Source organism: Giraffa tippelskirchi, chromosome 10 (genome assembly GCF_054371585.1).
Source record: "Giraffa tippelskirchi isolate mGirTip1 chromosome 10, T2T-mGirTip1v1.2.pri, whole genome shotgun sequence".
NCBI classification, from domain to species: Eukaryota; Metazoa; Chordata; class Mammalia; order Artiodactyla; family Giraffidae; genus Giraffa; species Giraffa tippelskirchi.
In genome coordinates, this window is record NC_137284.1 from 132,080,243 (window position 1) to 132,368,600 (window position 288,358).

Consider the following 288,358-nt stretch of genomic DNA (forward strand, 5'->3'; position numbering starts at 1 on the left):
TGAGATTCCTCTTTACATAAAATAATGAACACAGTACTCAAAATAAGTGCCTAATAAGTTTTTCGTTTTCTTTTATCTCCACATTTAATCCAGCAGGAAATCTTGTCGATTTTCTTGTTAGATATGTGTTGAATGTTTCTTTCTCCCTTTCTTCATTATATAAATTTAATGAAACCAATTGGATTTCTGCATTTAACTTCCTAATTGTCCCCCATCCATTCTGTATTTCCCCCAGAAGACAATGTAATCTTTTAAAAACATGAAAGTAACCCTGTCAATTCCTTGCTTAAAACCCTTTGATGACTTTCCATTGATCTTGGAATAAAATCAAAACCCATCACTTACAGCAAAGCCCTGCATGGGTTGTTCTCTGCCTGCCTCTCTAACTTCATCTTTCACCACTCTCCTCCTCCCTCCCACAGCTTAAACCTTACAAGACTCTGATATTTCTCAGTCATGTTCCTTGTGTCTGGAATTCTCTTTCTCTGGATCTTTGCAAGCAAGACTAGCTGTCTCACAGTTTACAGATCTCATCTCCAGTATCTCTTCAGACTTTCCTGACTATCCTTCTCATTCTTTACCAAATGTTTATCTCCATTGCAACATTTATCATGATCCATAACTATTTTCATTTTTAAACTGTGCTTGCCTGTTTGTTGTCAGCAGACTATAAGCTCTGTGGGAACAGAAATCCTGTCTATTCACTGTGATATCTTCATAATCTGGTACCATTAGCTGTATGTAGAAGAGTTCAAGAAGTATTTCCTGAAAGGAAGAAGAGGGAAGGAAAAAAGAACAGAAGGAAGAAAGAAAGTAAGGGAGGGAGCCAGGAAGGAAGGAAGGAAAGATGTGGGTAACAAATGAATGCTCCCAAGGCCAAATCATTAATAAAGTTCATTATGATGTTTAATATATATTAACCTATTTTCTGCTATATAAGTCAATAACAAACCACTTATTATTTATAAAAAATTAGCATAGATGTTTTCTACAATCATTGCATATTCTGAACTAATTTCACAGGAAATTTTATTAATCTTGGTTATTAAATTGTTTTACCAAATTTTAAATGCAATTCACCATGTACTATGTTCTAGTCATGAAATATTTCCAGCTTCTTTCCTTCAGGTAAATGGTAGAAGTCTACTTTCTGGTCCTTGTTTTGGTTGGGTGGGGCCGTGTGATTAGTTCTGCTGCTGCTACTGCTGCTGCTAAGTTGCTTCAGTCGTGTCCGACTCTGTGCAACCCCATACACAGAAGCCCACCAGACCCTTCCATCCAGGCAAGAATACTGGAGTGGGTTGCCACTTCCTTCTCCAATGCATGAAAGTGAAAAGTGAAAGTGAAGTCGCTCAGTCATGTCTGACTCTTAGCGACCCCATGGACTGTAGCCTACCAGGCTCCTCCATGGGATTTTCCAGGCAAGAGTACTGGAGTGGGGTGCCATTGCCTTCTCCGGTGATTAGTTCTAGCTAATGGGTAATGAGTTGTAATGGAAGTGGTGTGGGTCATTCCCAAACTGGAGCATATAATTACATATACAAATTCTTTCGAAGATTTTCTCTTCCCTTCTAGGTGTTACCAAGTCCTGGTGGGAGGGGCCGGGGGTGGGAGGGATGCTCAAGTGGGATGGGAAATGGGTAAACCTATGGCTGATTCATGTTGATGGTTGGTAGAAACCAACACAATACTGTAAAGCAATTATCCTTCTATTAAAAAGAAATTAATTTAAAAAAATAACAGTGGAAATGAGAAAACCTAAGGGAGACTCAGAAGTCTAGGATTTAGAGGTGGTAGTCAGGGTAGGGCTCACTGGAAGAGGGAAGAACAAGCAAAGTCTTGAGGGATGTGTGGGACTGATCCCAGCGGATTTGTGAGGGAAGAGCCCTTCAAGCTGGAAAGGGATTCTCAATGTTTTGGTCTTGGGTCTCTTTTACACTCTTCAAGTTTGTTGAGCTTTTGTTCTGTAGTTGACATTTTACATCCCGTGAAAGGGTCCTTGAAACTTACAGAGATTCCTGGGGCATCCCTTGAGAATTGCTGTTGGAGTGAAGGCTCTGAGGACACTTGAGGAGTCTGTTGTAATGACTCCAAGAGCGCCTGTGTGACTAGAGAGTGATCCTGGGAGAGTCAGGAGAGGAAGTCAGAGAGGTAGGTAACTGTGTCCCAATCATGTAGAGCCTCCCAGGATCGTAAAAACCCTTAAGTTTTACACTGAGGCACATGGGGCATCACTGAAGAGCTTTGAGCACAGTAGGGGTATGATCTGACTTAAGGTTGTAGGAGGACACTGTGGTTGCCACGTTGCAACTAGACTGGAGAACGCAGCAGTGGAGGTTGGCAGACTTGTAAGAGACTTACAGTCATTCAGAGATGAGGTATCTACATTTATCAGTTAACTCTAAATAGGTAAGTAGGCTCATTCCAAACTCCCTTCATATTGTTAAACTGCTGTCACTTCTCTTTGACTGATTCACATTCAATGTATTCTCTTCTCTTCCTTTCCCTCACAGCCTTACATAAAGATGCTATTTCTTAATTGCACATTTCCTGTAATCTTTTTATTAAAAGGCAAGAAAAAAAATCCCTTATTTTCTTAGCTCCATTTTAGCCAATATTTTTAATTCCTTACTCTTTTATCAGCAAACTCTTTCCTCTAGATATTTGGAAACATACAATACTTTGAAAGGGAATTATGAATCCTTTTGTTAACATTTTTGTTACCATTTTTAATTTATTCATTTCTTCTCCATGTTTTCATTCTTTTTTTTTTATGACACATTTATCTACAATGAATGTCTTGCATTTTAAACATGGTTTTCCTTGACTTCAATTACAATATGAATCTTTTTCTGAACAAATTTTTTTGGTACACAAATTCCTTATGAAGTAAAAATAGAAGTTTCTTTTCTTTTGGTACTTAAAAAGTCAAAAAACTCTATCATCTGTATGATTTAATTAGTTTCCAGTCGCTCTGTTTCTCTACATTTAAAAATTCCTTCCAGTATAATACTCATCCATTTGAAATCTCAATGTTATTTTCAAATATAATTTATTAGCCATCATTGTTTTCTATGTGTATTTAATCCTCTTGAAGAACAAGTTTCACATCTTCCTTTACCCACCACTCATAACCTGTCCCCGTTGGCTCATGAAGATGTGGTGAATTTAGGCATTTATTTATATTATTTCTCATTCAGTTTTTGTTTCCATACTGAGGTATTAGAAAAAAATCTTATTAAATCTTCAAATATATTTTAAAACTTTAAAAAATTGAGGAATAACTGACATACAACATTGTATTAGTTTCAGGTGCATAGTATAATGATCTAACATTGACTATATATCCACCCATTTGTGGATGTGACTGGTGATAGAAGCAAGGTCCGATGCTGTAAAGAGCAATATTGCATAGGAACCTGGAAAGTTAGGTCCATGAATCAAGGCAAATTGGAAGTGGTCAAACAGGAGATGGCAAGAGTGAACATCGACATTCTAGGAATCAGCGAACTAAGATGGACTGGAATGGGTGAATTTAACTCAGATGACCATTATATCTACTACTGTGGGCAAGAATCCCTTAGAAGAAATGGAGTGGCCATCATGGTCAACAGAAGAGTCCAAAATGCAGTACTTGGATGCAATCTCAAAAACGACAGAATGATCTCTGTTTGTTTCCAAGGCAAATCATTCAATATCACGGTAATCCAAGTCTATGCCCCGACCAGTAACGCTGAAGAAGCTGAACTTGAAGGATTCTATGAAGACCTACAAGACCTTTCAGAACTAACATCCAAAAAAGATGTCCTTTTCATTATAGGGGACTGGAATGCAAAAGTAGGAAGTCAGGAAACACCTGAAGTAACAGGTAAATTTGGCCTTGGAGTACAGAATGAAGCAGGTCAAAGGCTAATAGAGTTTTGCCAAGAGAATGCACTGGTCATAGCAAACACCCTCTTTCAACAACACAAGAGAAGACTCTACACGTGGACATCACCAGACGGTCAACAACAAAATCAGATTGATTATATTCTTTGCCGCCAAAGATGGAAAAGCTCTATACAGTCAGCAAAAACAAGACTGGGAGCGGACTGTGGCTCAGATCATGAACACCTTATTGCCAAATTCAGACTTAAATTGAAGAAAGTAGGGAAAACCATAGACCATTCAGGTATGACCTAAAACAAATCCCTTATGATTATACAGTGGAAGTGACAAATAGATTTAAGGGACTAGATCTGATAGACAGAGTGCCTGATGAACTACGGACGGAGGTTCATGACATTGAAGAGGAAGCAGGGAGCAAGACCATCCCCAAGAAAAAGATGGAAAAAGGCAAAATGGGTGTCTGAGGAGGCCTTACAGATAGCTGTGAAAAGAAGAGAAACGAAAAGCAAAGGAGAAAAGGAAAGATATACCCATTTGAATGGAGAGTTCCAAAGAATAGCAAGGAGAGGTAAGAAAGCCTTCCTCAGCGATCAATGCAAAGAAATAGAGGAAAACAACAGAATGGGAAAGACTAGAGATCTCTTCAAGAAAATGAGAGATACCAAGAGAACATTTCACGCAAAGATGGGCTCGATAAAGGACAGAAAAGGTATGGCCCTAACAGAAGCAGAAGATATTTAGAAGAGGTGGCAAAAATACACAGAAGAACTGTACAAAAAAGATCTTCACAACCCAGATAATCACAATGGTGCAATCACTCACCTAGAGCCAGACATCCTGGAATGTGAAGAGGAAAATCCTGGGAAGGATTGGGGACAGGAGGAGAAGGGGACGACAGAGGATGAGATGGCTGGATGGCATCACCGACTCGATGGACATGGGTTTGGGTGGACTCTGGGAGTGGTGATGGACAGGCAGGCCCGGCATGTTGCAATTCATGTGGTCACAAAAAGTCGAACACCACTGAGCAACTGAATTGAACTGAACTGATATTGCTAGATGGTGTCCATCTTAAGTCTAGTTAAATATTTGTCACCATACATTGTTTTCAAAAATTTTTCTTGTGGTAACTTCTGTGGTTTAATCTCTTATCACCTTTCAGTTATGCAATACAGTATTGTTAAGTATGGTCACTGTGGTGTACATTACACCTCCACAGATTATTTATTTCATGACTGGCAGTTTGTACCTTCTGACTCCCTTTACCCATTTCTCCCACTTCCTCCCTCCCACTGCCCGGTCTGGCAACCACCTATCTGTTCTCTTTGTCTGTTACCTTGGTTTTTCTTAGATTCCTCATCCAAGTGAGCTTCTATTGTATTTGACTTTCTCTGTGTGATTTATTTTACTTGATGTAATCCCCTCAAGATCCATCCATGTTGTTGCAAATGGCAAGATTTCACTTTGTATAGCTATATAATATTTCATTGTATATACATATGTTTGTGTGTATCACATTACTTGAGCCATTTATCCATTAATGGGCATTTATGTTGTTTCCATATCTTGGCTATTGCAAATAACACTTCAATGAACATGGGAGTGCATATGTCTTTTCAAGTTAGGTGTTTTTGTTTTCTTTACATAAATACCCAGAAGTGGAATTGCTATATCATGTGATAGTCCTATTTTTAATTTTTGAGTCAACTCTATACTGCTTTCCATAGTAGCTACACCAATTTACACTTCCATGTTTAGTATCGAAGCTCCCTTTTCAATATCTCCTCCCTTGCAAACACTTGTTATTTCTTATCTTTTAAATAATAGTCATTCTAACAGGTGTCAGGTTTCATTGTTATTTTGATTTTCATTTCCTAATGATTTGTGATATTGAGCATCTTTTCATGTACCTAATGTTATTCTTAATGTCTCCTTTGTAAAATGTTTATTTAGCTCCTCTGCCTATTTTTAAATCAGATTGTTTGTTTTTTTGTCACTGAGTTGTGTGATTTCTGTATATATTTTGAATATTAACCATTGATCCAGTATTTGATTTGCAAATATTTTCTCCCATTCAGTAGGTTACCTTTTAATTTTGTCGATAGTTTCCTTTGCTGTGCAGAAGCTTATTTTGATCTAGTTCCACTTGTTTATATTTGCATTTGTTGCCTTTATTTTTTGTATCAAATCCCCAAAAATCATTGCCAAGATAGATGTCAAGAAGCTTACTACTGATGTTTTCTTATAGAAGTTTTATGGTTTCAAGTCTTTAGTCCATTCTGAGATAATTTTTGTGTATAGTGTAAGATAGTGGTCCAATTTCATTCTTTTGCATGTGGCTGTTTGGTTTTCCCAACACCATTTATTGAAGAGATTATCCTTTCTCCATTGTATATTCTTGATGCCTTTCTCATAAAGTAATTAACTATATGTGTATAGGCTTATTTCTGAGTTCTCTATTCTGTTCCATCAATTTATGTGTCCAAAACAATTATTTCTTAAATTTAAGTGAAATTGAGTGGGCTTGAGGTAGTTTGGTAGTTAATCCAGGAAAGGAATTTTGCTGTATTCTATATAAGTGGACTTGAGCATTCTCTTAAAAATAGATGAAATATTTTAGTGTGCTCATTAACTTGAACCAAAGATTATATGAAGCCTTTCCTCTCATGAGGAGAAAGAGTAAAAAAGTACAAACTGGTTTATTGAAGATAACTAACAATTCTCTAGTTAAATTTTAAAAAATGAAAAACCCTACTCATTTCTAAGCTGTTAAATTCTCATAAATAAAGAATAAAGTTAATAAATAAAATTATATCAACTGACGTCACCGGTTTTATTGTTCTGATTTTACATTTTTTGTAATTTCATATTCTTCCAGTTCGTAGGCTAATTACAAAATACTTTGAAATGTCTTTTTTTGTTCTTTGTTTTACTCAGGCAGTGTCCTCTCCCTCTTGCTCCCCAAAGGAAGAGAAGAATGATCATCAATGGCAAATGGCAGTTGCAGAACCAACACCAAAAAGCAGCTTCACACTCAGGAGGGCACACTAAGCTTGCTAGGGTTTGGGGTGCTCTTCACATTCAGAGAAACGTCTTTCATAATGAGCTATAGAAATGATTCCTGAAAACGTAGTCTGAAATTTCTGTTTTCAGTGCAGACATTTCCTGACTTATAGAGGTTCGACGATTTTTCAACTTTACATGAGGCAAAAGCAGTATTCATCCAATGGAAACCATACTTCACATTCTGAATTCTGATATTTTCCCGGGGCTAGTGATTTGTCCTACTTCCTGTCTTGTGATGCTGGACAGCTTCAGTGCCACAGCTTCCAGTCGACCACACAATCACAGGGGTAAACAACTCATACACTTACCACCATTCTGCCCCCATACAAACATTCTGCTTTTTTCTTTTCCTTCCTGCTGAGATAAAATTTATTTATCTCAATAAATTCCATGAGATATTCAGCATTTTATTATAAAATAGTATGTGTTAGTTGATTTTGCTGAATGTACAGGTTCTGAGTATATTTAAGATAGGCTGCACTAAGCTATGATGTTCAGTACATTTCAGTTTCAGTTCAGCCGCTCAGTTGTGTCCGACTCTTTGTGACTCCATGGGCTGCAGCACACCAGGCTTCCCTGTCCATCACCAACTCCTGGAACTTGCTCAGCTCAAGTCCATTGAGTCAGTGATGCCATTCAACCATCTCATCCTCTGTTGTCCCCTTCTCCTCCTGCCCTCAATCTTTCAAGCATCAGGGTCTTTTCCAACAAGTCAGCTCTTTGCATCAGGTGGCCAAAGTATTGGAAGTTCAACTTTAGCATCAGTCCTTCCAATGAATATTCTCCAACACCACAGTTCAAAAACATCAATTCTTTGACGCTCAGCTTTCTTTATGGTCCAACTCTCACATCCATACATGACTACTGGAAAAACCATAGCTTTGACTAGATGAACCTTTGTCGGCAAAGTAATGTCTCTGCTTTTTAATATGCTGTCTAGATTGGTCATAGCTTTTCTTCCAAAGAGCAAGCGTCTTTTAATTTCATGGCTGCAGTCACCATCTGCAGTGATTTTAGAGCCCCAAAAAGGTAAAGTCTGTCACTGTTTCCACTGTTTCCTCACCTACTTGCCATGAAGTGATGGGACTGGATGCCATGATCTTCATTTTTTGAGTAATGTGTTTTAAGCCAGCTTTTTCACTCTCGTCTTTCACTTTTATCAAGAGGCTCTTTTTTTTTTTTTTAATAAATTTATTTATTTTAGTTGGGGGCTAATTACTTTACAATATTGTAATAGTTTTTGCCATACATTGACATGAATCAGCCATAGGTTTACATGTGTTCCCCTTCCTGGACCCCCCACCCACCTCCCTCCCCATCTCATCCCTCTGGGTCATCCCATTGCCCCGGCCCTGAGCCTTTGTCTCATGCATCGAACATGGAATGGTGTTCTGTTTCACATATGATAATATACATGTTTCAATGCTATTCTCCCAGAGCGTCCCACCCTCACCTTCTCCCTCAGAGTCCATAAAATTGTTCTATGCATCTGTGTCTCTTATTCTGTCTCGCATATAGGGTTATCGTTACCATCTTTCAAATTCCATATATATGCATTAGTATACTGTATTGTTGTTTTTCTTTCTGGCTTACTTCACTCTGTATAATGGGCTCCAGTTTCATCCATCTCAGTAGAACCGATTCAAATGTATTTTTTTTAAGGCTCTTTAGTTCCTCTTCAGTTCAGTTCAGTCACTCAGTCGTGTCTGACTCTTTGCGTCCCCATGAGCTGCAGCATGCCAGGCCTCCCTGTCCATCACCAACTCCTGGAGCCCACGCAAACTCATGTCCATTGAGTCAGTGATGCCATCCAACCATCTCATCCTCTGTCGTCCCCTTCTCCTGCTGCCCTCAATCTTTCCCAGCATCAGGGTCTTTTCCAATGAGTCAACCCTTCGCATGAGGTGGCCAAAGTATTGGAGTTTCAGCTTCAACATCAGTCCTTCCAATGAACACCCAGGACTGATCTCCTTTAGGATGGACTGGTTGGATCTCCTTGCATTCCAAGGGACTCTCAAGAGTCTTCTCCAACACCACAGTTTAAAAGCACAAAGTTCAAAAGTGAAATTCCTCTTCACTTTCTGCTGTTTAAGTGTGGTGTCATCTGCGTATCTGAAGTTATTGATATTTCTCCTGGCAATTTTGATTCCAGCTTGTGCTTCCTCCAGCCCAGTGTTTCTCATGATGTACTCTGCATATAAGTTAAATAAGCAGGGTGACAATATACAGCCTTGACCTACTCGTTTCCTAATTTGGAACCAGTCCAATGTTCCATGTCCAGTTCTAACTATTGCTTCTTGGCCTGAATACAGATTTCTCAGGAGACAGGTAAGGTAGTTTGGTATTCCCACCTCTTGAAGAATTTTCCACAGTTTGCTGTGATCCACAGATCCACATAGTCAAAAGCTTTGGTGTAATCAATAAAGCAGATGATTTTCTGGAACTCCCTTGCTTTTTCTATGATCCAATGGATGTTACCAATTTGATCTCTGGTTCCTCTGCCTTTTCTAAATCCAGCTGGAACATCTGGAAGTTCACAGTTCACATACTGTTGAAGCCTGGCTTGGAGAATTTTGAGCATTATTTTGCTAGCGTGTGAGATGAGTGCAATTGTGCGATAGCTTGAACATTCTCTGGCTTCACCTTTCTTTGTGATTGGAATGAAAACTGACCTTTTCCAGTCCTGTGGCCACTGCTGAGTTTTCCAAATTTGCTGGCATATCGAGTGCAGCGCTTTAACGACAGTTTAGTAGGTTCCATCTATTAAATTTGGTTTCAATTCAATAATATTTTCAACTTATAATGGGCTTATTGAAACTCGATTCCATTTTAAGTTAAGAAAGATCAGTGGCATACTTCTCCTGAATCTATATGGAGGAACTGCTACATATGTAAGGTGTATATAAAACTTATTTTCTAAATTGGAATAAAGTTGAGAATTAAAAGTGCACTACAAGGTGTCAATTATGACTGTCCCCAGCACACCAGAATGTCTGCTCACCCTATACACTTGTATTAGAGAAGCACATTTCTTCCCATGGCTTTTGTGTCCTGAAGGAAACAAAAAATTCCAGAATAGTATGGGAGAAACATTTTTATTTTTCTCTGCCTCTTCTTGTATCCTTCCCTAGAAGAGGAGGAGATTGACAAGTTTGGGCAAAAACTGAGCATGAGATCTCCAAGTATAACCACTGCCAAAGCAACCAATGTAATACTTGATACTTCCCAGAATAAAGATTTCCCCAGATGCCCATTGCAGAAGTTTCTGATATTATATAAAATGATAATTTTTCCTTGATAATTCTAATTTTAAATGTCCATATGGAGTTTTGAAAAATTAAATTTGAAATATCTGTCTCTTCCCTACAGCTCCCACTACTGTAAATCTTTTCAAAATAAGTAGAAAATTCTTTTTAAAGGAACACTTTCTTTTCAGTTTTACATATCGTCAAAAGGTGGCTTCTCTGTTTCTGAGAATCCTCTGTTTAATAAAATTTAAATTTAGCTTTTGTCTTTTTGCACTCATTAAGGGTGCAACTCAAGTTCAACCTACTTTATTTTGTGTGTGCTTGAGCTCCGTTTATTATTAACCTAAAATTCAAAATCTAACCCAAATTGTGCAGTCCAGGTTGGGAAGTTTTTGTTTTTCATCTTTTAAAAGCTTCTCTGCAAAAAAGTGCCACTTGAGTGTCTGTCACTTATGAGCAGCCTACAAATCTTTCCATGGTGCTGAATCTTTAAAGACAGAAACAAAAAAAACTATAACAATAAACATTAACAAAAGCCTATTTTCAACTACTTGAAAAATATAAGATGGTTTAATAAATGAATAAAGATGCAGTACTGTTCTAAATGTAATCTATCTTTTAGATTATGAAATACCTACAGTTGTATATTACTATATCAGCTCACATTACCCCTATCTCTTGAATCCATCAAAACTGACCGTATTAGAATTTCAGAACTAAAAGACATTGAGCTCCACACACCTGATAATTTACTACGACTCTAAATCTAGCATCAGTGTGTTCTTTTAGCTCAACAGGAGTAAATCAGTTGCGTATATCAAAGTTGAGAGTGCTGAACCATCCAGGCATCTTTTCTTGAGACGGAATCCTCCTTTCACCCTGGCTGAAGAGTCCATAGGGAGAGACATCAAGAGGACACAGAGACTGCACTCAGTCTGAGGAAGAATGTTCCCTTCACTAAACTGATTTGCTCATAAAACCCTTCCCTCTCTTGAAACTGCTATGCTGAAGGTCATTAGTCAGCATCTAGTTGCCTCAGCAAGTTGTCTTTTCTTGGTTTTCATCTTATGCAGTTCATCACCTGTGAACCCTTGTCCTTGGATACACCGTCCTGCCCTCCCTATTCCCTCATGGCTTTAGTTTTTTCCATCTGTTATTGATTATTTTCTCTCCTTCTTCAATTTTGAGGTGATCTTTAAAACCTTCTGGTATCATCTTTTCTCTGTAGATATTTTCCTCCTTTTTGTCCATCACCTCCTCAACACAGAAGATTCCTAGTTCTACACTTCTATAAAAATTTCTAACTGCCTGCTGGATTTCTCCATCTCGAGATATCTACACCTCACAAAGCAATGTCTGTTACCTTTTGTACAGGCCTTTTGTCTCTCTTCCTCTGTACTTTCCTTCTTGCTATACCCTCCATCTGGAGTCCCTTTGCAGTTTCAGCGTGTTCAAATTCTGTTAAGTTCAAGCCTCAAATACCACTTCTAGCTCAAGCTTATCCAGATTTTTTTAACCACATTTGATATTTTCATGTGTTGAACTCAGGCAGTACTCTGGGTTGTCTTATAAAAGTGATTCCACTCCATATATTTTGTAAGTTATTTATATATCCTTGTACTGTAGTTCACAATTGACTCCTACTATAATATATACGTGTTAAGAAAATATAGCTTTTCCCTCTATAACTAGGATGATTATCCTCATAAGCCACCACACATCTAATGTGACTAAAGCACAGTAGTAAATGGCATATATGACATGACACCTTTTTCCTAAAGAAACATGTGATGACTGGGGTTATTCACATATTTTTTCTGACTTCACCCACCACTGAGGATGAATGGTTCACATGTGTGACAATACACAGATTCAGTGCTCTGAGGCCCCTCATATGGGTATATAGTATTTTACTCTGCCCCCTCCAATTTTTGACCTGAGGAGTCCCGGAGGCTGGGAGAAGAAAGGTTCTGATTTAATCCGCACTTTTGAATTCCTTCTGCTCAAATGTCCTTTGCTTTGACTTTGTGACCATTATTACAGTTTACTTAAGGGGTTTGTCCTAGCCATTTCTGTATGACTACCAGTCTACTCCACTCCTCTAAACACTGATCCTCTTATCTCTCCCCAGTTAGCTGAGACGCTTGCTATTTCAATTCCATGGAGAAATTATAATAGGGCCCTGTAGCAGTAGGAACCACGGCAGTTTCATCCATATCACTGTTCTCTTTTATCCAGAGCAGGCAAGCTATTGAAGGAAGGAGTTTAGGGAGGAGCCAAAGAAGGGTCAGAAGATGGTCAGCCCAGTCTCACACTGTGCTTGGACCTGTTCCCTCCAGTTTTTGGATGCTGGACCTCAATCTCCCTACCCTTCAAGGATACCACATTCTTCTTGTATCCCCTTCCAATCGAATCTCTTTCAGGGAGCCTAGATTCATCTGACAGATCTTACAAATTGGAAAGCTATCTGCAGGAAAGATTTATGCTTTCTCCCACCGTCCTAGACTCCACAAAGACGGTGAAATATGTCTGGGCTCCTGTTCCAGGGCGAGGCCATTAGACTGAGGTGGCTCTAATGCCATGCAGTCTATGTAAGTGAGTAAACTAGAGTAAGTCTGTACCTTCATCACCTTTATAAAAAATAGTTTACATTATTATTTTTTAGGAGAATTTAAATAATTTGAATTTGACCTGTCCTGCATTTTATTAGAAATTGGAAATATGGGTGAATTTGAACAAGTGCCCTAATGGAGTCAAATCTGCTTTAATCATTATTTCTCTTCTTTGCCTTTTTAGGAGAAGGTAAGTGTCAATCCACTCTGGTATTCTTGCCTGAAAAATCCCATGGACAGAGGAGCCTGGAGGGCTACAGTCCATGGGGTCGCAAACAATAAGACAAGACTGGGAGACTAAGCACGAAGCATGAATTACTCTCTCTGAGAAAATCAAAGCCATAAATAACCTGCAGGTAAATAAAAACCTTATTGATGCCATGTGCCTTCTGTCCCTTTTACAAACTCTAACTTTCATGCAAACAAGGCCTGCCTTGAGAGAAAACTTCAGCTATGTGTGGAATGCCCCACAGCTCATTGTAAGAGGGTCTGTGATGTAATTATAAACCTTTGCTGGTTTAAAGTTGTTGTAACCCTCAGTGTGATTTAGTACTGGATCCTGAGGTAATGGGAGTTCCCTGGTAGTTCAGTTGTTAAAGAATCTGCCTGCAATGCAGGAGACTCTGGTTTGATTCCTGGGTTGGGAAGATCCGCTGGAGAAGGGATAGGCTACCCACTCCAGTATTCTTGAGCTTCCCTGGTGCCTCAGCTGGTAACGAATCCGCTTGCAATGCGGGAGACCTGGGTTCAATCCCTGAGTTGGGAGGATCCCCTGGAGAAGGGAATGGCTATCCACTCCAGTAATCTTGCCTGAAGAACCCCCATGGATAGCGGAGCCTGGTGGGCTACAGTCCATAAGGTTGTGCAGAGTTGGACTCAACTGAAGTGACTTAGCACACACTCATAGTTGCTTTACAATGTTACGTGAGCTCTTGCTGTACAGCAAAGTGAGTCAGCTATACATATACACATATCCCCTCTTTTTTTGGATTTCCATCCCATTTAGGTCACCACAGAGCACTGAGTAGAATTCCCTGTACTATACTCTAGGTTTTCATTAGTTATCTGTTTTGTACATAGCAGTGTATAAATGTAAATTCCAATCTCTCAATTCATCCCACTCCTTCTTTCCCCTTTGATGTCCATGTTTGTTCTGTATGTTTGTGTCTCTATTTTCGCTTTGCGAATAGATTCTTCTGTACCATTTTTCTAGATTCCACATATATGTGTTAATATCTGATATTTGTTTTTCTGACTGATCACTCTGTATGACATCTTTGTAAGACTCCATCAGAATGCATCCATCATGCCTTTAACACATAAAGCCCAAACTCCCAGGTTATTTTTATCACTTATATTTTCCTCTCTCTGAGCGACTTCACTTTCACTTTTCACTTTCATGCATTGGAGAAGGAAATGGCAACCCACTCCAGTGTTCTTGCCTGGAGAATCCCAGGGACGGCAGAGCCTGGTGGGCTGCCGTCTATGGGGTCGCACAGAGTCGGACACGACTGAAGCAACTTAGCAGCAGCAGCAGCAGCAGTCTCTCAGGGATCCAGATTCACATACCTTCCTGACCTGACAAACCTGTCCATTTTATCCTTATAATTTAAAGTCTGCAGTCAAGGAAATCCCTTAGATCATACATCTCTTTCCTGAATGGTCACTGAACTTTCTTGGTATGAAATAAAACTATCTTTCCTGCTTTCTCTGCAGCATTTTTTTAAGTTTATTTTAACTATGGTCAAGTAAACGTATCATTAACTTACCATTTTAATGATTTTTCAAATGTACAGTTCAGTGACTTTGTTGTGCAATCAACCCGCTATTCACCTCCTGGACATTTCCCCTGAAGCCCCTTTGACTGATGGCTATTTCTGTCTCACTTGTCAACTCTCATTGGACAGGGAAAGAGCAGGTGTTTCCTCATTGCTGTTTGGGAACATTACTCTTCTATTAGTTACTTATTGGACAACCCCAATTTATTGAAGTACATGGCATCAGATTCAACTGAATATCAGGCTAAACCTCTCCAAGTTGAATCATCCACAGACCCCTAGTTACAATGACCAGATTTTAGCACTAGGGTCACTCATTATAGAGTTAAATTCAAAGTTTAATATAAAGTTAATATTTTTCTTTTTTTGTTGGCTTAAATTGTTTAGGAACACATTTGCCATGAGAGAAGGGAGGTGGGATTGGCTTCTTCTCCTTTGTCTTTCTCCCAAATGCTAGGCAGCTGCTGACTCCTTCAGGGTGGAAGAAGAGTGGAGCGGCTTCAGGGAGAAGCAGGAAGTGTTTACTTGACAAGTGTCAATCTGTAATTGAGTCCTTAAAACTGACTTTTGTCTTAGGATGGCAACTTCAAAAAAAGTAATGTTTGACTCTTGAAAAGACATTGAGTTGAATTGCAACAGAGCCAAGTTTGTGATTCCTTTATTTAAAAGAAAACTGCATGATAAAATAATTTTTGATATATAACTTCACCACATTGCTTCAGGATGAGATCTCATTGGCCGGAATGCATAACACTTAGACTGTCCTTGCCGGGGGAGATTCTTTGGCAGTTTTTGGCTCAACTGTTTGTTTAGAAGGGATTTAGCCAAATTTCATTTGGGAGTTGATCAGTGAAGATACAGTCCAGTTTTTTCATGGAAAAACCCTGGAGTTAAATAATTAATTGGTTCTTAGTTTTATTTATGTACCCAGGAGAAGATAGCACCAAAATCTATAAATAACAGCAGATAAATGCCATTTCTACCTATTTCTTCATTCTAAAGGTAACTGTTGTATTTAAAAAATCAAACCAACAATTGAACAAATACACTTTTGGGGCCAATCCATTTCAAATACCAAGCCAGGTATTAGTTACTGTTAGTACCATTTGATATATCTTTTTGTCTGTTTTAATGGTTAATTGTAGTTGGAATTACAGGAAATTAAAATCAGAACATCTAAAAGATAGTTTCCATAGCTAACGATTTGTGAGAAAATTTTTACTTTGGTTTTTATTCACTGGATTTTTTTCACTTTTCTAGTTAAAGAAAAAGACCCTCATTTTTATTCCCTTTTAGGATAAAAGTATAAATTCAGCTTAAACACTACCATGAGTTTACTTGGTTTACGATTCATTTTGTAACATAACACTGAAGAGACATTTGGCTTCATCATGTCTAATTCTTTTTCCTCTTCTCATTTTTAAGGAGAATGCTGTGATGGTGAAAACTGAGCGAGTGTAACCCCTGGGTAGCGTGGTTAAAAGAGCTGCTGCTCTTGATTGTGTTCACTCATTCAGCCCTCAAACCAGCAGTGTTTCCAGTGATCAAACAATGACCTTCTAACATTTTCCTGGCTGCCCCAACAATGTAGTGTCAGCATTTCTTCACTGTGGATCTGAATCTTCAGTTATTTAATATTATATCAAATCCTTAGGAGACTCAGAGTGGATCAACAGTTGCCACAATTTATCCAAACATATTAGGGTATTATCCTTATTTCTCCAGAGGGAAAATCCTTTAATGGAGGGATAACACAGAATATATGCTGGACTGGATGAAACACATGCTGGAATCAAGATTAGCGGGAGAAACATCAATAACCTCAGATATGCAGATGACACCACACTTACCGAAAGGGAAGAAGAACTAAAGAGCCTCTTGTTGAACATGAAAGAGGAGAGTGAAAAAGTTGGTTTAAAGCTCAACATTCAGAAAACTAAGATCATGGCATCTGGTCCCATCACTTCACGGCAAATAGATGGGGAAACAGTGGAAACAGTGTCAGACTTTATTTTGGGGGGCTCCAGAATCACTGCAGATGGTGATTGCAGCCATGAAATTAAAAGAGGCTTACTCCTTGGAAGGAAAGTTCTGACCAACCTAGACAGCATATTAAAAAGCAGAGACATTACTTGGCCAACAAAAGTCCGTCTAGTCAAGGCTATGGTTTTTCCAGTGGTCATGTGTGGATGTGAGTTAGACTATAAAGAAAGCTGAGCGCCGAAGAATTGATGCTTTTGAACTGTGGTGTTGGAGAAGACTCTTGAGAGTCCCTTGGACTGTAAGGAGATCCAGCCAGTCCACCCTAAAGGAGATCAGTCCTGGGTGTTCATTGGAAGGACTGATGTTGAAGCTGAAGCTACAATCCTTTGGCCACCTGATGCGAAGAGCTGACTCATTTGAAAAGACCCTGATGCTGGGAAAGATTGAGGACAGGAGAAGAAGGGGATGACAGAGGATGAGATGGCTGGATGGCATCATCGACTCAATGGACATGGGTTTGGGTGGACTTCAGGAGTTGGTGATGGACAGGGAGGCCTGGCATGCTGCGGTTCATTGGGTCACAAAGAGTTGGACGTGACTGAGTGACTGAACTGAATTGAACTGAACTGAGTATCATTTCTTGTGTTCTCCTTAATATAATTATGAAATCACTTTAAACCAACTCTGCTGGATATTTTCTTCCAGTGTCTCAGTTTGAATGAGAGACTTGATTTCATTTAGTGAACACAATGCTAGTTACTATAACAGAAGAATGATTTTCTTTCTCATTTCACTACATAGACAAATTGTTAAACATAGTGCTAGGTTACTGGAGACTTCATATAATGCAGAGGAGCTTTGCTGTAGCGTAGCCATTTTCTCATTCTGGCTTTCAAACACTTCCTTTGTACTGGATCTCTGATTCTCCATACCTTGCTGGGAAGGAAGGAATGCAGACTGTCCATCAATCATTCCTTCTGTCTTTCATCTCTCCCTATTTCCTGCTTCTTTGCTCTTGGTCTGTAATCATGAACATGACCTCCTCTGTTTCTCATCCTGGTGAATATTAATCTATTTAGTCATCCCACTTGAAAGTCACTTGGATGCCTCCTTTCATTTCCATTATCCAGTAGGTAGCTAAATCTTATCCATCTTAATTTCCAAAGAACCATTCAATCTGTCCTCTCTGCTTTACGCAGACTGACCTTGTCTTTGTTGAGACCCTTATCATTTCTCACTGAATGGTTTACATCATCTCCTAATTTGGGGTCCCTGCCTGCCATCTTGACTTCTCCCTCCAATTTATCTTTATGGGACAGTCAAATACCTATTAAGATTGCAAATGTGTGGTCTTGCAGTACCAAAATTTTCTTATAGTTAAGCCCTCCTACTTTAAAATAGCATATTAAAGAATAGCATAAAAGACACTGTATTTGGATTCTATTTACATAGAAGGATCCAGATGCCTTTACTTCTCTGCAAGTCCTCTGTACTTTTTATCATAAGAATTACTGGCACCTCTCTGGATGGACCAGGCTTATCCCTGCATATGAGTCTCTGCTATTTTGCTTCATATTGGATATAAAACTCTTATGGGACATTTAAGGGATTAGTCTATCATTTAAATGATTAATCCTCTTTGTTTTTATTTTGGTAAGGCTCTTTCTCCTGAGTCTTACCAAAATACAAAAGTCAGGTATTAGTAAATACTAGGCTTTCCAGGTGGCGCTAGTGATAAAGAACCTGCCTGCCCTTGCAGGAGACTTAAGAGATGTGGGTTCGATCCATGGGTCGGGAAGATCCCCTGGAGAGGGGTATGGCAACCCATTCTAGTAAGATTCCCATGGACAGAGGAGTCTGGCAGGCTACAGTCCATAGAGTTGCAAAGAGTTGGATACAACTGAAGATACTTGGCATGAACACACATGGATAATGGAATCACATTTTGAAAGTGATCTAACTAGATCTCTGTTTTCCCTACAGGGCACCTGCTTGTCTGTGCAAAATATTATTCAAGGGCCATTGGGCTTATGCTGTTAATGTTAATATGCAGTCAAAGTCCATGTAACAATAATGTGAGATGTGTTTGAAAAACAGCTGAATCTTCCTCCTGTCTCCATATGCCTGAAAGGAGCAGTAAGAAATAAATCCTAAATAAGAGCTTGAGGGTCACTATTTCTCTAGTCAACATACTGAAGACAATAAAGAACATGAAGGATGGATTTGTGTGTCACTGCTGTTACTATCATGGTTGGTGTAGAGACTCTTGCCAGCAACATTCTTCAGATGTCTTGAGAGGGAAGAACAAGGCTCCTATGGCTAACTTTAAATTATCAGCTTTTCTCAGCACGACCTTATCTGTGATTCTGTTGTTTTTCACCCTCTATGGCATGTCACTTTTTCCTTGAAATACTGAAGAGTAGAAAATGCTGTTTTTTTTTCTTTAACTTCAATTTACTTCTAAAATATTTGTCACCTTTAAAGTTTAAAAAACAGGTAATTATTGGCTCCATGTATTGATAGAGTAAGCATTTATTGGATGCTTACGTCATCTGAGACACGAAGGATAAGGATGCGAAGTATCCTATAAATGGTACAAACCATTTTAGTAAATCAAACATACCTTCTAAGGTGATAGATAATATCTGTTAGAAACCATGAGAGTTCCCATCTCCCTCCTGAATTAAAGATACTTTGTCTGTTGTCTAAGGCAGTGTTGTTTCTTACCTTCAATTAATTGTTAAAATCACAGTACCCTTGATTGGAGACACACGGGATGTTTGTTTTCTTCCAGTGTTGTTGTTGTTCTGCACCACTCATTTTTAAATCAGAAGGAATATATGTCTTCATCTCAGAAGCAATATGTCATAATTATACTTTCTGGTCTTTAGCACATTCATGTCATTGTGTTATGAGAGCTGTTTTTCACAAAGCCTTCTAGTTTTCTCTTCTAATTTAGACTCTTCTATTCAGCTCAGGATAATTTTCTTTCATAATTTTTCAAATGGTTCCCTTTCTTTCATTCTCTCTGTTCATTTAAGCAATTACTATCAGATAGGTCTTCGTCCTTTAAGATCTATACTTGGTGTTGCTTTTCTTTCACGTATTCTAAGCCTTTGTCTTTTTTCGCTTTGCATCATAGATTTGCCCACTTTTTCTTCTAGAATACTACTTTAGTCTTCACCATGTTCTGACACTCATGTTTTTAATCCCAAAGAATTCTTTTCTTGTGTGTGTAATGTGATCCTTGGCTATCCATTTATAGCTATGAAGAAACAAGAGTGATTGGAAACAGTCATCAAGGATCTCCCCAGGCTCCGCTAACCTCCTGCCTTTGTTTGGATATATATTTACTCAACAGGACTCTTATGTTGAAAGGGAGAACGGGCTGTAGACTGTGAAAGGGCCGAGGTATGTTGACAAGTAAGATTCCATCCGGAGTATGTGAGCAGAAAACAGGCAGGTTGCTAGGAACCCTCACAATTATCAAAGTAAGGAGAAAATTATCTTGGAAGAGGAGTATAATTCCCTCAAGGACTGAGCAGCCTTTCCCTTTTTCTCCCTTCCATGCCTGCTGGGGAGACCCAGCTCTATCCAGTTTAGCACTGCTCTTGTATTTGGCCCCACAGCCCCTCTGAACCCTCCCTGGGAAGATCTTGCTCTATGTTAAATGTCCTGGGGTCACATGTCTCTTACTTGTCCTTCTATGTACTCTGGGAAGCTGAGTGATCTGGCTGGTTTTGCTCTCCTGGAAGTTGTGTTTTAGTTGATTGCTCAGACAACTGGTCTTCCACGCACTTGTGTTTTGAGGATCTGTCGTCTCTGCACCGAAGGAGTCTCTCCCCAGTGGAAGTGGCATTCACACCTCTAAAGTAAATTTCTGCTGTTACAAATTTTCTGATTCAATTCCTTCTCTTTTCAATCTTTGAGTTATATCACCCCTTCTTATTTTCAGCTTTAACTGTGCTTTTTCTAAGGACATGTGCTGCAGATAGCACAGTAAACACATGTTCCCAGTTCATCTTGAAACACTGGTTCTGATAAATTAGTGTAATTATTCAGGATGATAACTAAGATCCCACTAAGAGGTTGTCCTTCCATCATCATCAAGTTTAGCACATTTGGAAATCTTTCCAGCTTACAGCTAGTTTTACCTCTTCATTTTCCAACTAAAGTATAAATCAGTTTTCTTTCACCCTCTTCAGTCAGTGAATTTAAATTGGGTACTTTCAGAAAGCAGTGGTCACTTATACCTATGTGCTTTTAAGAGAGTCTGACTTTGGTTCTAAAGGGATGTAATGCCAGCTTCCAGGTTAACTCGGAGGACTGAGTCACCTCTGTAATGACATGTTTCTCTGAACAGCCACAGGGTATCCTTTTGCCACTGAATCTCTGCTCTGCATCAGGTGACTAAAGGACTGGCAGCAAACAAAAGCAAAGGTAAAATATACTTTTTGTTTAGTTTGAAAAAATTTTAAACTGTTTTTAGATACACATTCTTTCAGAGGAGGTTAGAAGAAAACTAATTTTGTTTTATTTCTTGGTATACCCCTATTTCTTTTTTAGCCTAATTTATTTTTGTTTCCTTTCCAAATTCAGTATCTTTCAGAACGTGAACTTGCTACTCTGAATCTAACACTGTAAAAAATACATTTGTCACTGATACATAGAACTTTAACTCCAGTTCATTTTTATTTACTATAAATTTGTATTTGAGGATTACTTTCACATTAATACTATTCAAAACTTGTTTCATTTCTCTTCTACATGCACAATTTCTCTGAAAAGCATCTTTTTGCGCTATGTTGGGTTATCATAACCTAGTACTTCACTTACAATAGCATCAGAATGTATTCTCTGAAGCAGGTTAGTAAACTAACTTATATAAGACAGCACATACGGCTTTATGAGAGCCACAATGTTAATATTTTTTATAACAGGTAACTGTGAAGAATTCCTCAAGCTGACTTTATATACCTAAATGTTTTTCTTTGAATATACATGAATTTCTTTACTTGACAAAGATTTTATGTTTGCATGATTGTTAATAAAAGTGTACTTTAAAAGATATGCTACATACTTATCATACCTACTGTATTGGATAGTATTAGAGAACTGTTATTTGGAACACCTATTGCAGTTTTTAGGAAACATATGACATTTAAAATGGTTCAGAAGATGTTATTTTGAAAGAATAAAAATAGGTTTTAAATTTTCTTTCCAAATACTAATAAAGGGACTGAATATTTAGAGATGAAAATCAACAGGCACTTCATATAAGAAAATCAGTAATTGAGAAGAGGATGTAAATGTATACATACATAAAGATACATAGATTTAGATTTTCCAGGAAAGAAAGAACGAGTACCAAAAGTATATGAGAAAGACAAATGGTAAATCATTTAATCTGTAGGAGAGAGTAAATCTTAAAGTCAAGAAATTTCCTGATGGAGTAAAAAGCTGTCTAATTTAGTGGCTGCTGCTGCTGCGGCAGCTGCTAAGTCACTTCAGTCATGTCCGGCTCTCTGCGACCCCATAGATGGCAGCCCATCAGCCTCCCCTGTCCCTGGGATTCTCCAGGCAAGAACAGTGGAGTGGGTCGCCATTTCCTTCTCCAATGCATGAAAGGGAAAAGCGAAAGTGAAGTTGCTCAGTTGTGTCTGACTCTTCGCGACCCCATGGACTGCAGCCTACAAGGTTCCTCCGTCCATGGGATTTTCCAGGCAAGAGTACTGGAGTGGGTTGCCATTGCCTTCTCTGAATTTAGTGGCTATATTCCTTAAAGATAAGTGAAAATTTTGAAAAACTATGAGTCGAATAAAATAGCTTAGGGAGTTAAATATGACCTCTCTAACTCCATCATTGCCAGCTCCTGAACAATGAACTTCTATCTAGAACCGTTAGTAAGATATTCATGTTACTAATAAATTCTTATATTGTAAAAAAATACTTGAGAGTTTAGTCACATGATTTATTTCAGCCTCATATATAAGTTAGAATTCAGTCTGATGACGGAAAGGAGGTTCCTTGTTAAAACAGAAAGTGAAAAAAGTGAAGTCGCTCAGTTGTGTCTGACTCTTTGTGACCCCATGGACTGTAGCCTACCTGATTCCTCCATCCATGTGATTTTCCAGGCAAGAGAACTGGAGTGGGCTGCCATTTCCTTCTCCAGGGGATCTTCCCGACCCAGGGATCGAACCTGGATCTCCTGCGTTTCAGGCAGGCGCTTTAGCCATATATTCTTAATGTTTAAATAGAATCAGGAGCAAAGAGTTGAAAAGATGTTAAGTGGAGAATGTCAAAAATATTTAAAAAACAACAAGCTATAAAAAACTTCATGTTCAGAGATTCAGGGTTAATGTCCTTTATACTGTTTTTGAGAATCATAATATATACCATATTTTCTTAGCAATAAAATTCCATGGGAACCTGATTCTTTTTTGTGAAAAACTTTGGCAAATCCAGTAATTAAATTTATAGTTATTATACTTACATCATCATCTATAATTACTAGTTTGTTGGAACCTAGTCTCCTTAAGCACATTCCTTGAATTTTTATACATATAATAGAACTGCAGATGCTATGAATTTCTAACAGAACAATTGTCAGTTGTCTTTCTCACAGACTGAACTTTTTCACCTAAGCATCGGTCCAATGTTCATAAGAGATTCAAATCAATAAATCCTTGATCGAATTCCCTCTCATCAAGTGTATTTAAAAAAAACACATTCCAATTTTCAAGAACCACCATTTCCTAGATGCATTATATTGGGTGGTTTAAGAAGTTGCTGTACACCCATGGTGGATTCATGTCAATGTATGGCAAAACCAATACAATATTGTAAATTAAAAAAAAAAAAAAAGAATTGATTGTTATCCTAGGCTGAAATTACTCTGCCTTTGTCGTAGGCATTCCAGAATAAACTTGTTGCAGCCTTAGTGCAACCCAGATCCTAAGACTGGAATATTTCCAAATTTCCTTATAGTATTAGGAAATTCTCTCAAGGTTACTTTTGGAAACTAAAATGTATTTCAAAATATTTTCAAGTTATATGGTTTCTGATAAGCACGTGTGTGCATGCTGTCACTACAGTCGTGTCTGACTCTTTGTGACCCAAAGGACTGTAGCCCACCAGGCTCCTCTGTCCATGGGACTCTCCAGGCAAGAATACTGGAGTGGATTGCCATGCCTACCTCCAGGGGATCTTCCCCACCCAGGGATTGAACCTTCATCTCCTACATTGCAGGCAGATTCTTTACCTCTGAGACACTGGAGAAGCCCCTATGGTTTGTGTAATTGCATACAATTAATGGTCTTGAACAAATAAAATTTTTAAGGAAAAATTCATTGTATAAAAAAGCATTTACTTCTCATTTATGGTTAGTATATACTACTATAATTAATGTATAAACTCAACTTTCTTTACTAATATTAAAGTGCAACACATTCTATCATGTGAATGGGCAACCACAGTAGAGAATTAGTTCTATAATGATCTTCTTTCAAATCATACAAATTAATGACTAATTAGTTACTATATTTGGTGTTTCAACAGTTTATTATAATTTTTTTTAAAAAGCATAATTTCTACAATTTCACAATTGTAGATACTATTTCTTATTAAAATGTGATGGAGCTCAGGCTGACTGGCACATTCAGTTGCAACATTAAGAACTTTATCTTTCATCCAGCATGTGTATCTGAAGTCGAAGCCTGGAGCCTTAAAAGGAGATATGAGATATCTAGGTAGCTAAGCATGTACTATCCAAACCTGAAAAGTGAAGGATACATGCCAACATAATTTCTCCAATGTTTACTTTTTTATGTACCACCGTCTTTTCAGAAAGCTTAACTGTAATGGGTTTGACAGTTTATAGGCAAGTTTACTGAAGGTTGACAAAGATATTAGCTGCAATGCCAAAGGGCACTGCAAATTCAGGTATGTATCGACCGAGTATCAGGAAATCAGGCCATAGTGGTGAGATGTCCAGAGAGCAATTCAACTCTGAGGGATTGCCATCTTGGTTAGAAAATCTGTCCCGTGTGAAAATGTCAACCAGAAGGCTATAAAGCTGCAGAGAGGCATGGAAGAAGAGGTGATGAGCTAGATTCCATTCCATAGTCACATATTTAAAAATTAGAGTTTAAGTTCACAAGAATAAATTTCAAAAGCTGAGAAACAGAGGACAGATATCAGTACTATATTTAGATATATAAAATGCTATCATTATTTATCATCATACCCTTGTCCCTACCCTCCTGGAAATACAGTACTGTGATATGCTGTGAAGGCAAGTTATAACAATATAAATAAAAATCAAATAGGTGAGACAGTGAAACTTTTCCTAGTGGACTGATGGTAACCGGTCCTGGAATCTAAGATTTTAATCACTGATCCATCCTGAGTTCTGTTATATTGCACTGAGATTTCCTTATTTTGTGTTGTAAACACACCAGAGTAGTTGGACGGAACTTAAAGAAAGAAATATGGTTTGGGAAAGGATTTATGGTAGAGAGGCATGTGGAAGAATAACAAATAAAAATAATGCCATAAAAACTGAAGATTTTTTTTTAAAAAAAGGTCAGAAGTCAATTTCTGTCAAAAAGGTACAATTGGACAAAATACAGCAGAATTGAAGTGCTTAAAAAAACACAAGAAAAAAATGATCTGAAGTTGAATAGGTAAAATCCAATTCCCTAAGTTATTCTAAATTAGTTGGGTGAATCACCAAAATTAAAGTATAGGCAAGGAAATAAAAAGAACACTCCAAGCATAATTTTCATATTCAGTCTCTCTGAATACTTTTTATCATTCTGACTAGAGCTTTGCATTGTTTACAATCAAGGAAGGCCTATTACTCTACAGCATATTTTCTCACTTGTAAGAAATGATACCGTGGTACTGTGCATTGCCTTTTGTAGAAAGTAACAACACTAATCAATTTTTTCAGGTCTATCTACTGTTAGTTTTCCTTTTCCACAAATATTTAACCTAAAATTAGCTTTTAATATTCATGTGTCAGAATAGAGTGGTAACTGAACTTACATGGCTGATACTATTTACTACAGCTACAAAAGAAGCTCCTCTTATTTACTGAAAAGGGCTTTTTCTTGCCATATTGCAGAAAAACGTAGCATTTTTTCAAATAACTTCATAAAAAATGATCTTTGTAGGAAAATCAACTCAAATGTTACCTTTTTTTTTTTTTATCAAGTTATGCCTGATTCCTTACAGTCAGTATTAATGTATCACTTCTCTCATTTCTTTTTTTTTAATTTGAGTAATGGTTTTGAATAGCTGCTAAATCAACATAGTACAAAATCCAAACAGAAGTTTCCATCCCACCAAAATCTCATCCCACCTCTGCCCATTTCTTTCCTTCAGCCACAAGGTCTTTTTCCTGGAGGCAAACAATATAATTGAGTATTCTTCCAGAGATACCCCCTAGTACACATATCACATATCTACACATACACATTACATATATAAAGTGTTAGTCTTTCAGTAACTTGCGACCCCATGGATTGTAGCCCATCAGACTCCTCTGTCCGTGGAATTATCCAGGCAACGATACTGAAGTGGGCAGCCATTCGAAGGGGATCTTCCTCCCAGGGATCAAACCTGGGTCTACTGCATTGCAGGCAGATTCTTTACCTTCAGACACCATGGCCTACACATACTTATATATACATGTATATATCATTTTCTCAGAAAAATAATGGCAGCATTATATGCATATGTAGCTTTTAAAAAATTTTAAGTATATTGTAAGACATATACATAAAACAAATGTATACCTTAAAGAATAATTATGAAACCTGGTGAATATCCTTATCAATAAGGAGAAGAAACCTCATTCTTTGTTTCAGTTGCATAGTATTTCATTGTGTGGAAAGCCATGGTTTATTTAACCAGTCCCTTGATGATGGACAATTTTTTCCAAATTGGAAATGATGGGCAATGCTGCAGTGAATAATGAATAAGTGTAATTTCTGGGGGAAAGTTTTTGTGCATTTGTAATTCAGATAGAAATTTCCAGTCTCCTATTTCTTCGTTACACATAGTTTAGGGCCAGTGCCTGCACATTTCACCTTGCTCCAATTTCCTGCCTTCCTAAAATATGTATGCTTGTGCAGACAAATAGGTGCTGTGAGCAAACCCAGGCCAACCCTAGATTCCAAGCCATTCCAAGACAAAGGCAGAAATTGAAATTAAGTCATGCTTACTTAAAACAAAACAATATGACCTGGCCACAACCTTTGTCCTTCCACATGCCTGTCTTGCCACTCCAGTGTGTACCCGGACATTCAGATCTGGTATCTGGTATCTGACATTCAGGACCTAGATCAAACTCCTATTTAAATATCATCACAGTCCCTGGACCTGAGGTCTGCCCTCAGCCTCTTGTTCCTTGTTTCCGTTGCTTATTCTGCCTGTATCCCAGCTTTTCTGGTCAATGACTTGCAAAATATTTTGGGGTAATTGGGTGTTTTAAGTTATAATCTTGACTGTGGACATTGAAGACAATCTTAGTAACATTTCATAGGCCACTAAATTGCTTTATAGTGCAAAAACTTTGAGTAGAAAACTGAGGATTTAAATCAACCTAATGTTATTTTAAGGAGCTTAGTTAAAAATGGCTTGACAGAGGGAACATTTTATCCAAAATGTGGTCCTAAGATTTTGTGTGCTTTTCCAAGAAAGCTGTTGATCTTGACTGCAAGAAATTTCAAGTTCTGAAGGAGCAGTGACACTTTTCGACAATGACTAAGTGCATGTGCTTATGTAAAGACAATGACTCTGTCAGGTTGTAAAGTGTTCCTGCTTCATAAAAAACATGGCCTTTCACACTGAAGACTGAGTTTCCTGTTAGCACAAATAACACTGAAACAGGCATTTTCATCTACTTACAAAACTTAAGTTCAGTTTTAGGAAGGGAAGCAGTTTTGTACAATCAAGTTAGTTCAGTAGTTCTAAAATTTGTGCAGATGGAGGAACACTCGTGTTCCTCAGTCATGATGTAGAGTTATAATAAAATTCAGTACCTAATGATGAATTGTGGAACTTACAGCGATCTTATCATATAGTAGATTATGTTATAAACTTATATGCATCAAGTTGTTAAGAAAAATGTATGGGAAAATCTCTATCCATTACAATATATATTTTCTTCTGCTGGAACAATTAGGTCTAGCTTTTACACTATTGATATTTCATGAGAGAATAACTTAAGAACCATCAGGATAAGACAGTGATTAACAGACTAAGGCAATAATATCCTTCAGAGGAAAAAAATGTGAGCCTATCATTGGCTTTTTCTCTAATTAGCAGGTTAGCAATTGTTTCCACAGCATTGATTTGAACTCAGCAGCTCTGCTCTGTTTTCCATTCTGATAAACATTTAGCATATATATTTATTACTGGAAACAAAATATCACTCGGAAAATACTTTCCTTAAAGATTTGGAAGTAAGTCACTGCATTTTAAAATTTCCAATAAAAATGAGAACCATGACCTTCAGGATATCTGTTTAAACCCTGTGGATTTAGGGGCAGGCACTCGGAGTCTTAACAGTTTTGAAAACAAATACCAATAGCATGAAATAAAAAAGAAACAGAAGAGTTGTAGATTAGGGAAATTAATTCCTTTCACTAATATATTAATACTGAGATGCGTGTGTATGTTTTAGGGGAATACTTCCCAGAGTATTTCCTATAATCTTACAGATTAGTATAAATCACCATGTTCTATGGAAGAAAAAAAACCACTCTGAGTGTATAACAGAAATTTAGAGTGGCAATCAAAACTAAAACTAGCAGGATTAATTTATGGATGTATAATATTATTATTTTTCTGTGTCGGTGATCATTAAAAATACTGTCAAGTTCTTCCAAATAACTGGATCGTGCCACTCTCATCACTGTCTTGATTGACAAGAGCCTCTTGCCAGGCTTCCTGCCTCTTCTTACCCGTGCCCTTTCCCTTTTGGGCAGGCCTCAACACAGCAGCCTGAGAAATCCAGTTAAACCCAAGTCATTCTTCTCTCCAAACTGTGTAATTCCTTCCCATCTCATTTAGACTGATGGCCAGAGCCTCCACAAGGTCCTGCAAGACCCTTCTCCTATCTCTCTGTCCTTTGTCGTTAGTCACTGGGATCTTTGAAGTCCCTGAAACATGGCAGGCATGTGCCTGCCTCAGGGCCTTTGTATCTGCTTTGCTCCCATACTTCCCCAGACATCCTCCTAGCTTACACTCTATCTTCTTTTCATATCATTTCTTTTCAGATTGCTGAGGCATTCCCATCTAAAAAGAATCCTTCCTTAATTCTTTTCTTTGCTATTAACGCTTTCCAATGAACTGTACATTTATTTGCTCACCTTGTTTATTGTCTGTCTCCCTTGCAAGGATTTAAGCTCTGTGAAGGCAGAGGGCTTTTGTCTGTTTTGCTCACTACTCTCTTGCCTGGAAAATCCCGTGGATGGAGGAGCCTGGTAGGCTGCAGTCCATGGGGTCGCTAAGAGTCGGACACGACTGAGAGACTTCACTTTCACTTTTCACTTTCATGCATTGGAGAAGGAAATGGCAACCCACTCCAGTGTTCTTGCCTGGAGAATCCCAGTGACAGCGGAGCCTGGTGGGCTGCTGTCTATGGGGTCGCACAGAGTCAGACACGACTGAGGTGATTTAGCAGCAGCAGTAGCAGTATTCCTAGTACTTAGAATGGGAACCTGGTATACAGAAGGTGCTTGATACAAATTTCCTGAACACCAAATACTCTGCTTTCACGCAGGCACCAAGGCCCCAAAGATAACCAAGAAGACACCTGTCGTTCCGTGAGTTGGGGGATGACACATGGTAGCAAAGGAAGAGGCACCCATGGGAGCTGGCTGTGTCTCAGTGAGAGGGTGTCAGACCGAGTTTAGGTTGAGTTGCGTGATATGGCAGAGGGTCTGAGAAAACAGGGATTTGCTCTGGATTGGATGTAGTCAGTACACAGGGGCACTTCTATGTTGAATAAAGAACAGAAGTCATTCATTTAGCAAGAGAGGATTGTTTGATGTTCTGAGGGTAGCTCCACGTTCCTGGTTTTAGCTCTGCTTAAACACAATGAGATGGTTGGATCGCATCACCAACTCAATGGACGTGGGTTTGGGTGGACTCCGGGAGTTGGTGATGGACAGGGAGGCCTGGTGTGCTGCAGTTCATGGCATCGCAAAGAGTCGGACATGACTGAGTGACTGAACTGAGACACGATGAAAAAGCGGCCTTGCTCAGTCTCATTTTATTATGGTGTGAGAGAAAATGTGTGACGTTTGCATTCTGTGAGATTGTTTACGTCTAGTAGGAGAATAATAAGGCCTAGTTGTGAGTGCTGACAACTTCTGAAATCAGCGGTGGTAGGGGAATGCTTTTTTAAAAATGTATCATAAGCAAGTAAACTTTGGGGGACGAAGGCATGAGAAGGGATATAGGGATAAGCAAGGCAGAGAGACTTCTCTGCAGACTCTTGCATTTGTACATGATGGGCCTTGGAAAAGCCCCTGATGCTAGGAAAGACTGAAGGCAGGAGAAGAAGGGGACAACAGAGGATGAGATGGTTGGAAGGCATCATCGACTCGATGGTCATGAGTTTGAGCAAACTCCAGGAGTTGGTGATGGACAGGTAAGCCTGGAGTGCTGCAGTCTGCTGCTGCTGCTGCTAAGTCACTTCAGTCGTGTCCGACTCTGTGCGACCCCATAGACGGCAGCCCATCAGGCTCCGCCGTCCCTGGGATTCTCCAGGCAAGAATACTGGAGTGGATTGCCATTTCCTTCTCCAGTGCATGAAAGGGAAAAGTGAAAGTGAAGTCGCTCAGTTGTGTCCGACTCTTAGCGACCCCATGGACTGTAGCCTACCAGGCTCCTCCATCCATGGGATTTTCCAGGCAAGAGTACTGGAGTGGGGTGCCATTGCCTTCTCGGGTGCTGCAGTCTATGGGGTGGCAAAGAGTCGGACACGACTGAGTGACTGAACTGAACTGATGACGGGCCTCCTCCCCCAAGCGGGCCCCTCGCCTACCTCACCAGCCTTCACAGTCAGGACAGGGTAGGCTTACTGAGGTGAGGTCTGAAGCCTGCTTGCTAGAAAACAGTCCCCACCTTCTTGTTGCTGGTGTTACGCTCTCCTCTCAGTGGGTGAAGAAGGTCAGAACTGTGAAGCGAAGGTCAAAAGCCTTCATCACTGTGACTTCCTTCTACCAGAGGAGGTTCTGAGGAATAAGCTACTTCTCTTTACCTTGTGGCTTTCACGTACATGTCACTTTGCTGGGAATCATTTATCTAGGGCCCTTCAAAATGCCTTCATTGAAGTTTCCCAGTTGGAGGAAAGGAGTTTGTGCTTCATACACGCTCCAGAACAAACCTAAGAAGAGAAAACTGGTTGATAAAATTTAGAGGAAGAATCCAGGTTGAACTACTCTTGCATTCCCACTTCTAATATCCTGCCAGTTCTTCCTAAAATGTCACCACTTAGAGATTTCTTTAAAGGAGTAAAACTTCCTGGGCAGATTGTGAGAGGGAGGAAGGGAAAAAAAACAAGGAAGGTGCTCCTGGTGACTCATGCTTAAGTGTAGATAATTCACAGATTGCTGTGCTCTGACGACTAGTCAAGATACAGGTAGAACTGGGCAGTTAGGATTCTGACGGCCTGAGTGGGGTGAGGGGAAGTGGTCTAGGGGGATTCTGAAGCAAAGGGCGTGCCTGGAGAGGCTACCCTGTGAAGGAAGGAGGGTGGGAGAAGCACACAGATAATGATTGCACAGTGGGGGAGGGAATAGGAAAAAGCGTCTGGAGGTGCCCAGTGAGGGAGTCTCCTCCCAGCAAGCCATGGTTATCAGGAGAGTGACTGAGAGGACACCAGTGTCATGACCTGCCTGTGTGGGAAGCAGAAACACAAGACAAACAGCAAGCAGAAGACACAGGCAGTGGATTTTCCTTTTTATTTTGCCTGTATTTACATGCTTCCACCTGCACATGTTATCAAGAGGGCTGCCAGCCGACTGCCATGGAATGTGCACCTCCCATTAACTGGAAAAAAAAGATGAACAACGTTCATGAACAATGAACCAAGGATAGGAGACAAGAACCATTTGGTATCTTTGTAGAAAATGAATGAAGACTGTAGTGTGACAGGGATGAGGTAGCTGACCAAAGGGGGAACAATAATCAGTGGAAAGTGATGTTTTGAATAAATGCAAAAGCCGAAAGCATTCTGGGAGAATAGATTTTTTTTTTGTATACATATGTAAACCTCTCTAACATAAACTGAGAGGAAAAGTTTTTTTCTTATTAATGTACCACCTTATGTGCATTCATTTTTTTGTTATCTTGAGGCAAAACATAATAAAAAAATTTGAAGATAAGGGACAGTTTTGAAGACTAAAATTCTTATTGTGCTCATAAAATTACACCCCCTTGAAAATATTGTTCTCTTCCAACCATAATTTATACCTTCAGTATATTTCATGTTACTAAGTAATCTTACTCATCTTTGCAGTGAAGAGGAATACAGATATTTATTCAATGAATGGGTCAGGAAAATACCTACCTCTATAGGTCTTAAAAACTGATATTTTGCGCATGTTCATTAACTTGTGCTGGGCTGTGCCTAGTTGCTCAGTTGTGTCCGATTCTTTGCGACCCCATGGACTGTATCCTGCCAAGCTCCTCTGTCCATGGGGATTCTCCAGGCAAGAGTACTGGAGTGGGTAGCCACGCCCTCCTCCAGGGGATCTTCCCAACCCAGGGATCAAACTCAGGTCTCTTGCATTGCAGGCTGAATCTTTACTGTCTGAACCACCAGGGAAGCTCATTCATTAATTTAAGACTTCTTAAATATCTTTGAATAAAGTCTTACTTACAATTTTTGTTTACTTCAGTGTGCTACGTCTGAGAAATCTTATAAGGTTTGGCTGGTGACACCTGGTGGTTAAAAATGATAATTACATACAACATGCAGCCCATGGTGATAAGTTTTGCTGTGAGAAATACAAGCCACAGTTTCCTTGGAAAGCATTTCTGTCTGAGTTTCTGCTTGGAAGCAACCAAAACAAAACCTCTCTGACCTGAGCAGAAAGGCACTGTTCCATGAGCACAGTACTGCCACCTAACGCTCACACCGTGGATATCAGATTCTGGATGCCCCGAGTGTCCACTCCTGGACACAGGAATTTCTGTTATCACTGGCACCAACTTTTAGCCCCTTTGATATTCCCAAGATCTCAATTCAAAGTCTAAAGTAGGATAAATATAAGTGACCTGGCCACAGTCGCATATCAGCACCCTAGCTGCAAGGAAGGCCAGCAAAGCACCCATACATTTGGCTTATTGAATGAAATAATGAAAGCTTTATAAGATTAAATAAATATTTATTCAAGACCTAAGAGGAGAACCTGAGATTTGATAGAGTTTTCAAAATGGTAGTGAATACTAGTTTACATCTTTATTTGATCATAAGATTCTTTTGAAGGCAAGGACCACATCTTAGTCATTTTGTATTCTGGACACAGCATCTGATGCTCCATGAATGTTTGTTGAATTGCATTGCTTGCCCATGAATAGAAACTGGGTCACTGCAATCACTTTTGTGTCTCAATTTATTTGTAGGGATCTTTAAGACCTTTAAATAAAATGCACTTGGATATAAATATATAAAAAGTATAATAACCAGCTAATGTGTTTAAGTCTTTTTCCTCAAAATTATCACTAACAGAAAATTACATCTCTCCACAGGTCTTCCAGAGTGATATTAAAGTGGAAGATAAGATTCTTATCTCATCATGAAACCATTATCTGAAGGACAGCTAAGGTTTTATGTTGTTCAACCAATACATCTCACATCATGGCTACTCATACTTTTCATTCTGAAGTCTATCTCTTCCCTGAAACCTGCCCGACTTCCAGTTTATCAAAGAAAGCCTTTATCGCTGCCTGGAATGCTCCAACAGATCAGTGTTTGATAAAATATAATATAAGGCTGAATTTGAAAATGTTTCAGGTGATTGGAAGTCCACTGGCCAGGGCCAGGGGGCAAAACGTCACTATATTTTATGTCAACAGGTTGGGATACTATCCATGGTATACACCCCAGGGAGTTCCCATTAACGGGGGTCTCCCCCAGAACATAAGTTTGCAGGTACATCTGGAAAAAGCTGACCAAGATATCAGTTATTACATCCCTTCTGAAGATTTCAGTGGACTTGCTGTTATAGACTGGGAATACTGGTGACCCCAGTGGGCCAGGAACTGGAACACAAAAGACATCTACAGACAGAAGTCAAGAAAGCTTATTTCTGAGATGCAAGAGAATGTATCAGCTGCTGATATTGAATATTTAGCCAAAACAACCTTTGAAGAAAGTGCAAAAGCTTTCATGAAGGAAACCATTGAATTGGGGATGAAGAGCAGACCCAAAGGCCTTTGGGGGTACTATTTGTATCCTGATTGCCACAATTATAATGTTTATGGCCCAAACTATACTGGGTCATGCCCGGAAGAAGAAGTTGTGAGGAACAATGAGCTCTCTTGGCTCTGGAACAGCAGTGCTGCTTTATATCCTTCTATTGGTGTCAGGAGATCATCCAGAGACAGTGAAAACGTTTTGCGTTTCTCGCAACTTCGGGTGTATGAATCCATGAGGATCTCTACCATGACATCCCGTGATTATGCCCTGCCTGTGTTTGTCTACACAAGGCTAGGCTACAGAGACCAACCTTTACTTTTTCTTTCTAAGGTAAGACGCCTCTTGCCAAAGATAAGGAGATTTCTTCTTATTTCTGAAAGAGACCTTGCTTTGTTAATTATGCTCTTTGAAGGATTCTCAAATAGTAGTCTATTAGGAGCATAATTCCTCCTTTGAGTAGTCATCCACTCAGATCCTCCATTTACACAGACTGGATTATCTTATTTATTATCAGTCTTTCAAGGAACAAAGTATGTAGGGAAGGGGGTTAAAGTACAATGTCAGTAACTACTTCTGTTCCCCAACTTTGATTGCTCTCTTGCAAAGGTTATTGAAATGGTTGGGAGTGTACAGGTTGGAAAATCAGAGAGGACATTGTAAAATGGAATAGTTTGCTCATATGTATGGAAGCAGAATTGTAGGCATTTCTGCTGCTGGTATCACCACTAAAAATCTTAGGAGAAGAAAAGTATTTTCTTTTTAATGCACAACAGCAGGTTTTTTATACAAGGCATAAGGGAGGCACAATAATATGAATATACTTAGAAATAACTAAGATTGTAAATGTTATGTTTTTCTCCACAAATAAAATTAAAAATAATTTTTAAGGGTATAAGGGAATTACGAATCTGCTAAAAGTAGGTAACCGTATAGATTTAACCATCTGGTTTATTCTTGAGTCTATGACCACAACTCGGGGAAAGTTGGTAAGAGTGGTAAGAATTTCTGAGTTCAATAATAAATTCATTATGAGTAGATGGTTTTGTAACTAGGTTAAAACTTACAAATAGAAGTTTTGTTCTATTTATTCTACTCAAGTCATATATGTAGCCAAAGACCTCACACAAACTGTGTCACTTTTAAGATAGATGAAGCTAGCTAAACTTAAGTCACTTCAGTCCTGTCCGACTCTTTGTGACCCTGTGGACTGTAGCCTGCCAGGATTCTCTGTCCATGGGATTCTCCAGGAAAAAGAATAAACTTCTCCAAGCATAAACTTTTTATGAGGAGGAGGCTGGAGCCTGGTTCACCTTCACGTTTGCAGAGTAGAGGTGTCTTCAGATATTGCTGTACACTAGGGGTGCATCATTCTTCTTTTTTTCTCCACCATCATGAGTTTCAACTCACCAGCATGTATTAAACTGTAAAGATGTCCTGGTATTAAGCACCCAAAGGAAGAGGTTCAGAAAACACCCTAGTGAGGGCTCTACCATGACCAGTAGGTATCTATGGAGCAGACAGAGAGTAGAGCTTACTCCTCAGAAAGCAAAATGACACGAATCATCAGGATTTGGTAACCACTATGCCTCTGACACTGTTGATGAGATGAGTAAGGAAAAAAATTCTTTCTTGTAAACTGATCGTCATACTACCTAGGATAATCAGCAACAACTGATCGAGAATGATAGGAAAAGTTCTAGAATTGAGAGTTAAACAACACCTTCTTCTATGAAACTTCTTTTGCTTTTCAGTGTTTGCCTCAAGCAAGTTCCTTACTTTAGTGTTAACACGTTAACTTTTGGAAGAAATAATAAACTTTGAAGGACAAAGTGTTCGTTTTAAAAGATTAGTTTAAACAATTGGTACACTCTGTGCATTCTGCAAGCTGATGGTAAGTTCCTTCTTGAATAACTACAGCCTCAGAGATGTACTGTTCTAAGGGAATAAGGAACAATAGTTAGAGTCTCACCCTGAAACAATATTCTTCGTGAGTTCCATGGTATCACTTTGTAAACTTTCTGGATGGTAAGGTATTTCCTCATGTTTGAAACCATCAAACCACCATTTTATTCCATCTTCCATAAAAATCTGCCCATAAAATTTTAAACATCTGATATTCACCTATATCAAATTGTAAATGCTAGTAATGACTTCCATTTCAGACTTGCTGAAGATATCTGCATGTTAGAATGTGTGTGTGCATGTGTACAAAAATATAATTAGGATTATAAAAACAATTTATCAATAAGTAGAAAATCTATTCTCTCTCTAGACCTCGGTGCCTCACTGTCTTAATCTACAAAATGGCACGATATTACCTGCCTTACCTACCTAGGAGAAACATTATGAAAAGTGAGAAGATAAAAATGGAAATTTAAAGCATTAGAAAAATATATCTGGTATAGCTGCTCACTTTCTAATGAGTATCAGAGCCTTGAACTTGAAAGAGGAATATGTAAGAATGAAATTTCAGTCAGTAGCCATTATATGGGGGCTGTAAAACCTCATTTCACACAATAGATTGCCTAAACCACATATATAAATGCAATGCTGATATCACCTGATGCTGTGCTTTAAAAAAATTAACAAAAGGGATTTTCTTGGTTATTGATTTAAAGGTGTTTCTCCCTGTAATTAATATTCCCTCTGGTAACACACAAAGGGAGCTCATTAGTGATGCTCCAGCTCCCCACAGTGGGCTCCTTACTTACGTGCACTGCGGTAAAACTTCAGGGACTGAAACCCAAGTGTAAAGAATGAATCCTCTGTGTGCCCCTGCTTTCTATTTCCAAAACCTTGATTTGAGCAGAAAATCGCGGGTAGGGCAAGGCAGCCCTACAACATGCTGGGAGCTGAAAGATGTGGTGCTATTTTGTCATATGCTGTTCATTTACTTCTCCTTTTGTGTGACATCACTCTGGCCCAGCTCTCAGGTGGTCCCAGTTGACTCCTAGAGGCATCTTACTTGTGACTTCCAGCACTGAGTAGTGTCCTTGCTTTTCTGGTCCTCAGCACCCTGCTCTCCACGAGATGACAGTGAGCTAATTTGGTCACTAAGAGTATTTGGCCTAAATATCTACTGACTCCTTACCTCCAGTCAACATGCTAGAAGACTTGCCATTTTGAATCATTCCCAATAAACTCTCTTTGATAATGACTCTCAATGACACATTGGAAAGAAACCAACATTTCTTCCTGATATCAGCCTCAGAATGGGTAGCTTTCACCATGATCATCTGTAGTTTCCCTAGTTACTGCATATGGATCAACCACATATAAATAAGAATTGTAAATTCTGTGCCTCCCCCCTCCCTCTGATGACAAAGCCTTAAACTAAAGGAATTCATGGACCATTTCTTGTTTCCAGTTCAGCAGGTAAGAAGCTTGCAAGTTGCCACTCAGCCCCAGTAAATAAAAGGCTAAACAAACTGAAAAACAATCAGCTCTTCTTAGAATAATAAGACAAGTGTGGACACACAGGGAAAATTGCTGCCTTCAAATCTGGAGAGACAGACAGGTGAATACAGGGAGACCCAGCTTACCAGATCAGAAACCCTTGAGCAGAAACCTCTGTGGGGACCACTGACAGAGTAGGGAAACCTGAACTGTAATTAGGAAACTGCAACAACTGTTGCTGTTGGCTCAGCAACAACAAGACTGAGAGATTAAAAGCTCCAGGGGCACCGGGCACGGGGTCTAGGGGAGCACACTTTCCCCTGTAGGAGCTCACTAGGTCCTTCCAGTGAATATTGGAGAAACCCTCCCTCACGCATCTAATAGGTGAGGGACAAGAGGAACCATTCTGAGTATTCCAGAGCATTCTGTTCTTCTGCACAAGGTCCACCCCTAGGAGAAGCTGTTTAACCACAGCCAAATTGCTGAGGTTTTACCAGAACATAACTGATCTGCAGAAAAGGAAACACTCAACTCCATCTGGTTCTAGATTTCCACTTGGAAGAAGGAACATACCCATCTCTAGCCCCATCTAGCCAGCCTGTCCCGCCTAACAGGGAGTAGGGGCAAAAATTGAGAGGCAGTTGTGAGCTTCACAGTCCAGAGGCAAAGCCTCACTAAGACTGAGATCTAATCATAGGACAGTGAAGTCTTCCATCACCCCCACACCTTACTGGCATATTACCAAAGGTCTATTTATAGCTGCTCCTTTTGGTTCAGAGGGTAAAGAATCCACCTGCAATCAGGAGACCTGGGTTTGATCCCTGGGTTGGGAAGATCCCCTGGAGAAGGAAATGTTAACCCACTCCAGTATTCCTGCTTGGAGAACCTCCATGGACAGAGGAGCCTGGCAGGCTACAGTCCATGGTGTCACAAAGAATCAGACACAACTGAGTGATTAACACTTTCATTTTTACCTAGTATGAGCTATCTACTTACTGAGAAAAATTAAATCATATCTAGCTATCAGGGAAACAATTACAAGACATACTAAAAGGCAAAAACACAACTTGCAGAGACAGAGCAAATACCAGAGCTTGACTCAGATACAGCGGGGATGTTGGAATTATCAGACCAGGAATTTAAAACAATTATGATTAATATGCTAAGGGCTCTAATGGATGAAGCAGAACGAATGCAGAAACAGACAGACAACGTAAGCAGAGAGATGGAAGCTCCAAGAAAGAAGCAAAAACAAATGCTAGCAATCAAAAACACTGTAACAGAAAGGAAGGATATCTTTGATGACTTTATTGTTAGACTAGACACAGCTGAGGAAAGACTCTCTGGCCTTGGAGATATCTCAGTAGAAGCCTCCAAAACTGAAAAGGCAGAGAGAGCAAAGAGTGAGAAAAAAATAAAAAGGAAAATAGAACAGAATATCTAAGAACTGTGAGGGAGCTAAGGGGTAACATACACACAACAGGAAATCATGGGGGAGTGTCAGGGGATTTGGCCTTCTGGCCACGTCGTGCAGCTATGACGTCTCTATATTCAGGGGGTTTGGCCCCTCTGGTCACGTTGTGCGGCTATGACGTCTCTATATTCAGCAAAGCTTCAGTGTGGGTAGAGGGGGAAGCTCTGCTCCTCTAGGTCTTTGTTAAAAGAGGTGGTGGACCTGGACCCAGCAGAGTCCTCATTCTGGGCTCTGCATGGCTGACTCCTCCTCTTTCCAGTATTTCTCATATCATGGATAATTCTCAAAACCATTTCACTTACACTATCTCATTTGAACCTCACAAAATTCTTCCCCTTCCTGTCATGTCATCTCTGATCTGTTCAGCAGACATCATGGTCCTGGGAAATGGAAAGAGATGTGAACCTGAAAACAAATTAAACCAAAATTACCAGAAAATTGCCCAGAAAAAAAATTATTTTTGAAAACTGAGATTGTAAAATCTTTCATTTAGTGGACTATAAAAGTGCGCGTAAGGAGACATCTCTCTCAAGTATTGATATTAATATAAAATGCCCAAGGTAAAACACCATTTAAAGTTCTGCTTTTAATTTCTACCAGATTGCCAATTATATTTCTAGCACATAACTGATGGAAATTAATCCTTGGAGTAAATAGCATTCAAAAGAATGAGAGAATATAATACAATATAGCAAACTTATTTAGAAAATCAACTGCAGAAACTTAATTTAGGAAACCAACTGTACACATTCACGTTTTAATTTCCCTCTGAAATTACCTAGATTCATCTTAATCTTTAAACCCTAAAACAGTAATCCTTTAGGATTACAAAACCAAAACTCTCTCTGCTGAAATTTTGTTTTCATCTATCTTAACCATATTGAGAAAAATCCCAGTGGCCTTATCCTGACTGGATGAATCATAAATAAACCCATTAATCAGGTACAAATAATTAACTACAAATAATTTCAGGGACCAAATATAGGGGCCAGATAGAATCAGATCCTATGGATCTCTAACACTGTGTTCCTTTGCCTAGACAGGGAATCCAAATGACACAAAACCCCTCCAACAGAAAATCACACCCCACTCCTCCGACCCTGAGCCACTGCAGAAGCAAAGTTTTCAGGAGAGTTGCAAACTGAAAAGGGAACTTGGCTGAGATGAATGCAAGGCAGTCCTCACATTTAGAGAAGGAAAACTTTAGGGATTCTGTTTCCAGGTCATAGAGTTGATTTGTGTATGTATGCCCCTAGTCAACTTTGATGGAAAGTACTAGTTGCTCAGTCGTATCCAAGTCTTTGAGACCCCATGTACTGTAGCTTGCCAGGTTCCTCTGTTCATGTAATTTGTTTAACAACTTTTAATGGCTATTTACAGGCTGTCTTAAAAATAATATCCTGTTTGGCAAACTATGTTTTAAAAACATATATTTAATATGTTTTCTGTATGATTATAGAGTATAATTTCTGAGCCCTGGTTTCTTTATTTATAACATTTGCATTACTCTAAAAAGCCAGAGAATAGGGTCATCCTATTTTATTGAATGTAGCCTCTAATCCTAATTCCTGGCATGTTGTTTTATATTCAAATGAATCATGAACTCTACTGTCTTCAATCTAGCAAGATCTAATCAGTACTATTGGAGAAAGTGCTGCCTTGGGAGCTGCGGGCATTGTTATTTGGGGAGACATGAATTTGACTTCATCTGAGGTAAGATGGTACCTGAGGGGTGTAGTTACTATTATTTAAATTCTGCTCTGTTCTCCAGTGAAACTTTAATCAGATCTCTCAGGTCTCCCATAGGAAACCTGTTTTATGATTAAAGTCCAATTTAGCACCTGATACATAGACGGAGTGCAATAAAGGTGAACTTTTGCTAAGATATTAATCATAATACTGACCATTGTTGAATATTTACTATATGCTAGGGTTGTACTTGGAGAAGGCAATGGCACCCCACTCCAGTATTCTTGCCTGGAAAATCCCATGGACGGAGGAGCCTGGTAGGCTAAAGTCCATGGGGTCGCTAAGAGTTGGACACGACTGAGCGACTTCACTTTCACTTTTCCCTTTCATGCACTGGAGAAGGAAATGGCAATCCATTCCAGTATCCTTGCCTGGAGAATCCCAGGGACGGCGGAGCCTGATGGGCTGCCGTCTATGGGGTCGCACAGAGTTGGACACGACTGAAGCGACTTAGCAGCAGTAGCAGCAGCAGGGTTGTACTAAGTGCTTTGTTTGTTTTGGATTGGCTCACTGATCATAAAACCCTTTTGAGGTAGGGACTAGTATCCTCACTTATAGATGAGGAAATGCAAGGAAATCTAACGAGTGAAGAGCTACTTAGGCTCGCTAATGGTGAAGCTGCCACTAACCACAAATGGTACGACTCTGGAGCCCTTACATTTAGCCATTATATAAAATGTGTGATAGCATATTTTGAAAAGTGGAATCAGATAGTAATTTTTAATATCTACACTGAACTTATTTTTCTTCCTTGGAGAAATTAGCTAAAAATTAATAGTATTTAAAGTAAGATTTACATTTTCTCAAATTTCTTCCAGCTCAAATATGATCTATTCTGTCTTTCTAGTTTTCTCCAAACCACATTAATTGCAATCTCTTCTGTATTTCCAGATGCTGTCTGTTCATATCTCTATAGTGTAATACATTTTGCTTTGAATTATACTACTCATTTTCTCAATAATTTTGTTAAATTGAATTTTTGCAAGTTCATGGTGATTTAATATATTTTTAATTTCACATGCTCAACTTGTTGCTACTGAGATGTTGCTCACGAAACTATTTGTGACAATATAAAGTTAAAGTCTCCTCTGCCCACATATGGGAATTAGGTAGACACTGAGAGGATCAGTACCTGACTCTCCAGCTGTGATACTTCCCCTCCAGTCCATGTGGTTCCTGAAAAGATGGTCATCAGGAAGCTGGGTACACAACCAGGTGGCCTCCGTTTAGAACACATGGTAGGAAGAATGCACAAATGACCTGGTCAGCCTTCTAGACATCCCTGTGTTTGAACTGTGTGGAGGTGGCTAGATCCTAGGGAGGTAGATATTTGAGAATAACTAAAATGAATATCCAGAAGGCTCCAGTTGACAGTCAACAATAATTTGGTAGAACAGGAGGATTCAGTTTCTAACACAACCCTGAAAGGTAGACATACCTGAAAGGTGGCCAGAAGACAGAACTCCAGCATGATTTCTAAAGTTGGGCTTCTTCCTCTTTTTTTCACACTGATTAACTTGGGATCTAGAAGGAAGAAGAAACAAGGATATAAACTGTAAGAAGGCATGGTCATGTATGCTGACATTGGGGCCCATTTCCAAGCTCAGTTAGCCTAAGGTAACCTAATCTCTATCTCCTGTCACCACCATCTCTCATTTTTAGGTCTGGGTCCCCTGTGTTACCGCTCCTGAGCTAAGACTTCATGCGCAGGAACCAAGCCATTAAGTTTCAATCAAGTTCAAAGAGCTGCCTCGTGGGTCTAGATGCACCAACCCTACCAGTACCAGAAAAAACACTAAATCTCATTTGTTTCTACATTTCTAGGGCAACTGTACAAAGGTGAAGCAGTTTGTGAGCTCTGATTTAGGGAGCTACATAGTCAATGTGACCAGAGCCGCTGAGGTGTGCAGCCTTCATGTCTGCAGGAATAATGGGAGATGCATAAGGAAGGTGTGGAAAATGCCTGATTACCTTCACCTGAACCCTGCGAGTTACCACATAGAGGCCTCCGAGGATGGAGAATTTACTGTGAAAGGCAGAGCATCTGATACAGACCTGGCAGTGCTGGCAGAGAGATTCTCCTGTCATTGTTATCAGGGATACCAAGGGGCTGACTGCAGAGAAATGAAGATGGCTGATGGCTGCTCTGGGCTTTCCTCTTTTTCAGGCTCACTACTCACACTGTGTCTGCTGGTTTCCACAGGTTATCAGAGCAGTCAGTGGTGAGATAATTGAACTTAAAGGGAATTATGTGGCCTCTAGAGTCATCACTTAGGGAAGAGATGAAACTTGTGACAGTTTTTTTCTCACATGAAATCCATTGAGAGGCACTATAAGTAGACATGTGTGTCACTTGATATAAACAGGAAGCACTGCATTCTTTGGCTCCAATCTGGCTAAGAAGCCAGATCCAGGAGTAAAATTAATGCACTCTTCTTCCTTACTGGAATGTTTAAGCTGTATTTAACCTAGAACTAATATATTTTAGTCTTCACATGAATATAGATACATAAAAGTATACACATAAATATTAAGTTATGGAGTTCAAAGACTGGTTTTCCAGCTAGCAATTTCCTTAAGTATATATTACTAAGCAATTATCTGATTTAACAAATGGTGTCACCTTAGGATGTGACCTGGTCATCTGGTCCATTGAAGAGGATCAAATGCAGAATTCCCGTTCAAGCCTATGTTCAGACTTCTTCCGGCTTCTTCTCCTTGCCTGGGCTCGATGAGTGCAGAACCAGTGGCTGATGTAACTTCTCACAAGGGCACAGGACCTGAGGCAAGGGGAGCTGTAGTCAACTCCCTGTGAAGACATCGATTCCAACATGGCGCCTCTCTCACCCACCATGAGTCCCTCCCTCACAGACGCTGGTCATGTAGATACAGTGAAAGACTTCAGGATAGTATTCATGCTTGCCTAGGCTGACATTGCTCTAGATGTAGAATCTGGAGCCATGCTAGTATCCACAATCATTCATAAAAAATATTTTAGTCAACAACATTTAAGGGACCCAGAAGTGCAATTGTGAAGGGATCCTACTAAGAAATACTCAATATTTTGGTCCCCATATATGAGTTTAGAGTAGTGGTTTTAGAATCAGTTTAAATTTGATTTGAATCACTGTTTCACTATCCTTCTGGCCTTGTAACTCTGGGCAGGTTTCTCATACTCCTTATTCATCTGAAATTTGTTAATATAATTCCTAACTCAGTGAATTGTTCTGAGGAATAAATGGGGTAACACATCCCATGCATACTTCAGCTATTAATACATGTTGCTGATCTTCAGTTATCTTTCTTGACCACCAAAGTAATGGAAACACTTCGGAAAAAACAGAGTCTTGGGCGACTTTGTCTTTCAGATGTTATGTTCTACATATAATCACTTATGCATGTGTCCCCTTGAAAGGCCTGTTTCAATTGATAGGATTTCCTTCTTTTGGAGATGATCTAGTTGGAAGGTAAACTCAAGGAGGTATGATGCTATTATGGAAGGCATGAGAGTTGATTCACCCTCCGCCTCTGCCTTTGTTGTCTTTCTATGAAAGACGATACGGGTGTGCCCTTTTCAACTCTGAGTGCTTGCTTGTCAGGGGTTACTGACATTGTGACACTGTGAAGGTCTACTTTCTAAAGGCAAAATACAATCAAATAAAAATTTTTTTATAATACCGCTAAAGACAGGTAGCATCATGTAGATTAACTTTTTAAATTTTTCATTTTTAAAATTTTATATCAAAGATATGAAACCTTATATAAAATTTGTAACTAGAAGAAATAATGGAAATCACCAATAATCACTATAATATATACTGGCAACTTTTGGTATTTTTCCTTCTAACCTTTCTTCTAAAAACACTTTTTTAAACATGGTTGTAAATAAAAATACATGCGAATCTTTGCAACTTGTGATTTTCATTTATCCATACATTACAGTTTTCATGCTAATCATAGTCTTCATAAATACTACTTAAATTATTTTAAGGTCACATCTGGATATAGCAATTTTCCTTAAATTTTGATTTTTAAATATCAAAATTTTACTATTTATCCCCTTCATCACTTCATGGCAAATAGATGGGGAAACAATGGAAACAGTGACAGACTTTATTTTCTTGGGCTCCAGAATCACTGCAGATAGTTACTGCAGCCATGACATGACAAGACGCTTGCTCCTTGGAAGAAAAGTTATGACAAACCCAGACAGCATATTAAAAAGCAGAGACATTATTTTGCCGACAAAGGTCCAGCTACTCAAAGCTGCGGTTTTTCCAGTAGTAATGTATGAATGTGAGAGTTGGACCATAAAGAAAAGTGAGCACTGAAGAATTCATGTTTTTGAACTGTGGTTTTGGAGAAGACTCCTGAGAGTCCCTTGGACTGCAAGATCAAACCAGTCAATCCTAAAAGAAATCAATCCTGAATATTCATTGGAAAGACTGAAGCTGAAGCTCCAATACTTTGGTCACCTGATGAGAAGAACTGACTCATTAGAAAAGACCCTGATGCTGGGAAAGATTGAAGGCAGGAGGAGAAGGGGACGACACAGGATGAGATGGTTGGATGGCAACACCGACTAGTTGGACATGAGTTTAAGCAAGTTCCGGGAGTTGGTGAAGGACAGGGAGGCCTGGCATGCTGTAGTCCATGGGGTCGCAAAGAGTCAGACAGGACTGAGCAACTGTACAACAACATCAGCCCCTCAGCAGAGAAGACAATTTCTGTATCATCTTTCGAATTCATTCATTCATTCACCTATTAATTAATTTGTACATTAATCAATATATGAAACATTACTTCTCATCAGACACTGTTCTGGGCTTTGAAATATATCCTGAATAAAACAAAAGGCCTTGCCTTCATAGAGCTCGTAGTCTTTCTGGGAAGACAGACTTGGAACACACAAATAAGCAGTTTGCATCAGATGTTAAGATTTATGGGAAAGATAGAACAGAGTTGGGGAGGGTGGATTTTCATATGTTGGGTGGCTTTGAGCAGATGCTGTTTGAATGATAGGGAGTTGGCTGTGGGGATATTTGGGGGAGGGTATTTCAGGCAAATGTATCAGAAGTGCACATTTGGGAGTGGGCCTGGTATGTTCAGGAAAGAGGCTAGAGTGCACTGTGGTGGGATACTTGCCTTTACCATCAGTTTCCCTTGTTCATTTTCTGGTCTTTAGCATTGATTACCATCTGACATAGTACAGGTTATATTATTTTCTGTCTTCTCTTACTAGAATGTAAACTAGGAAAATGAGGATTTCATTTTGTTCACTGCCAGAACACTACTTGGTACAGTACCTGGCACACAGTAGGTGCCCAATAAGTACCTGAGTGAAGGAATAAAGGAGTATTTCACAAACCTGAATCAGTGGAAGTTATGAATGTGTTACAGGTTTTTTAAAAAATTATGCATATTGATAGTGAGTTACTGCAAATAATTCTCCAGCGTTATTTGTTCTCTTCTTATCCTGGTGCATGAGACTCTGAAATCACATAGTTCAACTCCCCTGTGAAGAGCTGAGGCCTGAAGAGAATAAATCACTCGGCAAAGTCAAAGAACCAGTTTGCAAAAGAGAGCAATCTGGACTCTGAGTTGCTACATTTTCTCTTCACCATAACTCTTGTTGCAACAGAATCCAAATATATCCATTCAGCTTTTGACCATGAACTTAATACGTGTTTATTAATTTGGGCTGTGACTACTGGTTATGCTGTCAGTCTCCAGATCTCCCAGCTGCAGAAATTCTGTTTAATTTGGCTCAATGCTGCTAGACAGGAAATCCACTCTGCTGTTAAGTTGCTTCAGTCGTGTCCGACTCTGTGTGACCCCATAGACGGCAGCCCACCAGGCTCTCCGGTCCCTGGGATTCTCCAGGCAAGAACACTGGAGTGGGTTGCCATTTCCTTCTCCAATGCATGAAAGTGAAACGTGAAAGTGAAGTCGCTCAGTCGTGTCCGACTCCTAGCGACCCCATGGACTGCAGCCTACCAGGCTCCTCCGTCCATGGGATTTTCCACCTCTAAAAGCTGCTTAATGATGGCCACAGCTTCTTGGGACTGTCCTAACTTCCCTTTATGGAAACAGCAAGGTGTTCAGGCTCTCTGATCTTCAGTGTTCTCCTTGACAGAAGGAAGATCATAATGGTATCTTTTCCCCTTTGATACAGTTTTGATCATATCAAGTAGATAAAATACTTAGCATAATACCTCCCACATAGAAATCCCCTACCAAATGTATTAACAAGCACTCTCAATAGTACAGTGGGATAGCATTCAGCTTAGAAAGGAATTTGGAAGCTCTCTATTTGCTAATGTCAAAAGAAGTCTAAAATACAAGTGCTTTGTTTAGGCTTTATTTTGACTTCTCTCTGATCATATTGAGGGAGACTCAATCTCACACATTTCCAATTACATTTTAGAAAGACTTCCCAGAGATAGCCAAACTAATCTAAGTTTCTTAAGCATCTACTGGGATAGAATTCTAAAGTACACAAATATAAAAGCCATAAGTGACTGGCCAACTAAGTTCAAGGACATAATAATCTCATTAAGAAACGGAACCAGGGGAAACCATTACCAAGCCATGTACATCAAATATAAAGTGATGTATAGAGCTATCAATTTTTAAGCTATTTGCTTGTTCTAAATGTTGAGCAGCAGCTCTATTGTTATTATAATTTCAAATTATAGAATAAAATCTAATACTGGGAAAATATATTGCCAAAGTGAATGCTCGTATTAATATTATCGCTTTTGTTTCTATCAGAGGACTAAATATATAAAGTTACTTCTTCCTTTGTCTCTATTACTAATCTTAAGAACTTGGAAAATGTTTAATGTTACTGAATGTTCGTTTATGATCTTGACACTTTGTTCCTCTCTGCGAGCCCAAGAACCATCAATTTTTCATTTCAAGTACCACTCTTATTGTGCAAACTGAGAACAGGGTGCTCTGTTCTGTGTCCGGAAAGTGGAAGTGTTAGGTCATTATTGAGACCAGTTACGGCATTTTAAAATATACTAATTTATTTATTCGGCTGTGTCAGGTCTTAGCTGTGACACGTTGGCTCTTCACTGCAGAATGTTGGATCTTTCATTGCACTGGAACTTCTCTCTCCTTGTGTTGGCGTGGTCTCCAGAGTGCGTGGGCTCAGTAGCTGCCTAGTCGCCCTGAGAGCACGTGGGATCTTAGTTCCCCAACCAGAGATCGAACTCATGTCCCCTGCATTGGAAGGCGAATTCTTAACCACTGGACCACCAGGGAAGACCTCCTCCACTTATTACATTTTGTTCTATTCAGATACTGAAAGAAAGGGGTTTTCTGCAATCAAATTTATTGTAACCCCCAAATAACTTACAATCTTTTGTCAAGACAAAATATGTATATAGTAAATGTTGTATTTCTAATCTTCTAATGATTGCACTGTTTGTACACCTCCTGTAATAGGGGGCCACACTTTTTCACCTAGGAGCATTTGTCGATTTTAATTTGCCTATCTTCTAGCAATCCATATTTCCCTCTGGACTTAAGAAATCTGCTCTTATTCCCTTTTTTAAAAATATTAGTTTATTTTTCCCTCTGGAGGCAGATAGTTCAAGGCTCTGCTCTACAAAGAAGAGAGGGACAAGAGCTGTCAGACTCACTGCTTCTCAAGATGCTGAATGACTTTGTAGCTATCACATCTTAAATTCTTGCTGACCTCAGTCATGGTAGTTTATTTATTTGTGTGTTCGGCTACCTTTGTGTGTTCAGTTGCTTCAGTTGTGTCTGACTCTATGTGACGGTATGGACTGTAGCCTGCCAGGCTCTTCTGTCCATGGGATTCTCCAAGACAAGAATACTGGAGTAGGTTGCCATGCCCTCTTCCAGGGGATCTTCCCGACCTAGGGATCAAACCCATGGCAACTCCTGCATTTTCTGCATTGCAGACGGGTACCTTATTGCTGAGTCATCCAGGAAGCCCAAACTTTGATTATGAGTTTGTATTTTGTTAATCTTAGTGTGTGGGAATTCTATGTGTCAAAATTTGTGTTACTTTCCTTCAGAAAGAATTTTTAAAGTTATAACATTTTAATGGAGATATAACTCACATATTACATCAATTTAAAGTGTACGATTTAATGCTTTTAGTTTATTCACAGAGTTATGCTTTCATCACCCCATCATATTTTTGAACATTGGACTGATGTGGAAGCTGAAGCTTCAATACTTTGGCCACCTGATATGAAGAACTGACTCACTGGAAAAGACCCTGATGCTGGGAAAGATTGAAGGCAGGAGGAGAAGGGGACGACAGAGGATGAGATGGTTGGATGGCATCACTGACAGATGGACATGAGTTGAGCAAGCTCTGGGAGTTGGTGATGGACAGGGAAGCCTGGTGTGCTGCAGTCCATGGAGTCACAGTCAGACATGACTGAGTGACTGAACTGATCCTAATATCACCCCCAACAAAAAATTCCAAACCCATTAGTAGTCACTGTCTATGTGTACCCAATCCCTAGCCTCCTTAGGGAATCACTTATCTGCATAAACACACACGGGCATATGTGGGAGTGACATTTGAGAGAGGGCACCAGTCCTAATTGGGTAATGATTTCTGCTATACAGCTGTTTGTCACTAAAAGAGTTATAAGTCTTTCAATGCTCTCTACTTAATACCTTACAAGATCAAATTTTTCTCCACAAGGAAATGAAGACATTTACTTAATGGACCCTATACATCCTTCAAAAAAGAAAATAATCTGTGATGCTAATTAAAATCAGGATCAGGGACTATTTTCTAATTACTCCAAAAATATAGCAAGGATGTCCTTTATGAGTGATAGTGCAGGACCAAATTCCATGTACCTTAACTGATAGCAAGCATCTTCTTTTCAATCCAGTACCTCTTTTCGTAAACTCTCAAGATCAACATCTACAGTGACTTATTTGGCCTTCAACTTATTGACAACTGACTTTCCCCATAACTTTGTCACCATCAGGCCTGACTGAGGAAATCCAGAAAGAGGTGAAGAAGAGGAGAAAATGCATTAGACATGATTAATCATTAGTGGCTAACGTGGGATGGACTAAATTGTCCTGACTGGGTGGATTCCTTCTGTCATCTCATTTAACAATTAATCACAAGTAAATACTAAGATATAGCCACATTGACATTAAACGCTGGGCTTGAACTTCTCTAATTCTATCGTTTCGTTGACTCTTGACCCACCCAATGCTAACAGACACTTGGCAGATTCCCCCAAGGTCCCTTCTATTGTCTGCTGTGTATCCCCTCCCCCAGATTCACTGTGCTTCCCTCCTCCCTCCCTCTCAGTGTGGTTTGCTTCCTGCAGCCCTTACCTGTATCCCTGATATGGTCAGGCTAATGCTGCCTCCTGCAGGACTGTACATGAAGCTGCACCCTTTCTTAGCTTCATGCCCTTTCTTCTGGGGCATTCATTCTCTAAGAGGTTTTTTTCCTGAAAATCCTTCCTTCACAAAACACTTGCATATGAACCCTCAGCCTCGGGTCTGCTGCGGGGGATACCAACGGAGTCTCATTTATTCTCCAAATATTTAGAAAAAAAAACATGAAAAAAGAAGCTCGCCTTTTGCATGGCAACAAGACCATAGACAAGTCAAAACAAATCGGAAAAACACATCTGGGACATGTGACAAAACACTCATCTCCCCGATATATAAGAGCTCTTGAAAGTGAAAGTCACATACGACTCTTTGTGACCCCATGGACTGTATAGTCCATGGAATTCTCCAGGAGTGAGGGAGCAGCTTTTCCCTTCTTTAGGGGATCCTCCCAACCCTGGGATTGAACTCAGGTTTCCCACATTGTGGGCTGATTCTTTACCAGCTGAGCCACAAGGGAAGCCCAGGAATACTGGAGTGGGTAGCCTATTCCTTCTTCAGGGGATCTTCCTGACGCAGGAATTGAACCAGGATCTCCTGCATTGCAGGAGATAAGAGCTCTTAAGCAAATCAATTCAAAACAACTCAAACCTCACATGGGAAAAGGAGATGAACAAAAATTGCAGCAAAGAAAAGATGCACAGCCCAATTCCTCAAAATAAAATAAATTATTATTAAATGAGATACCATTTTTACATTACTCAGGTTGGCAAAGGCTCTGCAAAGCATAATAATACAGTGTTAGTTTGGGTATGGTGAATAAGCACTAATTTTTGGAGGAAGTATTAACTGGTACAATCTCTTTAGGAGTCAGCTTTATATATTATACACTGTAAAATAGATAAGAAATGTCTTTTCAACTCTGACTGCCCTTTCTCATTTTTCTCTTTGAATTCTGTAATAGCATTTGCTGCATTCTGAATGTTTGTGCCCATCAATCTTCATATGCTGATCTCCTAATGCCTGTTGTGATGATATTAGAATGTGGGCCTTTTGGAGGTGTTTAGATCATGAAGGATGGGTGCCTTTACAAAGAAGGCCTGAAGAGTTTACAAGACTCCTTCCTCCAAGTGAGGACTGCAACCTGGAAGAGGACCCTCATCTGATCATGCTGGAACCTTGATCTGAGGCCTCCCAACCTGCAGAACTCTGAGAAATAAACTTGTGCTGTTCATGAGCTACCCAGTCTGTGGTATTTTGTTACAGCAGCTCAAACGGATTAAGTCAGCATTTATCAGTCTGAAGATACTTGTTTACTGTTTTTCTTATTGTTTGTTTCTTCCTATTAGAATGCAAACTCCAGAAGAATAGATCCTGGTCTATGTGATATCCTCCATGTCTGTGCTTGGCATGTGATGAATGCCTCACTTTAAATAGTTGAATCGTTAAGTAGTTGGCACTTGTAGTGTGGTTTGAGATGCCCCAGTGACTCCAGAACACTTCCTCTACAGCCCCCTGCAGTGTCTGAAATTCACAGTTAGGCAGTCAATGAACACACAGAGAGAGACTATTAAACTATTCCTTCATGAAAATATAAACAAGTAAATTGGCTAAGGAACTGGAGCAAGAAAGGAGTAAACTTTAACTGAGGCTATGGACAAGTTGAGATCAGAATCATGCAGTAGATTTTAATTGATTGCGAACAAGTAGATGACAGATCTTGGAGGAAGGGTGGGGAGCCTCAAGAGAAACCAGATTCCAAACCAAAGTAGACAGAAGACTACAGCGTCCGTCATAATGCTCTGAACAGGGACGTGAAAGCCAGGGCACAGAGGGAAACTGAACGCATTGGGACAGTTCAAGCAGAGAGAAGCAGCAGATTAGAGCAAGAGCCTAGAGAGACCAGCAGGGCTGAGAGTAGAATCCATTTTCTGGGTGAAGGGGAAGCTTTTGAGGTGCCAGTGATTTTACACTGAAATAAAGGAGACTCCCCAATTTTACCACTAGTAAGAATATGGAAGGGGCAGGGCTGAGGTGTGGAGCAGTCTCTGTCCTTCCTTGTAGGACCCTCTGTCATGGTCCAGCCGCTGCCAGGGTTACACTTGAGTGCAGACCAACGCTACTGAGACAGAGGGCTCCGGGCACAGCCTAGGTTCAGCCAAACCGCTGCTTTGGTACTTTGGTTCCAGTCACACCTCTTCAGGCACATTCTAGAGTTGTCTTCCGCAGATTAAACAAATTTATTCTCAGGGAGCGTTCCTTGGTGCTCCAGTGAGTAGGATTTGGTGCTTTCACTGCCATGGCCCCAGGTTCAATCTCTGGTCAGGGAACTGAGATCCCACAAGCTGAGTGGTGCGGCCAAAATTTTAAAAAGGATAAAAATTTTATTCTATGTCTTTGAAGATAGCCAGAAACATCTCAGACATCACCCCAGCCAGTCTTTTGATGAAATGAATCTCTTGAGCTGAAGAACCCACAGGGCCTCACGCAACTGGTTTCTTTTCTTCACCTGACCTTCTGCACTATGGCTCTCCAGGACTTTGCCGATGGACTAAGAATGGTTCTGATATCTGAATCCAAGGGATTCAACCGAAATTTGCTCAGCCTGAGGTAAAAAGTACTTGAGTGACATCTGTTGAGTGACAACCAACTTCATAAAGTTGTTATTAGTATTAAAGGTGTTAATATGTGTAGAGTGTCTTAGAGAGAAGGAAGGGAGAGAGGGAGGGAATAAAAAAGAAGAAAAGTTAAAATATTAATGACTCTTCAGCTCCTCTCAGGTTTGGGGCTGAGGCCAGACTTGAGCTAGTATACTTTTCCCGTTCCCTCATGGTGCTTTATACCCCAAAGGTGTGTAGGCTTGGTACTGATGGCCCAGACTTGCCCATTCTCCATGGCATTTTTGTCTGAGAAAGTTATACAACAAGGCTTCAATATATAACTTTAATTAATCACTATTGGCAAAGTTAGAAGGTCACAACATTAACCAGGAGATGAAAGACCTCCACAAATATTAATAATTCAACTAACTTCTCCTTTAGGTAAAGTGTTGGTCTCTTAGTTTAAAGGACTTCATATTCTAACTTCCTGGGTCCCAGGATGAGGAAAGTTAGTAAATATGAATATAGCATTTCCATTTTCTGAATCAAGACTGAGTAAATTAATTTAAAACATAAGACATAATTGCCACACTAATACTTCTAATCATTTGGAGTAAATGCACACACACACACAAATAGCTGAGTGAAAAATATTAATAAAAGAACTAACCATTCTGTAAAAGTTACCTAAACCAATAACAGGCAGATAATAGTTTAGTGGCAAGAGAACTGCACTAGGGTCTAACTAAATGCATACCTTTGAAGATATTTAGACTGAGTTTTAATTTCTTTTTCAAGTGAGGTTAATTCCAATAGACATATGATGGCTGAATATACAAACAGAAATATCTCCATCATCTACATGCTTAATTAAAATATTCAAGCTCCCATTCAGGAAAATGTCCTGTGTTTGTCTCATATTTCATCTCTATGATAGTGGCTCATATACTAGCATTGGGCAGAGCTTGAACATCAGGATTAGCTAGAACTGGGTTTTCTAGCTTTAGGATGGTGGGCAAGTTATTTAATCTTTTTCTAATGCTTATTTCTTCATTTGGGAAGTGAGGATAATTCCTATATCAGGGTATTACTAAAATATTTAAATACCATAATTAACTGTTTACTGAAAGTCCTTAGATGATTTCATGATCTATTGTTGATTGTCTGATTTTTAGAGATTTGGTTGAAGTTGCTTCCCTGTGAACACACTCTCTTTCATTTTGATGAAACTCTTGCTATTCTCATGTTAACACTTAAAATTTAATATTTCACACTTGACTGATGGCAGTTTAGGCCATCAATAAGTACTACTTATATCTTGGTTTTCTAAAAACTATTATATGTTAAGCATTAAAGTCAAGTAAGCCATAAAAATGAATAAAAACAATTTTCTTTGTCCAAACTATAAACATTCATTAAGGAGCTAAAGTATTAAACAGACACAACATTTGGAGACCCACTGCCTTATGATTATGTTGACAAGTGAACACATGCCTTTGCATTTTCTTTTTAAATCTTCAAAGTTATTTTATTATCCATCTATTCTGGCTTTTTGTTGTTGTTTTTGTTGCAAGAACAGTAGGTCTTATGAAGCTCTTATCCCCATCCCTCAAACTCACAGTTGGTCCATCCCCCAATCTCATACTAGGTTCAAACTCTTCAAAAATTCTAATCCTACATTAGAATGGTAGGAGGAACAGCCTACCATCCTAATGAATATTTCTGGATATTTCCATGGCTGCTTTCCCTGTCTTCTCAGAGTTCTGTCTTCCCCGTGCCTTCTCCCAGTTGATGGACCTCAAGGACACTCCTATCCTGTCATAAACTGGCCAGATTCTTAGTCGCCTGTCACAATAGCTCCGTGTTCCTAATTCTCTGGTCTCAGGTGGGAATCACAGGGGACTCCTGCTTACCTCTGCTCTTGGTGAGGAGACAGACAGCACTGACTGCTGTGCTCATCCACAAGGGTAAATGTGCTCAGTTTTTGATGGAATAGTGGAGAGCGGCCGAGATGACAGGGACTATTCATGCATCTTTGTAATGCCACTAGCAGGCTTTTCTTTTTGGTAGCACCTGTCATGTGTTTTGGTATATATGTGACATGCTAGGTGTATTATTTATTTTGATAACATCAATAATAATGGTTATTAATGATGACTCCTATTGTGTAGATGTAAGAAACCTGCTAATGGCCAAAGTAGGTTTGACCCTAAGAAATACTCCTGTTAAGTATTGCTTCTTTGGCTTTTGGTAACTACTCTTCCTTCTCTTTTGTGAAATAGGAGCCTTTTTGGCCATACTAATATTTAAAAACCTAACGTTGTAAAAAGATCTGGAATCTATACTAATAATTTGTTCTGCTACTATTTGTTTTAAAATGTGACTTACTTATATGCCACTTGCCTGTTATATAATCCAATTTAAAAGACTGAAAAGAAGTCATATTTGACAGGTCAGAGAAACATTCCAGTCATACTTAGTAGACTTTTCCACTGGTTGCAAAGAGGCAAACAAATAAAAAAGAGAGGAAGACAAATTAATGCAACATACAGCACACACGAAGGCTTGAGTTAGTCTGACGTGCTGATAAAGCACACGGAGACCTCAGAATCCATGGAGACCTCATGCAGGCTCCCTCTCAGGGCACACAGTGTGGTGGTAAACTGAGGCACAGTGCCACCATTAGACCTGGCTTCTCTGTACTATCACTGTGCTTAGTATTTCATTTCCACCAAGACAACTGCCTATGGGTCACACATTTACATTAAAAACTTGAGGGGAGAGGGGAGGGGTTTCCTAGGGAAGTTTTAATGTCAGCAGGTCTGTGAATCATTAAATGGTCTTTGGGTTTCCATTTCTTTTATGTTCTTCTTTCCTTTCATATAGAAGAGGGTGTAGACATGACATGATTTTATTAATAATGACAACAGGAACACCTTCCATTTATTTGGTATGTACTATGTGTCTGGTGTAATAGTGGAAAAGGAACTTTATCCTCATAGGTTCTGTAACTGGGGCCTGAGAATTCAACTGGCAAAAACCAGATTAACAGGAGAAAAGCATACAAACTTTATTGAATATTTTTTACATGCACATGGAAGCTTTCATAGCAAAAAGGGAGACCCAAAGGAGAAGTTAGGATCAAGAGTTTAAAGATCTTTTCAACAGAGAATGATAATTTATAAAGGAGTGACAAAGACAAAGAGAAAGAGCTTTGATGAGCAGTAAATTGTGACAAAGAAATATCTGAGGGAAACTACTGGAAGATAAGGGTCATTTTCATAGGTTTGTGCCAATCCATTTTGGCATCGACTACCTTCCTCTGGTTATATGATGTTCTCTGCTTCCTGGTATAGAGTACACATTTCTCATGAGAAATCTTCAGGAAGAAAGGGGAAGGTTGGAGAAACTGTCTGTATTTGCTGTTGCTATATCACCTTCAGCTCAAAATAATCACAATAATATGGGAAGGTGGCACATTTGGGGTGGCATGCTCTGAACCCTTCACGGGCTTTGTGTTAAGTGGTCAGTGCACTGTACCTAATGAAAATTTCACAACAGATCTGTGAGAGTGCTGCTATCAATACCCACATTTTTTTAGTTGGAAAAAAAAATTAAAGACAAGAAAAACTAAAGTGTAGTGAAGTTAAATAGTTTGGGCAAAGTCGCATTGCTCCCAAGTTGAGAAGCCAGATTCCAGGCCTGCTGGTCCTCACATAGAAAACTAAGTTGCTTAGTCCAGTAGTTTATTCATTTACAGACATGAAAGAGCCCTGAGACAGCTCAGAATTCTGTTGTGGTTGCTGAAGAGGTTAAAGAGAATTAATAACTTCCCCAAGACCACACAATTAGAAAACAGCTGCACTGTGGATGCAGTATCCAGGTGTGTCAGAGTGAAAGCTTTTGAGTATCAAAGTGGTTTGATCCATTCCACAGTAAAAAATACATCTTACACTGTGACCCTGTGCACACATGTATAATATATATAGCAAAGGTTTGTAAATTCATACTCGTGCTTACTGTATGGGGGTGTAGTACTTTCTGTGTTTCCTATTCTGTCCCATTGTATTCTATCTTATTGTATTCCACTCTATTATTGTCTATTTCACTTATTTTCTTTAAATGCTCATTCCAACCAATTAAATCAATTCCAAGGTCCACTGATAGTTTGTGACCTACAATTTGGGGGGAAAATGTTAGGGATAAGCCTACTCAACATCACTTTCTTAGATAATCATGTTCACAGTTACCCTGCATTTGTGCCTAAAATGCACAGACTACTTAGGTGATTTAGTTTCTGCTCTGAAATGCTCTATGAGTAGATTTTGACCAGCGACCATCTCAGTGCAGAGATTAGCTGTGCTCCTATGGAAGCACTGAGTGAGCTCTTGTATTACCTTCAACTGGTAGTCTGTGATCTTCGTTGAGGCAAACGATCAGCAGTCTCACAATCTACAGGTGGAGAGAAAAGAGAAATTGTAAATGCAACTTTTACTGAATTTCTACAATTTGAAGTGAATTTTGCTAGGTATGACTCTTCCTTTTTCATTAACCACATTCTTTAAAGGAGACTTAGATCACTGCAGTCAATGTTACAGGAAATCAATGCTGAATACTCTTTGGAAGGACTGATGCTGAAGCTGAAGCTCCAATACTTTGGCCACATGATGCGAACATCTGACTGAGGGAAAAGACCCAGATGTTGGGAAAGACTGATGGCAGAAGGAGGAGAGGGCAACAGAGGATGAGATGGTTGGATGGCATCACCGATTCAATGGACATGAACTTGGGCAAACTCCAGGAGGTGGTGAGGGACAGGGAAGCCTGGCATGCTGCAGTCCATGGGGTCATGAAGAGTCTGACACGACATGATGACTGAACAATAGATTATTGCTACTACCCTCAAAATTCTCTGTATTGTCTAACAGTCTCAGTAGCTATGGTAAACATTCCTTTGGTGTTCTTGGACTAGAGATTTTCAATTCCTAATTTTTTCTAGAGATATCCTTAATCTAACTACATATATTGGCTTTTATGGTCTCCTATAAGTCAAAAGGAAATGGCAACCCACTCCAGTATTCTTGCCTGGAGAATCCCATGGACAGAGGAACCTGGAGGGCTCTAGTCCATGGCGTTGCAAGAGTCGGACACGACTTAGTGACTAAACCACCACATAAGTCAAAAACAATTCTCTCTAAACTAGTTACAGCTATCTTTCTTACAGTTTGGAGGTAAATTCAAATGAGCCATGATAAGCAAGATTGAATAATATAGGTAAGACAGAGGAAATAACACTACACTTCAGATATACAGAGCTTCTAGTGAAGAATACTTCATAGGTATCATTTCACACATCATTCCTGCAACCTGGGAGTTAGTATTACCAGTATATATATATATATATATATACATATATATATATGTATATATGTGTATATATATGTATATAATGGTATTTATTTGGCTGCCTTGGGTCTTAGCTGAAGCTTGTAGACTTAATTGCTGCTCAGCATGTGGAATTTTAGTTCCCCAACCAGGGACTGAACTCACGTCTACTGCATTGCAAGGTGGATTCTTAGCTACTGGACCACCAAGGAAGTCCCATACCAATGTATTTTTAAAGAGTTGAGTGATACCTAAAAATTGAATCATTTAAACTATCCAGTCATTGGATAATAAAGCTATAAATGGAAATAAATGCTCAATCTTTTTCTGGATCTAGATGCCTTAATCTTTGAAGTCACCAGCCTTCACCATTGACAAGTGGAAGACTTGGTTAAGACAGAAAGAAATGTTAAAGTAAATGTAAGAAGTAGAGAGAAAAAAGTCTTTGTAAAGGAAAACACCAATAAATATTTCTACTGCTGATCTGTATGATGTATTCTAATCTTGGAGTATATCACATCACTAACTAGAGATAATGGTGGCAATCTGGAGCATTTCTGAAAGAGTAAGATTACATTTAAAGGCCCTGCTAATTGTAACCTCAGGGATGGGGTCGCACAGAGTCAGACATGACTGAAGCGACTTAGCAGCAGCAGCAGCAAGATACATTTTATTTTCCATGTAACAAGATAAAATGTAGCTACTGTTACTTACAAATGATAATTTGTCACATCCTCAACTCTTTATCTTGTTAATGTTTAATATATATGACAAATTGAGCTTAATTTATCTTTTAATTGGAGGATAATTGCTTTACAATGTTGCATTGGTTTCTGCCATACAATAAGGAAATTAGCCATAATTACACATATATCACCTTGCTCTTAAGCCTCCCTTTTCTCCCTCCATCCCATCTCTGTAGGTCACCACAGAGAGTCAGGTTGGGCTCCCTGCGTTATATAACAACTCACCAGCTATCCATCTTACACCCGATAGTGTATATATGTTGATGCTACTTTCTCCATACACCCCACTCTCTCCTTTCCCCACTGTGTCCACAAGTCCATTCTCAACATCTGCGTCTCCATTCCTTCCATGCAAATAGCTTCATAAATATCATTTTTCTAATTTCCATATATATATATGATATTTGTTTTTCTCTGGCTTACTTCACTTGGAATACACTCTAGGTTCATCCACCTCATTAGAACTCACTCAAATTCATTGTTTGTAAGGCTGAGTAATATTTCACTGTATATACATATCTTCTTTATCCATTCATCTGTCGATGGACACCTAGAGTGCTTCCATGCCCTAGCTATTGCAAACAGTACTGCTGTGAACATTGGGATACATGTGTCTTTTTCAATTATGGTTTTCTCAGGCTTATATGCCAAGTAGTGGGATTTCTGTGTCATCAGTTCACTTCAGTTCAGTCATGTCCAACTCTTTGCGACCCCATGGACTGCAGCATGCCAGGCTTCCCTGTCCATCGCCAACTCCTGGAGCTTGCTCAACTCATGTCCATCAGTCAGTGATGCAATCCAACCATCTCATCCTCTGCCTTCCCCTTCTCCTGCCTTCAATCTTTCCTAGCATCATGGTCTTTTCCAATGAGTCAGTTCTTCACATTAGATGGCCAAAGTACTGGAGCTTCAGCTTCAGCATCAGTCTTTTCGATGAATATTCCGGACTGATTTCCTTTCGGATGGACTGGTTGGATCTCCTTGCAGTCCAAGGGACTTTCAAGAGTCTTTTGCAACACCACAATTCAAAAGTATCAATTCTTCAGCACTTAACTTTCTTCTGGCCCAACTCTCACATCCATACGTGACTATTGGAAAAACCATAGCTTTGACTAGAGACTTTGGTCTGCAAAATAATGTCTTCACTTTTTAATACGCTGTCTAGGTTTCTCTAATCTGATCACACGGACCACAGTCTTGTCTATCTCAATGGAACTAAGCCATGCTGTGTGGGGCCACCCAAGACGGATGGGTCATGGTGGAGAGGTTTGACAGATTGTGGTCCACTGGAGAAGGGCATGGTAAACCACTTCAGTATTCTTGCCTTGAGAACCCCTTGAATAGTATGAAAAGACAAAAGGATAGGACACTGAAAGATGAACTCCCCAGGTCAGTAGGTGCCCAATATGCTAATGGAGATCAGTGGAGAAATAACTCCAGAAAGAATGATGGCATGGAGCCAAAGCAAAAACGATACCCAACTGTGGATATGACTGGTGATAGACGCAAAGTCCGATGCTGTAAAGAGCAATATTGCATACGAACCTGGAATGTTAGGTCCATGAATCAAGGCAAATTGGAAGTGGTCAAACAGGAGATGGCAAGAGTGAACGTCGACATTCTAGGAATCAGCGAACTAAGATGGACTGGAATGGGTGAATTTGACTCAGATGACCATTATATCTACTACTGTGGGCAAGAATCCCTTAGAAGAAATGGAGTAGCCATCATGGTCAACAAAAGAGTCCAAAATGCAGTACTTGGATGCAATCTCAAAAACGACAGAATGATCTCTGTTCGTTTCCAAGACAAACCATTCAATATCACGGTAATCCAAGTCTATGCCCCGACCAGTAATGCCGAAGAAGCTGAAGTTGAACGGTTCTATGAAGACCTACAAGACCTTCTAGAACTAACACCCAAAACAGAGGTCCTTTTCATTATAGGGGACTGGAATGCAAAAGTAGGAAGTCAAGAAACACCTGGTGTAACAGGCAAGTTTGGCCTTGGAGTACAGAATGAAGCAGGGCAAAGGCTAATAGAGTTTTGCCACGAGAACGCACTGCTAATAGCAAACACCTATTCCAAAAACACAAAAGAAGACTCTACACATCGACATCACCAGATGGTCAACACCAAAATCAGATTGATTGTATTCTTTGCAGCCAAAGATGGAGAAGCTCTATACAGTCAGCAAAAACAAGACCAGGAGAAGACTGTGGCTTGGATCATGAACTGCTTATTGCCAAATTCAGACTTAAATTGAAGAAAGTAGGGAAAACCACTAGACCATTCAGGTATGACCTAGATCAAATCCCTTATGAGTATACCGTGGAAGTGACAAATAGATTTAAGGGACTAGACCTGATAGACAGAGTGCCTGATGAACTATGGACAGAGGTTCGTGACATTGTACAGGAGACAGGGAATCCCCATGGAAAAGAAATGCAAAAAAGCAAAATGGCTGTCTGAGGAGGCCTTACAGATAGCTGGGAAGAGAAGAGAAGCAAAAAGCGAAGGAGAAAAGGAAAGATATTCCCATCTGAATGTAGAGTTCCAAAGAATAGCAAGGAGACATAAGAAAGCCTTCCTCAGCGATCAGTGCAAAGAAATAGAGGAAAACAACAGATTGGGAAAGACTAGAGATCTCTTCAAGAAAATTAGAGATACCAAAGGAACATTTCGTGTAAAGATGGGCTCTATAAAGGACAGAAATGGTATGGACCTAACAGAAGCAGAAGATATTAAGAAGAGGTGGCAAGAATACACAGAAGAACTGTACAAAAAAGATCTTCATGACCGAGATAATCACGATGGTGTGATCACTCACCTAGAGCCAGACATCCTGGAATGTGAAGTCAAGTGGGCCTTAGAAAGCATCACTACGAACAGAGCTAGTGGAGGTGATGGAATTCCAGTTGAGCTATTTCAAATCCTAAAAGCTGATGCTGTGAAAGTGCTACACTCGATATGCCAGCAAATTTGGAAAACTCAGCAGTGGCCACAGGAAAAGGTCAGTTTTCATTCCAATCGCAAAGAAAGGCAATGCCAAAGAATGCTCAAACTACCGCACAATTGCACTCATCTCACATGCTAGTAAAGTAATGCTCAAAATTCTCCAAGCCAGGCTTCAGCAATACGTGAACCGTGAACTTCCAGATGATCAAGCTGGATTTAGAAAAGGCAGAGGAACCAGAGATCAAATTGCCAATATCCGCTGGATCATCGAAAAAGCAAGAGAGTTCCAGAAAAACATCTATTTCTGCTTTATTGACTATGCCAAAGCCTTTGACTGTGTGGATCACAATAAACTGCGGAAAATTCTGAAAGAGATGGGAATACCAGACCATCTGACCTATCTCTTGAGAAACCTGTATGAAGGTCAGGAAGCAACAGTTAGAACTGGACATGGAACAACAGACTGGTTCCAAATAGGAAAAGGAGTACGTCAAGGCTGTATATTGTCACCCTGCTTATTTAACTTCTATGCAGAGTACATCATGAGAAACGCTGGGCTGGAAGAAACACAATCTGGAATCAAGATTGCCGGCAGAAATATCAATAACCTCATATATGCAGATGACACCACCCTTATGGCAGAGAGTGAAGAAGAACTAAAGAGCCTCTTGATGAAGGTGAAAGAGGAGAGTGAAAAAGTTGGCTTAAAGCTCAACGTTCAGAAAACTAAGATCATGGCATCTGGTCCCATCACTCCATGGGAAATAGATGGGGAAACAGTGGAAACAGTGTCAGACTTTATTTTCTGGGGCTCCAGAAACACTGCTGATGGTGACTGCAGCCATGAAATTAAAAGACGCTTACTCCTTGGAAGGAAGGTTATGGCCAACCTAGATAGCATATTGAAAAGCAGAGACATTACTCTGCCAACAAAATTCCGTCTAGTCAAGGCTATGGTTTTTCCAGTGGTCATGTATGGATGTGAGAGTTGGACTGTGAAGAAAACTGAGCACCGCAGAATTGATGTTTTTGAACTGTGGTGTTGGAGAAGACTCTTGAGAGTCCCTTGGACTGCAAGGAGATCCAATCAATCCATCCTAAAAGAGATCAATCCTGGGTGTTCATTGGAAGGTCTGATGTTGAAGCTGAAACTCCGATACTTTGGCCACCTCATGCGAAGGGTTGACTCATTGGAAAAGACCCTAATGCTGGGTAGGATTCGGGGCGGGAGGTGAAGGGGACGACAGAGGATGAGATGGTTGGATGGCATCACCGACTCGATGAACATGGGTTTGGGTAGACTCCGGGAGTTGGTGATGGACAGAGAGGCCTGGCGTGCTGCAGTTCATGGGGTCGCAAAGAGTCGGACACGACTGAGCGACTGAACTGAACTGAACTAGGTTTCTCATAGCTTTTCTTCCAAGGAGAAAGCATCTTTTAATTTAATGCCTGCACTCACCAACTGCAGTGATTTTAGAGCCAAGAAAATAAAGTCTGTCACTATTTCCATTGTTTCCCCATCTATTTGCCATGAAGTGATGGTACTGGATGTCATGATCTTATTTTTTTGAGTGTTGAGCTTTAAGCCAACTTTTCCACTCTCCTCTTTCACTTTCATCAAGAGGCTCTTAGTTCTTCTTCACTTTCTTCCATAAGGGTGGTGTCATCTGCATATCTGAGGTTATTGATATTTCTCTCAGCAATCTTGTGCTTCATCCAGCCTGACATTTTGCATGATGTACTCTCCATAAAATTTAAATAAGCAAGGTGACAATATACAGCCTGGACCTACTCCTTTCCCAAGTAATTTTTTTAAGGATCTCCATACTGCTCTCCATAGTGGCTGTAGATACACTGAATATTATCTAATAGATAACTTGCCTTTGGGAGAATGTGCTGTGCTGTGCTTGGTTGCTCAGTCGTGTCTGATTCTAAGTGACCCCCATGGCCTGTAGCCCACCAGGCTCCTCTGTCCACAGGGATTCTCCAGGCTTGGAGATTACTGGAGTGGATTGCCATGCCTTCCTCCAGGGGATCTTCCCAATCCAGGTCTCCTGCATTGCAGGTGAATTCTTTACTGACGGAGCCGCCAGGGAAGCCAGGGAGAATGGTAGGACAGTAAAACTGATGCAGTGAAACTTAGGGAAAGGAAAAAAATAACTTGATAAAAGGATTAACAGACAGATAGATTCACTTATTCACCCACTCAGTTAAGTACTGAGGGACCTCCTACTACATGACAGGCACAGTACTGGAAATTGGAACATAATAGTGAATTTACAGTTTGTGAGGGAGGCAGACATTTCAAATTTGAACAGAAACTGTGGCTGGTGCTAAGAAATAAGTACAATTTTTCTGACCGCTTTGGTACACTTAAAATAGCCTTGGTGGCAATCAGAGATTAACACTTCAGTAGTCAGATCTGTTAATATTTGGAAAGGCTGCATAGTGGGAACAGTCATATAGAGTTATATCCCTAGGCTTGTAATAGAGATTTTTTAAAATCTAAGAAAGATTAACATGAGAGGTACACACCAGGATCTCACCGGAATAAGACATATAGAATACCCATATAGAATTAATTCTGTCTGTGAGAACCTGTAACTCCCCAAACTTCTCCTTCAAAGGAATAGGAACTTTCATGTACACTCAAAAATTTGTTTTATTTTTGTTTACATCTTGGCTGAAAAGTTGGCCTAGACTGGATTGTCACACATTCCTGCTGGGAAGTCATCTAGTTGCTTGAGACTTTAGCCACGGTTTTGCTTTCACAAAAGCAAAGCATGGTTATGCATTCTTATGGTGGACTGCAGAACGTGGCTTTTTAGGGTGATAGGTGTTAAATCACTTAAAGTTCTGACAACATTTTTGAACCGGTCCTCTATTCTAAGAAAAAAATTCAGTCTGCATCCTGGGGGCTCCATGTAGAAGCCTGATATCTCTGTAGGCTTCAGATATCTTAAACAGATATGATGAAAACATCTGTTTGTTGTATTGTCTTTTGAAGCTGAGCTCATCTTTTTCTTTAACAGTATTTATCTTCACCTTTAGTAAATGCACTCACGTACATTTAATGCCATTGGGTCCCTCTTGACTTTGGAGAAAGGAAATTTATGAATAGACAGACGTTTTCTGTTTATGTTAGACTATAGTGACCATTTGGACCTCTGCTATAATCCCATATGTAGAAGATCTAGTAACTGGGATTTTGATAATTCAGAGAAATAAAACCCAAAAGTCATCTGACTCATCAAGGGAGGAGAAACAATGCTTATGGCTAATAGGAGGCAAGTGCAAACTCATAGCCCATATTATATCTATTTTACTGTTGTGAATTTCATTGTGCAAAGCACTGGTAAGATTGGAGGTGTTCATTATTCTTCCTGAACTTGAACTTGACTGGTATTGTCCAGAAGGGGAAACTATTCCTTGCTACCCCTTTTCAGTTTTTGTGTGTGGACAAGTAATAAAATTGACACAAGATAGATTAACAGGAGAAAAATTAATTTAATTTCAAGTACAGAAGAGATCATAAAATGATGCTTAGTGATCAAAAGTGGGCAGCTTTTATATCTTTCATTTAGAAGAATAAACTTGGGAGCATTGGATAGGACAAAGAAGTTTAGGTTTGGAGCTGTAATTAATAAGAAAATTAAGGAAAGTTTAGACGTGGGTAGTAAATTAGAGAAGGAACAGGGTTTGTGTTATATGGGCTTCTCAAACCTGAAATGAATTATCTCTGGAGATAAAAGAAAGAAAGTGAAGTCGCTCAGTCGTGTCTGACTCTTTGCGACCCCTTGGACTGTACCCTACCAGGCTTCTCTGTCCATGGGATTTTCCAGGCAAGAATACTCGAGTGGGTTGCCATTTTCTTCTCCAGAGGATCTTCCCAACTCAGGGATCGAACCTGGGTCTCCCACATTGCAGGCACACGCTTTACCATCTGAGCCACCAGTGATAAAGATGTCTCTATTAGCAGCCATCACAGGGGAGATTGATTTCTTGTATTCAGGGAGACAGAGAAGGATCAAAGCATTCATATATGCGCTGCTTTCCAAGTAACTTTAATTAGAAATAATCAATATGCAGCTTTGGCATCTTTGGGGGCAGGCTGTGTGCCCTGAACTCCAACCTGCTAAGCCCCCTTTGCCCATCAGTACCAGGCACCTGAGGCGCTGGAGCCACAAAAGAACCAGCCCTGGTCCCAGATTTATGTGATGGAATGTTGGTGGGATGACTGCAAGTCCGGTGTCATGGCACTCAGCCTGGGATCTGACAGGAGCACCCCCGGGAAAGCTACTGGGCTTCTAATTAGCCTCTAGGATTTAGAGACTCTTCATGGCTTTATTCCACTGTTCAATTACTGCATTTCAGTCATATCTGGGTGTGTCAGGAAGTCATGCTTGGCTACAGAAGACATTACTTGTCTTCTGAGTAATGTTTGAATTCTGGCTTATGGATGCTACACTTTTTATTCTATTTGAACATCGTCATTTTAAAGTGTCACCACAAGCCATGATTTTGAGTTTACTGAAATTTCAGATATATCAAAGTCATCCATCTCATTAACTGATTAACTCACTCTGCATCCACAAAAGGGGCTGACAAAGATTCTCCACTGGACCCTACATGTCAGGCTCGCTGAGGTCTCTTTTCGCCATTGCCTCAAACCTTGGGCTTCTTCTGTAGCCTTCCTTGTAGAGTCCAATTCTACCAGGAACCCTCTGAAGGCAGTTTATCACAAACCCCATCCTCCTTCTCTGATCCCCTGGACGTGTAGCAGCTTCCTCATCTGACACCATCCCCCACGTGACCTCTGACCACCTGGCCTGCATTCAGCAAGAATCCTGTCAGGTGACTTTAGCCAGTCTCTCCCCTCACCCCTGTTTCCTTAAGTGATTTTCTACCCACTTGACCACCCTCAGCCCTCTGTTTCTCAGTTATAAATTCTCAGATTCCTTGCTGTATTCAGAAATTGAGCCCAGTTGTATACTGAGGTCTCTTTTCCCCTATTGCAGTAGTTTGTCTTCGTAAAATTTGTTTTTACTGCTTTAAAAACAAATGTCTTGTTCTGGTTTTTGTTTGGTAGTTCTCTGGCTTCTGGATGATACATTTTGGTTCTTGCTTAAACATCTTCATTTTAAAGTGTCACCATAAGCCATGATTTGAGCTTACTGAAATTCAAAGTATGTCGTTCATTCCTTTAATAACTAATTCCTGTGTGTATCTATTGCGTATCAACTAGTGGCTTAGAAAGTTGACAATAAACTAATCCTACAGTTGAATGTATATTATGTACTTCTTTCACAAGGCCTCTGGATTGTACAGAGGCATCTTTGCAGCCAAAGATGGAGAAGCTCTATACAGTCAGCAAAAACAAGACCGGGAGCAGACTGTGGCTCAGATCATGAACTCCTTATCGCCAAATTCAGACGTAAATTGAAGAAAGTAGGGAAAACCACTAGACCATTCAGGTATGACCTAAATCAAATCCCTTATGATTATACAGTGGAAGTGACAAATAGATTTAAGGGACTAGATCTGATAGACAGAGTGCCTGATGAACTATGGACAGAGGTTCGTGACATTGTATGGGAGACAGGGATCAAGACCATCCCCATGGAAAAGAAATGTAAAAAGGCAAAATGGCTGTCTGAGGAGGTCTTACAAATATCTGTGAAAAGAAGAGAAGGGAAAAGCAAAGGAGAAAGGAAAGATATCCCCATTTGAATGCAGAGTTCCAAAGAATAGCAAGGAGAGATAAGAAAGGCTTCCTCAGCGATCAATGCAAAGAAATAGAGGAAAACAACCAAATGGGAAAGACTAGAGATCTCTTCAAGAAAATAAGAGATACGAAGGGAACATTTCATGCAAAGATGGGCTCGATAAAGGACAGAATTACTATGGACCTAACAGAAGCAGAAGATATTAAGAAGAGGTGGCAAGAATACACAGAAGAACTGTATAAAAATCTTCACAACCCAGATAACCATGATGGTGTGATCACTCACCTAGAGCCAGACATCCTGGAATGTGAAGTCAAGTGGGCCTTAGAAAGCATTACTATGAACAAAGCTGGTAGAGATGATGGAATTCCAGTTGAGCTATTTCAAATCCTGAAAGATGATGCTGTGAAAGTGCTGCACTCTATATGCCAACAAATTTGGAAAACTCATCAGTGGCCACAGAAGTGGAAAACGGCAGCTTTCATTCCATCTTTGGCATTGTAGGAAAGGCAATGCCAAAGAATGCTCAAACTACTGCACAATTGCACTCATCTCACATGCTAGTAAAGTAATGCTCAAAATTAACATTATCCAAGCCAGGCTTCAGCAATACGTGAACGTGAACTTCCAGATGTTTGAGCTGGTTTTAGAAAAGGCAGAGGAACCAGAGATCAAATGGCCAACATCCGCTGGATCATCGAAAAAGAAAGAGAGTTTCAGAAAAACATCTATTTCTGCTTTATTGACTACGCCAAAGCCTTTCACTGTGTGGATCACAATAAACTGTGGAAAATTCTGAAAGAGATGGGAACACCAGATCACCTGACCTGCCTCTTGAGAAACTTGTATGCAGGTCAGGAAGCAACAGTTAGAACTGGACATGGAACAACAGACTAGTTCCAAATAGGAAAAGGAGTACGACAAGGCTGTATATTGTCACCCTGCTTATTTAACTTATATGCAGATTACATCATGAGAAACACTGGGCTGGTAGAAGCAAAAGCTGGAATCAAGATTGCTGGTAGAAATATCAATAACCTCAGATATGTAGATGACACCACCCTTATGGCAGAAATTTAAGAGGAAGTAAATAGCCTCTTGATGAAAGTGAAAAAGGAGAGTGAAAAAGCTGTCTTAAAACTCAACATTCAGAAAACTAAGATCATGGCATCTGGTCCCATCACTTCATGGGAAATAGATGGGGAAACAGTGGAAACAGTGTCAGACTTTGTATTTTGGGGCTCCAAAATCACTGCAGATGGTGACTGCAGCCATGAAATTAAAAGACATTTACTCCTTGGAAGGAAAGTTATGACCAACCTAGACAGAATAATAAAAAGCAGAGACACTACTTTGCCAACAAAGGTTCGTCTAGTCAAGGTTATGGTTTTTCCAGTAGTCACGTATGGATGTGAGAGTTGGATGGTGAAGAAAGCTGAGCACCGAAGAATTGATGCTTTTGAACTGTGGTGTTGGAGAAGACTCTTGAGAGTCCCTTGGACTGCAAGGAGATCCAACCAGTCCATCCTAAAGGAGATCAGTCCTGGGTGTTCATTGGAAGGACTGATGTTGAAGCTGAAACTCCAATACTTTGGCCACCTCATGCAAAGAGTTGATGCATTGGAAAAGACCCTGATGCTGGGAAGCATTAGGGGAAGGAGGAGAAGGGGAAGACAGAGGATGAGATGGCTGGATGGCATCACTGACTCGATCGACATGAGTTTGGGTAAACTCCAAGTGTTGGTGATATACAGGAAGGCCTGCCGTGCTGCGATTCGTGGGATGCAAAGAGTCGGACACGACTGAGCAACTGAACTGGATTCTACAAAGTTATTCTGGACACAGGAAGTCCTTATAAGCAGATTCTTATTCTTTCCAAAGAGATTTTTGTCTATGGATAAGATGAGATGCTTTCTTATTTTCCATTAAACACTATCCTAGGTATTGACATACCAAGCATTTCCCAAAGCTGAAATATTTATATCTTTTACAAAGTAACAATACAACTTTGCTAACAGTTTCAACATTTAGAATTTTCATGTTTAACCATACTCTGGTTTTCTGGCTTCTTAGCTATATTACTCCCTGATTTTATCATGGCACAATAGGACAAACTTTTATCACATAAAGTGAGCATGTATAGATTACATCTCTGTGTTCCACTACAGTCATTAAATACAGTTAGATTTTCAGAACTCCTCTTGAGGAACTTTGTTATTTACTTGGCTCTTCTTTTTCTCCTCTCCCTTCCCATTTTAAGGAGCAGAATTCAGAAAATTAATATTTTCCTTTAGCTAACAAATGTCAAATATATATAGCTTTACATTTTGAAAATGTGAAATCTAATTCTTTTTACTAATTTTGTAAGGAGAGATTACCTTTGCAGTGAATGCTGTACTTCCTTGAGACAGGTGCCTTGAGTTCATTCTACATCTATATTACACTACAAAAATTTGCCACTATTTAACAAAACACATCAAAATTATTGCAAATGAGAATTTGTTCTACCATTGCATTTTTAAACTCATTTCAAATGCAAATAGCAAAATTCATAGCATTCTTATGTTAATTTACCATCATTGCTAACCCTCTTGGTTAGGAGGCACTTGAGTTTCTAGGATTCAAACACACATATTCAAACATATACACACATGTAAAGGCACACACAAAAACCCCTTTTCCCCCATCATACAATAACATCTCAAAAGATACATGTCTTTCTTTGACTGGGCAAAGAGCTGCCTTTTCTCACCCAGTAGGTTAAACACTGCAGAGCTAATAGATTCAAACAGTGTATGACCTACAGACTTCTTAGAGGAAAACTTTTAAAGGTGCTTCAAAAATAAATTGTCTTTTAAAATTGTACTGCATAGGCTTACAGGGAAAATGAGTTATGGATTTTGGTGAAAAAAATGAGAAGTTCCATAATGTGCTGTTTTTAAGACTCACACACCAGGTTTGGGAGGTTGTTTGGCATTTAATTGTGCTTGCTAGGGGCTTCCCAGATGGCACTAGAGGTGAAGAACCCACCTGCCAATGCAGGAGATATAAGAGATGTTTGATCCCTGGGTCGGGAAGATCTCCTGGAGAACGAAATGGTAACCCACTCCAGTATTCTTTTCTGGAGAATCCCATGGACAGAGGAGCCTGGTGGGATACCGTCCATAGCATTGCGAAGAGTTGGACACGACTGAAGCAACTTTTCTTGCAGGGGATACACAGATTAAGAATTAGCAATTTCTTTAGCCTTGAGGGTCTCCAGTCTCTGCAAATTTAATCTGTGGGAGATACTGACAAACCTGAGACAAAGTAGGAGAAGGAACGAATAATAAAGAATACTAGTGATGATAATAAAGGAAAAGGGAAAGGAGTCGATGGAAGGCAGCCACAAATGTCATTCACTTCTCTTATTGAATCAAGTTTATTATCTATTTCTGGCCACATTACTTATAAAATATCATGACTTATTCTTATTAACAAGAATTGCTTATGACAATGAAGATGCCAGCCAGTCCAAATATGCTCTTTGCTACTCATAAAGCTCTGGACTTAGGCAATTTCCTTTAACTGGGTCTCAGAAGTGAATGTTGAGAAACTCGAAGTTTCTGCTCTAAATGTAATCCATTTACATTTAGACTATAGTCAGAAACCTCTGATCTGTGATTTCTCAATCTTGCCTTTGTATTTTAGACCTAAAAATGTTTCTGTTTCCTTTATTTTCTCTCACCTATGTATTAACACAGCAGTCTCCCAACTATCTGTCTATTTGCTTGGAGAAATTAAATTCATGTAGATCTCTTCCTAAGGCTTCCCTGGTGGGTCAGCAGTCAAGAATCTACCTGCAATTCAGGAGATGTGCGTTCGATCCCTGGGTCGGGAAGATTGCCTGGAGAAGGGCATGGCTACCCACTCCAGTATTCTTGCCTGGAGAATCCCATGGACAGAGGAATGCCATTCAGGCATCTGTATTGGTAGTTTAAAGGAGTAAGTGTTTCCTCCATTGCTACTTTAGGTGAAGATTTTCTAGATCCTAAGTAAGAAAGTTTATAAGGGTTTAACCTGTGAAAATTTTTAGCTCTTTTACATGTTTTAAACATCAGCAGGGAAAATCCATTTTCTTCAAAGCATGAGACTGTAATGGTTCTTAAGATTTTATTTTATTCTGTCTGTGGTGGTCTCTTAAATTGCTTTTTCAGCAATGGGAATAAATGATATCTATGGTAAGACCACATGTTCCTGAGAAAAACGTTAAATTCTCATTATACAGTTACATAGCAGTATGCTAGTAATCCAATTCAACATTCTAGTTTCCTCCTAGAATCACAGAACATTTAAACATGTCTTCTTGCAGGTAATTTTTACAAATACCAAATGTTAAATAATACATAGTTTAATTTCTTATCCTTGACTCAGATTGTTTTATTGTACCACAAAATGTGCCCTAATATTTCACACTGTGACAATCAAAATCATATAATACAACCTCAACTATAGAAGACTATAAAAGGTCAAAGTTCACATATTCCTTTTCATGAGGTAGGCCAGAACCAATCCTTTTACTGGAAGATAGAAAGTCATAAAATATTTTATTAACTTTAAACACGAATGTACATTACTTTGATATAGTATGGAGCACTGTTAAAATAGCACTTCAACCTACCCCTCAAAAGGTGATTTTATTTGATTCAATAGTTTCGAGCCAACTTTTGACTTATTTCCTCTGGCAGAGTGACTTTTACCTCTTCCTCTACCTGCCTTCCTTAAGAAAGGGAAAAAAAATGGTAAAATCTCACCATCCCATGAGAGGTTTTTTTTTCCATTTTTCGGCAGAATACTAAAAAATGTACTTTCAAGAAATAACAAATTGAGAGTTTCAACTTGGAATTTATTTTTATTTAACAGTCTTTGCTAAGGCATCGTTTGGCACAGCATTCTGCACAGCTAGGAAGGCACAAGGGAAAACAGCCACCTTCACTTCTCTGTAGGTCCAATGGTGATTTGGAAAAATGAGACAAGCATTAGTCATTATACGATCCATATCACACATAAAAGAAAATAATTTTATTAATTCAAACACAGGAGTCTTCCATTTTCAAACACTGAATTAAACTCCCTGCACTTAAAGTTGGGAACTTGACTGTGAAGCTTACAATCTCTGACATGGAAATGTAGTGTAATGACACATTATACATTTATTATTTTTTTTTTTTTTCAGTTACAGATGAAGCAACTTGCAAAACATTCCTAAACATGAAGGAAGAAGATTTAAATGTAAATCATCATTATTCATTTTTATCCATCAAAGTGGCTTCATTCCACTCTCTCTGTGTTCATATCTTGCATCAAATATTAGGTAAACCAAAGCGTGTGGGAGAATAAAGTGCTTTTCATAGTCATCGCTCTTTGCGATGGGAATGCTAAGGCACCAGCATATCTCCATTAGGAGCTTTCTTGGGTCCAGCGGAACACTCCAGGCAGTGTTTGCCTTCCTTCTGCTTCCATGTTGTTTGGCTCTGGACTTCAGAGCAACCCCTCTTATTTCAAACACTTCTTTCCTCTGGGCCTGGAATGCCCCAGTTGAACGTTGTGTTAACAAAATATTTAAACTGCCTCCAGATCTGAGCCTCTTCTCTGTAAAAGGCAGCCCCCAACAAAGTGCTACGGGACAGTTTATTACATTATTTTATGCTGACAGACTTGGCTACTATCCTCATATAGATGAAAAAACAGGCAGCACTGTACATGGAGGAATTCCCCAGTTGGGATCCTTAAAAAATCATTTGGAGAAAGCAAGAAAAGACATTGCCTATTACATACCAAATGACACCCTGGGCTTGGCAGTCATTGACTGGGAAAACTGGAGGCCTATCTGGGCAAGAAACTGGAAACCTAAGGATGTTTACAGGAATCAGTCTGTTGACTTGGTTCTGCAAAAAAATCCACTACTCAATTTCACAGAGGCTTCCAAGATTGCAAAAGTGGATTTTGAGGAGGCAGGAAAGAGTTTCATGCAAGAGACTTTAAAATTGGGAAAATCACTTCGGCCAAAGAACTTATGGGGTTATTATCTTTTTCCTGATTGTTACAATCATAATTATAACCATCCTACTTACAATGGAAGTTGCCCTTATTTAGAAAAAAGGAGAAATAATGATCTCAACTGGTTGTGGAAGGAAAGCACTGCCCTTTTCCCTTCTGTTTATTTGAATATCAAGTTAAAATCTAATCCAAAAGCCGCCCTCTTTGTTCGTAATCGTGTCCAGGAAGCCATTCGGTTGTCTAAAATACCAAGTGTTGAAAGTCCACTTCCGGTTTTCGTATATGTCCGTCCAGTTTTTACTGATGGGTCTTCAACATACCTTTCTCAGGTAAGTAAAAATCAAGCAAGGTAAGAAGGCTATGGAATATTGTCCACAAATGGCATTTAGTGGAATGCAACATCATTTTTGAAGGGACTAAAATTTAGCTTTTAATAATCTTTAGGAATATGCACTCAGGTAGTTCTGAATTGTTATATGAATGTGAAATAAGAATATATTTCATTTTTAATGTAATCATACAATATCTTAGCAACCATAGAAAATTGGGTAGTATAGACAATGTATTAATTCAGCTCCTTTTATGGGCCTACAATCTTGTCAATAAAAGTAATTAAAATAGTAGCATAAAATTCATGTTTTTCTTATAGTAGGACAGTGGTGGCATAAAAGATAGAAGTGAATAGTGGAGAAATACTTACATAATTATTGTTGGGTCAGCATTCTTGGCTTTGGCGTTACTGTCCTCTGTATAACACTTCATTGTATTCCTCCCTGTTAACTCTCCCTATTACCTTTGCCAGGGTGACCTTGTGAATACGATTGGTGAGATCGTTGCTTTAGGTGCCTCTGGGATTATCTTGTGGGCAAGTCTCAATCTAAGCCTATCTATGGTAAGTTGAAATAATGAAAATAGATGTGGAAAGAGATGAAAACATTTCTACTTTGAATGTTTATGAGAATTGTTGTGGGACTGAGTAATAAATATGATCTTTGGCACAAAGTAGTTGGTGCTCAATTAATAGTGGTTAAATCAAACTATCAATTGTATAGTTGTGTTGTTAAGGCTGTTTTCCAGTGAGGAAACAGAAATTTATTGAGATTAATTGAAATTCTCTAGCTACATGGCTAACAAGTAGCAAAAACAGGGCTACAGTCTTGGTATTTGCTGTTTTTTTTTTTACTCTATTGTGCTGTATTGCCTCTCAAAAGTCAATATTCATTCACTCATTCTTTCATTCACTCAATTACTGTTTTATTAAGCACTTATTTATTTACTAAGTTAATGACAGTTTACTGTGGGGGGTCAGCAACTGGGATGGAGAAGTATGGGCAGTTGGCAGTTAGTTTTTGAAAATGTTATTAGATTGTTCAAAGCTTCCCTAAGGGAGAGGAAAAGGAACACTTTAATTTCCACAGGTTGTATTTAATAGTGTCTACTTGAAGCAAAACTTGTTTTATTAGGAAGGAAGGTTTATTTAGCTCTGCTGCTGTTGCTGCTAAGCTGCTTCAGTCATATCCGACTCTGCGACCCCATAGACGGCAGCCAACCAGGCTCCACCGTCCCTGGGATTCTCCAGGAAAGAACACTGGAGTGGGTTGCCATTTCCTTCTCCAGTGCATGAAAGGGAAAAGTGAAAGTGAAGTCACCTAGTCGTGTCCGACTCTTCTCGACCCCATGGACTGCAGCCTACCAGGCTCCTCTGTCCATAGGATTTTCCAGGCAAGAGTACTGGAGTGGGTTGCCATTGCCTTGCCCATTATTTAGCTCTACACAATATGAATTGTATTCATTTTCTCCTAATGCATTTTCTTTACTTCAAAAAGCCTTAAACCATTCCATCATGACCTACTCCTTTTCTCTTTCCTTCTCCATATCAGGTCTTTATCCTTCACCTCTTCAGTATTCTTGACTCAAAGCATGAATAGAGCTGTCACATGGACATTGCTGAGTCGAACCTGAACTTTCCTTCTCTGATTCATGTGGAAATACTAGTAACCTAGGTGCCATGGAGTGTGTCTAATGAAGCTCTTGGTCCAGAGGTTTCATCCTAGGACTTAGGAAGAACAGAATTTATACTCTAAGACCAAAAGAGATCTTTTGATATCTTGTCCTTCAGATAGACTAGCCATATTTCTCCTTCATTTATAAAGTTATTTAGCTTTTTCAAATTCTTTTCAAGATTATCTGAGCCCTCCTACCTATTTGGTAGATTCTTTTATTTCTGGTTTGATCACCAGTAAAGGGAAATAATATAGACTATAAGTTCAGAGAATGGTATATGTCCCTTTCATAAAATCTATTGTATGTCAGAAAATTATTTAAGAATTATAATTCTCCTAAGAATATTCCTAATTTTTATCAGTTGTTTTCTCAAATGTATAAACTCTTTTCTCAAGGATCCCATTAGTTTTTTGATGGAATCATTTATAAATTCCCCATTTATAATTTTTTTTTTAATTGAGCACTTCACACTTACTCTGAGGAAGAATGAATCAGGGATTCTCCAATTAGTAGGGTGACATTAGCAGTATGATATCGCATAGAATTTAACTGCCACACTTTTTAATTGTACTTCAATCTTAGATTTGCATTCTTCTACGACGACTCTCAAATCACCTTCAGTATTATTCCCATAGAGACAGTCCTTCAACTTTAATATGAAGACTTCCTAGTTAATGACACTGATTTGAACTTGTTCCCTGTAGACCTTTCCCAATTTACAATCATTCTGAATGTTAATTCTATCATTACTTTGCCTTTTTCCTATGTCATCAATACTGTCATGGATTGCTTGTGTTTTCTTGATCCATTGACAACTTAAAAAACTGGTAATTGCAAGTTTACTTGCAATGACTGGAATTGACTTAAAACAATGGTTATCAAATCTAGGTAAATCATTCCTTCCATTCCATCTTACTAGACACAACTGTGAGACAGTCAGCTTCTACTGGCTTCAGTTTGAGAGCTCATTGTTAAATATTCAGAAATTTTGTGAACTCTTTGTGAAAAATTAAATTATAAAAACTTAGAATAAGTAAAAACAAAAGTAATAAATACTAAAAATGTATCAATTATTTATTTTCCTGTTATCCATACTTTTGATTTATTTATATCTATCATATCTGTATAAGTGGAAATGGTATTATGCAATGGTGTGTTACGTCCTACCATAATACCCTCCTATGTAATGGTGATGTCATGTTGGTAGCTTAACATTGCCATGGTAGGAGTATTTACAGCATGGATTTGGACAAATGCTATAAACTAGACTTTATGTCTTAGAGAAAGACTTTAAGCCTACAAAGACTGCATCTTGTGTAGGCTACTGATTCTCAAACATTCTCATCCTTTCACTATTCTTCCTGCCTAGTTCTTGTCTCTGTAGACAACTCTAATAGCATCTGTGCTAAATTGCCTAAGCGGTGTTCAACTCTTTGCAACCCTATGGACGGTAGTCCATCAGACTCCACTGTCCATGGGATTCTCTAGGCAAGAATACTGGAGTGGCTTGCCGTCTTCTTCTCCAGGGGATCTTCCCAATTCAGGGATCGAGCCCTTGCTCTTATGTCTCTTGCATTTGCACATAGGTCCTTTACCAATAGTGCCACCTGGGCAGCCCAGATCATGTCTTTTGATCTTGGTATAAATTCTCATATACCCTTGGCACTGGTGATACTGTGTAAAGTCCCTGCCTTCATGAAGCTCATACAGTTGGAGGGATAAAAACAAATGTTCTTGTTGTTTAGTCACTAAGTTGTGTCTGACTCTTTTGAAACTGCATGGACTATAGGCCACAGGATCCTCTGAATGGGATTCCCAGGCAAGAATACTGGAGTGGGCTGCCATTTCCTTCTCCAGGGGATCTTCTCTACCCAGGGATTGAACCCACATCTCCTGCATTGGCAGGCAGATTCTTTACCACTGTGCTACCAAGTATTCCTGATAGAGGCAATACAAAACAATAAAAAATATTTTATGTCGTAAGTTCTATACAGAAAATTAAAATCAGTTCAGTTCAGTCACTTAGTCGTGTCCAACTCTTTGCGACCCCATGAATCACAGCACGCCAGGCCTCCCTATTTATCACCAACTCCAAGAGTCTACCCAAACCCATGTCCATCAAGTCAGTGATGCCATCCAGCCATCTCATCCACTTTCGTACCCTTCTCCTCCTGCCCCTAATCCTTCCCAGCATTAGGGTCTTTTCCAATGAGTCAACCCTTCGCATGAGGTGGCCAAAGTATTGGAGTTTCAGCTTCAACATCAGACCTTCCAATGAACACCCAGGACTGATCTCCTTTAGGATGGACTGGTTGGATCTCCTTGCAGTCCAAGGGACTCTCTCTCAAGAGTTTTCTCCAACATCACAGTTCAACAGCATCAATTCTTCGGCGCTCAGCTTTCTTCACCATCCAACTCTCACATCCATACATGATTACTGGGAAAACCACAGCCTTGACTAGACGGACCTTTGTTGGCAAAGTAATGTCTCAGCTTTTAAATATGCTAACTAGGGTGGTCATAACCTTCCTTCCAAGCAGTAAGCATCTTTTAATTTCATGGCTGCAGTCACCATCAGCAGTGATTTTGGAGTCCCAAAAAATAAAGTCTGACACTGTTTGCCCATCTATTTCCCATGAAGTGATGGGACCAGATGCCATGATCTTAGTTTTCAGAATGTTGAGTTTTAAGCCAGCTTTTTCTCTCTTTCACTTTCATCAAGAGGCTCTTTAGTTCTTCTTCGCTATCTGCCATAAGGGTGGTGTTATCTGCATATCTGAGGTTATTGATATTTCTCCCAGCAATCTTGATTCCAGCTTCTGTTTCTTCCAGCCCAGCGTTTCTCATGATGTACTCTGCATAGAAGTTAAATAAGCAGGGTGACATATACAGCCTTGACATACTCCTTTTCCTATTTGGAACTAGTCTGTTGTTCCATGTCCAGTTCTAACTGTTGCTTCCTGACCTGGATACAGGTTTCTCAATACACAGGCCAGGTGGTCTGGTATTCCCATCTCTTTCACAATTTTCCACAGTTTATTGTGATCCACACAAAGGCTTTGGCATAGTCAATGAAGCAGAAATAGATGTTTTTCTGCAACTCTCTTGCTTTTTCGATGATCCAGTGGATGTTGGCAATTTGATCTCTGGTTCCTCTGCCTTTTTTTAAAACCAGCTTGAACATCTGGAAGTTCATGGTTCACGTATTGCTGAAGCCTGGCTTGGAGAATTTTGAGCATTACTTTACTAGCATGTGGGATGAGTGCAATTGTGTGGTAGCTCAAGCGTTCTTTGGCATTGCCTTTCTTTGGGATTGGAGTGAAAACTGACCTTTTCCAATCCTGTGGCCACTGCTGACTTTTCCAAATTTGCTGGCATATTGAGTGCAGCACTTTCACAGCGTCATCTTTCAGGATTTGAAACAGCTCAACTGGAATTCCATCACCTCCACTAGCTTTGTTCATAGTGATGCTTTCTAAGCTCCACTTGACTTCACATTCCAGGATGTCTGGCTCTAGGTGAGTGATCTCACCATTGTCATTATATGGGTCGTGAAGATCTTTCTTGTACACTGTTCTGTGTATTCTTGCCACCTCTTCTTAACATCCTCTGCTTTTTTTAGGTCCATACCATTTCTGTCCTTTATCGAGCCCATCTTTGCATGAAATTTTTCCTTCATATCTCACATTTTCTTGAAGAGATCTCGTCTTCCCAATCTGTTGTTTTCCTCTATTTCTTTGCACTGATCGCTGAGGAAGGCTTTCTTATCTCTCCTTGCTATTCTTTGGAACTCTGCATTCAGATGGGAATATCTTTCCTTTCTTCCTTTGCTTTTTGCTTCTCTTCTTTTCACAGCTATTTGTAAGGCTTCCTCAGACAGCCATTTTGCTTTTTTGCATTTCTTTTCCATGGGGATGGTCTTGATCCCTGTCTCCTGTACAATGTGGTGAACCTCTGTCCATAGTTCATCAGGCACTCTATCAGATTTGGTCCCTTAAATCTACTTCTCACTTCCACTGTATAATCATAAGGGATTTGATTTAGGTCATACCTGAATGGTCTAGTGGTTTTCCCTACTTGCTTCAATTTAAGTCTGAATTTGGCAATAAGGAGTTTATGATCTGCGTCACAGTCCACTCCAGGTCTTGTTTTTGCTGACTGTATAGAGCTTCTCCATCTTTGGCTGCAAAGAATATAATCAATCTGATTTCGGTGTTGACCATCTGGTGATGTCCATGTGTAGAGTCTTCTCTTGTGTTGTTGGAAGAGGGTGTTTGCCATGACCAGCACGTTCTCTTAGCAAAACTCTATTAGCCTTTGCCCTGCTTCATTCTGTACTCCAAGGCTAAATTTGCCTGTTACACCAGGTGTTTCCTGACTTCCTAAAATTAAAATAGATGTAGGAAAATGAACAGGAAAGGTGTCTAAGAAGGGTTTGGTCTAATGAAAACTGCAATGTGAATGACAAGATCAAGTCAGTGATGTTAAAAATGAGATGGAAGAGCCTTCTGGGCAGAGGAAACAGTAAGTGCAGGTTGAAATGAACCTGCCATGCTTGTAAAACTAGTATGTCTAAGGCCAAGTGGGTGAGGGGGTGGGGGCTGTAAAAGAGATGGGAGATGTTACACCTCAGCAGGCTGTATACAAGTTGAATTGTATTCTAAACACCATGTAAAGCTATTAGAGGGTTAAGACGAAGTTTTCTATTGCTGTTATAAAAAGTACAACAAACTGGTTTAAACAGCAGAAAATTATCTTACAAATCAGTATTTCAGAAGTCCAACATGGACCTTAACGCACTAAAATCAAGATGTTAGCAGGACTGCATTCCTTTTTATGGAAAGACCCTCATTTGCTCATTTGGGTTGTTAGCAGAATTCATTTTCTTCTGTTTGTAGCATGAAGATCTCTATTTCCTGTCTGGCTGTGGTTAAGGCGATTTCGTTTCTTGAGGTCACCATATTCTTTAGCTTTTGGCCTTCTCCTCTACATTCAAAGGCAGCAATGCTGGGTTGAGTCTTCCTTACCTTTGTATTTGTCCTCCTTCTCCCAGCTCATTTTTAAAGCCCAAATAGAAAATGTTTCTACGTTTTTAAGGACTCATGGTTAGATTGAGCCCATCAGATGCTTCAGGATCTTCTCCCCATTTTCCCCCAACCAAGTACTAACCAGGCCCGACCCTGCTTAGTTTCTGAGATCTGATGAGATGGGGTACACTCAGGGTGGTTTGGCCTTAAGACTCTCCCATCTCAAGATCCACAACCTTAATCATATCTAGAGGGTCCCTTTTGTCATGTAAAGTAACACAGTCACAGGTTCCAAGGGACTGGAGTATGAACATCTTTGGAAGGATCTTATTCTGCCTACCATTGATGGCATCATCTCAAGAAGGTAACAAGAAGTAGATTCCAGTGGAAGCTGCCAATGTTCCTCAACTTGCCTGCCAACCTACGACAAACAAACACTTTCTTTGATCTTAATGAAGGATGAACAAGGCCAACTCACTCATTGGAACTGTTGATCATGAAAGAAAGCAACTACATTCTATGTTTTGAAAAGGATGGATTCTTACTTTTAAGAAGTACCCATTTTAAGATGAATCATTTTAGTGACTCATCACTCATACTCTGCCAAATAAGCATATCTGCCAAACAGCTGTCATAGTTCAACCATACTTGAAATATATGTAACATTTAATATATACTCGGTTGAACCTGCTTAGGTGTTTTGAGCTAGTAATTTTTTCTTTAAATATTAAAAAAAATTTTTTACAACGTTATGTTGGTTTCTGTCATACAACAATGCAAATCAGCCATAATTATACATACATCCCCTCCCTCAGCCTTCCTCCCCTCCCCACATCCCATCCCTCCAGGTATCACAGAGTGCCAGACCGGGCTCCTTGACCTACACAGCAACTTCTCACCACTTCTAATGAGGTGGATGAACCTAGAGCCTGTTACACAGACTGAAGAAAGTCAGAAAGAAAAAAATATAGTATATTAACGCACATGTGTGGAATCTAAAATGGTATTGATGAACCTCTTTGCAGGGAAGGAATGGAGATGCCGATGTAGAGAATGGACTTGTGGACACAGTGCGGGAGGGAGAGTGGGATGAAGGAAGAAAGTAGCACCAACATACAGACACTATCAGGTGTTAAGATGGGATAGCTGGTGAGCTAGCAATTCAGAAACCACTCTTTCCAGTGCTTAAAAGTGTCTGACAAAAGTGATACTTATCTTTATTTGTACTTCATATTATCTATACATTGAGGTAAAAAAATGATATGCTGGACCCTGTGCTTAGCCCTTTTATGTACACTGTCTCCTTTCATCTTCACAACTACCCTATGAGACAGGTTCTATAATTATCTTTAGGTGATGAAGCTGAAGCATAGTCAGGTTAATTCATTAATTTTCCCAAGGTCACCCAGAAAGGAAACCAAGACTTAGAAAGCTTAACGGATTCCCAAGCTCACATAGCTAGCCATTGATGAAACTGTGACTCCAATCTGGGCAGATGGACTCCAGATTCCATGCTCTAATTCCTCCACCCCTACTCCACTCTACTGTACCATTCTACCCCTTCCATCCCTGTTAGTGTAGGAATTATTGAGGAAGACTGAGGCTAGGGTATATTAAACCTCAGTTGGTCAATGATTTAGTGACATGAAATGGCATGGGAAACTTATTACAAATGTCACACACACACAAAAATAGCTGGAATGGTCTTGATAAAGCAAAAAAGATGAAATTTTTCCTACCTCTTACTGGTTTTTTAGTGCTTCCTTTAAAATTGCTTTATGTGGTGAATTAATTCATATATGAACTAACTTACTCAGATCTTAATAATCTGATCTTATGATTTTACAGCAAGCTTGCATGGACCTAGGCAATTACTTGAACACTACACTGAATCCTTACATAATCAACGTCACCCTAGCAGCCAAAATGTGCAGCCAGGTGCTTTGCAATGAGGAAGGAGTGTGTACAAGGAAACACTGGAATTCAACCGACTATCTTCACTTGAACCCAATGAATTTTGCTATTCAAAGGGGGGAAGGTGGAAAATACACAGTACCTGGGAAAGTCACACGTGAAGACCTGCAACACTTTTCTGATAAATTTTGTTGCAGTTGCTATGCCAACATCCGCTGTAAGAGGAGAATTAATATAAAAAATGTTCATAGTGTTAATGTATGTATGGCGGAAGACATTTGTGTAGATGGCCCTGTGAAGTTACAACCCAGTGATCATTCCTCTAGCCAGAATGAGGCATCTGCTACCATTTTGAACAGTATACTGTTTCAGATACTGTTTCTCACCCTCCACTACAACTGAGACAGTATCTCCATGTGCTCCTGAGAAACAGTCCCGAGTGCCTCAAAGTCAGGTGTTTGGAAGCCATTTCCAACAGCACCCAAGCGGGGTGACAAAGTGTTAACTGGAAGAACATTTCCCTTCAGTCACGTAGTCAGAATCTGAAAAATGAAACAATCTATTAAAATACAAATTCAGTGGTTATTAAGTCTGTCTACATGCTTTGTGCTTTTATATTTTGTACATTCTTATATTTAATATTTAGCCAGATTTTTTTTTTTTAGGCAACTAATGATATCTATATAAAGTTTTACATTTGAAATGTGAATCAAAACTCATGGCGAAGATAGTATTTCAATTTTTTGAGCAAAGATTGGTTTTTCATGATCAAATAGAAGTTGAAGTTATTATTGATTGATCAAGAACTGTGATCAAACTCACAGCCTTTAATTTTCAAACTCATAGTTTGAGTTTATTAACTCAGTGTTAATAAATCCACTGATACCACATTTTGCTTTCAAATCTCAAAGTAGACACTTGATAAAGTAGATAGATAGAATTTGCTTTGTAAGATATCCAATTTTGTATTTTCTAATTGCCATGTGAAAGTTGGCTCAGTTGTGTCCGACTCTGTGACCCCATGTAAGTATACAGTCCATGAAATTCTCCAGGCCAGAATAGTGGAGTGGGTAGCCCTTCCCTTCTCCAGGGGATCTTTCCAACCCAGGGATCAAACCCAGGTCTCCCGCTTTGCTGGTGGATTCTTTACCAGCTGAGCCACCAGGGAAGCCCAATTGCCATGAGTGTATTGCAAATATTTGACATACTGTGAAGTATCTATACTAAGAGATACCTGTTATATTCTTGATTCTACCAAAGACTGATTACAAGGCCTTAGAAAACTTAGCTGATTACAAGGCCTTAGAATACTTAGAGGCCTAGTTTTCTTCTGAGAAAAGTAAAGATGTGAATAATACCAATCTACCAACAATACCAAATAAATGTCTTTACAAGTAGTTTGTAATATGTAATAAAAGTGTCAAGAAAATATTAATTCCAATAACTTATCTTTTAAAATGCAATATCCTAAGTGTACTAGTCTGTCTGAAACATGGAATCATGTTTTTTATTTCACCTTGATGTGTTCAAGTTCTGTTTTATAAAAAGATAGTCTTTAAACAGTGATTACCCTGTGAACTTTTGTACATGGTTTAATGTCTTTAGAATTCTTAAAATTATTCTAATTTTCTTTCCATCCTTGTCAAATTGACAATCTCGTGTATCTAAAATGCCTAAGAATCTCCATCTTTCATAGAGCATTTATTGAGTATTTATTCTCTGCCAGGCATAATATTAAAAGTCCCAGATTCAAGGTGAAATAGTATGCTTCTTGCCAGCAATGAGTTTGCTGTATATTTGAAGATAGACACTGAAAGTGGAAAATTACAACACAATGCGTGGGAAGTGCTATGATATAGTTCAGTATGCTCTGGCATACAAATAAGAATCTGAGGGTGTCAGAGAAGGATTTCAGAGACATCCCGAAAGAGATGATGTGTCCTCTGCTTTGCAGGTTGAACAGCAGTTAGCTCATGTGAAGACATGAGAAAAATGGAACTTCAGTAGAACAGAATACTGAATATGGTTATTACAATAATATTCAGTAGATGTAGACGGTAGTCACCTGGTGAGGGCTGCTGTAAAAATACTAAGATGTGCAGACTTTACAAGGAAGATGCTTCCAAACTTCTTGACCTACATTTTTTCCCGTGCACATATATCACAGCATGACATATTTCGCTCTTTTTACTTCCCATTACCTTCCTATACGGGAAATATCTTGCTGCTGTAATCCACAGTGTAATGAACAGCATCTGAAACTTAGTCATTATTGTTTCATTGCTAAGTCATGTTGGGCTCTTTTGTGACGTCATGGAATGTAGCCCACCAGGCTTCTCTGTGGGATTTCCCAGGCAAGAATATTGGAGTGGGTTGCCATTTCCTTCTCCAGGACTTAGTAGATGCCCACTAAGTATTTGTTGAGCAAATTAAAGCCAATGGGGAGCCACTAAAGAATTTTAAGTGTGGGAGTTGTCAGGGTCACTTGAATCCTCTCGAACTGATGCTGCCCTTTTCCTTAGTTCTGTCCTTCAGTTTTTGCTCCAATTACGATTCTACTGTGAAAGCCATGTTTTCACAGTTCAGTTCAGTCGCTCAGTCGTGTCCGACTCTTTGCGACCCCATGAATTGCAGCACGCCAGGCCTCTCTGTCCACCACCAGCTCCCGGAGTCCACCCAAACCCATGTCCATCGAGTCGGTGATGCCATCCAACCATCTCATCCTCTGTCGTCCCCTTCGCCTGCCCCCAATCCTTCCCAGCATTAGGGTCTTTTCCAATGAGTCAACTCTTCGCATGAAGTGGCCAAAGTATTGGAGTTTCAGCTTCAACATCAGACCTTCCAATGAACACCCAGGACTGATCTCCTTTAGGATGGACTGGTTGGATCTCCTTGCAGTCCAAGGGACTCTCAAGTCTTCTCCAACACCACAGTTCAAAAGCATCAATTCTGCGGCGCTCAGCTTTCTTCACCGTCCAACTCTCACATCCATACATGACCACTGGAAAAACCATAGCCTTGACTATATGGACCTTTGTTGGCAAAGTAATGTCTCTGCTTTTCAATATGCTATCTAGGTTGGCCATAACCTTCCTTCCAAGGAGTAAGCGTCTTTTAATTTCATGGCTGCAATCACCATAAGCAGTGATTTTGGAGCCCAAAAAAATAAAGTCTGACACTGTTTCCACTGTTTCCCCATCTATTTCCCATGAAGTGATGGGACCAGATGCCATGATCTTAGTTTTCTGAATGTTGAGCTTTAAGCCAACTTTTTCACTCTCCTCTTTCACTTTCATCAAGAGGCTCTTTAGTTCTTCTTCACTTTCTGCCATAAGGGTGGTGTCATCTGCATATCTGAGGTTATTGGTATTTCTCTCGGCAATCTTGATTCCAGCTTGTGTTTCTTCCAGCCCAGCGTTTCTCATGATGTACTCTGCATATAAGTTAAATAAGCAGGCTGACAAGCCACAAAAAAAAAAACACACAATTTGATAGTGCTCTGGAAAGGATGCTATATATGGACTAGGTTCCTTAGAATACATAAATGGTTGTCAGGTGATAGAATGGAGACAGCAAGATGAATTGGAAAAGATGAATTTTGGAGATGGACAGTTACAGGCGCAAATCCCAACTTTTAACACTGACTAGCTATATGAACCTGATGTTAACTTGGATCAGTTCCTATTATATTTTGTTGTTGTTCAGTCGTTCAGTCATGTCCAGCTCTTTGAGACCCCATGGACTGCAGCATGCCAGGCTTCCCTGTCCTTCACTATCTCCTGAGTTTGCTCAAACTCACGTTCACTGAGTCAGTGCCGCCATCCATCCGTCTCATCCTCTGTTGTCCCCTTCTCCTTCTCCCTTTAATCTTTCCCAGCATCAGGGTCTTTTCCAATGAGTTGGTCCTTTGCATCAAGTGGCCAAAATATTGGAGCTTCAGTATCAGTCCTTCCAATGAATATTCAGGATCGATTTCCTTTAGGATTGACTGGTTTGATCTCCTTGCTGTCCAAGAGATTCTCGAGAGTCTTCTCCAATAACACAGTTCAAAAGCATCAATTCTTCAGTGCTTAGCCTTCTTTATGGTGCCAACTCTCACATCCGTACATGACTACTGGAAAAACCATAGTTTTAACTATACAGACCTTTGTTGGCAAAGTGATGTCTCTGCTTTTTAATACACTATCTAGGTTTTAATGGCAGTAATTATACCTTTTAGGGTTCTTGAGATTATTGAATAGCACATGAAAAGCATTTGCCTTAGAAATAACACAGTAAATGTCTGTGGGAGGGGTGGATATGTTTTCAATGGATATGGAAGATGCCTATATTACTATTGTTGGGGGAATGTCAAAACAGTAGATTTCCATCATGGCAGACTTTGCCATGAACCCCATGAGAAAAGAGGCCATTAAACAGAGAAAGAGACTTGGCAGGAATATTCTATATAATATATAACTTTGTACATGGTTAGGTTCGTGGAGGCAAAGTTGTATGTCCATTTAGATCCAGGATTTTTGCAGGGATCATCCTTGTATTTGACATACAAAGAGAATAGTAGAGCAGTACTCCTGCTCTTCATGAACTTGCACAATGTTAGGGATGCTAGGCATGTAAATAGAACTTGTCCATAGAATGTGGCATAATCCCGAAGTATAAAAACAGTGCTATGAGAACACAGGTTCATCTAATTAACAGAGTACAAAGGAATTGTGCAATTTCGTTTCCAAAGATAGGGAGTTAATTTGTTAGATATAGACAGCATCTCTGAACTTTCAACTATCATACAAAACCTGTCTCCTTTCCAGCAGAGGGCTCAGTCCCAAAGTTAGCAGAGAAAATATATGCCTTTTTTTCTGTAAGTGAACTTGAAAGGTGAATAATATATAGTAGACCACTGGATTTACTGTATAGATATATTCAATACTGTGGGAAGTAAACAGACATTCATTAATGCAGTGACTTAAGGATATTAAGTAGCAATGAGATGTAGTGTTAAAAACCTCTAAGCAGTGAACTTTGGATAAATATACCCATTTAGGAAAATCAGTTGTTGGATTTTGCTAACACAAAAATGACTAACAGGAAAATGATAGCCCACAGGAGTAGATATGATAAAAGGAAGAGTAGAAGGCCATGAAACAAGAAGTATTTTCAAAATTCTGAGCTTTATTTGGTAATGTAGAGGCAATAAAAGGAATTTCTCACTTTTTAAAAATAAATTGGCTGCTGGCAAATTTATTGATCTTTAAAGGGAAAGGCTACTCACTCCAGTATTCTGGCCTGGAGGAGTCCATGGGCTGTGTAGTCCACAGAGTTGCAAAGAGTCTGACACGATTGAGTGACTTTCACGTTCACTTTTCACTTTAGAAGGTGCATAACCAACCACTGAGGAGGAGGACAGTTAGGCACATACTACTGTTGTGTGACTAGATATCTGAGGATGGAGAGGACATTTACTCGCCATGTACCTTCACACTGCACTGCTCTAGGGATTTGTGACCTGTATTCTCTCCACCCCACTCCCAGATAAGCTTAGTGAAGGCACAACCATGTGCTGAGATCCTATAACACAGCATAATTCCTGGCACAGAATAGGTGCTCAATAAAAAGTTGAAAAACTGTTGCAATGATTACTGAATATAATTACTATGGATTGAGAGCCAATTTGACATGTTTCTAAATTAGTTGGTTAGCTACCATGTGATGAAGCATTTTTTTGTTGCTAGAAAGGTATTTATTTTGAAATATTTCATTTAAAATTATTTTTTACTTCATTTAAAAATAGTTTTTTGACTTTGGAAATGTTCCTCACCACTCCTCTTTCTTTGGGAACAAGCTGAAAATGATCTCACTCCTCAATTCCTGTTTAATAAAAAAAGCTTAATAATTATATTTTTTCTTTTCTGCATACTTGGATGTTCTGACATCTTAAAACACCTTTCTTGCAGGGAAGGGACTGCCTCTTCCAAAGCTAGTCAACTTTGAGAGGTAGCAAAAAACATGCTATTTTATATGAAAACTAACCAATCCAGAGTCCTATCTCCTCTCTGCAGCCTGCACAGAAAAGTGAAAGTCGCTCAGTCCTGTCCAACTCTTTGTAACCCCATTCACCATACAGTCCATGGAATTCTCCAGGCCAGAATACTAGAGTGGGAAGTGTTTCCCTTGTCCAGAGTATCTTTCCAACCCAAGGATCAAACCCCAGGTCTCCCGCATTGCAGGCAGATTCTTTGCCAGCTGAGCCACAGGGAAGACCGAGAGTACTCAGGTGGGTAGCCTTTCCCTTCTCCAGGGGATCTTCCTCACCCAGGAACCGAACCGGGGTCTCCTGCAATGCAGGCAGATTCTTTACCAACTGAGCTATCAGGGAAGCCTCAGGAGGCAATAATCCTCTGCCTTCATTATCCCAGGGCCAGGTACCATGCAAACAGAGAGCACCTCGATAGCCCTGATGTGGTTCAGAACATACTTCACTAAATATGTCACTTTGGCATACTGAAAATTTCAAGCTGAAGGAGTTTTGAGAAAACAGCAGGAGAAGGAAGATCACTTTAAGAACCTCCCCACCTCACCCTTCTTCCCCAAAACAGACACTAGAATCCTCATGCAAAAGTTTTCCCCTGTGGACCTGGAGGAAAGCAGCAGCTTTTTCATTGAAGACACAGGGATGCCAAGAAGAACCTAACCAACAGCCCTTGCTGTTTCCCCCAGGTTCCTACAATGACCTCATACTCCTTAACCTGTATTTCTCTCCCATTGCCCTTCTTAATGCAGCCTAGAATATAAATACACAGGTTTAACTTTCTTAGGGCCTTCATATTTTTAATGAAGACTCTGATGTCCTATAAAACTTATATTAAATAAGTCTGTATGCTTTTCTCCTGGTAATCTGCCTTCATCAGTTTAATTTTCAGACCCAACCAAGGACCGAAAGAGGGTCAAGGAGAATGTTTTCCTCCCTGCAGCCCAAAGCCAGCTGACGTTATTCAAAGAGCTTGTACTAAACTGTTCACCCCGGTGTAAGTTCTCCCTTGCTCCTGCTTCTGTGTTTTGTCCAAAATCTAATGTTTCTCATGTGGTTCTCTGTGTAGCCACTCAGTCACCTTTATAAATGAAGACTCACAGAACAAATGGGAAAGCAGAAATTCTTTTCCCTTTGTTAGTATTTTATTCTTCTGTAGTAAGTTCATAAGCCTACATGGTAGCCGAAATGAACAATATGCCCATTTTAAGGCGTGCTTTGTATACTAATTAGGTCCCAAAGGAGCATCTCTCATGGAGAACTCATTTTGGAAAGACCTTTTTGAATTACTATACCTGGTGAATGGCAGTTTCCTTTGAACCTGACCAACAGTGCAATCTCAATCCGAGGTCTAGGACTGATATTTCAGGACTCAGCAGTTGGCCCACCAGTGGCCCCAGCTTAGAGGACTGAGACTGACATGATCTGTTTCACAGGCAAAACTGCCAGGATTGTGTCAACACAGTCATCCTGCACAAGATACTGACTTTTTGATGACACTGAAATTTCATATGGAGTGGTTAAACTTTGTAAATTGAAAACCTGACAAAATTCAACGATAAAATTCAGTATTTTCTTTCTCCTCTGCTTGCAGTCAGATGGCGAGGGAAGGAAGGAGGCATGGGAGAGTGGGTGGGAGAAAACAAAAGGAGAGAAGAGACAAGGAAAAAGAAATAGAATGCTTTCTGATTCCACTGAGGACTTAATTTGCACAGGGTTGAAAAGAACTTCAGATGTAGCCACAGTTAGTCTTCAATTCCCTGTAAAAGAGAACAGTGCTTGTACTTAAATGTCCTACCTGGGCTCTTCTGCACAAATGTCACTGCCATGTCCTTCTACTTGGGCTTCAGATTTCTTTTAAGAAGCAAACACAAAGGCACACAGTGGTGGCACTGTTTGGTATGTGTCACATCCACAGGGGGCTACAGACTTGCAGGTTGTGGTACAAAGTCACTAACATCTTAAAAGGAAACTGTCCGAGGCATTCTATCCCCTGTGAGGAAAAAAGAACATGTTCTATTTGTTACTGACCTTCTCTCTTTATGTCTAAACTTTGATGGAGTTGCAAAAGCAATCAAGATGATTCAGAGTGTTATTGTACATTTTTAAGCTCCAATAATTTTTTATAAACGTGTCAACATGTATAGTCTTTTATATTGTTTTGGGTTGAAATCTTTTTTATTCTTTTAAATTTATTACTGCTCACGGTAGAATAACATAACATTACACAGTGGAAAATCAAAAGTCCTCTTTCCTCTTCCCTCTACCAGTGATAACTTCTGGTTATGGTTTCTTCTATGTAATTCCAGAAATTCCCTAGGAATAAGGAAGTGAATTTGTGTGTTTGTTTCTAAAAGGTAAAGTGAGGCAAACGAACAATTTTAAGAGTTTATCTGAGCAAAAATCAAAGAGAATTCAGTAGCATCAAACCAGAAGTGGTTCGGGGCACTCCGAGGTCAGGCGCCAGGGGCGAGACATACAGAGAAAGTGCAGAAACAAAGAAAGGAAATTATGCTGGCTCAGCTGGTAAAGAATTTGCCTGTAATGTGGGACACGTGGGTTCGATTCCTAGGTTGGGAAGATCCCCTGGAGAAGGGAATGGCTATCCACTCCAGAATTCTGGCCTGGAAAATTCCATGGATTATCCATGGGGTCGCAAAGAGTTTAACACCTAGTGGGCTATTTGTGAATAGCTGTCCTTGGCTTCTTGCTTTCACAACACTGAAACACTTAAATGACAAAAATTCATTCTCTAACTCTCATTGTATTCTTCCATACCTGTCATTTGTTCTAAACCAGTAAACATTACAGGTAAACACAAAGCAATTAGACAGTATACTTGTGCATAAATGTAATATCCTTTCTGCCTAAAGTTACTGTGTCTGGTATGTAACACACGGGTTTCCCACGTGGCGCTAATGGTAAAGAAACTGCCTGTCAATGCGTGAGACCTAAGAGACACAGATTGGATCCCTGGTTCAGGAAGATAACCCTGGAGGAGGGCATGGCAACCCACTCCAGTATTCTTGCCCAGAGAATCCCATTGACAGAGGAGCCTGGTAGACTACAGTCCACAGGGTTGCACACAACTGAAGCAACTTAGCACGCTCACTCACTGTTGACATTTCCCTTGGTGGTTCCCTGGGACTAGTGGCACAGACTCTGCAGGTGTTAACCAGTCAAGTGGGGAGAAAGGGACCCGAACAGCGTTTCAACAATCTCAATCACAGCTCAACTCGGCCACCCCAGTAAGATGGAGGCTGACAAGGCCTACCTCACAGAGCACAACCTCCCCACACCCAGAAGCACCAGCAGCCAATGTAATGAATGCTTCCATCAATAACACATTCCCCTTCCCACAGCAGAGCTGCTGGCTCCAACCAGCGATCTGGAGTTGGAACAGGCCACACAGCACCAACCTAACATCCATTCTCAGATCCCAAAAGACCAAGAACTACTGGAGACTGAGGTTCCCCTAAGCTTGGTTCTGGGAGAGCAGCCTCCCGCCAATGCAAACAAACAACAACAACAAAAAGAATGGAGAGAAGAAAGAAACCAGGCCTGGGTGAGACTGCTGGAGAAATAAACTTCGTTTCTCTGCAGTGGGGAGCAGTAGCAGTTCCTGCCCCCTGTTCTGAACCGAGGCACTGGACTCCATTCCCTCCTGAGATCCTCAAGGGAGATTAAAAAACCACCTTATGGTCCGATCCATTCATATTTGGGTCTCAGTCCCCGATCTACCCACTCCTGAAACCTCTGCCATTGTGAAGATCACATCACTACACGTGCTCAGTCCATTCCAGCAACTCCATGGACTGCAGCCCGCCAGGCGCCTCTGTCCATGAGATTTTTCCTGTAAGAAGACTGGACTGGGTTCTTTCCCACCCAGGGATCCAACCCCTTCCCCACATGGGTCTTCTGGTCTCCTGGGTCTTCTGCATTGGCAGGCTGATTCTTTACCAAGGGGCCGCCTGGGAAGCCCAGGTGAAGGAAGGTGTCCCCTACATCCGGGCCGTAGGAGGAGAAGTGAGTGCCAGTCCAGGGGCCCAGTTACTACCATCAAGCATTTCCTGCTAGAAGATCCCCACGAGGCCTTACAGTAAAGTCTGAAACTACAGCAGAGGCACGGAACCGGGTGCGAACGAGCAGGGCTTCAGGACAGGCCTGAGGATCTGACACTTCCGTGCTCCTCGGGCAGGTCCGGGAGGCGGCCTCTGGCCCAGCGCACTGCCCGCACCCATGGAGCCGGGTCAGAGATAGGCCTGGCCCGCAGTCCGACCCTCCCCGCACCGCTCCCGCCTCCTTCCCCACTCCCACCTCCCGGCGCTCCCTCTCGGGCCCCGAAAGCTAAGGTCGGGGGCGGCGATGCGGGTCTCGGCCACTGACCACACATTTCTTGCCGAGGAAGGTGAAGAGGGACTCGTTCTCCTGCGGGGTGAGCAGCAGTGACCCCACGTTGGTGACCCTCCGCGGCGGCGGCGGCGGCTGCTGCTGGCCGGAGCTCATGGTTTCGCCGGCGGGGTAGGGAGGCCAGGGCCGTCTCCTCCGGCCAGTGGGCGAGCGCTCGTTCCCCTTCTGGGTGACAGGGGCGGGAGGAGAGGAATCAGAGGCGTACCATCTCGCAGCTGCTCCGGCGCAGGGAGGAGGCCACGGAAGGAGGAGCCGACGGCGGGCCGCGGTGAGAAAGGGAAGCCCCCCGTACCCGCCGGGGTAGGCTCTGGCCGGATGGTCGTTGTCCTCGCACTCCGGCGACTGCGCTAAACTCCCAACTCCTCCCCCAACCTTCCTTCGGCGGCAGTGGCGGCGGCGGCGGCAACGGCCTCACAATCCAACGCGGCAGCGGGGTACGGGCGAGACCACTGGACGCGAGACGCGGGGGAGCGCGCCGGAAATGCGCGGCCCCGGGAGGAACCCCACCTCCCCACGCCGTGCCTGGCTTCGCCTAGCCGGCACGAGGTCACGCCCACTTCCGGCCGAGGCGCCGGCCACGCGCGCTCTGCGGTGGGACGCGGGGCTGTGGGTCCGTTGCAAGCTTTGGCGTTCGAGCTCGTTCCTCGGATAGTCTTCCACAGAGGCTGGCAGAGAAGAGGTGGCTCGTGTCCGCCTCCGAGCTGTCATCCCCTCTTCTGAGACGCACACCTTTGCGGAGCGTCAGTGCAGAGCCAGGTCCCCGTCCCCGAAATAGCTTTTATTTCTGAGGCGCGACTGCTAGATTTTCGAGCTCCTGTCAGAAAGTTCTGGAAGCTGGAGATGGAAAATGGAAGAAGGGACTCCCTTCCCTGTGTTCCTCGCCAGTTCGCTCAGAGCCGCAGGTGCTTGCGGTTTCTCAGACTTTGTCCCAACTTCAACAGTGGGAATGGACGAACAGGCCTCTGCCAGGATTGTGAAAGAGACCTTGCTGATGGACGTCCCTAAAAAGCAAAGGCACCTAGAAAAGGTTTCTACTGCCCGCTGGTATATCTCAAAAGGATGCATGTATTTGTAACATTGCAGTTCAGGCTTGTTTCTCTATGGGTCTTATACACACTTCCCCTGCTGTTCTATGAACTGAAAAATATTCCTTTTCCCCTCCTCATGTTTTTCTTTCTCTCAAACCCCAAAGGCTTTGTTTTCTTTTTATCCAAAATGAATGTACCCATTTAGAGATGTCACTCAGAAAAATACATCATCTAACTTAATCCTTAGAAGTAAATCTCAGGAATCTTAAAAATTTATATTCAATATTGGAAACTACCTAGGGTAACTCCCTTTGTTCGGTAGATTAAACACTAGACAGCTGTCTTAAAACGAAGTTTGGTAATATGGAGATGATAAATAATACACATTGCTCTGAATTACAGAATAAGCATCTGCACTTTAAACAAATTAGCATTTATTGCATAAACGTTTCTTACCATCATGTTACCTTATTATTAAAAAACGTATGTTAAACTCAAGACATCTATCCTTTGACAAATGAAAGTTAGTAAAACTTTTAATATTTCTGAAAGCTCCTAGTACAAATGTTGGGTGTACTAAACAGATTGTTAAGCCATTATCAATACTCTTTAAAAATATTATTAAAAAATTAAAATGAAGGCTACCTTAATGAAAGTAACTGAGTGGAAGTAAATCTAAAAGGAAAATGTAATCATAGTTTTGTGAGTCTTCACATAAAATATGGATATGTCGAAGTGACTTCGGTTAACAGTGTTAGGAAAAAAAGTGATTTTGAGAAGGCAGGCAGACTTTTTGTAAAATAATTAGGTTCACAGAGGCAATAGAAATAAAAACGAGTTGCCGTTGAACTTCAGAACTAACAAACTTAGAAGCTGAATCAGTTTGTCTCATATCAAAAGGGAGATTCCTATAAATTAAAGCCACAGTGACAGTGGAAAGCATTATAAATTACTGAAAAGTAGAGATTAGAGCCCTCATATTTTCAAACCTGTGAACCAGGATAGTAACAAAAGTATAGGCTTCAAATAGTCCTAAACTGGAGTTCTTGTGCAGCCATTACAGCTTTATGGACTTTGGCCAAGTTGCTATTCTGAGTTTGTTTCCTCATCCATTAAGTGAAAATAATTTTTATTTAATAAAGGTGTAGGATAAACATAATTAAACCTACTTCAGAGTTATAAAATTTACCAAGATAGCATGTGTAAAGAACCTGATACAGAGTGGTTCAGTTCAGTTCAGTCGCTCAGTCGTGTCCGACTCTTTGCGACCCCATGAATCGCAGCACGCCAGGCCTCCCTGTCCGTCACCAACTCCTGGAGTTTACCCAACCCATGTCCATCGAGTCGGTGATGCCATCCAACCATCTCATCCTCTGTAGTCCCCTTCTCCTCCTGCCCCCAATCCTTCCCAGCATTAGGGTCTTTTCCAATGAGTCAACTCTTCGCATGAGGTGGCCAAAGTATTGGAGTTTCAGCTTCAACATCAGTCCTTCCAATGAACACCCAGGACTGATCTCCTTTAGGATGGACTGGTTGGATCTCCTTGCAGCCTAAGGGACTCTCAAGAGTCTCCTCCAACACCACAGTTCAAAAACATCAATTCTTCGGCACTCAGCTTTCTTCACCGTCCAACTCTCACATCCATACATGACCTCTGGAAAAACCATAGCCTTGACTAGACAGACCTTTGTTGGCAAAGTAATGTCTCTGCTTTTAAATATGCTATCTAGGTTGGTCATAACTTTCTTTCCAAGGAGTAAGCGTCTTTTAATTTCATGGCTGCAGTCACCATCAGCAGTGATTTTGGAGCCCCCCAAAATAAAGTCTGACACTGTTTCCACTGTTTCCCCATCTATTTCCCATGAAGTGATGGGACCTAGTTGAATGCTATTTGTCCTCTCATTGATCATCGTTGCCTGTGGTCTGCTCTGCGTTCCCTAGCATTGAGTTGAAGTGTCTATTTTTACCTTCGTTGTATCTAGGCCTAATGCTTGGAAAACTGCCCTTCATATTTGAGACTCTGTGTAATTCTTGAAATACATAGTGGTGAATTTGGGACATAATTTATTTGTTAGCAGAATTTCTACTTAGGCTCTATATTGTGCCACATAGGTTATATATGTCCCAGTAAGCTGGAATCAATATTGCCAGGAGAAATATCAATAACCTCAGATATGCAGGTGACACCACCCTTATGGCAGAAAGTGAAGAGGAACTAAAAAGCCTTTTGATGCAAGTGAAAGAGGAGAGTGAAAAAGTTGGCTTAAAGCTCAACATTCAGAAAACCAAGGTCATGGCATCTGGTCCCATCCCTTCATGGGAAATAGATGGGGAAACAGTGGAAACAGTAGTTGGCTTTATTTTTTGGGGCTCCAAAATCACTGCAGGGAAAGAGCAGGTGTTTCCTTATTGCTGTTTGGGAACATTGCTCTTCCATTAGTTACTTATTGGACAACCCCAATTTATTGAAGTACATGGCATCAGATTCAACTGAATATTAGGCTAAACCTCTCCAAATTGAATCATCCACAGACCCCTAATTACAATGACCAGATTTTAGCACTGTGGTCACTCATAGAGTTAAATTCAAAGTTTAATATAAAGTTAATATTTTTCTTTTTTTGTTGGCTCAAATTGTTTAGGAACACATTTGCCATGAGAGAAGGGAGGTGGGATTGGCTTCTTCTCCTTTGTCTTTCTCCCAAATGCTAGGCAGCTGCTGACTCCTTCAGGGTGGAAGAAGGGTGGAGCGGCTTCAGGGAGAAGCAGGAAGTGTTTACTTGACAAGTGTCAATCTGTAATTGAGTCCTTAAAACTGACTTTTGTCTTAGGATGGCAACTTCAAAAAAAGTAATGTTTGACTCTTAAAAAGACATTGAGTTGAATTGCAACAGAGCCAAGTTTGTGATTCCTTTATTTAAAAGAAAACTGCATGATAAAATAATTTTTGATGTATAACTTCACCACATTGCTTCAGGATGAGATCTCATTGGCCGGAATGCATAACACTTAGACTGTCCTTGCCGGGGGAGATTCTTTGGCAGTTTTTGGCTCAACTGTTTGTTTAGAAGGGATTTAGCCAAATTTCATTTGGGAATTGATCAGTGAAAATACAGTCCATTTTTTTCATGGAAAAACCCTGGAGTTAAATAATTAATTGGTTCTTAGTTTTATTTATGTACCCAGGAGAAGATAGCACCAAAATCTATAAATAACAGCAGATAAATGCCATTTCTACCTATTTCTTCATTCTAAAGGTAACTGTTGTATTTAAAAAATCAAACCAACAAATGAACAAATACACTTTTGGGGCCAATCCATTTCAAATACCAAGCCAGGTATTAGTTACTGTTAGTACCATTTGATATATCTTTTTGCCTGTTTTAATGGTTAATTGTAGTTGGAATTACAGGAAATTAAAATCAGAACATCTAAAAGATAGAGTTTTCATAGCTAAGGATTTGTGAGAAAATTTTTACTTTGGTTTTTATTCACTGGATTTTTTTCACTTTTCTAGTTAAAAAAAAGACCTTCATTTTTCCTCGTTAGGATAAAAGTATAAATTCAGCTTAAACACTACCATGAGTTTACTTGGTTTACGATTCATTTTGTAACATAACACTGAAGAGACATTTGGCTTCATCATGTCTGATTCTTTTTCCTCTTCTCATTTTTAAGGAGAATGCTGTGATGGTGAAAACTGAGCGAGTGTAACCCCTGGGTAGCGTGGTTAAAAGAGCTGCTGTTCTTGGTTGTGTTCACTCATTCAGCCCTCAAACCAGCAGTGTTGCCAATGATCAAACAATGACCTTCTAACATTTTCTGAGCTGCCCCAACAATGCAGTGTCAGCATTTCTTCAATGTGGATCTGAATCTTGTTGTTTAATATTATATCAAATCCTTTGGAAACTCGGAGTGTATCAACAATTGCCATAATTTATCCAAATGGATTAGGGTATTATCCTTATTTCTCTCCAGAGGGAAAATCCTTTAGTGGAGGGATACCACAGAATATATGCTGGACTGGATGAAGCACATGCTGGAATCAAGATTTCTGGGAGAAACATCAATAACCTCAGATATGCAGATGACACCACAATTATGCCAGAAAGCGAAGAACTAAAAAGCCTCTTGTTGAACATGAAAGAGGAGAGTGAAAAAGTTGGCTTAAAACTCAACGTTCAGAAAACTAAGATCGTGGCATCCTATCACTTCATGGCAAATAGATGGGGAAACAATGAAAACAGTGACAGACTTTATTTTGTGGGGCTCCAAAATCACTGCAGATGGTGATCACAGCCATGAAATTAAAAGACGCTTACTCCTTGGAAGAAAAGTTATGACCAACCTAGACAGAATATTAAAATGCAGAGACATTACTTTGCCAACAAAGGTCCATCTAGTGAAAGCTACGGTTTTTCTAGTAGTCATGTATGGATGTGAGAGTTGGGCCATAAAGAAAGCTGAGTGCCAAAGAATTGATGCTTTTGAACTGTGGTGTTGGAGAAGACTCTTGAGAGTCCCTTGGACTGCAAGGAGACCCTACCAGTCCATCCTAAAGGAAATCAGTCCTGAATGTTCATTGGAAGGACTGTTGCTAAAGCTGAAACTCTAATACTTTGGCCACCTGATGTGAAGAACTAACTCACTGGAAAAGCCCGTGATGCTGGGAAAGATTGAAGGCAGGAAGAGAAGGGGAGGACAGAGGATGAGATGGTTGCATGGCATCACCGACTCAATGGACATGAATTTGAACAAGCTCCAGGAGTTGGTGATGGACAGGGAGGCCTGGCATGCTGCAGTCCATGGGTCACAAAGAGTCGGATACGACGGAGTGACTGAACTGAACTGAACACAGAATATGAGCCTTCCTACACACCTGAGGAAGACCGCAGGTGACACTTCAAAAGTTGTTTCTTTGTGGAGATCAGAAGGTCTTGTTATCATTGACTGGGAAAGCTAGAAGCCACAGTGGGACAGAAATTGGGCAATAGTGTAGTAAAAACCACTCTTTAGACTTTACTAGAAACCACCATCCTGATTGGTAAGAAATGAAAGTAAGAACATTTGCCCAAAAGGAATTTGAAACTGATGGAAAGAGTATTATGAATGCTACTCTCACACTGACTTTAGAAATGAGACCAAAATGTTTATGGGGCTTTTATCTATATCCAGACTGCTACAATTATGATTATAGCATAAATCCACACAACTATGCAGGTAAATGCCCCAGTGATCAAATTTTCTGCAATGACCAACTCCAGTGGCTGTGGGAAACAAGCAGAGTCTTTATGCTGCAGTATGTCAAGTTCACATGCTTTGAAATTCGTTCATCACTGAGTTAGAGAAGCTATCAGAACTGATGAAATGGCTAGATATGGCTATGTTTCACCAGTTATTTTTTCCAGACCATTTTATTTGCATAGTGAAACTGTCACAGGTAAGAAAAAATATGTCACATGTTTTAGAAAATGAAATTTAGTCGAGTATAAATTTAGGAAAAACTGTTTTAGAATGCTTATTAAAGCTATCCCTTCAAATGTCAAGCCAATTCTGGAACAGTGTCAATGACAAATACATGTTTACTTAGAGTTTTTAGATGATGATTCCTACCAGCTTAATATTTAGAAGGATTTCCTGCAGAACAATTGTTGAGCATAAGCTAAATTATGTAACAGATAGATTAGTTTGAACCAGGGAGAAATTTCATTTAAAAAAAGGCTCTTAATACCAAAGAGCAGCAGCAATTTTTCAAATAAGAAACACATGAAATACCTGCTGCTGCTGCTGCTAAGTTGCTTCAGTCATGTCCGACTCTGTGGAGCCCCACAGACGGCAGCCCACCAGGCTCCCCTGTCCCTGGGATTCTCCAGGCAAGAACACTGGAGTAGGTTGCCGTTTTCTTCTCCGATGCATGAAAGTGAAAAGTGAAAGTGAGTGGCTCAGTCATGTCTGACTCTTTGCAACCCCATGGACTGCAGCCTACCAGGCTTCTCCATCCATGGGATTTTCCAGGCAAGAGTACTAGAGTAGGTTGCCGTTGCGTTCTCCGACACGAAATAGAGCTTGGGTAAATTATTAAGCAACTATATAATCAGTATATTGCATTTTAATGTTTTAACTCATTAGGTTACTTGAAAAATAACATAGATCCTACTGATTTTATTGTTGAGAATCTACAATGTGATCTAGTAGTGAGTGTCAAGGCCCTAAAAATGGTTTATATAAATATAAGCCTTTGACTGTGTGGATCACAGCAAACTGTGGAAATTCTTAGAGAGGTGGAATACCAGACCACCTTACCTGCCTCCTGAGAAATCTGTATGCAGGTCAAGAAGCAACGGTTAGAACTGGGCATGGAACAACACACTGGTTCCAAATTGGGAAAGGAGTACTACAAGGCTGTATATTGTCATGCTGCTTATTTAACTTCTATGCAGAGTACATCATGTGAAATGCCGGGCTGGATGAAGCACAAGCTGGAAGAAATATCAATAACTGCAGATACACAGATGACACCACCCTTATGGCAGAAAGTGAAGAGAAACTAAAGAGCCTCTTGATGAAAGAGGAGAGAGAAAAACCTGGCTTAAAACCCAGCATTCAAAAAACTAAGATCATGGCATCTGGTCTCATCACTTTATGGCAAATAGATGGGAAACAGTGGAAACAATGGCAGACTTTATTTTGGGGGGCTCCAAAATCACTGCAGATGGTTGACTGCAGTCATGAAATTAAAAGACGCTTACTCCTTGGAAGGAAAGTTGTGACCAACCTAGACAGCATATTAAAAAGCAGAGACTTCACTTTGTCAACAAAGGTCCGTCTAGTCAAGGCTATGGTTTTTCCAGTAGTCATGTATGGATGTGAAAGTTGGGCCATAAAGAGAGCTGAGCACCGAAGAATTGATGCTTTTGAACCGGGGTGCTGGAGAAGACTCTTGAGAGTCCCTTGGACTGCAAGGAGATCAAACCAGTTCATCCTAAAGGAAATCACTACTGAATATTCATTGGAAGGACTAATGTTGAAGCTGAAGTTCTGGTGATTTGGGCACCTGATGAGAAGAGCTGACTTGTTAGAAAAGACCCTAATGCTGGGAAAGATTGAAGGCAGGAGGAGAAGGGGACGATAGAGGATGAGATGGTTGGATGGCATCACCTACTCAATGGACATGGGTTTGAGCAAGCTCCAGGAGTTGGTGATGGACAGGGAGGTCTGGTGTGCTGCAGTCCATGTGCTCACAAATAGTCGGACACAACTGAGTGACTGAACTGAACTGAACTGAATATTATTTTTAGACTTAACACAATGTGGGTAGCACAATGAGCTGTTTTGGAAGATAATGAATTTGCAGAAACTTGAAAGTGTTCAAGTTTTAGCTAGATTGTCATTTAAATAGGACATTGTGGTAGGAATTCAATCATTGGATGGGGTGGTTAGGTGAGAAACTCCTTAAATTTCCATTCATACCTATGAGCTCATTATTTTGCTATTCTAGTACCTAACAAAGAATTACGGCAGTCCATTGGGTCGCAAAGAGTTGGACATGACTGAGTGACTGAACTAACTGAACTAACACAGAAGTGGGGACATTGAACAGACAGTAGATAGCTCACTTTCTTGAACCATTTATACTTGAGATAACAACATTTAAATGCAGTATCAATTCTTCCTCAAATATTTTAGAATTAAATCTATTGACGCAAACACTGTTGATTAGACCTGACATTTCCATCCTTGAAGGATTACTCAGTATTACTCAAAATGAAATGTTCTCAGGTTTAGGAGGAAAAGAAACAGCAGCATGACAAAAAATTGAGGATGTCAGAGGTACCTAATCTGCCTCTCACTCAAACATGCATCTTTTTCTACCTTTTTTAGCACTTTTTGATAAGGCTATCTGTATTCCAGAAGGAAAACTGCCATATGGGAACAATACTAATTCCTGGAAATTGTTGAGTATGTTGAGTCTACTCTAACTCTGGCTAACTTCATACGACGACTAGTTCTAATCCTAATTTCTGGTGCAACATTGAATAAATCAAATCCTAATTTCAAAAATCAGCTCTCCAGGTATTTGATGCTGTCAGTCATGCCTACCAAAGTTTTCTCAATGAGCTATTTCTCAACTAACAGATATCTCAAATCTTGTCATATTCTTAGATCCTTTTTGGAAAAAGACTAGATTATATTTATTCATTCAGAAAATACATTGAATGCTTACAATGTGTCAGATACAATATATTATTAGTAACAATGAGTAGAAAATAATAATCCATGCAGTCAGATAGTTTGTCTTGACATAATGAGATAAGCTACATTTTAATGAAAGTCTTGTTTATAACTTTCCCATTTTTTTGTACTTTTTTTATTTTTTAAGTAAATTAGAGGCTAAATATCACCTCTGAGCTCTACTTTGGAAAACCAAAATATAGAATTATCTGAGTAGTAATATATTGAAACACCTTAGTGCTATCTTATTGCCTTCCATGTATGACATATCAACAAAAAGCATGGATCTTTCTCATTTATTGTCTAAATAACATTTATTATGTCATAATATCATAATGTCATCACCTTAAAGAGATGGGAATACCAGACCACCTGACCTGCCTCTTGAGAAATCCATATGCAGGTCAGGAAGCAACAGTTAGAACTAGACATGGAACAGCAGACTGGTTCCAAATAGGAAAAGGAGTACATCAAGGCTGTATATTATCACCCTGCTTATTTAACTTATATGCAGAGTACATCATGAGAAACGCTAGGCTGGAGGAAGCACAAGCTGGAATCAAGATTGCTGGGAGAAATATCAATAATCTCAGATATGCAGATGACACCACCCTTATGGCAGAAAGTGAAGAAGAACTAAAGAGCCTCTTGATGAAGGTGAAAGAGGAGAGTGAAAAAATTGGCTTAAAGCTCAACATTCAGAAAACTAAGATCATGGCATCTATTCCCATCACTTCATGGCATATAGATGGGGAAAAAATGGAAACAGTGGCTGACTTTATTTTTCTGGGCTCCAAAATCACTGCAGATGGTGATTGCAGCCATGAAATTAAAAGACACTTACTCCTTGGAAGGAAAGTTACGACCAACCTAGACAGCATATTAAAAAGCAGAGAAATTACTTTGCCGACAAAGGTCTGTCTAGTTAAGGCTATGGTTTTTCCAGTGGTCATGTATGGATGTGAGAGTTGGACTATAAAGAAAGCTGAGCACCGAAGAATTGATGCTTTTGAACTGTGGTGTTTGAGAAGACTCTTGAGAGTCCCTTAGACTGCAAGGAGATCCAACCAGTCCATCCTAAAGGAGATCAGTCCTGGGTGTCCATTGGAAGGACTGATGTTGAAGCTGAAACTCCAATACTTTGGCCCCCTGATGGGAAGAGCTGACTCATTGGAAAAGACCCTAATGCTGGGAAAGATTGAGGGCAGGAGGAGAAGGGGACGACAGAGGATGAGATGGTTGGATGGCATCACCGAGTCAATGGATATGGGTTTGAGTGGACTCCAGGAGTTGGTGATGGACAGGGAGGCCTGGCATGCTGTGGGTCATGGGGTCGCAAAGAGTCGGACACGACTGAGCGACCGAACTGAATTGAACTGAACTGAATATCATTTCTTATGTTCTCCATAATATAATTATGAAATCACTTTAAACCAACTCTGCTGGATATTTTCTTCCAGTGTCTCAGTTTGAATGAGAGACTTGATTTCATTTAATGAACACAATGCTAGTTACTGTAACAGAAGAATGTTTTTCTTTCTCATTTCATTACATAGACAAATTGTGAAACATAGTGCTAGGTTACTGAAGACTTCATATAATGCAGAGGAGCTTTGCTGTAGCGTAGCCATTTTCTCATTCTGGCTTTCAAACACTTTTCGTTTGTACTGGATCTCTGATTCTCCATACCTTGCAGAGAAGGAAAGAATGCAGACTGTCCATCAATCATTCCTTCTGTCTTTCATCTCTCCCTATTTCCTGCTGCTTTGCTCTTGGTCTGTAATCATGAACATGACCTTCTCTGTTTCTCATCCTGGTGAATATTAATCTATTTAGTCATCCCACTTGAAAGTCACTTGGATGCCTCCTTTCATTTCCATTATCCAGTAGGTAGCTAAATCTTATCCATCTTAATTTCCAAAGAACCATTCAATCTGTCCTCTCTGCTTTACGCAGACTGACCTTGTCTTTGTTGAGACCCTTATCATTTCTCACTGAATGGTTTACATCATCTCCTAATTTGGGGTCCCTGCCTGCCATCTTGACTTCTCCCTCCAATATATCTTTATGGGACAAATACGTATCAAGATTGCAAATGTGTGGTCTTGCAGTACCAAAATTTTCTTATAGCTAAGCCCTCATACTTTAAAATAGCATAATAAAAATAGCATACAAGACACTGTATTTGGATTCTATTTACATAGAAGGATCCAGATGCCTTTACTTCTCTGCAAGTCCTCTGTACTTTTTATCATAAGAGTTACTGGTACCTCTCTGGATGGACCAGGCTTATCCCTGCATATGAGTCTCTGCTATTTTGCTTCATATTGGATATAAAACTCTTATGGGACTTTATAAGGGATTAGTCTATCATTTAAATGATTAATCCTCTTTGTTTTTATTTTGGTAAGGCTCTTTCTCCTGAGTCTTACCAAAATACAAAAGTCAGGTATTAGCAAATACTAGGCTTTCCAGGTGGCGCTAGTGATAAAGAACCTGCCTGCCCTTGCAGGAGACTTAAGAGATGCGGGTTCAATCCCTGGGTCAGGAAGATCCCCTGGAGAGGGGTATGGCAACCCGCTCTAGTATTCTTGCCTGGATAATCCCATGGACAGAGGAGTCTGGTGGGCTACAGTCCATAGAGTTGCAAAGAGTTGGACACAACTGAAGATACTTAGCATGCACACACATGGATTATGGAATCACATTTTGAAAGTGATCTAATTAGAGCTCTGTTTTCCCTACAGGGAACCTGCTTGTCTGTGCAAAATATTATTCAAGAGCCATTGGGCTTATGCTGTTAATGTTAATATGCAGTCAAAATCTATGTAACAATAATGGGAGATGTGTTTGAAAAATAGCTGAATGTTCCTCCTGACTCCATATGCCTGAAAGTAGCAGTAAGAAATACATCCTAAATAAGAACTTGAGGGTCACCATTTCTCTAGTCAATAAACTGAAGACAAAGAGAACATGAAGGATGGATTTGTGTGTCACTGCTGTTACTATCATGGTTGGTGTAGAGACCCTTGCCAGCAACATTCTTCAGATGTCTTGAGAGGGAAGAACAAGGCTCCTATGGCTAACTTTAAATTATCAGTTTTTCTCAGCACGACCTTATCTGTGATTCTGTTAATTGTTTTTCTCCCTCTATGGCATGTCAATTTTCCTTGAAATACTGAAGAGTAGAAAATGCCGATTTTTTTTCTTTAACTTCAATTTACTTCTAAAATATTTGTTACCTTTAAAGTTTAAAAAACAGGTAATTATTGGCTCCATGTATTGATAGAGTAAGTATTTATTGGATGCTTACCTCATCTGAGACACTAAGGATGAGGATGTGAAGTACCAAAGTCTCTGTCCTTGGGGAGCTTAAATTCTAGTAGAAAAATGAATGATAATAAATAAACAAATATATTTATATCAAATGGTGCTAAGTGCTGTGGAGAATAACAAAGCAGCATAAAGGGACTGGGAGAGCACTGGAGAATGTATCCAGGGTCGTCAGATGCAGCTGCCTAATGAGAGGACCTGAAGGTAGGAGAACCAGATCACAAGATGTCTGAGAAGAGCATTCTTGGATTAGGGAAGAACAAATGCAAGAGAGGTTATGTGAGAGAAGGTTTGGAGGGTTTCGGGTCCTCAAGTGGGCCAGTGTGACTGATGCAGGAGGAAGAGCGAGCCAGGTCTATCTGAATTAGAGTCTGAGTGAAGGTAACTTAAAAAAATAATTTAGGAGGAATTTCTAGAGGAAGATGAGTCAAGATGTATCTATATTTTATTTTATTTTTTAAAAATAAGTATGCACTTAAACTGGATAGAGCATACAATATGATTAGATGTCGCTACAATGGTCTTGAGACTCCAGTTGTTAACAACAAATTGGAAAATTTGTAATAAGGTTATATGAGATATGGAACACACAATAATATGAGAGCTAAGGAAGGCAAAAGTTGTGTTATAGCTGTTTCTGCTCCAGGGATTGGGAATTCTACATGACACAAGAAACCCCAGGCTATCAAATCATGGGTCAAGAGGGAATCTATACTGAAAACTACAGGGCTCAATTTTGTTCCAAATAATTCATTTGGCAATCATCAGTATCAGAGGGTAAGTCCCATTAGACTCTCATAAGATGGAATTTATATAGGAAATTCCTTGATGTGATAGTTGCTGGTTTATTAAAGTATACCATATCTAAGCAATTGATTTTCTCTTAGTTTTTAATTCATGGCAAGTCATTTGAAAAATTCTCAATGCCCCTTGATCTGACTTAGTTGTAATTCAGATCGTTTTCTTTCATAAAGACTCAAAAGAGATTATAATCTCAAATATTGTTTTCCTCCTTAATTTAGGGGATGTGTTATCTTGTCTGATACTTTCCAAATATTAGACTTTCATATGTATTTTATCCAGGCATATAGAACATAGATAGGTAGATCCCTTTCAGATTCAAACTTCATTTGTTTGTGTATTCATTCATTTTCAAGAGAAGTAAAAGTTAAAGGGGCAGTGAGCCAGATTGGGAGCTATTTGTAAGTTCACCTATTTTGTTTGTGTCCTGCTGTCGCAAAGCTGCAGTTGAAGTAATTAGGTTCTTCTGTCCAAGCAAGAAATTTTTTTTTTTTTTTTTTACCACTGTTAATAAGTTGGTGCTAGAGGATGAGAGAGCTGGATGGCATCATCGACTCGATGGACATGGGTTTGGGTGGACTCCGGGAGTTGGTGATGGACAGGGAGGCCTGGCTTGCTGCAGTTCATGGGGTTGCAAAGAGTCGGACACGACTGAGCAACTGAACTGAACTGAACTGAAGTCATGATAAGTGAAAAAGAATAGCTCCTTCTATCCTTACAGTGAAAACTTTTTCAACAATTATATGAGTCTTTATATGCAGTGAATTCCAATAAGGCAGGCAAATGTATATATTAATATATATTATAACCATTTTGAAGGTAAAGAAAATAAGAAATATGATATGGAGTTATTAGAGGTATAGCAAATTTTACCCACTAATCAGTGAATATGTAAAAGATGTTATACACATCACTGGTCTCCATTGTTTAGCTGTGCCTCCAAAATAGTCAAGGCATAAGATGAATTAAGGTAGATGAAAGAAAAAGGGAAAACATATGGAAAATACGTAGAAAATATGACCTTCAACTCTATTCCCCACAAATGATCATTTAAGTTTTTCTAAATTAAAAATGTTTTATTTCACTTTAATAGCAAGCCAAAGAAACTAAAACCAAAGGATGGCATATTTCTAACAAGCGATACTTCAAAATTTTTTGTTTGTTAAAAATAATCTGCTCAAGTTAAAAACAGATTGTGGAAAACACTGAATTATTGTTATTTATTTTGACTTGCGTAACTTTGGGTTTCCAGACAACTGTTTCACAAAAAGTTTTATCTAAGTTATATTATCAGTTATATCTAATCCAAAAACAAACATAAACATTTCTATTTTTCTTAAAGATCAGAATTCAACTACCATTCCTATGGCATAATTCTCCAAGAGACATTAATAAAGGTTACAAATGTAAGCAAAATATCTTACAAATGGTACAAACCATTTTAGTAAATCAAGCATACCTTCTAAGATGATGGATAGTATCTGTTAGAAACCCTGAGATTTACTATCTCCTTCCTGAATTAAAGATACTTTGTCTGTTGTCTAAGGCAGTGTTGTTTCTTACCTTCAATTAATTGTTAAAATCACAGTACCCTTGATTGGAGACACACGGGATGTTTGTTTGCTTCCAGTGTTGTTGTTGTTCTACATCACTCATTTTTAAATCAGAAAGAATGTATGTCTTCATCTCAGAAGCAATATGTCATAATTATACTTTCTGGTCTTGAGCACATTCGTGTCATTGTGTTTATTTGTATATGGGAGCTATTTTTCACAAAGCCTTCTAGTTTTCTCTTCTAATTTAGACTCTTGTATTCAGCTCAGGATAACTTTCTTTCATCATTTTTCAAATGGTTCCCTTTCTTTCATTCTCTCTGTTCATTTAAGCAATTACTATCAGATAGGTCTTTGTCCTTTTAGATCTATACTTGGTGTTGCTTTTCTTTCACGTATTCTAAGCCTGTCTTTTTTCGCTTTGTATCATAGATTTGCCCACTTTTTCTTCTAGAATACTACTTTAGTCTTCACCATGTTCTGACACTCATGTTTTTAATCCCAAAGAATTCTTTTCTTGTGTGTGTAATGTGATCCTTGGCTATCCATTTATAGCTATGAAGAAACAGAGTGATTGGAAACAGTCATTAAGGATCTCCCCAGGCTCCGCTAACCTCCTGCCTTTGTTTGGATATATATTTACTCAACAGGACTCTTATGTTGAAAGGGAGAACGGGCTGTAGACTGTGAAAGGGCCGAGGTATGTTGACAAGTAAGATTCCATCCGGAGTATGTGAGCAGAAAACAGGCAGGTTGCTAGGAACCCTCACAATTATCAAAGTAAGGAGAAAATTATCTTGGAAGAGGAGTATAATTCCCTCAAGGACTGAGCAGCCTTTCCCTTTTTCTCCCTTCCATGCCTGCTGGGGAGACCCAGCTATATCCAGTTTAGCACTGCTCTTGTATTTGGCCCCACAGCCCCTCTGAACCCTCCCTGGGAAGATCTTGCTCTATGTTAAATGTCCTGGGGTCACATGTCTCTTACTTGTCCTTCTATGTACTCTGGGAAGCTGAGTGATCTGGCTGGTTTTGCTCTCCTGGAAGCTGTGTTTTAGTTGATTGCTCAGACAACTGGTCTTCCACGCACTTGTGTTTTGTGGATCTGTCATCTCTGCACCGAAGGAGTCTCTCCCCAGTGGAAGTGGCATTCACACCTCTAAAGTAAATTTCTGCTGTTACAAATTTTCTGATTCAATTCCTTCTCTTTTCAATCTTTGAGTTATATCACCCCTTCTTATTTTCAGCTTTAACTGTGCTTTTTCTAAGGACATGTGCTGCAGATAGCACAGTAAACACATGTTTCCAGTTCATCTTGAAACACTGGTTCTGATAAATTAGTGTATTTACTCAGGATGATAACTAAGACCCCACTAAGACGTTGTCCTTCCATCATCATCAAGTTTAGCACATTTGGAAATCTTTCCAGCTTACAGCTATTTTTACCTCTTCATTTTCCAACTAAAGTATAAATCAGTTTTCTTTCACCCTCTTCAGTCAGTGAATTTAAATTGGGTACTTTCAGAAAGCAGTGGTCACTTATACCTATGTGCTTTTAAGAGAGTCTGACTTTGGTTCTAAAGGGATGTAATGCCAGCTTCCAGGTTAACTCGGAGGACTGAGTCACCTCTGTAATGACATGTTTCTCTGAACAGCCACAGGGTATCCTTTTGCCACTGAATCTCTGCTCTGCATCAGGTGACTAAAGGACTGGCAGCAAACAAAAGCAAAGGTAAAATATACTTTTTGTTTAGTTTGAAAAATTTTAGACTGTTTTTAGATACACACTCTCTCAGAGGAGTTTAGAAGAAAACTACTTTTGTTTCACTTCTTGGTATACCCCAATTTCTTTTATAGCCTAACTTATTTTTGTTTACTTCCCGAATTCAGTATCTTTCAGAACGTGAACTTGCTATTCTGAACCTAACATTGTAAAAAATACATTTGTCACTGATACATAGAACTTAAACTCCAGTTCTTTTGTTGTTTACTATAAATTTGTATTTGAGGATTATTTTCACATTAATAACTATACAAAACTTGTTTCATTTCTCTTCTACATGCACAATTTCTCTGAAAAGCATCTTTTTGCGCTATGTTGGGTTATCATAACCTAGTACTTCACTTACAATAGCATCAGAATGTATTCTCTGAAGCAGGTTAGTAAACTAACTTATATAAGACAGCACATACGGCTTTATGAGAGAGCCACAATGTTAATACTTTTTATAACAGGTAACTGTGAAGAATTCCTCAAGCTCACTTTATATACCTAAATGTTTTTCTTTGAATATAAATGTATTTCTTTACTTGATAAAGATTTTATTTTTGCATGATTGTTAATAAAAGTGTACTTTAAAAGATATGTTACATACTTATCATACCTACTGTATTGGATAGTATTAGAGAACGCTTATTTGGAACACCTATTGCAGTTTTTAGGAAACATATGACATTTAAAATGGTTCAGAAGATGTTATTTTGAAAGAATAAAAATAGGTTTTAAATTTTCTTTCCAAATACTAATAAAGGGACTGGATATTTAGAGATGAAAATCAACAGGCACTTCATATAAGAAAATCAGTAATTGAGAAGAGGATGTAAATATATACATACATAGAGATACATAGATTTAGATTTTCCAGGAAAGAAAGAACAAGTACCAAAAGAATATGAGAAAGACAAATGGTAAATCATTTAATCTGTAGGAGAGAGTAAATCTTAAAGTCAAGAAATTACCTGATGGAGTAAAAAGCTGTCTGTCTAATTTAGTGGCTGCTACTCTTGCGGCTGCTGCTAAGTCGCTTCAGTCGTGTCTGACTCTGTGCGACCCCACAGACGGCAGCCAACCAGGCTCCGCCGTCCCTGGGATTCTCCAGGCAAGAACACTGGAGTGGGTTGCCATTTCCTTCTCCAATGCATGAAAGTGAAAAGTGAAAGTAGAGTCGCTCAGTCATGTCCAACTCTTTGCGACCCCATGGACTGCAGCCTACCAAGCTCCTCCGTCCATGGGATTTTCCAGGCAAGAGTACTGGAGTGGGTTGCCATTGCCTCCTCCGAATTTAGTGGCTACATTCCTTAAAGATAAGTGAAAATTTTGAAAAACTATGAGTCGAATAAAATAGCTTAGGGAGTTAAATATGACCTCTCTAACTCCATCATTGCCAGCTCCTGAACAATGAACTTCTATCTAGAACCATTAGTAAGATATTCATGTTACTAATAAATACTTATATTGTAAAAATACTTGAGAGTTTGTTCACATGATTTATTTCAGCCTCATCTATAAATTAGAATTCAGTCTGATGACAGAAAGTAGGTTCCTTGTTAAAAAAGAAAGTGAAGTCGCTCAGTTGCGTCTGACTCTGCGACCCCATGGACTGTAGCCTTCCAGACTCCTCCATCCATGTGATTTTCCAGGCAAGAGAACTGGAGTGGGCTGCCATTTCCTTCTCCAGGGAATCTTCCCGACCCAGGGATCCAACCCGGATCTCCTGCGTTTCAGGCAGGCCTTTAGCCATGTATTCTTAATGTTTACATAGAATCAGGAGAAAAGCAGTTGAAAAGATGTTAAGTGGAGAATGCCAAAAATATTTAAAAAACAACAAGCTATAAAAAACTTCATGTTCAGAGATTTAGGGTTAATGTCCTTTATACTGTTTTTGAGAATCATAATATATACCATATTTTCTTAGCAATAAAATTCCATGGGAACCTGATTCTTTTTTGTGAAAAACTTTAGCAAATCCAGTAATTAGATTTAGTTATTATACTTACATCATCATCTATAATTACTAGTTTGTTGGAACCTAGTCTCCTTAAGCACATTCCTTGAATTTTTATACATATAATAGAATTGCAGATGCTTTGAATTTCTAACAGGAACAGTTTTCAGTTGTCTTTCTCACAGACTGAACTTTTTCACCTAAGCATCGGTCCAACGTTCATAATAGATCCAAATCAATAAATCCTTAATCGAATTCCCTCTCATCAAGTATATTTAAAAAAAAAACACATTCCAATTTTCAAGGACCACCATTTCCTATTATATTGGGTGGTTTAAGAATTGGCTGTACACTCATGACTGATTCATGTCAATGTATGGCAAAACCAATACAATGTTGTAAAGTAAAAAAAAGAATTAGCTGTTATCCTAGGCTGAAATTACTCTGCCTTTGTCCCGGCATTCCAGAATAAACTTGTTGCAGCCTTAGTGCAACCCAGATCCTAAGACTAGAATATTTCCAAATTTCCTTATAGGATTAGGAAATTCTCTAAAGGTTACATTTGGAAACTAAAATGTATTTCAAAATATTTTCAAGTTATATGGTTTCTGTTAAGCACGTGTGTGCATGCTGTCACTACAGTCGTGTCTGACTCTTTGTGACCCAAAGAACTGTAGCCCACCAGGCTCCTCTGTCCATGGGATTCTCCAGGCAAGAATGCTGGAGTGGATTGCCATGCCTGCCTCCAGGGAATCTTCCCCACCCAGGGATTGAACCTTCATCTCCTACATTGCAGGCAGATTCTTTACCTCTGAGCCACTGGGGAAGCCCCTATGGTTTGTGTAATTGCATACAATTAATGGTCTTGAACAAATAAACTTTTTAAGGAACTAAAAATTCATTGTATAAAAAAGCATTTACTTCACATTTATGGTTAGTATATAATTAATGTATAAACTCAACTTTCTTTACTAAATTTAAAGTGCAACACATTTCTATCATGTGAATGGGCAACCACAGTAGAGAATTAGTTCTATAATGATCTTTTTTCATATTCATACAAATTAATGACTAATTAGTTACTATATTTGGTGTTTCAACAGTTTATTATGATTTTTTTAAAAAGCATAATTTCTATAATTTCACAATTGTGGATACTATTTCTTATTAAAATGTGATGGAGCTCAGGCTGACTGGCACATTCAGTTGCAACATTAAGAACTTTATCTTTCATGCAGCACGTGTACCTGAAGTGGAAGCCAGGAGCCTTAAAAGGAGATATGAGATATCCAGGTAGCTAAGCATGTACTATCCAAACCTGAAAAGTGAAGAATACATGCCAACATAATTTCTCCAATGTTTACTTTTTTATGTACCACCGTCTTTTCAGAAAGCTTAACTGTAATGGGTTTGACGGTTTATAGGCAAGTTTACTAAAGGTTGACAAGGATATTAGCTGCAATGCCAAAGGGCACTGCAAATTCAGGTATGTATCGACCGAGTATCAGGAAATCAGGCCATAGTGGTGAGATGTCCAGAGAGCAATTCAACTCTGAGGGATTGCCATCTTGGTTAGAAAATCTGTCCCGTGTGAAAATGTCAATCAGAAGGCTATAAAGTTGCAGAGAGGCATGGAAGAAGGTGTGATGGGCTAGATTCCATTCCATAGTCACATATTTAAAAATTAGAGTTTAAGTTCACAAGAATAAATTTCAAAAGCTGAGAAACAGAGGATAGATATCAATACTATATTTAGATATATAAAATGCTATTATTATTTATCATCATACCCTTGTCCCTACCCTCCTGGAAATACAGTACTGTGATATGCTGTGAAGGTAAATTGAAATGATATAAATAAAAATTGAATAGGTGAGGCAGTGAAACTTTTCCTAGTGGACTGATGGTAACTGGTCCTGGATTCTAAGATTTTAATCACTGCTCCATCCTGACTTCTTTTATATTGCACTGAAATTTCCTTATTTTGTGTTGTAAACACATCAGGGTAGTTGGACAGAACTTAAGGAAAGAAATATGGTTTGGGATAAGATTTATGGTAGAGGGGCATGCGGAAGAATAACAAATAAAAATAATGTCATAAAAACTGAAGTTTTTTTTTTTAAAAAAAAGGTCAGAAGTCAATTTCTGTCAAAAAGGTACAATTGGACAAAATACAGCAGATTGAAGTGCTTAAAAAAACACAAGAAAAAAATGATCTGAGGTTGAATAGGTAAAATCCAATTCCCTAAATTATTTTAAATTAGTTGGGTAAATCACCAAAATTAAAGTATAGGCAAGGAAATAAAAAGAACACTCCAAGCATAATTTTCATATTCAATCTCTCTGAATACTTCTATCATTCTGACTAGAGCTTTGCACTGTTTACAATCAGAGAAGGCCTATTATTCTACAGCATATTTTCTCACTTGTAAGAAATGATACCGTGGTACTGTGCATTGCCTTTTGTAGAAAGTAATAATACTAATCAATTTTTCCAGGTCTATCTACTGTTAGTTTTCCTTTTCCACAAATATTTAACCTAAAATTAGCTTTTAATATTCATGTGTCAGAATAGAGTGGTAACTGAACTTACATGGCTGATACTATTTACTACAGCTACAAAAAAAGCCCCTCTTATTTACTGAAAAGGGCTGTTTCTTGCCATATTGCAGAAAAACCTACCATTTTTTCAAATAACTTCATAAAAAATGATCTTTGTAGGAAAATAAACTCAAATGTTACCTTTTTCTTTTTTATCAAGTTATGCCTGATTCCTTACAGTCAGTATTAATGTACCACTTCTCTCTTTTCCAAAGAACTTTATTTATTTTTTTAATTTGAGTGGTGGTTTTGAATAGCTGCTAAATCAACATAGTACAAAATCCAAACAGAAGTTTCCATCCCACAAAAATCTCATCCCACCTCTGCCCATTTCTCTCCTTCAGCCACAAGGTCTTTTTCCTGGAGGCAAACAATATAATTGAGTATTCTTCCAGAGATACTCCCTGGTACACATATCACATATCTACACATACACATTACATATATAAAGTGTTAGTCATTCAGTAACTTGCGACCCCATGGATTGTAGCCCATCAGACTCCTCTGTCTGTGGAATTATCCAGGCAACAATATTGAAGTGGGCAGCCATTCGAAGGGGATCTTCCTCCCAGGGATCAAACCTGGGTCTACTGCATTGCAGGCAGATTCTTTACCTTCAGACACCATGGCCTACACATACTTATATATACATGTATATATCATTTTCTCAGAAAAATAATGGCAGCATTATATGCATATCTAGCTTTTAAAAAATTTTAAGTATATTGTAAGACATATACATAAAACAAATATATACCTTAAAGAATAATTATGAAACCTAGTGAATATCCTTATCGATAAGGAGAAGAAACCTCATTCTTTGTTTCAGCTGCATAGTATTTCATTGTGTGGAAAGCCATGGTTTATTTAACCAGGCCCTTGATGATGGACATCAAGGAAAAAGTGTCTGGAGGTGCCCGGTGAGGGAGTCTCCTCCCAGCAAGCCATGGTTATCAGGAGAGTGACTGAGAGGATACCAGTGCCATGACCTGCCTGTGTGGGAAGCAGAAACACAAGACAAACAGCTAGCAGAAGACACAGGCAATGGATTTTCCTTTTTATTTTGCCTGTATTCGCTTCCACCTGCACATTTTATCAGGTCTGCCAGCCGACTGACATGGAATGTGCACCTCCCATTAACTGGAAAAAAAAGATGAACATTCATGAAGAATGAACCAAGGGTAGGAGACAAGAACCACTTGGTAACTTTATAGTAAATGAATGAAGATTGTAGTGTGACAGTGATGAGGTAGCTGACCAAAGGGGGAACAATAATCAGTGGAAAGTGATGTTTTGAATAAATGCAAAAGCCGAAAGCATTCTGGGAGAATAGATTTTTTTTCTGTATACATATGTAAACCTCTCTAACATAAACTGAGAGGAAAAGTTTTTTTCCTATTAATGTACCACCTTATGTGCATTCATTTTTTGTTATCTTGAGGCAAAATATAATAAAAATTCAAAGATAAGGGGCAGTTTGAAGACTACAATTCTCATTGTACTCATAAAATTACACCCCCTTGAAAATATCGTTCTCTTCCAACCATAATTTATACCTTCAGTATATTTCATGTTACTAAGTAATCTTACTTATCTTTGCAGTGAAGAGGAATACAGATATATATTCAATGAATGGGTGAGGAAAATACCTATCTCCATAGATCTTAAAAACTGATATTTTGCGCATGTTCATTAACTTGTGCTGGGCTGTGCTTAGTCGCTCAGTTGTTTCCGATTCTTTGCCACCCCATGGACTGTATCCTGCCAGGCTCCTCTGTCCATGGGGATTCTCCAGGCAAGAGTACTGGAGTGGGTAACCACACCCTCCTCCAGGGGATCTTCCCAACCCAGGGATCAAACCCAGTTCTCTTGCATTACAGGTGGATTCTTTACCGTCTGAACCACCAGGGAAGCGCATTCATTAACTTAAGACTTCTTAAATATCTTTGAATAAAGTCTTACTTACAATTTTTGTTTACTTCAGTGTGCTAGGTCTGAGAACTCTTATAAGGTTTGGCTGGTGACACCTGGTGGTTAAAAATGATAATTACATACAACATGCAGCCCATGGTGATAAGTTTTGCTGTGAGAAATACAAGCCACAGTTTCCTTGGAAAGCATTTCTGTCTGAGTTTCTGCTTGGAAGCAACCAAAACAAAACCTCTCTGACCTGAGCAGAAAGGTACTATTCCATGAGCACAGTGCTGCCACCTAACGTTCACACCGTGGATATCATATTCTGGATGCCCCAAGTGTCCACTCCTGGACACAGGAATTTCTGTTATCACTGGCACCATCTTTTAGCCCCTTTGATATTCCCAAGATCTCAATTCAAAGTCTAAAGTAGGATAAATATAAGTGACCTGGCCACAGTCACATATCAGCACCCTAGCTGCAAGGAAGGCCAGCAAAGCACCCATACATTTGGCTTATTGAATGAAATAATGAAAGCTTTATAAGATTAAATAAATATTTATTCAAGACCTAAGAGGAGAACCTGAGATTTGATAGAGTTTTCAAAATGCTAGTGAATACTAGTTTACACCTTTATTTGATCATAAGATTTTTTTGAAGGCAAGGACCACATCTTAGTCATTTTGTATTCTGGACACAGCATCTGATGCTCCATGAATGTTTGTTGAATTGCATTGCTTGCCCATGAATAGAAACTGGGTCACTGCAATCATTTTTGTGTCTCAATTTATTTGTAGGGATCTTTAAGACCTTTAAATAAAATGCACTTGGATATAATATATAAAAAGTATAATAAATAACCAGCTAATGTGTTTAAGTCTTTTTCCTCAAAATTATCACTAACAGAAAATTACATCTCTCCACAGGTCTTCCAGAGTGATATTAAAGTGGAAGATAAGATTCTTATCTCATCATGAAACCATTATCTGAAGGACAGCTAAGGTTTTATGTTGTTCAACCAATACATCTCACATCATGGCTACTCATACTTTTCATTCTCAAGTCTATCTCTTCCCTGAAACCTGCCCGACTTCCAGTTTATCAAAGAAAGCCCTTTATCGCTGCCTGGAATGCTCCAACAGATCAGTGTTTGATAAAATATAATATAAGGCTGAATTTAAAAATGTTTCAGGTGATTGGAAGTCCGCTGGCCAGGGCCAGGGGGCAAAACGTCACTATATTTTATGTCAACAGGTTGGGATACTATCCATGGTATACACCCCAGGGAGTTCCCATTAACGGGGGTCTCCCCCAGAACATAAGTTTGCAGGTACATCTGGAAAAAGCTGACCAAGATATCAGTTATTACATCCCTTCTGAAGATTTCAGTGGACTTGCTGTTATAGACTGGGAATACTGGCGACCCCAGTGGGCCAGGAACTGGAACACAAAAGACATCTACAGACAGAAGTCAAGAAAGCTTATTTCTGAGATGCAAGAGAATGTATCAGCTGCTGATATTGAATATTTAGCCAAAACAACCTTTGAAGAAAGTGCAAAAGCTTTCATGAAGGAAACCATTGAATTGGGGATGAAGAGCAGACCCAAAGGCCTTTGGGGGTACTATTTGTATCCTGATTGCCACAATTATAATGTTTATGGCCCAAACTATACTGGGTCATGCCCAGAAGAAGAAGTTGTGAGGAACAATGAGCTCTCTTGGCTCTGGAACAGCAGTGCTGCTTTATATCCTTCTATTGGTGTCAGGAGATCATCCAGAGACAGTGAAAACGTTTTGCGTTTCTCGCAATTTCGGGTGTATGAATCCATGAGGATCTCTACCATGACATTCCGTGATTATGCCCTGCCTGTGTTTGTCTACACAAGGCTAGGCTACAGAGACCAACCTTTACTTTTTCTTTCTAAGGTAAGACGCCTCTTGCCAAAGATAAGGAGATTTCTTCTTATTTCTGAAAGAGACCTTGCTTTGTTAATTATGCTCTTTGAAGGATTCTCAAATAGTAGTCTATTAGGAGCATAATTCCTCCTTTGAGTAGTCATCCACTCAGATCCTCCATTTACACAGACTGGATTATCTTATTTATTATCAGTCTTTCAAGGAACAAAGTATGTAGGGAAGCGGGTTAAAGTACAATGTCAGTAACTACTTCTGTTCCCCAACTTTGATTGTTCTCTTGAAAAGGTTATTGAAATGGTTGGGGGTGTACAGGTTGGAAAATAAGAGAGGATACTGTAAAATGGAATAGTTTCCTCATAGGTGTGGAAGCAGAATTGTAGGCATTTCTGCTGCTGGCATCACCATTAAAAATCTTAAGGGAAGAAAAGTATTTTCTTTTTAACGCACAATAGCAGGTTTGATAAAAGGCATAAGGGAGGCACAACAATATGAATATACTTAGAAATAACTAAGATAGTAAATGTTATGTTTTTCTCCACAAATAAAATTAAAATAATTTTTAAGGGTATAAGGGAATTACAAATCTGCTAAAAGTAGGTAACCATATAGATTTAACCATCTGGTTTATTCGTGAGTCTATGACCACAACTCAGGGAAAGTTGGTAAGAGTGGTATGAATTTCTGAGTTCAATAATAAATTCATTACGAGTAGATGGTTTTGTAACTCTAGGTTAAAACTTACAAATAGAAGTTTTGTTCTATTTATTCTACTCAGGTCATATGTGTAGCCAAAGACCTCACAAAAACTGTGTCACTTTTAAGATAGATGAAGCTAGCTAAACTTAAGTTGCTTCAGTCCTGTCCAACTCTTTGTGATCCTGTGGACTGTAGCCTGCCAGGCTTCTCTGTCCATGGGATTCTCCAGGCAGAAGAATAAACTTCTCCAAGCATAAACTTTTTATGAGGAAGAGGCTGGAGCCTGGTTCACCTTCACGTTTGCAGAGTAGAGGTGTCTTCAGATATTGCTATACACTAGGGGAGATCATTCATATTTTTTTAACCACCATCATGAGTTTCAACTCACCAGCATGTATTAAACTGTAAAGATGTCCTGGTATTAAGCACCCAAAGGAAGAGGTTCAGAAAACACCCTAGTGAGGGCTCTACCATGACCAGTAGGTATCTATGGAGCAGACAGAGAGTAGAGCTTACTCCTCAGAAAGGAAAATGACACGAATCATCAGGATTTGGTAAACACTATGCCTCTGACACTGTTGATGAGATGAGTAAGGAAAAAAATTCTTTCTTGTAAACTGATTGTCATACTACCTAGGATAATCAGCAACAACTGATTGAGAATGATAGGAAAAGTTCTAGAATTGAGAGTTAAACAACATCTTCTTCTATGAAACTTCTTTTGCTTTTCAGTGTTTGCCTCAAGCAAGTTCGTTCCTTTAGTGTTAACACATTAACTTTTGGAAGAAATAATAAACTTTGAAGGACAAAGTGTTCATTTTAAAAGTTAGTTTAAACAATTGGTACATTCTGTGCATTCTGCAAGCTGATGGTAAGCTCTTTCTTGAATAACTACAGCCTCAGAGATGTACTGTTCTAAGGGAATAAGGAACAATAGTTAGAGTCTCACCCTGAAACAATTTTCTTTGTGAGTCCCATGGTATCATTCTGTAAACTTTCTGGATGGTAAGGTATTTCCTCATGTTTGAAAACATCAAACCACCAATTTATTCCATCTTCCATAAAAATCTGCCCATATATTTTAAAAAATCTGATATTCACTTATACCAAATTGTAAATACTAGTAATGACTTCCATTTCTGACCTCCTGAAGATATCTGCATTTTACAATGTGTGTGTGCATGTGTACACAAATATAATTAGGATTAGAAAAACAGTTTATCAATAAGTAGCAAATCTCTTCTCTCTCTAGACCTCGGTGCCTCACTGTCTTAATCTACAAAATGGCACGATATTACCTGCCTTACCTACCTAGGAGAAACATTATGAAAAGTGAGAAGATAAAAATGGAAATTTAAAGCATTAGAAAAATATATCTGGTATAGCTGCTCACTTTCTAATGAGTATCAGAGCCTTGAACTTGAAAGAGGAATATGTAAGAATGAAATTTCAGTCAGTAGCCATTATATGGGGGCTGTAAAACCTCATTTCACACAATAGATTGCCTAAACCACATATATAAATGCAATGCTGATATCACCTGATGCTGTGCTTTAAAAAAATTAACAAAAGGGATTTTCTTGGTTATTGATTTAAAGGTGTTTCTCCCTGTAATTAATATTCCCTCTGGTAACACACAAAGGGAGCTCATTAGTGATGCTCCAGCTCCCCACAGTGGGCTCCTTACTTACGTGCACTGCGGTAAAACTTCAGGGACTGAAACCCAAGTGTAAAGAATGAATCCTCTGTGTGCCCCTGCTTTCTATTTCCAAAACCTTGATTTGAGCAGAAAATCGCGGGTAGGGCAAGGCAGCCCTACAACATGCTGGGAGCTGAAAGATGTGGTGCTATTTTGTCATATGCTGTTCATTTACTTCTCCTTTTGTGTGACCTCACTCTGGCCCAGCTCTCAGGTGGTCCCAGTTGACTCCTAGAGGCATCTTACTTGTGACTTCCAGCACTGAGTAGTGTCCTTGCTTTTCTGGTCCTCAGCACCCTGCTCTCCACGAGATGACAGTGAGCTAATTTGGTCACTAAGAGTATTTGGCCTAAATATCTACTGACTCCTTACCTCCAGTCAACATGCTAGAAGACTTGCCATTTTGAATCATTCCCAATAAACTCTCTTTGATAATGACTCTCAGTGACACATTGGAAAGAAACCAACATTTCCTCCTGATATCAGCCTCAGAATGGGTAGCTTTCACCATGATCATCTGTAGTTTCCCTAGTTACTGCATATGGATCAACCACATATAAATAAGAATTGTAAATTCTGTGCCTCCCCCCTCCCTCTGATGACAAAGCCTTAAACTAAAGGAATTCATGGACCATTTCTTGTTTCCAGTTCAGCAGGTAAGAAGCTTGCAAGTTGCCACTCAGCCCCAGTAAATAAAAGGCTAAACAAACTGAAAAGCAATCAGCTCTTCTTAGAATAATAAGACAAGTGTGGACACACAGGGAAAATTGCTGCCTTCAAATCTGGAGAGACAGACAGGTGAATACAGGGAGACCCAGCTTACCAGATCAGAAACCCTTGAGCAGAAACCTCTGTGGGGACCACTGACAGAGTAGGGAAACCTGAACTGTAATTAGGAAACTGCAACAACTGTTGCTGTTGGCTCAGCAACAACAAGACTGAGAGATTAAAAGCTCCAGGGGCACCGGGCACGGGGTCTAGGGGAGCACACTTTCCCCTGTAGGAGCTCACTAGGTCCTTCCAGTGAATATTGGAGAAACTCTCCCTCACGCATCTAATAGGTGAGGGACAAGAGGAACCATTCTGAGTATTCCAGAGCATTCTGTTCTTCTGCACAAGGTCCACCCCTAGGAGAAGCTGTTTAACCACAGCCAAATTGCTGAGGTTTTACCAGAACATAACTGATCTGCAGAAAAGGAAACACTCAACTCCATCTGGTTCTAGATTTCCACTTGGAAGAAGGAACATACCCATCTCTAGCCCCATCTAGCCAGCCTGTCCCGCCTAACAGGGAGTAGGGGCAAAAATTGAGAGGCAGTTGTGAGCTTCACAGTCCAGAGGCAAAGCCTCACTAAGACTGAGATCTAATCATAGGACAGTGAAGTCTTCCATCACCCCCACACCTTACTGGCATATTACCAAAGGTCTATTTATAGCTGCTCCTTTTGGTTCAGAGGGTCAAGAATCCACCTGCAATCAGGAGACCTGGGTTTGATCCCTGGGTTGGGAAGATCCCCTGGAGAAGGAAATGTTAACCCACTCCAGTATTCCTGCTTGGAGAACCTCCATGGACAGAGGAGCCTGGCAGGCTACAGTCCATGGTGTCACAAAGAATCAGACACAACTGAGTGATTAACACTTTCATTTTTACCTAGTATGAGCTATCTACTTACTGAGAAAAATTAAATCATACCTAGCTATCAAGGAAACAATTACAAGACATACTAAAAGGCAAAAACACAACTTGCAGAGACAGAGCAAATACCAGAGCTTGACTCAGATACAGCGGGGATGTTGGAATTATCAGACCAGGAATTTAAAACATTTATGATTAATATGCTAAGGGCTCTAATGGATGAAGCAGAACGAATGCAGAAACAGACAGACAACGTAAGCAGAGAGATGGAAGCTCCAAGAAAGATGAAAAAACAAATGCTAGCAATCAAAAACACTGTAACAGAAAGGAAGGATATCTTTGATGACTTTATTGTTAGACTAGACACAGCTGAGGAAAGACTCTCTGGTCTTGGAGATATCTCAGTAGAAGCCTCCAAAACTGAAAAGGCAGAGAGAGCAAAGAGTGAGAAAAAAACAAAAAGGAAAACAGAACAGAATATCTAAGAACTGTGAGGGAGCTAAGGGGTAACATACACACAACAGGAAATCATGGGGGAGTGTCAGGGGATTTGGCCCTCTGGCCACGTCGTGCGGCTATGACGTCTCTATATTCAGCAAAGCTTCAGTGTGGGTGGAGGAGGAAGCTCTGCTCCTCTAGGTCTTTGTTAAAAGAGGTGGTGGACCTGGACCCAGCAGAGTCCTCATTCTGGGCTCTGCGTTGCTGACTCCTCCTCTTTCCAGTATTTCTCATATCATGGATAATTCTCAAAACCATTTCACTTACACCGTCTCATTTGAACCTCACAAAATTCCTCCCCTTCCTGTCATGTCATCTCTGATCTGTTCAGCAGACATCGTGGTCCTGGGAAATGGAAAGAGATGTGAACCTGAAAACAAATTAAACCAAAATTACCAGAAAATTGCCCAGAAAAAAAAAATTTTTTTTTGAAAACTGAGATTGTAAAATCTTTCATCTAGTGGACTATAAAAGTGCACGTAAGGAGACATCTCTCTCAAGTATTGATATTAATATAAAATACCCAAGGTAAAACACCATTTAAAGTTCTGCTTTTAATTTCTACCAGATTGCCCAATTATATTTCCAGCACATAACTGACGGAAATTAATCCTTGGAGTAAAAGGTTAATGCATAGCATTCAAAAGAATGAGAGAATATATTATAATATAGAAAACTTATTTAGAAAATCAACTGCAGAAACTTAATTTATGAAGCCAACTGTACACATTCAAGTTTTAATTTCCCTCTGAAATTACCTAGATTCATCTTAATCTTTAAACCCTAAAACAGTAATCCTTTAGGATTACAAAACCAAAACTCTCTCTGCTGAAATTTTGTTTTCATCTACCTTAACCATATTGAGAAAAATCCCAGTGGCCTTTCCCTGACTGGATGAATCATAAATAAACCCATTAATCAGGTACAAATAATTAACTACAAATAATTTCAGGGACCAAATATAAGGGCCAGATAGAATCAGATCCTATGGATCTCTAACACTGTGTTCCTTTGCCTAGACAGAGAATCCAAATGACACAAAACCCCTCCAATAGAAAATAACACCCCCCACCCGTTCGACCCCGAGCCACTGCAGAAGCACAGTTTTCAGGAGAGTTGCAAACTGAAAAGGGAACTTGGCTGAGATGAATGCAAGGCAGTCCTCACATTTAGAGAAGGAAAACTTTTGGATTCTGTTTCCAGGTCATATAGTTGATTTGTGTGTGTATGCCCCTAGTCAACTTTGATGGAAAGTACTGGTTGCTCAGTTGTATCCAAGTCTTTGAGACCCCATGTACTGTAGCTTGCCAGGTTCCTCTGTTCATGTAATTTGATTAAACAACTTTTAATGGATATTTACAGGCTGTCTTAAAATTAATATCCTGTTTGGCAAACTATGTTTTAAAAACATATTTAATATGCTTTCTGTATGATTATAGAGTATAATTTCTGAGCCCTGGTTTATTTATTTATAACATTTGCATTACTCTAAGAAGTTAGAGAATAGGGTCATCCTATTTTATTGAATTTAGCCTCCAATCCTAATTCCTGGCATGTTGTTTTATATTCAAATGAATCATGAACTCTACTGTCTTCAATCTAGCAAGATCTAATCAGTACTATTGGAGAAAGTGCTGCCTTGGGAGCTGCGGGCATTGTTATTTGGGGAGACATGAATTTGACTTCATCTGAGGTAAGACGGTACCTTAGGGGTGTAGTTACTATTATTTAAATTCTTGCTCTGTTCTCCAGTGAAACTTTAATCAGATCTCTCAGGTCTCCCATAGGAAACCTGTTTTATGATTAAAGTCCAATTTAGCACTTGATACATAGACGGAGTGCAATAAAGGTGAACTTCTGCTAAGATATTAATCATAATACTGACCATTGTTGAATATTTACTATATGCTAGGGTTGTACTAAGTGCTTTTTTTGTTCTGGATTTGCTCACTGATCATAAAACTCTTTTGAGGTAGGGACTACTATCCTCACTTATAGATGAGGAAATGGAAGGAAATCTAATGAGTGTAAGAGCTACTTAGGCTCGCTAATGGTGAAGCTGCCACTAACCACAAATGGTACAACTCTGGAGCCCTTACATTTAGCCATTATATAAAATGTGTGATAGCATATTTTTAAAAATGGAATCAGATAGTAATTTTTAATATCTACACTGAACTTATTTTTCTTCCATGGAGATATTTAACTAAAAATTAATAGTATTTAAAGTAAGATTTATATTTTTTCAAATTTCTTCCAGCTCAAATACTATCTATTCTGTCTTTCTAGTTTTCTCCAAACCACATTAATTGCAATCTCTTCTGTATTTCCAGATGCTCTCTGGTCATATTTCTATAGTGTAATACATTTTGCTTTGAATTATACTTCTCATTTTCTCAATGATTTTGTTGAATTGAATTTTTGCATGTTCATGGTGATTTGATATTTTTTTTTAATTTCACATGCTTACCTTATTGCTACTGAGATGTTGCTCATGAAACTATTTGTGACAATATAAAGTTAAAGTCTCCTCTGCCCACATATGGGAATTAGGTAGACACTGAAAGGATCAGTACCTGACTCTCCAGCTGTGATTTTTCCACTCCAGTCCATGTGGTTCCTGAAAAGATGGTCATCAGGAAGCTGGGTACACAACCAGGTGGCCTCCGTTTAGAACACACGGTAGGAAGAATGCACAAATGACCTGGTCAGCCTTCTAGACATCCCTGTGTTTGAACTGTGCGGAGGTGGCTAGGTCCCAGGGAGGCAGATATTTGAGAATAACTAAAAGGAAAATCCAGAAGGGTCCAGTTGACAGTCAACAATAATATGGTAGAACAGGAGGATTCAGGTTCTAACATAACCCTGAAAGGTACACACACCTGAAAGGTGGCCAGAAGACAGAACTCCAGCATGATTTCTAAATTTGGGCTTGTTCCTCTTTTTTTTCACACCGATTAACTTGGGATCTAGAAGGAAGAAGAAACAAGGATATAAACTGTAAGAAGGCATGGTCACGGATGCTGACGTTGGGGCCCATTTCCAAGCTCAGTTAGCCTATGGTAACCTAATGTCCATCTTCTGTCACGACCATCTCTCAGTTTTTCAGGTCTGGGTCCCCTGTGTTACAGCTCCTGAGCCTAAGACTTCACGGGCAGGAACCAAGCCATTAAGTTTCAATCAAGTTCAAGGAGCTGCCTTATGGGTCTAGATGTGCCAACCCTACCAGTACCAGAAAAAAACACTAAATCCCATTTGTTTCTACATTTCTAGGGCAACTGTACAAAGGTGAAGCAGTTTGTGAGCTCTGATTTAGGGAGCTACATAGTCAATGTGACCAGAGCTGCTGAGGTGTGCAGCCTTCATGTCTGCAGGAATAACGGAAGATGCATAAGGAAGGTGTGGAAAATGCCTGATTACCTTCACCTGAACCCTGCGAGTTACCACATAGAGGCCTCCGAGGATGGAGAATTTACTGTGAAAGGCAGAGCGTCTGATACAGACCTGGCAGTGCTGGCAGAGAGATTCTCCTGTCATTGTTATCAGGGATACCAAGGGGCTGACTGCAGAGAAATGAAGATGGCTGATGGCTGCTCTGGGCTTTCCTCTTTTTCAGGCTCACTACTCACACTGTGTCTGCTGGTTTCCACAGGTTATCAGAGCAGTCAGTGGTGAGATAATTGAACTTAAAGGGAATTATGTGGCCTCTAGAGTCATCACTTAGGGAAGAGATGGAAGTTGTGACAGTTTTTTTCTCACATGAAATCCATTGAGAGGCACTATAAGTAGACATGTGTGTCACTTGATATAAACAGGAAGCACTGCATTCTTTGGCTCCAATCTGGCTAAGAAGCCAGATCCAGGAGTAAAATTAATGCACTCTTCTTCCTTACTGGAAGGTTTAAGCTGTATTTAACCTAAAACTAATATATTTTAGTCTTCACATGACATAAAAGTATACACATAAATATTAAGTTATGGAGTTCAAAGACTGGTTTTCCAGCTAGCAATTTCCTTAAGTATATATTACTAAGCAATTATCTGATTTAACAAATGGTGTCACCTCAGGATGTGACCTGGTCATCTGGTCCATTGAAGAGGATCAAATGCAGAATTCCCGTTCAAGCCTATGTTCAGACTTCTTCCGGCTTCTTCTCCTTGCCTGGGCTCGATGAGTGCAGAACCAGTGGCTGATGTAACTTCTCACAAGGGCACAGGACCTGAGGCAAGGGGAGCTGTAGTCAACTCCCTGTGAAGACATCGATTCCAACATGGCGCCTCTCTCACCCACCATGAGTCCCTCCCTCACAGACGCTGGTCATGTAGATACAGTGAAAGACTTCAGGATAGTATTCATGCTTGCCTAGGCTGACATTGCTCTAGACGTAGAATCTGGAGCCATGCTAGTACCCACAATCATTCATAAAAATATTTTAGTCAACAACATTTAAGGGACCCAGAAGTGCAATTGTGAAGGGATCCTACTAAGAAATACTCAATATTTTGGTCCCCATATATGAGTTTAGAGTAGTGGTTTTAGAATCAGTTTAAATTTGATTTGAATCACTGTTTCACTATCCTTCTGGCCTTGTAACTCTGGGCAGGTTACTCATACTCCTTATTCATCTGGAATTTGTTAATATAATTCCTAACTCAGTGAATTGTTCTGAGGAATAAATGGGATAACACATCCCATGCATACTTCAGCTATTAATACATGTTGCTGATCTTCAGTTAGCTTTCTTGACCACCAAAGTAATGGAAACGCTTCGGAAAAAACAAGAGTCTTGGGCAATTTTGTCTTTCAGATGTTATGTTCTACATATAATAACTTATGCATGTGTTCTCTTGAAAGGCCTGTTTCAGTTGATAGGATTTCCTTCTTTCGGAGATGATCTACTTGTAAGGTAAACTCAAGGAGGTATGATGCTATTATGGAAGGCATGAGAGTTGATTCACCCTCCGCCTCTGCCTCTGTTGTCTTTCTGTGAAAGACAATACGGGTGTGCCCTTTTCAACTCTGGGTCCTTGCTTGTCAGGGGTTACTGACATTGTGACACTGTGAAGGTCTACTTTCTAAATGTAAAATACAATCAAATAAAAAAATTTTATAACACCGCTAAAGACAGGTAGCATCATGTAGATTAACTTTTTAAAAATTTTCAGTCTTTAATTTTCATTTCAAAGATATGAAACCTTATAGAAAATTTGTAACTAGAAGAAATAATGGAAATCACCTATGATCACTATAATATATACTGGCAACTTTTGGTATATTTCCTTCTAACCTTTCTTCTAAAAACACTTTTTTAAACATGGTTGTAAATAAAAATACATGCGAATCTTTGCATCTTGTGTTTTTCATTTATCCATACATTACAGTTTTCATGCTAATCATAGTCTTCATAAATACTACTTAAATTATTTTAAGGTCACATCTGGATATAGCAATTTTCCTTAAATTTTGATTTTTAAATATCAAACTTGTACTATATATCCCCTTCATCACTTCATGGCAACTAGATGGGGAAACAATGGAAACAGTGACAGACTTTATTTTCTTGGGCTCCAGAATCACTGCAGATGGTTGCTGCAGCCATGACATGACAAGACGCTTGCTCCTTGGAAGAAAAGTTATGACAAACCCAGACAGCATATTAAAAAGCAGAGACATTATTTTGCCGACAAAGGTCCGGCTACTCAAAGCTGCGGTTTTTCCAGTAGTAATATATGAATGTGAGAGTTGGACCAGAAAGAAAACTGAGCACCGAAGATTCCATGCTTTTCAACTGTGGTTTTGGAGAAGACTCCTGAGAGTCCCTTGGACTGCAAGGAGATCAAACCAGTCAATCCTAAAAGAAATCAATCCTGAATATTCATTGGAAAGACTGAAGCTGAAGCTCCAACACTTTGGTCACCTGATGCGAAGAACTGACTCATTAGAAAAGACCCTGATGCTGGGAAAGATTGAAGGCAGGAGGAGAAGGGGACGACAGAGGATGAGATGGTTGGATGGCAACACCGACTAGTTGGACATGAGTTTAAGCAAGTTCCGGGAGTTGGTGAAGGACAGGGAGACCTGGCGTGCTGTAGTCCATGGGGTCGCAAAGAGTCAGACAGGACTGAGCAACTGTACAACAACATCAGCCCCTCAGCAGAGAAGACAATTTCTGTATCATCTTTCGAATTCATTCATTCATTCACCTATTAATTAATTTGTACATTAATCAATATATGAAACATTACTTCTCATCAGACACTGTTCTGGGCTTTGAAATATATCCTGAATAAAACAAAAGGCCTTGCCTTCATAGAGCTCATAGTCTTTCTGGGAAGACAGACTTGGAACACACAAATAAGCAGTTTGCATCAGATGTTAAGATTTATGGGAAAGATAGAACAGAGTTGGGGAGGGTGGATTTTCATATGTTGGGTGGCTTTGAGCAGATGCTGTTTGAATGATAGGGAGTTGGCTGTGGGGATATTTGGGGGAGGGTATTTCAGGCAAATGTATCAGAAGTGCACATTTGGGAGTGGGCCTGGTATGTTCAGGAAAGAGGCTAGAGTGCACTGTGGTGGGATACTTGCCTTTACCATCAGTTTCCCTTGTTCATTTTCTGGTCTTTAGCATTGATTACCATCTGACATAGTACAGGTTATATTATTTTCTGTCTTCTCTTACTAGAATGTAAACTAGGAAAATGAGGATTTCATTTTGTTCACTGCCAGAACACTACTTGGTACAGTACCTGGCACACAGTAGGTGCCCAATAAGTACCTGAGTGAAGGAATAAATGAGTATTTCAGAAACCTGAATCAGTGAAAGTTATGAATGTGTTCAGTTCAGTTCAGTCGCTCAGTCATGTCCGACTCTTGTAACCCCATGTTTTGCAGCACGTCAGGCCTCTCTGTCCATCACCAACTCCCGGAGTCTACACAAACCCATGTTCATCGAGTCGGTGATGCCATCCAACCATCTCATCCTCTGTCTTCCCCTTCTCCTCCAGCCCCCAATCCTACCCAGCATCAGGGTCTTTTCCAATGAGTCAACCCTTCGCATGAGGTGGCCAAAGTATTGGAGTTTCAGCTTCAACATCAGACCTTCCAATGAACACCCAGGATTGATCTCTTTTAGGATGGATTGATTGGATCTCCTTGCAGTCCAAGGGACTCTCAAGAGTCTTCTCCAACATCACAGTTCAAAAGCATCAATTCTGCGGCACTCAGCTTTCTTCACAGTCCAACTCTCACATCCATACATGACCACTGGAAAAACCATAGCCTTGACTAGACGGACTTTTGTTGGCAAAGTAATGTCTCTGCTTTTAAATATGCTATCTAGGTTGGCCATAACCTTCCTTCCAAGGAGTAAGTGTCTTTTAATTTCATGGCTGCAGTCACCATCAGCAGTGATTCTGGATTGTGTTACAGGTTTTTTAAAAAATTCTGCACATTGATAGTGAGTTACTGCAAATCATTCTCCAGCGTTATTTGTTCTCTTCTTTTCCTAGTGCATGAGCCTCTGAAATCACATAGTTCAACTCCCCTGTGAAGAGCTGAGGCCTGAAGAGAATAAATCACTAGGCAAAGTCAAAGAACCAGTTTGCAAAAGAGAGCAATCTGGACTCTGAGTTGCTACATTTTCTCTTCACCATAACTCTTGTTGCAACAGAATCCAAATATATCCATTCAGCTTTTGACCATGAACTTAATACGTGTTTATTAATTTGGGCTGTGACTACTGGTTATGCTGTCAGTCTCCAGATCTCCCAGCTGCAGAAATTCTGTTTAATTTGGCTCAATGCTGCTAGACAGGAAATCCACTCTGCTGTTAAGTCGCTTCAGTCGTGTCCGACTCTGTGTGACCCCATAGACGGCAGCCCACCAGGCTCCCTGGTCCCTGGGATTCTCCAGGCAAGAACACTGGAGTGGGTTGCCATTTCCTTCTCCAATGCATGAAAGTGAAAAGTGAAAGTGAAGTCGCTCAGTCGTGTCCAACTCCTAGCGACCCCATGGACTGCAGCCTACCAGGCTCCTCCGTCCATGGGATTTTCCACCTCTAAAAGCTGCTTAATGATGGCCACAGCTTCTTGGGACTGTCCTAACTTCCCTTTATGGAAACAGCAAGGTGTTCAGGCTCTCTGATCTTCAGTGTTCTCCTTGACAGAAGGAAGATCATAATGGTATCTTTTCCCCTTTGATACAGTTTTGATCATATCAAGTAGATAAAATACTTAGCATAATACCTCCCACATAGAAATCCCCTACCAAATGTATTACCAAGCACTTTCAGTAGTACAGTGGGATAGCATTCATCTTAGAAAGGAATGAGGAAGCTCTCTATTTGCTAATGTCAAAAGAAGCCTAAAATACAAATGCTTTGTTTAGGCTTTATTTTGACTTCTCTCTGATCATATTGAGGGAGACTCAATCTCACACATTTCCGATTACATTTTAGAAAGACTTCCCAGAGATAGCCAAACTAATCTAAAGTTTCTTAAGCATCTACTGGGGATATAACTCTAAAGTACACAAATATAAAAGCCATAAGTGACTGGCCAACTAAGTTCAAGGACATAATAATCTCATTAAGGAAAGGGAACCAGAGGAAACAATTACCAAGGCATGTACATCAAATATAAAGTGATATATAGAGCTATCAATTTTTAAGCTATTTGCTTGTTCTAAATGTTGAGCAGCAGCTCTATTGTTATTATAATTTAAAATTATAGAATAAAATCTAATACTGGGAAAATATTTTGCAAAAGTGAATGCTCGTATTAATATTATCCCTTTTGTTTCTATGAAAGGACTAAAGTTACTTCTTCCTTTGTCTCTATTACTAATCTTAAGAACTTGGAAAATGTTTAATGTTACTGAATGTTCGTTTATGATCTTGACACTTTGTTCCTCTCTGCGAGCCCAAGAACCATCAATTTTTCATTTCAAGTACCACTCTTATTGTGCAAACTGAGAACAGGGTGCTCTGTTCTGTGTCCGGAAAGTGGAAGTGTTAGGTCATTATTGAGACCAGTTACGGCATTTTAAAATATACTAATTTATTTATTCGGCTGTGTCAGGTCTTAGCTGTGACACGTCGGCTCTTCACTGCAGAATGCTGGATCTTTCATTGCACTGGAACTTCTCTCTCCTTGTGTTGGCGTGGTCTCCAGAGTGCGTGGGCTCAGTAGCTGCCTAGTCGCCCTGAGAGCATGTGGGATCTTAGTTCCCCAACCAGAGATCGAACTCATGTCCCCTGCATTGGAAGGCGAATTCTTAACCACTGGACCACCAGGGAAGACCTCCTCCACTTATTACATTTTGTTCTATTCAGATACTGAAAGAAAGGGATTTTCTGCAATCAAATTTATTGTAACCCCCAAATAACTTACAATCTTTTGTCAAGACAAAATATATATATAGTAAATGTATTTCTTATCTTCTAATGATTGCACTGTTTGTACACCTACTGTAATAGGGGGCCACACTTTTTCACCTAGGAGCATTTGTCGATTTTAATTTTCCTATCTTCTAGCAATCCATATTTCCCTCTGGATTTAAGAAATCTGCTTTTATTCCCTTTTTAAAAAATATTAGTTTATTTTTCCCTCTGGAGGCAGATAGTTCAAGGCTCTGCTCTAAAAAGAAGAGAGGGACAAGAGTTGTCAGACTCACTGCTTCTCAAGATGCTGAATGACTTTGTAGCTATTACATCTTAAATTCTTGCTGACCTCAGTCATGGTAGTTTATTTATTTGTGTGTTTGGCAACTTTGTGTGTTCAGTTGCTTCAGTTGTGTCTAACTCTATGTGACGGTATGGACTGTAGCCTGCCAGGCTCTTCTGTCCATGGGATTCTCCAAGACAAGAATACTGGAGTGAGTTGCCATGCCCTCTTCCAGGGGATCTTCTCAACCCAGGGATCAAACCCATGGCAACTCCTGCATTTTCTGCATTGCAGATGGGTACCTTATTGCTGAGTCATCCAGGAAGCCGAACCTTTGATTATGAGTTTGTATTTTGTTAATCTTAGTGTGTGGGAATTCTATGTGTCAAAATTTGTGTTACTTTCCTTCAGAAAGAATTTTTAAAGTTATAACATTTTAATGGAGATATAACTCACATATTACATCAATTTAAAGTGTACGATTTAATGGTTTTTAGTTTATTCACAGAGTTATGCTTTCATCACCCCATCATATTTTGGAACATTGGACTGATGCGGAAGCTAAAGCTTCAATACTTTGGCCACCTGATATGAAGAACTGACTCACTGGAAAAGACCCTGATGCTGGGAAAGATTGAAGACAGGAGGAGAAGGGGACGACAGAGGATGAGATGGTTGGATGGCATCACTGACAGGTGGACATGAGTTGAGCAAGCTCTGGGAGTTGGTGATGGACAGGGAAGCCTGGTGTGCTGCAGTCCAGGAATCACAAACAGTCAGACATGACTGAGTGACTGAACTGATCCTGATATCACCCCCAACAAAAAATTCCAAACCCATTAGTAGTCATTATCTATGTGTACCCAATCTTTAGCCTCCTTAGGGAATCACTTATCTGCATAAACACACACGGGCATAAGTGGGAGTGACATTTGAGAGAGGGCACCGGGCCTAATTGGGTAATGTTTTCTGCTATAAAGCTGTTTGTCACTAAAAGAGTTATAAGTCTTTCAATGCTCTCTACTTAATACCTTACAAGATCAAATTTTTCTCCACAAGGAAACGAAGACATTTACTTAGTGGACCCTATACATCCTTCAAAAAAGAAAATAATCTGTGATGCTAATTAAAATCAGGATCAGGGACTATTTTCTAATTACTCCAAAAATATAGTAAGGATGTCCTTTATGAGTGATAGTGCAGGACCAAATTCCATGTACCTTAACTGATAACAAGCATCTTCTTTTCAATCCAGTACCTCTTTTCGTAAACTCTCAAGATCAACATCTACAGTGACTTATTTGGCCTTCAACTTATTGAGAACTGACTTTCCCCATAACTTTGTCAACATCAGGCCTGACTGAGGAAATCCAGAAAGAGGTGAAGAAGAGGAGAAAATGCATTAGACATGATTAATCATTAGTGGCTAACGTGGGATGGACTAAATTGTCCTGACTGGGTGGATTCCTTCTGTCATCTAATTTAACAATTAATCACAAGTAAATACTAGGATATATCCACACTGAAATTAAACGCTGGGCTTGAACTTCTCTAATTCTATCCTTTCGTTGACTCTTGACCCACCCGATGCTAACAGACACTTGGAAGATTCCCCCAAGGTCCCTTCTATTGTCTGCTGTGTATCCCCTCCCCCAGATTCACTGTGCTTCCCTCCTCCCTCCCATTCAGTGCGGTTTGCTTCCTGCAGCCCTTACCTGTATCCCTGATATGGTCAGGCTAATGCTGCCTCCTGCAGGACTGTACATGAAGCTGCACCCTTTCTTAGCTTCATGCCCTTTCTTCTGGGGCTTTCATTCTCTAAGAGGTTTTTTTCCTGAAAATCCTTCCTGAAGGATTCACAAATAACTTGCACATGAACCCTCAGCCTCAGGTCTGATACAGGGGATACCAACTGGGTCTCATTTACTCTCCAAATATTTAGGAAAAAAAAACATGAAAAAAGAAGCTTGCCTTTTGCATGGCAACAAGACCATAGACAAGTCAAAACAAATTGGAAAAACACATTTGGGACATGTGACAAAACACTCATTTCTCTGATATATAAGAGCTCTTGAAAGTGAAAGTTGCGTACGACTCTGTGACCCCATGGACTATACAGTCCATGGAATTCTCCAGGCCAGAATACTGGAGTGAGGGAGTAGCCTTTCCCTTCTTTAGGGGATCCTCCCAACCCTGGGATTGAACCCAGGTTTCCCACATTGTGGGCTGATTCTTTACCAGCTGAGCCACAAGGGAAGCCCAGGAATACTGGAGTGGGTAGCCTATTCCTTCTTCAGGGGATCTTCCTGACACAGGAATTGAACCAGGATCTCCTGCATTGCAGGAGTTAAGAGCTCTTAAGCAAATCAATTAAAAACAACTCAAACCTAATATGGGAAAAGGAGATGAACCAAAAATTGCAGCGAAGAAAAGATGCATAGCCCAATTTCTCAAAATAAAATAAATTATTATTAAATGAGATATCATTTTTACATTACTCAGATTGGCAAAGGCTCTGCAAAGCATAATAATACAGTGTTAGTTTGGGTATGGGGAATAAACACTAATTTTTGGAGGAAGTATTAACTGGTACAATCTCTTTAGGAGTCAGCTTTATATGTTATACACTGTAAAATAGATAAGAATCGTCTTTTCAACTCTGACTGCCCTTTCTCATTTTTCTCTTTGAATTCTGTAATAGCATTTGCTGCATTCTGAATGTTTGTGCCCATCAATCTTCATATGCTGATCTCCTAATGCCTGTTCTGATATTAGGATGTGGGCCTTTTGGAGGTATTTAGATTATGAACGATGGGTGCCTTTATAAAGAAGGCCCGAAGAGTTTGCAACACTCCTTCCTCCAAGTGAGGACTGCAACCTGGAAGAGGACCCTCATCTGATCATGCTGGAACCTTGATCTGAGGCCTCCCAACCTGCAGAACTCTGAGAAATAAACTTGTGCTGTTCACGAGCTACCCAGTCTGTGGTATATTGTTACAGCAGCTCAAACGGATTAAGTCAGCATTTATCAGGCTGAAAATATTTGTTTACTGTTTTTCTTATTGTTTGTTTCTTCCTATTAGAATGCAAACTCCAGAAGAATAGATCCTGGTCTATGTGATATCCTCCATGTCTGTGCTTGGCATGTGATGAATGCCTCACTTTAAATAGTTGAATCGTTAAGTAGTTGGCACTTGTAGTGTGGTTTGAGATGCCCCAGTGACTCCAGAACACTTCCTCTACAGCCCCCTGCAGTGTCTGAAATTCACAGTTAGGCAGTCAATGAACACACAGAGAGAGACTATTAAACTATTCCTTCATGAAAATATAAACAAGTAAATTGGCTAAGGAACTGGAGCAAGAAAGGAGTAAACTTTAACTGAGGCTATGGACAAGTTGAGATCAGAATCATGCAGTAGATTTTAATTGATTGCGAACAAGTAGATGACAGATCTTGGAGGGAGGGTAGGGAGCCTCAAGAGAAACCAGATTCCAAACCAAAGTAGACAGAAGACTACAGCGTCCATCAGAATGCTCTGAACAGGGATGTGAAAGCCAGGGCACAGAGGGAAACTGAACGCATTGGGACAGTTCAAGCAGAGAGAAGCAGCAGATTAGAGCAAGAGCCTAGAGAGACCAGCAGGGCTGAGAGTAGAATCCATTTTCTGGGTGAAGGGGAAGCATTTGAGGTGCCAGTGATTTTACACTGAAATAAAGGAGACTCCCCAATTTTACCACTAGTAAGAATATGGAAGGGGCAGGGCTGAGGTGTGGAGCAGTCTCTGTCCTTCCTTGTAGGACCCTCTGTCATGGTCCAACCGCTGCCAGGGTTACACTTGAGTGCAGACCAACGCTACTGAGACAGAGGGCTCCGGGCACAGCCTAGGTTCAGCCAAACCGCTGCTTTGGTACTTTGGTTCCAGTCACACCTCTTCAGGCACATTCTAGAGTTGTCTTCCGCAGATTAAACAAATTTATTCTCAGGGAGCGTTCCTTGGTGCTCCAGTGAGTAGGATTTGGTGCTTTCACTGCCATGGCCCCAGGTTCAATCTCTGGTCAGGGAACTGAGATCCCACAAGCTGAGTGGTGCGGCCAAAATTTTAGAAAGGATAAAAATTTTATTCTTTGAAGATAGTCTTTGAAGATAGCCAGAAACATCTCAGACATCACCCCAGCCAGTCTTTTGATGAAATGAATCTCTTGAGCTGAAGAACCCACAGGGCCTCACGCAACTGGTTTCTTTTCTTCACCTGACCTTCCGCACTATGGCTCTCCAGGACTTTGCCGATGGACTAAGAATGGTTCTGAAATCTGAATCCAAGGGATTCAACCGAAATTTGTTCAGCCTGAGGTAAAAAGAAGTTGAGTGACATCTGTTGAGTGACAACCAACTTCATAAAGTTGTTATTAGTGTTAAAGGTGTTAATGTGTGTAGAGTGTCTGAGAGAGAAGGAAGGGAGAGAGGGAGGGAATAAAAAAGAAGAAAAGTTAAAATATTAATGACTCTTCAGCTCCTCTCAGGTTTGGGGCTGAGGCCAGACTTGAGCTAGTATACTTTTCCCGTTCCCTCATGGTGCTTTATACCCCAAAGTTTGTAGGCTTGGTACTGATGGCCCAGACTTGCCCATTCTCCATGGCATTTTTTTCTGAGAAAGTTATACAACAAGGCTTCAATATATAACTTTAATTAATCACTATTGGCAAAGTTAGAAGGTCACAACATTAACCAGGAGATGAAAGACCTCCACAAATATTAATAATTCAACTAACTTCTCCTTTAGGTAAAGTGTTGGTCTCTTAGTTTAAAGGACTTCATATTCTAACTTCCTGGGTCCCAGGATGTGGAAAGTTAGTAAATATGAAAATAGCATTTCCATTTTCTGAATCAAGACTGAGTAAACTTAACTTCAAACATAAGATATAATTGTCACACTAACACTTCTAATCATTTGGAGTAAATGCACACACACACACACACACACACACACACACACACACACAAATAGCTGAGTGAAAAAAATTAATAAAAGAAATAACCATTTTGTAAAAGCTACCTAAACCAAAAACAGGCAGATAATAGTTTAGCGGCAAGAGAACTGCTCTAGGGTCTAACTAAATGCATATCTTTGAAGATATTTAGACTGAGTTTTAATTTCTTTTTCAAGTGAGGTTAATTCTAATAGACATATGATGGCTAAATATACAAACAAAAAGATCTCCATCATCTACATGCTTAGATAATTAAAATATTCAAGCTCCCATTCAGAAAAATGTCCTGTGTTTGTCTCATATTTTCATCTCTATGATAGTGGCTCATATAATGGAGAGCATTGGGCAGAGCTTGAACATCAGGATTAGCTAGAACTGGGTTTTCTACCTTTAGGATGGTAGGCAAGTTATTTAATCTTTTTCTAATGCTTATTTCTTCATTTGGGAAATGAGGATAATTCCTATATCAAGGTATTACTAAAATATTTAAATACCATAATTAACTGTTTACTGAAAGACCTTAGATGATTTCATGATCGATTGTTGACTGTCTGATTTTTAGAGATTTGGTTGAAATTGCTTCTCTGTGAACACACTCTCTTTCATTTTGATGAAACTCTTGCTATTCTCATGTTAACACTTAAAATTTAATATTTCACACTTGACTGATGGCAGTTTAGGCCATCAATAAATACTACTTATATCTTGGGTTTTTAAAAACTATTATATGTTAAGCATTAAAATCAAGTAAGTCATAAAAATGAATAAAAACAATTTTCTTTGTCCGAACTATAAACATTCATTAAGGAGCTAAAGTATTAGACACAACCTCTGGAGACCCACAGCCTTATGATTATATTGACAAGTGAGCACATGCCTTTGCATTTTCTTTTTAAATCTTCAAAGTTATATTATTATCCATCTATCCTGGCTTTTTGTTGTTGTTTTTGTTGCAAGAACAGTAGGTCTTATGAAGCTCTTATCCCCATCCCTCAAACTCTCAGTTGGTCCATCCCCCAATCTCATACTAGGTTCAAACTCTTCAAAAATTCTAATCCTACATTAGAATGGTAGGAGGAACAGCCTACCATCCTAATGAATATTTCTGGATATTTCCATGGCTGATTTCCCTGTCCTCTCAGAGTTCTGTCTTCCCCGTGCCTTCTCCCAGTTGATGGACCTCAAGGACACTCCTATCCTGTCATAAACTGGCCAGATTCTTAGTCGCCTGTCACAATAGCTCCGTGTTCCTAATTCTCTGGTCTCACGTGGGAATCACAGGGGACTCCTGCTTACCTCTGTTCTTGGTGAGGAGACAGACAGCACTGACTGCTGTGCTCATCCACAAGGGTAAATGTGCTCAGATTTTTACGGAATAGTGGAGAGTGGCTGAGATGACAGGGACTATTCATGCACCTTTGTAATGCCACTAGCAGGCTTTTCTTTTTGGTAGCACCTGTCATGTGTTTTGGTATATATGTGATGTGCTAGGTGTATTATTTATTTTGGTAACAGCAATAATAATGGTTATTAATGATGACTCTTATTGTGTAGATGTAAGAAACCTGCTAACAACCAAAGTAGGTTTGATGCCGAGAAATACTCCTGTTAAGTATTGCTTCTTTGGCTTTTGGTAACTACTCTTCCTTCTCTTTTGTGAAATAGAAGCCTTTTTGGCCATACTAATATTTAAAAACCTAACGTTGTAAAAAGATCTGGAATCTATACTAATAATTTGTTCTGCTACTATTTGTTTTAAAATGTGACTTTCTTATATGCCTCTTGCCTGTTATATAATCCAATTTAAAAGACTGAAAAGAAGTCATATTTGACAGGTCAGAGAAACATTCCAGTCATACTTAGTAGACTTTTTTTCCACTGGTTGCAAAGAGGCAAGCAAATAAAAAAGAGAGGAAGACAAAATAATGCAACATACAGCACACACGAAGGCTTGAGTTAGTCTGACGTGCTGATAAAGCACACGGAGACCTCAGAATCCATGGAGACCTCATGCAGGCTCCCTCTCAGGGCACACAGTGTGGTGGTAAACTGAGGCACAGTGCCACCATTAGACCTGGCTTCTCTGTACTATCACTGTGCTTAGTATTTCATTTCCACCAAGACAACTGCCTATGGGTCACACATTTACATTAAAAACTTGGGGGGAGAGGGGAGGGGTTTCCTAGGGAAGTTTTAATGTCAGCAGGTCTGTGAATCATTAAATGGTCTTTGGGTTTCCATTTCTTTTATGTTCTTCTTTCCTTTCATATAGAAGAGGGTGTAGACATGACATGATTTTATTAATAATGACAACAGGAACACCTTCCATTTATTTGGTATGTACTATGTGTCTGGTGTAATAGTGGAAAAGGAACTTTATCCTCATAGGTTCTGCAACTGGGGCCTGAGAATTCAACTGGCAAAAACCAGATTAACAGGAGAAAAGCATACAAACTTTATTGAATATTTTTACATGCACATGGAAGCTTCCATAGCAAAAAGGGAGACCCAAAGGAGAAGTTAGGATCAAGAGTTTAAAGATCTTTTCAACAGAGAATGATAATTTATAAAGGAGTGACAAAGACAAAGAGAAAGAGCTTTGATGAGCAGTAAATTGTGACAAAGAAATTGGGCAAAGTCGCATTGCTCCCAAGTTGAGAAGCCAGATTCCAGGCCTGCTGGTCCTCACATAGAAAACTAAGTTGCTTAGTCCAGTAGTTTATTCATTTACAGACATGAAAGAGCCCTGAGACAGCTCAGAATTCTGTTGTGGTTGCTGAAGAGGTTAAAGAGAATTAATAACTTCCCCAAGACCACACAATTAGAAAACAGCTGCACTGTGGATGCAGTATCCAGGTGTGTCAGAGTGAAAGCTTTTGAGTATCAAAGTGGTTTGATCCATTCCACAGTAAAAAATACATCTTACACTGTGACCCTGTGCACACATGTATAATATATATAGCAAAGGTTTGTAAATTCATACTCGTGCTTACTGTATGGGGGTGTAGTACTTTCTGTGTTTCCTATTCTGTCCCATTGTATTCTATCTTATTGTATTCCACTCTATTATTATCTATTTCACTTATTTTCTTTAAATGCTCATTCCAACCAATTAAATCAATTCCGAGGTCCTGTGACAGTTTGTGACCTACAGTTTGGGGGGAAAATGTTAGGGATAAGCCTACTCAACATCACTTTCTTAGATAATCATGTTCACAGTTACCCTGCATTTGTGCCTAAAATGCACAGACTACTTAGGTGATTTAGTTTCTGCTCTGAAATGCTCTATGAGTAGATTTTGACCAGCGACCATCTCAGTGCAGAGATTAGCTGTGCTCCTATGGAAGCACTGAGTGAGCTCTTGTATTACCTTCAACTGGTAGTCTGTGATCTTCGTTGAGGCAAACGATCAGCAGTCTCACAATCTACAGGTGGAGAGAAAAGAGAAATTGTAAATGCAACTTTTACTGAATTTCTACAATTTGAAGTGAATTTTGCTAGGTATGACTCTTCCTTTTTCATTAACCACATTCTTTAAAGGAGACTTAGATCACTGCAGTCAATGTTACAGGAAATCAATGCTGAATACTCTTTGGAAGGACTGAAGCTGAAGCTCCAATACTTAGGCCACATGATGCGAATATCTGACTGAGTGGAAAAGACCCTGATGTTGGGAAAGACTGACGGCAGAAGGAGGAGAGGGCAACAGAATATGAGATGGTTGGATGGCATCACCGATTCAATGGACATGAACTTGGGCAAACTCCAGGAGGTGGTGAGGGACAGGGAAGCCTGGCATGCTGCAGTCCATGGGGTCACGAAGAGTCTGACACAACTTGGTGACTGAACAATAATAGATTACTGCTACTACCCTCAAAATTCTCTGTATTGTCTAACAGTCTCAGTAGCTATGGTAAACATACCTTTGGTGTTCTTGGACTAGGAATTCACAATTCCTATTTTTTTCTAGAGATATCCTTAATGTAACTACATATATTGGCTTTTATGGGCTCCTATAAGACAAAAGGAAATGGCAACCCACTCCAGTATTCTTGCCTGGAGAATCCCATGGACAGAGGAACCTGGAGGGCTCTAGTCCATGGCGTTGCAAGAGTCGGACACGACTTAGTGACTAAACCACCACATAAGTCAAAAACAATTCTCTCTAAACTAGTTACAGCTATCTTTCTTACAGTTTGGAGGTAAATTCAAATGAGCCATGATAAGCAAGATTGAATGATATAGGTAAGACAGAGGAAATAACACTACACTTCAGATATACAGAGCTTCTAGTGAAGAATACTTCATAGGTATCATTTCACACATCATTCCTGCAACCTGGGGTTAGTATTACCAGTATATATATATATATATATACATATATATATGTATATAATTGTATTTATTTGGCTGCCTTGGGTCTTAGCTGAAGCTTGTAGACTTAATTGCTGCTCAGCATGTGGAATTTTAGTTCCCCAACCAGGGACTGAACTCACGTCTACTGCATTGCAAGGTGGACTCTTAGCTACTGGACCACCAAGGAAGTCCCATACCAATGTATTCTTAAAGAGTTGAGTGATACCTAAAAATTGAATCATTTAAACTATCCAGTCATTGGATAATAAAGCTGTAAATGGAAATAAATGCTCAATCTTTTTCTGGATCTAGATGCCTTAATCTTTGAAGTCACCAGCCTTCACCATTGACAAGTGGAAGACTTGGTTAAGACAGAAAGAAATGTTAAAGTAAATGTAAGAAGTAGAGAGAAAAAGTCTTTGTAAAGGAAAACACCAATAAATATTTCTACTGCTGATCTATGTGCTGTATTCTAATCTTGGACTATATCACATCACTAACTAGAGATAACGGTGGCGATTTGGAGCATTTCTGAAAGAGTAAGATTACATTTAAAGGTCCTGCTAATTGTAACCTCAGGGACGCGGGAGCCTGGTGGGGTGCTGTCTATGGGGTTCCACAGAGTCAGACATGACTGAAGTGACTTAGCAGCATCAGCAAGATATATTTTACTTTCCATATAACAAGATAAAATGTAGCTACTGTTACTTAATGATAATTTGTCACATCCTCAACTCTTTATCTTGTTAATGTTTAATATATGACAAATTGAGTTTTTTAATTTATCTTTTAATTGGAGGATAATTGCTTTACAATGTTGTGTTGGTTTCTGTCATACAATAAGGAAATTAGCCATAATTACACATATATCACCTTGCTCTTGAGCCTCCCTTTCCTCCCTCCATCCCATCTCTCTAGGTCACCATAGAGAATCAGGTTGGGCTCCCTGCGTTATATAACAACTCACCAGCTATCCATCTTACACCCGATAGTGTATATATGTTGATGCTACTTTCTCCATACACCCCACTCTCTCCTTCTCCCACTGTGTCCACAAGTCCATTCTTATCATCTGCGTCTCCATTCCTTCCATGCAAATAGCTTCATAAATATCATTTTTCTAATTTCCATATATATGTATGATATTTGTTTTTCTCTGACTTACTTCACTTGAAATACGCTGTAGGTTCATCCACCTCATTAGAACTGACTCAAACTCATTCTTTGTAAGGCTGAGTAATATTTCACTGTATATACATATCTTCTTTATCCATTCATCTGTCGATGGACACCTAGAGTGCTTCCATGCCCTAGCTATTGCAAACAGTACTGCTGTGAACACTGGGATACATGTGTCTTTTTCAATTATGGTTTTCTCAGGCTTATATGCCAAGTAGTGGGATTGCTGTGTCATCAGTTCACTTCAGTTCAGTCATGTCCAACTCTTTGCGACCCCATGGACTGCAGCACGCCAGGCTTCCCTGTCCATCGCCAACTCCTGGAGCTTGCTCAACTCATGTCCATCTGTCAGCGATGCAAGCCATCCATCTCATCCTCTGCCTTCCCCTTCTCCTCCTGCCTCCAATCTTTCCCAGCATCATGGTCTTTTCCAATGAGTCAGTTCTTCACATTAGTGGCCAAAGTACTGGAGCTTCAGCTTCAGCATCAGCCTTTTCAATGAATATTCAGGACTGATTTCATTTAGGATGGACTGGCTGGATCTCCTTGCAGTCCAAGGGACTCTCAAGAGTCTTTTCCAACACCACAATTCAAAAGAATCAACTCTTCAGCACTCAACTTTCTTATGGCCCAACTCTCACATCCATGCGTGACTATTGGAAAAACCATAGCTTTGACTAGACAGACTTTTGTCTGCAAAGTAATGGCTCTGCTTTTTAATATGCTGTCTAGGCTTCTCATAGCTTTGCTTCCAAGGATAAAACGTCTTTTAATTTCATGGCTGCAGTCACCAACTGCAGTGATTTTGGAGCCAAGAAAATAAAGTCTGTCACTATTTCTATTGTTTCCCCATCTGTTCACTATGAAGTGATGGTACTGGATGTCATGACCTTAGTTTTCTGAATGTTGAGCTATAAGCCAACTTTTTCCCTCTCCTCTTTCACTTTCTTCAAGAGGCTCTTTAGTTCTTCACTTTCTGCCATAAGGGTGGTGTCATCTGCATATCTGAGGTTATTGATATTTCTCCCAGCAATCTTGATTCCAACTTGTGCTTTATCCAGCCTGGCATTTTGCATGATGTACTCTGCATAAAGTTAAATAAGCAAGGTGACGATATACAGCCTTGATCTACTCCTTTCTCAAGAATTTTTTTAAAGGAATTTCCATACTGTTCTCCATAGTGGCTGTAGATACACTGAATATTATCTAATAGATAACTTGCCTTTGGGAGAATGTGCTGTGCTGTGCTTGGTTGCTCAGTCGTGTCTGATTCTAAGTGACCCCCATGGCCTGTAGCCCACCAGGCTCCTCTGTCCACAGGGATTCTCCAGGCTTGGAGATTACTGGAGTGGATTGCCATGCCTTCCTCCAGGGGATCTTCCCAATCCAGGTCTCCTGCATTGCAGGTGAATTCTTTACTGACGGAGCCGCCAGGGAAGCCAGGGAGAACGGTAGGACAGTAAAACTGATGCAGTGAAACTTAGGGAAAGGAAAAAAATAACTTGATAAAAGGATTAACAGACAGATAGATTCACTTATTCACCCACTCAATTAAGTACTGAGGGACCTCCTACTACATGACAGGCACAGTACTGGAAATTGGAACATAATAGTGAATTTACAGTTTGTGAGGGAGGCAGACATTTCAAATTTGAACAGAAACTGTGGCTGGTGCTAAGAAATAAGTACAATTTTTCTGACCGCTTTGGTACACTTAAAATAGCCTTGGTGGCAATCAGAGATTAACACTTCAGTAGTCAGATCTGTTAATATTTGGAAAGGCTGCATAGTGGGAGCAGTCATATAGAGTTATATCTCTAGGCTTGTAATAGAGATTTTTAAAATCTAAGAAAGATTAATATGAGAGGTACACACCAGGATCTCACTGGAATAAGACATATAGAATACCCATATAGAATTAATTCTGTCTGTGAGAACCTGTAACTCCCCAAACTTCTCCTTCAAAGGAATAGGAACTTTCATGTACACTCAAAAATTTGTTTTATTTTTGTTTACATATTGGCTGAAAAGTTGGCCTAGACTGGATTGTCACACATTCCTGCTGGGAAGTCATCTAGTTGCTTGAGACTTTAGCCATGGTTTTGCTTTCACAAAAGCAAAGCATGGTTATACATTCTTATGGTGGACTGCAGAACGTGGCTTTTTAGGGTGATAAATGTTAAATCACTTAAAATTCTGACAACATTTTTGAACTGGTCCTCTATTCTAAGAAAAAAATTCAGTCTGCATCCTGGGGGCTCCATGTAGAAGCCTGATATCTCTGTAGGCTTCAGATATCTTAAACAGATATGATGAAAACATCTGTTTGTTGTATTGTCTTTTGAAGCTGAGCTCATCTTTTTCTTTAACAGTATTTATCTTCACCTTTAGTAAATGCACTCACGTACATTTAATGCTATTGGGTCCATCTTGACTTTGGAGAAAGGAAATTTATGAATAGACAGATGTTTTCTGTTTATGTTAGACTATAGTGACCATTTGGACCTCTGCTATAATCCCATATGTAGAAGATTTAGTAACTGGGACTTTGATGACTCAGAGAAATAAAACCCAAAAGTCATCTGACACATCAAGGGAGGAGAAACAATGCTTATGGTTAACAGGAGGCCAAGTGCAAACTCATAGCCCACATTATATCTATTTTACTGTTGTGAATTTCATTGTGCAAAGCACTGGTAAGATTGGAGGTGTTCATTATTCTTCCTGAACTTGAACTTGACTGGTATTGTCCAGAAGGGGAAACTATTCATTGCTACCCCACTTGAGTTTTTGTGTGTGGACAGGTAATAAAATTGACACAAGACAGATTAACAGGAGAAAAATTAATTTAATTTCATGTACACAAGAGATCATAAAATGAAGCTTAGTGATCAAAAGTGGGCAGCTTTTATATCTTTTATGTAAAGAATAAATTTGGGAGCATTGGATAGGACAAAGAAGTTTAGGTTTGGAGCCGTAATTAATAAGAAATTAAGGAAAGTTTAGATGTGGGTAGTAAATTATTAGAGAAGGAACAGGGTTTGTGTTATATGGGCTTCTCAAACCTGAAATGAATTATCTCTGGAGATAAAAGAAAGAAAGTGAAGTCGCTCAGTTGTGTCTGACTCTTTGCGACCCCATGGACTGTACCCTACCAGGCTTCTCTGTCCATGGGATTTTCCAGGCAAGAATACTGGAGGGGGTTGCCATTTCCTTCTCCAGGGGATCTTCCCAACTCAGGGATCGAACCTGGGTCTCCCACATTGCAGGCAGACGCTTTACCATCTGAGCCACCAGGTAATTAAGATGTCTCTATTAGCAGCCTTCACAGGGGAGATTTATTTCCTGTATTCAGGGAGACAAAGAAGGATCAGAGGGTTTATATATGCCCTGCTTTCCAAGGAACTTTAATTAGAAATAATCAATATGCAGCTTTGGCATCTTTGGGGGCAGGCTGTGTGCCCTGAACTCCAACCTGCTAAGCCCCCTTTGCCCATCAGTACCAGGCAGCTGAGGCGCTGGAGCCACAGAAGAACCAGCCCTGGTCCCAGATTTACGTGATGGAATGTTGGTGGGATGACTGCAAGTCCAGTGTCACAGCACTCAGCCTAGGATCTGACAGGAGCACCCCCTGGGGAAGCTACTGGGCTTCTAATTAGCCTCTAGAATTTAGAGACTCTTCATGCTTTATTCCACTGTTCAATTACTGCATTTCAGTCATATCTGGGTGTGTCAGGAAGTCATGCTTGGCTACAGAAGACATTACTTGTCTTCTGAGTAATGTTTGACTTCTGGCTTATGGATGCTACACTTCGTTTTTATTCTATTTGAACATCGTCATTTTAAAGTGTCACCACAAGCCATGATTTTGAGTTTACTGAAATTTCAGATACATCAAAGTCATCCATCTCATTAACTGATTAACTCACTCTGCATCCACAAAAGGGGCTGACAAAGATTCTCCACTGGACCATACATGTCAGGCTCACTGAGGTCTCTTTTCGCCATTGCCTCAAACCTTGGGCTTCTTCTGCAGCCTTCCTTGTAGAGTCCAATTCTAGCAGGAACCCTCTGAAGGCAATTTTCCACAAAACCCCATCCTCCTTCTCTGATCCCCTGGACGTGTAGAAGCTCTCTCATCTGCCACCATCCTCCACGTGATCTCTGACCACCTGGCCTGCATTCAGCAAGAATCCTGTCAGGTGACTTTAGCCAGAATCTCCCCTCACCCATTTCCTTTAGTAATTTTCTACCCACTTGACCACCCTCAGCCCTCTGTTTCTCGGTTATAAATTCTCAGATTCCTTGCTGTATTCAGAAATTGAGCCCAGTTGTATACAGGGGTCTCTTTTCCCCTATTGCAGTAGTTTGTCTTCATAAAATATGTTTTTACTGCTTTAAAAACAAATGTCTTGTTCTGGTTTTAGTTTGGTAGTTCTCTGGCTTCTGGATGATACATTTTGGTTCTTGCTTAAACATCTTCATTTTAAAGTGTCACCGTAAGCCATGATTTTGAGCTTACTGAAATTCAAAGTATGTCGTTCATTCCTTTAACAACTAATTCCTGTGTGTATCTATTGCGTATCAACTAGTGGCTTAGAAAGTTGACAATAACCTAATCCTACAGTTAAAGGTATATTATGTACCTCTTTTACAAGGCCTCTGGATTCTACAGAGGCATCTTTGCAGCCAAAGATGGAGAAGCTCTATACAGTCAGCAAAAACAAGACCAGGAGCTGACTGTGGCTCAGATCATGAACTCCTTATTGTTAAATTCAGACTTAAATTGAAGAAAGTAGGGAAAACCACTAGACTATTCACGTATGACCTAAATCAAATCCCTTATGATTATACAGTGGAAGTGAGAAACAGATTTAAGAGACTAGATCTGATAGACAGGGTGCCGGATGAACTACGGACAGAGGTTCGTGACACTGTACAGGAGACAGGGATCAAGACCATCCCCATGGAAAAGAAATGCAAAAAAGCAAAATGGCTGTCTGAGGAGGCCTTACAAATAGCTGTGAAAAGAAGAGAAGCAAAAAGCAAAAGAGAAAGGAAAGATATTCCCATTTGAATGCAGAGTTCCAAAGAATAGCAAGGAGAGATAAGAAAGGCTTCCTCAGCGATCAATGCAAAGAAATAGAGGAAAATAACAGAATGTGAAAGACTAGAGATCTCTTCAAGAAGATGAGAGATACAAAGGGAACATTTCATGAAAAGATGGGCTCGATAAAGGACAGAAATGGTATGGACCTAACAGAAGTAGAAGATATTAAGAAGAGGTGGCAAGAATACACTGAAGAACTGTACAAAAAAGATCTTCACGACCCAGATAATCACTATGGTGTGATCACTCACCTAGAGCCAGACATCCTGGAATGTGAAGTCAAGTGGGGCTTAGAAAGCATCACTACGAACAAAGCTACTGGAGGTGATGGAATTCTAGTTGAGCTATTTCACATCCTGAAAGATGATGCTGTGAAAGTGCTGCACTCAATATGCCAGCAAATTTGGAAAACTCATCAGTGGCTACAGGACTGGAAAACGTCAGTTTTTATTCCATCCCTAAGAAAGGCAATGCCAAAGAATGCTCAAACTACTGCACAATTGCACTCATCTCACACACTAGTAAAGTAATGCTCAAAATTCTCCAAGCCAGCCTTCAGCAATATGTGAACCGTGAACTTCCAGATGTTCAAGCTGGTTTTAGAAAAGGCAGAGGAACCAGAGATCAAATTGCCAACATCTGCTGGATCATCGAAAAAGCAAGAGAGTTCCAGAAAAACATCTGTTTCTCCTTTATTGACTATGCCAAAGCCTTTGACTGTGTGCATCACAATAAACTGTGGAAAATTCTGAAAGTGATGGGAACACCAGACAACCTGATCTGTCTCTTGAGAAACTTGTATGCAGGCCAGGAAGCAACAGTTAGAAGTGGACATGGAACAACAGACTGGTTCCAAATAGGAAAAGGAGTACATCAAGGCTGTATATTGTCACCCTATTTATTTAACTTATATGCAGAGTACATCATGAGAAACACTGGGCTGGAAGAAGCACAAGCTGGAATCAAGATTGCCGGCAGAAATATCAATAACCTCAGATATGCAGATGACACCACGCTTATGGCAGAAAGTGAAGAGGAACTAAAGAGCTTCTTGATGAAAGTGAAAGAGAAGAGTGAAAAAGCTGGCTTAAAGCTCAACATTCAGAAAACTAAGATCATGGCATCTGGTCCCATCACTTCATGGGAAATAGATGGGGAAACAGTGGAAACAGTGTCAGACTTTATTTTTTGGGGCTCGAAAATCACTGCAGATGGTGATTTCAGCCATGAGATTAAAAGATGCTTACTCCTCGGAAAGGAAATTTATGACCAACCTAGACAGCATATTAAAAAGCAGAGACATTACTTGCCAACAAAGGTCCGTCTAGTCAAGGCTATGGTTTTTCCAGTAGTCATGTATGGATGTGACAGTTGGACTGTGAAGAAAGCTGAGCGCTGAAGAATTGATTCTTTTGAACTGTGGTGCTGGAGAAGAATCTTGAGAGTCCCTTGGACTGCAAGGAGATCCAGACAGTCCATCCTAAAGGATATTGGTCCTGGGTGTTCATTGGAAGGACTGATGTTGAAGCTGAAACTCCAATACTTTGGTCACCTCATGCGAAGAGTTGACTCATTGGAAAAGACCCTAATGCTGGGAAGGATTGGGGGCAGGAGGAGAAGGGGATGACAGAGGATGAGATGGGTGAATGGCATCACTGACTCGATGGACGTGAATTTGGGTAAACTCCGGGAGTTGGTGATGGACAGGAAGACCTGGTGTGCTGCGATTCATGCGGTCGCAAAGAGTCAGACACGACTGAGTGACCGAACTGAACTTAATTCCACAAAGGTATTCTGGACACAGAAAGTCCTTATAAGCACATTTATATTCTTTTCAAAGGGATTTTTGTCTATGAATAAGATGAATTTCTTTCTTATTTTCCATTAAATGCTGTCCTAGGTATTTGCCTCCCAAGCATTTTCCAAAGCCGAAATATTTATATCTTTTACAAAGTAACAATATAACTTTGCTTACAGTTTCAATATTTAGAATTTTCACGTTTAACCATACTGTGGTTTACTGGCTTCTTAGCCATATTACTCCCTGTTTTTATCATGGCACAATAGGACAAAGTTTTATCGCATTAAGTGAGCATGTATAGATTACATCTCTGTGTTCCACTACAGCCATTAAATAAAGTTAGATTTTCAGAACTCCTCTGGAGGAACTTTTTTATTTACTTGGCTCTTCTTTTTCTCCTCTCCCTTCCCATTTTAAGGAGCAGAATTCAGAAAATTAATATTTTCCTTTAGCTAACAAATATCAAATATATATAGCTTTACATTTTGAAAATGTGAAATCTAACTCTTTTTACTAATTTTGTAAGGAGAGATTACCTTTGCAGTGAATGCTGTACTTCCTTGAAATGGGTGCCGTGAGTCCATTCTTCATCTGTATTACACTACAGAAATTTGTCACTATTTAACAAAACACATCAAAATTACTGCAAATGAGAATTTGTTCTATCATTGCATACTTAAACTCAGTTCAAATGCAAATAGCAAAATTCATAGCATTCTTATGCTAATTTACCACCATTGCTAACCCTCTTGGTTAGGAGGCACTTGAGTTTCCAGGATTCAAACACACATATTCAAACATATACACACATGTACAGGCACACACATAAAAGCCCCTTTCCCCCATCATACAATAACATCTCAAAAGATTTAAGTCTTTCTTTAATTGACTGGGCAAAGAGCTGCCTTTTCTCACCCAGTAGGTTAAACACTGCAGAGCTAATAGATTCAAACAGTGTCTGACCTACAGACTTCTTAGAGGAAAACTTTTAAAGGTGCTTCAAAAATAAGTTGTCTGTTAAAATTGTACTGCATAAGCTTATAGGGAAAATGAGGTATGGCTTTTGGTAAAAAAAATGAGAAGTTCCATAATGTGCTGTTTTTAAGACTCACACACCAGGTTTGGGAGGTTATTTGGCATTTAATTGTGCTTGCTAGGGGCTTCCCAGGTGGCACTAGAGGTGAAGAACCCACCTGCCAATGCAGGAGATATAAGAGATGTTTGATCCCTGGGTTGGCAAGATCCCCTGGAGAATGAAATGGTAACCCATTCCAGTATTCTCTTCTGGAGAATCCCATGGACAGAGGAGCCTGGTGGGATACCGTCCATAGCATTGCAAAGAGTTGGACACGACTGAAGCAACTTATCTTGCAGGGGATACACAGATTAAGAATTAGCAATTTCTTTAGCCTTGAGGGTCTCCAGTCTCTGCAAATTTAATCTGTGGGAGATACTGACAAACCTGAGACAAAGTAGGAGAAGGAACGAATAATAAAGAATACTGGTGATGATAATAAAGGAAAAGGGAAAGGAGTCGATGGAAGGCAGCCACAAATGTCATTCACTTCTCCTATTGAATCAAGTTTATTATCTATTTCTGGCCACATTATTTATAAAATATCATGACTTATTCTTATTAACAAGAATTGCTTATGACAATGAAGATGCCAGCCAGTCCAAATATGCTCTTTGCTACTCATAAAGCTCTGGACTTAGGCAATTTCCTTTAACTGGGTCTCAGAAGTGAATGTTGAGAAACTCGAAGTTTCTGCTCTAAATGTAATCCATTTACATTTAGACTATAGTCAGAAACCTCTGATCTGTGATTTCTCAATCTTGCTTTTGTATTTTAGACCTAAAAATGTTTCTGTTTCCTTTATTTTCTCTCACCTATGTATTAACACAGCAGTCTCCCAACTATCTGTCTATTTGCTTGGAGAAATTAAATTCATGTAGATCTCTTCCTAAGGCTTCCCTGGTGGGTCAGCAGTCAAGAATCTACCTGCAATTCAGGAGATGTGCGTTCGATCCCTGGGTCGGGAAGATTGCCTGGAGAAGGGCATGGCTACCCACTCCAGTATTCTTGCCTGGAGAATCCCATGGACAGAGGAATGCCATTCAGGCATTTGTATTGGTAGTTTAAAGGAGTAAGTGTTTCCTCCATTGCTACTTTAGGTGAAGATTTTCTAGATCCTAAGTAAGAAAGTTTATAAGGGTTTAAACTGTGAAAATTTTTAGCTCTTTTACATGTTTTAAACATCAGCAGGGAAAATCCATTTTCTTCAAAGCATGAGACTGTAATGGTTCTTAAGATTTTATTTTATTCTGTCTGTGGTGGTCTCTTTAATTGCTTTTTCAGCAATGGGAATAAATGGATATCTATGGTAAGACCACATGTTCCTGAGAAAAACGTTAAATTCTCATTATACAGTTACATAGCAGTATGCTAGTAATCCAATTCAACATTCTAGTTTCCTCCTAGAATCACAGAACATTTAAACATGTCTTCTTGCAGGTAATTTTTACAAATACCAAATGTTAAATAATACATACCTTAATTTCTTATCCTTGACTCAGACTGTTTCACTGTACCACAAAATGTGCCCTAATATTTCACATTGTGACAATCAAAATCATATAATACAATCTCAACTATAGAAGACTATAAAAGGTCAAAGTTCATATATTCCTTTTCATGAGGTAGGCCAGAACCAATCCTTTTACTGGAAAATAGAAAGTCATAAAATATTTTATTAACTTTAAACACGAATGTACATTACTTTGATATAGTATGGAGCACTGTTAAAATAGCACAACATACCCCTCAAAAGGTGATTTTATTTGATTCAATAGTTTTGAGCCAACTTTTGACTTATTTCCTCTGGCAGAGTGACTTTTACCTCTTCCTCTACCTGCCTTCCTTAAGAAAGGGAAAAAAAATAATGGTAAAATCTCACCATTCCATGAGAGGTTTTTTTTCCATTTTTTGGCAGAATACTAAAAAATGTTCTTTTAAGAAATAACAAATTGAGAGGTTCAACTTGGAATTTATTTTTATTTAACAGTCTTTGCTAAGGCATCGTTTGGCACAGCATTCTGCACAGCTAGGAAGGCACAAGGGAAAACAGCCACCTTCACTTCTCTGTAGCTCCGACAGCGATTTGGAAACATGACACAAGTATTAGTCACTATACAACCTGTATCACACATAAGGGAAAATAATTTTATTAATTCAAACACAGGAGTCTTCCATCTTCAAACACTGAATTAAACTCCCTGCACTTAAAGTTGGGAACTTGACTGTGAAGCTTACAATCTCTTGACATGGAAATGTAGTGTAATGACACATTCTACATTTTTTTTTTTTTTTCATTTACAGATGAAGCAACTTGCAAAACATTCCTAAACACGAAGGATGAATATTTAAATGTAAATCTTCATTATTCATTTTTATCCATCAAAGTGGCTTCATTCCACTCTGTGTTCATATCTTGCATCAAATATTAGGTAAACCAAAGCGTGTAGGAGAATAAAGTGCTTTTCATAGTCATCGCTCTTTGCGATGGGAATGCTAAGGCACCAGCATATCTCCATTAGGAGCTTTCTTGGGTCCAGTGGAACACTCCAGGCAGTGTTCGCCTTCCTTCTGCTTCCATGTTGTTTGGCTCTGGACATCAGAGCACCCCCTCTTATTTCAAACACTTCTTTCCTCTGGGTCTGGAATGCCCCAGTTGAACGTTGTGTTAGCAAAATATTTAAACTGCCTCCAGATCTGAGCCTCTTCTCTGTAAAAGGAAGCCCCAAGAAAAGTGCTACGGGACAGTTTATTAGATTATTTTATGCTGATAGACTTGGCTACTATCCTCGCATAGATGAAAAAACAGGCAGCACTATACATGGAGGAATTCCCCAGTTGGGATCCTTAAAAAATCATTTGGAGAAAGCAAGAAAAGACATTGCCTATTACATACCAAATGACACCCTGGGCTTGGCGGTCATTGACTGGGAAAACTGGAGGCCTACCTGGGCAAGAAACTGGAAACCTAAAGATGTTTACAGGGATGAGTCTGTTGACTTGGTTCTGCAAAAAAATCCGCAACTCAATTTCACAGAGGCTTCCAAGATTGCAAAAGTGGATTTTGAGAAGGCAGGAAAGAGTTTCATGCAAGAGACTTTAAAATTGGGAAAATTACTTCGGCCAAATTACTTATGGGGTTATTATCTTTTTCCTGATTGTTACAATCATAATTATAACCATCCTACTTACAATGGAAGTTGCTCTGATTTAGAAAAAAGGAGAAATGATGATCTCGACTGGTTGTGGAAGGAAAGCACTGCCCTTTTCCCTTCTGTTTATTTGAATATCAAGTTAAAATCTAATCCAAAAGCTGCCCTCTATGTTCGTAATCGTGTCCAGGAAGCTATCCGGTTGTCTAATATAGCGAATGTTGAAAGTCCACTTCCGGTTTTCGTATATGCCCGTCCGGTTTTTACTGATGGGTCTTCAACATACCTTTCTCAGGTAAGTAAATCAAGCAAGGTAAGAAGGCTGTGGAATATTGTCCATAAATGGTGTTTAGTGGAATGGAACATCATTTTTGAAGGGACTAAAATTTAGCTTTAATAATCTTTAGGAATATGCACTCAGGTAGTTCTGCATTGTTATACGAATGTGAAATAAGAATATATTTCATTTTTAATGTAATCATACAGTATCTTAGCAACCATAGAGAGTTGGGTAGTATAGACAATGTATTAATTCAGCTCCTTTTATGGGCCTACAATCTTGTCAATAAAAGTAATTAAAATAGTAGCAGAAAATTCATGTTTTTCTTATAGTAGGACAGTGGTGGCATAAAAGATAGAAATGAATAGTGGAGAAATACTTACATAATTATTGTTGGGTCAGCATTCTTGGCTTTGGCGTTACTGTCCTCTGTATAAACACTTCATTGTATTCCTCCCTGTTAACTCTCCCTATTACCTTTGCCAGGGTGACCTTGTGAACACGATTGGTGAGATCGTTGCTTTAGGTGCCTCTGGGATTATAATGTGGGGAAGTCTCAATCTAAGCCTATCTATGGTAAGTTGAAATAATGAAAATAGATGTGGAAAGGGACGAAAACATTTCTACTTTGAATGTTTATGAGAATTGTTGTGGGATTGAGTAATAAACATGATCTTTGGCACAAAGTAGTTGGTGCTCAATTAATAGTGGTTAAATCAAACTATCAATTGTATGGTTGTGTTGTAAGGCTGTTTTCCAGTGCTGCTGCTGCTGCTAAGTCAGTTCAGTCGTGTCCGACTCTGTCCGGCCCCACAGACGGCAGCCCACCAGGCTCCGCCATCCATAGGATTCTCCAGGCAAGAACACTGGAGTGGGTTGCCATTTCCTTCTCCAGTGCATGAAAGGGAAAAGTGAAAGTGAAGTCGCTCAGTCGTGTCTGACTCTTTGTGACCCCATGGACTGTAGCCTACCAGGCTCCTCTGTCCATGGGATTTTCCAGGCAAGAGTACTGGAGTGGGTTGCCATTGCCTTCCCCATTATTTAGATCTACATAGTATGAATTGTATTCATTTTCTCCTAATGCATTTTCTTTACTTCAAAAAGCCTTAAACCATTCCATCATGACCTACTCCTTTTCTCTCTTTCCTTCTCCGTATCAGGTCTTTATCCTTCACCCATTCAGTATTCTTGACTCAAAGCATGAATAGAACTGTCACATGGATACTGCTGAGTCAGAGCTGAACTTTCCTTCTCTGATTCATGTGGAAATACTAGTAACCTAGGTGCCATGGAGTGTGTCTAATGAAGCTCTTGGTCCAGAGGTTTCATCCTAGGACTTAGGAAGAACAGAATTTACACTCTCAGACCAAAAGAGATTGTTTGATATCTTGTCCTTGAGATAGACTAGCCGTATTTCTCCTTCATTTGTAGAGATATTTAGCTTTTTGAAATTCTTTTCAAGATTATCTGAGCCCTCCTACCTATTTGGTAGATTCTTTTATTTCTGGTTTGATCACCAGTAAAGGGAAATAATATAGACTATAAATTCAGAGAATGGTATATGTCCCTTTTGTAAAATCTATTATATGTCAGGAAATTATTTCAGAATTATAATTCTCCTAAGAATATTCCTAATTTTTATCAGTTGTTTTCTCAAATGTATAAACTCTTTTCTCAAGGATCCCGTTAGTTTTTTGATGGAACCATTTATAAATTCCCCATTTATAATTTTTTTTTAATTGAGAACTTCACACTTACTCTGATGAGGAATGAATCAGGCATTCTCCAATTAGTAGGGTGACATTAGCAGTATGACATGGCATAGAATTTAATTGCCACACTTTTTTTTAAATTGTACTTCAATCTTAGATTTGCATTCTTCTACGACAACTCTCAAATCACCTTCAGTATTATTCCCATAGAGACAGTACTTCAACTTCAATATGAAGACTTCCTAGTTAACAACACTGATTTGAACTTGTTCCCTGTAGACCTTTCCCAATTTACAATCATTCTGAATGTTAATTCTATCACTACTTTGCCTTTTTCCTATGTCATCAATACTGTCATGGATTGCTTGTGTGTTCTCTGATCCACTGACAGCTTAAAAAACTGGTAATTGCAAGTTTACTTGCAATGACTGGAATTGACTTAAAACAATGGTTATCAAATGCAGCCAAACCATTCCTTCCATTCCATCTTACTAGATGCAACTGTGAGACAGAGTCAGCTTCTACTGACTTTAGTTGATGAGACCTCATTGTTAAATATTCAGAAATTTTGTGAACTCTTTGTTAAAAATTAAATTATAAAAACTTAGAATAAGTAAAAACAAAAGTCAGTTCAGTTCAGTCGCTCAGTTGTGTCCGTCTCTTTGCGACCCCATGAATTGCAGCATGCCAGGCCTGCCTGTCCAACACCAACTCCCGGAGTTTATCCAAACCCACGTCCATCAAGTCAGTGATGCCATCCAACCATCTCATCCTCTGTCGTCCCCTTCTCCTCCTGCCCCCAATCCTACCCAGCATTAGGGTCTTTTCCAATGAGTCAACTCTTCCCATGAGGTGACCAAAGTGTTGGAGTTTCAGCTTCAACATCAGTCCTACCAATGAACAACCAGGACTCATCTCCTTTAGGATGGACTGGTTGGATCTTCTTGCAGTCCAAGGGACTTTCAAGAGTCTTCTCCAACACCACAGTTCAAAAGCATCAATTCTTCAGTGCTCAGCTTTCTTCACCGTCCAACTCTCATATCCATAAATGACTACTGGAAAAACCACAGCCTTGATTAGATGGACCTTTGTTGGCAAAGTAATGTCTCTGCTTTTTAATATGCTATCTAGGTTGGTCATAACCTTCCTTCCAAGGAGTAAGCGTCTTTTAATTTCATGGCTGCAGTCACCATCAGCAGTGATTTTGGAGCCCAAAAAAATAAAGTCTGACGCTGTTTCCACTGTTTCCCCATCTACTTCCCATGAAGTGATGGGACCAGATGTCATGATCTTAGTTTTCTGAATGTTGAGCTTTAAGCCAACTTTTTCACTCTCTTCTTTCACTTTCATCAAGAGGCTCTTTAGTTCTTCTTCACTTTCTGCCATAAGTGTGGTGTCATCTGCATATCTGAGGTTATTGATATTTCTCCCGGCAATCTTGATTCCAGCTTGTGTTTCTTCCAGCCCAGCGTTTCTCATGATGTCTCTGCATGGAAGTTAAATAAGCAGGGTGACAATAGACAGCCTTGACGTACTTCTTTTCCTATTTGGAACCAGTCTGTTGTTCCATGTCCAGTTCTAACTGTTGCTTCCTGACCTGCATACAGGTTTCTCAAGAGACAGGTCAGATGGTCTGGTATTCCCATCTCTTTCAGAATTTTCCACAGTTTATTGTGATGCACACAGTCAAAGGCTTTGGCATAGTCAATAAAGGAGAAATAGATGTTTTTCTGGAATTCTCTTGCTTTTTCAATGATCCAGTGGATGTTGGCAAAAGTAATAAATACTAAAAATGTATCAATTATTTACTTTATTTTCCTATTATCCATACTTTTGGTTTATTTATATCTAACATATCTGTATAAGTGGAAATGGTATTATGCAATGGTGTGTTACGTCCTACCATAATACCCTCCTATAATGATGTTGTCATGCTGGTAGCTTAACATTGCCATGGTAGGAGTATTTACAGCATGGATTTGGACAAATGCTATAAACTAGACTTTATGTCTTAGAGAAAGACTTTAAGCCTACAAAGACTGCATCTTGTGTAGGCTACTGATTCTCAAACATTCTCATCCTTTCATTCCTCTTCCTGCTAGTTCTTGTCTCTATAGACAACTCTAATGTCGTCTGTGCTAAGTCGCTTAAGTGGTGTTCAACTCTTTGCGACCCTATGGACTGTAGTTCATCAGGCTCCACTGTCCATGGGATTTTCTAGGCAAGAATACTGGAGTGGGTTGCCATCTTCTTCTCCAGGGGATCTTCCCAATCCAGGGATCGAGCTCTTGTCTCTTATGTCTCTTGCATTTGCACATAGGTTCTTTACCAATAGCGCCACCTGGGCAGCCCAGATCAATGTCTTTTGATCTTGGTATAAATTCTCATATACCCTTGGCACTGGTGATACTGTGTAAAGACCCTGCCTTCATGAAGCTCATACAGTTGGAGGGATAGAAACAATTGTTCTTGTTGTTTAGTCACTAAGTTGTGTCTGACTCTTTTGAAACCGCATGGACTATAGGCCACAGGATCCTTGTCCATGGGATTTCCCAGGCAAGAATACCGGAGTGGGCTGCCATATCCTACTCCAGGGGATTTTCTCTACCCAGGGATTGAACCCACGTCTCCTGCATTGGCAGGCAGATTCTTTACCACTGTGCTACCAAGTAAGAACGACAGAGGCAATACAAAACAATACAAATATTTTATGTGGTAAGTTCTATGGAGAAAATTTAAATAGAGAGATGTAAGAAAATGAACAGGAAAGGTATCTAAGAAGGGTCTGGTCTAATGAAAACAGCAATCTGAATGAGAAGATGGAGTCAGTGATGTTAAAAATGAGACGAAAGAGCATTCTGGGCAGAGGAAACAGTAAGTGCAGGTTGAAATGAACCTGCCATGCTTGTAAAACAACTAGTATGTCTAAGGCCAAGTGGGTGAGGGGGTGGGGGTTGTAAAAGAGATGGGAGAGGTTACACTTCAGCAGGCTGTATACAAGTTGAATTGTATTCTAAACACCATGTAAAGCTATTAGAGGATTAAGAAGATGTTTTCTATTGGTGCCATAAAAACTACAACAAACTGGTTTAAACAGCAGAAAATTATTATCTTACAATTCAGTAGTTCAGAAGTCCAACATGGACCTTAACGCACTAAAATCAAGATGTCAGCAGGACTGCATTCCTTTTTATGGAAAGACCCTCATTTGCTCATTTGGGTTGTTAGCAGAATTCATTTTCTTCTGTTTGTAGCATGAAGATCTCTATTTCCTGTCTGGCTGTGGTTAAGGCGATTTCGTTTCTTGAGGTCACCATATTCTTTAGCTTTTGGCCTTCTCCTTTACATTCAAAGGCAGCAATGCTGGGTTGAGTCTTCCTTACCTTTGTATTTGTCCTCCTTCTCCCAGCTCATTTTTAAAGTCCAAATAGAAAATGTTTCTACGTTTTTAAGGACTCGTGGTTAGATTGAGCCCATCAGATGCTTCAGGATCTTCTCCCCACCTCCTTCCATCCAAGTACTAACCAGGCCCGACGCTGCTTAGTTTCTGAGATCAGATGACATCGGGTGCATTCAGGGTGATTTGGCCTTAGACTCTCCCATCTCAAGATCCACAACCTTAATCATATCTAGAGGGTCCCTTTTGTCATGTAAAGTAACACAGTCACAGGTTCCAAGGGACTGGAGTATGAACATCCTTGGAAGGATCTTATTCTGCCTACCATTGATGGCATCATCTCAAGAAGGTAACAAGAAATAGATTCAAGTGGAAGCTGCCAAGGTTGCTCAACTTGCCGGCCAACTTACCACAAACAAATACTTCCTTTGATCTTAATGAAGGATGAACAAGGCCAACTCACTCAATGGAACTGTTGATCATGAAAGAAAGCAACTACCTTCTATGTTTTGAAAAGGATGGATTCTTACTTTTAAGAAGTATCCATTTTAAGATGAATCATTTTAGTGACTCATCACTCATACTCTGCCAAATAAGCATATCTGCCAAACAGCTGTCATAGTTGAACCATACTTGAATTATATGTAACATTTAATATATACTTGGTTGAACCTGTTTAGGTGTTTTGAGCTAGTAATTTTTTCTTCTTTTTTTAATTTAAATATTTAAAAAAATTTTTTATAAGGTTATGTTGATTTCTGTCATACAACAATGCAAATCAGCCATAATTATACATACATCCCCTCCCTCAGCCTTCCTCCCCTCCCCACATCCCATCCCTCCAGGTATCACAGAGTGCCAGACCGGGCTCTTTGACCTACACAGCAACTTCTCACCACTTCTAGTGAGGTGGATGAACCTAGAGCCTGTTACACAGACTGAAGAAAGTCAGAAAGAAAAAAATATAGTATATTAATGCACATGTATGGAATCTAAAATGGTATTGATGAACCTCTTTGCAGGGAAGGAATGGAGATGCCGATGTAGAGAATGGACTTGTGGACACAGTGTGGGAGGGAGAGTGGGATGAAGGAAGAAAGTAGCACCAACATACAGACACTATCAGGGGTTAAGATGGGATAGCTGGTGAGCTAGCAATTCAGAAACCACTCTTTCCAGTGCTTAAAAGTGTCTGACAAAGTGATACTTCTTATCTTTATTTGTACTTCATATTATCTATACATTGAGGTAAAAAATGATATGCTGGACCCCGTGCTTAGCCCTTTTATGTACACTGTATCCTTTCATCTTAACTACCCTATGAGACAGGTTCTATAATTATCTTTAGATGATGAAGCTGAAGCATAGTCAGGTTAATTCATTAATTTCCCCAAGGTCACTCAGAAAGGAATCCAAGACTTAGAAAGCTTAAGGGATTCCCAAGCTCACATAGCTAGCCATTGATGGAACTGTGACTCCAATCTGGGCAGATGGACTCCAGATTCCATGCTCTAATTCCTCCACCCCTACTCCACTCCACTGTACCATTCTACCCCTTCCATCCCTGTTAGTGTAGGAATTATTGAGGAAGACTGAGGCTAGGGTATATTAAACCTTAATTGGTCAATGATTTAGTGACATGAAATGGCATGGGAAACTTATTACAAATGCCACACACACACAAAAATAGCTGGAATGGCCTTGATAAAGCAAAAAAGATTAACTATTTCCTACCTCTTACTGGTTTTTTGGTGCTTCCTTTAAAATTGCTTTATGTGGTGAATTAATTCATATATGAACTAACTTACTCAGATCTTAATAATCTGATCTTGTGATTTTACAGCAAGCTTGCATGGACCTAGACAATTACTTGAACACTACACTGAATCCTTACATAATCAACGTCACCCTAGCAGCCAAAATGTGCAGCCAGGTGCTTTGCAATGAGGAAGGAGTGTGTACAAGGAAACACTGGAATTCAACCGACTATCTTCACCTGAACCCAATGAATTTTGCTATTCAAAGAGGGAAAGGTGGAAAATACACGGTACCTGGGAAAGTCACACGTGAAGACCTGCAACAGTTTTCTGATAAATTTTATTGCAGTTGTTACGCCAACAAACGCTGTAAGAAGAGAATCAATATAAAAAATGTTCATAGTGTTAATGTATGTATGGTGGAAGACATTTGTGTAGATGGCCCTGTGAAGTTACAACCCAGTGATCATTCCTCTAGCCAGAATGAGGCAACTGCTACCACTTTGAACAGTACCCCACCCTCCACTACAACTGCCACAGTATCTCCATGTGCTCCTGAGAAACCGTCTCCTGAGTGCCTCAAAGTCAGGTGTTTGGAAGCCATCTCCAACACCACCCAAGGAGGGTGTCAAAGTGTTAACAGGAAGAACATTTCCCGTCAGTCACGTATTCAAAATCTTAAAAATGAAACAATCTATTAAAATACAAATTCAGTGCTTATTAAGTTTCTGTCTACATGCTTTGTGCTTTTATATTTTGTATATTTTTATATTTAATATTTAGCCAGATGATTATTTTTTTTAGGCAAGTAATGATATCTATATAAAGTTTTACATTTGAAATGTGAATCAAAACTCATGGCCAAGATAGTATTTTAATTTTTTGAGCAAAGATTGTTTTTTCATGATCAAATTGAACTTCAAGTTATTATTTATTGATAAAGAACTGTGACCAGCACCTTTAATTTTCAAACACATAGTCGGGGGAGTGTTAATAAATCCACTGATACCACATTTTGCTTTCAAAACTCAAAGGAGACACTTGATAAAGAAGTAGATAGAATTTGCTTTGTAAGATATCCAATTTTGTATTTTCTAATTGCTATGTGAAAGTTGCTCAGTTGTGTCCAATTCTGTGACCCCATCTAACTATACAGTCCACGGAATTCTCCAGGCCAGAATACTGGAATGGGTAGCCCTTCCCTTCTCCAGGGGATCTTCCTAACCCAGGGATCAAACCCCAGGTCTCCCACATTGCAGGCAGATTCTTTACCAGCTGAGCCACAGGGAAGCCCAAGAGTACTCAGGTGGGTAGCCTTTCCCTTCTCCAGGGGATCTTCCTCACCCAGGAATTGAACCGGGGTCTCCTGTAATGCAGGCAGATTCTTTACCAACTGAGCTATCAGAGAAGCCTCAGGAGGCAATAATCCTCTGCCTTCATTATCCCAGGGCCAGGTACCATGCAACTAGAGAGCACCTCAATAGCCCTGATGCGGTTCAGAACATACTTCCCTAAATATGTCACTTTGGCATACTGAAAATTTCAAGCTGAAGGAGTTTTGAGAAAACAGCAGAAACAGGAAGATCACTTTAAGAACCTCCCCACCTCACCCTTCTTCCCCAAAACAGACACTAGAATCCTCATGTGAAAGTTGTCCCCTGTGGACCTGGAGGAAAGCAGCAGCTTTTTCACTGAAGACAAAGGGATGCCAAGAAGAACCTAACCAACAGCCCTTGCTGTTTCCCCCAGGTTCCTACAATGACCTCATACTCCTTAACCTGTATTTCTCTCCCATTGCCCTTCTTAATGCAGCCTAGAATATAAATACACAGGTTTAACTTTCTTAGGGCCTTCATATTTTTAATGAAGGCTCTGACGTCCTATACAACTTATATTAAATAAATCTGTATGCTTTTCTCCTGGTAATCTGCCTTTGTCAGTTTAATTTTCAGACACAACCAAGGACCATGGGTCAAGGAGAATGTTTTCCTCCCTGCAGCCCAAAGCCAGCTGAAGATATTCAAAGAGCTTGTACTAAACTGTTCACCCCAGTGTAAGTTCTCCCCTGCTCCTGCTTCAGTGTTTTGTCCAAAATCTGATGTCTCTCATGTGGTCCTCTGTGTAGCCACTCAGTCACCTTTATAAATGAAGACTCACAGAACAAATGGGAAAGCAGAAATTCTTTTCCCTTTGTTCGTATTTTGTTCTTCTGTAATAAGTTCATAAGCCTACTTGGTAGCTGAAATAAACAATATGTCCATTTTAAGGCGTGCTTTGTATACTAATTAGGTCCCAAAGGAGCATCTTCAATGGAGAACTCATTTTGGAAAGACCTTTTTGAATTACTATACCTGGTGAACCGCAGTTTCCTTTGAACCTGACCAACAGTGCAATCGCAATCCCGGGTCTAGGACTGATATTTCAGGACTCAGCAGTTGGCCCACCAGTGGCCCCAGCTTAGAGGACTGAGACTGACATGATCTGTTTCACAGGAAAAACTGCCAGGATTGTGTCAGCACAGTCATCCTGCACAAGATACTGACATTTTGATGACACTGAAATTTCATATGGAGTGGTTAAACTTTGTAAATTGAAAACCTATCGACAAAATCCATCGATAAAGTTCAGTATTTTCTTTTCTCCTCTGCTTCCAGTCAGATGGCGAGGGAAGGAAGGAGGCATGAGAGAGTGGGTGGGAGAAAAGAAAAGAAAAGGAGAGAAGAGACAAGGAAAAAGAAATAGAATGCTTTCTGATTCCACTGAGGACTTAATTTGCACAGGGTTGAAAAGAACTTCAGATGTAGCCACAGTTAGCCTTCAATTCCCTGTAAAACAGAAGAGTGCTTGTACTGGAATGTCCTACCTGGGCTCATCTGCGCGAATGTCACTGCCATGTCCTTCTACTTGGGCTTTGGATTTCTTTTAAGAAGCAAACACAAAGGCACACAGTGGTGGCACTGTTTGGTATGTGTCACATCCACAGGGGGCTACAGACTTGCAGGTTGTGGTACAAAGTCACTAACATCTTAAAAGGAAACTGTCCGAGGCATTCTATCCCCTGTGAGGAAAAAAGAACATGTTCTATTTGTTACTGACCTTCTCTCTTTATGTCTAAACTTTGATGGAGTTGCAAAAGCAATCAAGATGATTCAGAGTGTTATTGTACATTTTTAAGCTCCAATAATTTTTTATAAACGTGTCAACATGTATAGTCTTTTATATTGTTTTGGGTTAAAATCTTTTTTATTCTTTTAAATTTATTACTGCTCACGGTAGAATAACATAACATTACACAGTGGAAAATCAAAAGTCCTCTTTCCTCTTCCCTCTACCAGTGATAACTTCTGGTTATGGTTTCTTCTATGTAATTCCAGAAATTCCCTAGGAATAAGGAAGTGAATTTGTGTGTTTGTTTCTAAAAGGTAAATGGAGGCAAATGAACAATTTTAAGAGTTTATCTGAGCAAAAATCAAAGAGAATTCAGTAGCATCAAACCAGAAGTGGTTCGGGGCACTCTGAGGTCAGGTGCCAGGGGCGAGACATACAGAGAAAGTGCAGAAACAAAGAAAGGAAATTATGCTGGCTCAGCTGGTAAAGAATTTGCCTGTAATGTGGGACACGTGGGTTCGATTCCTGGGTTGGGAAGATCCCCTGGAGAAGGGAATGGCTATCCACTCCAGAATTCTGGCCTGGAAAATTTCATGGATTATCCATGGGGTTGCAAAGAGTTTAACACCTAGTGGGCTATTTGTGAATAGCTGTCCTTGGCTTCTTGCTTTCACAACATTGAGACACTTAAATGACAAAAATTCATTCTCTCTTATTGTATTCTTCCATACCTGTCATTTTTTCTAAACCAGTAAACATTACAGGTAAACACAAAGCAATTAGACAGTGTACTTGTGCATAAATGTAATATCCTTTCTGCCTAAAGTTATTGTGTCTGGTATGTAACACATGGGTTTCCCACGTGGAACTAATGGTAAAGAACCTGCCTGTCAATGCGTCAGACCTAAGAGACACAGATTGGATCCCTGGTTCAGGAAGATACCTTGGAGGAGGGCATGGCAACCCACTCCAGTATTCTTGCCCAGAGAAACCCATTGACAGAGGAGCCTGGTAGGCTATAGTCCACAGGGTCGCACACAACTGAAGCAACTTAGCACGCTCACTCACTGTTGACATTTCCCTTGGTGGTTCCCTGGGGCCAGTGGCACAGACTCTGCAGGTGTTAACCAGTCAAGTGGGGAGAAAGGGACCCGAACAGCGTTTCAACAATCTCAATCACAGCTCAACTCGGCCACCCCAGTAAGATATAGGCTGACAAGGCCTACCTCACAGAGCACAACCTCCCCACACCCAGAAGCACCAGCAGCCAATGTAATGAATGCTTTCATCAACAACACATTCCCCTTCCCACAGCAGAGCTGCTGGCTCCAACCGGCGATCTGGAGTTGGAACAGGCCGCACAGCACCGACCTAAGACCCATTCTCAGACCCCAAAAGACCAAGAACTACTGGAGACTGAGGTTCCCCCGGGCTTGGTTCTGGGAGAGCAGCCTCCCGCCAATGCAAACAAACAAACAAACAACAACAGAAAAAGAATAGAGAGAAGAGAGAAACCAGGCCTGGGTGAGACTGCTGGAGAAATAAACCTCCTTTCTCAGCAGTGGGGAGCAGTAGCATTTTCTGCCCCCTGTTCTGAACCGAGGCACTGGACTCCACTTCTTCCTGAGATCCTCAAGGGAGATTAAAAAACCACCTTATGGTCCGATCCATTCATATTTGGGTCTCAGTCCCCATCTACCCACTCCTGAAACCTCTGCCATTGTGAATATCACAAGACTACACATGCTCAGTCCATTCCAGCAACTCCATGGACTGCAGCCTGCAAGGCGCCTCCGTCCATGAGATTTTTCCTGTAAGAACACTGGAGTAGGTTCTTTCCCACCCAGGGATCCAACCCCTTCCCCACATGGGTCTACTGGTCTCCTGGGTCTTTTGCATTGGCATGCTGATTCTTTACCAAGGGGCCGCCTGGGAAGCACAGGTGAAGGAAGGTGTCCCCTACATCGGGGCCATAGGAGGAGAAGCGTGGGCCAGTCCAAGGGCCCAGTTACTACGATCAAGCAACTCCTGCTAGAAGATCCCCACGAAGCCTGACAGTAAAGTCTTAACCTGTAGCAGAGGCACGGACCCGGGTCCGAGCTAGCAGGGCTTCAGGACAGGCCTGAGGACCTGACACTTCCGTGCTCCTCGGGCAGGTCCGGGAGGCGGCCTCTGGCCCAGCGCACTGCCCGCACCCATGGAGCCGGGTCAGAGAGAGGCCTGGCCTGCAGTCCGACCCTCCCCGCGCCGCTCCCGCCTCCTTCCCCACTCCCACTTCCCGGCGCTCCCTCCCGGACCCGGGGTCCAGGAGGGAGGCTAAGGTCCGGGACGGCGATGCGGGTCTCGGCCACTGACCACACATTTCCTGCCGAGGAAGGTGAAGAGGGACTCGTTCTCCTGCGGGGTGAGCAGCAGGGACCCCACGTTGGTGACTCTCCGCGGCGGCGGCTGCCGCTAGCCGGAGCTCATGTTTCGCCAGCGGGGTAGGAAGGCCAGCGCCGTCTCCTCCTGTGAGTGGTATAAACTCCAACTCCTCCAACCTTCCTTTGACAGCAGCTGCGGCGGCAGCCGCACAATCCAATTCCGCAGCGGGAACTCCGTACAATCCAACCAGGCAGCGGGGACTGGTGCGACCACAGGACGCACGACGTAGGAAAGACACGCCCCCGCCAACGTCGAGGCTGGCGGCGCCCGAGGCCACGCCCCTTCCGGCCGAGACGAGACTTGCGCTTTCCAAGGCGGGGCTGTGGTCGGTTGTTGGCGCTGGGTTGTTAGGGTCTTTCGTCCGGTGTTGTCCGTTAGCAGAGCCCGGGAGAGAAGAGGTCTCTGCAGCCAAGCTGCCCGACTCTCTTCTGCGACGCACACGTTTGCGGTGCGTCAGTGCAGAGACTGTTCTCCCGTCCTGATATAGCTCTTCTTTCTGAGGAGCGACAGCGGGATAGTTGCACCTCCTATCAGAAAGGAAGCTGGAGACGTAGATGGGAGAACGGACGCGCTCCTCCGTGCTCTTTGCCGAGATTTCCTTAGCAGTTGCCCGCGGTTTCTCAAACCTTGTCCAAACTTTTGGGAATGGACGAACAGGCCTCTCCCAGGATTGTGAAAGAGATCTTGCTGATGGATGTTTCAAGAAAGCAACGTACATAGAAAAGGTTTCTACCGCTTGCTGGTGTGTCTCATAGGGTAAATGTAACATTGCAATTCAGGTTTATGTCTCTGAGAGTCCTCCACACGTCTCGCACCCTCAGTTCTGTGAATTGAAAAATATACCTCCCCTCCCCCCGCCGCCTTTTCTTTCTCTCAGACCCCAAAGGACTTGTTTTCTTTTTATCGAAAATGAGTGTATCCATTTAGGGATGTCACCCAGGAAAAATACATCATCCTATCTAATCCTTACACTAAATTTCAGAAGTTTTTGTTGTTTTCTTTTTCAGTTTGTATGCCTCAGAATATTGAAAACTGCCTACGATAACCGCCTCTGTTCAGTAAATTAAATACTAGACAACTGCCTTAAAATGAAGTTTTGGAGTATGGAAATGATAAATGATAACCACGGCTGTGAATTACAGAGTAAGCATCTCCACTTTAAACAAATTAGCGTTTGTTGCATAAACTTGATTATGCTTGACGATTATTTCGTTTCAATAAACCAAAATGTTCCCTATATTAAACTTAAGACATTTATGCCAAAAAAAATTTTGTAGAACGATTTGATTTTAACGTTTCTGAAAGCTCGCAGTATAAATTATGAATGTACTAAACAGATTGCTAAAGCACTTTAAGAATATGAGGCCTCCTTCATAGCTCAGTTGGTAAAGAATCGGCCTGTGATGTGGGAGACGGGGGTTCGATCCCTGGGTTGGGAAGATCCCCTGGAGAAGGGAAAGGCTACTCACTCCAGTATTTTGGCCTGGAGAATTCCATGGACTGTATAGTCCATGGGGTCGCAAAGAGTGGGACACTATTGAGGACTTTCACTTTCACTTTTTTAAAAAATATAGTTAAATATCTGGATTTCCCTGGTTGCCTACTGGTTAGGATTCTGGACTTTCACTGCCTAGGCCTGGGTTCACTTCCTGGTGGGGGAACTGAGATCCCACACAGCCTGGAGGCCCAGTCACAAGCAAAAAGAAATGTTAAAAAAAATTAAAGCTGCTCATAATGAAATTAGCTAAATAGTAATAAATCTACAAAAGAAAATGAGATCATATAGTCCTAGGAATTCTCACATGAAATTTGGGTTAAACTTCATTAATAATGTTAGGTTAAAAAGTGATTTTTAAAAAGCAAGGAAACTTTTTATAAAATAATCAGGTTTAGAAGGGAAATATTAGAAATATAAACCAGGAGTTGACCCTGAATTTCAGAACAAGATAAACTTAGAAGCTGAATCAGTTTGCCTCTAGTATCAAAAGTGAGGTTCCTATGAATTAAAGCCACAGTGACAGTGGAAAGCATTATAAATTCCTGAGAAGTAGAGATTAGAGCCCTAATAGTTTCAAACCTGTGAACCAGGATAGTGACAAAAATAATAGGTTTCAGATAGTCCTAAATTGAAGTTCTGGTTCTTCCACTTTAACCTTATGGGTTTGGCCAAGTTGCTTTTCTAAGTTTGTTTCCTTATCCACAAAATGAAAATTATTTTTACTTAATAAAGAAATAGAGATCATTAATCCTACTTGAAAGTTATAAAATTTATCAAGGTTGCATGTGTAAAGTACCAGTGCAGAGTTGTTACTCAGATACTAATTGTTTTGTCATTGACCATCATTCCCTGTGGTCTGCTCTGCCTTCCCTTAGCTAAGGGAACAAGCTGTTGAGTTGAAATGTGTATTTTTACCTTGTTGCATCTAAGCCTGCTCCTTTAAAACTGTCCTTCATTTTTGGCATCCTATGTAATTCTTCAAGTACTTCCCTCATGGCTCAGCCGGTAAAGAATCTGCATTGTAATTCTTCAAATATATAGTGGTGGATTTGGGGCATAATTTCTTTGTAAGCAGAATTTCTAATTAGGCTATTAAGTTATGCCATGTAGGCTATATGTATCCCAGAAATGTTTTGGGAGAAATTCCAAAATTTTTTAAAATTACAAGTCTAAAGAAAGAATCATATTAGTTTCTAATTATTAAAATATGAAAGATAGTAATTTTTATGCCAGAATGCCAGCTTTTAAAACTTGTAGACTACCAAACTGTTTTGAAGACAGGAGAGAGAGATGTGGAAAAGCATTGTGAATAAAAGAAGCTATATAGGAGGACAGATGAATGGACAATAGCTACGAGTTGAAGAATCTATCCCATGCTGAGAACTGCTGGGTTCCAGTCCTTTTACAACCTCTTGTTAGCCTCAACTATATATGTCTTAATTGATTTTTTTCTGTGAGAAAATTTTCAACATCTTATCTATATTTGTTGACTTGGTTTATGGGCATGTCTTGGATGGAGTTTAGACATCAGCTTATATCCTTTTTGGCTAGGCCACCCCTCGTTGCTCATACCTAACTTCCTACCTAACATTTCTAAATGCAATTTGTTGACTATTTGCCCTTCTTTTTTCTCTATAAATGAAAGTGGAAAATTATAATAACCATAAGTTTTGGCTCAAGCCCAAAATATCTCTTTAACTTTTCCTCCAAATTGTAAGTATGGTTTTGTCCACAATATTGCAAATTCAGTTCTTATTTGATTCCCTTTCATTGTTATTTTTGCTTTTCTCTAGGATTCTCCCAACTTTTTCTTCTTAAAATATGGAAAATGTAGTGGGAAATGTGGGCAAGTGATATTTGGATGTGCATATAATCCCATATATCTGGATTTTTCAGTTACATGATTCGCCATTGCCTAGCACAGATTCTCAATAAATATTTGTTGTCTAGAATTTGGAAAAAACAGAAGGGAAGGGAAGAGAGAAAGGAAGGAAGGGAAAATCTAAAATAAGACTGTTCAGAGTTCTAAGAAACTATATTGTTGTAGTTCTCTATCTCCTTTTCTTCTAAATAATCTTGGCTTTCCCAATGCAAAATTTTTAAATCCCTGCTGAGACTTCTGTTCTGATCCATCAGGATATCAATACTAAAGCTCCCCTCTACAGCCAGGTAAGTTCCTTCAAAATTCTCCCATTTTCATTGGGAGAGCTTTTGCCAGGTACCAGCTCCCTATCCCATCTTACTTGCCTTTCTTAACATTCCTGATACATAATAGTCTCATAAGCAAAGAAAACAAGTTTATTTTGAAGGTGGCAATGACTGTGAGTGATAGAAATGCATGCAATAATAGTATAATAGAATACACTTCCACTGCAAAAATGCAACATTAAATACAGAAGCTGATCATTTTGAACATTTTATTTACCATTCAAAGTATATATTAACCAGAAAACTTGTACATTTCTCATGGAAAAATGAACATACTTTTGTCTGGAAGCTCTTGCCTTTTATTTCTTTTGAATTAACAAAGCTCCAAGTGATAAAGAAAATGAACTGTTACACTGAGAATGAAGAAAGAGGATAATCAAGTGGTGATACTGCCTGTATAGAACAATCTTGTTTTCTAAGCTAGTTGGGCAGGAATAGGAAAGAGAGACCAAGCCTGTAAGTAAAGAGAGAAATTAACAATATACAATTGTTGGGGCTATAATATGTCATGGATTTTTGCCAGTCAAGGTTTTAAAATGTAATCATTCATTGGAGAAACAACTTCAGTTAAGACAGTTTAAGCCAAGGCTATGACTAAACTATTTCATACCAAAGAATAGGAAGCAAAGCATGGTCACAAGGAGCTTTATTCTCTGGATATGTTCTATCACTCTCTTTTGTTAGCTCAGGTCTCATTTTTTATCACTTTACTCTTCCTAAAGCTGTCTTTATTGCCTTCCAAAGATATGCTTTCCAAGGCCAATTCCTGATGTTTCTCTCATTTGCCTGTTGCTGTTATTTTATTATAATGCATATTCTTTCTTCAGGGCTTCCCTGGAGGCTCAGTGGTAAAGAATTTGCCTGCAGTGCAGGAGACCCGGGTTTGATCCCTGGGTTGGGAAGATCCCCTGGAGAAGGGATAGGCTACCCACTCCAGTATTCTGGCATGGAGAATTCCATGGACAGAGGATCCTGGCTGGCTGCAGTCCATAGGGTTGCACAGAGTCGGACATGATTGAAACAACTAAGCAGCAGCAGCATTCTTTCTTCAACAAATACATTGTTGGGTTTCCCACTCTCCAACTTCTGTTCCTATAGTTCTTAACTGAAAAGTTCTACGAAATTTGGATTTCTAATAGCTTATATTCTGTTCTGAAAGCAAGGGAATTCCAGAAAAACATCTACTTCTGCTTCATTGACTATGCTAAAGCCTTTGACTGTGTGGATCACAACAAACTGTGCAAAATTCTTAAAGAGATGGGAATACCAGACCACCTTACCTGTCTCCTGAGAAACTTGTATGCAGGTCAAGAAGCAACAGTTAGGACTGGACATGGAACAACAGACTGGTTCAAAATTAGGAAAGGAGTATGTCAAAGCTGTATATTGTCACCTTGCTTATTTAACTTATACGCAGAGTACATCATGTGAAATACCAGGCTGGATGAATCACAAACGATTGGAATCAAGATTGCGGGGAGAAATGTCAGTAACTTCAGATATGCAGGTAATACCACCCTTATGGCAGAAAGCAAAGGGGAACTAGATCCTCTTGATGAGGGTGAAAGAGGAGAGTGAAAAAGCTGGCTTAAAACTCAACATTGAAAAAACTAAGATCATTGCATTTTGTCCCATCACTTTGTGGCAAATAATTAGGGGAAAATATGGAAACAGTGACAGACTTTATTTTCTTGGGCTTCAAAACCACTGCAGACAGTGACTGCAGCCATGAAATTAAAAGATGCTTGTTCCTTGAAAAGCTATGTCCAACCTGCTGCTGCTGCTAAGTCGCGTCAGTCATGTCCGACTCTGTGCGACCCCATAGATGGCAGCCCACCAGGCTCCTCTGTCCCTGGGATTCTCCAGGCAAGAATACTGGAGTGGGTTGCCATTTCCGCCTCCAATGCATGAAAATGAAAAGTGAAAGTGAAGTCACTCAGTCATGTCCGACTCTTCACGACCCCGTGGGCTGCAGCCTACCAGGCTCCTCCACCCATGGGGTTTCCCAGGCAAGAGTACTGGAGTGGGGTGCCCTAGACATCGTATTAAAAAGCAGAGACATCACTTTGCTGACAAAGGTCCTTATAGTCTAAGCTATGGTTTTTCCAGTAGCCCTGTATGGATGTGATAGTTGGACTCTAAAGCTGAGTGCTGGAGAATTGATGCTTTCGACCTGTGATGCTGGGGAAGACTCTTGAGAGTCCCTTGGACTGCAAGATGAGACAAGTCAATCCTAAAAGAAATCAACCCTGAATATTCATTGGAAGAACTGATGCTGAAACTGAAGCTCCAATACTTTGGCCACCTGATGCGAAGAACTGACTCATTAGAAAAGACCCTGATTCTGGGAAAGATTGAAGGCAGGAGGAGAAGGGGACAACAGAGGATGAGATTGTTGGACAGCATCATCTACTCAATGGACATGAGTTTGAGCCAACTCTGGGAGATAGTGAAGGACAGGGAAGCCTGTGTGCTGCTGTCCATGGGGTCACAAAGAGTCAGAGATGACTGAGCAACTGAACAACAACAAATTCATTGGAAGGACTGATGCTGAAGCTCATATACTTTGACCACCTAATGCAAAGAGCTGACTCATTGGAAAAGACCCTGATGCTGGGAAAGACTGAGGGCAGGAGGAGAAGGAGGCAACAGAGAATGAGATGGTTGGATGGCTCAAAGGACATTGAGTTGGCTCCATCAACTCAATGGACATGAGTTTGAGCAAACTCCAGGGGATAGTGAAGGACAGGGAAGCTTGATGTGATGCAGTCCATGGGGTCTAAAGAGAGACTGAACGACAACAATGAGAAAAGTTAATAAAGTGTTCTGAATTCAGATAGAAAGTACACACTGTTCATTGACACAGAAATATCTTTGAAAGTGAAATATTTGATGTGTACATGGATACTTGTGGTTTGCTTTTGTTACATATTTAGCAGTGAGTTTATAACACTGATAAATATGAAGAACATTTCATGGGAGAACAAGGAAGTACCTTGGTTACTGTGAAGTCACCAGAGATCACTTCAAAGCCTGTGTGATTTCAGCTACCTCTGTTCATAAAATTCCCTCATTTAAAATGTCATTGTAAGTTAACTTTCAACCTTGCAGCTAAAGCCCCGTGATGCTGCTTTTCATTCTTTCTCTACCTAATAAATACTCACCACCGTAGCTCTGCCACATGTGAGTGATCATAGTCACTATGATAGAAACTCCTTATGGCACTTGTTATAGACAAATTATAGAAAAGAGCTTATTGAGAGACCAAAATGACCCATGAAGGTTTATTTATGCAATATGTATTTATCAAGATATCTTAGACAAGGAGCTGCTGCAGGCCCTGATGAAAACTATGATTTATCAGTGACTACTGTACTCAAGAAAATTGCTATTTACAGAGATGGAAAAAACACAAACACAAATAACTGTACTTCAGGACATAAAGTGATGAATACAGTAAGAGGAACAAAGTAAAGGATGTAGTGACAACTTTCAGCTAGAGGAATTGGGCATTTCCCCTTAGAGGAGTCTTTCAACTGTGCCTTAGAAAAATGGGTTGCATACTATTTACACAAAGGATAACTAGTGGGGAAGGTATTTCAAATGCAAAGAGTGCCTTGAGCAAAGGCACAGATTCAGGCCACAACAGGCGAATCAGCTCCCCCAATAGCAAACATTTGTATTTCATCATACTTCCTAGTTGGATATATTAAATGTGTGTAAATATTTCATTAAATAATGAAAGGTATTATCATGAAATATACCCTTTAATTAACTATTTCATATATATTTAAAAATCGACCAACAGAAAATATGTTAAGAATAAAATAGTATTTTCTGAGTTTTCTTTGATTGCTTTACACATTTTTCTTACCAAAGTAAGTTCTTCATTCAGAACAGTTACTATATTAGTCAGTATTCTCCAGAGAAGCAGAACCAATAGGGTGTGTGTGTGTGTGTGTGTGTGTGTGTGTGTGTGTGTGTGTGTGTGTGCATGTGTACGTATTCAATGATGTGTATATATTAATATGGTGAGGTCGCCATATCTGCAGATAAGGAGCACCAATGATATTCATTGTATTAAAACTATGTCATTTTATATAAGGGACATGAGTATCCATGGATTTGGTATTGATGGTGGCTTCTGGAACCAATCCCCCATGGACACCAAGGGAAGACTATTTATTTATGTATACTCACACACATGTAGATGGGGAAACAGTGGAAACAGTGTCAGACTTTATTTTTGGGGGGCTCCAAAATCACTGCTGATGGAGATTGCAGCCATGAAATTAAAAGACGCTTACTGCTTGGAAGGAAGGTTATGGCCAACCTAGATAGCATATTTAAAAGCAGAGACATTACTTTGCCAACAAAAGTACGTCTAGTCAAGGCTATGGTTTTTCCAGTGGTCATGTATGGATGTGAGAGTTGGACGGTGAAGAAAGCTGAGCGCTGCAGAATTGATGCTTTTGAACTGTGGTGTTGGAGAAGATGCTTGAGAGTCCCTTGCACTGCAAGGAGATCCAATCAATCCATCCTAAAGGAGATGAGTCCTGGGTGTTCATTGGAAGGACTGATGTTGAAGCTGAAACTCCAATACTTCGGCCACCTCATGTGAAGAGTTGACTCATTGGAAAAGACCCTAATGCTGGGTAGGATTGAGGGCAGGAGGAGAAGGGGACGACAGAGGATGAGATGGTTGGATGGCATCACTGACTCGATGGACATGGGTTTGGGTAGACTCCAGGAGTTGGTGATGGACAGAGAGACCTGGCGTGGTGCAATTCATGGGGTTGCAAAGAGTCGGACACGACTGAGCGACTGAACTGAACTGAACACACATGTATACATATACATTTCATATTGATTTGGGAGAGAGCTTTTTTAAGAGTTGTCTCATACGATTGTAGGGGGTGGCAAGTGTGATGTTTAGAGGGCTGGCCAATAAGCTGGATATTTCAGCAGGAGTTGCTGTTGTAGCCTTGAGTCTGAAGTCAGCCTGGAAGCAAAATTCCTTCTTTTTTCAGGAACTTTAGTTTTTCTCTTGAGGTCTTCTACTGATTGGATGAAGCCTGGCAACATTATGCAGGGTAATCTGCTTTATTTAAAGTCTACTGATTTAAATAATAATGTAAAAAATGTAAACAAAAAAATTCATAGCAACATCTAGACTGATATTTGATGAAACAACTGGGCATTATAGCCAAATTGACAATAGGAAAGTAATCTTCATATGAATAGTTACCATGAATCATGAAACCCTGTCAGTAATAAAAAGAGAGAAATAGTATCTTTGTATAGTTCATCATCGTTTTGTAAACATTTTTTCACATATAATGTTAAAAACCCTGTGAGGAAGTCATGGGACATATTGCTATCAACAGTTTCTAAATGACAAATCTGAGGCCCAGAGAATCTTGAAGGTTAAGGAGCTAAAAGTGGCACAGTTGGTGTCAGAAGAGAACTGATATCTTATGACTCATCTAATCTTTTCATTGCACCATCTACTACTTTTCCAATCCAAATCCTATAGTACTTACTATCTGTAACACTATTCTGACAGTTAACTGTACTTTTATTGATATGTTTTCTATCTCCAACTAAATTCTAAGACTTGCCTTATTACAGATACCCCTGTTATGCCCTATATATAATTGACTATCAATAAATATTTTTAAAGAATTAATTCTGCTACAAATCCTATTAATGCTGGATAACCATTTGTTTATATAGCTTGCGGTGACAGACTCCTTGAATAAAATTTTCAAGGCATGTGGAAGAAGCTGTATTGCAGTGCCTTTTAAAAGGCTGGCAAGTCAAAAAAAGCCTAAATTATATTTAGAAAGGCTGAAGAGTTGTGTGAACAAGGGCAAGTTGCTCAACTTCTTTAAGGTCTAATTTATCTTTAAAAATGAGGAAGATACTAGAACCTTAAGAATGTGTTGTGTGAATAGAAAGTGAGTTACTATATGTACCAGTTCAGTTCAGTCGCTCACTCATGTCCGACTCTTTGTGACCCCATGGACTGTAGCATGCCAAGCTTCCCTGTCCATCACGAAGTCCCAGAGCTTGCTCAAACTCATGGCCATTGCGTCAGTGATGCCATCCAACCATCTCATCCTCTGTTGTCCCCTTCCCTTCCTGCCTTCAATCTTTCCTGGCATCAGGGTCTTTTCCAATGAATCAGTTCTTCGCATCAAGTGGCCAAAGTATTGGAGCTGCAGCTTCAGCATCAGTCCTTCCAATGATCTTCCAGGACCAGGGATCAAACCCGCATCTCTTACATCTCCTGCATTGGCAGGAGGGTTCTTTACCACTAGCGCTACCTGGGAAGCCTGCTATATGTATAGTAGATATGACTAGTTCCATAATAATCAAGTGCAAGAGATGTCATGATTCTCTTTTTGTAAATAAAGCCTTCTCCAAATCACAATTTATCAAGATCAACTTACTGAATCCAATTTAAGTGATTAGATGAGGTTATCTTCACTGAAACTTATAAAATCCCTGGGGCTTACATATTCCTAGGAAAATGGGGAAGGGCCTGGCTCTGGGTCAATAGGGATGACTATTTTCCCCGTTGGCTCTATCTGCTTGCTATACACTGTGGTACAACCTTCAAAGAAATGGATGGCAGCTCAGTCTTTTAAATGCTCCACAATAGTTGGGCACTGCTTCTATGCCATAAACTGAAGGGGGCCTCCTTTGGTGAGCTGACCAATGTATACTAATACTTGCAAGTATTCCTTTCTGCTGACTCCATAGCCAAACATGTTTTACTTGAAGTACTCAAGATGCAACATTTAAAGACAATTCTCACAGGTATTCAAACATCCATTCTCATACAAGGGCTTGTTGTCTCCAGAATGCTGAGTCTAGGCACTCGAAGAAATCTACAATCCTCCCCATGTTTCAGGAACCACCTCCAGGATTGAGCCACTCTCCCAAAGCCTCCATTTTCATCTCCTTTGGGACAGTCCAGTTTAATCCCTATTTTGGCTGAGGACTTTGGAATGAGTCCTATATTCTCACTCTGAGGCTAAAAGAAATCTAAATTTCAGAGGCAGAGAGCCTTGGCATTATTCTTTGGTGAAAACCCAATAAAGTCAATATATTAATTATTCAGTAATCACATTGATGCACAGGCATTGAGCAGTTGCTCAACATACGTTGCTTTTTGTCACTGTTATGTGGATGACTATAATGCATGTTGATTATGCTCCACCGAACCTTCTGTATCTCATGAAGCAAAGGATACAAGGAACGATCCTGGTTTTTGCATTCACACAGCTCAGGTGTTGATCCTGGCTCTACTGCTTATTATCTCTGTGACTTAGATGACTTATTTCATCCAGCCTCAAATTTTTTTTCTGTAAAATTAATTGTATTGGTTAAATGCATATAATCTATAGCCTTAGACTTCAGCTGACAGGACATATAAGTATTTCACATTTGTGATAATATCCCGAATCTCAAGGCTTTGAATCCATAGCTGCTAAACTAATAAAAAAAGTCTGTTTTTTTGGTGACAGCTCTTCCCATTAACTTAATTTTGTATGGGGGGCCCTGTGGGTAAGGTTTGCCTGCAGTCACTTTGTTCTCATATCTTCTGTGTTTAGTCCCAGGCTACTGCTCGGAGAAGGCAATGGCACCCCACTCCAGTACTCTTGCCTGGAAAATCCCATGGACGGAGGAGCATGGTAGGCTACAGTCCATGGGGTCGCTAAGAGTCGGACGACTGAGTGACTTCATTTTCACTTTTCCCTTTCATGCACTGGAGAAGGAAACGGCAACCCACTCCAGTGTTCTTGCCTGGAGAATCCCAGGGACGGCGGAGCCTGGTGGGCTGCCGTCTATGGGGTCGCACAGAGTCGGACACGACTGAAGCGACTTAGCAGCAGCAGCAGCAACTGCTCTCATGTTTCCCTCTCTGAACAGCGGAAAAATTCCTGTCGGGTCTCGTGATTCAAGATATTTCAAGTAAGTTCCCTTGAACCAGGTCTTCAGGTAGGTCCCAGCTATAGCACACTCACACTTGATGAGAAGCAATGTCAGGGAAGGTCATGTGCAGCTTCCTGCTGCCACATCCATGCCTCCGTTTGACATTCAGACAAGTTACCAGCTTAAAGTTGCTCTTCCATATCTTCTTATAGCTTCTGAGGTCCCTTTTTCCAGGCCAGACTTCTTCAAGGAATCCCAGCCCCCCAGACTGGTTTGGATGCCTGAACACAATATGTGGACCAGGTTTAAGTTCTCACCTACAGATATCCTGCTCCTGCTGCTGCTAAGTCGCTTCAGTCGTGTCCGGCTCTGTGCGACCCCATAGACGGCATCCCACCAGGCTCCGCCGTCCCTGGGATTCTCCAGGCAAGAATACTGGAGTGGGTTGCCATTTCCTTCTCCAGTGCATGAAAGGGAAAAGTGAAAGTGAAGTCGCTCAGTCGTGTCCGACTCTTAGCGACCCCATGGACTGTAGCCTACCAGGCTCCTCCGTCCATGGGATGTTCTAGGCAAGAGTACTGGAGTGGGGTGCCATTGCCTTCTCCGACAGATATCCTGGACCTGTGCAAAACAAGATGTGTGTCAGGGCATTCGTATCAGTCCTTAAGAGCACTCTGTGCTGGTCACAACCCCCCTGGGACATTTTGCGAGAAGAAGTTTTGCTATCAGGCACACACAGAGGACCTTATATCATGCTGAACCTTGACTTGGTCCAAAATATTTCTTATAGCAACTAGCATGTGCAACATAGTAAGCTCTCAGTAAATAGAAGTCCCCTTCTGTATTCTTTGCTTAATAACAATTTGATGTATTTGCTAGACAGATGACTATAAAGCATATTTTATCTTTATGCCAAGCAAACTGATTTTACAGTGATAAAATCTGAGACCCAAATATCTCTTGGTAATTATTGTTAAATAGAGCTCATCAGGACTTGAGAGCTTAGTATTAATATAGTCTACATGATTATCAGCTTGACTGACTTAATCAGAAATAGAGTTAGTGGAATGTACAATACTTACCAGGGAGAGTCATGGTATTGCACCATGGTGGGAGCCATTTCAGCTTGTACCCCAACAAGAAAAGACTCCCCTTCTTTCCTGGCAAGGACTCAGCCAATGAAAAGTCATGGACTCTTTGTTTACTAGAGCCCTCCCAACTTCCTTTGCCCCTCTATCGGCTTGACCTGGTTGCAGACCCTGAATTGGGATTCTTTACTGATCCCAAACAAATCTATCTTTTCTGGAGAAATATCTGGCAGAAATATTTGTTTCAGGTTAACAAAGCAATCTTCACACTGTGAGAGAATGTCAGCTAAATAAATGGGGCACAGATACTTGAAAACTGGAAACTTTTGTCCTTGCTTTTGTGAAAAAAATCTCACCATTAATTTCTGATACCAATAAGCAGATGTGAAGATGGACCTCCTGCTGACTCAGGTACTAGGTGAGTTGGAGCCCGTGCTAGTGCCTTGGTCTAGCATGTGTAAACTTTCTAAACTTTCCAAGACACCCAGCTGTTTGGTGATAATAGTGTCGGGTTAGCTGTAAACCACCCTCTCATCATTACCATAGGCCACTTTCATTGACCTGGGTTTCCTCAGGTCCTGTTGAGTAGCCGTCAATCAGAAATGATAAGGTGAGAATTTTTTTTAAAGTAATACACCCTCTGTTTGTCCCTGTTTTCTAAGAAGAAAACTTCATTCCCCAGGTCTCAAGTCCAAAGCTCTCTAAAGGCTTTTATTTGGTAACATGAATATGTTTATATCAGTTATCATTTCTTCCTAACAAATCTCCAGATTCTCCTGTCATTCTTTCCCACCAGGTGGTGCTACTTCCTTACATTTCCTAAAGAACTCAACTTCTGAAGTAACTGTTTACAGGAGATTTAATTCCATGTGTTAATATTCAAATTCTCAAACTTCTATTATTTGAGACACATAACGTAATAAGGAATTTTGTAAACAGAACCCAGTCAGTTGTAGTTGAAAAGCTGGTTGCAACACATTCAGATGTTTAACTCTGAAGTCACTCTTGTGTGTTTAAACCAGAAGTAAGGCCAAAGCTAGGGGCAAGCTGCAATGGCACTCCACTCCAGTACTGTTGCCTGGAAAATCCCATGGATGGAGGAGCCTGGTAGGCTGCAGTCCATGGGGTCGCTAAGAGTCGGACACGACTGAGCGACTTCACTTTCACTTTTCCCTTTCATGCACTGGAGAAGGAAATGGCAACCCACTCCAGTATTCTTGCCTGGAGAATCCCAGGGACGGCGGAGCCTGGTGGGCTGCCGGCCATGGGGTCGCACAGAGTTGGACACGACTGAAGCAACTTAGCAGCAGCAGCAGCAGGGACAAGCTGTGGGGCTAGAAACCATGCAACCAGCAGACTCCACTCTTCTACTTGTGTGGTACATTATTGCTGACAGGCATAAGAATAGATGTCTTCTCAATCCATAAACACTGCTTCATTATAAAACACTCACACGATATTACCTACAATGATCTTAGAAATGTAACTTAGACTTTAATACAGATTTGTAAAGATTTTGCAGTATTCTTCCTTGACCACGATATGTAAAGCAGTCTCTAAAACAAGGGTAATAATATTTATCCTGAATTTAAAAGCAACCTTGGATATGGACACCTTATCTTCGACAAAGGAGGCAAGAATATACAATGGAGAAAAGACAATCTCTTTAACAAGTGGTGCTGGGAAAACTGGTCAACCACTTGTAAAAGAATGAAACTAGAACACTTCCTAACACCGTACACAAAAATAAACTCAAAATGGATTAAAGATCTAAACATAAGACCAGAAACAATAAAACTCCTAGAGGAAAACATAGGCAAAACACTCTCCGACATAAATCACAGCAGGATCCTCCATGACCCACCTCCCAGAATATTGGAAATAAAAGCAAAAATAAACAAATGGGACCTAATTAAAATTAAAAGCTTTTGCACAACAAAGGAAACTATAAACAAGGTGAAAAGACAGCCTTCAGAATGGGAGAAAATAATAGCAAATGAAGCAACAGACAAACAATTAATATCAAAAATATACAAGCAACTTCTGCAGCTGAATTCCCGAAAAATAAACGACCCAATCAAAAAATGGGCCAAAGAACTAAACAGACATTTCTCCAAAGAAGACATACAGATGGCTAACAAACAAATGAAAAGATGCTCAACATCACTCATTATTAGAGAAATGCAAATCAAAACCACAATGAGGTATCATTTCACACCAGTCAGAATGGCTGCTATCCAAAAGTCTACAAGCAATAAATGCTGGAGAGGGTGTGGAGAAAAGGGAACCCTCTTACACTGTTGGTGGGAATGGAAACTAGTACAGCCACTATGGAGAACAGTGTGGAGATTCCTTAAAAAACTGGGAATAGAACTGCCATATGACCCAGCAATCCCACTGCTGGGCATATACACCGAGGAAACCAGAATTGAAAGAGACGCGTGTACCCCAATGTTCATCGCAGCACTGTTTACAATAGCCAGGACATGGAAGCAACCTAGATGTCCATCAGCAGACGAATGGATAAGGAAGCTGTGGTACATATACACAATGGAATATTACTCAGCCATTAAAAAAAATACATTTGAATCGGTTCTACTGAGATGGATGAAACTGGAGCCCATTATACAGAGTGAAGTAAGCCAGAAAGATAAACAACAATACAGTATACTAATGCATATATATGGAATTTGAAAGATGGTAACGATAACCCTATATGCGAGACAGAATAAGAGACACAGATGCATGGAACAATTTTATGGACTCTGAGGGAGAAGGTGAGGGTGGGACGTTCTGGGAGAATAGCATTGAAACATGTATATTATCATATGTGAAACAGAACACCATTCCATGTTCGATGCATGTGACAAGGGCTCAGGGCCGGGGCAATGGGATGATCCAGAAGGATGGGATGGGGAGGGAGGTGGGTGGGGGGTCCAGGAAGGGGAACACATGTAAACCCATGGCTGATTCATGTCAATGTATGGCAAAAACTATTACAATATTGTAAAGTAATTAGCCCCCAACTAAAATAAATAAATTTATAAAAAAAATAAAAAAAATAAAAAAAAAATAAAAGCAACCTTGGGAATGAAAGAGCTGAAGTTAGGAGGAGGTAGGAGGCTGGATATGTGGATTATGTTCAGGGAGCCATGGCAGAAGCAGCTCAAACACTCCATTTGCTCTCCTGCATTTCCTCCTCACCTTGCAATTAGATGGGTCCGAAGAACTAGTTCTGACCAGTGAAATACTGATGGGTGTAACTGTATTATTCGAAACACCTTTGCAAGTGGCTCATTTCCCCTTTCCCCCTAACAGAACACCTGAGGAAGCTGCATGCTCAGGCTGGAGCAGCTACAATAGGGCGGCAGCTCCACTGGCCTGGGTCTCTGAATGACCGTGTGGGGCAGAAAGTTAGCCAACTCGTAGTGGGAGATGTAATGTGGACAAAAAATAAACTTGTGTTAAGCTACTCAGATTTTGGGGTTCATCATAACCCTTGAGGACGTGCCCAGAATAATGCCAGCTTTCTCTCAGCAATTATGTTCTGCTTTCTTACATCATTCCTAACCAACACATGACTTGAATCCATTTCAGATTATTTAGCTTTGGGGCTCTTGTTAGAGTATAGATTTTAAATTGATCTATATTCATCTTTATTACATATTTTGTTGGAATCCTTGACTTTCATTTTCTTCTCTTTATAAGGATTAACCACAAAAATTTCGAGAAAAGGTATTTTAGCAGGTACTTGGTAGATAGAATTGGTTGAAATCCCAATAAAGTCATTTTATAATTTGTGTTACAGAAACTTCATATCATTTATCTCCTTTCTAAAATAGGATTAATAAAAACACTGGTCTTAGATGTTTGATGTGAGAGTTGGTTAAATTAGATAATAAGTATATTTTGACTAATTTTCAAAATAAATAATTTTCTTTTTGGCTTCTCTGAATTCATGACTTTTATCTTGGTGTTAAGAAAGTTTCTATCTGTGCAGGATAAATCTAAAATTTATTATATGAGAAATACAAATAGAATACATTAATAAATTCTGATTCTGACTTATACATTTGTATCGTGTAGTAAGATGACAGCCTTATAAGCTTGGAGGACTTGGCTTAGCAGTTCACCAGTGATGGAGAGATCTTACCCCTTCTACCTGTGACAACAGCAAGGCCCTCTCTGGGGTAAAACTTACTACTTTCAAACAAAGGGTAATTATGGGAAGAAGAGAACAGTAAGAGAGTAAAGAAAGCAGATGTCTCTCCAATTTTTCCCTCTCTGGGTTGTGGCTCTGGTCTAGAGTTGGGCATTCTTTAAGTGAGAGGGACACCAAGCGTGGAGAGGTTCACGTTCACCCTCTACTCTCCATCTGAGGCTCTGGGAGGAGGCACACACGTGGGCGGTCATAGCCCAACCTGAGAATGAACCAGGGTCAGGAGGAAGGCCTGGAGCTTTAGGTTTCCTGCATTGCCTTTGAGCCTATATAGGATAAACTGACCCCAAGAAATTGAACATCAGTCTGGAGAGCTTTCAGCAACATCCCAATGGATAAAGAAATTCCATTGAATCCGGAAGAGGCAGAGGACATGATACTCAGGACCCCGATGGCTCCCTGCTGCCATGAGGTTGTATTCAGCTGCCCCCACATACCCCTCGTGAAAGGACACCATCTCTAGGGGAGAGGCAAAATTGAAGAGACCAGGTGAGACCTTTATTCTATAGAAAGAAACATTATAACTTTTAAAGACATTGGATTGGATTAAATTTAAATGGAATTGGACAGTTAAAATTTTTCCTATTCAGACATAGAGGATTCAAACTGAAAACCAAAGTAGTTGTAGACAAAGCAGTTACATTTTATGTAATTTGTTTAAGACAATAAGTACATTCATAAATAAACATATATATATGAAATACATATATGACACAATATGACTTAAAATTATGACCATGCTATATACATTAAATAATGCATCCAATGCTCATAATAAGTGTTTGTGCATGTGTGCATGCTAAATTGCTTCAATTATGTCTGACTATTTGCCACCCCATGGACTGTAGTCCGCCAGACTCCTCTGTCCATGGGATTCTCCAGGCAAGAATACAGGAGTGGATTGCTATGCCCTCCTCCAGGCAATCTTCCCAACCAGGGATTGAACCTGTGTCTCTATGTCTCCTGCATTGGCGGGCAGGTTCTTCACCACTAGCACCACCTGGGATGCTTTAATAAATGTTAAATCAATGTTAAAACTTCTAGCACACATGGCATCTCTTCTTGGATATTTAAGAAGCCTTTAAAATTTGGTATGTTAAATAAAGAATTCTTGACTTTCCTCAATTCCGATTTATTTCTTCTCTGTCTTTCCCATTTCATTAAATGGCTTCACTCTTCAGCCGATTTCCTCAGTCTTTGAGTTTTCCCTTTTATCTCCACATCTAATCCAACAGGAAATCTTGTTGACTTTCTTATTAAACACGTTTGAATCCTTTCCTTTCTTCCCATTTTCATTTTCTAAAATTAATCAAAACCTACTCTATTTCTGCATTTGACTTCCTAATAGTCTCCCATCCATTCTATATTTCTCCTAGAAGCCAATGTAATCTTTTAAAAACATAAAAGAAATCATATTAATCCTGCTTAAAACCCTTTGATTACTTTCCATTGATCTTGGAATAAAATCGAAACCCATCACCTTCATCAACTAGACTCTGCATGGGTTGGTCTCTGCTTGCTTCTCTAACTTTATTCTTCATCACTTTCCTTCTCCCTCTCACAGTTTAGACCATCCAGGACTCTATTATTTCTCAATCATATGCCTTATGTCTGAAATTCTGTTCAGAATTCAGCTGGATCTTTGCAATCCTAGCTGCCTCAGAGTCCCCAGATCTCATCTCCAATGTTTCTTCAGATTTTCCTGACTATCCTGCTCATTCTTTATCAAGTGTTAATCTCCATTATAACATTTACCACAATCCACGACTATTTACATTTTAAAATTCTGCTCATCTGTTTATTGTTGGTAGACTAGTAGACTATAAGCTCTGTGGGGGCAGGAATCTCGCTATGAACTGTTGTGTCTTCATAGTCCAGTACCATTAGCTGTACATAGAAGGGTTCACTAAATATTTGCTGAAGGGAGGAAGAGGGAACGGAAAAAGGAAGAAAGTGAAGAAAGAAGGAAGGAAAGATGTGGGTAACAAATTAATGCCCTCAAGTCCAAATCATTAATAAGGTTCATTATGATGACTGTAACATATCTTAGGGCTTCCCTGGTAGCTCAGATGTAAAGAATCCACCTGCAATGCAGGAGACTTGGGTTTGATACTTAATTATGAACACTTAATTCATCAAGTGTTTATAGCTTCCTACTGCCTTCAGATAAATGGTAGGAATGTACTTTCTGGTCCCTGTTTTGGTTGGGTGGGGCCACATGACTGTTTCTAGCTAATGGGTAATGAGTTGTGATGGAAATGGTGTATGTAATTCCCAGACCAGAGCATATAATTACTGATGCAAGATCTTTCAAAGATTTTTTTCCTCTGCCATGGTTTCACCAAATAAAGCTGTAGCCTTTATGTTGCTTTTTATTATTGTTTGTTGTTTATGTGTTTATGGGCTTCCCTGGTGGCTCAGACGGTAAAGAATCTACCTGCAATACGGAAGACTCGGTTTGATTGCTGGGGAGAAGGCCCCCTGGAGAAGAGAATGGCAACCCACTCTAGTATTCTTGCCTGGAGAATCCCCACAGACCGAGGAGCCTGGTGGGCTACAGTCTGTGGGGTTGCAAAGAGTCAGCTATGACTGAGCGACTAAGCACAGTGCAAACATTTTCCCCAATTATTAAATTTTGATGAATGTGTGTAGCATTTGCTTTATTTTATAAACCTATTACTTCAACATATCTTGGAAATCTATTTTTATTACTCTTCATCATTCATTTATGCACTCGGCAAGCATCTAGTATGTATCAGGGACTCTACCACGTTCTTGGGATGCATCAGTGAACAAAAGAGACTGTGGTGTTCACCCTTTCAAAGCTTGCATTCTAGAGTTGTAGAGATAGACAATAGATATAATATTTATTGTGCAAAGGCTCTGAGGAAGGCACCTCACTGGTCTGTTGTCATGACTCCAAGGGTGCCTGTGTGACTAGAGAGAGTGATCCTGGGGAGAGTCAGGAGAGGAAGTCAGAGAGGTAGGTAACTGTGTCCCAATCATGCAGGGCCTTCCAGGATCATATAAAACCTTGTTTTATGCTGAGGCACATGGGGCATCATTGAAGAGCTTCGAGCACAGGAGGGGTATGGTCTGACTTAAAGTTTTAAGAGGACTCTGTGGTTGCCATGTTGAAACTAGATTGGAGGATGCAGGACTGTAAGTTGGGAGACTTGTGTGTGTGTATGTGAGTGTGTGTATGTGTGTGTGTGTGTGTGTGTGTGCACATGCCCTCTGTTGCATTTGACTCTTTGTGACCCTATGGACCATAGTCACTGTAGGCTCCTCTGTCGATGGAATTTTCCAGGCAAGAATACTGGAGTACTTGCCATTTCCTACTCCAGGGGATCTTCCAGACCCGGGGGTCAAACCTCCATCTCTTGGGCCTCCTGCATTGGCAGGCATATTCTTTACCACTGCACCATCTAAGAAGCTCATGGGAGACTTGTAAGAGGTTATTGCAGTCATTAAGGTGAGGCACCCATGTTTATCAGTTAACTCTAAATACATCTGTAGACTTATTCCAAACTCCTTTCATATTGTTAAAGTAATGCCATTTCTCTCTGACTGATTCACATTCAAAGTATTCTCTTCTCTTCCTTCCCTTTATGGCCTTACATAAAAATGTGTTATCTCTTAATTGTACATTGCCTGTAATTTTCTTGTTATGAGGCAAGAAAAAAATGACTTATTTTCATAGCTCCTTTTTAGGTAATATTTTCAATTCCTTACCCTTTCATGAGCAGTTCATTTTCCTAGATCTTTTCAAATATATACTACTTTGAAAGGCAATTATGAATTCTTTTGTTAACATTTTTGTTAACCACTTTTTATTTATTTGTTTTGGCTCCATATTTTTTGTTCTTTTTAGCAGACATATTTTTCTACAATGAATGTCTTGCGTTTTAAACTAGGTCTTTCTTTGACTTCAGTCTCAATGTGAATTTTTTTCTGAATACATTTTTTGGTACATGAATTCATTATAAAGTAAAAATAGATGTTTCTTTTGGTACTTAAAAAGTCAAAAAAGTCTGTCATCTGTTATGATTTAATTAGAATGCAGTCACTGTTTCTCTGCATTTAAAAATTCTTTCTAGTGTAATACTCATCCATTTCAAATCTCAATGTTATTTTGAAACATAATTTATTATTATTAACATTGTTTTCTGCCTATTTCATTCTCTTGAAACCTCATTAATCTTCCTTTATCAACTGCTCATTTCTTGTCCCTTGTTGACTCATGTGGATGTGATCAATTTTGATGTTTACTTATATATTTCTCATTAATTTTTGGTTCCATACTGAAACACTTGAAAAAAAATCTTACTAAACTAAAACATTTAAAAACTAAAAAAAAAAAAAAATTGAGATATAACTTGATCCAACGTGTTTTGCAAATATTTTCTCCTATTCAGTAGGTTGCCTTTTAATTTTGTTGATGGTTTCCTTTGCTGTGTAGAAATTTTACTTTGATGTAATCCCACTTGTTTCTTTTCAACCTAATTGCCTTTATTTCTAGTATCAAATTAAAAAAAACATTGCCAAGGTGAATTCAAGGAATTTGTGACATGTTTTCTTCTAGGAGTTTTATGGTTTCAGGTCTTACATTTAAGACTTTAATCCGCCGGATTGCGCCTCCCAGCCACGCTGAACCGGCACAGAGATTTTCTCCACGCCGCGTCCCCTTATCTTCCTCTGCTGGGTCAGCTATGGCGGCCGTGAAGACCCTGAACCCCAAGGCCGAGGTGGCCCGAGCCCAGGCGGCGTTGGCGGTCAACATCAGCGCGGCCAGGGGGCTGCAGGACGTGCTGAGGACCAACTTGGGGCCTAAGGGCACCATGAAGATGCTTGTTTCTGGTGCTGGAGACATCAAACTCACTCAAGATGGAAATGTGCTGCTTCATGAAATGCAAATTCAACACCCAACAGCCTCTTTAATAGCCAAAGTAGCAACAGCCCAGGATGACATAACTGGTGATGGTACTACTTCCAATGTCTTCATCATTGGAGAGCTGCTGAAGCAGGTGGATCTCTACATTTCTGAAGGTCTTCATCCCAGATTAATTACAGAAGGATTTGAAGCTGCAAAGGAAAAGGCACTTCAGTTTTTGGAACAAGTCAAAGTAAGCAAAGAGATGGACAGGGAAACACTTATAGACGTGGCCAGAACATCTCTACCTACTAAAGTTCATGCTGAACTTGCTGATGTCTTAACGGAGGAGGTAGTGGACTCCATTTTGGCCATTAAAAAACAAGATGAACCTATTGACCTCTTCATGGTTGAGATCATGGAGATGAAACATAAATCTGAAACAGATACAAGCTTAATCAGAGGTCTTGTTTTGGACCATGGGGCACAGCATCCTGATATGAAGAAAAGAGTAGAAGATGCATACATCCTCACGTGCAACGTGTCATTAGAATATGGAAAAACAGAAGTGAATTCTGGCTTTTTTTACAAAAGTGCAGAGGAGAGAGAGGAATTAGTGAAAGCTGAAAGGAAATTCATCGAAGACAGAGTTAAAAAAATAATCGACCTGAAAAAGAAAGTCTGTGGTGATTCAGATAAAGGATTTGTTGTTATTAATCAAAAGGGAATTGATCCCTTTTCCTTAGATGCTCTTGCCAAAGAAGGCATAATAGCTCTGCACAGAGCTAAAAGGAGAAACATGGAAAGGCTGACTCTTGCTTGTGGTGGGATAGCCCTAAATTCTCTGGATGACCTAAGTCCTGATTGTTTGGGACATGCAGGACTTGTCTATGAATATACATTGGGAGAAGAGAAGTTCACCTTATTGAGAAATGTAACAATCCTCGTTCTGTCACATTCTTGATCAAAGGACCAAATAAGCACATGCTTACTCAAATCAAAGATGCAATAAGAGATGGCTTGAGGGCAGTTAAAAATGCTATTGATGATGGCTGTGTAGTCTCAGGTGCTGGCGCAGTGGAAGTGACAATAGCAGAAGCCCCGGTTAAATACAAGCCCAGTGTAAAGGGCAGGGCCCAGCTTGGAGTTCAAGCATTTGCTGATATGTTGCTTATTATGCCCAAGGTTCTTGCTCAAAATTCTGGTTTTGACCTTCAGGAAACACTAGTTAAAGTTCAAGCAGAACATTCAGAATCCGGTCAGCTTGTGGGTATGGACTTGAACACTCGTGAACCAATGGTAGCAGCAGAAGCAGGCATATGGGATAACTATTGTGTAAAGAAACAGCTTCTTCACTCCTGCATGGTGATTGCCACCAACATTCTCCCGGTTGATGAGATCATGAGAGCTGGAATGTCTTCTCTAAAAGGTTGAATTGAAGCTTCCCTTGTGTCTGAATCCTGAAGACTACAGAGTGATCCTAATAATACAGCTATGGAATTTTGGTCAAAGCTTCAAATGATCTTCAACGGATTTTCTTTTCATATTAAAAAAGGAGAGAACACTGGCACCTATTCAGATTCTGAAGTTCTGAAATTATAATTACAGTATTTTTTAAATTGCACTGCAGTGTCCACATAGCAGCAGGTCATACTTACCCAGTAAACAAGACATTTTGCTTTACCCTCAGTGATATAAAAATATTAGATAAGCATATGTTATCTACCTTGTTATTAAATATTCCTTGGGAAAAAACAAGACTTTAATCCATTTTGAGTTAATTTTTGTATATGGTATAAGTTAGTGGTACCATTTCATTCTTTTGCATGTGGCTTTTCGGTTTTTCCAACACCACTTGTTGAAGAGGCTTCCTTTCACATTGTATATTCTTGGCTCCTTTCTCCTAATTTAATTTACTATGTATATAAGTGGGTTTATTTCTGAGCTCTCTGTTCTGTTCCATCAATTTATGTGTCCATAACTATTATTTCTTAAATTTAAGTGGTTATTGGGTGGAGTTGAGGGTAGCATTGTAGTTATGAATCCAGAAAAGAAATTTTGGTTTATTCTGTATAAATGGACACTAACATTCTCTTGCAAATAGATAAAATATTTCAATGTGCTCATTAACCTGAATCAAAGATTATATGAAGAATTTCCTCTCATGAGAAGAGGGAAAAAAGTACAAATTCGTTTGATGAAGATTACTAACAATTCTCTAGTTAAATTTTAAAATAAAAAATACCTACTCATTTCTAAGCTGTTAAATTCCCATAAATGAAGAATAAAGTTAATGAAATTCTCATATCAACTGATGTCACAAATTTATTGTTTCGATTTTACATTTTTTTGCAATGTCATATATTCCTCCAGTTTGTAGGCAAATTAGAAAGTACTTTAAAGCTTCCTTTTTTGTTCTTTGTTTTACTCAGGCAGTGTCCTCTCCCTCTTGCTCCCCAGAGGAAGAGAAGAATGATCATCAATGACAAATGGTAGTTGCAAAACCAGCACCAAGAAGCAGCTTCACACTCAGGAGGGAACACTAAGCTTCTTTCTTAGGGTTTCAGGTGCTCTACACATTCAGAGAAACTTCTTTCATAATAAATTAGGGATTGAACCCGGGTCTCCAGTATTGCAAGCAGACGATTTTACTGTCTGAGTCATCAGGGAAGCTCATAGAAATGATCATTGAAATTTGAAATTTCTATTTTTGGTGCAGATGGTTCCTGACTTAGGGTGGTTCCATGATTTTTCAGCTTTACAATGATGCAAAAGCAATATTCATCCACTGGAAACCATACTTCAAGTTTTGAATTCTGATCTTTTCCAGGGGCTAGTGATTTGCCCTTCTTACTCTCTTGTGATGCTGGGCAGCTGCAGTGCTACAGCTTCCAACTGGCCACACAATCACGGGGGTAAACAGCTCATACACTTATAACCATTCTGCCCCCATTCAACCATTCTGGGTGTTTTTTTTTCTTCTTCTTCTTTTCCTTACAGTAGTCAATAAATTTCATGAGATAGTCAACATTGTATTATAAGATAAACTTTTGTTAGTTGATTTTGCCCAACAGGAAGTTAATGTATGTGTTCTGAATATGTTTCAGGTAGCTGCACACAGCCATGATGTTCTATAGGTTAGGTTTACTAAATAGAGTTTCAACTTATAATGGCCTTATTGAAAGTTAAGAAAGTAACAGTGAAAGTCGCTCAGTCATGTCAGACTCTGCGACCCCATGGACTATAGAGTCCATGGAATTCTCCAGGCCAGAATACTGGAGTGGATAGCCTTTCCCTTCTCCATGGGATCTTCCCAACCCAGGGATCAAACCCAGGTCTTCCGCATTGCAGGTGGATTCTTTACCAGCTGAGTCACAAGGACTTAATCCCATGGTAAATTGAGAAAGATCTGTGTTATTCTTCTCCTCAATCTATATAGGGCACTTACTACATATGCTAGGATGTACATATTTATTGTCTGAATTGGAGCTAAATTAAGAATTAAAAGGTGCACTACTAATAATCACCTGGGATAATGGGTGTAATTATGAGATTCCCTAGCACACAAAGCATTTGACTGAAATGTGGGAGACCCAGGTTTGATCCCTTGATTGGGAAGATCCCCTGGAGAAGGAAATAGCAACCCACTCCAGTTTTCTTGCTTGGAGAATTCCATGGACAGAGGAGCCTGCCAGGCTACAGTCCATGGGGTAACAAAGAGTCAGATACAGCTGAGCAACTAAGCCAGCACACCAAAACATCTGCTCACCCTGTAGACTTGTATTAGAAAAGTACATTTGTTCCCACCATTTTTGTGTACTGAAGGGAAACAAATTTCCAGACTAGTATGATAGGAACACTTCTATCTTTCCTCTGCCTCCTCTCTTATCCTTCCCTAGAAGAAGAAGAGATTGATGAGTTTGGGAGAAAGCTGAGCATGAAATCTCCAAGTATAACTACTGCTAAAGCAACCAAAGCAATACCTGATACTTCCCAAAATAAAGATTTCCCCAGATGCCTGTTGCAGAAGTTTCTGATATTTTGTAAAATAAATTTGCTTGATAATTCTAAATTTAAATATCCATATGGAGTTTTGAAAAATTAAATTTAAAAATATCTCTCTCTTCCCTACAGCTCTCTCTGTTATAAACCTTTTCTAATCTTCAGGTAGAAAGTTTTTAAAGGAACACTTTCTTCTCATTTTTACATATTATCAAAAATGGCTTCTCTGTTTCTGAGAATCCTATTTAATAAAATTTAAATTTATCCTTTGCATTTTTGTATCCATTAAGGGTACAATCAAGCTCAACCTACTTTATTTTGTGTATATTAGAGCTACATTTATTATTAATCTAAAGTTTAAAACCTAACCCAATGTTGGGGAGCCCAAGTTGGGAAGTTTTTGTTTTGTTTTTTCGTCTTTTAAAGACTTCCCTACAAAAGTTTGCAGCTTGAATATATGTCACTGTTGAGCAACTTATAGCTCTTTCCCTGTTACTGACTCTTTAATTTTAAATCAGAAACAAAAGGTGCTCACGGCAAAGCTAAACATTAACAAATGGCTCAGAGGTTAAAGCGTCTGCTTGCAATGCGGGAGACCTCAGTTCGATCCCTGGGTCAGGAAGAGCCCCTGGAGAAGGAAATGGCAACCCGCTCCAGTATTCTTGCCTGGAGAATCCCATAGACGGAGAAGCCTGGTGGGCTACAGTCCACGGGGTCGCAAAGAGTCGGACACGACTGAGCGACTTCACTTCACTTCATTTCACTTACATTGTAAACTGTTTGAAAAACATAAGATGGCTTAATAAATTAAAAAGAAAGATACAATGCTATTCAAATGTAATGTATTTTTTAGATTATGAAATATCTACAGTGGAATAGTATTGTAAAAGCTAGCATTACCCTTATCTCTTAAATCTGTCAAAACTGACCCTACTAGTATTTCAAAACTAAAAGACATCAAACTCCACACACCTGATTATTTTGCTATGACTCTCAACCTAGTATCAGTTTGATCTTTTAGTTCATCAGGAGTAAATCCGTTGAGTGTACTCAATTCAAGAGTCCAGAACCATCCAGGAAAAAACCCAAGATGGCAGAGTAGAAGGATGTGTGCTCATCTTCTCCTGTGAGAACTCCAAAATTACAACTCGCTGCTGAACAACCATCGACAGGAGAATGTTGGATCCCACCAAAAAAAGATACCCTACGTCCAAGGGCAAAGCAGAAGCCCCAGCAAGATGGTAGGAGGGGTGAAATTGTGTTCAGAAGCAAACCCCATACCCACCAGAGACACTCAGAAGGCTCAAATAAAACCTTGTGTGCACTATGGGACCCCACAGAGACTGAGCCAGACTACCTGCATTTGAGTGTTTGAGTGTCTCCTGCAGAGGTCTGGGTCAGTGGTGGCCTGCCACAGGGGCAGGGGCTTTGTGTGCAGCAGACCTGGGTGGGGCATAGGCCCTCTTTGGGGAGGTCAGCATTAACCCCAGCATAGAGCCATCAGTAAAGTAATACTCAAAATTCTCCAAACCAGGCTTCAACAGTACATGAACTTCAAATTTCCAGATTTTCAAGCTGAATTTAGAAAAGGCAGAGGAACCAGAGATCACATTGCCAACACCCTTTTGATCATTGAAAAAGCAAGAGTTCCAGAAAAAACATCTACTTCTGCTGCATTGACTATTCCAAAGCCTTTGACTGTGTGGATCACAACAAACTGTGGAAAATTCTTAAAGAGATGGGAATACCAGACCACCTGACCTGCCTCTTGAGAAATCAGTATGCAGGTCAGGAAGAAACAGTTAGAACTGGGCATGGAACAGACATGAACAGACTGGTTCCAAATCAGGAAAGGAGTACGTCAAGGCTGTATATTGTCATCCTGCTTATTTAACTTATATGCAGAGTACATCATGAGAAACGCTGGGATGAATGAAGCACAAGCTGGAATCAAGATTGCTGGGAGAAATATCAATAACCTCCAATATGCAGATGAAATCACCCTTATGGCAGAAAGCGAAGAACTAAAAGCCTCTTGATGAAAGTGAAAGAGGAGAGTGAAAAAGTTGGCTTAAAACTCAACGTTCAGAAAACTAAGATCATGGCATCTGGTCTCATCACTTCATGGCAAATAGATGGGGAAACAGTAACATACTTTATTTTCTTGGGCTCCAAAATCACTGCAGATGATGACTGCAGTCATGAAATTAAAAGACACTTGGTACTTGGAAGAAAAGTTATGACCAACCTAGCCAGCATATTAAAAAGCAGAGACATTACTTTGCTGACAAAGGTCCATCTAGTCAAAGCTATGGTTTTTCCACTAGTCATGTATGGATGTGAGAGTTGGACTGTGAAGAAAGCTGAGCACTGAAGAATTGATGCTTTTGAACTGTGGTGTTGGAGAAGACCCTTGAGAGTCCCTTGGACTACAAAAGAGATCCACCAGTCCATCCTAAAGGAAATCAGTCCTGAATATTCATTGGAAGGACTGATGCTGTAGCTGAAACTCCAATCCTTTGGCCACCTAACTTGAAGAAATGACTCAGTAGCAAATACCCTGATGCTGGGCAGGATTGAAGGCAGGAGGAGAAGGGGATGACAGAGGATGAGATGTTTGGATGGCATCACTGACTCAATGGATATGAGTTTGGGTCAACACCGGGATCTGATAGATCTGATAGATCTGATAGACAGAGTGCCTGATGAACTATGGACAGAAGTTCGTGACATTGTACAGGAAACAGGGATCAAGACCATCCCCATGGAAAAGAAATGCAAAAAATGCAAAAAAGCAAAATGGCTGTCTGAGGAGGCCTTACAGATAGCTGGGAAGAGAAGAGAAGCGAAAAGCAAAGGAGAAAGGGAAAGATATTCCCATCTGAAGGCAGAGTTCCAAAGAATAGCAAGGAGAGATAAGAAAGCCTTCCTCAGCGATCAATGCAAAGAAATAGAGGAAAACAACAGATAGGGAAAGACTAGAGATCTCTTCAAGAAAATTAGAGATACCAAAGAAACATTTCATGCAAAGATGGGCTCAATAAAGGACAGAAATGGTATGGACCTAACAGAAGCAGAAGATATTAAGAAGAGGTGGCAAGAATACACAGAAGAACTGTACAAAAAAGATCTTCATGACCCAGATAATCACGATGGTGTGATCACTCACCTAGAGCCAGACATCCTGGAATGTGAAGTCAAGTGGGCCTTAGAAAGCATCACTACGAACAAAGCTAGTGGAGGTGATGGAATTCCAGTTGAGCTATTTCAAATCCTCAAAGGTGATGCTGTGAAAGTGCTGCACTTGATATGCCAGCAAATTTGGAAAACTCAGCAGTGGCCACAGGACTGGAAAAGGTCAGTTTTCATCCCAATCCCAAAGAAAGGCAATGCCAAAGAATGCTCATACTACCGTACAATTGCACTCATCTCACACGCTAATAAAGTAATGCTCAAAATTCTCCAAGCCAGGCTTCAGCAATACGTGAACCATGAACTTCCAGATGTTCAAGCTGGTTTTAGAAAAGGCAGAGGAACCAGAGATTAAATTGCCAATATCAGCTGGATCATCAAAAAAGCAAGAGAGTTCCAGAAAAACATCTATTTCTGCTTTATTGACTATGCCAAAGCCTTTGACTATGTGGATCACAATAAACTGTGGAAAATTCTGAAAGAGATGGGAATACCAGACCACCTGACCTGCCTCTTGAGAAACCTGTATGCAGGTCAGGAAGCAACAGTTATTACTGGACATGGAACAACAGACTGGTTCCAAATAGGAAAAGGAGTACATCAAGGCTATCTATTGTCACCCTGCTTATTTAACGTATATGCAGAGTACATCATGAGAAATGCTGGGCTGGAAGAAACACAAGCTGGAATCAAGATTGCCGGGAGAAATATCAATAACCTCAGATATGCAGATGACACCACCCTTATGGCAGAAAGTGAAGAAGACCGAAAGAGCCTCTTGATGAAAGTGAAAGAGGAGAGTGAAAAAGTTGGCTTAAAGCTCAACGTTCAGAAAACTAAGATCATGGCATCTGGTCCCATCACTTCATGGGAAGTAGATGGAGAAACAGTGAAACCAGTGTCAGACTTTATTTTCTTGGGCTCCAAAATCACTGCTGATGGTGATTGCAGCCATGAAATTAAAAGACGCTTACTCCTTGGAAGGAAGGTTATGGCCAACCTAGATAGTATATTTAAAAGCAGAGACATTACTTTGCCAACAAAATTCTGTCTAGTCAAGGCTATGGTTTTTCCATTGGTCATGTATGGATGTGAGAGTTGGACGGTGAAGAAAGCTGAGTGCCGCAGAATTGATGCTTTTGAACTGTGGTGTTGGAGAAGACTCTTGAGAGTCGGTTGGACTGCAAGGAGATCCAACCAGTCCATCCTAAAGGAGATCAGTCCTGGGTGTTCATTGGAAGGACTGATGCTGAAGCTGAAACTCCAATACTTTGGCCACCTCATGCGAAGAGCTGACTCATTTGAAAAGATCCTGATGCTGGGAAAGATTGCGGGCCGGAGGAGAAGGGAACGACAGAGGATGAGATGTTTGGATTGCATCACCGACTCGATGGACATGGGTTTATGTGGACTCCGGCAGTTGGTGATGGACAGGGAGGCCTGGCATGCTGCAGTGCATGGGGTCGCAAAGGTCGGACACTACTGAGCAACTGAGCTGAACAATTCATAATGCTTAATTCTGTTACTGTAGGAGTAGTTTGTTACAAAATATGTGAAACGAATCGCCAGCCAAGGTTCGATGCATGATACAGGGTGCTCGGGGCTGGTGCACCGGGATGACCCGGAGGGATGGGATGGGGAGGGAGGTGGGAGGGGGGTTCTGGAAGGGGAACACATATACACCCATGGTGGATTCATATCAATGTATGGCAAAACAGATACAATATTGTAAAGTTAAAAAATGGATAAATAAACTAATTTAAAAATAAAAATTAAAAAAAAATTATATTGGTGAAGAAGATAATGCTAAACTAATAAGTTTTCCATCGACTAATGACAAAGAGACAGGGTATAACTTTTATATAAATAGAAAGCATGATTAAAACACTTCAGAAGAGAAAATTTATAACTGGATTTTACTAAAGCACAATATTTTAGATTTATAGCCCTTTGTTTTTAAGAAATTTAATGTAATATGACATTTAACTAAATACATATACCCATTTATACCATACATGCTGTCATTAGATGAGGGAGATAAAGAGTAATATTTATGGATAGAGGGTCCTCTTTCATTTTCCCTGGATGACAAAGATAAGAAAAACATTGGCTCTTCTTTTTTTGAGGGGAGTAGTCACCTTAAGATCCATGGCTGGAGAGGAGTGAAGAGAATAGAGTGTCTCTGGTGACTGAGGGACTCATCTGATGCCATGATACAAATTCCTCATGAAGTTAATTTAAAAAATAATAATTACGTTATTTAAAAGAGTAAAGTATTATTCATAGCTATGAATAAATCTTCAGTGTACAGAGAGGCAATGACTTACTCAAGTTTCTTTATAAACTTGGGATGCTGTGTTGCAAGAGTTAAAATATGAATTTGGTCAGTACCTCTTCCTGCATTTAATATATTAGATAAATTCAGCAAGAACTACAAAAAAAAGAAGGTTTGACTCTTAAAAAGACACTGAGTTTAATTACCTCATAGACAAATTTGTGATTCGTTTATTTAAAAAAAAATCTTCATGATAAAATCATTTCAATACATAACTTCAACCACACTGCTTTCATGGTGACATCTCATTGACCGGAATGCATAACTATTAGACCATCCTTGTCTGGGAAGATTCTTTGGCAGTTTTTGGCTCAACTGTCTGTTTAGAAGGGATTTAGCCAAGTTTCACTTGGGAATTGATTGGTGAAAATACAGTCCAACTTCTTCATGGGAAAACCAGGGAATTAAACAATCAGTTGGTTTCTAAATTTAGGTACCAAGAGAAGATAGCAACAAAATCCATAATCAACAGCAGGTAAATACCATTTCTACCTGTTTCTATTTTAGCCTGTACTAATTCCAAATACAACTGCCATCTTTTAAAAATAAACAAACCAAAAAATGAACAAGCCCACTTTTAAGTCCAGTGAATTTGAAATAGCAAACAAGGTATTATTTACTGTTTGTACCATTAGATATTTCTTTTTGTTCCATTTAATTTTTGTTAAAAATAACAAATGTTTATGTAGTCAGAATTATAGGAAATTAAAGCTAGAACAACTAGCAGACAGAGTTTTCATGACTGAGGAGTTGTGTGAAAATTTTTACTTTGGTTTCTATTCACTGGATTTTTTTTTTTTTTTTACTTTTCTAGTCTAAAAAAAAGCACCTCATTTTTCTTCCCTGTTAAAAGTATAAATTAGGCCTAGATATCAATAAATCTCATAAATCTTTTAAAAAGTGGGTCTACAACCCAAAGAGTAGCTTAAACACTACCTTGAGTTTACTTGATTTAAGGAACATTTGACTCCATCATGTTTAATTTTTCTTCCTCTTCTTATTTTTAAGGAGATTGCTTAATGTGATGGTGAAAACTATGAGCCATGTGTAACCCCTGGGTGGTATGGTTAAAAGAGCTGCTGCTTTTGATGGTGTTCACTCATTCAGCCCTCAAGCCAGCAATGCCTCCAGCGATCACAAAAAGACCTTTCAACATCTTCTGGGCTGCCCCAACAATGCAGTGTCAGCATTTCTTCAATGTGGATCTGAATCTTCAATTATTTAATATTATATCAAATCCTTTGGAGACTCAGAGTGGATCGACAGTCACCATAATTTATCCAAATGAATTAGGGTATTATCCTTATTTCTCTCCAGAGGGAAAATCCTTTAATGGAGGGATACCACAGAATATGAGCCTTCCTACACACCTGAGGAAGACCGCTGGTGACATTGCAAAAGTTTTTCCTTGGTGGAGATCAGAAGGTCTTGTTGTCATTGACTGGGAAAGCTGGAAGCCACAATGGGACAGAAATTGGGGCAATAGAGTAATATATAAAAACCACTCTTTAGACTTTACTAGAAACCACCATCCTGATTGGTCGGAAATGAAAGTGAGAACAGTTGCCCAAAAGGAATTTGAAACTGCTGGAAAGAGTATTATGAATGCTACTCTCACACTGGCTTTAGAAATGAGACCAAAATGTTTATGGGGCTTTTATCTCTATCCAGACTGCTACAATTATGATTATAGGATAAATCCACAGACCTACACAGGTAAATGCCCAAGTGATGAAATTTTCCGCAATGACCAACTCCAGTGGCTATGGGAAAAAAGCAGAGCACTTTATACTTCAGTGTATTTGGATAAAATATTGAAGTCAAGTTTAAATGCTTTGAAATTTGTTCATTATCGAGTTAGAGAAGCTATGAGAATTGCTGAAATGGCTAAAGATGACTATGTTTTACCAGTTTTTATTTTTTCCAGACCATTTTATTTGCATAGTATTGAAGCTTTGTCACAGGTAAGAAAAAAATACAGTCACACATTAAAAAATGGAATTTTGGTAGAATATGAAATTTAGGGAATAATGTTTTAGGATGTTTATATTCCCTTAATAATAGAATGCTATTCTATTACTAAAACCATGTAGTCCTTCAAACGTCAAGCCAATTCTGAAACAATATCATTGACAATTAGATGTTGGCTTAAGAGTTTGTAAGTGATGATTCTTACCAGCTTAGCATTTACAAGGGTTTCCTGCAGAACTGTAGTTAAGTTTAAGTTTAATCATGCAACAGATTAAATTTAACTAGGGAGAAAATTCATATTAAAGAAGCTCTTAACATGAAACTGTAGCAGCAATTTTCCAAATCAAAACTGTACAAAGGAGAGCTTGGGTAAATTATTTACCAAGTATATTTTCAATATATTGCATTTTTATGTTTTAATTGATTAGGTTACTTAAAAAATAATATAGATTGTTGATTTTATCTTTAAAAATCTAAAATGTGATCTAGTGATGAGTGTCAAGGCAATGAAAGTGGTTTATATAAAAGTATTCTTAGACTTACACAGGGTAGGAAGCACAAAGATGTAGGAATGAACTGGTTTGGAAGATAATGAGTTTGTAGACACTCAGAAGTGTTCAAGCTTTATCTAGATTGTCACTTATATAGGATATTCTTATAGGGAGTCAATTATTGGGTGGGTGGTCAGGTGAGAAAACCCTTAAATCTCCATCAATAGCTGTGAGCTCGCAATTCAGTTTTTCTAGTACACAACACAGAAGCAGTACTGAGACCACTTACATTTGTGATAAGGACATTTAAATGCAATATCAGTTCTTCCTCAAATATTTCAGAATAAAATCTATTGACCCAAATACTGTTCAGTAGGCTTTACATTGCGTTCCTTGTAGGATTACTCAGTATTATTCAAATTGGAATGTTCATTCAGTGTTTAGGAGGAAAAGAAATATAGCACCGTGATAAAATGTTGGAGGATGTCAGATATACCTAATCTGCCTCACCCTCAAACACGGATCTTTTCTTACCTGCTTTAGCACTTTCTTTTTGATGGGGTTTTTCCTATTCTAGAGGAAAATTGCCACTTGGGAACCCAATTAGTCCTTGGAAAGTTCTTGACTATGTTGGATCTACTCTGCCTCTGGATAACTTCATATCACTGCTAGTTCTAATCCTAACTTCTGGTGCAATACAGAATAAATCAAATCTCTATTTCAAAAGCCTTCTCCAAGTATTGGATGATGTCAGTCAGACCTACCAAAATCTTCTCAATAAATTATTCCTCAAGGAACAGATTTCTCAAATCATGTCACTTTCTCAAATCCACTGGGGAAAAGACTAGGTTATATTTATTCCTTCAAAAAATACATATTGAGTGTCTACAATATGTCACAATATATTATGAATAATGAGTAGAAAATAATAACCATGCAGTCAGATATTTTGCCTTGATAGAAAAAGATAGAATGCGATAAGCCACATTTTAATGAAATTCTTATTTGTAACGTCCCCTTTTTGGGGTAATATTTGATTTTCAAAGTCAATTATAGGCTAAGTATCACCTCTGAGCTCTATTTCAGAAAACCAAAATTATAGTGTTACCTGAGTAATAGTATACTGAAGTGTTTTAATACTATGCTATTATTGCCTTTCCTTTTTCACATATCAGCAAAGAGCATGAATCTCATTTATTGTTTAAATAGCATTATTATGTTATAACATCTTTTATTCCCTGGAGAAGGAAATGGCAACCCACTCCAGTATTCTTGCCTGAAAAACCCCATGGACAGAGGAGCCTGGTGGGCTACAGTCCAATGAGTCACAAGGAGTTGGACATGACTGAGCGACTAAGCACAACATCATTTATTATGTTCTTTGTATTGTAATTATGAAATCACTTAAAGCTAACTCTGCTGGATATTTTCTTTCCAGTGTCTCAGTTTCAATGAGAGACCTGATTTTCATTTAATGAAGGCAATGCTAGTTAGTATAATGGAAGAATGATTTTTTTTTCTTGTTTCATTATGTAGACAAATTGTGAAACACAGTGCTAGGTTCCTGGAGACTTCATATAATGCAGAAGAGCTTTGCTGAAGCATGGCCATTTTCTCATTTTGGCTTTTGAATACTCTACCTTTATACTGGATCTCTGATTTTCCACACCTTGCAGGGATGGAAAGAATGCAGACTGTCCATCTATCATTCCTTCTCTCTTTCATCTCTCCCTATTTCCTGCTTCTTTGCTCTTGGTCTGTAATCATGAATATGACCTCCTCTGTTTTTCATCCTGGTGAATTATAATCTACTTAGTCATCCTACTTGAGAGTCACTTGGATGCCTCCCTTCTCTTTCCATTATCCGGTAGGTAACTAAATCTCATCCATCTTAATTTCCAAAGAACTATTCAATCTGTCCTCTCTGCTTTACAAGGACTGACCTTGCCTTTGTTGAAGCTCTCATCATTTCTCACTGAACAGTTTTCATCATCTCCTAATTGGGGTCCCCGACTGTCATCTTGACTTCCCCCTCCAATACGTTTTTATGACAGCTGAAAATACCTTAGTTGCAAATGTGTGGCCTTCCAGTGTCAAAACTTTCTTGTAGCTAAACCCTAACACTTTAAAATTGTGTAATAAAATACACACAAAAGACACTTGTATTTGGCTGTTACTCGTCTGTTGGGTTAGCCAGAAAATTCATTTGGGTTGTTCTATATGATACTTCTGGTAGCGCTTAGTTGTCTTTAACTTCATTCAAAACAACTTTGTTTGATTGTATTGTGACAGCTGTCATATCAGAGTGCAAACAAACCGAAAAGATAAACAGACTCATAGATATAGATAACAAACTGATCATGTCCCATGGAAGCAGCTAGAGGGTTGGAAATTATAAAATAAATAAGACCTAGAGATATAATGTACAGCATAGGGAATGCAGTCAATAATACTGTAGTAACTATGTATGGTGACAGATGGTAACTAAGCTTATTATGGTGATCATTTTGTAATACATAAAAAAATCAAATCACTATGCCATACACCTGAAACTAGCACAATATTTGCAAATCATTTATACTTCATTTAAAATATAAAAAATTAAAAGTTAGAAATGTCTTATCCAAATGAGTGAATTTTTGTGTAGCCATTTTAATACTGAAGATGGAAGCAGAAACATTTTCTGCATATTATGCTTATTATTTCAAGAAAGATAAAAACAATAGAAATGCATAAAAAGATTTATGCAGTGTATGGAGAAGGTGCTGTGACTGATCAAACATGTCAAAAGTGGTTCGCGGATTTTCATGCTGGAGATTTCTCACTGGACAATGCTCCAAGGTGAGGTAAACAAGTTGAAGTTGATAGTGATCATATCAAACCATTGATTGAGAACAATCAACACTATACCACATGGGAGAGAGCCAACATACTCAGAATATCCAAATCTTGAAAATCATTTGCACTAACTTGGTTATTTTCATTGTTTTGATATTTGGGTTCCACGTAAGTTAAGCAGAAAAAAACCCTTCTTGACCATATTTCCACATGCGATTCTTGACTTAAACATAATGAAAATGTTCCGTTTTTACAACAAATTGTGATGGGCAATGAAAAGTGGATATTGTACAATAATGTGGAAGGAAGAGGTCATAGGGCAAGTGAAATCAACCACCACCAACCACACCAAAGGCCTATCCAAAGAAGGTGGTGGTGTGCATATGGTGGGATTAGAAGGGGTGGCTTTTATTATGAGCTCCTTCTGGAAACCAACCAATTCCAACAGCTACTGTTCCAATTAGGCCACTGAAAGCAGCACTCAAACAGAAAAGCATCTGGAATTAGTTGACAGAAAATGCATTATCATCCATCAGGATAGCATGAGACTGTATCTTTCTTTAATGACCAGGCAAAACTGTTACAGCTTGGCTACTGTTCCAAGTAGGCCACTGAAAGCAGCACTCAAACAGAAAAGCATCTGGAATTAGTTGACAGAAAATGCATTATCATCCATCAGGATAGCATGAGACTGTATCTTTCTTTAATGACCAGGCAAAACTGTTACAGCTTGGCTGGGAAGTTCTGATTCATCTGCCATATTCGTCAGACACTACACCTTTGGATGTCCATTTGTTTCAGTCTTTACAAAATTCTCTTAATGGAAAAAAATTCAACTCCCTGGAAAGGAGTTGTTTGGTCAAAAAGATAAAAAGTTTTGGGAAGATAGAATTATGAAGTTGCCTGAAAAATAGCAGAAAGCAGTGGAGCAAAAGAGTGAATATTTTGTTCAGTAAAATTCTTCATGAAAGTGAAAAATGTGTCTTGTATTTTTACTTGAACTCCAAAGAACTTTTTGGCTAACCTAATACAAGGATTCAGATACATTTACTTCTCCCCAGATCCCCAGTGCTTTTTACCTACCATAAGAGTTACTGACACTTCTCAAGGAATTGCGCTTTTTCCTACATATGACTCTGCCTTTTCTTTTTTTCCTACTGGATAAAAAACTCTGCTCTCTTAAGTCTATTTTATCAATTTATACTCCTTTCCAAAGACTACTCTGAAATTTCCCCTTTTGAAGGAAATCTTCCCATACACTTCCATGCAGCATTAACCACTTTCTCTAATCTATGTATGTCTTGTGGGTGCTAATACATAATTTAATTTGTTATCCTGCAATTATATATGTCTTTCATAATCATTACACTAAAACACACTCTCCAGAACAAGAAATGGAATCTATTTCATTTTTATATTCTTAGTGTCTAGCATACTGCTTGGAACATCATAAATATTTATCAGGGAAGTATCCCAGGCAGAATTACCTTTTCCGATCCTGCTCTGTACTCCTTTGTTTTAGAAACAAAGATAACATTATCAGTGTGTTCTTTACCACAGTTGATGGACTGAGACATTATTGAATTGTCAGTGATTAAATATGGTTGGCAGAATCTACTTGTGACCTTTCTCTTTTTTAGGAGGACTTAGTGCATACAATTGGTGAGAGTGCAGCATTGGGGGCATCAGGAGTAATATTGTGGGGAGGATATGACTATTCTGATTCAAAGGTAAGCAGTGGTTTCCCCACCAGCATCTTGGAGATATTCAAGATATTGGTTTTTGTTTTAATTTTCCATGTCAGAGACAAACTGTTGCTAATTATCTGCTCAGTTGACTTTAACAAAACTCAGAGAGCACAGAGACTCACATTGAGCAATTTGTCTGTACCAGCCTCAGTGTTTGTTAGTAGTGTAAAAAGAGCACAAGTTTTCCAATCAGACAACCCTAAATAATCCAAATTTTATATTCTAGGGGTGTAATCTTGGGCAAGTTAATTAACCTCTCTGAGTCTCCATTTCTTCATATAAAAAAAAAGTACTGAAAGAAAACCTACTTTGTAAGAATTTTGGTAGATGGTGGCTCAGTGCCAAAGAATCCACCTGCCAATGCAGGATGTGGTTTCGATCCCTGGGTCGGGAAGACCCCCTGAAGATGGAAATGACAACCCATTCCACTATTCTTGCCTGGAAAAATCCCATGGACAGAGGAGCCTGGTGGGGTACATCCATGGGAGTTGCAAAAGAGTCCAACACAACTTAGCAACTAAACAACAGCAAGAATGATATAATATGTATGCAAAAAAAAAGAGAATACCAAATTTTAAAAATAAATATTTTTCAACCAAACAAAGGATGGATTCTCCAAAAGTGATTCTTTATTTTCTGATTATCTATGATAGAAATGCTCATTGGAGGAAAAAAAAAATTATATATATATATATATATATATATATTTATTAACATTCTACTCTTGATAGCAATTATCACATGGAATAACTATTATTTTTCCACAGCTGACTTTGAACATATTCAGTTGGTGGCCTGTTGCACTACCTAAGTGAAAATTCAGAAACCACAGTTTTCCTCATTTTTAGGTATTAATGGATTGGCTTCCCAGGTGGCTCAGTGGGTAAAGAATTTGCCTGCAATACAGGAGATGCAGGTTTGATACCTGGGTGAGGAACATCCCACTCCAGTATTCTTGCCTGCAGAATCCCATAGACAGAGGAGCCTGGCGGGCTACACTCCATGGGGTCTCAAAGAGTTGGAACACGACTGAAGTGACTGAGCATGCGCTCATGCACATGTATTAGCAAATAGTTCACTTTCCAAGTATTAGAGCACTCAGTCTCATAAAATATAAAAACAGTCAGCGCTTTCTCATTTGGCATTCCACAAATCAGCATGCTGGTATTGGTAAGAGGAGGAGGCCTAAGGTTGAACTACTTGGATTCCAATGTTCACTTTTTGTCTCCTACTAGCGAATGACCTTGAACAAATTTCTACAATTTCTTTATCTGTTAAATGGGGAGAATAATAGTATCTATCTCATAGGGCTGTTATGAGAATTACATTATTAATACATGTAAAGCACTTAAACAGTACCTGGCACATGCCAAGTGCCATGTAAGTGGTGGTTGTTATCATCCAGGTTAAAACTTCTTGCTTCTCCTCCCCACACCCCAAGCTTGGGTCTCAGTTATGGGGAAGAGGAGTACCATTCATTTCTTTGCTCATTTGCTTCAAGGATGAGTGTTGGAGATTGGGATAGAGAGGAGGCAAAGTGGGCAAAGTAATTTTTATTTATATGGTGGCTTTTAAAATTATTGTGGTCTTTTGAAGACCATCCCACATGGCTGCCATTTAAGGTCTGGCTCTTTCTTGCATGAGGTTAGAGATGCTTCCAATCCCCATACAACTTGCACCTTCAAGTTTTGCTCCTGAGGCATTGAAGACAGGGAGCTGACATATGTTGAGAAAGGCTGGGAAGAGGATCAGGGGATCACATTGGAATGGGTTCAGGTTGTTGAAGTGTTCGTGAGACATCCAGGTAAAAATGTCAAATAGGTAGGTGGGTGTACAGTTGATCAGAGATAAATTCTGGGAAATACACATCTGGGATTTCTAGTTAAGGCAGTGAGAAGGGGTAAGTTTATCCAGAGAGTATAGCTGGAAAAGAGAAAAATTAAGCCTAGGGCACTCCAGGGTTAAGAGGTAGGGAAGATGAGCTAGTAAATGAGATTAGGAAGTAGCATTCAGTGAGAAAGGAAAAATCCAGGAGAGTGTAATATACCAGAAGATAAGTGAAGAAGGAATTTCAAGGAAGAGGGCTGGGACAGAACAGGGGAACCCAAGTTGAACCTAAGTGGGTTTACCTGTACTCTATGCTCTCTGTGATTCGTCTCTCCCCCGAGTCTTCTTTCTTCCTCTTCCCTCCCTCTTTCTTGCTTCTCCCTTTCTTGTTTTGTTCAGTGCTTTCCCTGTTCTATTTTTCCCATCTGTCCTACAAACTTCCTCAGATGCCTCAGATAAGGAGCCATGCCTTGACTAAAACTAGCGTTTATTCCTAAACATAATGTGAGGCTGACCTGGACCGAATATGCTTGGAACAGAAATGTTACACACAGATTTTCGGAACTTGCTATTGCCCGAAGTGACACCTTGTTCAACTGCCTGCCATTAGTAGTTTATTCTACTTTATGACTTTCCATTTGAGCCCCTGAATCCTTTCCACATGGATTCACAGTTTTGGGGCCTCTTCTCACAGAGAAGCTATCCTACTGTTTCGAATTAATTGGAGTTTAATTATGCCTTCATGTTACGTATGCATGCCTGCTCAGTCATGTCTGACTCTTTGTGACCCTTTGGACTGTAGCCTGCCAGGGTCCTCTGTCCACAGAATTTTCCAGGCAAAAATACTGGAGTGCGTTGCCATGTCCTTCTCCAAGGATCTCCCCAACCCAGGGATCAAATCTGAGTTTCCTGTATCTCCTGCATCGCAGGCATATTCTTTACGGCTGAGCCATCGGGGAAGCCCTTCCATTAGAGTTAGTATTGATCAAAATAATTGAAGTGCTGATAGAAAACACACTTTATTAATGAATCTACTAGGATTTTTCCCATGGTACTTCCTTCATGGATTAAGGCAAGCAGTGATGAAGATTCTAGCCAGAATCTTCCGGGCTCGCTGATGGTGTCATTTCAGTTTGGCCAGGACATCCTAGCTGCGCAGTGTGATCACCAGTAGGTAGAACTGTGTACTAGCCTCAAAACCCAAGGTTGTGGACAATCAATGGTGCCTAGTGGCAGATTTATGGGAAGACAATCTAACTTTCCATATGCTATACAAGTGACTCAGAAACTTGGTAATAAATAATAATCTTTTGTAGAATCCCTCCTATAACCCGAACGATGGATACATAAAGTATGATGTATTTTGACTATGAAACTGAACCACAGCTACATTTCTTTTTTTTTAAAGAGCTACATGTATGAATGCGGGGAAAAGATCTTGAAAATGTTTGCAAAGCAAGTTGTAGAAAATAAAATATTCTAAATGATATAAATGTATATAAGAATTTAAAAACACAAAATAAAAAAAAGAATTTAAAAACACAAAATAATATTATTTTACATATTGTTCATAATTACATTTACATGTAGTAAAGTTATAAAAACATGGATGTAAGTACTACCCCTCCCCACTTCAGGAGAACTGTTATCTCTGAAGAGGTAAGGAGAAGAATGGGATAACTTGGTAGTCTGAGAAAAATCTGACCTGATGTTAACATATATGAAGTATCAGTATCAAAACTGTTTCACAAATTTAAAAAAATCATCCCACATTAAAGATTTTCTTTTTAAAGTGTCAGTACAAATATCTTTTAAAGGATACTCTTGTGGAAAAATGTGGAATCATCCTCCCCAGAAAATGGTATGAAATTGGTTCATTAGAGTATTCCTAACTAAAGGCATGGATCATCACTTATGGGATTTTATAAGGGCTTAGTCTTTCATTTAAATGCTAAATCCACTGAAACTCTTTCTCCTCAGGCTTACCAATACAAAAGTCAATATTAATAAATACTACCTGGACAATTGAATCATGTTTTGAAAGTGATCTAAATAGATCTCTGTTTTTCCCACAGGAGACCTGCTTGTCTGTGCAAAAATTTATTCAAGGGCCATTGGGCCATTATGCTGTTAATGTGACAACTGCAGCCAAACTCTGCAGTCAAAGTCTATGTAACAACAATGGAAGATGTATTCGAAAAGCGTCTGAATCCTCCTCCTATCTGCATATGCCGGGAAGTAGCAGTAAGAAATATGGCCTAAGCAAGAGATTGAGAGTCATCATTTCCCCAGCCAATAAACTGAAGACAATAAAGGACATGAAGGATGGGTTTGTATGTCACTGCTATCATGGCTGGCATGGAGAGTCTTGCCAGCAACTTTCTTCAGATGTCCTGGGAAGGAAGAATAAGGCCCCTATTGCTAACTTTAAATTATCAGTTTTTCTCAGCATGACCTTATTAGTGATTCTCTTCATTTTTCTACCCCCATGACAATGTCATTTTTTCCTTGAAATTCTGAAAAGCAGAAAATGCTGGGGTTTTTTTTCTTTAACTTCAATATACTTCTAAAATATTTGTTCTCTTTAAAGCGGAAAAAAAAAAAGGAGGGGGTGGATGGGTAATCTTTGGCTCTATAGAGCCATTAGATAGAGCAATTCTTTCTTGGATGCTTACCTCATGCGAGGCTCTAAGGATTAAGGATGTGAATGTACCAAAGTCTCTGTCCTTGGGAAACATAAATTCTTGTGAGAAGATGAACGATAATAAACAAATGCATTTGTATCAAATGGTGCTAAGTGCTGTGGAGAATAACAAAGCATGGTAAAGGGACAAGGGAGGGCAGTGGAGATTGTTTACAGGGTGGTCAGGTATGGCTCCCTCATGAGAGGACCTGAAGGTAGGAGGACAAGATCACAAGATGTTTGAGAAGAGCATTCTCAGATTAAGGAAGAGCAAATGCAAGAGTCGTTACATGAGAGCAGGTTTAGGCCAGTGTGGCTGATGCAGGAGGAAGAGTGAGTCAGGTCATTAACTATTTGAACTAAGAGGTTGAATGAAGGTAATTTTTTAAAAAACAATAATTTAAGAGAAATTTTTGAAGGAAAGTAGGTCAAGAAAGATCTACCTTCATTTTATTATTTTTTAAAAAATAAATATACACTTAAATTGGATCGCAAAAAGAGCATAGGTTATGAATAGATGTTGTTACAATGGTTCTGAGACTCCGATTGTTAATAGCAAATAAATTTGTAATAAGGTGATATGAGATATGGAATACACATGGAAGCTAAGGAAGGCAACCACTGGGTTATAGCTATTTCTGCTCCAGAGACTGGGAATTCCTACATGATACAAATGAACCCCAGGATACCGAGTCGTGGGATCAGAGGGAATCTATACGGAATACTGTAGGATTCATTTCTAGGCAAAGTATCACTAGGGCTCTTGGAAATTCATTTGGCAGTCATCAATATCAGAAGGTAAGCCCCATTATACTCCCATAAGATGGAATTTATATAGGAGATTCTTTGATGTGATGCTTGTTTGTTTATTGAAGTATAGTGTATCCAAGCAATTAACTTCCTTTTAGATCTTAACGAATGGCAAGTCTTTTGTAAAATTTGTTTTGGCACTTGATCTGATCTAGTTACAATCCAAATAATATGGTTTCATAAAGACTCAAAAGACATTATAGCATATCAAATACTGTTTCCTTCCATAGTTTAGGCAAGATGTTTTCCTGCCTGATATCTTTCAATTATTGCACTTTTACTTTATCCAGGTACATACAATGTTGATTGGCTCCCCAGTGGTTCAGCAGTAAAGAATCTGCTGGCAGGGCTGATAGGTAGACCACAGTCAGATTCAGACTCCCATTTCATTTGTTTGTCTGTTTATTTATTCATTTTCAGGAAAAGTAAAAGTTAAAGAGGCAGGGAAATAGAGTAAGATAAATTGGGGGCTATTTGTAAGTTTCTCAATTTTGTTGGTATCCTGCTGTACCAAGGGTGCAATTACAGTAATTAGATTCTCCTGCCTAGGCTAGAAATGATTTTACCACTGTTAAAGTTAGTACTAGGCCATGATAGGTGAACAAGAATAGCTCCTTCTATCCTTACAGAGGTGGCAAGAATACACAGAAGAACTGTACAAAAAAGATCTTCATAACCCAGATAATCACGATGGTGAGATCACTCACCTAGAGCCAGACATCCTGGAATGTGAAGTCAAGTGAGCCTTAGGAAGCATCACTACGAACAAAGCTAGTGGAAATGACGGAATTCCAATTGAGCTATTTCAAATCCTAGAAGATGATGCTATGAAAGTGCTGCACTCAATATGCCAGCAAATTTGGAAAACTCAGCAGTGGCCACAGGACTGGAAAAGATCAGTTTTCATTCCAATCCCAAAGAAAGGCAATGCCAAAGAATGCTTAAACTACCGCACAATTGCACTCATCTCACATGCTAGTAAAGTAATGCTCAAAATTCTCCAAGCCAGGCTTCAGCAATACATGAACCGTGAACTTCCAGATGTTCAAGCTGGTTTTAGAAAAGGCAGAGGAACCAGAGATCAAATTGCCAACATCCACTGGATCATCGAAAAAGCAAGAGATTTCCAGAAAAACATCTATTTCTGCTTTATTGACTATGCCAAAGCGTTTGACTGTGTGGATCACAATAAACTGTGGAAAATTCTGAAAGAGATGGGAATACCAGACCACCTGACCTGCCTCTTGAGAAACCTGTGTGCAGGTCAGGAAGCAACAGTTAGAACTGGACATGGAACAACAGACTGGTTCCAAATAGGAAAAGGAGTACGTCAAGGCTGTATATTGTCACCTTGGCTTATTTAACTTCTATGCAGAGTACATCATGAGAAATGCTGGGCTGGAGGAAGCACAAGCTGGAATCAAGATTGCCGGGAGAAATATCAATAACCTCAGATATGCAGATGACACCACCCTTATGGCAGAAAGTGAAGAAGAGCCAAAGAGCCTCTTGATGAAAGTGAAAGAGGAGAGTGAAAAAGTTGACTTAAAGCTCAACATTCAGAAAACTAAGATCAAGGCATCCGGTCCTGTCACTTCATGGCAAATAGATGGGGAAACAGTGGAAACAGTGTCAGATTTTATTTTTTTGGGCTCCAAAATTACTGCAGATGGTGATTGCAGCCATGAAATTAAAAGACGCTTACTCCTTGGAAGGAAAGTTATGACCAACCTAGACAGCCTATTAAAAAGCAGAGACACTAGTTTGCCAATAAAGATCCATCTAGTCAAGGCTATGGTTTTTCCAGTGGTCATGTATGGATGTGAGAGTTGCACTATAAAGAAAGCTGAGCGCCGAAGAATTGATGCTTTTGAACCATGGTGTTGGAGAAGACTCTTGAGAGTCCCTTGGACTGTAAGGAGATCCAACCAGTCCATCCTAAAGGAGATCAGTCCTGGGTGTTCATTGGAAGGACTGATGTTGAAGCTGAAATTCCAATACTTTGGCCACCTGATGAGAAAAGCTGACTCATTCGAAAAGACCCTGATGCTGGGAAAGATTGGGCAGGAGACGAAGGGGACGACAGAGGTTGAGATGGTTGGATGGCATCACTGACTCAATGGACATGAGTTTGGGTGGGCTCTGGGAGTTGGTGTTGGACAGGCAGGCCTGGCATGCCGCAGCTCATGGGGTCACAAAGAGCCGGACATGACTGAGCGAGTGAACTGAACTGAACTGATGTGACTCTTTGTGACCATATGGATGGACTTTAGCCCTCCAGGCTCCTCTATTCATGGGATTCTCCAGGCAAGAATATGGAGTAGGTTGACATTTCCTCTTCCAGGGGATTGGCTCGACCCAGGGATCAAACTCATGTCCTGCAATGCAGGAGATATGGGTTCAATCCCTGGGTTGGGAAGATCCCCAGGAGAAAGGAAAGACTAGTTTATGCCTTTGCAATCTTGCCCTCTACCTTAGGTAGCTCCTCAAAGTATTTCTTCCAGACAAATACTATGCTGCCTAAAAGAATAAATTTAGAAAACATTACCAATCTCATTATGTGTAAAATATCAATAAAAATTATGTACCTCTTAAGCTTCACATTCTCTTAACCAAGATATGAAGAGGCTAACCCTAACTCTGACTCTAATCCTTTTTCCCTTTGATTTATGATATGAATCCCACAACAGTTGAAGCTAGTGAAAATGTACTTAAAAATATAATTGCCACATCAAATAGAAAATCATAGGAATTTCAGGGTGGGGGCTTCCATGGTGCCTCAGTGGTAAAGAATCTGCCTGCCAATGCAAGAGACATGAAAATTTTGAAAAATTATGAGTTGAATAAGATAGCTTAAGCAATGAAACTTGGTATGTTTAACTGCTTCGTTGCCAGTCCCCAAGCAACTAACTGTAATCTGCTGCTGCTGCTAAGTCACTTCAGTCGTGTCAGACTCTGTGCGGCCCCATAGATGGCAGCCCACCAGGTTCCTCCATCCCTAGGATTCTCCAGGCAAGAACACAGGAGTGGATTGCCATTTCCTTCTCCAATGCGTGAAAGTGAAAAGTGAAAGTGAAGTCGTTCAGTCTTGTCTGACTCTTAGCGACCTCCTGGACTGCAGCCCACCAGGCTCCTCTGTCCATGGGATTTTCCAGGCAAGAGTACTGTAATCTAGAATCATTATTAATTGAGATATTGTATTACTAATCAATACTGATATTGTAGAAACAGTTAAGAGAATTTAGTTTTGTCTTGTATATAAATTAGAATTCAGTTTCATAACAGAAAGAAAGTCTCTTTTTGAAGTATTCATAGATTCTTAAGGGTTAAGTAGGGTCAGGAGGAAAGAATTGAAAGATGTTAAATGGAGAATGTTAAGAAAATTGAAAAAAATAACAAGTTATAAAATATTCATGTGCAGATATTCGACATTCATGTTCTTTATAATAGTTTTGAGAATCACGCTGTGCTTAGTTGCTCAGTCGTGTCCAACTCTTTGAAATCCCATGGACTGTGGCCTGCCAGGCTCCCCTGTCATAGTATATGCTATATTTTTCTTAGCAATAAACTCTTATAGGGAGTGAATTCTTTCTTGAGAAAAACTTGAGCAAATTCAGAAATTAAAGTTATAGCTATACCGTCATCTATAATTACTTGTTTGTTGAAACATAGCCTCCTTAAAAAGTTAACACATTTCTTGAATTTTTCTACATATAATAGAATTGCAGATGCTATTAATTTCTAACAAAAACAATCTCCAATTGTCTTTTTCACAGACTGAAGTTTTCCACCTAAGCATTGGTCCAATGTTCATAATAGATCCAATCAGTGAATCCCATGCTCTCTCTCATCAAGTATATTTTAAAAAACCAAATTCTGCTTTTCAAGTACCACTATTTCTTAGATGCATTATATTGGGCGGTTCAAGAATTCGCTATTATCTTAGGCTGGAACTGCTCTGCCTTTTTCACAGGCATTCCAGAATAACCTTGTGCAACCCAGAATCTATGAATGGAACATTTCTGAATTTTCTTATTGTATTAGGAGATTCTCTCAAGGCTACATTTGGAAACTAAGATCTAATTTTAAATAGTTTAAAGTTACATGGCTTATGTAATTAGACTGCATGCAATTAATAGTCTTGAACAAATAAACATTTTTAAGGAATTAAAAATCCATTGTATAAAAAAGCATTTACTTCACATTTATAGTTAGTATGTTACTATAAGTAATGCAGAAACTCAATTTTCTTTAGTAATATTAAAGTATAATGCATTTCCCATATCATGTGAACAGACAACCAAAGTAGAGAATAAGTTCTATAATGCTCTTTTTCAAATTCATACAAGCTAATGACTAGTTAGTTACTATATTTGGTGTTTCAATAGTTTATCATAATTTTTAAAAAACAAAGCATGACCTCTTGGTTACATGATTGTAGATACTATTTGTTATTAAAATCTGATGGAGCCCTGGCTGACCAGCACATCCAGTTGCAACATCAAGAACTTAATCATTCATTCAGCAGTTATACCCTAAGTAGAAGCCAGGAGCCTTAAAAGGAGATATGAGATATCTAGATAGCTAAACATACAAGATCCAAACCTGGAAAGTGAAGAAAAATACATGCCAAAATAATTACACCAATGCATACATTTTTATGTGCCGTAATCTTTTCAGATGGCTTAATTTAATGCATTTGACAGTTTATAGGCAAGCTTACTGAAGGTTGACAAGGTTATTAACTGCAATGCCAAAGAGCACTGCAAACTCAGGCATGAAATGACTGAGTATCAGGAATTCAGGCCATAGTGGTGAGATGTCCAGAAAGCAATTCAATTCAGAGGGATTGCCATCTTGGTTAGAAAATCTGTCCTGTATTAAAATGTCAACCAAAGTGCTATAAAGTTGCAGAGAGGAGTGGAGGAAGGAGTGAATGGCTAGATCCCATTCTATATTCATAAATTTAAAAATTAGGGTTTAAGTTCACAAGAATAAATTTCAAATGCTGGACTGCAGCTCATGGCAGAGGATGCCCATCAGTACTTATATTTGGATACATAAAACACTCTCATTATTTATCATCATACCCTTGTCCCCAACCACTCCCGCCAAAGACAGTACTGTGATATGCTGGGAAGGCAAATTAAAACTGTGTGATAAAAATTGAATAGGTGAGATAATGAAACTTTTTCTAGTGGGCTAATGATGGTAACTGACCCTGGAGTCTAAGATTATAACCTCTATTCCATACTGGCTTCTGTTATGGAGAAGATAATTGTGTTATATTACCTTGAGATTTCCTTATTTTGTGTTGCAAACACACCAGGGTAGTTGGAGAGAATTCAAAGAAAGAAATTAGATTTGAGAAAGGGTTTTTGATAGGGAAGTGTGATGAAGAATAAAATAATAAAAACAATGCCATAAAGACTGAAGAATTTAAAAATAGAGATCAAAAGTTAATTTCCATCAGAAAGGCACAATTGGATAAGATACAATGGAATTGAAGTGGTTAAGAAAATACAAGAATAAAAATGATCTGAAGTTGAATAGGCGAAATACAACTAAATTTTTTAAAATAAGTTGAATAAATCACCAAAATTAATGCATAGGCAAGGAAATAAAGAACAACCAAAGCATCTTTTTCATTACCAATTCCTCCAAATACTTTTATTGTTATAACTAGAACTTTGTATTGTTTACAGTTTGAGAAATCCTATTACTCTACAGTGTATTTTCCCACTTGTAATAAATAATGTAGTGATATTGTGCACTGCCTTTTGTGGTGCATAATGACACTAATCAATTTCTTCAGGCCTATCTCTGTGTTCCTACCGAACACCTACTAAACCATTTACCACAGTTAGCTTTCCTTTACCGTAGATAATTAAACAACCTATAATTTGCTCTTAATACCTATGTGTCAAAATAAAGTGGTAGCTTAAAGCTCTGGTTGATGCTGTTTACTTCACCTACCTAAAAAAAAAAGCCCCTGTTATTTTCTGAAAAGAGTTTTGATTGCAGAAAAACATACCATTTTCTCAAGTAACTCTATTAAAAATGATCTTTGTAATAAAATCAACTCAGTTTTTAAGGAGCCATGCCTATTCCTCATAGAATCAATGTGCATCTTCTTTCTTGTTTCCAAAGAACTTTATTAATATATTTTTAAATTTGAGTAATGGTTTCAAAGAGCTGTTACATCAACACTGCACAAAAATCTCAACAGAAGTTGCCTCTCCCAAAAATCTTACCCTACCGCTGCCCACTCTTCTTTTTCTAGATGTTCTTCTTGCTCTAGGCAAACAATGCAGTCAATTCTCGAGTGTTCTTCCAGAGATATTCCTTTGTACAGATCATATATTTACATATACATATTATATATACCATATGCTTATGTATACATATATATATCCTTTGCTCAGACAAATAATGGAAACATATACTTCAAAAATTTTAAATATATATACAGACATATATATAAAACAAATATGCACTTTAAAGAATAATCATATCTGGTGAATATCTGTATCATTATGGAGAGGCAACCTCTTTGTTACAACTGCATAGTATTCCATTGTGTAAAAAGCCACATTTTCTTTAACCAGTCCCTGACTGATAGACATCTGTTTCCAAATTGGAAATGATGAGCAATGATGTAATGAATAGCAGAAGCAGTATTTCTAGGTGAAAGTTTTGTGCATTTTTGTAATTCAGATAGAAATTTCCAGTTGTCTATTTCCACCAGGAATATGCCCTCATTCTTTACTCTTTCTTTGTTACAGTTTGGAGCCAGCCCTTGCACATTTCACCTTGCTCGAATTTCCTACCTTGCTAAAATATGTATGCTTGTACAGAGAAAAGACTGCCATTACCAAAGCAAGGGAAACCCTAGGTTCCAAACCATTCCTGTCAGGACAAAGGCAGAAATTGAAATTAAATCATGCTTGCCTAAAACAAAACAATGTTACCTGGCCACAACCTTTGTCCTTCAAATGCCTGCCCTGCCACTCCAGTCTGTACCCTGACATTCAGATCTGGTATCTGGAGAACCCAGATCAAACTCTCCCATTTAAATATTAGTGCAGTCCCTAGACCTGAGGTTTGGCCTTAGCCTAGTTTCCTGGTTTCTGTTGCCTACTCTGCCTGGTATCCCAGCTCTTCTGGCTTACATCATTTTCTGGGATAATGGGGTGTTTTAAGTTATAATCTTGATGATCGACGTTGAAAAAAAAACTTAGTAACATTCCACAGGCCACTAAATTGCTTTACAGTTCAACAACTTTGAGTAGAAAAGTGAGGATTTAAATCAACCTAATGTTATTTCAAGCAGCTTATTTAACAACAGTAGGATCCCTGGAGGAGGGTTTGACAGAGGAACAGTTTATTCAAAATTTGGTCCTAAGACTTTGTGTGCTTTTCTCAAGAAAGCTGTTGATCTTGAATGTAAGAAATTTCAAGTCCTAAGGGAAAAGTAACACTTTTTAACAAAGACTAAATTCACATACTGGTGCTTCCCTGCTGGCTCAGTGGTAAAGAATCCGCATGCCAATGTAGGAGATGCAGGTTTGATCTCTGGATTGGAAAGATTCTCTGGAGAAGGAAATGGCAACGCACACCAGTATTCTTGCCTGGAAAATGCCATAGACAGAGGAACCTGGAAGGCTATAGTCTATGGGGTCGAAAAGACACAACTTAGCAAATAAACAACAACAATGACAAGTGTATGCACTTATATAATGACAATTACACTCTCTTTCAGGTTGTAAAACACTTCTGCTTTGTAAAAAACACGGCCTTTCAAACTGGAGTGACTTTCCCATTAGCACAAGTGACACTAAATATGCATTTTTATATACTTACAAAAGAAGCTCATTTTTAGGAAGACTGGAAGTGAAGCAGTTTTGTACAATCGAGATAGTCCAATAGTTCTAACATTTGTTCAGATGGAGAGACATCTGTGTTCTTTGATTATGGGATGAAATAGAGTTATAAGAAAATTCATAACCTAATGAAGAATTGTGGAACTTAAGAGATCTTATCATATAGTAGATTATATTGTAATACTATAGGCATCAATTTTTAAGAAAATCTATGGGAAAACTTAATTGGGAAAACTTTGTCTATTAGTATTCATTTTTTACTCTATGGAACACTTAGAGCCAGCTTTCATGATGTTAATATTTAAATGAGGAAGAAATTAAGACCCATCTGCATAAGACAGTGATTAACAGGCTAAGGTAATAACATTAATCAGAGAAACAAAAATAAAATAGAAGCCTATTATTGGCTTTTCTTCGAATTAGCTTTTATGAGAAAGCAGCCTAACAACTATTTCTACAGAGTTGAGTTAAACTCAGCAGCCCTGCTCTGTTTTCCATTCGATAAGTATTTAGCATATGTATTTATTATTGACAACAAAATATCACTCGGAAAGCACTTTCTTTAAAGGTTTGGAAATAAAACACTGCCTTTAAAAATTTCCAATAAAAATGGGGATCATGACCTTCAGCACATCTTTTTAAACCCTATGTATTTAGGGGCAGACACACTTGGCATCTTAAAGGTTTTGGAAACAAGTCCCCATATCATGAAGAAAACAAACAGAACAGTTGTAGATTTGTAAAATTACTTCCTTCCGAGTATGCTCAGTTGCTAAGTTGTGTCTGACTCTTTGTGACCCCAGGGACTGTAGCCCACCAGACTCCTCTGTCCATGGGATTCTCCAGGCAAAAATACAGGACTGGGTTGCCATTTCCTCCTCCAGGGGATCTTACCAGCCCAGGTACTGAACCCATGTCTCCTGTGTCTCCTGCTTTGGCAGGCAGATTCTTTACCACTGAGCCACTTGGGAAGCCTAATTCCTTCCACTAGCACTTTAATATTAAGCGATATGAATGTGTATGTTTTTATAAGTCTTCCTAAAGTATTCTGTCTAATCTTACAGATTAGTATGAATCACCATGCTGTATGAAAGAAAACTACACTGAGTATATAACAGAAATTAAGGGTTGCAATCAGAATTAAAACTAGCAGGATTAATTTCAGTTCAGTTCAGTTCAGTCGATCAGTCATGTCCGACTCTTTGCAACCTTGTGGACTGCAGCACACCAGGCTTCCCTGTCCATCACCAACTCCCAGAGCTTGCTCAAACTCCTGTCCATTGAGTCAGTGATGCCATCCAACCATCTCATCCTCTGTCGTCCCTTCTCCTCCTGCCCTCAATCTTGCCCAGCATCAGGGTCTTTTTCAAGGAGTCAGTTCTTCGTATCAGGTGGCCAAAGTATTGGAGCTTCAGCTTCAGCATCAGTTCTTTCAATGAATATTCAGGACTGATTTCCTTTAGGATGGACTGGTTTGATCTCCTTGTAGTCCAAGGGACTCTCAAGAGTCTTCTCCAACACCACGGTTCAAAAGAATCCATTCTTTGGCGCTCAGCTTTCTTTATAGTCCAACTCTCACATCCATACATGACCACTGAAAAAACCATAACTTTGACTAGATGGACCTTTGTTGGCAAAGTAATGTATCTGCTTTTTATATGCTCTCTAGGTTAATAGGATTAATTTATGGATTTATAATATTATTTTTCTGTGTTGGTGATTGTTAAAAATATTGTGAAGTTCTTCCAAATAACTCATCTCTGTCCTGGATTGACAAGAGCCTCTTCCCAGGCTTCCTGCCTCTTCTTTCCTGAGCGCTTTCCCTTTCAGGCTTGCCTCAATACGGCAGCCTGAGGAATCCGGTTAAACCCAAGTAAGACCATGTCATTCTTCTCTCCAAACTCTGCAATTCCTTCTCATCTCCATTAGATTGATATCCAGAGCCACAACAAGGACATGCAAGACCCTCTCTCTTATCTTTTTGTCTTTTTCCCTTAGTCAGTGGGCTCTTTGTATTCCCTTAAACATGACAGGCATGTGCCTGTCTCAGGGCCTTTGTATCTGCTTCCCCACCTCCATGCTTTCCTGGACATCCTCCAAGCTTCTGCTTTATCTTCTTTTCATGTCTCTTCTTTTCAGATTACTGATGCATTCATATCTAAAAAGAATCTTTGCTTAATTCTTTTCTTTGCTATTACCACATTCCAATATGCTGTATATTTATTTATTCACCTTGTCTATTAGCTGTTTTCACCTGGAGAAGGAAATGGCAACCTACTCCAGTATTCTTGCCTAGAGAATCCCATGGACAGAGAAGCCTGGTGGGCTACAGCTCATGGGGTCACAAAGAGTTAGACACGACTTAGCAGGCATGCACCCCTGCAAGGATTTAAGCTCTGTGGAGGCAGAGGGTTTTTGTCTGTTTTGCTCACTACTGTATTCCTAGTACTTAGAACGGGAGCCTGGTATACAGAAGGTGCTTGATACAAATTTCCTCAACTTTAAATATTCTGCTTTCACCCAGGTGCCAGGGCCCCAAAGATCACCAGGAAGACACCTGTCGTTCCGTGAGTTGGGTGATGACACATGGTAGCAAAGGAGGAGGCACCCATGGGAGCTGACCGTGTCTCAGTGAGAGGGTGCCAGACTGAGTTTAGGTTGAGTTGGGTGATTTGGCAGAGGGTCTGAGAAAACAGGGATTTGCTCAGGATTAGATGTGGTCAGGACACAGGGGCACTTCTATGTTGAATAAAGAACCGAAGTCATGCATTTAGCAAGAGAGGGATGTTTGGTGTTCTGTAGGTAGCACTGTGTTCCTAGTTTTATCTCTGCTTAGACACAGTGAAAAAGTGGCCTTGCTTAGTCTCATCTTATTATGGTATGAGAGTAAACACGTTTGAGATTGGCATCCACGAGACTGTTTATATCTAGTATGAGAAAAACATGGCCTAATTGTGAGCACTGACAGCTTTTGCAATGGGGAGAGGTGCTTTTTTTTTTTTAATGTAGCACAAGCAAGTAAAGCTTTGAGCAGGAAAGGGAGTGAGAAGGGACATAGGAATAACCAGAGCATAGCGACTTCTCTACAGACTCTTGTATCTGTACATAACGGGCCTCCTCCCCCGAGGGGGTCCCCTCGACTTCCTCTCTATTCCTCACTGTCAGGAGAAGGACAGAAAGAATTGTCTGGAAGGTACCAAGTGAGGAACTCTCCTCCCAGCATGCCTTGTTTAATTAGGAAAGGGACAGAGGGCACCAGTCCCTTGACCTGCCTGTGTGGGCAGCATCAACTGGAGACAAACAGCAAACTGAAGACACGGGCACTGCATTTTCTTCCTTCATTTTGCCTGTATTCATGGAGCGCTTGCACATTTTATCAGGAGCTCTGTCTGCCACCTGCCGTGGAATGTATACCTCCCACTAACTGGAATAAAGAGGTGAACAGTGTTCCAGGAGAGGAGACAAGAACCACTCAGAGCATTTGTAGTAAATGGAAGAAGATATTCTGAGACAGAGATGAAACAGCTGACCAAAGGGAAACAATGATCAGTGGAAAGCGATGTTTTGAGCAAAAGCAAAAGCAGGAAGCTTTGTGGGAGGATAGATTTGTGTGTGTGTGTGTACATATGTAGCCTTCTCTAACATAAACTGAATTTTAACTTTAAAGAAAAAGATTTTTTCCCATTAATGAATATATTATGCACATCCATTTTTTTCCATACCCCGAGGCAGAATATATTTTAAAAATTCTAAGATAAACGGTAATTTTGAGGACTACAATTCTTAATGTACTCATAAAATTATGCTCTTGAAAATTCTCTTCTCTTCAAACGATAATCTATACCTTCAGTATATTTCATGTTACTAAGAAATCTTACTCATTTTTGCATTGGGGAAGAATACAGATATTTATTCAATGAATGGGTGAGGAAAATATGTATATCCATGGCCTTAAAAAGTAATATTTTGTGAATATCCAAAACTGATATTTTGTGCATAATTTAGGACTTAGTTTTATAGATAACTTACAATTTTTTACTTCAGTGTCCAAGGCCTGAGAAATGCTATAAGGTTTGGCTGGAGACACCTGGTGGTTAAAAACGATAATTACATACAGCATGCAGCCCACGGAGATCAGCTCTGCGGGAGGAAATACTCAAGCCACAGGTTCCAAAGCATCTCTTGTCAAAGTTCCTGCTTGGAAGCAACCAGAACAAAACTTATCTGACCTGAGCAGAAAAGCACTGTTCCATGAGCACGGTGCTGTCACCTAACTTTCACACGTTTGCTCCTTAGAAGAAAAGACACTTGCTCCTTGGAAAAAAAGCTATGACTAACCTACAGCATGTTAAAAAGCAGAGACATTACTTTGCTGACAAAGGTCCATCTAGTCAAAGCTATGGTTTTTCCAGTGGTCATGTATGGGTGTGAGAGTTGGACCATAAAGAAGGCTGAGTGTTGAAGAATTGATACTTTTGAACTGTGATGTTGGAGAAGACTCTTGAGAGTCCCTTGGACTGCAAGGAGATCCAACCAGTCCATCCTAAAGGAGATCAGTCCTGGGTGTTCATTGGAAGAATTGATGCTGAAGCTGAAGCTCCAATACTTTGGCCACCTGATGCAAAGAACTGACTCATTTGAGAAGACTCTGATGCTGGGCAAGATTGAAAGCAGGAAGAAAGGAGGATGACAGAGGATGAGATGGTTGGATGGCATCACTGACTCAATGGACATGAGTTTCAGCCAGCTCTGGGAGTTGATATGGACAGGGAGGTCTGGCGTGCTGCAGTCCATGGGGTTGCAAAGAGTCAGAAACCACTGAGCGACTAAACTGAATGTTCACTACGTGGATATCAGATTGTGGATCTTTGGCAGGCCCTGCCACTCCTGGACACTGGAATTTCTGTTATCTGAATAACAGAGATTTCCAAATTTCCACTGGCACAACCACCTTTTAGCTGATTTGATTCCTAAGATCTCAATTCAAAGTCTAGAGTTGGATCTAACTGTCTTGGCCACAGTCACATAGCAGCATTCTACCTTCAAGGAAGGCTGGGAAAGCAGACATTTGGATAATTGAATAAATTAGCTAATATTTCCTCTGGTAACTTTGGGGTGCTTCAGAAGGCCCCTGAGGCCTCCCAAAGAAAGATATTAAACTAATTAGGTTCATTTGGTGTGTTCAAGGTACATGGGAAGTACTGTTAAATAAGTGATAAATCTTCTCAGGTTATTGTGTACAGTAAATGCTACTAATACAGATATTCTAAAAATTATATAGAATTCATAAAGATCTGATATGTCCAGGTAAAATGTTCTAAGCAATAATTCTAGTTATGTTAAAGTGTTACATGTCACAGCAGTGATCAAAGTTATTTTGTCAATTGAAAGATAATCAGATTTTAAATGTGCCTTCTTAAGCCTTTGTTATGGACAGCTATGATTTTACTCTGATGCTCTTGCAAAAAATTACTACGATCTCATCAAAATTTATGGAAAGGACCTTCTAAGATGAAATTAAATTAACTAGATAAATTTTATTATTAACAGTAAGCTGGTATCAGACTGAAATTTGATTTTCTCTCTCCATTAAGAGAATAAGGTTTTCTTGGAATGTCACTTTTGATAACAGCCTATGTGAATTTCTTTGCCTTTAAGCGATTTATATTTGTTTTTACAATCTTTTGTTACTTTGGTAAAGTTAATAAATATTATTTCACAGTCATCTATGAAGATTGTGACACACACAGATCAAGCTCTTCTGCTGCTACAAAAAATTAACCCCTCATTGTCAGACTCTTGCTATCCTGATATCCTTACAACATGGCAATGGTCTACTCCTAATCAAGGAATTTAAAATGAGTAAACAATAGCTGTAAATCAAAGAGCTGGGGCTATGGGAAATCCAAGACAGCTGCTTGGCTTTTCCCAGCTCCCTGACAATCCTCACTTTTTAAATTTGATGGGAAAAAGCCTTCCCTGGCTGCAGGGTTAATGCCCTCATAAAATAAATTATATATTTCACTGAATATTGAATACTACCAGTTTTGTTAATTGAGATTCATGTTGACCAAGAGTCACTTCCCAGTTCCTTTTTGTTATGTTTTATCACTAAAAAGTTTAATTGAATTATTCTAAAGTTTATCTCAGTAATCTACCTTTAGGTGGAGATCAGATACCCCATTAACTACAACCAGGGGACATAAAATCACATATATTTATTGATGAACTAAATGCTGATTGAAGCTTATGACAAAAATAGCAAGGCAGAAGAATGCCTTTGGGCTTCTGGAGTAGGAAATTTCCAGAGGCTGGGAGAAACTATGCTACTTTTGAAAAACAGTTATTGGCTTATTATTGTACTTTTATTGATATGGAACAATTGACTGTAGATCATACTGTAATATTAAGATCTCAAGTGCCAATTATGCAATAGGTGCAAAGTTCACCCAAAACCTACAGGATTGGCAAGCCCAGGAGTCCCGCATAATAAAATGGAAATGGAATAGTCAGAGCCGAGCCAAACTTCGGCCACATGGGGTCGCTGCATTCAATGAAAAGATTTCTGAAATTCTACTGAAGGCCTTGAGCAAGAGGCTGTAATTAGGCCTGAGATAACTTGAGTCGCTTATAAAATGCGGAAGGCCCTTTGACTTTCTAACTGCACGAGAAAAACAGCACGTATGGTTCACTGATGAATCAACTAAATATATAGGATCCACTCACTACTGAAAAATGGTGGCATATAATCTGGTCACTACTGAGTTAATGACAACTACTAAGGAAGGTGAAAGTAGCCAATTTGCCAAGTTACAAGCTGTTTATCAGGTATTAAAGCAAGAGAATTTAACTGAATGCCATATATACACAGATTCTTGGTTGGTAGCCAATGGATTGGCTACTTAGCTTCCCCTATGTGTAAAGAACAACTGGCAAATTCACTCCAGAGAGTCATGGGGAAAGGAATTGTGGTCTGACATTTGGGAAATTGTTCAAACCACTAATGTTTCAGTCTTTAACGTAGATGCTCTCGGTGTTCCAAATTCTATGGAACGATGGTATTATATAACTCTACTACAGATGAACAAATCCAAATCCAAGCAGTCAGCTCAGTCTCCAGCAACTTAAAAGGTTTTGTTCTAGTAGGAAAGAGCTCCATCCATCCAGTAAAGGTATCTATAAAGACTAATAAGTATTAGAAGCCCTGGAAAGAGGGCATCTGAGTGAAATCTATTTGCCAGTTTTCTCCTAGACAAGTCTTCTCCTCGACATTGTCTCCTGGATTACAGATAGCGCAAAGGGCACAGACTTGAGTGACTCTTTTAATTGTCTCCAGGAGCTCTTTCCCTGTAAAAGATACCCCCCCCCAAAAAAAAAAAATCACAGACATTGCAGACATTGTATCTCTCCCCAGATGGAGAGAATCATGTAGTCCTTTAATAATTTTCCACTAGTCAGTGACAGGTATGAGCAATTTTGGGTCTACGTGCCACTAGACATCTGTTCCCTTAGTTCCTTTCCTAAGGCCTGGGCAAACAGGTGTGGGCCATCCCAACATCCCTGAGGCAATACTGTCCAGGTATATTTCTGAATTTGGTCTGAGTCAAGATTAGTCCACTCGAAGGCAAACAGACACTGTGATGGGGAACCAACTGGGATGCAAAAGAAGGCATCCTTGACATTAAGTATAGGAAACCATTTAGTGTCCTCAAGAATTTGGGTTAATATGTAATAAGGATTGGCCAAGAGGAGATGTAGAGGGACAACTGCGTGGTTTGTTGCTCTAAGGTCATGTATCATCCTATATCCACCATTTGGCTTAACACCTGGTAGAACAGAAGTGTTGCATGGAGACTATCAGGGTACCCAAGAGGCCATGACTTAGAAATTTATCCAGGGGGTGGTAAAATCTCCTTCACCTCCAACATTATAGGATATTGTCTCTTATTAGGCTAGGCAGTTTCTTTGTTGTTGTTCAGTCACTAAGTCATGTCTGACTCTTTGTGACCCCATGGACTGCAGATCGGCAGGCTTCCCTGTCCTTCACTATCTCCCAGAGTGTGCTCAACCTCATGCCCATTGAGTCAATGATGCCATCCAACCATCTCATCCTCTGTTGTCCCCTTCTCCTCCTTCAATCTTTCCCAGCATCAGGGTCCTTTCTAATGAGTCAGGTCTTCACATCTGGTGGCCAAAGTATCTGAGCTTCAGCTTCAGTATCAGTCTTTCCAGTGAATATTCAGGGGTGATTTCCTTTAGGATTGATGGTTGGATCTCCTTGCAGTCCAGGGGACCCTCAAGAGTCTTCTCCGGCATCACAATTCGAAAGCATCAATTCTTTGGCACTCAGCCTTCTTTATGGTCCAACTCTCACATCTGTACAGACTCCTGAAAAACCATAGCTTTGGCTATACAGACCTGTGTTGGCAAAGTGGTATCTCTGCTTTTTAATACACTGTCTGGATTTGTCATAGCTTTCCTTCCAAAGAGCAAGCATCTTTTAATTGCATGGCTGCAGTCATTATCTGCAGTGATTTTGGAGCCCAAGAAAATAAAGTCTGCCACTGTTTCCACTTTTCCCCCATCTCTTTGCCATGAAGTGATGGAACTAGATGCCGTGATCTTAGTTTTTTGAATGTTGAATTTGAAGCCAGCTTTTTCACTCTCCTCTTTCACTTTCATCAAGAGGCTCTTCAGTTCTCTTCACTTTCTGCCATAAGGCATATGGCCATATGCCATAAGGTATAAGGCATTCTGTCATCTGCATATCTGAGATTATTGATATTTCTCCTGGCAATCTTGATTCCAGCTTGTGCTTCATCCAGCCCAGCACTTTACATGATGTACTCTGTGTATAAGTTAAATAAGCAAGGTGACAATATACAGCCTTGATGTACTCCTTTCCCAATTTCAGACTGGTTCAAAATTGGGAAAGGTGGTTTCTAGCCTAGGCTAATTCTTACAGGCTGGTTGTTTATGGTCCTTCCAGGGATTTCTTTGTCCCAAGCTGCTTGTAGAATATGGCTGGGAATAGAATCTTGCTCTTCTGGCTTGGTGTGTCTTAGTCAAAGTCAAGATAAGGGGCTTCTTGGGACCTCTTAACCAGAGCATGGCCCTGAGGGAGCTCAGAAGGTCCCTCCCAAGAAGAGGGGTAGGACACTGGGGCACAACTAGGAAGGCATGGGAAGTCAACCACTGCTCACACTGGCAAGTGAGAGGCCCAGTAAAATAATGGGTACAAGGCTTTCCATCATCACAGTATGGCTTTTGGGGGAGAGAAGTCCAGCATGAGAAATTAAGACAGTTTATATGTCTCCGGTATCAATTAAGAAATGGATCTTCTTACCTGCCACTTCAAGGACTACCCAGGGCTCATGGTAATAGACATCTTATTGAGGGGAGCTGCCAGAATCCCTGGGCTGCTTCAGTCATCCAGCATGGCCATCTTGGGAGTAGGAGCCCCCCTTCCCACTTTGGAACTGAGGGTAGTCCCTCTTCCAGTGACCTGTTTGTTTGCAGGCTGGGCATGGCTTGGGGGGCTCTTTCTGGTGATCTTGGGCCCAGTGGCCAGTTGACTTGCATCTGTAACATTTCTCCTTGTTGGTCTTACCCCCAGATGAATAGTTGGACTTTCTTGGCCCCGTTGGGTTGTCCTGAAGTCACAAAGCATGGCTGATAGCAATGGTTATCAGTTGTGTATGAGCCCTGACCTGTTTTTTCTCACGTTGGGTTCTCTCTTCCTCCTGAACTTGGTCTCAATTATTAAATACCCTAAAGGCCACATCTAGGAGTTTGTGGGCCTCAATGCTAACTTTTGGAGTTTCTCCCTAATATCAGGGGCACACTGGCTAAGTGGGAATACTGTCAGGAGCGGGAAGAGCTAAGTTTGGAGCAACAAGAGCTCAGTTTATCCTACAGGAGGGCTTAGAAAGGGATCATCCAAAATGTCGGGAGAGCCTTCTGGTTCTCCAGGTTTTAAATTACAAGAGTTGGATGGGGCTGGATTTTGGTAAAGGACCACAAAAGCTTTTCTAGGGAATATAGGGAATCTCACTCAACTTTCTCATGCTGTGGCAATAAAGATCCAATTACAGCAGGTATTGTAATTTAGAGACCTGTTTTCAGGCCATTTTTATCCACTCCCCAACTTACACAAAGGTCGGGCACTGCTACAGTAGAACTTGTTTTTCCTTTCTTAACCCTTCGATTTAAAAAAAATATTCCAGTTCTTAAGGATACATTCTAGAGGTGCTTCTTCTGGCTTGAAAGGGGATCCTCCCATGTTGAGTAACCTACAACTGAGAATAAGAGAGTGCTCCTAGAATGAATCTGGCATCCCAGAAATATTTACCAGGAGGTTTTAACCTGAAGGAATTCAGGGCATCCCCCAAATTCCCTTTGAACCTGGTGGAGTTTCAAACGTACTCTATGCTTCCATCAGTTTTTGGACAGACATCTCTGGCCTTCCTTGTGACCTTGCACAAGGAGCCCAGCCCGCCATGGATAGAGAAGTGTTTTTAAACCAGTGCCTACAGGTTGCCAGAATTTTCTTTTGGAGGGATCACTTGTCTATAGAGCTTATGCCTGTGATAAGTCTTCCTATGCCGGGATATTTCCTGAGACTGAGCATCTACAAAGTTCACAATTCAATCTTCTGGGTAGTGGCCAGCCTGATAGGCTGTCTGTAGCAGTGTGGAGGCTGCCAAGGCCTGGAGTGAGGGGGATCTAATTGATAGATGCAAAGAGGAACCCTTGGAGAAATTGGAATTGGGCAGTATGGAAGATGACACAGGGTTCTAGGTTTGAGGGCCAGCAGGCAGAGAAATTGTTATAGTAGATTTCTGAGCATAGAATGAGATGAGAGACTAGACAGAAGATGAAACTAATGGCTTACTTAAACAGCAATTAATTAAACTTGGAGGGGGCTCTTATGAAAAACTGGAGGGCTACCTTAAATACTGTCCTGAATAGTTTAAATAATAAATATATAGGAGGACCAGAAATTTCTTTAATGAGAATAACAATTCCAAACTTACATATTTATAAAATAAACTTCTATCCTGAGACAACTGAGTATAGGGAAATTAACCCAGGAGCACTAACTCCTTTCTGAGCAACTCCTGAGGCGGCCAGATTGGATTTGTACTCTGTATGTGACCACAGATTTACTAAAAGATTGATATGTGCTATTTCAGCTGTTATTAGAGTCACAAATGCCTCCCAGACACGTTGTATTAATCAAAGAATGCTCCAGTTTAGCGTTAAAAGGGATCTGTGTCTGTGGAAGAGTTATAGACCAAGATTACTAAGGAGAAATCCAAGCAATTTTACAAAATGAAGGAACAAATAATTTCTTTATTAATAAACATGACTAAATCACCCAATTGCTGATTCTTCCATGTGTGATTGGCAAAGTATAAAGAGGAGAACCTCCCACCGTATTAACAGTTAGAGATGATGGAGGGTTTGGATCCACAAATGAAATACATGCAGTTGGAGCTAAAGTTGTGTGAAGCAGCCTAGTGGTCCTCCCATACCTGCTGATGTGATTGCACAGAGGAAGACTAACACCATGTTAGTGATGATTCCCAGACAGGAAAAGTGGAAACATGTGCCATTAACCCACTGTTATTCTCATGAGTAGATTATTCTCGGAAGCCTGACTGTAATGTGGATTGTCATTCACAGCTCAACCTTCAAGGGTATGCTACAATTAAAAGAAAATTATGAAGAAGGCTACTTGGAAATCTTTAGCTGGAGAAACCTGAGCCGGATCCGAACTCAGGATAACTTCACCTGCCCAGCAAGCAAGGCCTGTCCTAATTAACTTTGCCTTTCGAGGGTCAAAATCTGTCTGCTAGGTTATACAGCAGTGGTAAAGATGTAGCTCAAGCCTTGAACACAAGTAGTATGTGCCAGTTTCATGTGTTGCTTTAATAGTCACAACCATTTACTGACAAAATGCGACGAGGCTAATGGATGGCTATGTGGACCACCTTCTCACATTTGGGAAACACTCCTGATTGGAGAACTCCATCAACTATTGTGACTGCACTATTTTCCCTAAAACTTACAATATGTTTTTTTGAAATAGCCCCTCAACTAGTATATATTGTAACTGATGTTGTAAATACTACCTCTATGTATCAGTTAGGAACCACTTTCTCTGGATTCCTAACACAAGTTGATCATATTGGAAAAGTGAAGTTGCTCAGTTGTGTCCAAGTCTTTGCGACCCCATGGGCTGTACAGGCTCCTTCATCCATGGAATTTTCCAGGCAAGGATACTGGAGAGGGTTGCCATTTTCTTCTCCATGTATTGGAAAGGGACCACCTATTATTTCTCCCCCCATGAAAACTCAGATGTTATATACTCAAATGCTATTTCCTACTTTGTCTGTTCCTAATATTAGCTTTTCCTTAGAACCCCTGAACAATTTTGCAGGGAACCAAAGTATTCCAAAATTTCATAGAACAATATAATCGCACCTCGATAAAATATTCTATTGTTACCACTATTCTGTTAATGGATATAGAAGTTAATGTACAAAAATATACTTCTCATTCATGGTGGGACTTTTTCCGTACTATGTCGCCTATGGCTCAGAAAGGGTTTTCTGCATTGTTTAACCCCTTGCTTGTTTCTTTGATTATCTTGTGTCTTTTGACCATTTGGAATTGTTATTTGACCTGTAGAATCAGCATGACTGCTTGGGTTGTTTTGCCTTATTCCTATGCTCTTCAGCCTAAACAATCCTGAGGTTGACTCTTAGGGAAATTAAAATGGCAGAAGTTTTGTTCAGGTTTCAGAAGCAGGAGAGCAGGCCTCTGACCTTGCTTCTGACCTGCCTGGACACTGCCCCGACTCCGTACCTGCCTGCAAGCATGGCTAGTCACACAGCACTTTAGATAAGAAAGGAGTGGGTCTCGGAACTCTTGAGCCCCTGGAGTCCTGGCCACAGTGCCTGGAGTTTAATGAAATCCTATGACTCACAAGATGTTCTAAAAATGTTAAAGCCAGAGCTGCATTTCTGCATGCAAACTGATGATGATATCAGTTTGCAGCCTGGGATTATAAGCGAGAATTCCAGAAACTGCAATTTGAAGTCTCACTGGTGGAGTGAGGTCCACAGAGAATGAATCTCCAATCACTTTACCCTGGGGGCCTATCTACTTCCTGTGTCAGAGCCAGCTCTAGTTTTCCACTCGGAAGAAAGGAAAATATCCGTCTGTAGGCCTATCTAGCCAGCTCGTCCCACCTATGAGGCAATGTGGCGAGGAAACTGAGAAGCAGTTGTGAAGTTCACAGTTCAGAGGCAAATGCTCGCTAAGACTGAGATCTAATCATGGGACTGTGAGCTCTTCCATTCCCCCCCAACACCTTACTAACATTTCGCAAAATTCTATTTATAGCAGCTCCTTTTCCCCTGTATGAACTATCTGCCTACTGAGAAAAATTAAATCTTGCCTAGCTATCAAGAAAAAAATTTAAAGACATACTAAAAGGCAAAAACAGAATTGCAGAGATGGAGAAAGCACCAGAACTAGAGTCAGATACGTCAGGGTGTTAGAATTGTCAGACTAGGAATTTAAAACAATTATTAGTATGCTAAGGGCTCGATAAAGTAGAACAAATACAAGAACAGATGGACAATGTAAGCAGAGAGACAGAAGTTCTAAGAAGGAAACAAGATGAAAGGCTAGAGATCAAAAGCACTGTAACAGAAATTGAGGATATCTTTGATGGCCTTATTATTAGACTAGACACAGATGAAGACAGATCCTTTGATCTCAAAGATACCTCAATAGAAGTCTCCGAAGCTGAAAAGTAAAGAGAACAAAGACTGAAAAAAGAAAAAACGAACAAACAGAACAGCTGTCCAAGAACTGTGTGAGAGAGATAAGAAAGGTGTAGCGACTAAACTGTACATACACATAACAGAAATTCATGGGAATCACATAATGTGACTATCACATCTCTGTATTCAGGAGAGTATCAATGTGAACAGAGGGAGAAGGAGGCTCTGATCCCTTAGGTCTTTGTTAAAAGAGGCAATGGACCTGGACCCAGCAGAGTCCTCATTCTGGGCTCTGCATCTCTGACTCCTCCTCTTGCCAGTATTCCTCACATCATGGATAATTCTCAAAACCATTTCGCCTACACTATCTCATCTGAGCCTCACAAAAACTCTTCCCTTACTTGTCATGTCACCTCTGACCTGTTCAGCAGACACCTTGGTCCTGGGAAATGAAAATAGATGTGAGCCTGAAAAGAAATTATTGATAGTTTAAACCAAAATATTTTCTTATTTTTGAAAATTGCAAGGAAATTGCTGAAAAAACAAATAAAAAAACTTTACAAACTGGGATTGTAAAATCTTTCATTTTAGTAGACTATGAAAGTGTAAGTATGGAGACTTCTCTCTCAAATATTGATACTAATATAAAATGCCCAAAGCAAAAATACTGTTTAAAGTTCTGCTTTTAATTACAAAATCACCCAATTATGTTTTCCAGCATATAACCTATGGAAATGGATCCTTAGAGCATAAGGTGAATGTTTAGTATTCTAAAGAATGGGGGAACGTATTATGATTATTAATAACAAACTTACCTAGAAAATCAACTGCAGAAAAAATTAGGAAACCATTTGTACACATTCTACTTTTATTTTCCCTCTTAAATGACCTAGATTTATGTTAACCTTTAAACGCTGAAACAGTAATCCTTCAAGATTATAAAACCAAAATTCTCCCTGCTGAAATTTTGTTTTCATCTAACTTAGCCATATCTTAACTGAGAAAACTCTGTGACTGGATGAATCATAAATAAAGCCAATTAAGTTAGGTACTCTAAAATTAACAACAAATCTTTCCAGGGATCAGTTATAAGGGCTGGATCAAATCAGATCTCGCGGACCCTAAACACTGTTCTCCTTTGCCTAGCCTGGGACTCCAAATGACACAAAACCCCTCTGATATAAAATAAAAATGTTTTAAAAAGCCCTCTGAGTCACTGTAGAGGCAAAGTTCTGGGGAGAATGTTGCAAACTGAAAACCTGGCTTTTTGTTTTCAACCAAGGAAACTTGGCTGAGATGAATGCAAGGCACTCCTCACATTTGGAGATGGAAAACTTTGGGATTCTGTTTCCAGGTCACATACTTATAGCTGGTTTGTGTGTATACGTCCCTAGTCAACTTTGACTAAACAACTTTTGCTGGCTATTTACAGGCAAATTGTCTCAAAATAATATCCTGTTTGGGAAGATATCAGTTAAAAAAATATATATTTAGTATGTTTTTCCATTTAATTATAGAGTATAATATTTAAGCACTGGCTCATTTAACATTTGCATTACTCTAAGAAATTAAAAAATAGTGTCCTCCTATTATTTTACATTTAGCCTCCAATCATAATCACTGGCAGATTGTTGTATATTCAAATGAATAATGAACTCTACTGTTTTCAATCTACAAGATCTAATCAGTACTATTGGAGAAAGTGCTGCTCTGAGAACTGTGGGCACTGTTATTTGGGGAGACGTGAATTTGACTTCATCTGAGTTAAGACGGTAACTTGACAGTATGTTGTTGTTCAGTCTTTAAGTCTTGTCAGACTCTTTTGCAACCCCACGACCTGTAGCCCACCAGGCTCCTCTGTACATGGGATTTTCCAGGCAAGAATACTGTAGTGGGTTGCCATTTCCTTCTCCACTTGGCAGTATAGTTACTATTTAAATTATTCACTATTTTCCTATAGAACTTACTCTAATCAGAGCTCTCAGATCTCCCATCGCAAAATTGCTTTGTAATTCAAGTCCAGATAAGCACCTGATACATAGAAGTAGCTCAATAAAGATGAACTTGTATTAAAGTGAAGTCCTGAAAGTGAAGTTGCTCAGTTGTCTCTGACTCTTTGCGACCCTGTGGATTGTAGCCTACCAGGCTCCTCCCTCCATGGGATTCTCCAGGCAAGAATACTGGAGTGGGTTGCCATTTCCTTATCCCGGGGATCTTCCCGACCCTGGGATTGAACCTGGGTGTCCTGCATTGCAGGCAGACGCCTTAACCTCTGAGTCACCAGGGAAGCCCACCAGGGAACTTGTGTTAAGATGGTTACTACTGACAATTACTGAATATTTACTGTATTCCAGGATTGTACTAAGTGCTTTTTTATTTTGGGTTAGCTCACTTCGGTTCAGTTCAGTTCAGTCGCTCAGTCGTGTCCGACTCTTTGCGACCCCATGAATTGCAGCACGCCAGGCCTCTCTGTCCATCACCAACTCCCGGAGTCCACTCAAACCCGTGTCCATCGAGTCAGTGATGCCATCCAACCATCTCATCCTCTGTCGTCCCCTTCTCCTCTTGCCCCCAATCCTACCCAGCATTAAGGTCTTTTCCAGTGAGTCAACTCTTCGCATGAGGTGGCCAAAGTATTGGAGTTTCAGCTTCAGCATCAGTTCTTCCAATGAACACCCAGGATTGATCTCCTTTAGGATGCATTGATTGGATCTCCTTGCTGTCCAAGGGACTCTCAAGAGTCTTCTCCAACACCACAGTTCAAAAGCATCAATTCTGAGGCGCTCAATTTTCTTCACCATGACCACTGGAAAAACCATAGCCTTAACCAGACGGACTTTTGTTGGCAAAGTAATGCCTCTGCTTTTAAATATGCTATCTAGGTTGGCCATAACCCTCCTTCCAAGGAGTAAGCGTCTTTTAATTTCATGGCTGCAATCACCATCAGCAGTGATTTTGGAGCCCCCAAAAATAAAGTCTGACACTGTTTCCACTGTTTCCTCATCTATTTCCCATGAAGTGATGGGACCAGATGCCATGATCTTAGTTTTCTGAACATTGAGCTTTAAGCCAACTTTTTCACTCTCCTCTTTCACTTTCATCAAGAGGCTCTTTAGTTCCTCTTCACTTTCTGCCATAAGGGTGGTGTCATCTGCATATCTGAGGTTATTGATATTTCTCCCAGCAATCTTGATTCCAGCTTGTGTTTCTTCCAGCCCAGCATTTCTCATGATGTACTCTGCATAGGAGTTAAATAAGCAGGGTGACAGTATACAGCCTTGACGTACTCCTTTTCCTATTTGGAACCAGTCTGTTGTTCCATGTCCAGTTCTAACTGTTGCTTCCTGACCTGCATACAGGTTTCTCAAGGGACAGGTCAGATGGTCTGGTATTCCCATCTCTTTCAGAATTTTCCACAGTTTATTGTGATCCACACAGTCAAAGGCTTGGCATAGTCAATAAAGCAGAAATAGGTGTTTTTCTGGAACTCTCTTGCTTTTTCGATGATCCAGCGGATATTGGCAATTTGATCTCTGGTTCCTCTGCCTTTTCTAAAACGAGCTTGAACATCTGGAAGTTCACGGTTCACGTATTGTTGAAGCCTGGCTTGGAAAATTTTGAGAATTACTTTACTAGCATGTGAGATGAGTGCAATTGTGCAGTAGTTTGAGCATTCTTTGGCATTGCTTTTCTTTGGGATTGGAACAAAAACTGACCTTTTCCAGTCCTGTGGCCACTGCTGAGTTTTCCAAAGTTGCTGGCATTAGCTCACTTACTGATCATAAAACCCTTATGAGGTAAGGACTAGCATCCTCATTTATAGAAGAGGAAACAAGAAGAAATCTAACTAGGGTAACAGCTACTTAGGCTTGCTAATGGTGAAGCTGACACTAACCACAAATGGTACAACTCTGGAGCCCTTACCTTTAGCCATTACATAAAATGTGTGATATCATATTTTGAAAAGTGTAATCAGATGGTAATTTCTAATATCCACATTGAACTTATTTATCTTCTATGGAGAAATTAGTGGAAAAAATAACACCATTTAAAGTAAGATTTTTCTCTTCAAATTTCTTCCAATTAAATACTATCTATTTCCAAGAAGTCTTCCTAGTTTTCTCCAATCTACATTAATTACAATCTCTCCTGTATTTCCAGATGTTTTCTGTTTAAATCTCTATAGCATATTTTGCCTTTAATTTTAATGCTTGTATCCTCAATGCTTTTTGTTGAATTTATTTTTTTGAAAGATCATGGTAATCTGATATTATTCTTAGAATTTCATTCACATGCTCAATTTGTTGCTACCGAGATGTTGTTTATGAAATTACCTGTGGCCATATAAAGTTAAAAGTCTCCTCTGTCCACTTATGAGAATTAGGTAGACGCTGAGAGGATCAGTACCTGACTCTCCAGGTGTGATATTTCCCCTCTAGCCCATGTGGCTCCTGACGAGTAATCAGGAAGCTGGGTGCACAACCAGGAGCCTCTGTTTAGAACACACAATAGGAAACACACAAATGACTTGGTCAGCCTTATAGGTGTCTTTGTGTTTGAATTGTATAGAGGAGGCTAGATCCCAGGGCAGTCTATGTTTGAACATAACATAACAGGAAAATCTGGAAGGCTCAGGTTGATGGTCAAGAATAATTTGGTAGAACAGAATAATTCAAGTTCTAACACAACCCTGGCCAGAGGACAACAACTCTGGCATGATTTCTAAATTTGGGTTTGTTCCTCTTTTTTTCACACCCATTAACTTGGGTTTTAGAAGGAAGAAGAAAAAATAATATAAATTGGAAGAAGGCAAGGTCACTTATGGGGCTTCCCTAATGGCTCAGAGGTAAAGAATCTGCCTGCAGTGTAGGAGACACAGGAGACATTGATTTGATGCCCGGGGTTGGGAAGATCCCCTGGAGAAGAAATGGCAACCTACTCCAGTTTTCTTGCCTGGAGAATCTCATGGACAGAGGAACCTGGCAGGCTGCAATCTATGGGGTTGCAAAGAGTCAGACAGGACTGAGCGACTGAGCACAGCACAAGGTCATGTATCCTGACCCTGGGGCCCATTTCCAAGCTCAGTTGGCCTAAGGCAATATATTTTCCATCTCCTGTCATGACCACCTTCATCTTTTTAGATCTGGGTCCCCTGTGTTACAGCACCTGAGCCTGAGTTCACTGGCTGGAACCAATCCATTAAGTTTTTCAATCAAGTCCAAAGAGCTGCCTTGTGGGTCTAGATGCCCTAACTCTACCAGTACTAGAAAAACACTAAATCCCATTTGTTTCTACATTTCTAGGGCAACTATATTAAAGGTGAAGCAGTTTGCGAGTTCTGATTTAGTGATCTACATAGCAATGTGACCAGAGCCCCTGAGGTGTGCAGCCTTTATGTCTGCAGGAATAAAGGGAGATGCATAAGGAAGGTATGGAAAATGCCTGATTACCTTCACCTGAACCCTGCTATTTACATAGAGGCCTCCGAGGATGGAGAATTTACTGTGAAAGGCAGAGCATCTGAAACAGACCTGGCAGTGCTGGCAGAGAGATTCTCCTGTCATTGTTATCAGGGATACCAAGGGGCTGACTGCAGAGAAATGAAGATGGCTGATGGCTGCTCTGGGCTTTCCTCTTTTTCAGGCTCACTACTCACACTGTGTCTGCTGGTTTCCACAGGTTATCAGAGCAGTCAATGGTGAGATAATTGAGCTTAAAGGGAATTCTGTGGCCTCTAGAGTCATCACTTAGGGAAGAGATGAAACTTGTGACAATTTTTTTCTCACATGAAATCCATTGAGAGGCACTATAAGTAGACATGTGTGTCACTTGATATAAACAGGAAACATTGCATTCTTTGGCTCCAATTTGGCTAAGAAACTAGATCCAGGAGTTAAATCAATGTACCTTTCTTCCTTACTGGAAGGTTTAAGTTGTATTTAACCTAGAACTAATATATTTTAGTCTTAATATGAACATAGATACATAAAAGTATACATCTAAATGTTAAATTATTAATTTCAATGACTGCCCTTCCAGCTAGCAGTTTACTTAAGGACGTATTACTAAGCAATTATCTGATTTAACAAATGGGGTCACCTTAGGGACCTGGTCACCTGGTCCATTGAAGAGAATTATATGCAGAATTCCTGTTCCAGCCTTATGCTCAAACTTGTTAAGGCTTCTTCTCCTTGCCTGGGTTCAATGAGTGCAGAACCAGTTCCTGTTGTGACTTCTCACAAGGGCTCAGGAACTGAGGCAAGGGGAGCTGTAGTCAACTCCCTGCGAAGACATCTATTCCAACATGGCGCCTCCCTCACCCACCATGAGTCCCTCCCTCACAGACGCTGGTCACATAGATACAGTGAAAGACTTCAGGATAGTATTCGTGCTTGCCTAGGCTGACATTGCTCTAGATGTAGAAACTGGAGACATATTAATAAAAGTGGGGTTGGTGTCTTTTGCAAGCAGAAATCATTTATAAAAAATATTTTAATGCATGACATTTAAGGGACCCAGAAATGCAACTGGGAAGGGGTCCTATCAAGAAATACTGGGTATTTCGGTCCCCGTATGTGAGTTTAGAGCAGTGGGTTTTTAATCAGTTTAAATCTAATTTAAATCATTGTTTCATTATCCATCTGGTTATGTGACTCTAGGAAAGTTATTCATATTCCCCCCTTTTCTCATCTGAAATTTGGTAATACGATTTGGTAATATGATTCTTAGTGAATTATTCTGAGGAATAAGTGAGATAACACATCCCATGCATACTTTCTCTATTAATACATGTTGCTAAATCTTCAGTTATCGTCTCTGGATCACCAAAATAATGGAGACACTTAGAATGAAAAGAGGTCTTGGGCAATTTCCTCTTCCTGATGTTATGTTCTATGTATAATCACTTATACATGTATTCTCTTGAAAGACGCCATTTCAACTGAGACAATTTCCTTCTCCTAGAGACAATCTACATGAAAGGTAAACTCAAGACGGGTATGATGCTGTTATAGAAGGCATGAGAGTTGATTCAATCTCCTTTTCCACCTCTTTTATCTTTCTGTGAAATATTTGTAATACAGATTTTACTTTTCAACTCTGGGTCCCTGCTTGTCAGGGGTTACTGACATTGTGAAGGTCTAATTTCTAAATGTAAAATACAAGCAAAATGAAAATTATAATACCATAAGAGACAGGTAGCATCATGCAGATTAACTTTGAAATATTTTCATTATTTATTTTTAGAAAACACATTATAGAAAACTTGTGAATGTAGTGGAAACAACCAAAAAATAACCAAAAATCACTATAATATATACTGGTAGTATTTCTTGCTAGCTTTTCTTATAGAGACATTTTTAAAACATGGTTCTAAATAATATATAGGAATAATACACGTGTATTTTTGCATCTCATGTTTTTCACTTAAACATATATTGTAAGTAGTTTTTTGCTATTTAATATAAGTAGAATTTAAGTACTTTAAAGCCACATAATTGTCTATCAACTGCATGTGGCAAAATTTAATTAACAACTTTTCTTAACTTTTGAGTTTTAAATATCAAGTTTTTACTAGTAACCTCTTCAGAGAAGTCTTTCCATGTCATCTTCTTAATTCATTTATTCACCTATTAATCAATTTGTACCTGAATTGATTTATTAAACCTTACTTCTTATCAGGCACTGTTCTAGGCTTTGAAATATATCCTTGAACAAAACAAAAAGCCTTGCCTTCTTAGAACTCATAGTCTTTCTGGAGGAGATAGTCAATACATAAATTAGCAATTTGTTTCAGATGTTAGATTTATGGGGGAAAAAAACAGAAAAAGCAGAATGGGGGGGAGTGGGATTTTCATGTGTTGGGCAGCTTCAGCAGACACTGTTTGAATGATAGAGAGTTGACTGTGGGGATGTTTGGGGGAGGGTATTTCAGCCAAATGGATCAGAGGTGCGCATTTGGGAGCGGGCTTGATATGTTCACAGAAGAATCTAGAGGGCACTGGGGTGGGATACTTCCCTTCACCATCAACTTCCCTTGTTTATTCTCTGGTCTGTAGCATTTGTCACTGTCTGACACAGTATAAATTGTATATTTGCTTATTTCTGTCTTCTAAACTAGGAAAATGAAGACTTCACTTTGTTCACTGCCAGAACACTACTTGGTACAGTGCCTGGTACACAGTTCAGTTCAGTTCAGTCACTTAGTTGTGTCCAACTCTTTGCAACCCCATGAACCACAGCACGCCAGGCCTCCCTGTCCATCACCAACTCCCAGAGTCCACCCAAACCCATGTCCATTGAGTCGATGATGCCATCCAACCATCTCATCTTCTGTTGTCCCCTTCTCCTCCTGCCTTCAATCTTTCCCAGCATCAGGGTCTTTTCAAATGAGTCAGCTCTTCGCATCAGGTGGCCAATGTACTGGAGTTTAAGCTTCAACATCAGTCCTTCCAATGAACACCCAGGACTGATCTCCTTTAGAATGGACTGGTTGGATCTCCTTGCAGTCCAAGGGACTCTCAAGAGTCCCTTGAGAGTGGGCACCTACTGATACACAGTAGGTGACCAATAAATATTTGAATGAATGAATGAGTGATTCAGAAACCTGTACAGTGGAAGTTATAAATTTGTTACAAGTTTTCTTTTTTTTAACTCTTCACATTTATAGTGAGTTATTGCAAAGTCACTCTCCAGCATTATTGTTCTATCCTTATCGGAGTTCATGTTCCTCTGAAATCACATAGTTCAACTCCTCTATGAAGAATTGAGGCCTAAGGGGAATAAATCACCTGGCAAAGTCAAAGAGCCAGTTTGCAAAAGAGCCCTGTCTGGATTCTGAGTTGCCTAGTTTTCTCTTGTTACAATGGAATTCGAACATTTTCATTCAGTTTTTGACCATGAATTTAATACATCTTTATTAATTTGTGCTGTGACTACTGGTTATAGTCAGTCAGTCCCCAGATATTCCAGCTGCAGACTCTCTGTTTAATTTGGCTCACTACTCCTGGACAGGAAATCCACCTCTAAAGCTGCTTAATGACCGCAGTTTCTTGGGACTGTCCAAACTTTCCTTTACGGAAACAGCAAGGTGTTCAGGTTCACTAATATTCAGTGTTCTCTTTCATAAAAGGGAGATCATTTTGGTATCTTTTTTCTTTGTGTACAGTTTAATCATAGCAAGTAAATAAAACACTTAGCAAGAAACCTGGCACATAAAAGTTCCCAAGCAAATGTTAGCTATTATCATCGAGCACTATCAATATTGATCCTCATAAAAACTGCGACAGACAATCCTATCTCTATTTTGAGGTAGATAAAAGTCTATATGACTCAGAGTAATGAAGTGACAATATCATGAAGAAATACCCAGGCCTAGAGCCCTTTTCTTTTGAGCTTAAACTAGGTATGTTTTCATTAGATCTATTTATATATGCTGGATGTTAATCCCTTATCAGTCATATCATTTGCAAATATTTTCTCCTATTCTGTAGGTTATATTTACATTTTGCCAATGGTTTTTTTTCTTTTTTTTTGGTTTAATTGGCTATTTAATTTTGCTTTTATTTATTTATTTTTTCCATTCTATATCCTTTCTTCCTTTGTCACAGATTAATTGACCATTAGTATGTGTGTTTTTTTCTTTTTTCCTAGGTTCTCTATTCTATGTTTGTAGCAGTACCATGCTGTTTTTGATCTCAGATGGCCTTGGCCTGCAACAGTGTGAGGCTGGGCTTGGGTTCCCAGGCAGAGATTGAGGCTGAGTCATGGTGGTGAGAGTACCAGATCCCAGCCGCTAGACCAGTGGTCAATGACAAGGCTCCTGGCCCTTTGGCTTTGCAGAAAAGAATTTCCACAGAGACAGAAAGTAATGAAGCAAGTAAAGTGTTTATTAGGAGGAAAAAAGGGTACAGTATGTGTGGATAGACACACGGATGGACTCAGAGACAGAGGTGTTGATTCACACCCCCCCGGCAGTGTGAATAACTTTTATGAAGCATTCCTCAGGGAATGAATCTTCAATCACTTTACATTGGGGAAGCCCATCTACCTCCTGGCTCATTTTGTTACTGAAGCTTTGTAGCAGAATCTGAAGTCTGGGAGCCTGATAACTCCAGATTTGTTCTTTTCTCCCAAGATTGCTTTGGCAATTCAGGGTCAGTTGTGGTTCCTTGTGAATTTTAGGATTATTTGTGAAAAATACCATAGGTATTTTGATAGACATCACATTGAATATGTAGATTGCTTTTGGGTAGTATGGCCATTTATATAATGTTAATTCTTCCAATCCAAGGGCATGGGATATCTTTCTACTTCTTTGTGTCCTCTTCAATTTCCTCCATGTTTTATAGTTTTCAGAATACATATCTTTCATCTCTATGGTAAGTTTATTCCTAGGTATTTTACTCTTTTTGATGTGATTTTAAACAGGATTGTTTTATCTTTTTGCCATTTTTTTACTTTCTATTTCTAGTAGCTCATTGCACCAAATTTCTTCTTACTAATATATAGACAAATATAACCCACAAGTAGATTGATTCTGATATCACATAGTCAATGTTCTTTTATTTATTTATTTGAGAGAAAACTGTTAAATTAACTATAAGCAATATACCCTTAGCTCTCAAACTCTAAACATCTAAATATCATTTACCCATAAAAGAAACTAGGATCTCTTAGGAAACTGTCTGATTCCAGGCCTGAGACAGGAAAAGTACAAGATGTGTCTGAAATATTTTGTTATACTATAAAGCAAGGGTTCTGCTGGGGGTCACTAGGATTGTATCAAAAGTACTCACTAGACGACTCAAACAGCCACTGCCAAAGATGAGAAAATTTGAGAATCAGTAAAGAAATAACTGCAATAGATTGAGACACATAGAATATATTTAAATCCATGAGATCAAAATGATACTAAAGAAACTTCTTCACTGACCACCTCTGAAGAATGTTAAGAAAACAACTCATACCCTTGTTAGAAAATTTCCCAGAAACTGTCACATGATGCATCATCTTATATCTTATAGCAGAATTCGGTCACCTGACCCCTAGCTAGCTTCAAGGAAAGCTGTTAAATGTGATCTGTATTTCTGGCATCCATTTGATTAGATTAAAATCTATTGCTACTAAAAAAGGGAACAGGAGAGTGGGGAAAAATAAGCAGTCTCTGCATTACTATGTCCTACATGATAGACACTTTTTTTTCATTTCCTTTTTCTCCCTCTACTCACTAAAACTTCCTCAGTCATAAGGAATTCATCATTGTATTCCTAGGGTCAAGCTCAGAGCAGGCACACAGGAGACACTTGAAAAATATTTGTTAAAACAAAGGGCAGTAATTCAGTTATTTTTAGTCAAAGATGCATATTAAAATCATTAGGGGAGATAAAAAAAATCATTTGTGATTATAATCACATTATTATTGTGAACAAATACTCCTCCACCTACTGTGTAGTCAGAAGACTTAAGCTAACATGTATATTTTGAGTAACAATATTAAAATAAATAACAGAAAAAATGTGATCTTTTGAAGAACACTGATTGGAGTTCTTCTTCATATCTTAAGCAGTACCAACAAAAACAGCTAGATGGTTCTTAGGAGTTGTGAGAACCTTAACAAGAGAGTGCTTGTCTTTCCTTTCTTTCTTCCTCCCTCCTCCCATCTTTCTTCTTTCCTTTCTTTGCCTCCTCTTCCTTCCAGTTAAACTGCATTTTTGTCTAGTATTCTAGTTCTTTTTAATTTCCCAAATTAAAGATCATTATCATTTTCATTGTATCTAGACATATTTTTAGTTTGATTAGATTTACCTACATATTTATCCTTTGTTTCCTCATTTTACATTTTTATGAATTAAATTCTGTCTAGGATCATTTTCCTTCTTACTGAAGATTATCTTTCAGTGTCCCATTAATGAAAATCTGCTGAGGGAGAAACTTTTCATTTTTTAATCAAGTAATTTCTTAATTTTGCTCTTAATATAGAAAGATAATTCTGGTGAGTATAAAATTATAGGTTGACAGTTATTTTCCCTTAGCATTTTGTAGATCCTTTGTCATACTTTTCTGTTTTTTTGGTGATAATACTGCTTTGTATCTGATTACCTCCCTTTGTAAGTAAATCTGTCTTTTCTCTCTAGCCCATTTTAATGTCTTGCCTGCTTTCAGAGTTCTATAGTTTCGGTCTAGTGTCTAAGTGGGCATATTTTTTGCTTATCTTGTTTACCATTTGATATCTTTTGCTTTATCATTTTAATGATTTCATCTTTTAAATATTTAATATTTTATACACATTTAATATTTTGCATTTTGATATGTATATCTGCTAGGAGATTCTATATCTGTTGTTTTTTATTTTTGTTGACTTCAGTTATAGTAGTTTATTCATTTGTCTATCTGGCAATCTTTGATAATGAGCTCATATTTTGTTGATCTCAGTCTGTGGGAATTCTTTTTTTTTTTCACTTTTCTTTTTGATTTTTATTTTATATTGAGGAAGTATAGTTGATTTACAATGTTGTGTTAGTTTCAAGTGTACAGCAAAGTGATTCAATTATACATATACTCATACCTATCTTTTTTCAGATTCTTTTCCCATTTAGATTGTTACTGTGGGACTTCTAAATGTCAAATTTTGGGTTACTATCCTCCAGAAATGATATTTAAAATTATAACAGCTTAATGGAGATATAATTCTCATATTATAAAATTAATCAATTTAAAATGTACAATTTAAGGATTTTTGTATGTTGGCACAATTGTGCATCCATCACCCCACCAAATTTTAGAACATTTTTATCACCCCACCAAAAAAGCCCAAACCCATTAGCAGTCACTATCCATTTTTCTCAATATCCCACTCCCATCCCTAGGGAACCAGTAACCTACCTAAACACACATGTGCATACCTGGAAGTGACAGCTGGGAAAGGGCAGTCCTAAACTGTGTAGTGCTTTGTGCTAGACAAGTGTCTGTCATTAAAAGAGACATAAGAGTTTTTCAGATGCTATCAGCATGATATTTACCTCACAATATTAAATTTTACTCCATAAGAGAATTAAGAAAGACATTCCATTAGTGGAGACTAAGCATCCTCCAAGAAGAAAATAATCTGTGATATTAATGAAGATCAACATCAGGGGTTATTTTCTAGTTACTCTAAAAATAAAGCAAGGGTGTTCTTAATGAGTGATGGTACAGGACTCAATTCCGTGTTCCTGAAAGACCAAGCATCCCACTTTCAGTCCATTACATCTTTTCATATACACTCAAGATCTGCATCTGAAATTACTTACTTGGCTTTCAACTTATTGAAAACTGACTTTCCCAATAGCTTTGTCACCATTAGGCCTGATTGTAGAAACCCAGGGAGAGGTAAAGAAAAGGAGTAATCACTGGTGACTAGGTCAGGGTGGACTTAATTGTCCTGACTGGGTGGATTCCTTCTGTTACCTTGTTTAATCACAAGTAAATAATAATAAATTTCAACATTGAAATCAAATGCTGTATTTGAACGTCTCGATTCTTTCCTTTCATTGACTTTTGACCCATACAATTTAACAGACACTTGGCAGGTCCCCCAAAGTCCCTATTATAGTCTGGGTGCATCCCCTCCCCCAGATTCAGTGGCTTTTCTTCCTCCTTGCTCTCTGCCATTCAGTATGATTTGGCTTCCTGAAGCCCTTCATTGGATCTGCAGGGTGATCAGGCTAATGCTGCCTTCTGTAGGACTTTACATGAAACTACACCCTTTCTTGGTTTTGTCTCCTTTCTCCTGTGGCTTTCTTTCTCTGAGAGTTTCTACCTGAAAAAGCTTTCCTAATAAATCACTTGCATATGAAACCTCATCTTAGGGTCTGCTACTGGGGAACTTAAACTAAGTCCCATTTACTCTGTAAATATTTAAAAACTAACATAAAGAAAAGCAGCCTGCTTTACATGGAAACAATACCATGGACAACTCAAAATATGAACTGGAAAAATATATTTGGAATACATGACAAAATAATAATTCTGATAATATGTAAAGAGTTCTGAGGCAAATCAATTCAAAACAACTCAAACCGAACATGGGAAAAGGACATGGACCAAAAATTATGACAAAAAATGATGCATGACCCAATTTCTCAAAATAAAATAATAATTATTAAATAATGAGATATAATTTTTACATTACTTGGATTGCAAAGACTCTTGCAAAATATAATAATACAGTGTTAGTTTGGGTCTGGGGAATAAGCACTAATTTTTGGAGGAAGTGTTAACTGGTACAATCTCTTTAGGAATTAACTGTATATATTGTATAATGGAGAAGGCAATGGCACCCCACTCCAGTACTCTTGCCTGGAAAATCCCATGGATGGAGGAGCCTGGTAGGCTACAGTCCATGGGGTCGCTAAGAGTCGGACACGACTGAGCAACTTCACTTTCACTTTTCCCTTTCATGCACTGGAGAAGGAAATGGCAACCCACTCCAGTATTCTTGCCTGGAGAATCCTAGGAACGGCGGAGCCTGGTGGGCTGCCGTCTATGGGGTCACACAGAGTCGGACACGACTGAAGCGACTTAGCAGCAGCATTGTATACTGTAAAATGGACAAGAATTGCCTTTTTAACTCTGCTCTTTCTCATTTTTCTCTTTAAATCCTATAATAGCATTTGCCTGAATAGTCTGAATGCTTGAACCCCTCAATCTTCATGTGCTGAACTCCGCCTGTTGGGATGATATTAGGATGTTGGGCCTTCAGGAAATGTTTAGATCATGAAGAATGGGTGCCTTAATCGAGGAGGCCCGAAGAGCCTGCAAGCCTCCTTCCACCATGTGAGGACACAGTGAGAAGTCTACAACCTGGAAAAAGACCCTCACCTGAGCATGCTGGCACCTTGATCTGAGGTCTCACAGCTTGCAGAGCTGTGAGAAAAAATTTATGTTGTTCGTGAGCTACCCAGTCTGTGATATTTTCTTATGGCAGCTCAGACAGACTATTTCAGCATTTATCACTTTGAAATTATTTGTTTGATTTTTGCTTATTATCTGATTCCTTCACTAGAATGTAAACCACATAAAAATAGAACTTGAGGACTTCCCTAGCAGGTAGGTGGTTAAGATTCCACCCTTGCCAAGGATACATGTATTTGTATGAGTCGCTTTGCTCTGCACCTATTCACCTGAAACGATTACAACACTGCTTGTTAATCAGCTATACCCTAATACAAAATTGAAAGTAAAAAAAAAAAAAAAAAAAAAGACTTCATGCTCCCAGTGCAGGGGGAACAAGGTGGTATGATACCTACTCAGGAAACTAAGATGCTGTATGAGAAAAAATAAAAGAACAAAATCTAGTCTACATGATATCCTTCATGTCTGCTCTTGGCAGGTAATAAATGCTCCATTTAAAATAGTTCAATCAATAAATCAAGTAATCAACACGGTGTGGTTTGAGATGCCCTAGTCACTCCTTGATAGCCCTCTTCAATGTCTGAAATTCTTCCTTAGGCAATAAACGAAGACCCTGAGGGAGCCTGTTAAACTTTTATTTCATGAAAATCTAAACAGAAGTAAATTAGCTAAGGAACTAGAGCAAGAGAGAAGTAAATAATTAAAACTGAGGGTGTGAACCAGGTAAGGTCAGAATCACGCAGTGTATTTTAACTGATTACAAACAAGTAGATGTAGACATTGGAGGGAAGTTGGAGAGCCTCACTTGGGTTGTAGAGATTACAGAACCCAAATAAGACAAGAGACATCTCAAGACAGTACAGAGGAGAAACCAGATTCTAAACCTAAGCAGGTGGAGGACTACGGTGTCCATCAGAATGCTCTAAACAGGGAAGTAGAAGCAAGGGCACAGAGCAAAAGTGACGGTATCAGGACAGTTCAAGCAGAGAGAAGAAGCGGGTTAGAGCAAGAGTCTAGAGAGACCAGCAAAGCTGAGAGTAGAATACATGGGAGGGTTTCTGGATGAAGTGGGAGACGTTTAAAGTATCCGTCATTTTGGCAAAAATATGTGAAAAAAATGATAGAAACTCCTCCATTTTGCCACTTGGAGGGCTATGGAAGGGTTTAAGGTGTGGTGTGTCCCTCCTTGTATGACCCTCTGTCATGGCCCAGCTGCTGCCGGGGCTACCCTCGACTGCAGACCAACGCTCCAGGAGACAAGAGGGCTCCGGACACAGCCTGGGTTCAGCCAAGCCTCTGTTTTGGGACTTTGCTTCCAGTCATACTTCCCTGGGCACTTTCTTGAGTTTACTTCCTTGGATTTAAAAATTCCAGAAACATCTCAGACATCAGTCAAGTCAGACTTTTGATGCAACAGGTCTCTTAAACTGAAGTACCCACTGGGCCTCCTTGAAACTGGCTTATTTTCTCCTTCTGACCTGCTGCATTAAGGCACTCCAGGACTTAGCCAAGGAAATAGAAATAGTTCTGAAATCTGAATCCCAGGGATTCAATGGAACTTTGCTCAGCCTGAGGTATAAAGAAGTTGAGTGACATCTGTAAAATAAGGACAATACTTGTGCTTCCTTCATAGGGCTGATATTAGTATTAAATGTGTTGACACATGTAGAGTGTCTGAGAGAGAGGGAAGGAAGAGAGGAGGAGAAGAAAAAGAAAAGCTAAAATATTAGCACTCGTCAACTTGTCTCAGGATTGGGGCTGAGGTTAGGCTCAAACTAGCTCACTTTGTCCAGTTACTGAATCATGGTTTAAACCCCAAAGGTGTTTAGGCTTGAACTTGCCTATTCTCTATGGCATTTTTCTGAGAAAGTTATATAACAAGCTTCAATAACTAACTTTAATCACTGTTGACAAAGTTAGAAGATCACATACATTAACCAGGAGGTGAAAGACCTCCACAAATGATTCAACTTACTTCTACTTTAGGTAAAGTGTTGGTCTCTTAGTTTAAAGGACGTAGTCTAACTTTTAGGTTGCAGTATGTGGAAAGTTAGTAAATAATGCAATATTTCCATTTTCCTGATCAAGACTGAGTAAACTAAGTTAAAACATAAGACACAACTGCTGTACTAACACTTCTAATCATTTGAAGATAAACCACACGCACAAAAATTGTTGAGTGAAAAAAATTAATAGAAGTAACCATTCTGCAAATGTTATCTGAATCAAAACCAAGGGATAGTTTAGGCACAAGAGAACTGCACTGGAGTCTAACTAAATGCATACCTTTGAAGATATTTAGACTGAATTTTAATTCCTTTCTTTCAAGTGAGGCTAATTCTAATAGCCATATGCTGGTTAATTATACAAACAGAAAGATGCCCATCATCTACATACAGTACTAAATAATTAAAATATTTGGGCCTACTCTCAAGAATATGTCCTGTGTTTGTTTCATATTTTCATCTCTATGATAGTGGCTCATGTAATAGAGGCTTGGGTATAACTTGAGCATCAGAATTAGCTAGAACTGAGTTTTCTAGCTTTGGGATGGTGGTCATCTTTTAATCCTTTTATAATGCTTATTTCTTCATTTGGAAAATGAGGATTATTCTTACCCCAGCGTGTTACTGAGTGATATAAATCTCATAATTAATTTTCACAGAAAACCCTTAGGTGATTTCATAATCAGTTGTTGATTGTCTGATTTTAAGGATTTGGTTGAAATTGTTTTCCTGTAAACATTGTCTCTTAATGACATTTTAATGAAAGTCTTGCTGTACTCATGTTAGCATTTAAAATATAACAAATATCATACTAGTTAAGGCAGTTTAGGCCATCTATAAATATTACTTATTATCTTGGATTTTTTCAATTATAAGAATTGTGTGTTAAAAATTAAAAGTAGATAAGCCATACAAAACTGAATAAAATATTTTTTTTGTCCAGACCATAAACTTTCATTAAGTAGCTAAAGTATTAATTAAATACCACCTTGGGAGATTCATTACCTCATAACTATGTTGACAAGTGAGCACGTGCCTTTGAAATTTTAACTCTTTGACATTATCATGTGATCTGTCTAATCTGGTTTATTTTTTTTTAAGCAAAAAAAAATTAGTCTTATAAAGATCTTGTCCTCATCCCTCAAACTCATACTTTGTTTATCCCTCGATCTTATACTAGGTTCAGACTCTTCAAAAATTCTGAAGGGGAACAGCCTAAAATTTTCTTCACGTATGTTCTTGGATATTTCCATAGCTGATTTCTCCAGCCTCTCAGAGGTCCTTCTCTTCTGTGCCTTCTCCCAGTTGGTGAATTTCAAGGACACTCCCATCCTGTCATAAACTGGCCAGATTCTTAGTCTGCTGTCACACACTCTCTGAGTTCCTGTTTCTCTGGTCTCAGGTGAAAACTATAGGGCACTTCTGTTCACCTCTGTTCTTGGTGGAGACAGACAGCAGTTCCTGCTGTGCTCATCTACAAGGGTAAATGTGGTCAGGTTTTTATGGAGTAGCGGAGGGGCAGAGATGACAAGGATTGTTCATATACCTTTATAATGGCACTAAAAGTTCGATGTTTTAGTTAATTTTTCTTTTTCATAGCATTAGTCGCCTATTTTGATACATATATGTTATGTGTTAGGTGTATGGCTTAATTTGATAACAGCAATAATAATGGTTACTAATAATGACTCTTATTGTGAGGATGTAATAAACCTGCCAATAGCCAAAGTAAGTTAGATGCCAAGAAATACTCTTATTAACTACTGCTTCTTTGATTTTTGGTAACTGCTCTTTCTCTCTGGTGAAATAGAAACAGAACCAGCCTGTTTAGCCAAACTAAGATATAATGACTTAACGTTTTAAAAATATCTGGGTTCTATATTGATAATTTGTTTTGCTAATATTTGTTTTAAATGTCATTTATATGCCGCTTGCTTATTTCACTAATTCAATTGAAAAGACTGAAAAGAAATCACATTTGACAGTTCAGAAAAATGTTTCAGTCAGGCTGAGAGAAGACAGTTTTAAGTCTGAGCTAGAGTATGTTGTTTTCTAAGTAGACTTTTCCACAGGACACAAAGAGGCAGCCAAGTTAATGCAACATACAACACATACTTAGGCTTGAGTCAGTCTGATCTGCAAATAGAGTCATGATCCGTGGAGATCTCACGTAGGTAGGCTCCTGTTCAGGGAGGATGTTGTTGTTTAGTCACTAAGTCATGTCCAACTCCTTGCGACCTCAGGGACTGTAGCCCACCAGGCTCCTCTATCCCTGGAATTCTTCAGGCAAGAACACTGGAGTGGGTTGCCATTTCCTCCTTCGTGGGATCTTCCTGACCCAGGGATTGAGCTCAGATCTCCTACTTGGCAGGTGGGTTCTTTACCACTGAGCAACCTCAGGGAGAATGTTGCAGTGATAAACGCTATCCCTCAGGCACAGTGCCACCATCAGATGTGGCTTCACTGCAGTATGACTACCGAGTATTTCATTTCCGCTAGAACAATTTCTTAATGGCTCATATGTTTAGATTTTTTTAAAAGTCTTATTTTGGTATTTCCTAGGAAGCTTTAATGCCAGCGGTCTATGGATCATTATATGGTCTTGGGTTTCTATCCTTTCTTCGTGCTTGTCTTTCATACAGAGGAGGGTGTAGGATAATAAAAGGGATAATTTTATTAATTATTATTTTTAGTTTCTTGTTAATTTATTAACAATAGGAACATTGCATTTATTTGGTATTTACAATGTGTCTGGTGTAATGGCAGAAAAAGAACTTTCTTTTATCCTCTTAAGTTCTATAGCTGGGGCCTGTGAATCAACTGGCCAAAGACAGATTAACAGGAGAAAAACGCACAAACTTTATTGAATATTTTTACCCACACATGTAGTTTTTATAGGAAAAAGGGTGACCCAAAGAAACAGTTAGGATCAAGAGTTTACAGATCTTTTTAACAGAGAATGATAAAGTATGAAGAAGTGACAAGACAAAAGGAAAGGGGGTTAAGATTTGAGGGACAGTAAATTGTGACTAGGAAATATCTGAGGGAAACTATTGGGGGATAAGGGTCATTTTCGTAGGTTTGTTTGTGCAGATTCATTTTAGCATCAGCTACCCGTCTCTGGTGATGTTTCCCTCTTCCTGGTACAGAGTACACCTTTCACAAGGGAAATCTTCAGGCAACAAGGGAGAGGTCAGAATATTGTCTGCATTTGCGGTTGCTCAAGGGAGAGGTCAGTAAGATTGTCTGCATTTGCTGTTGCTCAATCACCTTCATCTCAAAATAATCACAATAATATGGGAAAGGGGCACATTTAGGGGGGCATGTTTGGAGCCTCTTCACAGGCTTTGTGCTAAGCAGTCTGTGTATTTTATCTCATTAAAATTTCACAACAGACCTGTGAGAGTGTTGCTATTAATAGTCATATTTTTTAATTGAAAAAAAAAAGAAAAAAGAAAAACTAAAGTGCAGTGAAGTTAAATAGTTTGGACAAGGCCACATTGCTCCCAAGTTGGGAAGCCAGATTCCAGGCCTGCTGGTCCTCACATAGAAAACAAAGTTGCCTAGTCCAGTAGTTCAGTCATTTACAGATATGAAAGAGCCCTGAGACAGCTCAGAATTCTCTTGTGGTTGCTGAAGAGGTTAAAGAGAATTAATAACTTACCCAAGACCACATAATTAGAAAACAGCTGCACTGTGGATGCAGTATCCAGGTGTGTCAGAGTGAAAGCTTTCAAGTATCAAAGTGGTTTGATCCATTCCACAGTAAAAAATACATCTTACACTGTGACCCTGTGCACACAGGTATAATATATATAGAAAAGGTTTGTAAATTCATACTCATGCTTACTATATGGGAGTATAGTACCTTCTGTGTTTCATATTCTGTCCCATTCTATTCTACCTTTTTCTATTTTACTCTACTATTGTCTATTTCACTTATTTTCTTTAAAAAGCTCATTCCAACAAATTAAATCAATCCTGTGGTCCACTAATAGTTTGTTACCTACAATTTGGGGAAAAATGCTAGAGATAAGCCTACTCAACATCACTTTCTTAGATAATCATGTTCACAGTTACCCTACATTTGTGGCTGAAATGCACAGACTACTTAGGTGATTTAGTTTCTGCTCTGAAATGCTCTCTGTGTGTAGATATTGACCAGGGATGATCTCAGAGAAGAGATTAGCTGTGCTCTCTTGTGAAAGCCCTGACTGAGCTCTCCTATTTCCTTCAACTGGTGCCCTGTGATCTTAGTTGAGGCAAAGATCAGTCTTACAGTCATCAGGCAATGCAATCTCATAATCTATAGATGGAGAGAAAAAGGAAATTGTTAATGCAACTTGTACTGAATTTCTACATTTGAAGTGAATTTTGCTAGGTATGACTCTTCGCTTTTCACTGACTATATTCTTTAAATGAGGCTTAGATTACTGTTATTACCCCCCGAATTCTCTGTATTGTCTAGCTACGTCAGTAGCCATGATAAACATTACTTTATTGTTCTTGGATTGTGCTTACTGCTGTGTTTGGTCGTTCACTCTTGCAACCCCATGGACTGTTGCCCTCCAGGCTCTTTGTCCATGGGGATTCTCCAGGCAAGAATACTGGAGTAGGTTGCCATGTTCTCCTCCAAGGGATCTTCCTAACCCAGGGATCGAACCCAGGTCTCCCACATTGCACGCAGATTCTTTACTGTCTGAGCCACCTGGGAAGCTCTAGTTCTTGGACTAGGAATTCACAATTCCTAACTTTTCCTAGAGATATCCCTAATCTAACTACACATATTGGCTTTTATGGGCTCCTATAAGTCAAATACAATTCTCTCCACACTTGTTACAGCTATCTTTCTTATAATTTGGGGCCAAATGCAATAAACCACAATAAGCAAGATTTAATAATATAGGTAAGAGAGGGAAAATAACACTACACTTCAGATATACAGAGCTTCTTGTGAAGAATACTTCATAGGTATCACCATCGCAGCATCCCTGGGAGGGAGTTAGGCTAATCTAGGTGTTACCAATATATTTTTATTTAAAGAGTTGAGTAATACCTAAAGGTTAAATCATTTGAGCTATCCAATCACTGGATAATAAAGCTAAGTGAAAGTATGAGAGTGTTAGCTGTGTCCAAGACTTTTGGGACCCCATGAACTGTAGCCCACCAGATTCCCCCGTCCATGGGATTTCTTAGGCAAGAATACTGGAGTGGGTTGCCATATCCTTCTCCAGAGGATCTTCCCAACCCAGGGATCAAACCTAGGTCCCCTGCATTGCAGGCAGAATCTTTACCATCTGAGCCTGGAAATAAATGCTTAATCCTTTTCTGGATATAGATTCTTTAATCCCCAAAGTCACCAGCCTTCAGGTCCCATTGGCAAATGGAGGACTCAGTTAAGACAGAAAGAAAAAAGTAAAGAGTAAATGTGAGTAGAGAGAAAACATGTCTCCTTGTAAAGGAAAACACCAGTAAATGTTTCCACTGCTGCTGTGTGTGCTGTAGTCTAATCTTGGATTATATCACATCATTAGGTAGAACGGTGGCAGTTCAAGAGAATTTTAAGGGAATAAGATTAAAGTCCCTGTTAGGGAATTCCCTGGCAGTCCAGTGGTTAGAACTTGGCCTTTTCATTGCTCAGCCCTGGGGTTTGATCCCTGGTGGGGGAACTAGTTCCTGCAAGCTCTGGGATGTGGCCAAAAGAAAAAGAAAATAATCCCTGCTAATTGTAACCTCTAAGATACATTTTACTTTCCATATAACAAGGTAAGGTGAAACATAGCTATTGTTACTTAAGAATGATAATTGTCACATCCTCAACTCTTTATCTTGTTAACGTTTAAGATATGATAACTTGAGTTTTATACAATAGATAATGGGTTTGGGAGAATGATAGAAGATTAAAAGTAATTTAGTGACACTCAGGATAAGCAAAAAGTAATTAGTTGAAAGGATTAGCAGATAGATTCACTCACTCACACACTCAGTTAAAAACTTAAGGGCCAAGCACAGTACTGGGAATTGGAACATAATAGTGAGTTTACAGTCTAGTAGAGGAGGCAGGCCTGAATATTCATTGGAAGGACTGATGCTGAAGCTGAAATTTCAATACATTGGCCACCTAATTCGAAGAATTGACTCCTTGTAAAAGACCCTGATGCTGCAAAAGATTGAAGGCAGGAGGAGAAGGGGACGACAGAGGATGAGATGGTTGGATGGCATCACCGATTTGATGGACATGAGTTTGAGCAAGCTCTGGGAGTTGGTGATGGACAGGGAGGCCTGGTGTGCTGCAGTCTATGGGGTCGCAGAGAGTCAGGCATGACTGAATGACTGAACTGACTGAGGCAGGCAAATGTTTCAAATTGGAACACAAACTGTGACTGGTGCTAATAAAAAAGTACAATTTTTCTGACTGTGTTGATCTATTTAAAATAATCTTGATGGTAATCAGAGATTAACACTTCAATAGTCGCTTCAGTCATGTCCCACTCTTTGCTACCCCATGAACTGGAGCCCACCAGGCTCCTCTGTCCATAGGGTTTTCCAGGCAAGAATACTGGAGTGGGTTGCTAGGCCTTTCTCCAGGGGATCTTCCTGACCCCGGGATCGAACCTGTGTCTCCTGTAGCACCTGCATTGGATGCAGATTCTTGACTACTGAGCCACCAGGGAAGCTCTAATAATCATATCTATTGGTATTTGGAAAGGCTGCACAGTAGGAACAGACATGGAGAGATGTATTTTTAGGCTCAGAATAGAGATTTTTAAAATCTAAGAAAAAGAGATTAACATGAGATGTGCACAACAGGATCCCACTGGAATAAGACATATAAAATTCCCATATGTAATTAATTCTGTCCATGAGAACCTGTAACTCCCCAAACTTCTCCTTCAAAGGAATAGGAACTTTCACGGGTAATGAAAATTTTGACTTTTATTTTTGTTTACATCCTGGCCGAAAAGCGGGCCTAGACTGGATTGCCACACATTCCTGCTGGGAAGACTGGTTGCTTGAGACTTTAGCCATAGTTTTGCTTTCACAAAATAGGCATTAAAAAAAAAATTATTAATTTATATGGCAGTGCTGTTGTAGTTGCTGCATGTGGGATCTAGCTCCCCGACCGGGGATTGAACCTGGGACCCCTGCATTGGGAGTATGGAGTCTTAGCCACGGGATCAACAAAGTTCCCACAATATGCATTCTTAAGGCAGACTGCAGAACATGGCTTTCTAGGGTGATAAATGTTAAGTCGCTTAAAATTCTAGACAACATTTTTGTACCAGTCTTCTATTCTAGGAAAAAAATCAGTCTGCACCCTGAGTGCTCCATGTAGAAGTATCTCTACAGGCTCCAGATGTCTTAAACAGATAAGAAGAAAACATCTGTTTGTCGCATTGTCTTTTGAAGCTGAGCCCATCTGTTGTTTAATGGTATTTATCTTCACCTTTAGTAAATGTGCTCAGGTACATTTAATACCATTGGGTCCTTGTTGTCTTTGGACAAAGGAAATTTATGAATACACAGGTGTTTTCTGTTTGTGTTAGACTACAGTGACCATTTGGACCTTTGATATACTCTCATACGTAGAAGCTATAGTAACCAGGACTTTGACAATTCAGAGAAATAAAACCTGAATGTCATCTGACTGGTCAAGGGAAGAGAAACAACTCTTATGGCTAATAGGAGACCAAGTGCAAACTCAGCTCATGTTACAGCTGTTTTACTGTTGGGAATTTCATTGTGCAAAGCACTTGTAATGATGGAGGTATTCATTATTTTTCTTAAACTTGAACTTGACTGGTACTGTCCAGGAGGTGGAACTATTCCTTGCTACCCTTTTGAGTTCTTGTGTCTGTACTGATAATAAAATTTACACAAGACACATTAACAGGAGAAAATTTCATGTGCATGAGAGATCATAAAATGATGCTCAGAGAGTGATATGAAGTAGGCAGCTTTTGTATCTTTTTATGTAAAGAAACAATACATTTGTGAACATTTGACAAGACAAAGAGGCTTAGGTTTGAGGCCTTAATAAATAAGGAAATTAAGCAAAGTTTAGGCTTGGGTAGTAAAGTATTAAAGAAGGAACAGGGTTTGTGTATATGGGCTTCTCAGCCCTGAAATGAATTATCTTTGGTGATAAGGCTGTCTCTATTAGCATCCTGTTACTGGGAGGGTACTCTTTACAGGGAGATTTATTTCCTGTATTCAGGGAGACAAAGAAGGATTAAAGTGTTCATATATGTGCTGCTTTCCAAGTAACTTTAATTAGAAATAATCAATATGCAGCTTTGGCATCTTTGGGGGCAGGTTGTGTGCCCTGAACTCCAACCTGCTAAGCCCCCTTTGCCCATCAGTACCAGGTAGCTGAGCCGCTGGAGCCACAGAAGAACCAGCCCTGGTCCCAGATTTACGTGATGGAATGTTGGTGGGATGATTGCAAGTCAGGCGTCACGGCGCTCAGCCTGGGGTCTGACAGGAGCACCCCTAGGGAAGCTACTGGGCTTCTAGTTAGACTCTTCATGGCTTTATTTCATTGTTCAATTACTTCATTTCAGTCATATCTGGGTGTGTCAGGAAGTCATGCTTGGCTACAGAAGACATTACTTGTCTTCTGAGTATGAACTGTAGCCCACCAGGCTCCTCTGTCCATAGGGTCCTCTAATACATGTTTGAATTCTGGCTTATGGATGCTACACTTCTTTTTTTTTTTATGTTTGAACATCTTCACTTTAAAGTATCACCACAAGCCATGATTTTGAGTTTACTGAAATTCCAGGTACATCAAAGTCATTTATTTCATTAACTAGTTAACTCACTCTGCAGCCACAAACAGGGGGCTGACAAAGATTCTCCACTGGACCCTACATGTCAGGCTCGCTGAGGTCTCTTTTCGCCATTGCCTCAAACCCAGTGCTTCTGTGACCTTCCTCATAGAGTCCAATTCTAGCAGGAACCCTCGGAAGGCAGTTTACCACGAATCCCCCATCTTCCTTCTCTGATCCCCTGGACGTGTAGCAGCTTCCTCATCTGCCACCATCCCCCTCGTGACCTCTGACCACCTGGCCGGCATTCAGCAAAAATCTCGTCAGGTGACTTTAGCCCCGACTCTCCCCTCACCCCTGATGTTCCCTTTAGTAATTTTGTACCCACTGACCACCCTCAGCCCTCTGTTCCTTGGTTATAAATTCTCAGATTCCTTGCTGTATTCAAAAATTGGGCCCAGTTGTATACTGAAGTCTCTTTTTCCCTATTGCAGTAGTTTTTCTTCACAAAATTTGTTTTTACTGCTTTAATTGCTGTCTCGTTCTGGTTTTTGTTTGATAGTTCTGAGGCTTCTGGATGATACATTTTCGTTCTTGTTTGAAAATCTTCATTTTAAAGTGTCACCATAAGCCATGATTTTGAGTTTACTGGGATTCAAAGTATGTTGAGTTGATTCCTTTAATAATTAACTCCTGTGCGTATCTATTGAGTATCAACTAACTGGCTTAGAAAGTTGACAATAACCTAATCCTACAGTTAAAGATATATTATGTACATCTTTCATAATACCTCTAGGGTGTACAAAGATATTTTGGACACAGAAAATCCTTAATAGGCACATTCACATACTTTCCAAAGGAACTGTTGTCCAAGAATAAGACGAACTGCTTTCTTATTTTCAGTTAAACACTATCAGTATTGACCCTGTCATGCATTTTCAATAGGTGAATATTTATACCTTTTACAATATATCAATATAAGCTGTTTAAGGTTTCAATATTTAGAATTCATGTTTAATTATACTGTGGTTTCCTAGCTTCTTAACTATATTACTTTCTGATTATGCCATGGCTCAACAGGGCAAGCTTTTATTGCATTAAATGAGCATGTATAAATTACATCTCTTTGTTCCACTACAGCAATTAAACAAAATTAGGTTTTGGGGACTTCTCTTGAGGAACTGTGTTATTTGTTTGACTCTTCTTTTTCTCTTCTTCCCTCTCCAGTCCCACCTTATGGAATGAAGCAGAACTCAGAAAATTACTTTCCTATGGCTAACAAATATCAAACATGGCTTTCTTCATCACTTTGAAAATATTCAGTCTATTTTTAAATTTTGTAGTAAAAGATTACTTTTACACTAAATGTTATATTTCCTTGAAACCAGTGTCTTAAAGTTGATTCTTCATCTATATTACACTGCAGAAATCTATCATTACATCACAAAATGTTTAACCATCAAAACAACTGCCATAAGAGTTTGTTCTATCATTGGATTCTTAAACTCACTTCAAATGCCAATGAAACATTTATAGCATTCTTATATTAACTTATCATCCTGGCTAATTCTTTCTATTAGGAAGGCACTTGAATTAGCTGGAATTCAAACACACATATTGAAATACACACAGCCACCCACACATACAAAATTCCCCTTTCCCCCATCACACAATAACATCTCAAAAAATTAAGTCTTTATTTAACTGACTGGGCAAAGAGCTATCTTTTCTCATCCAGCAGGTTAAATACTGTAGAACTATTAGATTATCTGGAACTGTTTCTGACCTAAAAGACTTTTTAGAAGAAAACTTAAATTTTGCTTCAAAAGTAAGTAGTCTTTTCAAATTTCTGCTGCATAGCCTGATAGGGAACATGAAGTATGGCTTTCTGTGAAAAAAAATAATTAAAAGTTCTATAATGTGCTGTGTTTTTAAAGCTACGTCTTTGACTTTAGGAGGAAAATTTTTCTGTATTTACTTGTGCTTTGTAGGGAATACACAGATTAAGGATTAGCAATATTTTTTAGTCTTGAGGATCTCCAACCTGTGCAAAATTTATCTGGGGGAGGAACTGACAAAGTTGAGACAAAGTGGAAGGAACCAATAATAAGGAATACTGAAGATGATAGTTATAAAAATGATAGGAATGGGAAAGGAAAACAGTTGATGGAATGCCACCAAAAATGCTACCAATTTCTCTCATTGAACCAAGTTTATCACCTTATCTATTTCTGGCCGAGTTACATTATAAAATATCATAGCTTAATGTGAAATTTTCTAGGAAAATTGTCTTGCTTGAAAGCACCTTTCTTTCCTGAAAACATAAATTTCTACTTTAAGAGAAGAAACTGCTCTGGGGATTTTTCTGCTTTGAGGATATTACACTGGTCTCTTATTTCAGAAGTTTACTCAGGATTCAGTTTGGATTCACTGTAACTTGTTACTGGAGGCTGAAGTCAGCCTTTGGGTTGAAGTGATAAACTAAACAGTTCAGAAAGGGTACATGACTTTCCGATATGATTAGTGTATAAGTGCTATGAGGGCAATACATCTGGGAACTGCTGCTTCACTTGGAATTACCCTTTTTATTTTTCATGTTAAAGAATCGTTGCCAAAGTTTTTATGAATATAATTTTTACATATATAAAATATCCTTCAGTATCATGAAGCTAGAGGCTGTTTGCTGGGTATTGTAACAGTGCCTTTATCATGCTTGGTTGATCTGGGGACTGTGAAGTAATGGACACCGAGGAAGTGCTAAGGAAAGAAGACATAAAAGGAAACTCATAGACAATAAAGGAGATTTTATCTCGGCACCGTTTCCTCATTGCCAGTGATAAGAATGTCATCTTTCTGGTACCAAAGAGGGCATCTTTCTTATGGAAAATTTTGTGTCCTGCTTTTAGGTAGAAATAGGGAGATCAGAAAGTCTTTCCTATACTTGCTGTTTCTCAAGTGTCTTCAGCTCAAAATCATCAGTAGGATGAAGGGGCATATTTGAAGATGGCACATCTTCATCTCCTTCAATTCAAACATACACAGAAGTAGAAAAAATTGACCTTCATATCCTCATCACCAGTTTCTACAATTGTTAATCCATGGCCAATCTTTTCCACCTAAACTCAAATCTTCTCCTTCCCACCTAGTCACCCTTCCCCAACCCAAATTATTTTGTAGCAGATCTGAACAGGGCATAAAATGACATCTAAAAAATAGCTTAAAAATATTTCAGATATCTAAGATATTTTACTTTTTATAGGAAATTCCACTACCATTATCTTTATCAAGTTTGTTACTATTTTTCTAACAGATGGAGAATTATGGGGATAAAGACCCTGAGTGACTGTCTTTTTGATTCAGTCTGATCCCTTCTAACTGTTCAAGCCAGAAACCAAGGAGTCTCGTGTTACCAGCTTCTTTAATCTTCCAAATGCAATTGGTTACCAATGACTGTTAAGTCTTGTTCTTTTCCCATCCCTATCACTCTTCTTCTTTTTTAATGTAAAATTTAAAAGATTTTTTTTTGATGGGGGCCGTTTTTAAAATGTTTATTGAATTTGTTACCATGTTGCTTCTGTTTTATGTTTTGGCCATGAGGCATGTGGGATTTTAGCTCCCTGACTAGGGATTGAACCTTCACCTCCTGCATTGAAGTGCGGAGTCTTAACCACTGGACCACTAGGGAAATGCCCCTATCACTCTTCTACTCTCTAACTTATTTCTACTCCTTTTGCCTTGCCTCTCTCTAGTTAGGTATAGCATGGTTATAATAATTGTTGTGAAACAAATCTGATTATGTCACTACCCTAACAAAATACTATTTTGGAGCAAAGATCCCTGATAGACAACCCAAAGCTCTGTTAGTTGATATATTTTACCCCCTCTCCACAATGTTTGAACACTACCAACATTTATACAGACAGACATTTGTCCTTATGTAAAACTATTTCCACATTTAAAATTTTTTCATATTAAAACTTGAAGGATTTGGCACCATTCCAAACAACGCAAGCCAAATAGCAGATGTTCATTTAGAACAGGATATGACCTTTGACCTTGGCCATGGTTCCACACATCTTGCGTTTTCACTTATTCTGTCACTTGCCTAAGGGCTACAATCAGAAATCCTTGGTATGATATCTGAGCCTCCTCATTGCCAACATTATCTTTCTCAGGTCCACAAATTTCTCCCTACTGGATTACCGAATATATTGCTCCAAACACTACTCCTCTGTGTCTAATCCCTGCTTCCATTTCCAGCCCCCACGCCTACTTGGGTTTGTCCAGCTGGAGCATTCTTCACTGTGTGGAGCCATAGCTCACCTACCCAGAGGTCTTTGGTATCTGACTCTCATGGTCCTTTAGACATATCCTAAAGCACTATTGTGCTCTTCACATCTGGCCATCAATTTCTGCATTTGTAATACCTGTCAGCAAGTGTGTGCTATCATCTTTCTCTTCATCTCATCTTCCTTCTTTTTCTTTTCCTCTTCCCTCTCCTTCCCCTTACCCCTCTTCTTCTTTGTTACTACTGCTTGCCACAGTACCTGGCATACTATGGGGGTTCAGTGAATGTGGCATGCATGATTGGCTGATTTTATTATTATCTTTAGGTAATAAGGCCCCAGGTATATTGAGAGGTATTTGGGACAATTAAAACTTCAGCCAGCCCAAATGTACCTTTGCTACTCATATTGCTCTGGGATTATGCAGGTTCTTCTAACTGGGCCTCAGAAATGAATGTTGAGAATCCCTAAGATTCTGCTAACAGTTTAGGTGGGATTCATTTAAGTCTTTGACTACAAATCTATGATCTGTGATTTTGGGATCTTGCCTTTGTACTTTAGACCTAAAGCTGTTTCTCTCTGCCTCCTTTCTTTTCTCTCACTTATATATTAACACCCCAATCTCTCAACTATCTGTCTATTTTCCCAGAGATATTAAATTTCTCTAGAACTCTTCTCACCTCTGGGACTCAAACCTGCATTTAAGTTCAACTGAGTCTTCCTGGCCTCATGTGCTTTGGATTCTGATCATTACCTTGGCTCACACAGATACCAGTTGTCTTGCTTTGTGTGAAAGAGTGACATTTGAGGAGGTTATATTGACAATCATCAGATGGCCCAAAGGATGAAGGAATTCTCCTTTTCCCCTTAAACTGTGAAGACTTCAAGAAGGTTTTATTCCACAGAATGAGTCTGAAAGATGCAGGTTCTGGCTCTGTCACTGGTTTGTTGTTTTTAGGTCAGTTTGGGTAAACGAGTTACTTCATGATACATATAAATATACTAATCTTTCTCTTGAAACCAGTTTGAGAAAACAGACTTGTAGAAACTACAATCTGTTCTTCACGTTTGGTGATTAGAATGAGATTCCCAGGGCTACTGTAATGAATTGCCAAGGACTTGGTGGCTTACAGCAATAGAAATTTATTGTCTCACTGTTCTGAAGGATAGCAGTTCTAAATCAAGGTATCAGAAGGGCCATTTTCCCTCTCTCCAGAAAATAGCCTTTCCTTGGTTTTTCTTAGCTTCTGTTGGCTCCTGGAAATCCTTGGCATTCCTTAGTCCATAACTGCATTATTTCAGTCTCCATAGTCACACAGCCTTCTTCCCTATATCTCTCTATCTTTGTGTCCTCTCTTCTTATTTAAGTATCAGTTACTGGATTTAGGTTCAACTCTAAATCCAAGATGATATCATCTTAATATCCTCAACTATTTTTATTTGCAAAGACTCTATTTCCTAGTAAGGTCACATTCTGAGGTTTGAGGTGGAAGTGTATATGGGTTGGAGGGGGGACGTGGTAAACCAGTAGAGTACCCAGCCTTCTTTAAATGTCAACAACTTTATTACTTTTTAAATTTTAGATTCACAATTTTCAAGGATAGAAGTGTCTATTCTTTTTTTTCTTTTCATTCTTTTTTTTTTTTTTTTTTAACAATCTGCTCTCTTTCATTATTTCTTCATAGTTCAGTTCAGTTGCTCAGTCGTGTCCGACTCTTTGCGACCCCACGAAACACAGCACACCAGGCCTCCCTGTCCATCACCATCTCCCGGAGTCCACCCAAACCCATGTCCATTGAGTCGGTGATGCCATCCAACCATCTCATCCTCTGTCGTCCTCTTCTCCTCCCACCTTCAGTCTTTCCCAGCATCAGGGTCTTTTCAAATGAGTCAGCTCTTTGCATCAGGTGGCCAAAGTATTGGAGTTTCAGCTTCAACATCAGTCCTTCCAATGAACACTGAGGACTGATCTCCTTTAGGATGGGCTGGTTGGATCTCCTTGCAGTCCAAGGGACTCTCAAGAGTCTTCTCCAACACCACAGTTCAAAAGCGTCAATTCTTCGGCACTCAGCTTTCTTTAGAGTCCAACTCTCATATCCATACATGACCACTGGAAAAACAATAGCCTTGACTAGACGGACCTTTGTTGGCAAAGTAAAGTCTCTGCTTTTTAATATGCTATCTAGATTGGTCATAACTTTCCTTCCAAAGGCAGACACTAATATCCATTCTTTTTTGAAGATTTCTGTGGGTAGAATTCTTCCTAATAGGCTCATTCTGTCCCATGTTTTCCTTATATAAAATGATCATGTGGAAATTAGGTTTGAATGTTAATTATTTCAATAAGCTTAACTTACTCCTTCACTGAGATATAGGGACATCTAATCCTTTCTTTAGTCCATGTATTTGTTTTGCTAGCTACCATTCAGGCATTTGTGTTGGTAGTCAGTAGTTGAAAAGAATTAGTTTTTCCTCCACCATTATTTTAGGTGAAGATTATCTAGGTTTTAAATAAGGAAGTTTAGAAGGGCTTAAACTGTGAAAATCTTTGGGTCCTTTACATGTTCTAAACATTAAGGGGAAAAAATCCATTATCTTCAAAGAATGAGACTATAACAATTCCTAGGATTTTATTTTATTCTGTTTGTGATGTCCTCTTTAGAGTAATTCCTTTTATAGCAATGGGGATAAGTGTATAATTTTCTATGGTAAGGTCACATGTTTGTGCAAAAAAATGGTACAATTCTCATTGTACCTTTATATAGCAGTATGCTACTAATCTAATTAAAATAGACATTCTAGTTTCCTCCTAGAAATGTAGCATATTTAAATATGCCTTCTTATAGGTAATTTTTGCAGATACCAAGTGTTAAATAACACATAGCTTAATTTCTTATCCTTGACTCAGACTATTTTATTTTACCACGAAATGTACCCTAACATTTCATATTGTGACAATAAGAATGACACTACAATCTCAATTATCAAAGGCTATAAAAGAATAAAGTTCATATGTTGCTTTTATTAAGCAAGACCAGAACCAATCTTTTCAGTGGAAGATATAATCTCATAAGATATTTTATCAACTGTAAACATGATTGGACATTACTTTGACATACAGTAGAGTGAGCTTTCCTGGTGGCTCAGATGGTAAAGCGTCTGCCAGACGAGTGGCAGACCTGGGTTTGATCCCGTTGTCAGGAAGATCCCCTGGAGAAGGAAATGGCAACTCACTCCAGTACTCTTGCCTGGAAAATCCCATGGATGGAGGAGCATGGTAGGCTGCAGTCCACGGGATCACAAAGAGCTGGACACGACTGAGGGACTTCACTTTCACTTTCTCTGACATATGATGGAGCATCATTCTAAATAGCACTTCAACTTACCCTCAGTGGGAGGTTTTGTTTGATTTAATAGTTTCAAGCAAACTTTAGAGTTATTACCTCTGGCAGAAGTGATTTTTGCCTCCTCCTCCCTTAAAAAGCAAAATATATATATGTATGTATAAAGCCTCAAAACTCTCTGAGAGGTTGTTTTCACTTTTTTTGGCAGACCACTATAAAGTGGTCTTTCAGGAAATAACAAACAAGCTTAAGAGGTTCAACTTGGACTTTATTTTTACTTAACAGTCTTTTGCTAAGGCATTGCTTGATACAACGTTCTTCACAATTAGGAAAGCACAAGGAAAAATAGGGGAAAATAGCTTCATTCATTTCTCTGTAGATTCAGTAATGATTGGAAAGATGAGAAAACTGTTAGCTATTATAGGTTTTGTATCATGCATAAGAGAAAATAATTTTATGGATTCAAACACAGGAGTCCTCCATTTTCAAACATTGAATTAAACTCCCTGTACTTGAAGTTGAGAACTTGGTAAAGCTTACAGTCTCTTGTGCAGCAATGAGTATAACAATATATTCTACATTTCTTGTTTTCTTTTTTCAGTTACAGATGAAGCAACTTGCAAAGCATTGCTAAAACAAGAAGCAAGAAGAATAATATTTAAATACATATCATCATTATACATTTTTATCTGTCAAAGTGCCTTCATTCCACACTTTGTCTTCTGTGTTTATATCTTACATTAAATATTAGATAAACCAAAGTGTGTAGGAGAAAAAAAAGTGCTTTTCAAATCATTACTCTTTGCAGTGAGAATGCTAAGGCACAAGTATACCTCTTTTATGAAATTTGTTGGGACCAATGGAGCACCCCAGGCAGTGTTCACCTTCCTTCTGGTTCCATGTTGTTTGGCTCTGGACTTTACAGCACCCCCTCTTGTTCCAAATATTCCTTTCCTGTTGGCCTGGAATGCCCCAACTGACCGTTGTGGTAAAATATTTGACATGCCTCCAGATCTGAGCCTCTTCTCCTTAGTAGGAAACCCCCAAAAAAATGTTACAGGACAACTTATTACATTATTTTATGCTGATAGGCTTGGCTACTATCCTCACATAGATGAAAAAACAGGTGTCTGTAAGAATGGTGGAATCCCTCAGATGGGTTCCTTAAAAAACCATTTGGACAAAGTTGGAAAAGACATTGCCTATTACATGCCAATCAACAATATGGGCTTGGCGGTCATTGACTGGGAAAACTGGAGGCCTACCTGGGCAAGAAACTGGAAACCTAAAGATGTTTACAGGGATGAGTCTGTTGACTTGGTTCTGCAGCAAAGTATACAACTTACTTTCGAAGAGGCTACCAAGATAGCGGAAGAGAATTTTGAAAAGGCAGCAAAGAGCTTCATGCAAGAGACTTTAAAATTGGGAAAGTTACTTCGGCCAAACCGCTTATGGGGTTATTATCTTTTTCCTGATTGTTACAATCATCGTTATAACCAACCTGGTTACAATGGCAGTTGCTTTGATATAGAGAAAAGAAGAAACGATGCACTGGACTGGTTGTGGAAGGAAAGCACTGCCCTTTACCCCTCTGTTTATTTGAATACCAACCTAAAATCTAATCCAAAAGCTGCCCTCTTTGTTCGTTGTCGTGTTCAGGAAGCCATTCGGCTGTCTAAAGTTGCCAGTGTTAAAAGTCCACTTCCGGTTTTTGTATATGTCCGTCCAGTTTTTACCGATATGTCTTCGGAATTCCTTTCTCAGGTAAGAAAATCAAGGAGAGAAGACTATGGAATATTGTCCGCATTTAGTGGCATTTAGTTGAATTGAACATCATTTTTGAAAGGAGTGAAATTTAGTTTTAATAATCTTTAAGCTTCCCTGGTGGCTCAGACAGTAAAGAATCTGCCCGCAATGCGGGAGACCCAGGTTTGACCCTGGGTCGGGAAGGTCCCCTGGAGAAGGAAATGGCAATCCGCTTAAGTATTCTTGCCTGGAGAATCCCATGGACTGTAGCCTGCCAGGCTCCTCTGTGCATGAGGTCTCAAAGAGCCAGACACAACTGAGCCATTAACATTTTCGCTTTCACTTTTCAACCTTTAGGAATATGCACTCAGGTAGTTCTGCCTCACTATATGGATGTAAAATAAATAAGACTGTATTTCATTTTAATGTAATCATATAATGTCTTAGCAACCATGGAGGATTTCATAATATAGACAATGTATTAATTCAGTTCTTTTTATTTATTTTTTCTTTTACAGACCTGCTCTCTTGTCAATAGAAGTAATTAAAATAATAGCAGAAAATCTGAATTTTTGTTATAGTAGGGCAGTGGTGGCTTAAAAGATAGAAATGAATAGTGGAGAAATATTTACATAATTTTTGCTGGGTCAGCATTCTTGGCTTTGCTATTACTGTCCAATGTATAACCCTTCATTTTGTTCTTCCCTGTTAACTCTTCACCTTTGCCAGGATGATCTTGTGAATACAATTGGTGAGAGCACTGCTCTGGGTGCTTCTGGAGTTATAATGTGGGGAAGCTTCAACTTAAGCCGAACTCGGGTAAGTCGAAATGGTAGGAAATAGATGAAAATATTTTTGCTTTTAATGTTTTTCAGGGTTTATGTGGGATCGAATAATAAAATAAACATGATCTTTGGCACAAAGTAATAGGTGCTCAATTAATAGTGGCTAACTCAAACTATCATTTGTGTGGTTGTATTGTAAGGCTGTTTTCCCGTGAGGAAATGGAAGTTTGATGAGATTAATTGAAATTGCCTAGGCTACATGACTAAGAAGTAGCAAAAACAGGACTACAGTCTTGGTTTCCTTATGTGGCCTTTGGTGTTTTTTCTACTGTATCATGTTGTGTTGTTTCTCAGAAGAGCTCAACTAGCCCATATGCATTCCCTCATTCTTTGATTCGTCCAATTACTGTTTATTGAACACTTATTTATTTATTTAGTCATTAAATGACAGTTTATTTCATGGGCCAGCAACTAGTGGGGGGCAGCTAGGAGTTAGTTAGTTTCTGAAAATTTTACTAAATTGTTCAAAGCTTCCCTAAGGGGGAGGAAAAGAAATCCTCATTTATTTTCCACAGATTATATTTAATAAAGTGTATTTTAAGTGAAATCTTCAGTAAAAAATGTTTTATTAGGAAAAATGTTTATTTTGTTCTATATAGCATGAATTGTATTACTTTTCTCCTAATGCATTTTCTTCAAAAAGCTTTTAACTATCACAAACCTAATCCTTATCATTTTTCCTTTATTTTCATCTTTTTAAAACAATTTTCCATGTCAGGTTTTAATCTTTTACCTCTTCAAAATTCTTGACTCAAAGCATGAGTAGAGCTGTCACATGGACACTGTTGAGTTAGAGCTAAACTTTTCCTTCTCTAATCAATGTGGGAATACTAGTGATGTAGGTGCCATGGTGTCTAATGAAGCTCTTTGCCCAGAGGATTTTTTCCTAAGATGTACAGAGAACAAACCTGATACTCTAAAGACCAGAAGAGATCTTTTGATATCTTGCCCTTCAGATAGACTAGCCATGTTTCCCCTTCATTTATAAAGATATTTGGCTTTGTGAAATTCTTTCAAGGTTATCTAAGCCCTCCAACCCATTTGGTAGATTCTGTTGTCTTTGGTTTGATCACCAGTTAAGGGAAATAATAGAAACTGTAAGTTCAGATAAAGGCATATGTCCCTTTTGCAAAATCTTTTACATGTCAGAAAATTATTTAAGAATTATAAGTCTCCTAAGAATATTCCTAACTTTTATTAGTTGTTTTCTCAAGTCTATAAACTTCTTTCTCAAGGATCCTGATAATTCTACGATAGAACAATTTATAAATTCCCTATACTACTTCCTTTTTTTAAATATTAAGAACTCCTTCTTTTTAAAATTAAGAACTCTGATGAGGAATAAATCAGGCATTCTCTGATTAGTAGGATGATATGGCAAACTATTTAACTGTCACATTTGTTTTGTTTTTAATTGCACTTTAATCTTAGATTCACACTCTTCTACTATGACTCTCAAATCACCTAAAGTATTATTTACACAGGGACAATCCTTCAGTTTTAATATGATAATTTTCTACTGGATTGAAATAACACTGCCTTGAAATTGTTCCCCATGGACTTTATGCTGTACATCTCTGCTACTTTTCCAAATTTATCATTTTGAATGTTAATTCTGGCATCACTTTGCCTTTTTCCTATGTCATTGGAAATCAATACAATCATGAATTACTTGTGTTTCCTCTGATTCACTGACGACTTGAGAAACTGGTAATCACAGGTTTACTTTCAATGACTGGAATTGACTTAAACCAATGGCTATTGAATGTAGGCAAACCATTCTTTCCATTTCATCTTAGTAGATCCAATGCTGTGACCGGGCCAGCTTCTCCTGGTCCCAATTCATGAGACATGATAAATATTCAGAAATTTTGTGAACTGTTTGTTAAACACAGTCATTATTAAAAATTAAATTATGAAAGCTTATAATAAAATTATGTTTAAAACAAAAGTAATAAATACTAAAAATGCATCAATTATTTATTTTCCTATTATTTATACTTTTAGGGTTATTTACATCTATTCTACCTGTATAAGTGGAAATGGTATGATACAGTGGTGTGTACTTCACACCATACTTCCATACAGTATAATGGTGGGGTACTTGATTCCCAACTCTTCACTCAGTGATGTCAGGTTGGTAGCTTAAAATGGGCCATGGTAGGAGTATTTACACCATGGGTCTTGAGAAATGCTGTAAAACAGATTTTTTTTCTCTTTGAGAGCTAGGTTTAGATCTTTCCAAAGGCTACATCTTGTGTAGGCTAATGATTCTCCAACATTCTCATTCTTTTTCTCCTCTTCTCGCCTAGTTCTTGTCTCTGTACCCAACTCCGATATCATCTGATCTTAGAATAAATTCTTATATATTCTTGACACTGGTGATACTATGTTGAATAATACTGATAAAGTCCCTGCTTTTGTGAAGCTTAGAAGAATAGAAACACTACACAACAACAAAAATATTTTATGTGATAAGTTCTATGCAGAAAATTAAAATATTTGTGAGAAATTGGACAAGAAAGGTGTCTGAGAAGAATCTTATTCAATTAAATCTGCAATCTGAATGACAAGATGTAGTCAGCTATGTTAAAAATAAGAGGAAAGGGAATTCTAGACAGAGGGGACAGTAAGTGCAATTTGAAATGGGCCTACCACACTTGAAAAACAACTAGTACCTACCGCGCTTGTGAAACAACAAGGCCAAGTGGGTAAAGGGGGTTGTACAAGAGGAAGGAAAGATTTCACCCCAGCATGCAGTATACAAGTGAATTGTATTCTAAATGCTATGTAAAGCTACTGGAGAAGTAAGAAGAGATTTTCTATTGCTGCCATAAAAATAACAAAAAACAGCAGAAAATTATTATCTTACAATTCAGTACTTCAGAAGTCCAACATGGACCTTAATGCACTAAAATCAAGATATCAGCAGGATTACATTCCTTTCTATGGAAAGACCCTCATTTGCTCATTTGGGTTGCTGGCAGAATTCGTTTCCTCATGTTTGTAGCATCAAGATCTCTATTTTCTGACTGGCTATGGTTACGGCGACTTCCAGCTTCAAAAGGTCACTGTATTCTTTAGTTTTTGGTCCTCTCATCTACATTCAAAGCCAGAAAAGCCAAGTTGAGTGTCCCTTACCTTTGTATTTGTCCTCCTTCTCCCAGCTCATTTTAAAAATCCAAATAGAAAAAGTTTCTACATTTTTAAGGACTCATAGTTAGATTGAGCCCATCAGATGGTTCAGGATATTCTCCCCATCTCCTCGCATCCAAGTACTAAACAGGCCTGACCCTGCCTAGTTTCCAAGATCAGACAAGATCAGTCACTTTCAGGGTGGTTTGGCTGTAGACTCTCCCCATCTCAAGATCCACAACCTTAATCATATCTGGAGAGCCCCTTTCACCATGTAAAGTAACAGCCACAGGTTCCATGGGACTGGAGAATGAATATCCTTGGAAGGCTCTTATTCTGCCTACCAATGATGGTGTCATCTCAAGAAGGTAGCAAGAAATAGATTCAAGTGGAAGCTGCCAAGTTTCCTCAACTTGCCCGCTAACCTACCACAAACACTTCCTTTGATCTAATGAAGGACGAGCACGGCCAATTCACTCAATGGAACTGTTGATCATGAAAGAAAGCAACTACCTTCCATGTTTTGAAAAGGACAGGTTTCCAGTTTTAGAAAATATCAGTTTCAAGATGAATCATTTTAGTGACTCATACTCTGCCAAATAAGTATATCTGCAAAAGAGCTGTCATAGTTCAACCATACTTGAATTATACATAACACTTAATATATACTCAGCTGAGAGCTTCCTTGTTGGCTACGTGGTAAAGAATCTGCCTGTAATGCAGGAGACATGGGAGACATGGGTTTGATACCTGGGTTGGGAAGATCCCTTGGAGAAGGAAATGGGAACCCACTCCATTATTCTTGTTTGGAAAATCTCATGGTCAGAGGAGCCTGGCAGGCTACAGTTCACGGGGTCATAAATAATGGGACACAACTTAGCTACTAACAACAAAAAACTCAGTTGAACCTGTTTAGTTGTTTTGAGCTAACAATTTAGAAACCACTCTTCACAATGCCCAAACATGTCTGACAAATGTGATATTTATTACATTTATTTGTACTTTATATTGTTTATACTTTGAGAGGTAATCAATGATATCCTGGGCTCTGTGCTTAGCCCTTTTATGAGGTAAGTGCTATAATTATCTGTATTTTGCAATGATGAAGCTGAATCATAGCCAGCTTAATTACTTTCTACAAGGTCACCCAGAAAGGAAACTAAGAAAGCTTAAGGGATTCTCAAGCTCACACAACTAGCTTTTCATGCATCTGTGACTCCAAACTGGCAGAAGGACTCCAGACCCCATGCTCTAATCCCTCCACCCACACTGTACCATTCCACCCCTTTCACCCCTGTTAGTGTAGGAATTACTGAGGAAGCCCAAGGATGAGTATATTAAACTTCAACTGGTTAATTATTTAGTGACATGAAATAGCATGTGAAACTTACAAATGTTACAAAGAACAGTTGGAATTGTCTTGCTTATTAAAGTAAAAAAAGACAAAAATATTTCCTACTCTTACTGAGTCTGGTTTTTATGTGTGTGCTTCTTTAGAAATTGTTTGGCCTTCCCTGGTGGCTCAGATGATAGAGAATTTGCCTGTAATGCAGGAGACCTGGGTTCAATTCTTGGGTTGGGAAGATCCCCTGGAGGAGGAAGTGGCAACCCACTCCAGTATTCTTGCCTGGAGAATTCCATGAAATAAATTGCTTAACATAGTGAATTAATTCACATATGAACTCACTTGGATCTTAATAATCTGATCTTCTTACGATTTTACAGCAATCTTGCATGAACCTAGACAACTACTTGAATACTATACTGAATCCTTATATAATCAACATCACTCTAGCAGCCAAAATGTGTAGCCAAGTGCTTTGCCGTGAGAAAGGAGTGTGTACAAGGAAACGCTGGAATTCAGCTGACTATCTTCACTTGAACCCAATGAATTTTGCTATTAAAAGAGGGAAAGGTGGAAAATACACCATACATGGGAAACCTACACTTGAAGACCTGCTACAATTTTCTGAAAAATTTTATTGCCGTTGTTATGCCAACGTCCGCTGTAAGAAAAGAAATATAAAAAACATTCATACTATTAATGTATGTATTGCTGAAGATATTTGTATAGAAGCTTCTCTAAACTCAAATGACAGTGAGCAGTCTTCTAGCCAGAAAGAGATATCTTCTACCACTTTTAGCAGTGTCTCATCCTCCACACCAACTGCCAAAGTGTGGGCACGTGTTCCTGGGAAAGATCATGTGTCCCTCAAAATCAGGCTTCCAGGGGAAGCCCTTTCCAACACCATCCAAAGGGGCCATAAGAGTGTTGACTGGAAAAAAACTTTCCGTGAGTTATTCATTCAAAACATTAAAAATGAAACAAACTATTAAAATTTAAATTCAGTGATTATTAGGTTTCCTGTTTACATGATTTATGTTTTGATTTTTTTACGTTATAATAGCTTATAACTTCAATGACTTTTTAGGCAAATGATGATACTTATATATTTGAAGTTTTACATTTGAAATGTGAAGCAAAACTCATGGCCAAGATAGTATTTTAATTTTTTGAGCAAAGATTGCATTTTCATGATCAAATCTGACTTGAAGTTAGTATTGATTGATAAACAAAGAATTGTGATCAGCACCTTTAATATTCAAAATCATAGGGAAGTGTTATTACTAAATCCATTGATGCTACATTTTACTTTCGAAAGTCAAAGTATACTCTTGATAATTAAGGTAGCATAGAATTTACTTTATAAGATGATACCCATTTTTTTAAATTGCCATGCGTGTATAGCAAATATTTCACATAGTGTGATGAATACATACTGAGAGATGCCTGTTATATTCTTGGTTCTATTAGAGACTGATTAAAAGGCCTATGATACTTAGAGATACTATGTTCTTCTGCAAAAAGTGAAAGTTTGAATAATGTCAATGTACTACAAATGAATGTCTTTATAAATAGTTGGTAATTTGCAATAAAAATATCAAAAATATTAAAGCACAGCATCATATTTTTTTTTAAGTAATATCCTAAGTGTACTAGTCTGTGTCAGCACAGAACTATGTTTTTTAGCTATTTCATCTTGATAATTTGTTCAAGTTGTGTTTTATAAAAAGATAAATTTTACAAATAATCCTGTTAACTTTTTTACATAGTTTACTATGTCTTCAAAGTTCACATATAAATTATTCTAATTTTAATTCTTGATGTCAAATTTGACAATCTTGTGTACCTAAAATGCCTTGTTTCAGCTAAGCATCTATTCACATCCTTCATATAGCATTTGTTGAATGTTTCCTCTCTGTTAGCTAAATATTAGGCAGGTCAAGGTGAAGCAGCATGCTTCTTGCTATCTGTGAGTTTGTTGTATATTTGAAAAAGACAGACATTGAAAGTGGAAACTTACAACAAAACGTGTGAGAAGTGCTATAGTTTAGCATGCTCTTGTATACAAACAAGAGCATGAGGGTGTCAGAGAAGGATTTCAAAGATACCATGAGAGATATGAGGTGTCCATTACTTTGAAGGCTAAATAGCAATTAGTGCATCTGGAGATATGAGACAGAAGAAACTTCATTAGAACAGAACGCTGATTGTGATGATCAGAGTGGTATTCAATAGATGATGGCCACATGGTGAAGGCGGCTGTAAACCACACCGGGAAGTTTGGTCCTTATAAGGAAGATGCTGCCAAACTTCTTGACCTGCCCTGATTTAAACCATACCATGAAGTTTGTACTTTACAAGGAAGATGCTGCCAAACTGCTTGACCTGCCCCATTTTCCCCATGTACAATTATCACACAAAAATTTCTCTATTTTTACTTCTCATCACCTTCTTATAAGGTAAACTTCATAAGGACAGGTGTTTGTTTTTCTTGCTGCTGTATCCACAGAGTAATGGATAGCCTCTGAGACTTACTAAGTGCCCACTAAATATTTGTTGAACAAATAAAAGACAACAGGGAGAAATTTTAAGTGTGGGAGCTGTCATGACAAACTGAATCCTCTTGAACTAATGCTGCCCTTTTCCTTAGTTCTGTCCTTCAGTCTTTGTTCCAATTATGCTTCTACTGACAAAGCCACAAAAAGAGACAATTTTATAGTGATCTGGAAAGGATGCTACAGTTGGACTATTTTCCTTAGAATGCATAAATGGCTGTCAGGTGATAGAATGGAGATAGTAAGGTGAACTGGAAAAGGTATAGATTTTGGAGTTGGACAGTTACAAGGGCAAATCCCAACTTCCAACATTTACTAGCTTACGAGCTTGAGAAATTTAACCTGGCTCAGCTTCTATTTTAATAAAATGACACCAGTACATATCTTTTAGGGTTCTTGAGAGGATTGGCTCATATAACACATGAAAAGAAATTTAGCCTTAGAAATAACACAATAGGGACTTCCCTGGTGATCTAGTGGTTAAGAAGCAGCCTTCCAATTCAGGGGATGTGGCTTGACCACTGGTCCCAGAACTAAGATCTCTCAAGCTGCAGGGCAACTAAGCCTGTGCATCATAACTACAGAGCCTGAGCACTCTGGAGCTCGCAAGCCACTACTAGAGAAGCCCATGCATCACAGCTAAGGTGCAACACAGCCAAATCATAAATAAATAAGAAACAACACACTCAAAGTCTTTGGGAAAGGGATGGATATGTTTTTCATGGTTATGGAAGATGCCTGTATTACTGTTGTTGGATGAAGTGTCAAAACAATCGATTTCTATCCTGGGAGACTTTGCCATGAACCCCATGGAAAAAGAGGCTACTAAATAGAAAAAGACACTTGGCAGGAATATTTCGTATAAAACACAACTTTGTATATGGTTAGGTTCATAGGAGCAAAGTTGTTTCCATTTAGATCCAGAATTTTTGCCAGGGATCATGTTTGTGTCTGAGATACAAAGAGAATAGAACAGTATCCCTGCTCTTCATGAACTTGCACACTGATGGGGATGCTAGGCATGTAAACAGAACTTGTCCATAGAATGTGTGATATATATAAAGTATAAAAACTGAAGTGCTATAAGAACACAGGTTCATCTAATTACACTTCAGTTCAGTTGCTCAGTCATGTTCAACTCTTTGTGACGCCATGGACTGCAGCACCCCGGGCTTCCCTGTCCATCACCAGCTCTACTCAAACTCATGTCCATTGAGTCGGTGATGCCATCCAACCATCTCATTCTCTGTGATCCCCTTCTGCTCCTGCCTTCAATCTTTCCCAGCCAGCATCTGGGTCTTTTCCGGTGAGTCAGGTCTTCACATCAGGTGGCCAAAGTATTGGAGTTTCAGCTTCAGCATCAGTCCTTCCAATGAATATTCAGGACTGATCTCCTTTAGGATTGACTGGTTGGATCTCCTTGCAGTCCAGGGGACTCTCAAGAGTCTTCTCCAACACCACAGTTCAAAAATATCAATTCTTCGGCACTCAGCTTTGTTTATAGTCTACCTCTCACATCCATACATGACTACCGGAAAACCATAGCTTTAACTATCCAATGAATCTCTTTGCATTCATGTAGCCATAAAACCTAATAAAATTGGCAAATAATTATTTTTATGAGATATCTTTTAAAGAAAATTCTAGTAGTTTTTCATGAGAAGCCCAATCTTTGGCTGAAGGATATAGGGAAAGAACAAACTAATCCCAATTTAGTCATCTGCAAGTTGTTGAGTTTGGGTTAGATAGTTACATTCTGAGTCTATTCCCTCAACCCGAAGGGCCAGCTATTGAGAAGATTAGAGAAAATAAAGAGGAATCAGCAGAGTGTTTGTCATAAAAATGGTAGGCACTCGATAGTGATCATCATTTATCTGAAGCCTTGATATACTTTCCAGAGTATTCCCTCTGAGAGGTGAGTTTAAATTTGACATCTAAACTGATTATTTAAAAAAAAAAAAATTTCAGTTTGAGGAATAGGATAACTAAAATATATGCATAGTTGTTCTTTATTTAAAACACCTAAATATGTTTAATTTGACCATCCCACCCCTCTGGGTTGTCACAGATCACCTAATTTGAGCTCCCTGTGTCATACAGCAAATTTCCACTGATTATCTATTTCACACAGGGTAACTTATATGTTTCCATGTTACTCTTTTAATTTCCATCCTCTCCTTCCACCACTGTGTCCACAAGTCTGTTCTCTATGTCTGCGTCTCCACTGCTGCCCTGCAAATAGACTCATCAGTACCATCCTTTTCAGTTCAGTTCAGTCGCTCAGTCGTGTCCGACTCTTTGCGACCCCATGAATTGCAGCACGCCAGGCCTCTCTGCCCATCACCAACTCCCGGAGTCTACCCAAACCCACATCCATCGAGTCAGTGATGCCATCCAACTATCTCATCCTCTGTCGTTCCCTTTTCCTCCTGCCCCCAATCCTGCCCAGCGTTAGGGTCTTTTCCAATGAGTCAACCCTTTGCATGAGGTGGCCAAAGTATTGGAGTTTCAGCTTCAACATCAGACCTTCCAATGAACACCCAGGACTGATCTCCTTTAGGATGGATTGATTGGATATCCTTGCAGTCCAAGGGACTCTCAAGAGTCTTCTCCAACACCACAGTTCAAAAGCATCAATTCTGCAGCGCTCAGCTTTCTTCACCGTCCAACCCTCACATCCATACATGACCACTGGAAAAACCATAGCCTTGACTAGACGGACTTTTGTTGGCAAAGTAATGTCTCTGCTTTTAAATACGCCAGCTAGGTTGGCTATAACCTTCCTTCCAAGGAATAAGCGTCTTTTAATTTCATGGCTGTAGTCACCATCAGCAGTGATTTTGGAGCCCCCAAAAGTAAAGTCTGACACTGTTTCCACTGTTTCCCCATCTATTTCCCATGAAGTGATGGAAACAGATGCCATGATCTTAGTTTTCTGAACATTGAGCTTTAAGCCAACTTTTTCACTCTCCTCTTTCACTTTCATCAAGAGGCTCTTCGGTTCTTCTTCACTTTCTGCCATAAGGGTGGTGTCATCTGCATATCTGAGGTTATTGATATTTCTCCCGGCAATCTTGATTCCAGCTTGTGTTTCTTCCAGCCCAGCGTTTCTCATGATGTACTCTGCATAGAAGTTAAATAAGCAGGGTGACAATATACAGCCTTGACGTACTTCTTTTCCTATTTGGAACCAGTCTGTTGTTCCATGTCCAGTTCTAACTGTTGCTTCCTGACCTGCATACAGGTTTCTCAAGAGACAGGTCAGATGGTCTGGTATTCCCATCTCTTTCAGAATTTTCCACAGTTTCTTGTGATCCACACAGTCAAAGGCTTTGGCATAGTCAATAAAGCAGAAATCGATGTTTTTCTGGAACTCTCTTGCTTTTTCGATGATCCAGAGGATATTGGCAATTTGATCTCTGGTTCCTCTGCCTTTTCTAAAACCAGCTTGAACATCTGGAAGTTCACGGTTCACGTATTGCTGAAGCCTGGCTTGGAGAATTTTGAGCATTACTTTACTAGCATGTGAGATGAGTGCAATTGTATGGTAGTTTGAGCATTTTTTGGCATTGCCCTTCTTTGGGATTGGAACGAAAACTGACGTTTTCCAGTCCTGTGGCCACTGCTGAGTTTTCCAAATTTGCTGGCATGTTGAGTGCAGCACTTTCACAGCATCACCTTTGAGGATTTGAAATAGCTCAACTGGAATTCCATCACCTCCACTAGCTTTGTTCGTAGTGATGCTTTCTAAGGCCCACTTAGAAGGCCCACCATCCTTTTAGATTCCATATATATGTGCCAATATACGATATTTGTTTTTCTCTTTCTGAATTACTTCACTATTTATAACAAGTTCTAGGTTCATCCACCCCATTAGGACTGACTCAAATGTGTTCTTTTTTATGAGTGAATACATATGTACCACAACCTGCTTATCCACTCATCTGTTGATGGACATCTAGTTTACTTCCATGTCTTAGTTATTGTAAACAGTGGGAAAACTGGACAGTTACATATAAAAGGATGAAACTAGAACACTATCAAACAGAAAAATAAACCCCAAATAGATTAAAGACTTAAATGTAATGCCAGAAACTGTAAAGCTCTTAGAAGAAAACATGGGTAGTACACTCTTTGACATACATCACAGCAAGATCCTCTTTGACCCACCAACTAGAGTAACAGAAATAAAAACAGAAATAAACCAATGGGACTTAATTAAACTTAAAAGTTTTGCACAACAAAAGAAATAATAAACTAGATTAAAAGACAACCTACAGAATGGGATAAAATGCAAATGAAACAACTGACAAAAGATTAATCTCCAGACTATATAAGCAACTCATACAACTCAACACCAGGAAAATAAATAGCCCAATCAAAAAAAATGGTCAGAAGACCTAAACAGACATTTCTCCAAAGAAGACCTACAGATGGCTAATAAACACATGAAAAGATGCTCAACATCACTCACTGTTAGAGAAATGCAAATCAAAACTACAATGAGGTATCACCTCACACCAGTGAGAATGGCCATCATCAAAAAATCTACAAACAGTAAATGCTGGAAAGGGTGTGGAGAAGAGGGAGCCCTCTTGCACTGTTGGTGGGAATGTAAACTGGCACAGCCACTATGGAGAACAGTGTGAAGATTCCTTAAACAACTAGGAATAGAACTACCATCAGACCCAGCAGTCCCACTACTGGGCATATATCTGGAGGAAAGCATAAGTGAAAAAGATGCATGTGCTCTAATGTTCATTACAACTTCTATTTGATTATTTTTTTCTTCCAGTTGAGGAAACCGAGCTTTAAAATAGGTCCCATAGGTGGTGGAGCTGAAATGAAGACGTGAGTGGGTTTGACTACAAGTCCATGCTCTGCACCATCACACAACAATGCTCTCCCATAAAATTATAAGATGAAGTAACATCACAGCACATCGAACTTAAAACTACTTCCAATTCCTTCTTTCTACTCCACAACAGTACCTGACCAGGGATGTCTGCCAACTGCTGAGACTTTTCTGACCCTAGAGCACAGATGATCAGGAGATACTTAATTTTTATCTATACTTTCAAAGTGCAGCTTGTGTGGCCTAAAGGAGAAAATGACATTCAAAGGAAGAAAGCTTAAGAAAAGCTTCTAGAATTTTGCATCACCTTGACCTGTCCCAGGCTCCCTCACAACAAAATGGAAAACTTCACATTTTCAGCAGCAGGGGGCAGTAGAAGAGACGGGGCTTCAGCCCCCTGGGCTTCAACAATAAATCTCTGTAGCCTTGAAGCTTTTGGTTCCAGCAAGCAGAAATACCTAGTCACATGCTAACCATTTATGTCACTAGAAGAATCAGTCAGCTTTTTTTTTTTTTTTTAATAAATTTATTTATTTTAGTTGGGGGATAATTACTTTACAATATTGTAATAGTTTTTGCCATACATTGACACGAATCAGCCATGGGTTTACATGTGTTCCCCTTCCTGGACCCCCCACCCAGTCAGCTTTTCTTTCAAACAGAAAATGTGGGTTAAGATGATAAAATACACAAATACTATTGCTGGTTTGTGATTGTTTTGTAGGTTCTATGTCTTTGAAAGATGACTTAAAAATTTTTTTCCTTACTGATGAAACGGATTTAAAAGTGATTTTTTTTCTCTGCAAGTAAAAAAAGTTAATTTTGTGGGTATTTTTGCAGGAAGGAAAACAGTGGGTAGGAAAGTGAGTGATCATCGTTTTCCTTGTGAGTGATTGTTTTATGTATTCTTAGTGAGCTGAATAAAATTTTTAAATGTAGACTCTAATATACTAGTTGTAATAGTGTGTGTGTGTGTGTGTGTGTGTGTGTGTGTGTGAGTGAGAAAGAGAGAGAGAAGAGACAGAAGCGGTATATGGTGGGAGGTGGAAGTTGAGGCTGGAAAGGTAGAATGGGGTCAGATACGAGGGATCTTCTGGGTTCTGCTAATGAACACATAATTCACTCTTTAGGCAGGATTGAGATGGTCAGCTGTGTGTTTTAAATCTAAAGAGTCTTGGAGCCTGGAGGCAGAAATACTGGTGACAAGGCTCTATTATCTACCGCAGAAATGATGACAGCTTGAACAGAGGAAGTGTTAATATTAGGGATAAAGAGAAGAGACTAGAACTAGAAATCAATAATTGATTGCTTGGAGGTGGGAAGGTAATGAGAAAGCAAGGAACTTAGTGCGACTCCCGGTGGCCCAGTGTCATTCACTCCCGAAAGGGGCACAGGTGCAGAGGAGACTTGTGGGTCACCTTTGTGTATGTTGTATCTGAGGTGCCTATGCAGCACCCAGACAGGTGTTTTCTTTTTGTTGTTGTTTTTTTTGCTTTCTTTTTATTGAAGTATAATTGATTTACAATGTCTTGTTAGTTTCAGATGTGTAGCACAGTAATTCAGTTATATATATATATATATATATATATATGCATCTACAAGTACATATATATATACACATACATCTAATCTTTTTCAGATTCTATTCCCCTATAGACTGTTATAAAATACAGAGTATAGTTGCCTGCGCTACACAGTAGATCCTTGCTGGTTATCTGTTTTACATATAAGGGGTTTTTTGTTTTTTTTTTCAAGCCACGTGATTTTGGAGCTCATGGGAAAGAGTAGGGCAACTGTCATCAACAATGGATAACAATAATAGTCAGACACAGTGTGCCTAACACTTTGAGAAGATGGTCTCTGGAGCCAGACTGCCCTGGTGGGGCCTTGGTAAAGAATTCACCTGCCATTGTAGGAGATGCGGGTTCGATCCCTGGGTTGGAAAGATCCCCTGGAGGAGGAAATGGCAACCCACTCCTGTATCCTTGCCTGGAAAATCCCATGGACATAGGTGCCTGGCAGGCTGCAGGCACAGTCCAGACTGTGAGTGAGCACACACGTGCCCCTTAATAAAGTACAGCAGACTGGATGACTTAAATCATAGAAACTTAATTTCTTACAGTTCTGAAGGCAAGAAGTCCCAGAAACTAATGTTTTTTTTTTCTTTCTTTCTTTTTTTTTTATTATGAAGGCCATAGGAAAGGATCTGTTCCACGCCTCTCTCTTTGGTTTGTAGATGGCTGTCTTCTCTCCGAGTCTCCCATCTGGCCCTGTCTATGTCCAAATTTTCTCTTCTTGTAATGGCGCCAATCACAGTGGATTAGTGCCTACCCTGATGACTGCTGCATGCATGCATGCGTGTGCGTGGGTGCTCTGTAGTCAGTACATTCCGACTCTTTGCAACCCTATGGACTGTAGCCTGCCAGGCTCCTCTGTCTATGGAGATTTTCCAAGCAACAATGCTAGAGTGGGTTGCCGTGCCCTACTCCAGGGGATCTTCCAGATGCAGAGACAGAACCTGGGTCTCCTGCGTTGCAGACAGATTCTTTGCCGCTGAGCCTCTGGAGAAGCTTCCTAATGACATCATTGTACCTTAATTACCTCTGTAAAGATCTTGTCTCCAAATAAGGTCACATTCCGAGGTCTGAGTGTGGGGCTTCAACATATGAATTTTGAGGAGAGGTAATTCAGTCCATGACAATATTAGTACCCTAATGATGTTTAGCTTAATGGTTAAAGGGTTTGACTTTGTTGGAAATAAGTATAGAAATAAGTATAAGCAAAGAAACCCCACCATTTTGTGATATCAACCAAAGGAAATATTTTTTTTAATATCCTCCCAATCAGATCTTCCTTCTCCAGTTCATAGGATACTTAATAAGCTTTCCTCCTTCTCTTGATAAAGAATAAAGATTTGCACTCAGTTTGAAAGTTAAGTACATAGGTAACCGTGTTCATTCAGCAAACTCTATCTCATATGGTCAATATTCTTTGGGGAACTGGAAAACCATGACTACCAATCACCAGTGTCATTGGGTGTTAAATCCAGTCCCTTTCTTTGGTTCTGCAGGGAAAAGGCAGCTTAGAAAAATGGCTCTGACTTCAAGATACTTAGAATTTCACGGTATTGTTCTTTAACCTTTTTAACATTGTGGAGGCTTTGGGAATCTGGTGAAAACTAGAGCTTCTTTTCTCAGAGATAATTACATAAGAGTATTAGCAAAATTATGTAGACCACTTATTTCATTGCATTGGATCAAAAAGAATTATGCTTTTTCCATCATTTTTTTTTCTTGCAAAATGAATTTCAGGCAATATTATTTTTAAAAAATAATAAGAAGAAAAGAAATCTAAAGTATGCAAAGAAAAGTACAACATAACTTTGGGGAAGTTCGCTGGTAGCCTAGTGGTTAGGATTCGACACTTTCACTGCTGTGGCCTGGGTCCAATCCCTGATCAGAGAACTGAGATCCTACAAGCTGCAAAATCCACACCCCCCACCAAAAAAAAAAAAAGCACAAAGAAAAAATAATAAAACAAAAATCATTCAAAAAACTACATAAATAAATGGTTTTGCTAAAAAAAAAAAATTTGTTTTTTCAATGAGAAAGCATCTCTTCCTTGACTTGAATGAGAAGCTAAAATTACTGAGTGGTCTTTAGCCTGGCAGCAAGTGCACTTTCTATAGACTTTCTGTTTTGATGGTAACACACGCTAGAAAGCTCTGTGTGGCAACACAACAGTATGTTGCAAACACAATTGGTTTACATTACCAGATGACACAATGGGCTTGTAACAAGTGAACACCAAAGTATTCCAAGACTATCTGAATTGGATTTATGTCCTTTCATTTCTGTTGGCTTCACATCACTGAGTTTCATCTTCAGCAAGGGGATGCTGTTGATGTCAGCAAAGCGACGATTAGGAACCTGTGTTTCAATTTTCAGGTTGTCTGGGCAGAAGTCCTTTAAGTCATGGGGAGTTTCAAGTTGTCTGCATATTTCTGTTTCACAGACTTGTATAAGAGAAGAAGTTCATATTCTGCTGTCATCTCATGAGAAAACGTTTTGAAAAGGCAAAAATTCAAGGCCCTGACATTAACATAGTTGACATATTGCTGCATGTAAGCAGAACCCTACAAAGTAATGGGTGGTAGAGTTTGCACATAAAGATCTTTCCTCTAAGATGTGTTACCAAGCATCACAGGTATTCTGTCTGTTCACAAAATGCCCAGTGAGTTTTATTTGCAAGAGAAACTTTGCAGCATTTCAAAGATATTGCCAGATTTGAAATTTCAAAAAGAACTTGCTAAGCAGGAATTCATTTCTGAAGGCATCATCTGGCTGCATAAAAGAAGCTTTGAATCCCACCATCACATGCCTCAAAATAGTATTTTTAAAAAGTCAACCATCATGGAATAATTTCATTTTTTTAGAGGCACTACTTTAACCCCCTTCCTCTGCTCCCAACCACACAGGAACTTGACCGTTTCTGGGGTACACAGCTTTTGCCAGTTATCTTGCTGCTATTTTAAGATGTGGGTTCTGCATCAGGGCAACCTAAATTTTGGTGAAGCCTTGCCTTTTCAACCAATCTTTTCTTCTGGAAAAAGATCTAAGCTAATATATTTTTGGAACCAAAAGTATGAGGTGCTACTTTAACATTTTTGGCTTCATGCTCCTTTCATCAGCAAGAATGTCGTTATGCAAGAAAACACGGGGTATTGGAGTCATATCACACCAGGTGGAAGGCAAAGCCAGGGATACTTGCTATTTCTTCTTTTATTTTCTTTGACATTTTCTAACTTGAGCCAGTCCTCAAGTAAACAAAGATTGATATTTATCGTTATAATGGCAGGGCACATATTTTTAATCTCCTACCAGAGGGAAACTGTTCTGATATATGACAACACTGATGAGTATACAGTACATGTGTACAGGAGCAGCCACACTAGACAGAATAGTGTGTTCCAAGATGATCTGGAAAAATCATATAAAAATTATTTCCATGTACAGTGGAGGACAATGGAGCCTGGTGGGCTACTGTCTGCGGGGTCACTAAGAGTCAGATATGACTTAGCAACTAAACAACAACACTGTTTGCATAACTGTCCATGCATATATGTATGTGTACACACACATAGCCACATGCCTGATTCATAGACCTCTCTCTGATGCCCTCCCATGGACATCAAGTTACACACCCTGATGTAAAGATGTGGGCAGTAGCTTCAGCCCAAGCCCAAATCCAATGTGATGACAAAGATGGAGGTGAGCCCAGTGGTCGGAGAGACCCACTTTCCTGGTGACCTTAGGAAAGGCCTGACAAGGACCCAGTGAGATAACATTGAAGGGTGTGTGTATGTGTTAATTGTTTAGTCCTGTCTAACTCAACTCTTTGCAACCCCATGGACTGTAGCCCTCCCGGGCTCCTCTGTCCACAAAATTCTCCAGGCAAGAATACTGGAGTGGGTTTCCATTCCCTTCTCCAGGGGATCTTCCTGACCCAGGGATCAAACTCAGGTCTCCTGCATTGCAGGCAGATTCTTTACCATCTGAGCTACCAGGAAGGTTGAGTAGTAGCTTATTAGATTGAGAACATTCTATACAGAAACTAAAAAGGGAGATGTGGAATGAGGGAAATGTGGGTGGTGTGGATGCCTCTAAGCCTTCTGTTGGAAGTGCTCAGCTGCAAATACAGAACAAAATGCCTTGGCATGGAGTTTTACTCTGATTTTCTCTTTTTGCTTCAGTTTTCTCAATTCTAATATGAGGAAGACAGTTTTGTGCTTGTCCAAACATGATTTCTTTAGTCCCTATTTGCCACACCGAGTACATAAATGCCCTATAAGAGAGGATATAGTCAGTCACCCTATCTTTGTTTAGGGTAAATAATAAGTAATAGTAGCTATAATTCTAGTAGAGGAAGTAAAATGAGCCTCTATTCTGTGTTAAGTGTTAGATTAAACCCCTTGCACGTGTCATCACATGTTGCATTTTAACACCTGAGGAAGAGACTGCCATCGTATCCATGATGAGGAAATGGAGGCTGAAGTATTATAAGTCCCCTACATACGAATATTCAAGTTACAAGCTTTCAAAGATGTAAACATGCATCTGGTTCCACCAAGGAACCAGAACCTGTGTCATTAATGTCAGGTGTGATGAAGAGTTTGCCCACCCTCTCCTATTGCTGACAATCCTTCAGCTCTACCATCTCCCACCTCCTTTCCCTTCTCCAGTCAGTAACTCTTCTTGCTTGTTCCCTCGATGCCAGCCCCTGTATGCCAACTGTTGTACTGTATTACTGTACTCATAAGATTAGAGTACTGTACTGTAAGGTTAGAGATGTTTATTTTTGTATTTGTTTTTTACATATGACTCTTGTAAAAAGTTTTATAAATCTGTTACAGTACAGTACTATATAGCTGATTCCTTTAGTTGGGTATCTTGACTAACTTTGTTGGAGTTAAGAACAAAATTGGATTTACAAATGCACTCACAGAACAGAACTTGTTCATATGCAGGCCCCTTGATGAAGGTGAAAGAGGAGAGTGAAAAAGTTGGCTTAAAGCTCAACGTTCAGAAAACTAAGATCATGGCATCTGGTCCCATCACTTCATGGGAAATAGATGGAGAAACAGTGGAAACAGTGTCAGACTTTATTTTTTTGGGCTCCAAAATCACTGCTGATGGTGACTGCAGCCATGAAATTAAAAGACGCTTACTCCTAGGAAGGAAGGTTATGGCCAACCTAGATGGCATATTTAAAAGCAGAGACATTACTTTGCCAACAAAAGTCCGTCTAGTCAAGGCTATGGTTTTTCCAGTGGTCACGTATGGATGTGAGAGTTGGACGGTGAAGAAAGCTGAGCGCTGAAGAATTGATGCTTTTGAACTGTGGTGTTGGAGAAGACTCTTGAGAGTCCCTTGGACTGCAAGGAGATCCAATCAATCCATCCTAAAAGAGATCAATCCTGGGTGTTCATTGGAAGGTCTGATGTTGAAGCTGAAACTCCAATACTTTGGCCACCTCATGCGAAGGGTTGACTCATTGGAAAAGACCCTAATGCTGGGTAGGATTGGGGGCGGGAGGAGAAGGGGACGACAGAGAATGAGATGGTTGGATGGCATCACTGACTCGATGGACATGGGTTTGGGTAGACTCCGGGAGTTGGTGATGGGCAGAGAGGCCTGGCGTGCTGCAATTCATGGGGTCGCAAAGAGTCGGACACGACTGAGCGACTGAACTGAACTGAACTGTACTGTAAGTTAGGGCTTCCCTGGTAGCCCAGTCAGTAAAGAATCTGCCTTCAACGCAAGAGATCTGGGTTTGATCCCTGGGTCAGAAAGATCCCCTAGAGATGGAAATGGCAATCCACTCCAGTATTCTTGCCTGGAAAATCCTATGGATAGAGGAGCCTGGCAAGCTACAGTCCATGGAGTTGCAAGAGTCAGACACGACTTAGCAAATAAACCACCTGCTGTAGGTTAAGAGACATGGCTGAAATTTCTCAGAGAGCAGTCACATAATCAGCACTTAAATCAGGCTCTTTCCTCTGTTCTTCTTCACTTGTATCCAGTGGTCTCACACCTGGATTCACCATCCCTGGCCAGCCCCTCAGAATGAAGCCTCCTTTGTGAGTCACACATACTAGATAGACTTCTTTCTAGGGGCTGTTTCTCTGATCATCTTCCTGGCTGCACAAACCTCAGTCTACGTGCAAGTGACACAAAAGCCACTTGACCTGAGCTTGAGGACATTGTGCTTCAGAGAGGACCCAGGGTGTGGGCCCCTCTTTGTCTGGGAGCTCGGCTTCTGCGGTAGTCAGCTATTTCCAGGGCCATGGAAAATAGCTTCTTCCGAAATGTCCTAGAAATGAGTGCCCCTGTGAGTGAGATGAAGCCGTGTCAGCCTAAAGCTGTGACCACCCTGGGTCTCACCAGCATGTTCAGAGAATGGAGCATGGGGAGGACAGAGAAAGGAAGAAAAAGAAACATCAAAAAGGGAAACATGGCGGAGGAATGGACTGGGAGTTTGGGGTAGGTAGATACACACTATTACCTATAGAATGGATGGGCAACAAGGTCTTCCTGTAAACCACAGGGAACTATATTCATTACCCTGGGATAAACCAAAATGGAAAGAATATAAAAAAGAACAGGTATTTGTATAACTGAGTCCCTTTGCTGTGTAGCAGAAATTAACACAGCATTGCAAATCAACTATGCTTCAATTAAAAGTGAAAAAAACTAAGTTTTGTTTTTTTTCTCCCTCCCAAGGTGATCCTGCAGTGGAGGCAAGGTGCTTCTCTTGGTGTTTACAAACACAGGCTGGGTTTCTTTTCATTCTGAGGGGTTTTGTCTACACTCAATAGAGGAGTTTGTTCTGCCTGAAGGAAGTGACTCTAGCTGGATTTAGCTTGAATTAACTGTTGACATTTCCGAATTTCTTCCCTCTTATCTCTCGCTGTCAAATTATCTTACCCAGCTAGCTCAAGATTATAGCAGGAAAGTATCTTTTTTGATGTTTTAGTTTATTTGGGCTGTTATAAAAAAATAAGCAGGTAGCTTATAAACAACAGAAAGTGCTCACAATTCTGGAGGCTGGGAAATCCAAGGTTAAGGCGCCAGCATGGTTATGTTTTGTGAGAGTCCTATTCTAGTTTCCTAGCTGGCCAGGTTCTGGTTCCAGATTCTCTCTGT

General features: G+C 39.4%; 10 protein-coding genes, 4 long non-coding RNA genes, 1 other non-coding gene and 1 pseudogene across 22 annotated transcripts; 7 read left to right on the forward strand and 9 right to left on the reverse strand.

Annotated features, from left to right (window-relative positions):
- Nucleotides 1-6,819: 6,819 nt before the first annotated feature.
- On the reverse strand, nt 6,820-7,025 carry LOC145524979 (small nucleolar RNA U3). Its single transcript, XR_014068004.1, has one exon. It is a non-coding gene; the product is annotated as a small nucleolar RNA U3 (small nucleolar RNA).
- A 26,370-nt stretch (nt 7,026-33,395) lies between these two features.
- Nucleotides 33,396-42,863, forward strand: LOC145522488 (hyaluronidase-4-like). The gene is given in 4 exon segments (XM_081531173.1): nt 33,396-33,534; nt 33,537-34,348; nt 40,512-40,601; nt 42,462-42,863. Coding segments are annotated over 4 exon segments (1,443 nt in total).
- Nucleotides 42,864-54,511: 11,648 nt separating this feature from the next.
- SPAM1 (sperm adhesion molecule 1) lies at nt 54,512-82,982 on the forward strand. Its single transcript, XM_081534135.1, has 5 exons — nt 54,512-54,561; nt 66,995-67,157; nt 72,625-73,777; nt 74,251-74,340; nt 82,328-82,982. Exons 3-5 carry the CDS (start codon nt 72,818-72,820, stop codon nt 82,793-82,795), a joined length of 1,518 nt encoding a protein of 505 aa, XP_081390261.1. The 5' UTR covers nt 54,512-54,561; nt 66,995-67,157; nt 72,625-72,817; the 3' UTR covers nt 82,796-82,982.
- LOC145523584 (uncharacterized) lies at nt 54,983-57,454 on the reverse strand. Its single transcript, XR_014066732.1, has 3 exons — nt 57,362-57,454; nt 56,992-57,046; nt 54,983-55,086 (listed from the first exon to the last, which is right to left on the reverse strand). It is a non-coding gene; the product is annotated as an uncharacterized LOC145523584 (long non-coding RNA).
- On the reverse strand, nt 64,340-71,070 carry LOC145523583 (uncharacterized). Its single transcript, XR_014066731.1, has 2 exons — nt 70,812-71,070; nt 64,340-68,350 (listed from the first exon to the last, which is right to left on the reverse strand). It is a non-coding gene; the product is annotated as an uncharacterized LOC145523583 (long non-coding RNA).
- LOC145523581 (uncharacterized) lies at nt 72,274-82,938 on the reverse strand. Of its 2 annotated transcripts, XR_014066728.1 has the most exons (3): nt 82,780-82,938; nt 80,820-80,900; nt 72,274-72,388 (listed from the first exon to the last, which is right to left on the reverse strand). It is a non-coding gene; the product is annotated as an uncharacterized LOC145523581 (long non-coding RNA). The 2 variants fall into 2 exon arrangements; XR_014066729.1 differs by lacking the exons at nt 80,820-80,900; nt 82,780-82,938 and adding an exon at nt 74,149-77,156.
- Nucleotides 82,983-89,541: 6,559 nt separating the features above from the next.
- On the reverse strand, nt 89,542-93,330 carry LOC145522489 (uncharacterized; the record flags this gene model as incomplete). Its single annotated transcript, XM_081531174.1, has 3 exons — nt 89,542-90,411; nt 92,805-92,993; nt 93,121-93,330. Coding segments are annotated over 3 exons (486 nt in total), but the record flags the coding sequence as incomplete, so codon positions are not given.
- A 53-nt stretch (nt 93,331-93,383) lies between these two features.
- On the forward strand, nt 93,384-127,805 carry LOC145523577 (hyaluronidase-4-like). Of its 6 annotated transcripts, none has more exons than XM_081534136.1 (6): nt 93,384-93,855; nt 97,535-99,296; nt 112,736-112,790; nt 116,939-117,939; nt 124,063-124,152; nt 125,733-127,805. In XM_081534136.1, exons 4-6 carry the CDS (start codon nt 116,986-116,988, stop codon nt 126,132-126,134), a joined length of 1,446 nt encoding a protein of 481 aa, XP_081390262.1. In that variant the 5' UTR covers nt 93,384-93,855; nt 97,535-99,296; nt 112,736-112,790; nt 116,939-116,985; the 3' UTR covers nt 126,135-127,805. The 6 variants fall into 6 exon arrangements, 3 of the variants coding, with proteins under 3 accessions (XP_081390262.1, XP_081390264.1, XP_081390263.1); XM_081534138.1 differs by lacking the exon at nt 112,736-112,790 and having other exon boundaries at nt 93,418-93,730; nt 125,733-125,858; nt 126,528-127,805; XM_081534137.1 differs by lacking the exon at nt 112,736-112,790 and having other exon boundaries at nt 93,418-93,730.
- On the reverse strand, nt 122,296-166,700 carry LOC145523580 (uncharacterized). Of its 2 annotated transcripts, none has more exons than XR_014066727.1 (6): nt 137,991-138,282; nt 126,523-126,679; nt 125,342-125,428; nt 125,036-125,243; nt 122,727-122,829; nt 122,296-122,381 (listed from the first exon to the last, which is right to left on the reverse strand). XR_014066727.1 is itself a non-coding variant. In XM_081534140.1 (6 exons), exons 2-6 carry the CDS (start codon nt 163,824-163,826, stop codon nt 136,466-136,468), a joined length of 429 nt encoding a protein of 142 aa, XP_081390266.1. In that variant the 5' UTR covers nt 163,827-163,990; nt 166,396-166,700; the 3' UTR covers nt 134,571-136,465. The 2 variants fall into 2 exon arrangements, 1 of the variants encoding a protein (XP_081390266.1); XM_081534140.1 differs by lacking the exons at nt 122,296-122,381; nt 122,727-122,829; nt 125,036-125,243; ... (1 more) ...; nt 126,523-126,679; nt 137,991-138,282 and adding exons at nt 134,571-136,470; nt 140,484-140,538; nt 143,871-144,127; ... (1 more) ...; nt 163,796-163,990; nt 166,396-166,700.
- LOC145523575 (hyaluronidase PH-20-like) lies at nt 138,404-161,656 on the forward strand. Its single transcript, XM_081534134.1, has 4 exons — nt 138,404-138,463; nt 152,939-154,081; nt 154,553-154,642; nt 161,019-161,656. Exons 2-4 carry the CDS (start codon nt 153,122-153,124, stop codon nt 161,631-161,633), a joined length of 1,665 nt encoding a protein of 554 aa, XP_081390260.1. The 5' UTR covers nt 138,404-138,463; nt 152,939-153,121; the 3' UTR covers nt 161,634-161,656.
- LOC145523582 (uncharacterized) lies at nt 152,587-155,103 on the reverse strand. The gene is made up of 2 exons (XR_014066730.1): nt 154,450-155,103; nt 152,587-154,108 (listed from the first exon to the last, which is right to left on the reverse strand). It is a non-coding gene; the product is annotated as an uncharacterized LOC145523582 (long non-coding RNA).
- LOC145522490 (uncharacterized) lies at nt 161,255-167,233 on the reverse strand. Its single transcript, XM_081531175.1, has 2 exons — nt 164,608-167,233; nt 161,255-162,137 (listed from the first exon to the last, which is right to left on the reverse strand). The coding sequence occupies exon 1, from the start codon at nt 167,231-167,233 to the stop codon at nt 166,106-166,108; it is 1,128 nt and encodes a 375-aa protein (XP_081387301.1). The 3' UTR covers nt 161,255-162,137; nt 164,608-166,105.
- On the forward strand, nt 166,755-190,052 carry LOC145523574 (T-complex protein 1 subunit zeta-like). The gene is given in 4 exon segments (XM_081534133.1): nt 166,755-167,206; nt 167,472-167,607; nt 188,024-189,214; nt 189,217-190,052. Coding segments are annotated over 3 exon segments (1,758 nt in total). The 5' UTR covers nt 166,755-167,206; nt 167,472-167,552; the 3' UTR covers nt 189,729-190,052.
- A 668-nt stretch (nt 190,053-190,720) lies between these two features.
- On the reverse strand, nt 190,721-190,910 carry LOC145524980 (small nucleolar RNA U3; annotated as a pseudogene).
- Nucleotides 190,911-198,144: 7,234 nt separating this feature from the next.
- Nucleotides 198,145-209,486, forward strand: LOC145523579 (hyaluronidase-4-like). Its single transcript, XM_081534139.1, has 4 exons — nt 198,145-198,298; nt 198,832-199,787; nt 204,764-204,853; nt 208,774-209,486. Exons 2-4 carry the CDS (start codon nt 198,867-198,869, stop codon nt 209,188-209,190), a joined length of 1,428 nt encoding a protein of 475 aa, XP_081390265.1. The 5' UTR covers nt 198,145-198,298; nt 198,832-198,866; the 3' UTR covers nt 209,191-209,486.
- A 55,553-nt stretch (nt 209,487-265,039) lies between these two features.
- Nucleotides 265,040-273,849, forward strand: LOC145523585 (hyaluronidase PH-20-like). The gene is made up of 3 exons (XM_081534141.1): nt 265,040-266,936; nt 267,648-267,737; nt 272,624-273,849. Exons 1-3 carry the CDS (start codon nt 265,986-265,988, stop codon nt 273,233-273,235), a joined length of 1,653 nt encoding a protein of 550 aa, XP_081390267.1. The 5' UTR covers nt 265,040-265,985; the 3' UTR covers nt 273,236-273,849.
- The last annotated feature ends 14,509 nt before the right edge of the window (nt 273,850-288,358 follow it).

Excerpts from the sequence above, each read along its gene's own strand:
- SPAM1 (XM_081534135.1), top strand. The coding sequence starts at position 72,818 with ATGGGAATGCTAAGGCACCAGCATATCTCCATTAGGAGCTTTCTTGGG. Across the intron at positions 73,778-74,250 it reads CTTCAACATACCTTTCTCAG|GGTGACCTTGTGAATACGAT; the intron begins GTAAGTAAAAAT and ends TACCTTTGCCAG. Across the intron at positions 74,341-82,327 it reads TCAATCTAAGCCTATCTATG|CAAGCTTGCATGGACCTAGG; the intron begins GTAAGTTGAAAT and ends ATGATTTTACAG.
- LOC145523577 (XM_081534136.1), top strand. The coding sequence starts at position 116,986 with ATGAAACCATTATCTGAAGGACAGCTAAGGTTTTATGTTGTTCAACCA. Across the intron at positions 117,940-124,062 it reads CTTTACTTTTTCTTTCTAAG|CAAGATCTAATCAGTACTAT; the intron begins GTAAGACGCCTC and ends TCTTCAATCTAG. Across the intron at positions 124,153-125,732 it reads TGAATTTGACTTCATCTGAG|GGCAACTGTACAAAGGTGAA; the intron begins GTAAGACGGTAC and ends CTACATTTCTAG.
- LOC145523575 (XM_081534134.1), top strand. The coding sequence starts at position 153,122 with ATGGGAATGCTAAGGCACCAGCATATCTCCATTAGGAGCTTTCTTGGG. Across the intron at positions 154,082-154,552 it reads CTTCAACATACCTTTCTCAG|GGTGACCTTGTGAACACGAT; the intron begins GTAAGTAAATCA and ends TACCTTTGCCAG. Across the intron at positions 154,643-161,018 it reads TCAATCTAAGCCTATCTATG|CAAGCTTGCATGGACCTAGA; the intron begins GTAAGTTGAAAT and ends GTGATTTTACAG.
- LOC145523580 (XM_081534140.1), bottom strand. The coding sequence starts at position 163,826 with ATGGCAGTGACATTCGCGCAGATGAGCCCAG. Across the intron at positions 150,177-163,795 it reads ATTCGCGCAGATGAGCCCAG|TGACAAATTTCTGTAGTGTA; the intron begins GTAGGACATTCC and ends TTTGTTAAATAG. Across the intron at positions 140,539-143,870 it reads CACAGCACATTCTCCCAAAG|ATTGTGAGACTGCTGATCGT; the intron begins GCAAGTTATCTA and ends CTCCACCTGTAG.
- LOC145522490 (XM_081531175.1), bottom strand. The coding sequence starts at position 167,233 with ATGTTACATTTACCCTATGAGACACACCAGCAAGCGGTAGAAACCTTT.
- LOC145523579 (XM_081534139.1), top strand. The coding sequence starts at position 198,867 with ATGTGTAACCCCTGGGTGGTATGGTTAAAAGAGCTGCTGCTTTTGATG. Across the intron at positions 199,788-204,763 it reads GTATTGAAGCTTTGTCACAG|GAGGACTTAGTGCATACAAT; the intron begins GTAAGAAAAAAA and ends TCTCTTTTTTAG. Across the intron at positions 204,854-208,773 it reads ATGACTATTCTGATTCAAAG|GAGACCTGCTTGTCTGTGCA; the intron begins GTAAGCAGTGGT and ends TTTTTCCCACAG.
- LOC145523585 (XM_081534141.1), top strand. The coding sequence starts at position 265,986 with ATGCTAAGGCACAAGTATACCTCTTTTATGAAATTTGTTGGGACCAAT. Across the intron at positions 266,937-267,647 it reads CTTCGGAATTCCTTTCTCAG|GATGATCTTGTGAATACAAT; the intron begins GTAAGAAAATCA and ends CACCTTTGCCAG. Across the intron at positions 267,738-272,623 it reads TCAACTTAAGCCGAACTCGG|CAATCTTGCATGAACCTAGA; the intron begins GTAAGTCGAAAT and ends ACGATTTTACAG.